General features: G+C 45.0%; 2 pseudogenes; both read left to right on the forward strand.

The window, feature by feature from the left end:
• The first annotated feature begins 107,557 nt into the window (after positions 1-107,557).
• LOC118623852 lies at positions 107,558-230,680 on the forward strand (annotated as a pseudogene).
• A 1,738-nt stretch (positions 230,681-232,418) lies between these two features.
• Positions 232,419-233,203, forward strand: LOC118623853 (annotated as a pseudogene).
• The last annotated feature ends 55,155 nt before the right edge of the window (positions 233,204-288,358 follow it).

Below are 288,358 nucleotides of genomic sequence, written 5' to 3' on the forward strand. Positions count from 1 at the left end.
GCGGCCCAGGTTTCACAATACAGATGCCCTCATGGTTCCAAATGTCCAGGCTGTCATGACCTGAGCCACAGTGGAAGTGCAGTGGGATTGGTGGCTCACCTAAGGTTTGCAAAAACCAAGAAATAAGGCTTTTTGAAGCTCATCCCTTCCCTGTTATCATCTACAAACCCCATCTACAGGTAACAAGTTTAAGAAAAAGGGAAGAAAGAAGGTAGTTGAGATATTTCAGTGTACAATGAGACATAGTCAGGATTCTGGGTAGGGAATCCCAGTCAAAAGGAGTCTGACATGACTAAGATTCATTTATTAAGTAATTTTCTCCTTTAGCAGTGTTTACCCTCCACAGCACACCTCGATTCAGGAGCTGTGGTGGCACCGTCTCTACTACAGCAGTTGGCACTGTCCAGGCAGGCAGGTCCTCAGAGCCACCTGCTGCCACACAGGGTTGCCCTCCAGGTTGGTTCTCTCTGGGGCATAGTGAACCAGGTTAACTGGCTGTTTCCATGCCAGGACCAGGAGTCTTTTGGGGTGCCTTGGTTTAAAGGGGGCCCTGTTTGTCTGTGGGAGGGAAGCCCATGCCGTCAGTTGCTCCCTGTTTAGAAGCAATCTCTCAATCTCTTGTTTAGAAGGTGGCTCTTAAGAGGTCAACCTACCTTACCCTTAAAGCAACTCCTAGCTCCTGAGCAGAAAGAACATTTGAGCCCATCTGCAATCAGTAGGTTTCTGTCCTCATACACTCCTCACCTGGCCTAGCCATGCTCCAACTCCAGCCTGTTAATAGAAGCTTGGTGCTATGCCTTCAGTACAACTTGCCTCTCTTCCCTCTGCACACTCTCTTAAAACACATCTGTCCGAGCCTCCAGGCAGTCTGTCAGCTTCTCTCCTAATTATATCTTAATTTAGGAAATTAACTTATTTCATGAGGCAAGAAATGTCCCTGGCTCTCTCTCTCCTTAAAAAAATTAATTTTTTATTGGTGACATTATTACAGATGTCCCCCACCCTCCCCCCTTTACCCACCTCCATCCAGTCCCCACCAGCTCTTTCTCAGGCCATCACCACACTGCAGTCTGTGTCCATGGGCGATGCATACATGTTCTTTGGCTAGTCACTTCACTTTCTTTCATCTAGTCACCCCATCCACCACCACTCTGACCTGTCAGTCTCTTCCAGGTATCCATGCCTCTGGACTTCTTTTGTTCATCAGTTTATTTTGTTCATTAGATTTCACATATAAGTGAGATCATATGGTGTTTGTCTTTCTCTGTCTGGCTTATTTTGCTTAGCATAATCATCTCCAGGTCCGTCCATGCTATCGAAAAAGGTAAGAGATCTCTCTTGCTTACAGCTTTGTAGTAATCCATTGTGCAAATGTACCACATCTTTTTTATCCACTCACCTATTGATGGGCACTTGGGTTGTTTCCAAATCTTGGCTATTGTAAATAGCGCTGCTACGAACACAGGGGTGCGTGTATTCTTTCTGATTGATGTATTGAGATTCTTAGCATATATTCCCAGAAGTGGGATCATTGGGTCAAAAAGCAGTTCTATTTTTAGTTTTTTGAGGAAACTCTATATTGTTTCCATAGTGGCTGCACCAGTCTGCATTCCCACCAGCAGTGTACTAGGGTTCTCTTTTCTCCACACCCTCGCCAGCACTTGTTGTTTGTTGATTTATTGATAGTAGCCATTCTGACGGGTGTGAGGTGGTATTTCATTGTGATTTTAATCTGCACTTCTCTGGTGATTAGTGACGTTGAGCATGTTTTCATGTGTTCATGGCCATCTGTATGTTCCCTTTGGAGAAGTGTTTATTCAGGTGCTTTGCCCATTTTTTAATTGGATTGTTTATCTTCCTGGTGTTGAGTTGTATGAGTTCTTTATATATTTTGGATCTTAACCCCTTATCAGATGTATCATTGGCAAATATGGTCTCCCATATAGTGGGTTTCCTTTTCATTTTGTTGATGGTTTTCTTCGCTGCACAGAAGCTTTTTATTTTTATGTAGTCCCATTTGTTTGTTTATTTTTTTCTTTCTTTCCCTTGCTGTAGCATATATATCATTAAAAAAAAATTGCTATAAGAGATGTCTGAGATTTTACTGCCAGTGTTTTCTTCCAGGATTTTTATGGTTTAGTGACTTACATTTAAATCTTCATTCATTTGGAGTTTATTCTTGTGTATGGTGTAAGTTGGTGGTCTAGTTTCATTTTTTGCATGTACCTGTCCAATTTTTCCAACACCATTTATTGAAGAGACTGTCTTTTTTCTATTATATGCCCTTGTCTCCTTTGTCAAATATTAATTGACCATAGAAATGTGAGTTTATTTCTGAGTTCTCTATTCTGTTTCGTTGATACATGTGCCTGTTTTAAGCCAGTATGAGGCTGTTTTGATTACAATGACCTTGTAGTATAGTTTGATGTTCCTATATCTCCAACTTTGTTCTTTCTGAAGCTTGCTGCTATTCAGGGTCTTTTGATTCCATATAAATTTTTGGACTGTTTTTACTAGATCTGTGAGATATGCCATTGGTATTTTAATAGAAATTTCATTGAATCTATGGATTACTTTGGGTAGTAGGGACATTTTAATGATGGTAACTCTTCCAATCCACGAACACAGTATATGCTTCCACTTATTTGCATCTTCCTTAATTTTTTTCTTCAATGCCCTATAATTTTCTGAGTACAAGCCTTTCAATTCCTTGGTTAAATGTATTTCTAAGTACCTTATTTATACTTGTTGCAATAGAAAATGAAATTTTTCTTAGTTTCTTTTTTTAATAGTTTTATTAGTGTGTAAAAATACAACTGATTTCTGCCCTGGCTGGTTTGGCTCAGCAGTTAGAGCATCAGCCTGCGGACCCAAGAGTCACGGGTTTGATTCCGGTCAAGGCATGTATGTTGGTTCATCCTCGGCCCTGGTCAGGGTTGTGTGGGAGGCAGCCAGTTGATGTGTCCCTCTCACATCGATGTTTCTCTCTCTCTCTCTTCCTCTCTCCCTCCCTCACACTCTATCTGAAGATAAATGGAAAAATATCCCTGGGTGAGGATTAAAATAAATAAATAAAAAATACCACCAATTTCTGAATATTAGTGTTGTATCCTGCTACTTTGACAAATTTATTGATTAGATCCAGCACATTTTGGTGGAGTTTTTAGGGTTTTCTATGCACAATATCGTGTCATCTGTGGATAATGACAATTTTACTTCCTCTTTTCCAACGTGGATGCTTTTACTTGTTGTTGTCTGATCATTGTGGCTAGGACTTCCAATATTATATGGAACAAGAGTGATGAAAACAGACATCCCTGCCTTGTTCCTGATCTTAAGGGAAATGTATTTAGTTTTTGTCTTTTGAGTATGATATTGGCCACAGGATTTTATTTATGGCCTTTATTATGTTGAGGTATAATCCCACTATTCCCACTATGCTAAGAGTTTTTATCATAAATGAGTGCTGGATTTTATAAAATGAATTTTCTGCATCTATGGATATGATATGATTTTTATCCTTCACTTTGTTTATGTGTTGTGTCATATTTATTGATTTGTGAATATTGAACCAGCTTTGCATGTCTGGAATAAATCTCACTTGATCATGGTGTATGGTCTTTTTAATGTATTGCTGGATATGATTTGCTAATATTTTGTTGAGGATATTAGCATCTATGTTCATAAGGGATACTGGCCTACCATTTTCTTTCTTCCTCATGCCTTTTTCTGGTTTTGGAATTAGGATAACACTAGCCTTGTAAAAACAGCTTAGAAGTCTTCCCTTCTCTTGAATTTTTCGGAATAATTTGAGAACGAGAGGTGTTAGTTCTTTGAATGTTTGGTAGAGTTGCCTGTGAAGCCATCCAGTCCATGAGTTTTGTTTGCTGGTATTTTTTAATTATTATTATTACTGCTTCAGTTTCATTAGTTGTTATCAGTTAATTCAGGTTTATATTTTTCCTGATTCCATTTTGGAAGATTGTATGTTTCTAGGAATTTGTCCATTTCACCCGGGTTGTCCAATTTGTTGGCATATAGTTGTTCATGGTATTTCCATACAATCCTTTGTATTTCTGTGCTGTCAGTTGTTACTTCACCTCTTTCATTTCCGATTTTATTTATTTGAGTCTTCTTTTATTTTCTTGAATAATCTGGTTAAAGGTTCTTTAATCTTGTTTATCTTTTCATAGAACCAGCTCTTGATTTTATTGATTTTTTTGTATTGTTCTTTTAGTCTCTATATCATTTATTTCCTGTTTGATCTTTATCATGTCCTTTCTTACTACTTACTCTGGGTTTTGTTTGTCTTTCTTTTTTAGTTCTTTTAGGTATAGAGTTAGATTGTTTATTTGAGGGGGTTTTTTGCTTCTTGAGGTAGGTCTGTAATGCTCTGAACTTCAACTCTCAGGACCGTTTTTGCTGTGTCCCATAGATTTGAGGTTGTTATGTGTTCTTATTCATTTGTCTCTGGGTAATTTTTTATTTATTTCCTAATTTCATTGGCAATCCATTCATTCATTGTCTAATAACATACTATTTAGACTCTATGTGTTTGAATGTTTTTAAGATTTTTTAGTGCAGTTTATTTCTAGTTTCATACCATTGTGATCTGAGAAGATGCTTGATATTTTCATGATTTTGTTAAGACAGTTTTTGTGTCCTAACATGTGATGTTCTACATGTACTTGAGAAGAATGTATATTCTGCTTCTGTGAATTAAAATGTTCTGTATACATCAATTAAATCCATCTGATCTGGTGTGTTGTTTGAAGTCACTGTTTTTTCATTGCTTTTGTCTGGAAGATCTATCCAGTGATAACAGTGGTATGTTAAAGTTCCCTACTATCACTGTATTGCTGTCTATCTCTCCCTTAAAGTCCACCAAGAGGTTTTGTAATATACTTAGATGCTCCCGTACTTGGGTGCATATATGTTTACAAGGATTATACCCTCTGGTTGGACTGATCCTTTTAGTATTATGTAGTGGCCATCTCTTCTCTTTTTATGGACTTTGTTTTGAAGTCTATTTTGTCAGATATAAGTGTTACTACCCCAACTTCTTTGTTGTTTCCATTTACATAGAATTTTGTTTTCTATCCCTTCACTTTTAGCTTGTGTAAATCTTTTGTTCTAAGGTGGATCTGTCTCTTGTAGACAGCATATATATGGGTCCTGAATTCTTATCCATTCAGCTGTCCTATGTCTTTTTACTGGAGCATTTACTCCATTTACATTTAAGGTTATTATTGATAGGCACTTTTTTGTTGTCATATATATATATATATATATATATATATATATATATATATATATATTCTTATTCTTAAGGCAGACCCTTTAACATTTCTTGCAGTGCTGGTTTGGTGGTGAAGAACTCTTTTAGCTTTTTTTTTTTTTTTTTTTTTTTTGTCTAGAAAGATCTTTATTTCACCTTCGATTCTAAACTGCTGGATAGTGTAGCCTTAGATGCTGGTCCTTGCTTTTCATTACTTGGACTACTTCATGCAGTGCGTTCTGGTCTGAAGTATTTCTGTTGAGAAATCAGTTGGCTGCTTTATGGGAGCTTCCTTTTAGGTCACTAACTATCTCTTTCTTGCTGCCCTAAGATTTTCTCTTTGTTTTTAACTTTTGCTGTTTTAAATATAATGTGTCTTGGTGTGGGTCTTTTTGTGTTCATCTTGATTGCAACTTTCCATGCTTCCTCAACTTGTGTGGCTTTTTCCTTCACCAGGTTAGGGAAGTTTTCTGTCATTATTTCTTCAGACAGTTTCTCTATCCCTTGCTTACTTTGTTCTCCTTATGTTATCGTTATGATGCAGATGTGGTTACGTTTCATATTGTCCCAAAGTTCCCTTCAGCTATTCTCATGCTTGGAGTTACTTTTCTTTTTTCTTTTTTACTGCTCTATTTTTTTTTTTTTTTTTGTATCTTGTCTTTCAAATCACTTATTCAATCCCCTGCTTCATGTAGCTTACTTTCTATTCCCTCCAATGTAATCTTAATGTTATTCTTCATTTCCTACTGGTTATTTTTTCATGGTTTCTATAACATTTTTTATGCTGTTGTAGTCCTCTCTAAGTTCCTTCAACCATTACTTTGAACTTGGGCCTGTTTCTTTGTCCCCCCATTTTGGATGTCTTTTTGTGTTTGTTTCTGTATATTAGATAGAATTGCTATGACTCTCAGTCTTTGTGGAGTGGCCTTATGTAGTAGGTGTTCTCTGGGGCCCAGTGGTGCAGTCTCCTAGATCTCCTGAGCTTAGTGCTCCAGGAGTGCCCCTTGTGTCAGTTACACAATTTGTCTCATTGTAATTGCGTCTAGGTTGCTGTTGTCCTGTTTTTGGGTGGGACTGAGCCTCAGGCTGGCTGACTGGGAGGCTCAGCCGTGACCACAGCATGCAAGCTGCTTTGCAGGTCAGTCTCGAGGTATCTTATTCAGCTTGGTAGCACACTCTTCCAGATCACCTGAGCTTGGTGCTCCAGGAATGTTGCTTGTGGGTATGTGCACCCCTGATACAGTTGAAGCTTGATTGCTATTGGCCCTTCTGTTGTTGGAGTTACCTTTCATGCTGGGTGACTATAGAGGTAAATCTCAATCTCTGTGTAAGACACCCTGTGCAGGGGCTGCCCACCAAGGCGGGGTTGTTCACAGCATGGTCTGGTGCCTGCCGGGACACCCCCTTTGGGTGTGCCACTTGTGTGCTTCGTTGGGGTGGTCTGTGGTGTGGTCTGAAGCCCACCCCTGGTTGTCTCAGTTCTGGGTGCACTGGGTGGGTTTCAGGTGCAGGTCACTGTTTACATCTGCGTCTACTAGATCTGGGGGGGGGGGGACCAGTCTGTATAAAAGGGTTGGCTTCTTCCAGCTTAGAGCTGGGACTGATCTGTGATAGGACCGGGGCTCTCTGCCTCCTCCATCTGTCAGCTATTCTGCCTCCTTCTGTGGTTCACTCACTGAGGGGAAATTAGCCTGTGCTTCAAAGCCGAACCCCTCAGTCTCTGCTGGTCTCCAGCTCTTTCCTGCAGCCGGGCTCGCTGCAGGTTCAGGTTGGGTACGGCCATTTCCTGTGCAGGTGCAAGTTCAGCCACTCTGGGCTCAGAAGAGTCTCCCATTAGGATGATGCCAGCCCAGCCTGCAGGAGGGGGCTAAGCACTTCCTCCAGGTCCCAGACAACAGCCTCCGAGGGTCTCACACTGAATGTCTGCACTCTAAGCCAGTTTTCTTTCCCCCATGGAAATACACCAGTAGAGGTATCCAAGACTTGGCAGGGTTGATCGAAACAATCTCGTGTTTGGGGTCATACCTGCAACTTTTAGGAGGGTAGTAGTCTCTTCCTCTTCTTCCCAGGGCAGTGAGGGCTGAACTCACAGGGAGCTCAGATCCACCTCTCTGTAAAGCAGCCACAGACTCCAGAACTCACCCATCTGGCTCCTGGACAGAAGCCTCCCCAGGAGACACAGTATGAAAAACCCAGCTCTGCAGGCTCCCCAGTACCCCTGCACCACCAGACCAAGCAGGAGGGGCCCCAAAATCAGCCCTATATGGCACTCTGATATCACCACGTGGCTGGTCCCAGCTCCGTTGGGCTCTGGGCAGTCAAACCCAGCAGTAATCCCAGCCGTGTGCCCTTCCTCTGCGCCACTGCACCCAGCGGGACGGGGCAGGCCAAGCAGCTCGACAGGGTTGAGGAGGGATGCGCTCTCGGTGGGAGAGACAGTTCCTCTCCACAAGCCACACGGCTTAGTCCCTGACTGGGTCTCTGCTGAAGGCCTTTCCGGAGAACAGAGGGCCCCTCCAAGTCACTGCTGGGTGTGGCCAGCAGACCCCAGTGCAGGACCCGAGGGTGGCAGCGTGGGCTCTCCAGCAGCTGGAGTGTGGAGCGACCTCTCCCGGCCGCTGCTGCAGCCATGGGGGTGCCCTCCCCTGGGACGGTGTGGTCCAAGCCCCCCAGGTGGCCAGAACCCCACCGATTCCCACCCAGTGCTCTGCAGGCCCCTCCTCCCATCTCTGTTGCTCTGGGCTGGGGATCTCTGCCTGGGGTTGAGCCCCACACTCTAAGGGGAGGGAGTTTTGTGGCCTCAATATCTCTCTGGCTTCTCAGCCTCCAGCTGCTGAGGGGGCTCCCCCTTTCCACGTCTCCCCTCCTACCAGTCTACGTGGCATCTGTGCTCCTTGGTTACACTGTTTCAGACCAGCTGGCCTTCGGCTGGGTTTTCAGGGTGATGGCGCTGTCGTCTAGTGTCAGTCTGGTTTCCAGCTGGGAGCCGGTGGCTGCAGCTTCCAGGTGCTCTGCAGCCATCTTGGAATCAAAATGAATTCTTCTTATTTTTTAATTTATCTTTGTTGTTGAAAGTGTAACAGATGTCCCTCCTTTAGGTCCTTCATGCCGGGGCCCAAATGCCCAGCTGCCCTGCCAGAGGTAATGTGTCTGCTTACCTGAGATGACTCCAGTCCCCTGCCCTTTCCATTTGGACATTATTTAAATGCCCTTCTCCCTTCAGTGCTTCGTGTGACTTCATGTTAACAGGGGCGCTTCTTCAGACAGGCCGCGCCTGCAAGAGACACACTCAAGGTGCTCGTGGTGCAGAGTCTGTGCCACAGTGAGAGATGGGGGGCCAGGCTTGGCGAGCATGTGTCCTCCTGTGCACCCCCAGGTCCACAACGACCACAGACGTCTTCACAATAGGATTCATTTTCAGTTCTGTTTGTCACCTATTTGTAGTTAGCTGGAAATTATTGTTACTAGGTAACCATTGTAGAGCTACCAGGTAACTCATGTTTAGTTTAGTTGTACCCTCCTGTCTATTCTGAAATCATTCCTATAATAATATCCCAAATGGACCACTCCTATCTGACTTTGAGAACTAGCATTTTATTTTTATTTTATTAATTCTTTCCAAGCTAAAGAGATTTTTAAAATTTCCTACATAGACAACATCTAAAAACTGTGAACAGTAGTTCCAAGGTGCAGATTAGGGGTGACGAGGGCCCTTACGATGTTCCTCGCATGGTCATCCTGTGATGTGGGCCACGGTGGGAACCAGAAGTGGCGTTTTCCGAAGGGGCCATGTATAGGTGTGGACATGTACACACGTCCTCATGACAACGTGTGGGCTCCACAGATTGTCCCCATGGACAAATCAGCCTGTTCTAAATGCTACCTTATTATTAACATAAGGCAGTGGGAGTGGAGATGACTCCCAAGATTAATTTAAAAGAATCAGCTATTTAGAAAAGTAAAATAAATGTCTAACTTGGCTAAACATTGGTTCGGAAGCAGACAGAAAAGGGAACAAAAGAAGAGGCCATGGCTCTCTGCCTGCAAGTCTCTGGAGGGCTGGGTGCTGCCAAGGGAGGAGGGATGTTCCTGGAGCACCAGGAGGAAATGACATCGACACATTAAAAGCGGAGACAATGTTTAGCCCCCAAAGAATGTTTCTTGGGGACCCCAGGAAGGTAATAAAACCATCTCAAACAAGTATACACACTGAGCTTCGAAAGGAAACTCACAGACAACCTGGATTTGTGTATCTCAAGAGGACTGGCTGTCCCAGCACACACTTGTATTGCCCAGAGTTTTCGTCCTGTCTCACACACAGCTCCGGGACCCAGGAGAGGCTCTGCGCTAATGCTGCAGTCCCCACCCTGCTCTGCTCACGCCTGCAGGGCCCGGGCACGAGCATTTCTCACTGTGAGCCAGCCCCACCTACTGCGGGATGTTTCTTAGGCTGCGCACCCAGCAAGGAGGCCCAGTGAAAGAATGGTTTCCTAACCCCATCTTATTCTATCTATCTGTGTGGAAAGAATGTTCCGATTCCAGTATCTTGTGTTCTACGCCACTGGGATCTTATCTGGCCTGAATTTCGGCTTCTCCCACCTGGGGCTGGAGTAGAAGTGGGATCCAGAGGGGAGAACCAGCACAACCTCTATTCCTCACCTGCCCGAGGGGGGTGACTATAGAGGTCAAAGAAACCCCCCTCTCTCTCCCTGTCCCCACCACACACACAGCCCCTGAACCCTCTCTGTGACGTCCCTCAGAACCTAGGTCCCTCTCACCGCGGCTCCCTGCACAGCGAGCCGTGTCTGGTCCTGAGCCCGACACCTGTGAGCCCGACCGCAGCCCGGCGTGCACACCTCTGAGCCCGCAGAGACCATCAAACGCTGCACAGGTGTGCGGGGTGGCAGGCGAGGCTTGAACAGTTGCTTTTGGCGAGTCAGTTTAGTTTTTAGAAAGAAATCGAGATAGAACATGTCACATTCACCCTCTCCTCAGTTTCCCTTGGGAAGGCCAGCATTTCGTAACCAATACTGAGCTAGACTTGGATTCCCAGGTGTAGCTTTAGTGGCCCGGTATTCTGAGCCTGCTTCTTCGTCTGAGAAACAGACCGTCTCGCGCAAGGAAGATCTGCTCCGACGGGACGGCGTGAGGGGAGCCTGCAGTCAGCAGTCCGCTGGGTGTTGGACAGACGAGCAGATACAAGCTGAAGTAGAGAAGTCAGAGTCTGAAGGTCCAGCCTGGGCACTGTAGCTCCACTCAGTTCATTCCTCCCCATGGGACCGTCTAAGGCCTTGCAGCTGAATCGGGTCTCTGGTTCCATCCTGGCGGCTGCAATGCCAGCCTCGTCAGGGTGACAGGCTGGGTCAATTTTCTTCAAGTGTCCGGAACAATGTCACTGAATACTAGAACACTGGACACCGCATAAGTATTCTTGTATCAAATCAATGTACTGCGGGGCCAGGGACTTGACAGCTCCTGCCGCAGAGGCCGGCACCAGGCTCGGTCTGTGGGGTGGCTCTGTCGGCGTCAGGGGCCGGGAGAGCACTCTCATTGCACGTTCGCGTGGAGGACACAGACCCCAGGCCACCTGGCAGGCGCCAGCCCCTGGGGGCCCTGCAGAAGCGTCCTGCAGCCCCCCGCAGCGGCCGGGCCTCGGGGGCTCCTGCGGCCGTGACTGAGGCGATGTCTGCCAGACACAGAGTGCTTCCTTTTCTTCTCCACCCTCTTTTTGAGGGCAAACTGAGAAGAAAACTTGTTCAAATATTTTAAATGGCTCTGGTCACACGGACTCGGTGCCTCTGGGGACATTGCTTCCAGCTCTGCTTTCAAGTCCACTTTTATGGGGAAGGAACCCAGGGTTCGGGGAGACGCGCGGCAAGCGCACAGGGAGCTCTGCACCCGGAGCGGCGGAGTCGTCGCAAGGCCTGTGAGCCGTAGGTCCTATGCGTACCTGCGCTCTAGAGAGAGGACACTGCGGCACAGAGCAGATTTCTCGTTGAGGCCTCAGTGATTTGGCCAAGGCCACCCCACTCCTAAGTGGCACAGCTTCACCTTAGGCCACCCGCTTCTACAACCCACACACTCGCTGCTGGGACACCGCCTTGGTCCCACAGAGGTGCTGCGTCCCGTTCTGGGAGCCACGTGCTGCAGTGAAGTCACGTCACCCCTGGAAGGAGAGGCTGGTTTAATAAGTAATATAAAGACAGACCTTAGCCCGGCCGGTGTGGCTCAGTGGTCGAGCGTCGACCCTGCACCAAGAGGCTGCTGGTTTGATTCTCGGTCGGGGCACATGTCCAGGTTGTGGGCCAAATCCCCAGTGGGGGGCCTGCAGGAGGCAGCCAACCGGTGTTCTCTCTCATTGATGTTTCTGTCTCTCTCTCTTCCTCTCCCTTCCTCTGTCTCTAAAGTCAGTAAAGAAAAACAAACAAACAAAAAAAAAACATTTTTTTAAAGGCAGAGACTTTATGGCAAATCCTCTTTCCTGTCCTTTCTGATATCTATGGGCCTTTGGCCGAGTAACTTGACCTCTTTGAGCCTCGGCTGTATGGTCTGCACAGTGAAGACGGCTCCATCCTGCGGTCATGAGAATTGAACGGGAGCTGTGCATGGAGCACGCCCTGCGAGATGCCCAGTGATGGCACCGGTCTTGCAGGGAGGACTGTGGGGAGCTCCGGGGACTGCTGGGACAGCAGCTGCCCCACAACGGCTCGCGACTCACCTACCCTGCTGTCTAATCCAAGTAGGAGTCTTCCCCATGCAGGAGTTCAACAACTATGTGGTGGGGTCCAAGGTTAGGTCTTCATGTTTGTTCCCACTCAATTCTGCTCTCACTTGTCACACTGCGCTTAGGTTTTCATTCATTCATTCAAATTAAAACTACATCTTGAGCATCCCACCATCCTCAATGTGATGAAGATGCTGCTGATAGCTTCATTTGTTTAGAAAATTATTCTAAAACCTTGAGAAAGACATTGCCTGTTCCCATACCCACCAGTATATAACGTACTCTCCATTCGACGAACGTAGTTTATATGGTCATGTTTAAGTGTCTAGCTCCCCAGTTGTGTTATGAGTTCCTGAAGTCACAGTCTCTGGTTCCATAGAATAGATGCTTGGCAAATTTCTACTGAGCCAAGTAAACATTCTGCTGCCTGCTTTGCTGCTGAGGTATCGTCAATTTGCTAACGATACTGGTTCTGTTTATGCAGTGATTTTCACTCTCATGCACCTGTTTTTCTGTAAGAATGTTGTTTACAACTCAGCCCTGAACATTCAGACCCGCAGACCACAGAAAGGTACCTGGTTCCAGCCAGTGTAACCAGCCTGACACTCCAGAATCTTCACCCTGTATACACATCAGCCGATGTGCAATCAGCCAGTTTACCAGGTCTTCCAGGAACGGCCCGAAACAGAACATGTTTGCAAAAGCAAACTGCCGTTCTCACAGATGTTAACCACAGCTCTAAATTTCGTAACACTTGCTTCCAGGATAGTTTCAGCATTGAATTCCTCCTGAGTAAAAGGCTTCATAAAGTTGATAAATTATAAGCAAGAAAATAGTTATCATTCAATGATTCCACTTCTGCTATGACTGCAGGGTGGCAAACAATGTAATCAATCGGTTCCTCACACATGAAACAAGTTGGTCCCAGGATCCCTGTGGAATAGCTTTGGGAATAAATAGGGTGACACAGGAAATACCTGGGTCCCTGAAATATGGAGGGAAATAAAGGCAGGTTCTATGAATACTGGCCTTATTGATAGACACGGTGTGCTCCCTCCTCTGTATTTTCTGTTCTGATAAGACCCAAACGCCACAGAAGGTGGATGTTTTTCAATGAATCATTTCCTGACAGTAATACAGCTTTAAAAACAGAAATCTTTGAGGTTTTGTTTTCCTTATTTGTTCATTTGTTGCTTTCATTTTTATATGGCACATATGAGTGAAATCATGTGGTTCTTAACTTTTTCTAACTTACTGTGCTTAGTATGATAGTCTCACCAAGTTGAATAATAAAGAAAAACATGGAAACCTTGACAGTCTCAGTTCTATCACCCAGACAACATTGGTCTAATTTTCCAAGTGAACCTTCTCTTTTTGGATGCCAGTGTTGACAAGACCATTTTGTCACGCGCTGAGTTTCCGTGGCGGCTGCGGAGACCAGGCCTCTCACACATCTCCTCGCCTCTCCACGCGCAGTGGCCGTGGCCCCTCGGCCATCACTAGCTCCCTAACGGGTACTCTTTTAAATAGGAGACTTGTGAATGACCACGAGCGCCGTGGGACATGCCGAACACTAACCAGATGCTAGCGTGCAGAGCCCAGCCGCTCAGCACCCCGCCTTAATGTAAGCCATACCTGGCAGACACAAAGGCTCGGCAAGCACGCCGCTCCACGGATGGTTTTTGGTCTGTTTCAAGTTAAATAAGTCCCTGAGGTGCAAAGAGTAACAGTCAGAAAAGTGAGAGCAATGGTCCTGATTTATTGTCACCTGTTAGCACAAGGTTGACCTGCCCCAGTGCCTGGCGCTCCATCCAGAGTGGCAGGACCCGGAGGCCGGCGGTGCCAGCACGCAGGTGACCGTGCTGCCTGTCCCAGGGCGGCCCGAGTGCGCGGCCAGGGCTGTCTGGACAAAACACGTCTCCCGGGGCTGCAGGGAGGGGCTGGGCGGCAGCTCTTCATTAGGAGCCGCCGGAGGCAGCTTGGACCCTGACGGACAGCTGTCTAATTGGATTTGCCTTGTGCACTGTCTTAGATTTTACAATGGGAACAGGCTATCCAGCCTCTCTAATTAGATTGTTAAACATAATAGCTGAATGGCACGGCAGTAAAGAATTTGCCCTATTCTTTGTGAGCGTGAAATGGGGCTCAGAGAAGATTCGGGATATTTCCAGCCCATTTCCCCCATCATTGTATCTGATGGTAATGAGACCAAGTTTATTTCTTTTCAAAAGCTCCCAAAGGAGCGCAGGCCAGGTTGAAGTTCAACCCAAATGTCAAAACACAACATGCCCCACAGTAGCGAAGTCCTGCTCCCCTCTGGCCTCTTGTTTCCTCTAACTGGTGCCTGCGGGCAGTCTCTGCGGAGAGACCGAGCATGGCAGGGGCTGGACATTGAGTTACCCTGTCACCCTCACGGTGGTCTCCAGACCTGGGCTGAGCAAATTCACTGGAACAGGGTGGAACCTTGCTGGGGTCCTGAATCCCATCCCCTGGGTCCTCGGGGAACCTGCAGGGAGTGGGGGACACCAGGAAGACACCAGACAGCACGGCGAAAGCGTGTGGGGCTTCGTTACACTGTCCCTCCGCTGGCTGGTCCTGCAGCATGAAAACCGCCTGCAGTCCCTTCAGGTGGGTCCAGGACCCTTCAGGACCCACGGCTGCTGCTCCCCATCCAGCCAGTTCCCGCGCGGTCGGCCGTCCACACCCCGAAAGCACGAAGGTGAGGCCGCGCCTTTGCGCCCACACGTCGCACTGCTGTCTGCCCGTGTCTTCAGCAGTTTTACCTCCAGTCTTTGGACGATTACACCCTCAGAGCGCAGCAACTGCCCCTCGCAGGGGTAACCAGAAATGCTTATTCCATTGGCTGGTACCTCTTCCCAAAACACACTGCTTTGAAGTGCGGCTTGGACCTCATTTCTGACACACGGCCAGTGGAGGAGCGTGTCTAGGACAAACACGGCCCGCGCCGGGCACAGCTCTGCGGCCGCAGTCCTCGGTCCGGGTGCTGGCGTCTTATTTACATTATAGGGCTTGGATAAGACAGACCTGGCCCATTTACTGGGCACCAATCATTACTGTGAAGTGCATTTTTCTAAAGTGATGAGAATACATAAGCCTGTATGGAAACTGTTTAAAGGAGTTCAAAAGATCTCTCCTTGCAGATGACAAATTTTTGAAAATTGAACCGTGAAATCAGTACAGCCCCTGGCCCCTACTCTTAACCTTCGACTGAAAGAACCGTGTCGCTGGAACGCAGACGCTGTGCAAAGCAGTGCAGGCGCAGCTAACCCAAATACCGTTTGTTTTGAAACGAGAGCCCCTTTTGTAGTCTGCTGCGCACTGGTCCCCGCCCGTGCCCGCACACGTGGGGACGAAGGCAGCACCTCATGGAAACGGTTTAGAAAGGTCTTGAAACTGAGAAGTGGATTATGTCAAGGACTAAAATTACTGGAGAACTTTTTGATCATAGAGATATTGGAGCATGATCAATTTGACACATGTGTCTATAATGATCTGAATACGTGTGTGTTCTGTGTTTCTGTGAGAACACAGAAGATGTGGGCAGAAGTAAGTTGCTCCAAATGGTTTCTATAACGTTGTATTTGGTTTGGAACAGGTGTTTCAGATAGTTCCCAAACGTGGCGAGAAGCAACCCGGCACACCCACATTCCTGGCCGTCCTGGCCTCCTTCTCAAAGCTTATTGACAGCTGATTCTGTTCCTTGAATTTCTAAGAAAATAACTTTCCGTCCAGGAATATATCATTCCTGATTTTCAAGTAGAAGCATCCGATAATCTGGGTCTGTGTGACAAATGGGAGTTGAAACACAGGATTTACCAAATCAGAAAAAAAAAAAAAAAAAATGAGCATTGTCCCTCTGCCTCTCACTCCAACTCTCTGTCTAATTCCAACATGAACACCAGTATCCACTCCTGAAACTAAAATGTCCTGAGATGACGTTGATCTCTGATGACTCAAAATTATGTTTTCCTTATATCTCATTTCATTTCATCTCAAAGGTAAGTTTTACATAAGAACTTGGGGCCCAATGTTGAAGGAGAACCAAGTTGAAGCGCTGACCCCCCACCTTGTGACTTAATCTCAGCAACAGTGAGCCACACAGTGCGGTGCAGAGGGCCCAGACACAGACCCCCATGGCGGAGTCGGCTGACCTCTGAGACGGCCGCAGAGGCGCCTCAATGGCGTAAAGACAGTCCTTTCAACAAATGGTGCTGCAGCAACTGGACATCCACGTGCAAGAAATGAACCCTAAACAAGACCTTATGCTCTTCACAATATTACCTCAAAATGGATGACAGACCTAAATGTCAAATGCAAAACAGACCCCCTGGTAGATAACATAGGAGGAAACCTAGATGATCCATAAAAATACAATTGAAAAGCTGGACAGCGTTAAAATTAAGAACTTCTGCTCTGTGAAACAGTGTCAGAGATGAGAAGACAGACCGCAGCCTGGAGGAACACATCTGCATCTAATGAAACTGCTATCTAAAATATACACAGAGCTCAGAACTCAACAAGGAAACAAACACACCGGGAGCAAATGGGCCAGAGACCGCAGCAGACACGTCAGCGAAGGTGCGCTGATGCCAACGAGCACACGAAGGCTGTACCGCACATCATGGGAATGCGCATGGAAACCACAGAGAGCACCACTGCGGATTCCTAGGTGCTCCAAATCCAGAGCACTGCCCACGCCAGATGCGGTGCGTGGGGGAGCAGAGCCCTTGCCCACTGCTGGGGGTGCACGACGGTGCAGCTCCTTGAGAACAGTTTGGGGGTTCCTTGCCCTATGACCCAGCAATTGCACTCCTTGGTGATCCCTACGATGAAAATCTTCAGTGACAATACTTTTGTTGCAGTTAAGAAAAGATGCTACATTCCTTCAGAATTTCTCAGTGGGAGGCCTCAGTTTGCATACATGCCATTAGCTAAGACAAACATCATTTAATATTCCTTCATCTTGAAATTGTTCATTCATTGGTTCACTCAGCAAATATTTATGAAGCATAGGTGATGAGCAGATAAGGAATAAGGACCCACCAGCAGACAGCGTAGAGCCGATTGCCGTTCCATCGACATGAATAAGATGAAGTGTAAGTGTTTCTGCCCTGGTGGCTCAGTGGCTGGGCGTTGTCCCATGCACCGAGAGGTCCTGGTTCGATTCCTGGTCAGGGCATACATGTCCGGTTTGCTGGCTTGATCCCAGTAGGGGGATTGAAATATCATTGATTGAAATATCGATCCCAGTTGATATTTCTCATGGATATTTCTCCCTCTCCCTTCATTTCTCTCAAAAAAAAAAAAAAAAAATCATTAAAAACATATTTTAAAATGTAAACATTCCTAAATAGGAAAGAAGGCCACAAGTATAAGTCGCCAGAATCTGTTTCTTGTGTCTTTGTCTGTCTGTCGGTGAGCCCTGTCCCTGCCCTCTCTGGGTAGGAGACCCTTCGTCACAATCACCCCGCACGCCCCTGAAAGCCCTCCGCTCCAGGGGTGACTCGGAGCCCACAGCAGCTGTCCTGCAGGCGTCTGCATCCGGAGGCCCTGCCTCCTCCCCGCCCGCCCTCGCCCGCTCCCTGAGAGGAGTTTGGGAAACACACTGTCAGCCTTAGCCACTGTTAGCGCTGAGTGTGAGCGAGGCCTCGAGAGAGAAGTCGTGCTGGATTGTTGCTCGTGGTCTGTAGTTAAACATGTTTTCATGCTGTCAAAGATTAAATAATTAGAAGAACATGGTCAAGATCAAAAGGCAACCCCATGTCACAAGCAATCAGGAGCCCACTGCAGCTGTGACAGCCAGCCGCGTGGGCTCCACAGGACGCCGGGGCTGGGTACTCAGCGCTTCCCATTTAAATCGCATTAAGATAGTTGCAGCACAATAAATACAAAAATAAAAGACATAATGTTGACACCAAATTGATCACAAAGTAAGAGGCAGTTAAGAAAAAGTGAGTCATGTACAATGGTTTATACATTAGAAATCCATTCTTGCAGGAATATTCTAAATAGAAATGCTTATATATCTTAACAGACTTTACCCTGGGATATTTGTAACGCCATTTTTCGGTATAGCTGCACGTCCTCCTTGACGACGCCAGTGGGCTTTCACAGGGACACATGGACTGTTGTGGGTCACAGCAGGCATGCTCTCAGCACCCCTCTGCTGCTCACAGGACGGGCCGGACAGCGCCACCTGAGAGGCACGGCCGTCACCTAGTGTGCTGTGGCAGTCGGATTCGGGGACATGGGAACATGAGTCTAAGAATAAACTTGTGAAAGGGCCTGATCCTCAGACCCATAAGGTTAAGTTCAGAAAAGCCAATCTGATTTCTGCAGTCCCTTTGGGCCCTACCTGGCCATCAAACTGTTCCAGTCTCCAAACCTTCCAAAGCCTCTTGCTCTCCCAGGATGTGGGAGCAGGGGTGTCCAGCAGAGCCCAGCGGAGGCCCAGCGGAGGCCCAGCGGAGGCCCAGCGGAGGCCCAGGAGAGGCCCAGAGGAGGCCCAGCGGAGGCCCTGCAGAGGCCCAGGAGAGGCCCAGTGGAGGCCCAGAGGAGGCCCAGTGGAGGCCCAGCGGAGGCCCAGCGGAGGCCCAGCGGAGGCCCTGCAGAGGCCCAGAGGAGGCCCAGCGGAGGCCCAGCGGAGGCCCAGTGGAGGCCCTGCAGAGGCCCAGAGGAGGCCCAGGAGAGGCCCAGCGGAGGCCCAGGCATACTGAGAGCAGATCGGTGAGAGGAACCCAGAGAGGTCCACACACTAAAAGGCTTTTACTGTTATTTCTCACACAAATCTTCCACTCAAACAATGTCCAAATGGATTTGCTCAAAATACTTCAGTGTAAGAAAACTCCTGTGGCCCCAGGCCTGAAACCACCATGTTACATCACAGACCTGACAGCCCGAGGCCCAGCCCGAGGCCCTTCCAGCCCTTGCACCTTCCGAAGGTCAGGGATGCAGCCCGTCTGCTTGTGTCAGTGTGGGCTGCTACCTGCAGCTCCCACGCCACTGCCTTCCAGGTGCCAACTCTGCTGGCCTCTCACACCCTCTTTCCCAAGACGCAGTGACACCCCTGAGTGTCCCCTCCTGCCCAGGGCCCTGTGCCACCGGTGCAGCTGCCGCCCGCTGCCAGGCGTCCCCTGGCTCTGCCCCATTCAGTACGACTCCAGACTTCCGATGTGCGCGCTGCGTTAGCCACAAGCCTGCCTCTGCCCTCTCCCCTGCAGCCCGCGGTGTGGAGGGCGCCCAGGCTGGCAGGCGCGCCTTGCCCGTCACGACAGATGTTCTGCCCATGACTTTCTAGGCTGTGTGTTTACACGTCCCAGTGCAAGAGCAAGTTTTAACGCAACGCCTTCCCTCCTCGGAGTGCCCAGAACCCAGGGACCCTGGCTCCTAGTGGGGTCCCTCCCAGCGCGGCCCACAGACCCACTGCCGGAAGCCCCTCCACGCCACCAGCCCTGCCCGGGCCCAGCCCTCTGTCAGCTGCATCGTGCTCCCTGGCACGCCTGCGTGGCTGACCCTCCAGCACAGACCCCGTGCAGGACTGCCCCAGCCCCGACTCCCTCGCCTGCTGAGCTGTATTCCAGCAGGGCCTGAGATGGATGCAATGTAGTGAACAGCGTGATGTGACCATTAAAATGCGAATGCTACACGCACAGTGTGCAGATGGTGAGAAGGACTAGCTCTGCCCATGTGTCCCCTGCGCCTACCTCTGGATGCCACACTCAACACAGGCAGTTCTTTGTCCACTTCTCTCTAACAGGAGCTGCCCAACAAGGGTGTTCATGGCCTGTGATGTGGTCACCTGTCGCTGGGAGCTCGGCTAGGGACTGAACCACACTTTCCAAAATCTCATGGGAAAACACGCTTGAAATCAGGTGGGATCCTGGACTGGAAAACCTGTAACATTTCTTCAGAGGCCAAGGGCCTGTCACCAGAGCTGTGTGAGCCGCCGGATCCTCAGCCTCCAACAGGTCCCCAGGCTCCGACCGGCCAGGTGTTTTCATGTGCCTTCTTTCTGTTTATTTACTTATTTATTTACTTATTTTTATTGTTGAAAGTATTACAGATGTCCCCCTTTTTTCCCCATTGACCCCCTCCTCCCTGCTCCCACCCCCCTCTTGCCTCCCCTACACTGTTGTCTGTGTCCATTGGTTGTGCATATCTGCATAGAAGCTCTTTGGCTCATCTCCCCCCCTCTCCCCCCAGCCCTTCCCTCTGAGATTTGTCAGTCTGTTCCCTACTTCCACGTCTCTGGATCTAGTAATTGCTCTCTTTCTAACTGGCCCAAATGTATGTTCTCATTGAAAAATTAGAGAAACACGAAGAATAAAACAAATCACCAATAACTGTATTAGGAATAAACACTACTGGTGTCTTTCTTAGTTTTTCACTCACCATAAATTTTATTAATAGTGTTTTCTGAGCCTCATAATGTTCTTTCTTACTTGAATGTGCAGAGATGTTCTGAGCTGTTTTCTTCCTTGCAGGTTTCAGAGCAGAGGCTAGGATCGGGGCAGGAGGGTGGCATGAGGAGTCCTTCAAGGACAGTGACGTAAGAGGCTTCTTCCAAAGAGAGGCTCTGTGCCAGTCCAGTCCAGGGAGGACTCCCCAAGGTGCTGGCAGGCTGCCCCACCCCTCCGAACAGTCTCAGCACATTGTTAGTAGGTGATAACCACTGAGCCAGTTAGGGGAGCTGTTTTCCAAAAATTCAAAATCTTAACTTAGGTTAGTATTGGTAAGGAGCCATGGGCGAGTCTACACCAACCAGGGAGATACAAGCCAATGAACTCTGAAGGGCCTGCAGAGGGCACCGGAAAATCGCCGTCTGGCAATTCTGCGAAGGGAGGCAGGGCTCTGAAGTGTGTCCCCGGGTGTGTCAGGGAAGAGCCCTAGAAGGTTCTAAAGCGAGGAGGTCACTGTTGACAACCCTGCCCATCTCTGCTCCCATCTCCCGGGCACAGGAGTGTGACTTGGAGAGAGCGGTCAATGAAGCTTAAACAGAGGGACAGCAGCAGGGGACAGAGGAGGCCACACTGTCCCTTTAACCTCTCCCTCCTCCCCTACCCTTGCCTGTGCAAGGCCTTTCTGCTGACAGGAACAGAGACTGTCGGCCTCCTGCAGCCTCATTAAGGTACCAGGAGCCTCCTCAGTCTCCAGAGATTTCCCCAGGAAGAATGATGCTGAGAAACTCATTCCCAGATCTTCCCTACACTCTTAGATTCTGCAGCTTCTCTGTGACCCAGAGAGAGTCAACTGCGATACAGGAGCTCAGCGGGAGACTCGGGTGGGCCTGGCCATGCCGGACTTTCTCTCGGGCAGGAGACACCTGCCTGCCCAGTGCCCCTGGATGTTCTGGGGCTGCTTAGAGCTTGCTTTCAATTTGGCTTCTGAAGTTAGTCTGATAATGGAGACAATTCCTTTCCATGATTAAAATCTTCCACCCTCTAAAGTTAGTACCAGGAAAATGGAACACCTGCAGTTGTAGGGGGCCACTGAACCCCGCAGCTGACCGTAGTCAAATCAGCAAGGCAGCTCCTTGGCCGGCATCTCCTCAGCAGCCCTGTCCTGTCGCTCCGGGCCTGCAGAGGGTCCTCACCTCCAAGGGCTGTGACGGCAGGTCCATCACTGCATCCACTTCAGTGACACAGCACGGGGTGGTCAGCCAAGAGACGCTGTGACGTGCTGGCCTTTCTTCACACAAAGGGAGGTGGGCCGGTGTGTGTGTGTGTGTGTGTGTGTGTGTGAGTGTGAGTGTGTATGAGTGTGAGTAATCAGGGATTTAACAATTCAAGGCTCTGTCCTTTAATTTTTCCTGTCATTATTTTTTCTAACTCAGAATCATATTTGTCCTTTCACAAGTCCATGCTTTAAACGCACTGACGTAAGAGCTCCGCAGAGCGACGCCCGCACGGCCTGCCCTCCTGGCCGGGCGGGCGGCGGGGCTTTCGGGGGCAGCGCGCCAGCCACCGGGGGGCTCTCCGCTGTGCGTGCCCGGGTTTTCGTGAATGTACTGCACTTTCCTCGGGAGCCGTTTATTTGTGTGTGTGTGTGTCATCTATAGCTGAAAATACAAGCAATAAAGAAGCGCAGACTCGAGAAGTGGCTGTGAGCAGAAAGGGGGCAGAGGCCGAGCTGACCCGAGGCCGCCTGCCGTGGCCCAGAGGGCTTCACGCTGGGACTCTCATGCCCACAGAGCCGAGGGCGGGACACGGGAGAGAGACAGCTGGGGTTCAACCTCAGCCTCCTTCCATGCCTCTGAGCTGTTGACATCTTGAACCAGCTCCTCAGTTCCCCTCCCCTTACTCATTTCTTCCTTTTTTGCTCTCATGGACTATCATATGCTCTCTCTGCAAAGTCGATGTTTCTAAAGCATGGCCACAGGACGGAAACCCGAGCCGAGTCGTCCCACCAGACCCCGTGGGCCTCCCACCATGTCCCACCGTGCACCAGACGTTTCGGCCACCCCAAGGCCACCCCAAGGCCAGGTGTGCATCCTCTCCCGGGCAAACTTAGGGAACCTTTGCTAAAAGAAGCACCTCGCTAAGAATAGTGACACCACAGGAGCAGCGGTAGGCAGAGCCCTTCCTCTTGCAGAGATGACGGTCTGTGAAGGGACACAGACCGTGCTCAAACATCGCCAGTAAATATATACTCAGAAAGTGTTCCTGGGACTAAGGTGAGGATTATGAGACGCCATGAAAATCCATGTCATCAGCACTTTTCCCGATTCCAGGGGCGGGGAGCTCCTGGGAAGGGAGCAGAAGCTAAGGTGTCAGTGGTGGGCAGATAGCTGGGAGAGGTGGGGAGCAGACCCTCGCCTGCCAAGGGGACAGCCCTTGACCCCACAGCGATGCCCCGCCCACTCACCTGCTCCCCCTCTAAGTGCATCCCAGCGATGCCCCAGGGACCTTCAGGCACCCCCACACTGAGCCAGTCAGCCCCTCCTCCCTTCACCATCCGGTCCCAGAACCAGCACAGACTAAGCACCAGCTATGTGTCAAGCAGCATGTGGACATTCCTCTCCTGCTTTAAGATGCCGGTTTTTTTATTATCCAGGGGTGGTGAGGTCAACAGATCGGAGACAACTGCCAGGGAAAAGACAGTGGTTGCTCATGGTTCCTGGGAGGAGAGGCCGTGCTGGGGCCGCACGGGAAGCACCAGGGGCTGAGGATGTGGGGAATTGTGGGTAAGCATCTTACTGCCATTTCTGTGGGAAGGACTGGGTGGAGCAGCTGCGCAGGCTGAGGACTGGCCAGTGTCTGTGATTCCAGTGGATTCTGGGGTGCCCTCCCAAATGATCTGATCTGGCCTAGGTAGTTAGGGAAGGCGTATGACCAGAGTGTGCAAGCCCAGTAAAGGAGGTGCCAGGGTGTGGGATTTGCCTGGTTAGCTTGTGTATGAAAGGTATGCTCACAAGCACACTGGTCTCTGGGAGCTGGCTCACCCGAGGGGACAGTCCCTGTAGGGTTTGCAAGGCACTGATGTCAAAGCACCAAAATAAAAAGATGAGCTACATGCCTCACCCTCCAGGTGCAGCTGTTTAGCGGGACGTGGACAAGGGACAAAACATGCAATGCAAAGCTGAGCACTCTCTTAGGGGCCCAGCCTCGCTCTGGAGGAAGGCCCAGCCTGGGTTCCGGGAAAGAGCCGGCGGCGGAAGCACAGGGAGCGGCCGGGCGGAGCTCACTCACAGGCGCTGGAAACCCAGCTGCGAAAAAGTCCCTGGGAAGATGAACCAGAGGTGGCCGAGCTCCGCAGCAGCGCCGGGCCTGCACGGCTGGCCGAGCGCAGGCCCCGCGGCAGTGCACGGAGGGACGTGCGGGTGCGAGTCGGCCGGTCTGTTAGGGGTTGAGACTGGCGTGAAAACCCTGGAGAGCTGGGGCCGGCTCAACAGGCCGCAGTGAGGCGGGGACTGACGCCGCGATGTGCGTGAAGGACCCGCGGGTCTGAGCAGGATGGACATGGAGGGCAAGGCCCGGGCGGGCAAGGGTGCCCGCCTCCTTCCAGGGGCAGTTCCGACGGCCGAGGCAGCCAGGTGGGCAGACAGCACAGTCATATCCTGGAACATGAGCCTCACGTCTCTGGATTATATTATTTCGGACAATTTACAAAATAATTCCAGTATCTGGGTCACTGGGCCAATGCTCACCTCAGAACAGCATTATAAGGACGGAGTTGACGGCCATGAAGATGCTTCACAAGACGCCCAGACGCTGCTCACGGCTGAGTCTGTTCCCGGCAGTGTGCGGGGCGGTCCGGGCCGTCTGTCCGGGCCGTCTGTCCATGCAGAGGGTCCGCGGCCCGGTCAGTGCTCCCACAGCAGCCCGCGCCGCTGTGCCAGGAGCTCCGCCCGCCCTCCGCCGGTGCCAGCACGGGCGCCCCCGCGCCCCGGGAAGCGGCCTGCAAATTCTGACCCGGGATAGAGGGGAAAGTCTGGGAGCTTCTGAAGACGCTCCTTCCTGGGAGAAGATACGGCATTTTTATTCCTTCTCTCAACTCTTGTGATCAGAACTCAGATGAAAGGGCTGGGGTGCTAGCGGCCGCCGCAGACTCGAAGGAGCCATGTTCATCGCGGCAGAGTTTAGACAAGGCCTGGGTCCCCCAAGGCTACGTGGTACCCCACCGCCTTGGCCTCCCTTCCTGCGCAACTCACACGAGGCCATGAGATTTCCTGTCCTGTTCTCCCTGTTTCCAGGCCTTTGTAGCTCACAGACGAGCCTGATCCGCAGCGACGCCCGGTACTCACCCGAATTCAAGCAGCCGTGAGGGCGGGGAGTCGTGGGTTCCGTGTCCCGAAGACCGGGGCAGCGGTGCAGGGCCGCCGGGAGGCCTGCGGACGCCCACTGGCGCCTCCCGGACAGACCCACTCCGTTAACGTTGTCAGCATCTTCTAAGAGAAAGAAATACCTTGAAACTTTCCTCTGAAAAATGATGGTGAAACTATCTAACTTTTACAGTAAAAAAATATCAATATCCATTTTTCTTTCTTTAACCTATTTTTACTGCAAGACTGGTTGTTGTAAAAGTTTTAGTCCCAGGCCTTTTAAAGTATTTTATAGAAAACGTGCTCAAGAAAATTCATAAAGAAGCAGGAGACGCAATGACATTCTCCTGGGGCCACTTGAAAAATAATTCTCTTCTCTCCAATCGAATTCTTTTTGGACTAAAGCGAAGTATGGAAAATTTCTGTGAAGCATTTGATATGACAACAGGTGTGAAAGAAAGAAGTTTGCAAATAAATTGCAAAAAGCCCCTCAGACTGGAAGGAGGAACGAGGACTCACCTGAAACCTTTGCAGAAAACTTCGAATTCAGCAAGCTAGGCTTCAAAAAGAAAAACGTTTCCTTTAGCTATCTGCTTTGGGCTAAATTGTATCCCTTCCAAAATTTGGATGTTGAAAAGCTTAACCCCCAATGTGACTGAATTTGGAGCTGCAGCCTTTAAAAAGCTAATTCAGGATGAATGAATTCGTAATGGTGGGGCCCTGATCCAACTGGACCGCTGTCCTGATAGGACAGGAACAGATCCCAGAGATGGGTGCCGCTTGGAAATGGCCCTGCCGGCACACGGGTGCAGGGGCCTGGGGCCTGGGGCCGCAGGGGCAGAGGGGCGCAGGGACACAGGGGCAGAGGGGCGCAGGGACACAGGGGCACAGGGACACAGGGCGCAGGGGCACAGGGACACAGGGACAACTGTTAACAAGCCAAGGAGAGAGGCCTGAGGAGGAACCATATCTGCCGACCTCTTGACCTTGAGCCTCTAGCCCCTAAAACCCTGAGAAACACATTTCTCTCCTCAGAGGCACCGTCTGACATTCTGTGAGGGCAGCTCTCACCAACTAGCACAGAACCTGCTCCGTCTCGTGTCACAGCGACAGGTGCTCAGTCACACTTTTCATCCGTGCAGACAAGGTTCGCAGGCCCAGATTCAGCCGCTTTCAGTCTTGAGCAAACTTTCTACTACGACATTGGTCTAGTCGGTAGCCCGTGTCCACTCTGCACAAGGGCCCCTCTGTCTGTCTCCTTCTCCTCTGTCCCCTCCATCTATGCTTCTGAGCGACAGTCACCACAGAGACAACTGGGAGCCATCCTACGGGACCCAGGCTCCAGATACTGGTGGACAAGTCTGCTGCCGTCCACACACCTCCCTTTCTTCCTGACTCTCAGGAGAAGCCACCTCCCACCCAGGCTCAGGTCACCATGCACCTTATCTTGGAGTCTCTCTGTGCCCATACCCTGCGGTGACCCAGTCCCACAGACTGACTTTCCTGTCTGGTTCGCGTTCTTCTCTTGCTGTGTGTCCCTCCGCCCCTTCTCCTTCACAGCAATGATCGCGTCTTCACTGCCTAGCTCCCTCTAGCTTCCCCACCGACCAGGTCTGCCCGTCCTCCTGGCTGTGATACCAGGACCTGGCCAATGCTGCCCTGAGCCCCCTGCGGCGAGCCCAGCGGTCCTGCCTTCCTCCGCCGGCCACGCTCCTTCCTCTTCTGTGACACGTGACTGGCTTTTCTTTTCTCCTTCGGACTGTTCTCCCGTTGCGCTGTTTCTGGGTTATAGTCTTCTGCCTGATGTTTCATTCTGAAGTTCCTAAAACTGAAGTCCTAGACCCTCTCTCCACTGTTTCTCTGCCTCTGCCCGAACTCCACCTGCAGCTCAGCCTGCTCCTCTGCAGGTCACCAGGAGCCCACAGGACACTGCACATTCGACGTGACCCTCGCTGGACTCCCGCCTGGCACCAACTCCGTGCCCCCCCCCCCCGTGGGAAGTGCTGTCCCAGTGGCACTGGGCACAGGTCTCCAGGAACAGACTGGGCACAGGTCTCCAGGAACAGACTGGGCACAGGTCTCCAGGAACAGACTGAGCAGTCCGCCATGCCCCTCTTTCCTCCTCCCGTAGTTAAACCATCAGTCAGGTTTTCCTCCTAAAATGTATTGATCCCTTTAGCTCTCGTTGAGCTGTGACCTTCAGGCTCTTTTCAGCCAACACCGTCTTTGTGCTGGACTCTCCTGAAGGCTGGATTCCAGCCTCTTGAGCCTGCACTGCAGCCAGAGGAGACGTTGAGATGCAACCACAGCCCGCCGTGCTCTGCGGCACGCACCCGAGCCCTCCAGGGCCTGTCACTGTGCGCCCCCAGCACCTGGCGTGACGGCAGCTCCGAGCGCAGACCGCAAGGTGCCACACACGCAAACCCCACTGTCCTTCTCAGCCCCCCGGTCTTGGCAATTTGAGCCCAAGACAAGGAACTTTATTTTACTCTCAGCTTTATTTATCTCGTATTGATTTTAGGAGTTCTTTATATAGTAACAGCATTAATGTGCTTTTAGTATGTGGCAAATATTTCCTGGATTTTGGCTTTCTGGACCCACCTGTCCACGTTTGCTGCTCCCTGACAGACAGTCACAAACAGGGCCACCAGTTCCTTGGAGGCTGCCGCCTCCCCAGGGACATCGTCAGCTGCCGGGGCCCGGACAGGACCAGGCCTGGGAGTGAAGGGTACAGGTTGCAGAATGAGTCTCAAAGCCACTGCAAAGCTCCGTTCAGACAGCCGCCTGCCAGAGATGGAGCAGACCCGTCTCTGACGGGGCACGAAGGCTGGGGCAGCAGTTCTTTCTGAACTTCTGTGGATTTCATTCGCAGCAGACAGCGATGTGCGCAGCACTGACGGCCTCAGGCCTGATCTTAGGTCAGATCACACAACGAGTGAACAGGCACATTTCTCATTATCGTGTCCCCTGCAGCATTCTGTTCACGCCGTGATACATGCCATCTCCCCTTCCATACAGGACGGGACCAGGGGAACAGGCCATCGTCCTGCTGTGCCTTCACGCCATGATACATGCCATCTCCCCTTCCATACAGGACGGGACCAGCGGAACAGGCCATCGTCCTGCTGTGCCTTCACGCCGTGATACATGCCATCTCCCCTTCCATACAGGACGGGACCAGCGGAACAGGCCATCGTCCTGCTGTGCCTTCACGCCGTGATACATGCCATCTCCCCTTCCATACAGGACGGGACCAGCGGAACAGGCCATCGTCCTGCTGTGCCTTCACGCCGTGATACATGCCATCTCCCCTTCCATACAGGACGGGACCAGCGGAACAGGCCATCGTCCTGCTGTGCCTTCACGCCGTGATACATGCCATCTCCCCTTCCATACAGGACGGGACCAGCGGAACAGGCCATTGTTCTGCTGTGCCATGTGGTCCCTCATTGTGTCCCTTTCTGTGTTCAGGCTGAAAGTGGTTTACAGCCAGTGGACAGGTGAGGGGCCCCAGGAGGAGGGAACAAGTGAAGGAGAGAAGGGCTTGGCAGGCTGCCACTTTCGCCTCTGACCGTGGACCAGGCCAGGGCGTGGGTGGATGGGCTGGCAGGGGGTGAGTTTAGATACCTTATTATTTCAGCGCATTCACTGGTAGCAGCTTCTCTCATCCCTTCTCCAGCTGGGCCTCTCTAGACTGACAGGGTGCAGCAGGCATCCTGGATCCTGGAACCACAGGGCATCTCTGAACATGCTGCTGTCCTCGTGCCAAGTGAATACAACATTCACAGACAGCCATGTCCACACCGGAGAGCAGACTCTGTGGCTGTTCTACATCGCCAGGTCTTTTCTGCTCAGCTGACACACTTGTCACCCGTTGCTGATAACAGTCTTTGTGGAACACGGCGCTGAGTCTCACTGCACTGGGTCCAATGGCATGCACTGCCCTGAAGATGCAGTGACACGTGTGTGCCCTCGTACCCCCAATGGGAAGTAGGGGAGTCGGGCGGGGCTGGAGCTCTACTGGTTCTGCTGTGCAGCAGCGTCAGGACCAAAGGACAGCATGGTGCCTCTGTGCTTCTGAAGTAACAGCCTAACTCCCCTCCTGTCACTGTAGGACAGGGTCCTTCACATCAGGCGAGGCGCAGGTGTCCATGGCCAGGCAGCAGCTCTGACTTGCGTTTCGTGTGAGCTCTGTCCCTGAATAGCCCTGGAAACTTTTCCTTGTTAGTCTGATCTTCATTTCTTTTCTGTAAAGCAAAAGAAATTCCATTTTGCAAAAGATTGTATGGAGACTAAAAGAAGCAAGGTATGAAAAGCCACCTAAATATTGCCTACAAAACAAGTTCACTTATATTGTTAAAAATTTCAAGAGAGCCTGGCCAGTGTGGCTTAGTGGATTGAGCATCATCCCATGGACTGAGAGGTCTCGGTTCGATTCCCAGTCAGGGCACATACTCGGGTTGTGGGCTCGATCCCCAGTAGGGGGCGTGCAGGAGGCAGCCAATTGATGTTTCTCTCTCACATTGATGTTTTTATCTCTCTCCCCCTTCCTCTCTCTCTAAAAAAATAAATAAAAATATATTTTAAAAAATTTCAAGATAAAATTCTAATATAAGATACCTCAAAGATATTAATTTTACATAAATATCTTTTTTTTTATCCTCACCCGAGGACATTTTTCCATTTTTTTTGTTCAGATAGAGTGGGAGGGAGAGAGAGGAAGAGAGAGATAAACATCGATATGAAAGGGACACATCGAGTGGCTGCCACCTGCATGACCCAACCAGGGCTGGGAACAAACTGCATCCGAGGTACATGCCCTTAAAGGGAACCAAACCCAGATCTCTGGAGACCACAGGCCAACGCTCTAATCACTGAGAAAAACTGGCCAGGGCTGTTTTACATAATATCTTAAAGGTTTGTGTAAGTTGTAAACATTGTTCGTTCATTCATCTCCTCAGCAAGCATTTATTGGGCACCAGCTGAATGGAGAACACTACTCTGGGCGCCTGGAGCTGGATAAGTGGTGTGCTAGTAAGTCTAACCACTGGGTATCTGCAAGGTAGTGGGAGAGGCCCTGATCTGTAGTGTTTGATAGTTACCATGGTATAAAGACAGTTACCGTGGTATGAAAACTTCCATGACAGACAACTGCAAACAGCCAACAACAGGGACAGTTGGTAAGAGATCCCCCCCCGCCATCAGCTCCCACACAGCACAAGGTGTGTTAATAAGTAAACCACAGTGCCCAGCCCTGCCCTCATGGAGCTTTCTTTATGCTATCACCTTGCAGATAAAGTGTGAGGCCATACCTCACCCTCCCCAAATCTCTCCGTAAGGAAGTTTTCAAGGACAATATATAAAATGAGATGGACTTCAAATCATGTCTATTATGATCACATTGCTTTGTCCTGTCTTTCTTCGTAAAGAATAAAATAAAACATCAGCTCCTGCCCAAACTTTACTTACAGATTAAATGATAAAGTTAATTTAAAAACAAAAACAGAAATCTAAAACAATAAAAAAAAAAAAAATGAAAAAGAAAGCAATCCTCCAAAACTGCACATGGCTCACTCCTTGTATTCTGCTCTTGCTTAAAGGAAAGGGACCCTCACTGCACAGAAATGCCTGGGCTGATCTCTCTGGGGACACCTGAACTGAGAATGAGCTGCCCGGCTCAGGTGTGCACACGGAAGCCGGGGGAGAATGAAGGGAGCTTCACAAGCACTTCCTTTTCCTGGCATCTTGCAGTTAACTTGCAATAACATGACGTAGGGCCAAGGCATCAATGCATGACACAAGGCAAGTACATGACACAGAGAAAATGCACGATGCAATACAAATACATAACATAGGGCCAGCGCGTGACACAAGACCAATCCATGACACAGGGCCAATACATGACACAAGACCAGTATATGATACAAGACAATTACATGACACAGGGCAAATTCCTGACACAAGTCAAGAACATGACACAAGACACAGGCAACTACAAACTTCCCTCTTTTGGGGCACGTAAGGATGAGAGAGCTGAGGAGGCCAAAGACGGTGAAGTTTTATGGTTCCCGGGACGCAGCTCTCTGACTATACTTAATATTTTTCGGACTTTTATTTTAATAGGAAGCATAAAACTACCGGAGAAAATGAAAACTACTGGGACATGCTTTTTGCCAGTCTAGGAGTGTGTAGCTCTCTCTGCCTGCCGCACTGCAGTGTGCTAACTTGGATCTGGTCCCTGAGGATAAAGGTTCAAGTTGTGTCAGGTGCCGCCAAGAACTCATTGTGCAAGGGCAGGGTGGGCAGGTGGCCTTGCAGGGAGGTCAAACTGAGCACACAGAAGAGATGTCTCTGAGCAAACCCACTGGACCAATATTTCACCCACAGTTGTCTGCTCTTTGGATTTGTAATAAACAGCTTCCCAGCTAGCTGTAATGACTCGATTCCACTCAGTCTTCCAGGAGGAGGTTGATCATAGCCAGTGCAAGTCTATCAACATGCAAAACACAGTGAAATAAAAAGGCATGCCAATTGCTCATCTGATGGGCAAACAAAGAAACACAGTGTACCCACTTCAGCTTCAAAGGCCCACAGAGAATCGAGGAGAACTCAAATGCCCTTCTTTCCCCATGGTATCTCACACCAATTCTAGACCAACAGCCTCTCTCAGAAGCTGGTGACCCTGTGACTGCACCACCCTCAGGCAGGTCTGCACACTTGAGACAGCGTGGGGTGGAGGACTTGGACAGCAGGCTCTAATCCTGGCCCATTATTTACTGCTCTGTAGCTATAAACGGGTGTGACTAAAAGCACCTGCTGGGCAGAGCTGCTGTGAAGATCAGGTGACTTATTACGTGCAACATATAATTCAGAACAGTGTCTGGCAATGAACCGGTTACATATTCCCTGCTGTGGGAAGGGTTGTGGAAGACTTTGCTGTGGGCTACAGGGGTAGCTGGCCAGCCTCTAGCAGAACACCGGGTACAGGCTTACCTGGCTCTGTAGGGTATGCATGTCGTTTTCCCATTAGCCAGGAGAGCTTACAATTCTGTAGAGATACAAGTTCATTTATACAAAGTAATAGTTACATAGCTTGGGTCCCACAGAATACAAATGATTATCGCACTGTGGACATGGCTGGTTTCCTCAGTTTGTGTCCATTTATAAATTCATTTCAGCATTTCTTATCTACTTAAATGTATAGTTCTCTAAGCTCTCTTTTGAGCCTGTTGTAATAAAATCTTACTGCTTTCTTCATTAATTAGACTATTAAATGAAATGTTTGACACGTGTGATTTTACATCTGTATGAGAGCTGCAATGTTATTTCTGTTAAGCTTGAACCCCGAGCACTGTCATCGTAGTCACTTTCCATTTATCCACTCGTTCCCTTTGGACGCTGTTGGTGATCAGTGTGCCGGACCCTGTGGACGTCCCGCCTTTCTGCAGTGCTACCGACTCTGCACAAGTGGGCAGCTGGCACTGGGAAGGACTATGTGCCCCAGCATGTCAGGTGCGGCAGTTTGTCCTAAAGACTTGGTGCTGAGCACATGGTTCAGGTGCAGCCATGGTCTCTGCGCATCGTCCTGACAGGCAGAAAGGGCTCTTCTCTTCATTTCCAAAAGGCACAGAAGTTCAGAAACACACATTTCACTTTCTCCCCTAGCCCACGCCTACAGCCTGCACAAGGACACCTCTTCACGGTGGCCGGTCTCCTGCAGCCAGCTTCTCTGAGGCCACACTGAGCGTCAATTGCGTAGATAAAAGACTCACACCAAGAGGTCACTAGCCCACTGGATCTCTTACAATTTCAAATGTAGGAGTTCATGTATCTACAAGAAGCCCCATCTGGTACCGTTATGCCTCACACCTCACAGGTGAGCTGAGTCAGCCCCAATGGGCCTCTGCCACCCAAGTTCATCACAGTGGAGCAACCAGGGGGCGGGAAGAGGCACGTGCCCGAAGGGGAGTCTTTTACGCTCTGCACTTCAGCTGTGCTGTGAGGGTGTCCTTGTGGTTTGCCACTGTCTGGAAGGAACCAGCAGGCCCCAGGCTTGCAGACTGAGGGATGTAAGGGAGACCAGAGGCCCCAGATGCTGGCTCTGCAGCCTGAGAGCATCCAGGTGGGACACAGCCTCAGACGTCACCCTGACACATGCTGAACTCTGGGGACTGTGAAGGCTCTGCCCAGGGGGCCAGTTCAGGTTGCAGGCTGGCACGGCGCTGCTGCACAAAGGAACGCCTCAGGAAACACGTACTAGTTAGGGGCGACCCGGTACAGTTGCTGCAGTGGGTGGGGCTCGAGCTCAGGAGCTTGTAGCACGTTTTATTTGAAAGACTGACTGTGTGCTTGTCTCGGCGGTTGGCTTGAGCCGGGCAGTGGGGCTGGAACGGGCACCGGCAGCCTCCCTGGTGCGCGCACACACTGCAGACGGAGTGACCACGCAGACCGTCCCTGTGCCAGCTAACGGAACACTGCTGTTCCTTCCTGCTCATTTCTGTTCACCCTAAGGAATGAATTTGTTTAAAAACTTTGTCTGCCTGAGAAAGAATAGAATGAAAATAAAATGAAATACTTCTCCAGTCATCAAGTCACCTACTAGTTAGGATCTCCACGCGTGAAACACAAGCCTAGACGACCCCTGAGGTGGGAACTGGGTACTCCGGAAACCCAGCCTGAAGGAGAACTTAGGACCCACCTCTGTCTGGAGTCCAGTTCTGGAGGGCTGCTCTGTGCCTCCAGAAAAACAGCCCTGTGGGAAGAAGCCGAGCACTTCACATGTAGGCACTAAGTCTGCTTTTAAGAAAGCAAAGCTTCGTGACCTTTGCTGTATTTGAGAAACAGAACATTATGACACATGGAGACATACACCCAGACACAGCCAGCCAGCCAGCCTGGAAACAGGACACCGGCAACAAGTTCTGGGAACTCCGGGTACACCCGTGGGCAAACCCCACAAGGCTGCAGGCTGGCTTCCCGGAACAAATGACCACGGCCACCACGTCTGCCGGCCCATGAGCCCCAGGGCAGACCTCCCTGACCCTCCAGTGTTACAAAGGAAAACCGTCCCGAACTCTAGGTGTTACATTCCCAGTGTGTCTGCCTTGGATGAGAATAATTGTTCTTGTTTTTCCCCTTTGAAACAGTTTTGTGTAACTTGTAAATGACAATATTAACCTTTAGACCAAATGACTTTTCCAATAGTTCCCAAGTACTCCACCTATATTTTCAAAGATCAACAGCTACTCCCAAAGAATCTGGTGAATTTAGCCATTTCTCAAGATGAAAATTGTGAGGGAGTTCCCGTTCCAGAGTTAGATGACACCCTGGGCCAGGGAATCCATGGATAATGAGATTTCCTGAGAACTCTATTAGGGAGTGTTGTTTTAAAAGTCTATCACACAAAAAAAGTATGCTAACAAAAGGTAGGAAAGTCCAATACTCTAATTCCACATATGATTTAAAGTATTTTTAAATATTTGCCGACACAAATAAAGACTGCACTAATGCTCCTGTGTGCGGTAATTACCTGCTTCCAACCTTCCGATGACGCTCCTGGTTCACGGGACACAGGACACACGATGACAGCCAGGCAGGAGCTGAAGGGATCTCTGACTCTAAAACAGAAGAATTGTTGAGACCTAAATTGACACATGTATTTTAATCAGCTTAACTTACAGCATGTAGGGAGCCCTGGCTAGAACCCCGGGAAGTGCGCGGCCTGCACGCCTCACCCCTCCTGAGGCGACTTCGGGGCCGTGCCCAGACGGTGGCTGTTCTCCGGGTTTGCTCATCTCTGCTGCTCGAGAGCTCAGCAGTGGCTGGAACCGTGTGCTTCACACATCTACACGGTTACCCTCCACTCTGCCCACACTTTGGAAACAGGGTTTTATTAAATAGTCCTCAGACCAGCTGACCTCAAGTGGGCCACCTATTCCCTGCAGGACCCTGACATGCAGCCTCATTTAACGCTGACTCTTCACCTGGGCCCCAGTACTCGCCCCACAAAGGACCCCTTGGTCGAGTCTATTTCAATAGGATAGGTCCTTGGGTAATCGTCTTGTTCCACGTGTTTGGAAGCACTGTCTGCGAAGGGCCCTCGGCTCTGCGGGGTTCACGAACAAGTCCTCAGCAGTACTTGGCGTTAAAAACAGTGAGCGGAGAGCCATCTGTGTAACGCTCTTTACTGGAAGTGGAACGGAACTCGCGGTGTCTGGGGAGGACATGACGGCTCCTGTCCCCTTTGCCTGCCCTTCTCAGTGCACCGCTAGGCCAAGCCCCTCGTTCTGCCCACCGTCAAATTCTCAGGTGGCTTGACAGGAGGACGAGGGTTATTTTTCCAGGTATCAAGACAAGTTAGTTAGAAATTAATTCTAACTTCAACCCGTGGGTAAAGTCTCAGTCATTGTCTCCCCGCCCCCGCCCCCAGGCCCCATGTGTGGAGAGGTCCAGCCATCTCTCCTGGGTAGCAGTACCCTGGTTTCCAGTCCCTCTCCCAGAAGGAACTTTTTTTTTTTTTTTTTGGTACGTGCCCTTAGCAGGAACCGAACCAGGGACTCTCTGGTCTGCAGGCCAACGCTCCAACCACTGAGCCAAACTGGCCAGGGCACCCAGAAGGATCTTAACGAGACTTCTGAACCAGAAATTTTCGACCAGTGTGCCATGAGAATTTCTGAAACATGCAATACCTGACTATTTAGGCATTGTCAAGGGCACTGACCTCTTCTCCCTTAGATTGTCCAATAAAAAAAGGACAACAGCCAACACAACAATAGCCATCTAGTGTGAATGCTGTCTCAAACCATAAGTAATACAGGTCATGTAATAGAGTTGCATCTTATTGGTTATGTCGCATAATAAACTTTCATCTGATTGGTTAATTCTTGGTTCAAGAATCCTCATATACAAGTATCAACCCCTGATATTTTTAAAAGTGGTAGCTAATTGCTATTATTATTTTATTTATTTATTTATTTATTTATTTATTTATTTATTCATGGTAAACCAATCACAATTATGCCTATTTGTCAGATTGGTAAAAAATGTATTTTTTGGTGTGTCACAGAATTTTAGACATTGACATGTGTGTGCCAGGAGATGAGAAACATTGAAAATTGCTCTTGGAAACCACTGTCATATTCCGGTGGGGCCCAGCTGCCTGGCGCACAGCCTCCCGGCCCCTTCGCAGGCAGGTCCGCCCCGCCCCGCGCGCTGCAGGGAGGCGGGCTCGCCGCCCTGGGGCTGCGGTTCCGCGCGCGCGCTCCAGTGGCTTGAAGCAGCTCCTGGGGGACTGTCCTCCCCTGCTGCGCTGTGCAGAGCTGTCTGCAGCAACCCACTCTGCCCACCGGGAAGCCGCCGGCCGCCCACGGGGAAGCCGCGTACCTCTGCCTCTCCTCTGTGCAGGGATTGGTTAGCCGGACGGCAGTGTCTGCTGCGTCCCTTGCCAAACAGCAGTGAAATATCCCATTGTGGTATTCGCCTGTATGAACATCTAGTTCAGGATGACTTCTTTCTATATTGTTAATAATTAATCAACAAATTGTCAAGTAATTAATACCAAACAGGAAGGTGAACTAAAACCTACAGCACATAAAATAAATATGCTTGTAAATCAGAACAAGAGTTTTCTAAGACAGGATGATGTTGATGTGGAAACAAAGAAATGACACCTCAAGCCTCGGACAACACCTCCACTATGATGACCTCAGGAGTAGTCAGTCTTTTAACTGGAAATCTAGGAACAGAGAAGTTAATACCCTAGGTGAGGAACTGTCGATTATAAACAAGTCTACGATTGAAAACAGTCTATGGCTAACATGGGTTTTAAAGAAAAATTATCCCAAAATTAGGAAATACTCAATTGTATAAAACTTACAATTATGGAAGGTGGCAGCGGGCAGGACGGAAGGAGAGTGAGTGTGTGAGGGAGTGAGCAAGTGTGTGAGAGAGTGTGAGTGGACGTGAAGGTGGACGACCAAACCCGAGCGGTGCAGAGCCGCGGAGCAGAAGGTCCCTGTGCTGTGGACGGAGCAGCCGGCTATGCAGTGAGTGGCCCATCAGGGTGCTTCTCCCTGAGCCACAGGGAGGTCCCACCATTTTGGAAGATCCCGGGTCTTCCCTGGGTGGAGGCAATGGGAGTGGCTGGGGCCCAGCAACCTGAGCCCACCAGCACACCTGGTACCATCGGAGCAGTGGACACTCTGTGTCAACACAGACCAGTGCACAGTAGTGGAGCTGCCAAGGTGCCAGTCACAGAAACCGCAGACAGCCCAGAGCCCAGCACCATCTCCCATAGTAGCAGTCCGATCAGAGTCCAGATATCCCCCCAGCAACAGAGGCTGAGGAGCAGACATCCATCCCCAGGCAACAGAAGCACAGAGCAGCAGTTGAGACCCATCCCCAAAAACTACAGCAAAGACTGAGCAGGAGTTGAGCCCCACGGGGCAGCAGCACTCCCCAGCCACCAGCGGGGATCCACAGAGGCCTGTGCGGTCCAGGAGCTCACAAGAGCAGTGGGAAGCCTGAGCCCAAGACAGACTAGTGAGATCCAGCTGCCCACCAGCGTGACCTGCAGGGTGCAGGGGCACCAGAGAGGCCTGTGTGACCCAGTAGGGACTATGTGATCTAGTTACCCCCAGGACCTGTGGGGTGCTGAAACACCAGAGAGGTCTGTGTGACCCAGAAGAGACTGTGCCATCCAGTTACCCACAGGACCTGCGGGGTACTGAAGCACTAGAGAGGCCTGTGCTACCCAGCAGCCTATAACATAGGCATAGAGTCTGGTCCCCAAAGGCACTGTGTGATCCAGTTACCCGCGGGACCTGCAAGGTGCTGGGGCACCAGAAAGGCCTGTGCAACCCAGCTGTGCACAAGATAGGCTTAGGAGATGTGAAATGGAGGCGGAGTGATTAGAACCTACACAGATATTCTCCCAGGACCAAACCAGAATTACAACTAAAATAAAGACAAATTTTTAGGGAAAAAAAAAAAGAGAAAACCAGCAAGACAGGACCATATAAACAGGGACACTGGTACGATCTACAAAGGTACGAGAGGGTGGTGGGCTGGGAGCCCAAGGACAGCAGCAGTCTTAGCTGTGAGCAGTGCCCTTGGGGAATAAAGACCACGCCTGTTCCACAGCACAGAGAGCTGGGACAAAGTGCTAAAATAGCCACAGCCACTCACCTGGGGGGCTCCTGAAGAGGAACGGCACACTGAGATGGAGCTCTGTGGGGACACCCGAGATTTGAAGGGCACTCAGAATTTTTGCTGAGTTGGGGCCACAAAGGACAGTGGACAGTGTGCTCCTTACCAGGGCTATGGGGAGAAGCAGCAACCCCCCAATCCTCCTCAGAGATCCAGCCTTTCACAGGTAAGGTGAAGAAATGCAAATTGAGGCTCATTAATAACCCACCCTCTGGAAATCCACTTATGCAGAACACCAGGGCTACACTGCAAGACACTGAGTAACTGAGACTACTAGCCACCAGGAAAAAGCTACAGGATAACTGAACCTTTCCTGGGCTTGCAAATCTACCCAGGAAAGTAAGAATTGACAGTGGCGTTTAATATGGGCCCACCCAGGCTCATCCAAACCCAGTAGAGGGAGCCACAAACAGCAGAACACCAACACCCACAGGGAAAATTTGGCAGGCTCCAAAACCCACTGAGACAGCCAAAATGGTGAAATAAAGAAGCAAATCCCAAATGAAAGAACAAGAGAACTCTATCGAAGATGAGATTAATGAAATACAGCTAAGTAAATTATCACAGGTAGAGTTCAGAGCCATGATCTTGAGAAAACTCAACAGCATGAGTAAGGACGTCAGCACCATGAGTAAAGATATAGAAACATTTAAAACCAAGCAAGTGGAAATGAAGAATGACATAGCAGAAATTAAGAACACATTGAAAGGACTAAACAGCAGAATAGAGGAAGTTGAGGACCAGATCAGTAAATTAGAATACAGGGTAGAAAAAAATCAACCTATCAGAAGACCCAAAAGAAAAAAACAATTAAAAAACAGGAAGACAGCTTAAGAGAACTGTGGGACAACTGGAAATATAATAACATTCACATCATAGGAGTCCCCAAAGAGGAAGAAAATGGGAAAGGGTTAGAGAATCTACTTGAAGAAATAGTGACAGAAAATTGTCCTAACTTGGTTAAGGAAGAAGTCATTCAAATTCAAGAAGCACAGAGAGCCCCAAGTAAGAAGGACCCAAAAAGGCCCACACCAAAACACATAGTAATTAAAATGTCAAAAATTAAAGACAAAGAGAGAATCGTAAAGGCAGCAAGAGATAAGCAACAGGTTACCTACAAAGGAAATCCCATAAGGCTGTCAGCTGACTTCTCAACAGAAACACTACAGGCCAGAAGGGAATGGCATGAGATAATCAAAGTCATGAAAACCAAGGATCTGAATCCAAGACTACTCTACCCAGTAAGGCTATCATTCAAAAATAGAAGGTCAAATAAAGAGCTTTCCAGACAAAAAAAAAAAAGGCTAAGGGAATATATTAACACCAAACCATCACTTCAACATATGCTAAAAGGACGGCTGTAATTAGTAGGAAAAATAAGAAGAAAAATAGAACCAAACTAAACAAAAATATCAATAAATAAATACATATTTATCCCCTTAAATGTGAATGGTTTGAATGCTCCAATAAAAAGACACAGAGCAGCTCACTGGATAAGAAAGCATGACTCACATATATGTTGTTTACAAGAAACCCATCTCACAACAAAAGACTCACATAGGTTGAAAGTGAAGGGATGGAACAAATCTTTCAAACAAACAAAAAGGAAAAATAAGCTGGGGTAGCAATACTCATATCTGATAAAGTAGATTTCAAAATGAAGACCATAACTAGAGACAAAGAAGGCCACTACATAATATTGAAAGGATCTATCCAACAGGAAGATATAATCTTGGTAAACATATAAGCAGCCAACACAGGAGCACTAACATATATTAAAAATATTTTGGAGGACTTCAAAGGAGAAAGCAACAGCAATACAATCATAGCAGGGGACATCAATACCCCACTGACATCACTGGACAGATCTTCTAGACAAAAAATTAACAAGGAAACACGGACTCTAAAAGAAGCGATAAATCAAATGGATTTAATAGACATCTACAGAGAATTACACCCCAAAAATGCAGAATTCACATTATTCTCAAGTGCACATGGGACATTCTCAAAGATAGACCACATGTTAGAGCACAAACTAAGTCTCTACAAGTTCAAGAAGATTGAAATCATATCAAGCATCTTCTCAGATCACAATGGCATGAAACTAGAAATCAATTGCAACAAAAACATGCAAAGACATTTGAACACATGGAGGCTAAATAGCATGTTACTGAACAATGAATGGGTTACCATGGATATCAAGGAATAAATTAAAAACTTCCTGGTAACAAATGAAAATGAACACACAACAGAACAAATTCTATGGGATGCAGTGAAAGCAGTTCTGAGAGAGAAGTTCATAGCACTACGGGCCTACCTCAAGAAGCAGGACAAATTTCTAATACATTATCTAACCTCACAACTTAAAGAACTAGAAAGCAAACAAAAAGAAAACCCCAGAGCAAGTAGAAGGAAGGAAATAGTAAAGATCAGAGCAGAAGTAAATGACATAGAGACAAAAAAAAATTCAAGGGATCAATGAAACAAAGAGCTGGTTCTTTGAAAAGATAAACAAGATGGATGGACCATTAGCTAGACTCACCAAGAAACAAAGGGAGAGAACCCAAATACACAAAATCAGAAATGAAAGAGGAGAAAGGATAACTGACACCACAAAAATACAAAGGATTGTAAACAAATATTATAAACAATTATATGGCTACAAATTCGACAATCTAAGCAAAATGAACAAACTCCTAGAAACACATAATCTCCCAAAACTGAACCAGGAAGTTATAGAAAACTTGAACAGACCTAAAACAACAAAAGAAATTGAAGAGGTAATCAAGACTCACCCAGCAAACAAAAGCCCAGGCTGGGACAGCTTCACGGGGGAATTTTATTGAACATTCAAAGAAGAAATAATACCCATTCTCTTCAAACTATTTCAAAATATTCAAGAAGAAGGAAGACTTCCAAACTCGTTCTATGAGGCATAATTCTAATTCCAAAACCAGATAAAGAAACAAAACTATAGACCAATATCCCTGATGAACATAGATGCCAAAATTCTGAACAAAATACTAGCAAATCAAATCCAGCAATACATCAAAAAAATTATTCACAGGACCAAGTGGGATTCATCCCAGGGATGCAAAGATGGCACAATATTTGCAAATCAATAAATGTGATACACCACATAAACAAAATGAAAGATAAAAATCATATGCTCATATCAATAGACCCTGAAAAAGTATTCGACAAAATCCTGCACCCATTTTTGATAAAAATGCTCAGCAATCTGGGAGTAGAGGGATCATATCTCGACATAATAAAGGCCATATATGAAAGACCTACAGCCAATTTCATACTCAATGGGCAAAAAGTAAAAGCATTTCCCTTAAGATCAGGAACAAGGCAAGGATGCCCACTTTTGCCACTCTTATTTAACATAGTACTGGAAGTCTTAGCCACAGGAATCAGACAGGGAGAAAATATAAAAGGGACCCAAATTGGAAAGGAGGAAGTGAAACTGTCATTATTTGCAGATGACATGATACTATACTTAGAAAACCCCAAAGACTTCATCAAAAATTACTAGACTTAATAAATGAATTTGGCAAAGTAGCAGGACACAAAATTAACGTCAAGAAATCGATGGCGTTCTTATATACCAATGATGAACTCACAGAAAAAAAAAACTTAAAAATCAATCTCATTTACCATCACAGCAAAAAAATGAAGATACCTAGGAATAAACTTAACCCAAGAAATAAAGGACATATTCGCAGAAAACTACAGGTCATTGAAAAAAGAAATAGAGGAAAATATGATAAAGTAGAAGCACATACCTTGTTCGTAAATTGGAAGAATTAACATCATTAAAATGTCCATAGTACCCAAAGCAATCTATAGATTTAATGCAATCCCTATCAAAATACCAACGACATACTTCACAGAATTAGAACAAGTACTTCATATGGAAACATGAAAGACCTGGAATAGCCACAGCAATCATGTAAAAGTAGAAGGGATCACATTACCAGATTCCAGGTTATACTGCAAAGCCACTCTAATCAAAACAGCCTGGTACTGGCACAAGAACAGGCATATAGACCAGTGAAACAGAACAGAGAACCCAGAAATGGACCCAAGACAATATGCTCAATTAATATTTCAAAGGTCGGAAGAATATACAGTAGAGTAAAGACAGCCTCTTTAATAAATGGTGTTGGGAAAATTGGACAGCCACATGCAAAAAAAAAATAAATAAAACTAGACCATCAACTTACACCATACACAAGAATAATGTCAAAATGGATAAAAGACTTAAATATGACTCATGAATCCATAAAAATCCTAGAAGAAACTGTAGGCAACAAAATTTCAGACATCATATGATGCAGCAGAATTTTCACTGATACATCACCTAAGGCAACAGCAACAAAGGAGAAAATGAACACACGGAACTATATTAAACTCAAAAGCTTCTGCACAGCAAAAGATACAATCATCAAAATGGAAAGGCAACCCACTTAATGGGAGAGCATAATTGCCAATGATATATCAGATAAGGGATTAATTTCTAATATATATAGAGTGCTCATACAACTCAACAAAAGGAAGACAAAGAACCCAATTAAAAAATTGGCAGAGGAACTAAATAGACACCTCTCCAAACAGGACATGCAAATGGCTAAGAGACATATGAAGAAATGCTCAACATCACTAATCATCAGAGATGCAAATTAAAACAACAATGAGGTATCACCTCACAGCTGTCAGAATGGCTGTCATCAACAAATCATCAAACAACAGGTGTTGGCAAGGGTGTGGAGAAAAGGGGATTCTAGCACACTGCTGGTGGAAATACAGACTGGTGCAACCACTATGGAAAACAATATGGTGTTACCTCAAAAAGTTAAAAATTGAACTTCCATTTGACCCAGTGATCCCACTTCTAGAAATATACCCTAAGAAGCCGGAAACACCAATCAGAAAGAATATATGTACCCCCATGTTCATAGTAGCACTATTTGCAATAGCTAAGGTCTGGAAACAGCTCAAATATCCATCAGTGGATGAATGGATAAAAAAGCAGTGGTACATATACACAATGGAGTACTATGCAGCTGTAAGAAAGAAAGATCTCATGTTTTGAGATGACATGACGGGACCTGGAAAGTATCCGCAGTGAAACATGCCAAAGAGAGAAAGACAAATATCATATGATCTCACTTATTTGTGGAATATAATGAACATAACAGTCTGAGGAATGGGGTAGTCCCAGAGATGTGGAAGTGTGGTACAGACTGACAATCCTCAGAAGAGGTGGTGGTGGGGGAGAGATAAACCACAGAACTGAAATGCTGTGTGCATGAACAATGGATAGGACAACAAACTGGGAACATGGTGTGGAGGGAGCGGGAGGTGGGTATTAGTGGGGGAAAAAGGAGAAACATCTGTAACAAAAATAAATTAATTTTAAAAAATCTTACAATTATTCCCCAAACACTAGGAGGACTAAACATGAAATACACAGAACAGGATACAGGAAATTTTATCAGGTGAGGACCCTCTAGACAGAAGAACAGACAACCCTAACTGTGTCACAACTTGAGACGCACCGAGGGGCACAGGATGAACCTACAGCCTGTACTTTCTGGTTCTTTCTGCACAAGGCAAGAAGGCAAATTTAATTTTTTGACAAAAAAATTACTTTTTCTCACCTTTTGCTCACATAGTGCTAAGTATTTGCTGAAGGTTGAGGACTTTCTAAGGATGAACCTACTGCTGACTGTAAGAACTTCTGTGGAAAATGCCTTTGTGTGGGGGGAAGACTGTAACTGAGCCAACATTTTAATACAGTTATTATTAAAAGCAATGGTTTCTAAGCTAATAAACTGGTGCTCACATCTTTGCCTCAGAGAACTTTTTGTGGTTGTTAATCCTCATCCGAGGATATTTTTTCTATTGCTTTTTAAGGAGAGTGGGAGGGCAGGAGGGAGGGGGAGAGAGAGAGAAAGAGAGAGAAAAACATCAGTGTGAGAGAAACACTTCAATTGGTTGCCTCCTGCATGCGCCCCAACCAGGGCTGGAGATTGAACTTGCAACCTAGGTACATGACCTTGACCTGGAATCGAACCTGAGACCCTTCGGTGCACCAGCTGATACTCTACCCATTGAGCCTCACTGGCCAGGGCAGAGACTTCTTGCAAATGTGAGTTTGTGAATCGAGGTAAGGAGAGAGACTAAAAGCGTCTCTGTTGTCCCCTTTATGTTGTGGGGACACAACGTGGACCCACAGAGCTGGTGTCGCCCTCACATGTCCAGTATCCATTCGTCCTCCAAATGCCAGCTAGGTCACTCATCACCGCTTAGCTGAGGTGAGCCACAGAGTTCAGTTCTATGACAGCAAACAAGACAACAACCTGCCTGTGCCAGGGTTTTAACCTGGATACATTGTGGTTAGCCTGTTCAGTCTGGTGGACACCTATGCCTGGGCAGTGTTCTACCTGCACTTGATTGGGTTAGAAGCTAAACAAATCTGCGTGCTTCTTGCCTCGGGTGTTCATGACATTCATTGGACCTGAGGGAGCTCGGTTCCTTGAAGCTTGATTGGAGTCCTCAGGCCATCATTGCCTCCTCTTAGCCACACACATGGCTGCCTGGTCTTCTCCTGTCCCTGGTCCCTGGCTCTGGATGATGATGGACATTCCAGAATCTTCTGGACCTCGTTTCTTGAATGTTGAGTTTGGAAACCCCTCCTTCGCTCCCTACTGACTCCACAGGTAAGACCTTTGACAAGACTCATCTTCATGTTTTGTTGCATTAAGGCTGTTTCTACTTTTCAGTGGTTCAGCTTAATGTCTGAGCTATTTTGCTAGAAATTGACAGTTGATATATTCATTTTAGAAGACTTAGCACATGAACTCATTCATCCCACATGTATTGACTGCTCATTATGACCAGACTCGACGAGGGGCATGGAACGCAGTCCTGGACAATGTTCTTGTCTCCAGAACGATGACTGCTCAACTGGATAAACAGATTTCTTTTCCAAAAAGCCAAGACATGTGAAATAGTGACTGTCAGCCGTGGTGCACCTTCAGTCCTGCTGGGAGCTCCCTTGGAAGCACAGCAGGAAGCCCTGCCTCCCATCTCTGGCGCCAGAGCCTCCGCAGGAGAGCTGTGCCTCGTGGGGAGCCCCTGGCAGGGGCAACCAGTGCGAACAAGGGCAAACAGGTCACAAGGCCCATCGACTGCCCACTAGCACTCACGATACAGTTGCAAATTTGGGGAAAATGAATTATTCACCAAGCCTTTTGTAAATTCAATTACTTAACAATTAAAGCATTTTTTGTTTGTATTTACTCAAGAAATCATCAACGTGATCAATTTAATTTTGTAGTTCAATATCTGTAGTGGACTTTGAATTATTTTCTTAAAACCTAACCAGGTTACTCAGACGAGAAGCCGTCCCAGGCTGGCGTTCACCTGAAATCTCACTCAGTCAGAAGTTTTCTGCGGGAGACCACAGCATGATACCTAAGTGCCTTCAGCACCCGCACTGCAGAAATCAGTGTATTCAGCATAATTTACTTTTAAAAAGCTGTAATTGAATGTTACACCATTACATTTACAGAGAATTCTTCATAGACCCAGTGTGGGTTGAAATTAAAAACTATTTTTCTCTATTTATATGTGTACATGACATATTTTCTCCGAGAAGAGTTCATTTTATGCCAATTTTATAAAACCATTTAATACATTATTTCTATGTTGTTAAATGAAAACAATTACATCTATCTACACAGAAGGGATCAATAAGCAATAGAGTGAAATATCCTAGTAATACAAGCCTGAATTGATATCTAAACTCAGTTTGAAATAAAAACTACAATCATCCTGCATTTTAAAACCTGTTATAGTAGCAAAAACATTTTCAAATATAATTTAACACAGATGCACACCCACATTGTAAATATCCCCGAGAAAGGTGTGACCACATTCATGCACTTAGGAACTCTTGCAGTAGAATTCATTTTCGTGAATGAAACTTGTCCACAGATATCAAAGTGACCAGACAAACACATGATCCACAAGGTGATACTTACCTTGTGGTTTGGGTAAGAAATATCTTTTCTTTTGCATCTTGGGTTACAAGTCTCCATGAGAAAGAGCCCTCTTTACTTGATTTCTGCCATGTGAAACGCCAGAGTTACTAGAGGCTTGAACACACAAAACACTTGACATCAGGGAAAAACGTCAAGTACTTACATATTTGCACGTTAGACCAACTTAGTCCTAGAAATGTGCTCGGCTCTTCAGAGCCTCCTCAGCGCTCTACCCAGGTCTCGTGGTTTCTTTCTGAAGATTGCCCTGGAGCTCGGCGGATCCCACAGCAACAGTCAAGGCACTGTTCTTAACGAAAGACCAGCTCCTTCAGACTCATACATACTTATATATGCATATGAGTACATGCATGCTTTTAGCATTGTACATGTAACTTAGCTCTGTCTGTGTGAAGTTTTTAGTTGTATATACTTTTGAAATATCTATATAACATATAATATTTTGAAAAAGCTCTTATCAACTTAATTCACTCAAGTATGCACAGAGACATTCTTGCATTCTCAGGAACATATCCAGAACATAAACCAGACCTGGAAATTTTTGTTCTTTTCCATCTTCGAAGACATACATTTTTATGGGAGTGCTCAGCAAGGAAAAATTAGAAATGCAGACTCAGCCAACCTTTCCAATTTGTGACTCCTGGAATGTATAAAATCTAACTAAAAGAGACTTTACCTTGGGAACGGATGTGCCCACAGAACCTTGCTTCATGGGTTCATAAGTGATCGCTCGTGGACATCAGACAAAACAGCTACAGAGAAATTCTACAAATATGGAAGATTTTAGCAAGCCAGAAAAAGTTGTAAAATTTATATTAAAGCGCCTTTATGAAACTTTCTTTGACTCTCAAGGAACGGACAAAATATTTATATCTTATAAAAATATGTGAATAGCCAACCAACTTGATAGAGAATAGGTAAGTTCCCTGTAAAAATCTGTTGATTTTGGTACCATTTACATATCAAAGGTGATCCCAAATGGGCTCTGTGCTATGTGTATTTTTATTTAAAGAAAAGGTGTAAACTATATCAATCAAACCAACACGCAGTAAGCTGATGTCCACTGCCTGGGGGACAGAGATGTTCTGAGGCTGATGGCAAGTGGCTCTCACCTGTATTTTAAGAGACCACAAGAGTGTCCAAAGCTGTATTCGGTGTGTAATGTGGTCCTGACACACACTACATGCTATGAGGGTTACCAATGTCATCTGTCAAGCAACATAACATAATTTCCCATGATTTTATCCATAGAGAAATACAAAGGTATCAAGTTACTTTTTAGGAAAATAAAATAATCATGACAATATGTTCTCAAATGCCTCAAAAGAGCCCACTGGGAAACCAATCTCAAGCTCCCAGGACCAGGACTGAGCTTTGCGGCCTTCGGACGACGAGCCAGTCTACCTGAAAGCATGCAATGAGAGCGAGCCACCCCTGAGCCCCACCCAAGGCCTTTCTGGGTCGCCAGGCTGCGGCAGGTGCCCGCTGAGGATGCTGAGCATGGGTCGTGCTTTCCAGACACACACACCCAGCTCTTACCAACAGCATCGCAGCTCTGCTCCTGCTTTTAACAGAACTTCTTTGACTTTTTGAAACAAAAAGCAAACAGCTATGTTCTTAGATTTTCTAACACTCTTTTTGACTAAATACCTATAAAGAAATGAGTAAGCATTTTCCTTTTCTTTGAAAAATGTTTATAGTCCCCCAGGACATACACGCGGGGCTGCGCTTCTCTCTGCCCACAGGCAGCTGTAGGCCAGGCCCTGCCCGGCCGGCTGGCCCACGTCCACGTCCACGTCCACGCAGGACCCGGCGCTCACCTAGCTCCCGTGGCTCCCTTAGCAGGCTGACGCCCAAGGTCTTGGCCACTTTAGAGGCTCAGGAAGTCTACCACGCAGTGTTCCGACTAGAGAGATGACCTCACGAGGAATTTATTTTTCCTTTTGGGCCTAAATTTTGTGAGCTGGGCACAGGACTGATATATTTTCTAAGTGAAGCCAATGGAAATGGAGCAATTTAACTAGAGTTGAAGTCTGACAGTTCTCCTTAGCGCCGGAGAGCTGGGAGAGTGTTCGAGTTGCATCGTCTCCATCTGAAGGCGAGGCGTGCAACGCCCCCAGGTGCCAGGTGACACCCCCCACGCGCCAGGTGACACCGCCCCACGCGCCAGGTGACACCCCCCCACGCGCCAGGCAACGCCCCCACGCGCCAGGCAACGCCCCCGCGCGTCCGTCAGCGAGCGCAAAGCCACGGTTTGCACGGTTTGCACGGTTTGCACGGTTTGCACGGTTTGCACTGCAATCACAACTCGGGCGCAGGTGGCATTTGCCATTTCTGCCAGACTTTCGGTTTACCAGACTAATGCGAACACGCGAGGCAGCAAGGGGGGCTCCTGAGGCCCCGGCCGCCCTGAGGTCAGTCACAGCCATCATTACACCCACCGTTTAGAGACGCCTGAACAGCTCTCTGCCCACAGGAGCGCCTCCGTCTGCGTTCGGACGGAAGAGGTGGCGGCGGACGGGGCGGCCTCTCCGGGCGGCCGGAACCACGGATCCATGACCGCCTCCCGCTGGAAGCTCGGAACCCCCAGGCGGGTCGAGTTGATGTCTCAGTAAGCCTGTGCAGAAGCTCAAGGAGGGCACACTGGGACCTGAAGCGGTGAGGCTGCTTGTTCACAGACGCTGAGGGGTCGTGGACTCTCGGGTGTTCTCTCGGACCCTGATGGAGTCCCGCCACAAACAGGAAGGGGGAGCGAAAGTCCCCGGTAACCCGGCACTTCCACAGCTGAGTACATGTTACAGCCTTTTTCCGCCTTCAGGAAGTTGGTCCCGATAACATCTTCCATGAGCTCTGGAGTGTCTTGGCAAAGAAGTATACAATCTCAAACCTAGACATTGAGATAATACTATTTCCAGTGAAAATAGCTTCTCCCCCCACCTCTGCCCATGGAGTAGCTACAAAGTTATAAACGAACTTTGTAGGCTCTCCCTCCTAAGCCTGGCTGCACCCCAGGCCCACAGTACTGATCTCAAGGTGCCATGTACAGGAGCCATCCCAGAGGCTCACCACCAGCATGATGGCATTTCTGAATGCAACAGACAAGGCACCCCCTCCAACGAACCCTCTAGAAAACCGCACCCCAGCTGAGCATTCCAAGTCAAGCTCTCCCTCCCTGAAGGCCTTGCCTGTCCCTACAGCCCAAGGCCAGGTGAGCACAGCCGGCAGACTGTGGGCTCAGCCAGGAGCCAGGCTCCGCTGTGCAGCCAAATGGAGTGAACTTGGCCAGAACAATAGTTCTGGCGAGTGGGAAGGCGTTACGGCAGCCGAAGACCTGGAGTTAGCCGTGTCTGCAGTAAACCAGCTTCCCCCTTTATTACGGTAGCACCTAGAGAGCACTGCCTTACCCTCTGAGCCTCAGTCCCTGCCTGTAGGACCTCATAATAACACCTCATGATTATGAGCCGATATTCTAAAGTCCCAGCACAGTGGCTGCCACACAGCGTGTTCAGTTCTTCTGGAGCAACTCTTAGGAGACCGGAAACCATGTGATCTAAAATCAGACCACTGTACTTCAATTTCTTTACCTTTACCTAATGGGAATATTGAAATAGTCATAAGTAAAAACACTCACAAAACTTTTTATGCATTTTGTTATCTTTGAAAGTAATTACATACATCTGAAGTTTTGAAGTGAGAACACCAGTAAACAGGGTTAGATATCGGTTTATTCAAAAAGGCAGGAGAGCCTGGCCGGTGGGCTCAGTGGACTGAGCACTGTGCCCTGGACTGAGAGGTCCTGGTTGGATTCCCAGTCAGGGCACATGCCAGGGTTTGGGCTCGATCCCCAGCAGGGGGCATGCAGGAGGCGGTTCATCAATGTGTCTCTCACATCAACGTTTCTATCTCTCTCTAAAAAGTCAATAAAAACATATTTTAAAAAAATTCAAAGAGGGCAGGAGAGAACCAGGATAAAAGATAATGCTGATTTTTCCCTGGCAGGTGTGTCTGGGTTGGTGGAACGTTGTCCTGTGCACCAAAAGGTGACGGGTTTGATTCCGGGTTTGATTCCAGGTCAGGGCACATACCTAGGTTGTTGGTTTGATCCCTGGTTGGGGTATGTGTGGGAGGCAACTGATTGATATTTCTCTCCCTCTCTCTCTTTCCCTCCCCCTTCCTCTCTCAAATCAATATTTAAAAAAAAAAAAAAAAAAAAAAAGAGCCCTGGCCGGATTGGCTCAGCGGTTAGAGCATTGGCCCACAGACCAAAGAGTTGCATGTTCGATTAGATTCTAGTCAAGGGCATGTGCCTTGGTTGCGGTTTGGTCCCTGGTCCTAGTTGGGGTTGTGCTGGAGGCAACAAATCAATATGTCTCTCTCACATCTGTGTTTCTTTCTCTCTCTCCCTTCCACATTACCTGAAGATAAATGGAGAAATATCTTGGGTGAGGATTTTAAAAAAAAAAAAAAAGATAATGCTAATTTTTTTTCAGGAAAGAATAGCCAGGTTCATTTAGGCAAAGGTGCTAGTGTTTTAAGACAAAAACATCCCTGCTCAGACAATTCACTGCAATTAGCCTGCCGGTTTTTATGTCTGTTGCAAGACACTAGAAAGAAGGTTCTCACCAAAATAGCTGACAAATGTTGACGCTCGCCCAGAGGTGTCTCATGCTTGACACTGGGAGGGCTTTTGCAAGTTTCACCCAGGGCTACTGTGAAGCATCCCCAGTGATGACAGCGAGATCTTGAAGGTCACAGATACAGTGAGAATGTTCTGGAAATAGGGCTGTGATTCTTGGCTGGATAAACTCTTTACAACAGGCATCTGCATTGGAGAGGTGAAGGAGTCAGAAGCCTGCACAGTTCGTGGCTCACAATGAAGGAGAATGAAAGAGGCCCATGTTGGACCTTCTTTCTTGTTATGGTTTCATAGGAAGATTATAAAAATGACCACTTTTGTCATGGTTCCTGCTGCAATTCATTCCAGGGACGTGAGAGGGTGCTGCCTACGTCTCTCCAGTCTGATAACAATGATCCAAAACACCTTCTCCAGAGCTTCTCCAGCCCAGGGTGGGAGAGGCCTGTCTCGAGCCAGACAAAGCCTCCGGAGCCCCCGACTCTGTGGGCCGGTCAGCATGTTCCCGGAGCAGCGGGCGCATCCAGTCCGTGACGCGGGAGGCCCACCAGCGATGGTCTCATACTGCTCTCCCTGCCCTTCCCGCCCTTGGGTCCAAAGGTCAGCGCCTGCAGCTGCCTCACGGACAGTCGACCCACTTATCAATTTAAAATGTCACTGAAGGGGATTCCTTTCCGTATGTCATCACCAGCACTGGGTTTATATCATTCAGCTATTGGCATTTTGCTGGCCGGCTCGGGAAATGCTTGTCTGGAAGTTCCCTCTGTTTGCAGCACACTGTGAATGCCTGCGAGTGCCCAGCGGAACACCGGCCCCGGCACGGGAAACACAAGGGCGGGCCGTCCGCACACACAGTGTTCTCCCACATTGGCTCTAAAAATAAATGAAAACTTGCTTCAAATTCAAATCCTTTTCAAAGTCCATGCATCCTCTCCCCTTTCCATGGACAAGCTTGCCCGGGCAGTAAGACCTCGAGGACCCCTGCGTCCCCCGGCTGCTCCCAGTCACCCGTACTAGCCCCGCCTCCACAGCTCCAGGGCACTGCTCTGACCAAGGTGGCAGACGCTGCCCAGGCCGCTGGTCAGTTTCCTGTTCTCAGTGGACACATTTGATCCTGTGATGTCACGCTTCCCTGTTCTCTGAAATCCATGGCTTGTTCGTTAGACCACATCATGACCCGCATCTTCCTTCCTACACAGCCATTGTTCCCCATCTGGCTCCTGGTTCCCCGTCTGCACACACCAGGCCACCCACCATCTCTCGGATCTGGTTTCTTACCTCTAGAAGAAAAGCCTCTCTGCCCTTAGGTGTCGGTTCTTCGAGAGATGTAGCAGAGTTCATTCGGCCCCAGCTGGACCCATTACCAAACATTTTTCTCTTCCACCTTCACCTCCTTACTGAGCGATGCTCCCATCATGCGCTTGCCCACGGAGGAATTTTGGCAGACATCCCAGATTCTTTCTCATTTAGTCCTGACATTGAGCTACCAAGTCCGCACATTCCACCTCCTTCATCTTCACTCGGACCCCGGCCATTCAGTCAGTCTTCAAAGCCGTTCCCTTGACCGCGGCTCTCATCGCTCTGCCCGGATCGCTGCGCTTGCCTCCGACGGGCCCCGCTGCCTCGAACTGGCACGACCCCGGCTTACTGCACACAGTTGTCCATGTGATTTTCTCAGACACAAATCTGACGATGCCATTTTCCTGCTTCAGTTCCTTCAGTGACTCCCATAGCTCCCCAATGCAAAGGAGATGCTAGCTTAACACACAAGATACTTCACGACGGGACGCCCGCATCCGCTCTGCCTCTGTCTCGTTGAGCTCCGCAGATTGTTCGTTCTCAGAGCCACACCGCTCGGTGACCACCTCCCTCCTCACAGCTTCACAGACGGGTAGGACGTCATTCCCTCTCACCCGGCTGACGGCTTCTCATAGCTCAGTGGTGACTGCAAGACTTCTGTCACCATGAATTCACCCCTGGTCCACCAAAGTAAAGGTAGGTGTCACTGCACTTACTTTATTTTCATAACCACAAACATGTATTGATCTCAGTTATATACCATGCGTTGTTCATGTGTCTTTCACACATTATCACACTGGATTCTTGTGCTGGCTTCAAGACTGTAATGTTGTTATACCCTTTTCACGGTGAACAGATTCAGGTTTTGAGAAGTCCTATAATTTATCTAAGTTTATGCAGCTTAAAAATGACCAGCCACCGTCTTTTCCTTCTCTAAAGCTCATGCTTTTAACAGGACACTGCCGCTGCCTTATCGCTGAATGTGTCGTGGCCGGCTTGGCGTTTCGCTTCGGGCACAGGACCTGGCCCCTCAGGCGACTGACCAGCGAATTCGTGTAGACACTGGATTAGCAAATATTGGCCTTGAGGTGCCCACAAGGCCTCCAGGTTAACACATTGTAAATGAGGCACTGACGGCCCCACAGGACATCTGAGCTCAAGGTGGAGAACTGAGTCCTCAGTGGGAGCTCAGGCCACAGCAAGGAAGGGACCACCACGGAGCACAGAGTGAGGACGCCACAGCAGAACAAGGCTATGGCCTCCTGAGAAACAATGCCAAGGGCATTCGGTGGAGGTGGAATCTGAAACAGGCACAAACTATGGGCCAGGATGAAAGCTCCAAAGATACACCCTACTAATGTATCTACTGTTAATAGTGTGAAGCTACTCCAAGAACCTGAAAAAGAAGCAGGCTTATTCCTGCCGTGTCGTGGGCCCTTGGCTGTCTGGCCCTGGTCACCTCCCTGAGTCTGATGGCCTCAGACAGTAAGAGGACAACCACCCTGCCTCCAAGGAGAACCCTTCTCACGCGCTCCTGGGAGAGGCGGCACTCAGCGCCCGCTGTGGTGGGGAGAACAGGGTTGCAGTCTGACCTTAACTGTCACAGAACTCACTGGGGTAGACAGAGAATTCAGTTACTGACATTTAAACACTGAGACAATAAAATACTCGAGCTTTAGTCATGCACTCGGGATGGTATGAAAGATGAGAGCTGTTTCTTGCCTGCATTTTTTTCTAACTTCCTTTCTTGAAAGCAAATGGCACACTTATTTGTTCTAACGTAACAAGATGCTTCAGTGTTTGGCTTCAGGCAGGATCACCACACAAGGCTGTTGCCACATCCTGAAGCATATATCAGCTTCTTCAGCCATGGTCCCCAAGTTTTCTCTTCCTCGTTCTCACTCTTTCAAACGTGGGAGTTGTTTGGGCCCCAATGCTCAGCCTGGTATGTACTTTTGTGGAAAAGTCTCCCCACTCTTGCATGTCCCCTCTTTTACATACAAATGTCCCTCCTGGGGTATACAGGAGGGTGGTCCTGGGTGAGTTACCTTCCAGGGGAACATCTGAACAGCTCTGGAAGTCCAACTTGCCAGAAGAGAGACTTTCTTATATATTACAGACACTCACACCCTGTTCTTACTTTAATTAGGTAATGGAAGGCCAATAGCAAAGAAATCTTTCCAGCCTTTAAAAAAAATGAAGAAGTACATGATTAGAAAATAGGATTAAGAAATGAACGGCCTTTTCCAGTACCGTGTGGCTCTCTGCCCATGGTCCCCCAGCTTCCCTTGAGCCCACATGAGGGTCCTGGGGACGACCCTGCGCAGCAGCCGCCCGGCAGCTGGAGGACTGTGGGACTTCTGCTAGACTTAGCCCCAGATGTCCCTGCACTCCTGCAGGGCGGCCTCGGTCACCTCCGCTGACTGCAGACGGAGGGATGCGGCAGGGCCGTGGATGCAAGGCTCTCGATGGGCAGGCATTGTGCCGGACACAGTGTTGTTACAGGTTTGAATTCGTGTGTCTTCTGGGTTTTTTTGCTGAGAGAGAAAGAGAGAGATCCAGTCATGTGGCTTCTTTTCTTTCTCAGCCCTGGCTGTTGTGTGTTGGTTTGATGTGGTGTTTTGTTTATTTTTTTCCTACTCAAATCTACAACTCATTAAATGTGACAACCTGACAGTGTGGAGAGGAAGATGTGTATTCGTGGGACGCCCAGGACAGTCGTCCCTGCTAGCTTCTGTGAGGATGCCCTCACACACAGCAAAAACGACCCTGGGGAACAGTGTAGCCATGCAGCTGTTACCAGAGAACCTCCTGAGCTGGGGAACAGGGGGCTCTCCCCCCTCAGCTCTTGTCAGTCTCTTAAGAAGATATTCAGATGAGTGACAGAAAGTAGCATTGAAGCAAAGCAAGTGAATTTATTAAAATGCACTTGGAATAAAGCACAAGTGGTCAACTCGCTGGACTGGACACCCCACCTGATGGGGGTGGAGCCTCCCCTTCCAGGTCTCCCAGCTCCCCTGCAGGGTACCCTGGGCTGAAGACTAGGTTTCAAAGTCCCTTCTACATTGTTATGGCTTATCTTGGAATGTTTGTACATACATCTGGTCGTCTTGTTTGGAACGTCCCAAGGTGGCTGACTTCTTTGCACAGGGGTGAGATAAGTTCCCCATTCATCCCCCTTCCCCACGTTCCTGCCCTAGCGGCCATCTGCTCTACCTGACGCAGGGGCCCGGCGAGCCGAGGGCACCCGGGAAGGCGGCCAGCAAAGACACTGGGCAGTGAGAAGAGCTGCCCCTTCAGAAGCTGGTTGGCCTCTGACTCTCTGAAGCATGATTATTTTAACAAGCTCCTCCCTGATCAGTTTTAACTTATTCCTCTCTTGGGACTTTATCATCATGTTCCTCAAACTCTAGGATCCAAAAGCTCATTTGCCAAAATTCCCAAGCAGTCGCTATGGTCTGAGCTGTTGGGCAGTGTCCACATTCCTCACAGTGGTCATTAAATCCGCTGACCCCTCTCTTCCACTGTACCTGGACGCTCCCCCTTCGATGGTCTAGTTGTTGCTTTTAAACAAAAGACATCCAAAGAGTTTATTGTCCTGCTATGCAAGTTAGATGCATACGCCAGCTGGCTCTGTTGCCTTAAGGATCTTGCTACTGGGACCAACGTCAAACATCGAATCCACGCACCCCACACATGCAAGGGGATGCCCTGTGTACCTTTCCTCCCAAGCAGATCCTCGGCATGAAGTCCTCGCTCATCTCATTATCCCTCTGAATTTCTTAGGAAACATTTGTTGACTTGAATATGACAACCTGAGGGCAAGGACGACTCATCAGAGACACATCCCCAGTCCTGGAAAAAACTAAAGGCCTTCCCTACTGAAAATGAATCCACATACACTCTGGGATCCCTGAACATGCCATGGTGGCTCACATGCTCTATTCTTCTTTTCATTTTCGTCATTAAAGCAACAGTTTCAGGCTGATATTCCTAAGACAATGGCAGCTGCTATACAAGGGTCCACACCTGTTCTACCACCTCTTCCCTGGATAGCCCCTGCATGCTTCTGCGAGCAGTAACTCGATGCATGTCTCACAGGAATCAGCCACGTTTCCTCTGCTCACCTGCCAGCCAGGGGCCCCTCGCTCATCAGCACAGTCCGTAGTGCAAGGTCTGAGTTCTTTTCTTGAGCAAAAGCAAACGGGAGCTGGACAGGCAGGAGGAGAAATGGTCTCATGTAGACAAACAAGCTCAAAGAAAGAAGTATTTCACCTTCTCAATTTGGTCTTAAGACTACCAAAGACAGTCAGGGAAACCCCTTTTCAGAACCACAGATGGTAAACATGGGTCCAGAGGCTCCACCAGGAAACCTGGCCAGTAATCTTTCGTGCCAACTGGGATGAAAACCTGTTAACTGGAAAATGTGAGACAGAAATTAACCTTGCTTAGGCAAAAGCAGCAGCAATAGTAAAGAACAGCCTTTCAAAAAAACCAAAAGGGTAAATGTTGCTGGATGGCAAGAAAGCACTAGAATTGTCTGTCCTGCAGGCCGCAGGCCGACATCTCCTGTGTGGTCAGAGTCTGGGGTGAGGTGGGAGGGGAGAAGGGGATTCCACTTACATTCTCTCTTCATCTTGTGAATGTAAGAAACATTCAAACCTGTACAAAATGGTTGTGAGTTTATTCGAGTCAAACTGTCAAAAATTGCCACCAAGCAAAATCTTAACGGGTTAAGAATATGCTCTAGAGAACGGCCATTTTGCACCTTATTTTCTACATTCCAGTCACACTGAGTTACATGAAATCCCTTGGTGGGGAGTTGGGAGAAAGCAGCCGGGGAAACCTCTGGGACTGGACACACAGCAAAGTGATGGACGTATACTACTTTTCACAGGTGGGGACAGGACAGGTAACAGTCCACGGTTACCTCAGTAACAACGAGGGGACTTGTGGTCTCCACAGAGTGGGGCCTGTGCTTTGAGGGGTCTGGAGACAGGAAATGACTTTGACCTTCTAAAGATGTTGTGGTAGATGCAAAAAGACCACAGGCTTAATTAAGGTGGAACTGACCTTTCTCAGGGAAGACGCTGGCCTAGGACAAGACTCCCCACCATACACTGCCTTTAGTTCAAACGTTTTAACTTCAGGCCATCCTCTGTGGTTACTTTAGGTCTGAGTTTGCAAGGCCGCCATGCAGGCCTCCCTGAGCTTGTCAGGTTAGCATGTGGCAATAATTTAAAAAATAAACCAAGTAAAATTATATGCAAAGGTATTTCTTGTCTTTTGTCTTTACCACCTTTTCTCAGTATCTTTCCCTTCCCTTGCTCTGCCCCAGTCAGCTGACCCTGGCCGCAGCCTGCTCCTGTTTCGGGGAGGGTGGGGTGCCAAGGAGGGCTGCTTCAGGACGGGGGCCTTGTCACGTGGGGGAACAGTGCTCATCGCAGGATATGGAGCTCTAGCATATTCAAAAGCTTCCCAGTTCCTAAATTGCCACAGCTCATATTCTCCCACTAGGGTACCACATACAGTGCAAGAGTTCTTGAAAATGTGAAAGTAAATCTGATACCAATCTACATGAGCATGTTTATTTTATCCTCACCCGAGAACACCTTTCCATATTTTGTTCAGATAGAGTGGGAGGATGAGAGAAACATCGAGTGAAAGGGACACATCGAGCGGTTGCCACCCACACGACCCAACCAGGGCCGGGAACAAACTGCAACTGAGGTACATACCCTTAGCAAAACCGAACCTGTGTTTCTCCAGACCGCAGGCCAACGCTCTAACCGCTGAGCCAAACCGGTCAGGGCTACAAGAGCATTTTTTAAATGCACCAGGGTAACATGCATCTAACAAATGTTTTTCATCAGAAAGCGTGTGCTTGGAACTGTGCTAGGACGGTCCAGCCGTGGGCCAAAGGCGCCCCAGCGTGTAGCGTTCCGAGTCGTGCAGGGGGACAGTGACGGCTCCCTCAGAGGAGGGAGCCGTGCTGCAGGAGGCAGAGCGGTACCTCGTGACCAGCACAGGCCGAGCTCCCACGCAACCGAAGACCCACTTGGCAGGTTTATATCTGACAGCCTACTGTTGACTGGAAGCTTTGCTGTCAACATAAACAATGATGAACACTTTTATGTCATATGTATTATGTACTGTGTTCTTACAATAATAATAGAGAAAATGTTATTAAGAAAATTACAAGGAAGAAAAAAATGCATTCACAGTACTTTTTTGATTTACATATAAGTGGACTCGCACAGTTCAAAGCCACGCTGTCAAGGGTGGACTGCGGGCCGTGCTCGGCCGCCCTTTCAGGGGCCCGAACCTGCTGAGACCAGCCGGGGTCTCCCAGGAGGGAACGACACGTACGTGGAGATGTGAGAGGCAATGAGGGACAATGACAAGGCAGCGCAGGCAGAAGGACTAGCATGGTGGCCGCTCTGAGCCAAAGACAGAAGTCACCAGGAAGGCCCCTGCTGCAGAGCGAGGGGCGCACTGCTGGATGCAGGCTCAGACCAGCGGAGATCCAGCCCAGGGTCCCCGTGAGCCATGTCCACATGGGGACATGGGGACATCGAGTTTGTTATTGCGACTAATTGCGATAAACAGTGGAGTCTGGAAAGTGGAGTTTCTATATCCAAGAATCATGGAATCTCACAGTTGAAAGGTACCTTCTAAAACACGAATCCAAATGACCCTGGATTAATTGGCGCATAAATTCCTTCCCAAACACACCCTGCGGTGTTTTACAGCTCTTCACTGGAGCCGGCCACGAGGTGCAAGCCCTCTGGGATTTCAGAGAATCAGTCTAATCCTCTTCCCAACTGACAGCCTCTCACATTTTTAAAGATAACTGTCTTGTCCCCATTATGTCTCCTCTTCCCCAGGCCAAAAACACCTAATTCTCCCAACGGCTTCTCACGTTACATGACTCCAGACCCCTCCCATCCAACTTATGCTTCTAGGGACAGGCCCTAGTTTGTCAAAAGTTAATAAACCACATTTGCTTTTGAAAATAAATCAAAGCACATAAACTGCTTTATATTAATCTATTTTGCTCACACATGATGTTTGCCGTGGGATACTGAATCAGGAATCATAGATTACCTTCGTAGCTATAAGGGGTCTTCCAGGGCTTGGTACAGTGCCCTGCAAAATAACCCTTTGATAAATGTCATTAGTTACCTAGATGGTCTGTCTGTATTTGTTTTTGAATAAATGACATGGTTCAGCAGTTTACAAATCTGAAAGCAGTTGTGCAATGACATGCAAATTCTAGGAGAACTACTGTGAATACACCTACTGACCCCCAAAGCCCACAGGAATGGGCTGAATGTCCCACAGCTAACCTGCAGTGAAGGAGACAGCTGTCTCAGACAGATGTGTCCTTTCAGGAGTGACCAGTGTGATCCATTCTCCTCCGTCAAAAAATATAAATTTTTCAGTTGCATAGAAAAGATGTGTAACATAATAACTAATGCACATGATGAGATGCATATATGACAAGGTGATACAGGCTAAAAATGAATGCAAAAATGTTCCTGTCCCTGAGATAAATACTGAGAATGAACAAAAATAAATAAGCTACTTACTTCAAGAAAATAAGTCAGGAATCGGTAAGATAGCTTTTGGGGGTTGGGAGGGAACACCCTAAATGTATCAGACTGCAAGACAGCCACTTCACTGTAACATCATTGTAACTCTCACAATCATCAACACTGCCATTCCCAACCAGGTCCCCACCTTCCATGACCTCGTATCTCTACCTTGTATGAAAAGGAAATTTATAATATATCCCCCAGCCCAGGACCTGACTTCCTCTTCTACAGCTCCCTGAGACTTTCAGACCAGTGAGCATCCTGTGGGAGGCAGAGAAGATGAGATTTCATTAATTTCCCAAACTCTTACTCTTCCTTAACCCTAGATCCTGGCTCTGTCTGGATATACCTTTATAAAACTACTTTATAAACACTATTGTTATATACCATAAAAATTACCAGATTCTCATTTTGTTGATGGTTTCCTTATATGTACAGAAGGTTTCAGTTAGATGTGATTCCATTTATTTATTTTTGGTTTTGCTTCCCTTGCCTTTGGATTCAAGTTTGCAAAATCATACCAAGACCAATGTCCAGAAGTTTAGTGTGTATGCTTTCTTCTATGTATCTTATTATTTCAGGTCTTACATTTAATTTTTTAATCCATTTTGAGTTAGTTTTTGTGTATGGTGCAAAAAGCAGTCTAGTTTCATTCTTTTGCATATGACTATCTGGTTAATCTAACATCATTTATTAAAGAGACATTCTCTATTGTATATTCCTGACTCCTTTGTCATAAATTAGTTGTTCATATATAAATTGGTTTATTTTTCAATTCTCAAATCTGTCCCATTGGTCTGTGTGTCAATACCATACTGTTTTGATTAGTATAGCTTTGTATATAGTTTGATACCATGGATTTTGATGGCAATCAACTAAATACAAAAGATATTTGCAAATGACATTTACAATAAGGGGTTAATCGTCCAAAACATATAAAGAACTTATACAACTCAACAACAAAACAAACAACTTGATTTAAAAATAGGTACAGTACCTGAGTAGACACTTTTCCAAGGAAGGCATACAAATCGCCAACAGGCATACAAAAAGATGCTCAAAATCTCTAATCTCTGAGAAAGTTCAAGTCAAAACCACAATGACATCACCTCACATGTGTTATGATGGTTATTGTCAAAAATACAAGAAATAACAAGTGTTGGGAAGGGTGTGGGGACAAGGGAACCCTTGTGCACTGTTGGTGAGAATGCAAAGTGATGCAGCCACTGTGGAAACCAGTATGGAGGTTTCTCAAAAAAATTAAACAGAACTACCATATGATCCAGCAATTCCTCTTTTGGGTATTCACCTGAAGAATATAAAAACACGAATTCAAAAAGACAAAGGTACCCCTACTGTTGACATAAGAAATATTCAAACCAGTAAGAATTTTTGTGAGTGTATCTGAGCCACAGTGATGGTAATGGCCGGCCGGGGTGGCATGTAGCCCTCTTCAGCCACGTTGCATTCACTGTGGCGTCGTCCACAGCACCCAGGACACGGAGGCAACCCGAGTGTCATCGACAGGTGGATTTCAGACTCTCGATGAAGTAGAAAGTGTTGCTTCTTTTTAAGCATGACTTTGGCATCTTCCTTTTCTGAATTTAATGAATTGTATCAGCAACGTGTTGATGTCTAAAAGCAGTGCGTATGTGAGTGTGACAGGAATGCTTTGGGAAGGATCGGGCACCACAGACTGTGCTCTCACTTGTGAGAATAGGGAGCCAAAGGGAGAAAGAGGAACAAAGAGAAAAATGAGAGAGAGAAACAAAGAAAAGCTACAGCCAAGATACAGGGAAAAGAAACTACTTAACACTTCATAAAGTTCAGAGAAAAGACCTCAAGAGCTCACTTAGGATCTCCAGTTCTCTTCACACCACACTGAGCGCAGGAAACGAAGAAGGCATGTTCCACGAGCTCCCCGTGGCCTCTGGCACCTCACGGTGCACGTGAACTGAAAATACCTCCTCTGCCACGTGGGAGCGAAGGAGAGGCACCCGCAGTGTGTTTGGAAGTAAACTGTGAGAAGACAGGAGTACACTTCTGGCCTCACCTGGTTTAGTCCCCTCCACACATTTTCCTGAAAGCAGTATCAGTTTCTGACTGGAATGTCGTGTGTGTTCACTGGAGCACACAAGTGAGCAACTGCGACGTCCTGTGTGTGGCCGCCAGACGCTGCAGCCCGCACACCCTGCCGAGGGCGCTCCAGGGGCACCGACGCCACTGCCATCTTGGATAGGGACGTGCACAGCAGGGAAAAGTCACAGAGCCTTTTTAATGAGTTACGAATCAGAAAGAGATAAAGGCTTCAAAAAGGGTGAAAACCTGCCCTGCAGTTAGAGCATTGGCTGAGGGCCCAAGGGCCGTGGGTTCGATTCCTGGTCAAGGGCATGTACCTGGGCAGCAGGTTTGATCCCCTGCCCCGATTCGGGTCTTGCAGGAGGCAGCCAATTGATGTGTCTCACTCACATTGATGTTTCTCTCCCTCTCTCTCCCACCCTCCCTTCCTTTCCCTCTAAAAATGCAATGGAAAAATATCCTGGAAAAACAAAACAAAACCAAATAAAAGGTGCAAACCCAACCAAAACCTTGACAGCTCCTAGAGCAGCTCCAGGAATCACAGTCATCTCTCTGAAGAAACAATTTTTATGAGTTTATTGGAACCAAATTGATGACAATTGCCAGGAAGCAAAATTTCAAGAGATTTAGAAAATGCTCCACAAAATTGCAGAATGCTTGCCTCGCTGTTCAGTGATTTCTGCCTCCTGGTTAACACCGTCAGAAGCAGCTTGGCATGTAGAAGGGCTCATGTCATGTGGTGGCTTCACCAGCTCAGCCTCACTGTAATCACTGTGGTTGTCTTTAACTAAAGTTAACATTCCCTCCCCCCTATGCAAAGAAAACTTGAAATATGCACAATGTGTGTGTGTGTGTGTGTGTGTGTACAAGGAGAGGCAAACATAGGTTTATAGCTATTTGTATGGAAAATAATACAATAATAATACAAAAATAAACGGTTTCTTGTACTCAACTGTAAACCAACTTTTGCCCCACCCTGTATATATGCATACATTTATACACATATGTAAAAATCTGTATATTTTATCTCTTCATAAAATTTTGCAAACACTTCAAATGGCACAAACTAATGAGAACACTATGTATATATACTTGAAATAAAAATTTTTTCTTTATTTTATTTTTTTCATCATCTTATATCCCTCCATACCCTCTTCCATCACCATCCGTCCCCCCCCCAGCAATTACCACACTGTTGTTCATATCTATGAGCTCTTTCTCTTTTTTTCATTTTTCCTAAGTCCCTGCACCACCACCTTCAAACCCCAACTCAGAGCTGCCTGCCTGCTCTCTATCTATGAGTCTGTCTCTGCTTATTAGTTCAGTTTGGTCATTAGATTACACATAGAAGTGAAATCATATGCTACTTGTCTTTCTCTGACTGGCTTATTTCGCGTAGCATAAGGCTCTCCCAATCCATCCATGCTGTTGCAAAGAGTAAAATTCACTTCCTTTCCATGGCAGAGTAGCGTTCCATTGTGTACATGTGTCACAGCTGTTTTATCCACTCACCTCCTGATGGACACTTGGGCTGCTTCCAGATCTTGGCTACTGTAAATAATGCTGCAATGAATATAGGGGTACATGTATTCTTTTGAATTAGTGTTTTGCCTTTCTTCGGATAAATTCTCAGAGTGGAATTGCTGGGTCATAAGGCAATTTCATTTTTAATTTTTTGAGTTAACGCCATAATAATTTCCACAGTGGCTGCATCTCTCTGCATTCCCACTAAAAATGCACAGGAGTTTTCTTTTCTCCACATCCTTGCCAACACTTGTTGTTTGTGGATTTATTGATGATAGCCATTCTGACAGGGGTAAGATGATATCTCATTGTGGTTTTAACTTGCATTTCTCTGATGATTAGTGACTTTGAGCATCTATTCATATGTTTATCATCCATCTGTATGTCCTTTTTGGAGAAGTTTCTAGTCAGTCCTTTGCCCATTTTTTAATTGGGTTGTTTTTTGGTGATGAGTTTTATAAATTCTTTATAAATTTTAGATATTAACTCCTTATCAAATGTATCATTGATGAATATGATCTCCCATTCAGTGGGTTGTCTTTTCATTTTTTGATGGTTTTCCTTGCTGTGCAAAATTTTTAGTTTGATGTAATCCTATTTGTTAATTTTTTCATTTATTTCCCTTGTCCAAGGAGATACATCCGAAAATATACTATTTAGAGAAATGTTCATGATTTTGCTGCATGTATTTTCTTCTAGAATATTTATAGTTTCAAGTCTTACATTTAAGTCTTTAATCCACTTTGAGTTTACTCTTGTATGCAGTGTAAGAAGGTGGTCTAGTTTCATTTTTTGCACCTATCTGTCCAATTTTCTCAACACAGGTTATTGAATAGACTGTCTTTAACCTGTTGTATGTTTTTGCCTTCTTTGTCAAATATTAATTGACTATAAATGTGTAGGTTAATTTCTGGGCTCTCTACTCTGTTCCATTGATCTATATGTCTGTTTTTGTGCCAGTACCATGCTCTTTTAATTACTATGGGCTTGTAGTATAATTTGATATCAGATAGCATGATTTCTCCAACTTTGTTCTCCTTTCTCAAGATCACTGTTGCTATTCTGGGTCTTTTGTGGTTCTACATAAATTTTTGGAATATTTGTTCTAGTCCTGTGAAATGTGTAATTGGCATCCTGATAGAAATTGTGTTAAATCTGTAGATCGCTTTTAGTAGTATGAACATTTTAATGATGTTAATTCTTCTGGATATTTATTTTGCATCCTGTTAGTTTACTGAATTTATTTATCAGTTCTAGTAGTTTTTTGGTGGAATATTTAGGGTTCTCTATATACAATATCATACCATCTGCAAATAATGACAGTTTTACTACCTTTTTTTTCAGATTTGGATACCTTTTATTTCTCCTTTTTGTCTGATTGCTGTGGCTAGGACTTTCAGTACTATGTTGAATAAAAAGTGGTGAAAGCAGACATCCCTGTCTTTTCCCCCATCTTAAGGGAAACACTTGTCATTTTTGCCCATTGAGCATCTGTCTGTGAAAATGTTGAGGTATATTCGCTCCATGCCCACTTTGCAGAGAGTTTTTATCATAAATGAGTGCTGGATTTTATCATATGCTTTTCTCTGCATCTACTGATATAATCATGTAATTTTTATCCTTAAATTTTTTATATGTTGTGTCATGTTTATTATTTTGCAGATATCGTACCAACCTTGCATCCCCGGAATAAATCCAATTAGAGTATGTTATGTAATCCCTTTAATCTATTGATGGATTCTGTTTGCTAAATTTTGTTGAGGATTTTAGGATCTATGTTCATTTAGAATATTGGCCTATAATTTTCTTTCTTTATTGTGTCTATGTGATTTTGAAATTTGGATAATGCTGGCTTCATAAAATGAACTTGGGAGTCTTCCCTTCTCTTGAATTTTGTGGAATAGTTTGAGAATGATAGGTGTAAGTTATTTCTTGAATATTTATTAAAATTCACCTGTTGAACTTTTATTTGTTGGGAGTTTTTTTTTTTAATTACTGCTTCAATATCACTAGTTGTAATCTATCTTTTTAGATTCTCTGATTCTTCCTGATTTAGTGTTGGAAGATTGTATATTTCTAGGAACTTATCCATTTCATCCAGATTGTCCAACTTTTTGGCATATAATTGTTCATAAATTATCCTACAATCCTGTGTGTATTTTTGGTGTCAGTTGTTATTTTGCCTCTTTATTTTCTGATTTTACTTCTCTGGGACTTCTCTCTTTTTTACTTGATGAGTCTGGTTAAAGGGTTGTCAATCTTTTTTATCTTTTCAAAGAACCAGTTCTTAGATTCATTGATTTTTAGTATTGTTTTTTTAGACTCTGTTTCTTATATTTCTGCTTTGATCTTTATTATTTCCTTCCTTTACTCACTACACAAAGACACCTTTTGTAGTTATTTGTAGTTATTTTTCAAGTTTCTTTAAGTGTAAAGTTAGATTATTTATTTGAGCTTTTTCCTGTTTCTTTGGATAGGCCTGTAATGCTATAAATTTTCCTCTGATGGCTGCTTTCCCTGTGTCCCACAGATTTGGGGTTGTGTTTTCAAGGTATCTTTTGATTTCTTCTTTCATCTCATTGTTAACCCACTCATTGTTTAGTAACATGTTATTTAGCCTCCATGTCTTTGTGGGTTATTTTGTTTTCTTCTTGTGATTGATTACATGTTTCATAGCATTATTGTCAGAAAAGATACTTGATATGATTTCAATCTTCTTAAACTTATTAAGACTAGTGTTGTGTCCTAACATAATGTATTGTTTTGTGGTAAAATGGTCTGAATGTATTAATTAAATGCATTTAATCTAGTGTGTCATTTAAGGTCACCATGTCCTTGTTGACTTTCTGTCTCAAAGATTTATTCATTGATATCAATGGGCTGTTAAAATCTACTGATATGACTGTATTACTGTCAGTCTCTCCCTTTATGTCCATTAAGATTTTCTTAACATATTTAGTTGCTCCTATATTGGGTGCATAAATATTTGCATGGATTATATCCTCTTGTTGGATTGTTCCTTTTTTCATTGTGTAGTGTCCTTCTTTGTCTTTAATATAGTCTTGGTTTTAACGTCTATTTTGTCAGATATAAGTATTGCTACCCCAGCTTTTTTCTCCATTTTATTTGCATGAAATATCTTTTTCCAACCTCTCATTTTAGTCTGTGTGTATCTTTCATTCTGAGGTGTGTCTCTTGAAGATAGCATATGCATGTGTCATGGGTCTTATTTATTTAGCCATTCAGCTACCTTATGTCTTTAGATTGGAGCCTTTAAGACACTTACATTTAAAGTGATTATTGATAAGTATGTATTTGTTACAATTTTACTTTTTAAACTATGTTCCTCTAATTCTTCTCCTTCTCTTTCTCCTTCTCCTCCTTTATTCTTCTTCTCCGTCTTACCTTTAACATTTCTTGTAATACTAGTTTCATGGTAACATACTCCTTTAGATTTTTTTTTTTTTTTGGTATGGCAAACTTTTTATTTCTCCTTTCATTTTGAAATGGTAACCTTGTAGGTAAAGTAGCCTTGGTTGTAGGTCCTTGCTTTTTATCATTATGAATATTTTATGCCAATCCCTTCTGTCTGGAAATGTTTTTGCTAAGACATCATCTGACAGTCTTATGGGAGCTTCCTTGTAGTAAACTGACTGCTTTTCTCTTGTGGCTTTTAAGATTCTCTCTTTGACTTTAACTTTTGCCATTTTAATTATGATGTGTCTTAGTGTGGGCTTCTTTGTGTCCATCTTGATTGGTATTTACTGTGCTTCCTGGACTTGTATGTCTTTTTTCTTTACCAGGTTAGGGAAATTTTCACTCATTATTTTTTCAACTAGATTCTTAACTCCTTGCTTCTCTTTCTGGTACCACCATGATGTTGTTATGCTTCACGTTGTCCCTAAGGTCCCTTAAACTATTCATTTTTCTACCTTGTCTTCCAAATCACTGAATTGATCCTCTGCTTCATTGAGTCTACTGTTTATTCTTTTCAGTGTATTCTTTATTTCAGATATGACATTCTTCATTTCTGACTGCTTCTTTTTTATGATTCCTATGTCCTTTTTTATGTTGTTGAGCATCCTTATATCTAATCAATTTCTTTTCTCCATTTCACTAAGCTGTTTTAGAGAGTTTTCTTGTTCTTTCATTTGGGGCCTGTTTCTTTGTCCCCGCCATGTTGGCTGCCTCTGTGTGTGTGTATGTGTGTGTGTGTGTGTGTGTGTGTGTGTTTTCAATGTATTAGGTAAATCTGCTATGACTCCATTCTTGGTAGGGTGTCTTTATGTAGTAGGTGACCTGTGGGACCCAGTGGTGCAGTCACCCTGATCACCTTAGCTGGATGCTCTAAGAACATTCCTTGTGTGCATTATGTAGACCCTCCTGTTATAACTGAGTCTTGATTGCTATTGGCCCATTATTGTGTGGAATAGACCCTCAGGCTGACTGACTATGAGGCTCAACCCCCAACACAGCATGCAAGCTGCTATGCAGGGGCTGTTCACACAGATCACCTCAGCAGGTTATGGTGCCTGCCGAGATCTCCCTGTAGATATGCTGCTTGTGAAGCTTATTGGATCCTGCTCTGTTGTTGTCTAAAGCTGGCCACTGGGTGTATTGATTTTGGGCCTCTTAGGATGGACTCTTGTGCAGGCCACTGTCAGGCACTGTCTGTGACTGGTCCTGGGCAACCTGTTTGGAGCTGTCAGTGATCACAGCTCATAATTCCCTCTGCTGGAACTGGGTGCATGTGGAAAGGACCAAGCTGTGCACTAAGGTCTGCTTTTACAAGCACAGGGCCCAGGGGCAGGTCAGCAAAAGTCTCAAAGCACCCAGAGATCCACCTCAGCCTATAAGTTCTCTGTTAGGCTCAGTCACTTAAAGAACCTTGTGTTGTATTCCTCAGCAAGCCATAAACTTCCATGGGGTGGGGCAAGAGGGATTCCAATAGGTGGGGCAGTTACTTCACTCCAGGCTGATAGTGCATAGAGAGAAATGCTCTGCTAGAGAAAGATGGCTCCTCCTGTATGGGGGAATGACTCAGCATAGGGATTCTGGTAGCTGACCTCTCCGCTCTCTCCCCAGAGCCACCAACTCCAGACTTTCTTCATGCAGCTCTAGTCCACTCTAGCCTCCATCTGCCAGAGGCCACGGTGAGTGGCTATGAATGAAATTGTGCACATTGGCCCTTTAAGAGGGTGCCTGCATTTCTAGCCATCTCTCCCTGGTGGACAGAAACCCCACTGCTTTTCACAGCCAGGTGTTATGTGGATACCTTTTCCAGTTCTTGTGCTCTGAGCTGAGAAGCTCAGCTTGGGGTTTAGACTCCAGCCTTCTCAGGGGAAACCCCCTGCAGCTGATATATCCTTCAGAACTTCAGTTGCTGCCCATGAGTGCCCAGCCAGCCCTCTCACACCTCTTCCCCTCCTACCAGTCTCAATGTGGCCTCCTCTATAAGTCCTATAAAGATTCTCTCCAGCTAGTCTGCAGTTGGTTATTCCAGTTTAGTTCTGGGAGAAGGTAAGTGTAGCTTCCACCTAATTCACCACCATCTTGGATCTCAACTGAAATAAATTTTTATTTTTCAATTTTCTGTAGTCAATGCAATTTTTATCAAGTAGCATAAAGTGTTTCAAACCATGAAATTAATAAAGACACATGTGTTAGATGCAAAATTGCCTCAGAAATATAAGTTCATCAATAAAGGAGCTAAATTTTATGCAATATGATTTTTGTCAAAATTTCTTCCCTCTAAAATGCTGACTAGGATATAAAATATAATAAAATTGTTAGGTTGTTTATTCACAGTGAGGCTCTATGCTATTTTAAATATCTCAAAAACTGACCTCATTTACCAGCAAAACCTAAATGTGCCATTATTTTTTTGCCTTCTTTTTTACTTATTACTGTTACTGCCTTTGATTTACAATCAACTGTATATATTGTGACTGTGCCAAGGGTGTTTGTAACATATAAACATATGCACATTAATTGGGAAGAAAGAACTACATTTAGGAGTTATTTCAGATTTATAGGAATTTTATACAAAACATTTATAATTTTAATATATTAAAGTGTATGATATACTTTATAATTAAAATCAGAATGCCCTACTAAAACAAGTTGTTCTTAACTAATAAAACATAAAATTGGATTATTTTAATTAGCATTTTTACATCTCTTTGTAAAATGAGTGTTCAATTCAATTACCTGTAAATTTCCCCTTCTTATAAGACTTTTAAAATCCATCTTCTATTAGGCTTGTTCAGGAATTGACCTCTGCAAGCTCTATAAATAACCAGAAAACAAAATTAGGAGTTTAACTTATGGAGAGTCATAAGAATCACATGCTAAAAATATATATTTTTAATATTTCTTTTACTAAAATTGGTAAATATCACAAATGAACCCATTTTTAGTTATTTTAGAGAGCGAAACTTCCAATAAGTGGAAGTGTGCTCTACTAGAGACAATTGTAATTTTATTTGTGTGTTAATACCTCCTTCTCTCAAGGACCTAAAGACCTGGATGTGTGCTCAGGAGAGAAAAGCATTTCTTTGGAATGGAAACACCTCATGCTAAGTAATCATGTGTAATTTCCTGAACTTCCAAGGTGCCTTGGTTGGGCTGTTCTAAGAGATGTTTTATGATGGCATACTGCTCATATTGTAAATTGATTCCAAGTCTATTACTCAAGGATATAAGAATGTTTTCCACAATAATATATATTTTTTAATTTTTTATTTGTTTACACAATATGTAATGTTCTTATAGAATGGCATTTTTCTCTGAAATTTAATATAACTAATTGTAAAAACACACTATTCACATTTTCACAATAGTCTTCAAAATCACCATATTTCTCTACTATCCCCAGGAGGTTCTAAAGTGCAAAAGAGCGGTGTGCCCACATTGGCTGTCTTAAATCCTGATGTGTTTTCCATATTCCTTCTTGTTACTCTATGGTCCATAGCAACAAAGTAGGAAAATCAGTGGGTGAGTCATTTCTACCAAGACTTTACACAGTGATTGTGGCTAAGTTGCCTAAACATTGTGTTGGATTCTTGTTTATCAAGAGTTGAACAAAAGATAGTTGAATAGGAAGCTTCAGGAATTATTCTTTCCACAAAAAAGAAACTACAAAGCAGTCAAGAACTGTCTGAAACAACTATTGTGGAGCTCTGGAATCTAAATAAACATTTTTAACATCTAGAGGAGTCCTTGGTGAAGAAAGAGGCTGGTACATTTCACTGAAATTTTGTGTTTCACTTAGTGATGGTCATAACCCATCCCCAACCCATGTGGCAGGCAGCCATGGGGATGGCTCACACAGTCCTGTGGGGCTAGATGGTGCCACTAGAGACATTGTCTTTCAAAAATAGGTCCTGTTCATTTTTTTATATTTGTTGTTGAAAGTATTACAGATGCTGTCCTTTTTCTCCCTCATTGATCCCTCTCCCTGACTCCCACCTGCATGATACTGTCAATTTTATTCATTGCTTTTTATACCTGAGGGGCCAGCACAGAGGCTGACCATTATATCAACCCCACTGATTGGAAAGGCTTTTCCAACCACATTGATCAGATAAAATTTAGAAAGACAAAAATAGTTTGTGCTTTCGCTTTTTGGACCCAGGCATTTGAGGAAATCTCTCTGAAATCATTGGCTGACTGCAGAGATAACACAATAGATGCTCCAGGGAGTATATATGACAATAAATACAGTCTTTGCAAAAATAGTTTGGAAAAGTCATAAACAAAGGGACAACTGCCGCTTTCATCAAGTAACAATAGCAACCCCACCCCTGAAAGGGAATAGAATCTTATTTCTCAAATGCCACATTACAACATTCAAAACATTTACTTCTCAAAAAAAAAAAAAAAAATTACAAAGAATACAAAGAAGCTGGAAGTATGACCCATTCACAGAACTAGAGTAATTAAAAAACCCCATCCCCAACATTAGACTTATAAGACAAAGACATTAAGTTAATTCTCTTAAATGTACTAAAAAAACTGAAGGAAATCATAAACAAAGAACTATAGTAAATCATAACAAGGCATGAATGAGTTGGTAATATCAATAAAGAGGTATAAATTATAAAAGAATATAAAATAAAAATTCTGGAGCTAGAATAAAAAAATTATTGGAGGTGTTTAACAGGAGATTCAAACATGCAGAAGAAAGAATCTGTAAATGTATAGATAGTTCCATTGAAATTATCCAGTCTAAAGAGAAGAAAGAAAGAAAAAATGAACAAAGCCTTAGGGTCCTATGGTGGCATGCTATTAAGTATGCCAACATATGCATAATGGAGGTTCCAGAAGGAGAAGAGAGACTTTCTGTGAAAATATATATATATATATATATATATATATATATATATATATTTGAAAAACAGTAGCAGAAAGCTTCCCAAATTTATCCAAGGTTGCAAGGTGGTTCAACATAAGAAAATCAATGTAATACACCTCACTAATATACTGATCATCTCAATAGATACAGTAAAAGCATTTAGCAATATTCAACAATGTTTCATGACAAAGACACTCAAAAAACTAGAAATAGAAAAAAATTCGTCAACATGATAAAGGCCATTTAAGAAAAAGCATCAGCTAACATCATATACACAATAGCAAAAGACTGAGAATATCCTCCCTAAATTAGAAACAAGATATGAAAGCAGGGAAATTAGGCAAGAAAAAAATAAAAGACATCAAAATTAGAAAGAACAAAGTAAAACTATTTACAGATGACCAGTACTATAAACAGAACATCACAAAAAATCCACACACAAAAAAATCACTAAATGTAATAAATGAGTTCAGCAAAGTTGCAGGGAACAAGATAAACATACAAAAAGTGTGTTTCTATACACTAATAATAAACAAGTCAAAAAGAAAATTAATGCAACATTTCCATTTACAATAGCATATATAGAGTAAAATGCCAGGAATAAATTTAACCAAAGAGATGAAAGACTTATTCACTGAAAACTACAACAGAGTGCTGAAAGAAATGAAAGAAGACTTAAACAAATGGAGATACTTCCCATGTTCATGGACTGAAAGACTTAATAACATACTGGTAATATGGCAATTGTTATCATTAAAATGGTAATACTGTCCAAAATAATCTACATATTTAATGCTCTTCCTATCCAAATCCTGATGGCCTTCTTTGCAGAAATGGAAAACCTTATTCTCAACTTCATGTAGAATTACAAAAATCCCCAAGTAGCTAAAACAATATGTTAAAGTAAAATAAAGGAGAAAAAAACTATACTTCCCAATTTTAAAACTTATTATAATGCTACAATAGCTAGAACAGTGTGGTATTGGCATAAGGATAAACACAAAAATAATGTCTACAACATCTACAGCCAACTGATTTTCAACAGTAGTGCCTAGACAATTTAATGGGTAAAGAATGATTCCTTCAATAAGTGGTGCTGGGACAGTTGAATGACCATACCCAAAGGGATGAAGTTAGACCTCCATCACACACAAAAGAGGTGTAAAGATGTGTAAGGGAATCAAATCAAGACATTTCAGCTCTTTTCTTAAATTCCATTTTCTAGTTTTATAGTCATCCTGATTTTTATACCAATATCTTCAAAGGTCTAGTTTCATTTTAGTGAATAAGCAACATGCATATTAATAACAACCATTGCTGCTTTGCTCTGTGACATATGCATGTGTTTTAGTTCCAAGTTATGTTGTGTTAGTAGTACTGTTTAAACTCAAAGCAACCCATGTGTTTAATCCCTTACTGTGTTCCTAAATATTGTACAGCTTCCTGCTCTGTATATTTATCTTGACTGATACTAGTCTTCTCTCCCAACTTGGCAGTATTCTCTAATGTGAACACACACTGAAATAAGATTATTAAAATGTGGTTTGTGGATGACATTAATAACCTTGTATTTTAGATTGCACTGGCAATACCCAAGCACCTTGAACATAAAGCACACCAATAACATCTTATTCTGAATGTCAGCAGTATAAATAAATAGATTGACTCCTTTAGTTTTTAAGTTTAAAGATACTTTAAAGTTGAGCATTAATCAGTGAATCATAATATTATAAACTAAAAAGAAAGGTCTTTGAGCAATACACTCATCAGTAGCAAAATTTCTCTCTCCTATTTTAATCTCCCTTAGTCAGTGCCTATGCTTATTTGGCCAGAAAGTATATTCCACTTTGGTTCCCTCTTTATAATGTATTATTTCAAACTGAGTATATATAATGCATGATCTGTCAAATAATGTCTTTTTTTGTTTTTTTCTTTTTTCTTTTTCATGAATTGGAACACTTGCAAAATTCTATTTCACTGATTTTCTTTTTAAAGATTTTGGATTAAGTTATTCTTTCTGAAATTTTTTTGTTGGGCATTTTTCATTTTATGAAATTCAGCTTTGATCTTTATTCATTCGCTCCTCCTAGTTTCTGGAGTTTATTTTGTTTTTTTTCCTTTTTTACATCCTTAGGGAGTCTTCCTAATTTTTTTTCCTTTAGTTCCTTTATTTATTTTTTATTCCTTAATAATAAACTATTTTACGCTATAAAACATCCCTCTTAGTTCAGTTGTGCCGCCCCCCCCCCCCCATCTGGTATAAAGTTTTCTCCTCGCTACTTTCTAGATAGTCTGTGATTTCTCTTTTTATTCTGGCTTTGTCCAAAAAATTTATGAGAGTGTGTTTCTTAGTACTCAAGTAGTAAGAGGTCTTTAGTGGCTTCTTAACAGACTCTGTGGTCTTTGAATCTTATTTATTAGGTTTTTCTTCATGGATAAATAATGAACACTTTTTGTGAAAGTCTTTCCAAAACGTATAGCTTCTATTTGGGAGGTATGACCTTAAGTTCCCAGAGAATTATTTTGTTTGTTAATTGTGTTTTGCAATTTCTTCGCCTTACTTAAGCTTTGTTTACTACCTCTGTCCATTTTTAAGAAAGTACATTAAAGTTTTCTGTTATAAATATGCTTTTATCATATACAGAATTTTGCATTGTTTTTGTCTTGCATATTTAGCTGCAATAGTTTTGCTGCATAGAGATACAAGACTATTAGGTTTCTTTTTATGATTACTTAATGTTCTTTGTTTTTACTATGCTTAACCTTAAATGCAACATTATTATTTTAATATATTATGATATCAATTATATTTTATATATTAATTATACTATATATTAACATATTGCCTTTTCTATTTTGGGGGGGGTTTTGGTAGGTGTTTTATTTTGTTTAATATTGCCTTGTTTTTTATCCCCTTTCACCCTTATTTTTAAGCACTCTGTATTGATTCATTTTAAGGGTGATTAATATAAATAGTGTATAACTGAGTTTTGTGTCATAATACAACATAGCAGTCACTTCTAATAACAGCTTTTGGTCCATTTGAATCCACCATAATGGCTAATACAACTGGTTATATATCTTCTATCTTACTTTATGATTAGTAAATATTTCAAATAGTTATTTCTTCTTTTTTTAAGATTTCCTTGGTTCTGTTAGTTTGTTTCTAATTATTCTTTTTAGAATTTGTGAATTCTACCACACTTTTTTTTTTATTAATAGTTATCTCTCATAATTTTCTACAATTTTTTTAAAAACAAAGTTACACATCAAAAACTAGAAAGAAAAAAAAAAAAAAAAAAAACAAAGTTACAAATATTTTCACCATGTTTAACTCTTAAAGGTAAATTGCTTTCCCCACCAAAACCTTTTCCCTCATTACTTCCATGTATACAATTATGCTCTATTTTGAGCTATTCTGTCTACTTGACCTTCTAGTTTGTACAGCGATCATCTCATCTTTAATTCATAATTGTTTAGTTATGAAATCATGCTGTCAGGCCAAGACATTTTAGTACTCTTTTTATCTACTGTTTCACATAAACATCTCTTCCGCCGGTGTTTTCCCCTCAGGGCCTTGTTGTGTGCCTTCTGAGCAACTGTCTCCTCTGAGCACCTGAATGAACTCTGGATGGAGGTGAGCACAGGCAGCGATGTCTTTGCATGTGGTGGAAGGTGGAACGGTTGTTCCCCCCTTAAGTCAGAAAACCTGCTGATCCTTGCTGGGGTCCTCAGCAGTCTCTGGAGTGAGGACCCAACCCACCTGCTCAGCTCTTTCTTGGTCTTGTGGAGGCCAAGAAGACCCTGTACCACCTCATGGAGCTGGGGTTCACCCAATGTCCTCATATTTTTGTGGGCCAAACTCTTTCCAGGCTCTTCTTTTTGTTCTCACCCCGGGCCCCTTTTGACTGTTTTCTGGACACACTCCCAGCCCGGGGGGAAAGACTGCGACCGCTCTGTCTCACCTGGGTCCCAGGAAGCAAGCCTCCACCGCAGGGCGGCGCTGCGAGGCCTGGAGCCGAGCGCACCAGCTTAGCGCTGGGAGCGCAGAGGACGGCCTGCGCTCAGATCCACCGTCCGTTTCCTGCCCTGCGCGTGCCCTTCATGCTAAGCAGTCTTCTGAGTAGCCACTTGAAAAGTCTGGTAGCTTTAAACTGGAATCCTGATTCTACCCTCCTTCCCCGCCTTGCAGCCACCAAGCCCAGCTGCACTGGGGATTCCGAGAGCCACCTGAGCTTGGCGATCAGACCTCGAAGTGCTACAAAACCGCTGCTTCCCACCAGGCAGTTTTCACTCCCAAATCAAAATAAAGTGGTGTATGACACTTTGGAGAGTCTGTGAAACACCCCGGAGAGCCCAGCTCAACGGCATGGACAAAACATGGACTCTGGCAGGCAGTGGGGATAGAAACTTGAATGAATTCCTGGGTGACATGAGTGACAGATACAGAAGTACAGAACGATGACAGAACAGTCCTAACTCCGCAGACGCAGGCTGACGGTGCGGTGGTAGCTTGTAGGCGGGGTGGCTGCGCGGGAGCCTGGCCAGGGCGCATCGCTGCAGGGCGCCCGAGGAGGTGCCAGGCAGGGCGAGGGGAAGGACGGCAGCATGGACGGGACTCACTCCTGCATCAATAACAGGTGTCCCAGCAGCTTTTCCCTGTGAAATCGGGCTTTTTGTACATAGACACCACGATTTGTAGTCACTACATTTTTGAAGCTAATACTCAAATTATTAAAAGTGCAAATGCTAAAACCCAATTTTCCATAAGCTTTAAGTTCAACTTAAAAATCTTAAGCTACTTATAAGTTAGTCCAATTCTCTTACACATTTCAGTATCTCAAGTCTAAAATCAAGTGCTTTTCTTGGAAATATGGTCATTGTGGATATTACTGGTTAAGACTGTATTTCCAAGAAAAGCACTTGATTTTAGACTTGAAATATTGAAATGTGTAAGAGAATTGGACTAAATTCTAAGCTGTAAGTAGCTTAAGATTTTTAAGTATGAATTTCGGGTGGTGGGGAGACAATTCCATCCACAACCGCAGATAGTCTGGCAGCTGTCTGGTCATCCCCTGATTAACAAGGAGTCAACAGAAACTCCGGTTGGCTTGCTCTCCACTCCACGGGAAGTAGCACAGCTCTGAAAGCCTGTGGCCTGGACTTCTAGATGGGGAGTGACCGTTGGCAGCAAAACCTCAAACAACAAAAACCATGGTCTGTTTTTCCTGGAAGACTGGCAATGTCAGCCAGGCTCAAGGTCAAGAAAGCACAGGGCCTGCAGAGTGGTGGCGGCTGAATCAAAGCCACCAGGTGGGCATTCTGGGTTATTTATATGTATGTCCATTGGCAGGCAGCCAGGCTCCTGGCCACCTATGTCACGGTCACATGGAGATGCCGCTGCCACAGTCCCAGTGCAAGAGCCACAAGGCTTTATAGCTCTGCTGACTGTGCTTGTACAGACACACACAGTGAATGCAATGACACTGTGAGGTCAGACTCGGAACAAGAAATAAAATTGCCGGGCCCTTCACTTCTAAAAAATAAATTAAATTAAAATGAATAAAATATACTGCTTAATCATACACTTTAAAATTGCAACATAAAACTCATACATCGATTTCTCTTATTTTCAAATTATCTTAAGTACTGCATATACTTTAATACCAAAAACATGCAGAGTATCCCGATGATAACAGGTTGCCCTTATGCTCAAGATAAATACATGAGTTTCCAGAGGTTGCTTTGCTTGTTTAATTGTTTAAATTAAAATTCTCCAAGAATCGGAAGTCTACTCACCTATCCAGAGAAGAGATCTGCTCTGCAGATGAACCTGTGAGTCCTCTCCCGATGAGTTCTAGAACACAAATCAGACACACATTAAGTTCTAGAACATTCACATCCCCATGGGCCTGGGTGCTAACCTTCTTCATAATGAAAACGGTTGATTATTTCTAGACCTTACAACCAAATCCTCTGATGTCAGTGTCTAGTCCCATAGTCGTCACATCTAACCTCATGTAATGAATCTCTCTCCTGCTTGAAGGAAGCTGTATTTTTTTTATGTTTACTGTCTAAGGTGGCAGTGCTGTTATGTTAATGACAAAAATGGCAAACACAAAGTTTCAGTGAGCATAGCCTGAGCTCTAAACCCTAGCCTGGCCCGGCTGCTGTGGCTCAGTGGTTGAGCATGGACCCATGCACCAAGAGGTCGCCGGTTTGATTCCTGGTCAGGCACATGCCCAGGTTGTGGGACCGATCCCCAGTGAGGGGCATGCAGGAGGCAGCCAATCTATGTTCTCTCTCATCAATGTTTCCATCTCTCTCTCCCTCTCCTTTCCTCTCTCTCTAAAATTAATAAAGAAAAAAATTTTTTTAAATAAAATAAAAAAAATAAACCCTAGTCTGCCTGGGAAAGAAGACCCTTAAAATCAGGTGACTTAGAATGGCAAGTCATATGACAGGGTGACCAACCAACCACTATCCATTCATAGTGGTGAATTTAATGCCCCCTCTATTCAACCAAATTACATGAGAAATTATATCACTGTAGTAAAGAAAATATCTTGAATGATACTATGCATTGAGCTTATATGGGAGAATGTTTAGTTCCACGCAAAGTCTGAGACAGAAGAGCTGGGGGGAAATGCTATACAATTAGCTTTGCCACTTGCGTATGATATTGAGGGAATATATTACTCTCCTAAAAATAATTTAAGCTTTACAGGTCTTTCCACCATCCAAGAGAATTTTCCTTTGCCCACCACACCCAGGAGGTCGGAATGAATTTACTGTTGGCATCTAAGAAAGCACTCATGGGAAACACTAGTTAGAAATGTTTTCAGGTCCTGGATTAATTATGAAATAATCCTGTACAAATAAACAAGTACTACCAGAGAAACAGCGATGGTGTGTATGTGTTTAAACAATAATTACTCAAGGCTTAGGGTGGTTAAATCCCACTGTCACCTTCCCGCTGAGTAACCCTCCTCCAGACCCACCGACAGAGGGGTGCTAAGCAGTCCTGGACAGGAAACTGCATTTCAGCAACAGTAAGCTTATGTTCCACTGCACTAAACACCAACACAAGACACTGGAGTTTTCCCCACGGTTATAGTTGATTGAGTTTTTTCTATTTTTGTTCTGTTATTTCCCTGATAGTCACTAAAGGCTCAGTTGGAGTTCTAATTTGAGTCACTTGATTTAATATTACATCAGGGTTAAGAACCCAACTACGAGTTTAATCATTATGAGGGTCCCTGTTGTAATAGTCAAGGTATCTGAATAGGAATACCTTTAAAGTGTAAATAACAATTATTATAATAATGACAATTTGAAAAAATAGTTTTAGTTACGAGATGTAGGGAATTCTTTGCATACTGATCACTACCTGGCCGGGGGAAAGGAGTTTTTTTGGAAACTAGAAATAAGCATCAAATGAAAAGAAGTAGAAAATAAGCAGAACATCCGAAGATATGAGGTCAGTGATAAGAACGCACTGTTTCAATCCTCCAAAAAAGCAATGCCCTGATGTCATGCACTAGATAAAGTGGTGCCAATGGAACCTGGGTTTCTAGCTGTTTTCTCTGTAAACATTCTTATCCTTTTAAATGGAATAGCCTCTGGTTTCCTCACCCCTCACATGCCCTGAGCCAATGAATCTCCTTGCTTATCCATCGGAAAAGAAACCATTTGTATTTACAAAGAAACAGGAGTCCTGTGACTCAGTGAGTTACTCCTTTGGGCCATTTTACACTTGGAAAGGGAGAAGTCAATATCTCTAATGTTGCAGGAAATTATATCATAAAATATATACTGTAATTCCTTCTTTTTCCTGCGCATTTGGTTATAAACATGTTATAATCCAGTTGATTCCACAGTGATAGACACAAAACAGCTTGGAAAGTCGTAATCTCCCAGGAGCATGTACCGAGATATGCCAGCTCCGTCACACTGCAGTCAGTGCTATCGTGTTGGTTCTGCTCTGAGATGAGGACTGGAGTCTCCGCGGTCCAGGGTGAGGGAAGACAGATGAGCAAACATTATCACTCACACAGGCAGTCTATCCATACAAATCCATATCAAATTCTTGCTGGCTTCTCGTTTTCATACATATATGCACATAAACACACATTAATAGGAGAAACACATTTGTGCCATGGGAGATAAGAAAGTTGAGACCAAATCTGCTGAGTCAGGAACGCTCCCAGGACATAAGGGTCAGGATAGTGCTCCATGGGACAAAAATGCTTGGCCGGGGAGGCTGTTTGTGGCACCAGAGATGGTCTCCATTCATCTCGCTGCTGTTATCTAGCAGATACTTACTGTTGAAAGTTCAAATTCTTTTTACATCATTAGCCTGAAAAAATTCACAGTACATAGCAAGTGTCCTGGACAAATGATGTGAGAGTTGACAGGTGGACAATTGGAAACTCGTGTAATGAAATGATTTCAATCCCTTGAGCCTGTCAACATGGTTTAGAAACCAGTTAGTTGTCAAATGCATACAAACATCAAAAATACAGATCAGGGCCCGACCGGCTAGTTCCTTTGGTTGGAACGTTGTCCCAGCATTTCCCAGCATGGTCCCAGCATTGTCCTAGTCAGGGCACATACAAGAATCAGCTAATGCATGTATGTGTGGTTGGAGCAACAGGTGGATGTTTCTCTCTCTTGCTCTATCTCTCTCTCCTCTCGCTCCCTCAAATCAATAAATACAAAAATAAAAAAAATAAAAAACGATCAGGACTGACGGCCAGTAGTCCAGCTGGGTGAGAAAGCATCGTGGCTGTCTGTGACGTGGGCACACAAAAATTGTCCAGTCTCTGTCAACGTCCCTGACCTCTGAGGCCTTGCACTGACCCAGCCTGCATTATGGACTTATTCACATTTTCATCTTATATCGCTGCTCATCATGATGCCTTTATGAAGCTGACTAGCCATTCTGTAAAATATCAGTTTCCAAACTGCCCAGAAACCTCTTCTTCCATATTCCCACCGAGTCCCTGCTCTGGACCCTGGGGTCTCGGAGCACATGCCTGTGGCCATTGCGAGGGGACACTGGTGAGGAGCAGTGCTTTGGACCTTAAGTTTGATGTCTTTCCTCAAGCAGTTAACATGAGAGTAGCCACTTCAATATTTGGTGAATGATGTATGTAGAAATAGCAAAATACTTGCTTTTAATATATATTTAAGTCTATATTTTAAAATAAACAAAATCAAAGCTGTAGTAAATGTCGATTTATTAGGCAATTCAGGAAATTATTAGAATTCTAAATTTATTTTCATCTGCAGATACACAGGCATGCAGTTTTGTTTCATTGTCCTGTAACTTGGGCCTTGTCTGTAGACCATCATCAAACAAACGCTCACCGTGAGGAATGCAGGAGGCACCCCAGCTTTGCGTCTTGTGGGCTGGGCGTGCGGTCCCACGGGCGGTGCTGGGACCTCGGACCCCACTGTCCCGTCGCAATGGCTGTGTCAGGTGGAGGCGGATGGAGCACACGGTGCTGTCACGCTGCTCAGTGTGCAGAATTTCTACAGGTCGCACCACCTGTTCTCGCTGCTGCAACTGATCCCGTCCTGAGCGCAGAGACCTCACCCCCCTTTTCCTCGGCAGTCCTGTTCCGAGAGTTATTAACTGCACCTCCTTTTGCTCTCCAAATGTCCACTGCGATGAACCTTCCAGGCCGAGGAGACCCTCTCTGTCACATTGCCCCAGTGTAAAGGGTACGAGTGCACTTCTACGTGGAGTCTAAAGAGACAAAAGAGACTCAGGCACAGAGACAGGCTGGTGGTCTCCAGACAGAAGGGGTCGGGGCATGTATGAAAAGGTGAAGACAATAAGAGAAACACACTTCTGGTTATAAAATCAGTAAGCCACAGGGGTGCTCATTGATTCCACAGTGAGTCCAGTCGATGACAACTGCACGGTGACAGTGGGTACATGCTGCTCATGGTGACCCCGTGATCAGATGGTAATTGCACGGTGACGGTGGGTACAGGCTGCTCATGGTGACCCCGTGGTCAGATGGTAATTGCACGGTGACGGTGGGTACAGGCTGCTCATGGTGACCCCGTGGTCAGATGGTAATTGCACGGTGACGGTGGGTACAGGCTGCTCATGGTGACCCCGTGGTCAGATGGTAATTGCACGGTGACGGTGGGTACAGGCTGCTCATGGTGACCCCGTGGTCAGATGGTAATTGCACGGTGACGGTGGGTACAGGCTGCTCATGGTGACCCCGTGGTCAGATGGTAATTGCACGGTGACGGTGGGTACAGGCTGCTCATGGTGACCCCGTGGTCAGATGGTAATTGCACGGTGACGGTGGGTACAGGCTGCTCATGGTGACCCCGTGGTCAGATGGTAACTGCACGGTGACGGTGGGTACAGGCTGCTCATGGTGACCCCGTGGTCAGATGGTAATTGCACGGTGACGGTGGGTACAGGCTGCTCATGGTGACCCCGTGGTCAGATGGTAATTGCACGGTGACGGTGGGTACAGGCTGCTCATGGTGACCCCGTGGTCAGATGGTAATTGCATGGTGACGGTGGGTACAGGCTGCTCATGGTGACCCCGTGGTCAGATGGTAACTGCACGGTGACGGTGGGTACAGGCTGCTCATGGTGACCCCGTGGTCAGATGGTAACTGCACGGTGACGGTGGGTACAGGCTGCTCATGGTGACCCCGTGGTCAGATGGTAACTGCATGGTGATGGTGGGTACTGGCTGCTCATGGTGACCCCGTGGTCAGATGATAACTACACGGTGACGGTGCGTACAGACTGCTCATGGTGACCCCGTGGTCAGGGCCACAATGTCAAACCACCAATTTTCACACCTGAAACTAATATAAAATTGTATGTCAACTGCACTTTAATTTAAATAAAGCAAGAAGACAACTGATGATGTTTTTAAACCCCAAGTATAAACAGTATAACACACAAAGTCTAAAATGCCATCTCCAACTATAAACTGGGTGTGCCCAGATGCACTTCGCGGGCACAGAGAATCAGTGTACCTGACCGATTTAACCTTCTCATCAAGAAGTGACTTTGGCCCTGGCCGGTTTGGCTCAGCGGTTAGAACATTGGACTGTGGTCCAGAGAGACCTGGGTTCGGTTCCCGCTAAGGGCACATACTTTGGTTGCAGTTTGTCCCCAGCCCTTGTTGGGTCATGCGGGGGGCATCCACTTGATGTGTCCCTTTCACGTCGAGGTTTCTCTCTCTCTCTTCCTCACTTTCCCTCCCACTCTACCTGAACAAAAATGGAAATATGTCCTCGGGTGAGGATTAAAAAAAAAAAAAAGAAGAAGTGATTTTGTTTTTGTTTGTTATATTATTACAGATAGGCTTATATGACATGGCAAATTGAGGGATCCAGTGGATTAATTATGTATTGCTGTGTCACACATTAGCCCAAAACTCAGCAGCTTAAAACGACAAGCACGTCAGCGCAGCCCCCGCGGGGCAGGAGCCACGCGCTGGTGTGGCGAGTTCTGCTCGTGTGCTGTGCCCAGGCTGCAGCCGACCTGCTGGCTGCTCCCCGGGGCTCAGCTGGGCTGCAGGTCCTCTCCAGCCCTCGTGGCGGCTGACAGGCCTCGGGAGGTGACCTCCAAGCTCTCGTGCTTGGCTTGCCTCAGCGTGTGGCAGCTAGCCCCCGCGTCAGCACATCACGAGGACAGCAAGGAGAACACACCCACACAGAAGTGCCAGCTCTTAGAAACCTAACCTCGGAAGTGACACGTCACACTTTTCTCACTGTCTCTGCATCAGAAGTGAGTAGCAAGGTCCACGCACACTAGAAGGAAGAGGATTGCCCCGCGAGTGGACACCAGGCAGTGGGATTGTGGGGCCCTCTCAGGGAGATGACCTGTTACACCCGATTCCCAGCGCCTTCCTCTGAAGCCTGGTTCCTGTGGGAGGGGCCCATTGGGGTTCCGCTGAGGAGACACAGTCTGCTGTTGCCTGTGTCCCGTCCGTGGTTCTTGCTTTATCCCACTGCAATGTGGACTGACAGCTGGGAAGGCAGCCACCATCTGGCACCGAGAAGGAAAAAGGCCAGTAAATTTAATCACTACTGGCCCTGATGTCACTACCCTGCTGAGCACACCCAGCCGCCACCACCTCTGGCCTGCTCGCTGTGGGAGAAGAGCCCCTCTTTGTCTGAACCGCTTCATTTCGGTTTCCTGCTACTGGAAGTATAAAAGCATCCTCGATTTATGTGCTAGGGCACTGTCCTGTGGCAGAACACAGGCTGTGGCCAGACATGTGACTTGGAGAGAAGGGAACACGCTGGGACGTGACTCACACAGCAGAGATGCTAAGTCTGAGTACTCCTGGCTGCAGTCCTGCTCGTAATGGGGCCTGACGCTGGCAGGCTTGTCAGGTGTGACCCTCCCTGCACCTCCGTCTGCAGATGGAGCTCACCAAGCCTCCCAATTCCAGTGAACAGAACAAGACCACTGGCTTGGCTGCTGCTGGAGGCCCAGCTCTCTGCTGCCTCCCAGCACGAGGGGGAATCCATGCCGGATCATGGCCGGCCTGTCACTTCCAGTGACCAAGGGGCGGGAAGAGGGGATGTTGTGCCATTTCTGCCCTAAGGTCTCAGAATACCTGGCCACTTCTGCTCCTGCACTCGAGGACTGAGGCCCGGAGAGGATGTGGAAGGCCCGGCGGAGGGGCCCTGGGGAAGCTCTGGGAACAAGAGGCCAGCTGTGCACCCACAGAACACCGGGCCAGCCCGGGAACCACATCACCATGGGAAACAGTGCACACTGTCATTTTAAATTATTAGGTTTTTTGGTTGGGGGTTGTATGTTTTGTTTTGTTTGTTATTTAGCAATAGACAACTGAAACTGCTGAGGGGTGGAGACCGTGGCTTTCAGAGGCTGGGTAGGAAGAGGAGGGAAAACACATGATCCAAAGAACATGAAAGAAGCCAACTGTGTACAAATTGAAATATAATATTAAAGAGTCTACAGATCCCACCAAAGGAGAAAATTTAAAAGTGGAAAATTCCAATTAATTTAAGTATAATGCAAAACAAAAATTAAGAATTAAACATTTAAATGAGAGCATTCCTAAATAAAAGCAAGGATCTGTCATTCTGTGAACGTGCCAGGGTGGACATACACATTCCATGGTAAATTTAGTAGATTTTTCAGCTTTAGACCCAGCTCATGGAAACAGCCGAGCGGAGGCAGGGGCGGGCTCCCTCTGTGCCCGGGGCAGTGTCTCCGGTGACACCGTCCTGAATCCCACAGGTGTTGACCCTGGCTCCTCGGTGAGCTCAGCTCAACCTTCACTCATGCACTCGAGCACACAATGTAAATGCAGCCTCGGTTCGTTCTGTGGTAGCTTCACGACTTCAATGTAACTGAGATATCTAAGGAAGGAAGTGTTTTACCTTCAGTTACATCACACCAAGGAGCGACTTGAAGTCTGAGAAGGCTGTACTCCACTAGCTGCGTGTGGTCATTTAAACTCACATTACTTAAAAGTCAGTGAAATTGAAGTAGAGTTCTTCAGCCACCGCGTTTCCAGGGCCCTACGTGTGACGAGTGGCGGTGGTGCTGAGTGGTGGGGCACGTCCGTCCTCACCGAAGTGCCGCTGGACAGTTCTGCTGGAGGAACACTGTCCTCCGAGTGTCCTGTTGATTTTATTGTTGGTTCAGAAGTTGTCGTGCTGAATTCTACATTAAAAACAGCTCAGATAGCCCTGGCCGGTTTGGCTCAGCGGTTAGAGCGTCGGTCTGCGGTCCAGAGAGACCCGGTTTCGGTTCCTGCTAAGGGCACGTACCTGGGTTGCAGTTTGTCCCCGACTCCAGTAGGGGTTGTGTGGGCGGCAGCCAGTCGATGTGTCTCCCTCACATCAATGTTTCTCTCTCTCTCTTCCTCCCTCTCTCCCGCCTGCTCTATCTGAAATGCAGAAATGTCCTCGAGTGAGGATAAAAATAAATAAATAAAATAATAAAATAAAATAACAGCTCAGATAATTCAATAATCTGCGGAGGGTTTCAGAGTGCCCTGAATCTCACCGAGCGTCATTCAGAAGCCCAAGGCACAGCCCCAGATCATTCGACAGCCAGAAACCAGGACAATCTATCAGGGGCCCAGACTGCGAAAGATCAAAGATGTAAAAGCAGCTGTTATAATCCTCTTTAGGAGGGAAAAGTGAACAATCTTGAAGTGAATTTAAAAAAAAAATAAAAACCCTCAGGGGGAAACAGAAACTAGGTAAAAATGGAAAATTCTAAACTAAAAAAATAAAATGAAAAAACTCACTGGATGGGTTCAATAGCAGAACAGAAATGACAAAATTCAGTCACCTTGAAAATAGATAAATGGAAATAGCTAGCAAAGAAAGGACGCGTGTCCCTGGAAAGCCGCCTCCACAGCAACCACGTCACAGCCACGTGGAAACCTGTGCGGGAAGGTGACGTGCTCTTCACAGCTTTCCAGATGCGGGTCCAGTGTCCGAGCAGCAGAGAGGCCACCGGACACGTGGCCTCGGCAGCCGTGCAGCAGCCTGGGGCCGAATGACAAAGAGCACAGTGCCGGGTTCAACAAGCCCAAGGGCGGTGGTGTCTTCACTGTCCCCGGAAGAGGGTGATCAGTGGTTCTGTGTGGATCTGTGAGTAAATTAAATGTTTCTGTTGTCTTAAGACACTTTGTTTGGGAATATGTTTTGATACAGATGCAATAAATGGACCTGGCATCTTGGGTGCTTTCCCCGAATGTGCCCTCGTGTTCTTCAAACACCTTCCGAATGCCGCTCACACCACGTGCCCTCCCCTGCCCCCAGGTAGGCGCTGTCCTTGCATGTCCCTCGGAGCTTCGAGAACGTGTGAGAAAGAGAAACCTCGTCACCTTGGAGTCACCCTCTGCCCCTCACCCTGCTCATCCCGTCCACAGACCAGGACGCCAAGGCCAGAGCACCCCTCCAGCATCAGCAGTGGGCCGAGCTCGGCCACCGCAGCCAACCACCGGCCACAGCCGCGAATCCCCCAGCCAGGCCAGCGCACCACTGTCTCCCTAGTGGCGAACTGTGTGGGACACGCACGAAACGCCCATCCCCGTGTTCGAGAAACAAAAAGCCTTTTGCAGGAGAATGAAATGTTTAACTCAGGGGTTCAGCAATCATGCTAAACATTAAGCGCCCTTCCATGGCAAATACACTTCATGGGAAAGGAGATGTAATACAGGCTCACTTTATAAGTAAATTGTTGGCCTTTATAATATTGAGAGGACCGTTGGAAAGACGGACGCACAGCCGCACTACGGATCCGGGAGCCAGTGCGTGAAAGCAGTAAGTGCTGACGGAGTTCAGTGATCTTGTTTGTTCTTTGGAGTTTCATTTTCCTTTATTTTAACTGAATTCAGTCAAATGCTTTGTATGCGTCACCACCATCTGAGAATGTATCTTCACAAGTCCAACGAGTCACCAGTCACTAGTTCAGAGGGAAAAGAGAGAGCGAGCCCGGAGTTCCTGCGTGTGGCTCTTGCAGGCTGGGAGACGCGCGAGGGCGGCGGAGCAAAGAGCGTCCCGTCACAGAGACCCCCGAGCTACCCCGTGTCCCCTGTCAGTGCGTTCAGGCGTGGTCTTCAGAAGACCGTGAGGTTAGGACGGAGAAGTCCCACACCCGGAACCTTCAAGTGGACCTGCCCCAACTCGGAAGCAGAGCCAGCGACAGAAGGAGATGCAAGGAGCCGGGTTCAAAGATGACTGTCCCTCTGTAACCTTTCCTGACCAAGGATGGCCTGGTAAGCCATGTGGTGGGCACCAGAAAGTCTCCCCAGACAAAGTAAAACTCGCCTCTAAGGGAAGCGCGGATTACCCTGGAACCCAGTGCCGGGTTTGAAATAGAGGTCCTGACACCACAGGACGAGGAAGCCACCGTCTCCCGGGCCAGGCTCCCCAACCATGAAGTGAAAACAGTAACATTCGCTGTGCCGACTCTACAGCAAGGTGAGAAAAAGCAGAAATCACTTAGAGAATGTTATAAGAAAGATATTTTAAGATTTAAAAATAAAACTCTTTTATTCACTGCATAAAGTAAAGTACACATTGTAGTTGTTCATGTTTTAAAATAAGCCCCTGCCAACAACTGTGGGGTCTCCGGTGACGGGCACTGGGGTGTGCGTGTGCGCGCGCGTGTGCAGCACATGGGCGAGCTCCGGGCTCCTTGACGCGCAGAAGCAGCAGCAGCTGAAAACTGTCAGCGTTGTTCAGGTCTGCGAATTCAAGGAGAACATGGTGCTTTCTGATGAGAGGAGGTGACAGGAGCCTGGGCTATGGGAGAGAAAGAAGAAACGTATGACGCAGTCATGCTCTGTGGGGACCAGCGCACACATGCAGGGTCATCCCAAGAGCGGGGGACTCTCGATACTGCCCCCTTGCAGACGCCTCCTCGGGGCTCTCCAGAGTCTGGGATGAAATGGACCATCCTGTCCTGAGAGGCAGCTTCAACAAGGTCACCATGCCATCCATCTGGAAGACTCAGAGATTTCCAGCAATTGAGCAGACTTTGTTTTCCAACACTTTAGGGTTCTAGAGCTGGAGCAACTATGATCATCAGAAATACTGGAAAATGTTTTCCAGAAACAAAGGTGGTGACATTGGGACAGTGTTTATGAGACTCAGAGACAGGGCGGGCGGGACGGGGAGAAGAAGGGGAGGAGGGAGAAGGGGAGATGGCTCTGTGCCATAAAAGTGATGCTAATCCAGAATGTTTCTAACTTACCCTCCCCCATAAATCAGAGACAGCATCGCAGACCCACCGAGATGCTGAGAGCGCCCGGAAGACGAAGTGCTCTGTGAGGTGTGGCGGGTCCGCCACCACCACCATCTTGTCTGAGTGGGATGGTTAGTGCTGTGCCTGAAACCCCCGTACATCACCTTTCAACCTCGACAAATATTCTGGAATAATGTCGTTCAGTTCAAACTTGTTTTGTTATAGCATCAATGAGGAGCAAAATCAGTTACCGGCTGGGCCCGCAGGGTAAGTGTGGGGTGGCCCACATGGGTTTCCCACGCGGATTTTCTCTGAGACTCCACTTCCCGCCCACACCCCAAGGTGTGCTTGTGAAGAGAACGTCAGGTTCGCACCGTCCTGTCTGAGTCAGGCAGCATGTATGAGAGGTCCTGGGCATTTTGATACAGCAACGACTAGTTCCTTAGCCAACAGCTAGGGATAGAATTAGTATAATCTAATGTTACTTGGAATTATAAAACAGACATGAGAGGTCACCAACAATATTCACACAACCAGGTAATCATATTCATCACTGACTTTGCAAGTCTTCCATTTTTCAAAAGCATTACATGAGCTCGTCTTCTCTGTCTCATGTGGTCAATCAATCTCAGATTTCTGGAGCAAGGATTTGGCATCAAATAGTATAAATATTGACCACAATGCTGCCATCTGACCTGCTATTACCCACGAGCCTGTACAGTTTGGCTATTTCCTTCCAACTTCACAGAGGCGGTCATTTATGGTCTCCACAACTGCACCACGATTATGGACTATTTGGTTACAAATAAAATAGAATTACTTAAAGAAAATCAGCACAGAGAGTCCCTGGAGGTGAGTGGAATTATACAACCCCAGGGGCCAGCTCACAGGCTGACTGACCCCTCCCTGCCCTCCCTGAGCTCCACGCTGCAGGGTGCACACGCCCCGAAGACGCTCCCCATCCACAACGGACCGTGGCTGGAGGTGCTACGTAGCAAATTAAAATCTAGCTGAACTTGAATTTCAGATAGCAATGGGCGCCTTTTCAGTGTGAGTGTACAGTGTATCCCATGCAATCTTTGGGACTGACTTATCCTCAGTAACTTCCTGTTGTTTGTCCAAAAGTCAGATGTAACCGGGTACCCTGTGTTTCACATCGACCATCTTCCCAGTATGTAAAATAGTTCCTTATGCATTCAGTGTTCAGAACAAGCTGGGCATATCTGTAATGCTGCGGTTGTCATTATTAAAAAATATAAAAACCAACTGATGAATGAAAAATTGAGTCACTCTATACTAGTCTGAAGAATGACGGATAAAAATAGTAACAGCTGTTATTTACTGAGCATTTAGTTTCAGGCATTATTTCACAATAAAGTATATATTTGCACCCCTTTCTGACTGCTAGTGCGCCTTGATCAGTTTTGGCTCTAAAGGTGCAACATGAAGCACGGGGCTCTCGGTCCGGCGCTCGGAGCCACAGCCTCTGTGCGGGACTAGCGCCCGCCTGCCAGCCCCTGTCCTGGGGTGCAGAGCCGCACCGTGTCTCGTGGACACAGACCCTGTCCCAGCGGGCCATGCCGTCACGACGGTTCAGTACGCTGTGTCCGCCCTTTGGAAATATCTATATATGTGACCTTCTGCACGTTTAAAATCTCACATAACTGCGTGAATTTTTGCATTTTTTTACCTGACTCTTAGAGACTCTCCACTCCAGCCCCCGTGAAGAAACAAACGACACTCACAGTTTCAGCCCCTTCAAATTCAGGAGCTGTTTTGTTTGAGAAAGATCATTCGGACTCCTGGAAAAATAAAGAGAAATTCTCTCCCCAGGCCTCCGACCCTGACCTCTAAAGAGAGAAACTCCACCCATAGGCATTCCCTCCTCCCCCACAGCGAGCAGCTGGCCCCCGGCGACAGGAGTGTCTGCTTCCCGGAGGCAAGTCCGGTGCTGGACCACACAGCGGTGCCGGGTGAGCAGCGGAGCAGACACAGCACCAGCCTGCTTGTTAGATGCCACGACCCAGTCTGACATCTCCAGGTAAATCGCAGGTAAGGAGCTACCTCCTCCACCAAAGGAAGTCTTCCCCCGGGGTGGCTCGGGCCACTCACGCAGACTTGGATAAGCTCAGGACCTGGCCGTCTGCAGCACGGCGCTCTGCACGCCTGAGACCCAGCGGGGTGGAGCCGCTCACCCCGCCCGGGGACAGCACACTGCACGCCAGCCTCGTCTTCCCCAACTATAATGGTGTCAGAGAGCTTGGCCTCTTGCACAGAAAGTGACATGTGTGGGATGAGGTCACATCTTTTTAAAGCACCAGAGGTTTCCGACTGGGCAGTGTACAGTCCAGCTTGCCCGGCCGGCATGGCTGTCTGTGGGTGCACCACTCTCTAAATGGAGAGGGGAAATTACAGAGGAGAGGACATGCAACTGGCCAAAAAAGAAAAACAAAGAGGCCAAATCTTTTCTCTCTTTTTATAGCATTGCCACCTTCCTGCAGTCCCAGGTACGAGAAAGCACAGCTTTAAGATGTTGCCATTTGCAAACCAGCAGGCAGAGTCTGGGGAACTGCTTTCTTAACCCCTGCCACAGAGAATGTTGACAGCTAAGTGCCTTGGAGATTCATAAGGGGGGACATGACCATGCAACTTGTCAGTTTACTCTTTATTGAAACGTGCTTAATGGGATTTTGTGTTCAGCATCGTGAACTTTGAAATACTCAAGTTCAATTTCACCTGCAGAGCCCCATCTGTTCTTACTTCACGCTCAGAATTTCCATCTGCTCTCCTTTAGGCCTCTCTAATGGGATGCCCAGTCCGCCTCTATGGCTTTCCCAGATGTTGAAGTCATGGAAATTTTATGACATTAAAAAAATAATAAAAATGTGGGTCCTACGAGTTACCTGTGCACATTAATTCCATTGTACAAGAGGGTTTCGTGAGCAGTACTTCCCAGAGTGTCGGTTAAGAGCGACTGCAGGTGTATGGAGACAGCTCATCTACTGGATGACGTCGTGGGCTGGGAGAAAGGGACGGGGAAGACAGAGCCACGCCCCAGGCCCGTCCCCTAGCGGCCAGCTCAGTTCTTTCCCAACTCCAAGGCCAAACCATAGAGCCCCTCAACTCCGGGCTGAGTGAGAGCAAGGCGGATGTTCCTGTCCCTTCAGTTGTCCAGCTTGCCCTGACCTGGAGTTCACAGAAGCTGACCCTTGTGAGCGGGTCAGCGAGGGACAGCCCAGCTGCGCAGGCATGGACCAGGAGCTCGTCGGAAGGGCCTGGATCATAATACCAGTGTTTGAGGTGTCCTCGTGTCGGTGAGTCATGCTCATTTCAGAGCCTCCAAAAAGAAGTCCACACTGGAAAAGCTAGGACCTTCCATATAAAGTCTGAGATGATTACTGGTGGGACCAAGTGACAGAGAAACAAAGGAAGGAGCTAAATCAGGCCATCATTAAGGACTGGAAGATTTGCAGGAAAACATTACAGTACCAAAAGGGACTTCCCGACTACTCAGAAAGGTCTCCGAATTAGAACTCTGGTTTACCCAACACTCATTTGAGATGGTGATTCATGTACTATGTTTTCACGTCACTGCAGCTTGAAACAGACCACAAGGTCCTCGGCCACTTCGGTCCGGGCGGCAGAGCAGCGATGTGGACAGACCCAGAAAACCCTGCAGAGTCTCTTCTCTGCCGATGGGCTGACGGGACTCACTGGGCGAATGGGTGATGGAAGCCGCAGCATCTCCTCACTGTGCATGTAAATCCCAGTGTTCAGAAAGCATGATGCCTGGACTCTGGCTCAGGTCACTGGGACGTTCTTTCTGAAGCAAGACTCAGCCTCTCTGGTCACAGTGGCCCTGGCTCTGTGAGCTGCTTCATCCTGCTCGTCCTCCAGGGGGAGGGCCAGGGTGGCCGGCGTGTTGTCATGCTGGGAAGTGGAGGCCCTCTGACCTTGTGTTGGTCCTCAGGGATGTGTTCACTGGTCTTCAAGGTACTGTCCCTCAGCCCAGCTGGACCCCAAATGTGTGCTGAATGCATAGCAGGTCTTGGGTTCAATTGTTTTCAGGAGCTTGGACTCCTATTTCCCTTTATAACTGGCCCTCTTCTGCCCTCAGTCTTGGAGAGCCCTGGCCCCACCTCAGCAGGACCCAGAGTTGGACCAAGTCACCTCCCTCCACGCACAGGAAGGAGCGGACCTCTGTTGTACCGTGCGAGGTGCTCTCCTCTGCCAGCAGGGGGCCCTCGTCGCAGGAACAGACCTCTGAGAGGAAGGGTCGAAGCTGGCCCTCGACATGCTGCGGGAGGGGAGAGAAGGGTGTAGACGAGCCCTTCCCAGGGCGCAGATGGATTTGGAGTTCGGAAACTAGCTTAGCAAGTGACTAACACACTCGAATGATGCCCCTTATGCTCTTAGTACAAAGACAGTTTCTCTCTGGTAACCAACTTCAGCGCCTTAGTTCCTGAAGAGACAATTTTCTCCTACACTCACTTCTGCCTAAGACCTTAGCCATGGCATATTCTGTTCTTTCCCCTCCTCTATCAATAGCTGTTCTGGAGAGCATGTCCTTCCTGTGGGGCGGGGTTAGATGGATCATGGTGAAGACCGTCGTTCTGGACTTGTGGGTTCTTTTCTGCCACAGCAGCCCAAACGCTTTAGTGAGACACACTCTCAAAGGTTTATCTCTCTTAACCTCATTGTTTGCACAGGAAATAACAGTAGCAGCAACAACAGCAAGAAAAATCAAAACAGAACTTCAGTGGCATTGCATCTGTATGACCAAGTGTTTCCAGCGTTTGCAAGTCGCTCCCGGAGGGGAGCAGGACACGGTGGGGCCCACACTGCAGACTCCAGTCTCAGCCTTACGTTGACGTGGGGATAAGTAAAGAGAACATCCACGTTCTGGGGCCTGCCTTCGACAACCCCCAGGGCTCCATGGCTGGGGCCTGGAAGTGGACAGGGAGAATGTGAAGAAGCAGGTGTGACCCCCCTGAAGGTAACATGCAAATGCTGTCCCCAGAAGAACGCTCTAGGCATGTAAGTTAGGCCTCTGTGGTCCCCCTAACAATAAAATCTTGGCCTGGCCAGTGTGGCTCAGTGGTTGAGCTTCTACCCATTCACCAAGAGGTCATTGGTTTGATTCTCAGTCAGGGCACAGGATCAGGTTGTGGGCCAGATCCCCAGGGGTGGTGGCATGCAGGAGGTGGCCAATCAATGTTCTCTCTCATCAATGTTTCTCTCTCTCTCCCTCTCCCTTCCACTCTCTCTAAAAGCAATAAAGAAGAAGAAAGAAAGAAAGAAAGAAAGAAAGAAAGAAAGAAAGAAAGAAAGAAAGAAGAAAGAAAGAAAATCTTGAAGTATTTGTCAGAATAGTAAACCTGAAGAAGGATTAGAAACGTTAATGTCTTCAGTGCTCACTATCTTATTACTTCATTACCCCAGGAAAATATATGTTCTTGGAGGAAGTTTGAAGAAGTAAAACAACCCTGGTAAAAGCCGGTGTCATGTCCCTCTAGATTTGGAATCAGATGACTGTCTATTGAGACTTTTATTGTCCCTCCACCACCACCGCACACCCACCTGTGACCGGAGGGGGCCTCAGCCAGCGCCTGCCCTGTGGGTCATGGTGAAGGTTAAATGAGATGACAGGTGTGAGGAGCTTAACGTGTGCCTGGCATTAGAGAGTGCTCAAAATGACTATCTGCTGTTTTATTTAATTTTTTAAAATTCATTTATTATATGAATCTGTATTTTGTATTTTAACCTGGTTCGTCTCCGTCTGTCCAGTTCACGCAGAAGTAAGCACTACGTGAGAAGGCGTCTGGGCGGAGCTGTCATGCCCCAGGTGCCAGCCAGGGCCCAGCCCACAGCCCCCGGGACTTCACTGCCTTAGGAACCTGAGGCCGACACTCGGGCCTATTCTGATCACAAGCTCAGGACCCTTTCCAACTCACCATTTGGGAGGAGTGATCAGAGATTCAATCTTTTTCTTGTTCCTTTACAGGGAAAATGAGTCCTTTAAGAAGGTTCTGGTGACATATCACAAGGCATCTGTCCACGGCAACGCCGCCAGTCAACGCCCGTAAATGACGCTGCACAACAGGACCACTTAGAAGGCTGGGGTCTGGGCAGTCAATTCAGTCACTGTGTAAACTTGGTCTTGATTTTGATGCTGTCATTTAAGATGGAATCAGGTCACCAACTACTTCCAAATACAGGGAAAACTGGGTGAGATGTTCATCTGTCCATTAAGCAATCAACTTACTGACACACATGCCATGTCTTCAAACACACTTAACCCTGCCAGGAAAGCCACCTGAGCTGGCCCTGAGGTCCCCAGCGCAGGAGGGATGAGCTTTCAGGGCAGCATCCAGAGCTCCCTCCCCAGCCTGCCGCGGACCGCAGACATGGGGCTGTGAGCCTTGGAGAAGTTATTGTTTGTTCGACTCTCTGTTCTTAAATCAAATACTTCTGGAAGCTCTCTCTCACCCAAACGAGCCTTCTAGGTACTCTGTGTGGCTTCTTCTGCACAGATGAGGAACAGATCAGCTCCCATGGTGAGAGCAAAATCAACCAATAATCAATCCTTCAATCTTTTTAAAACTATAAACGTATTAAAACTTTAAAGATATTGAACAACTTATTGAAATTAGCTAATGAATTCTCAATATACTAAATCTAATAACTTACAAGTCCCATGAGTTAGATTTCAAAGGATTTAGAGAGGATTCTTGTCAAAAGTTTTAACATTGAATTATTTTTTAAATAGGGACGTGAACACCTTCTGAGATCAGTGCGCCCCTGAGGCATTGTCCTGTTGAATGTCTGCTCTAACCAGTTCCTCTCATCCACCAGGAGCCATGCAGGTGACGGCGAGGGACAGAGCTAGTGTCTGCACCACTACAGTGACCTCTTCCCCACAACAGAGAGCCCGGCGGTGCTCAGTGTCTACAGTAAGTGCGCATCTCACATTCAATGGCGATTCTTTCTATGGCACAGGGAGCCTTTCGGGAACTGCCCCGGCCTCTCCCAGGAGCTCTCTGTAGTCCTCTTTCCGGCCCTGCCCGACCCCACCCCTGGAGTCTCCAGCCTGGTGGGCCTCTGCTTCTGCCCCACCCCCCGAGGTCACATCCCCCTCAAATCCTCATCTATTTCCCAGGCTCAGATAGAGGCCAAACGTCTCCTATTCTGAACATACGCCTCCATCTGAGAAGACCCTCGAGGAGGAGACCCAATCCCCACGGAGCCTGAGTGGGGTCGCTCAGGCCCCGCCCGCTCATGACAGCGGTCGTGCTTACTGTCACGCCACCACGATGCGAAGGGCTGCTGGTCCACGTTGTTGCTGTGGCGTCTGTGCCGGGCTGCTGGCTGGGCCTGGCAGGCGGAGTCGCTGCACGAAGCTCAGAGGCGAACGCTCACTCCTGCCGACAGCGCCAGGGAGGCCGCCACCGAGAGAACACCAAACACAAACATGATGAGGATGCTGAAAGGTTACCACTGTTGACATTCTGTGGTGACTTCACTTTTATCAGCACATGCAGAAAGGCTGCCTGGTTATTTGCAGAAATTCCTTTGGAAACAGAAATAATTGCAGTTCCAAATGAGTCAGAACACAGAGGGAACAGCTTTCACATTCATCTGAACAATGACATTACAGCACAGCCTTGAAGTCAACAACAGGTCATTGAATTTCATGACCCAAATCATAAGGAATCATTACTTTAATATTCGATTTACAAGACACCCCAACTTTGTTAAAATCACAGTACTTGGTTTGTGCTTCAAAGCAAGGAGAGCTCAGTGTCTGCCTTTTGTTCCCAGATAAAAACAGCCCAGTGAGTTATGGTGGAGGACAATGAAAAAGGTATTCGTGCCACCAGCGCTTCCCCGCTGAGGTGACAGCACGGTGTGTGGACATCACTGTGAGCTCTGGGTGTCAGTACACGCGGGCCGCCTGCTGGGGTTGTCCATCAGGCTCTGCCCTGGGGCTCTGCACACGCCGCGTGTACACCCCATCAGGGCCCTGCATGGTGGAGAGTGCCCTTCCCACCTCGTGGGTGAAGGAAACCCGGCCCCAGCAAAGCCAAATTGCCCAGCTAGTACCGAGAGGAGCAGACCCTATCCCAAAGTCCTTGAACTTCATGCTGACATTTTCCAAACGAAGAAATGGCTGAGTACAAACCGCAGGGAAATGTTTCACATCAACTCAACCAGGAAGAGTAGAAGTTAGTCATAAAAACACTTTCTTGTACATTTCTCAAATGAAACATGTTTTTTCACTGACAGATGGATTTCATGAAATAGGGAGGAAATATCACAAATAATGATGTAAGTGAAAATAGGTATTTTTCTGTATATAGTTTGGTGATAACTCATGTTACATAAGGACAACCACTAGTAACCACATTCAAATACAAGGGGCAGTGTTAGGTTTATCTCCATAACCTCAAAAGAATAAACCAAAAATATCAACTCATTCACTTGAGGAAAAGAAATCACTTTCAAGCATCTTAAAAATACACTTAAAAAAACAGCCCCAGTGACTGGACTAAATCTTCTACTTTCACATTCACTGTATTACCATCTCACAAAAATCAGATGCTTCTTTACCTAAAAAAAAAAAAAAACACAAGCAAATGACGGCTCCCTCCCAAAGCAGGCCGGCTCCGGGCGTCCGTGCACGCGGCCGCATGGTGGGCAGGTCAGCCCTCACCCGTGAGGCAGCGACCTGCTGGAAGCATGGAAGTGAAGACAAAGGCAGGGCTGTAAAGGGACACAGGGGCCTCGGTGACCTCCCAGGTCAGGCTCAGATTTTCCAGTCACCCTACTGTGACTGATTTAGTCATCTGACCCTGCTGGTTGCTTCTGAGTGATCATCAATGATGAAAAAACTCGTACCCAATTCCAGTGCCTAAGGACACCCAGTGTTCTGATTTATGGGGCTGTTGTTAGAAAGACAAACAATTATTTGAAAATGGCCAGGGACCTAGCCATTTGCACAGTAGTTCTTGGTGACCTCAGAAAGTAGAGAGGAGTTTCAGTTCTTACATTCAGGGTTGAATTCCCACCAGGAAAACAGTCAGGGAGACTCTTCCACGCTCTCAGGCCTATGAGCAGTGCTTCTCGGGGAAGCAAACCCCTGGCCTCATTCCTCCCTTCACTTAACTAAAGAAAGAAAAGAGAGAGAGGGAGACAGAGATTAGTACTGGCGGCATTTTCCCTCGTTTTCTAGAACTTAGCTCCTGGTTTCTCTGCCACGTTCTAGACTTTGTTTCGTTTTGTAGAACAAGTCTGTCTTGCTGAAACCTGGTCCACTCAGTCCTTTCTCAAACTGGAGCAAAAGCGGCCTCCGCGGAACGTCTGCCCTCAGCTGCCCCGCCCCGCCGTGTGCCCAGAGCCTGTGCCAGGCCGCGCGGCCAGGGGAGCACAGCCTCACGGTCGTCCTCGCGTTCCGGCGCGTCCTGACGGCAAGCGTATTTATAGTAACCTATCAAAGTAATTTAAAGTGTACATAAAGGATCTAAACCCATGAAAATGTATTGCAAGAGAATGTTCGAAATTACGTTTCCTTCCATCTGGGGTCTCCAGGGTTAAGCTGCGAAGAACTCTAAGACCCGCTCCAGCCTCGTGGCTGCCGCGCAAGGGGCCCGGGGCCTGGGCGTGAAGATCCGTTGCGCTCAGCCAGTCACAACAGAAATGCACAGGGGAGAACTATTTCTAAAGCCCAGAAAATTTCAAAAAATAAAAATTACTTAAAGAGCCCTGGCCAGTTGGGCTCAGTGGTTAGAGCGTTGACCTGCGGTCCAGAAAGACTGGGGTTCGGTTCCCTCCAAGGGCATGTACTTCGGTTGCGGTTTGTCTCCGGCCCCAGTTGGGTCGTGAGGGAGGCAGCCACTTGATGTGTCCCTTCACATGATGTTTCTTTCTTTTTTTTTAATCCTCACCCGAGGACATTTTTCCACTTTTTGTTCAGATAGAGTGAGAGTGAGAGAGAGAGAGAAACATTGACGTGAAAGGGACACATCGAGTGGCTGCCACCCACACGACCAACCAGGGCCGGGGACGAATTGCAACCGAGGTACATGCCCTTAGCGGGAACCGAACCCGGGTCTCTCTGGACCACAGGCCGACGCTCTAACCGCTGAGCCAAACCCGCCAGGGCTCACATGATGTCTCTCTCTCTCTCTCTCTCTCTCTCTCTCTCTCTCTCTCTTCCCCTCTCTCTCTCTTCCCCTCTCTCCCTCTCACTCTAGCTGAACAAAAACTGGTAAAATGTCCTCACACAAGGATAAAAAAAAAAGATTACTTAAAAACAGAAAATAAAAGAATCCACAAAATACATTCTATCTACCTAATGAATGATTTTTTTTTTTTTTGCTGGTAGTCTCTAGACATGATTACTTTAGAACCACAAAAGTTATTCTGAGTACAGAGAAACAAGACTATGCGTGAACGATTCATTATTCTGCGTGAATCCCGCTCACTGCGCAATGTCACTGGCCACAGCGACTGCGAGGAGAGAGGGACTCGTGTGGGGCACTTACTATGGGCCAGGTTCTTGCTGAGCCCTTGGCGTGAACGCACCCCGCCTGTCCTCGGGGCCTCTGAGCTGGCAGAATGATTCTGAAGCACGGGGAGGACACAGAAGGAGGGCGCCGTCGGGGCAGCAGAGCGTGGAGAGCAGAGGCGGGCAAGGGGGTGCTGCTGGGGAGGGCTCTTCGGAAGTTCCCAGAAGCTGAGGTTGAACATGTGCTTGGAGGTCAGATTCCTGGGCTCCTTAATGCTTGTCCAGGAGTGGCTGTGCCCGGTGTAGGAAGGAACCAAAGATCAGGGTTTTGATATAATACAAACTCATATAAATAAATCAGGGCATTGAGTTCTCTTAGTTTCTCCACTATTATACTGAAAAAGTTATTATTATCATGGTCATGATGTTATAAAAATTGTTACCATCATGGTCATGATGTCATTATAAAAACAAATTTTTATTACATATGCCCCCCTCTCCTATGAAGGGGCAGAGAGAGAAAACGCTTCCTTGAACATGTTTAATTTCTTCATTACAGGTGACTTACAATGCTACATTGGTTTCAGGTGTAGAGCACAGTGATCAGACAGTATCCAACTTGTGAAGTGGTCCCCACGCCTTGCACCCACCTGGCCCCGCCATAGCTGTTAGAATACTACTGACTGTGTTTCCTAGGGTGTGTTGACATTCTCGGCTGTTTTTATATATGACAATGTGTACCTAAAAGTTTTCACTTAAAATTTTTTTTTTCTTTATTGTTTAGAGAGAGAGGAAGGGAGAGGGATAGAAACATGGATGAGAGAGAACATGGACTGGCCGCCTCCTGCATGCCCCCCACTGGGGATCAGGCCCACAACCTGAGCATGTGCCCTGACCAGGAATTGAACCGGTGACCTCTTGGTGCAGGGTCGACACTCAACCACTGAGTCACACCGGCCAGGCAAAACTTCTCACTTTTTATTGAGGCAGTCAGTCAACACAGTCTCCAGCATCCTCCATGTAGAGGCCCCTGATCCTGATGAGTGGCTGAGCGCCCAGTCCTGCCCATGGGCTCCGTCTACGGAGAGGTCACCAGGCCGGCTGGGCGGGGCGGCCCAGGCCCGCGGTAGTGCTGGGCCTTTGCTCACCACCTCAGGGAAGCTGCCCAGGCCATGCACCTGGTCATGTCTCTGAAGCCTCGTGACGCAGAAGAAACATCTTAGTGGTGCCTAAACCTTCCTTATAAATGTCTTAATAGAAGCACATGTGTCTATGGTGAAATGATTCAGAGCCAGGAAAGTAAGTACCTACTTTGGAGCTAGTCAGGAAGCGGAGTTTTCAGCGGAGAATCGGAACAGTCACAGGACATGATACGTGGGTACAACACCCCAAACCCTGCATCTGGAGAAGACGGGACGCTGGGCTCAGGGAGTGACTCCGGATGGGAAGGCGACAGAGGCCCCAGCCAACCATGCGGCAAGACTCTGGTTAGACAACCTTCCGTAGCTGTCATCCCAGCAGACGGTGCCACCTGACTGCTGAGCCTGGGGCGGCCTCCACCCTCCGCCCAGGCCCACCTTGCTCTTTACCACCGAGACCACCTGAGGTCTTGTGATTCCTTGTTTGGAAATGGAAAACATGCTATTGTATTTGACCCCACAGCCTCCCAGCAATGACCTTGGAGTCTCCAGTAGCCCCTGTCAGCGAAGACAGTTTCTGGTGAGTGAAGACATGGGCCTGGCACCACTGAGCCCCTATGATGAAGCAATAAGTCCCCATGGCCAATGATACCCTCTTTTTTTATAGGGCAAGTATATTTAAAAAATATTTTTTATCCTCACCTGAGGACATTTTTTTTTTTTTTTTTTTTTTGCATTTATCTTCAGATAGAGCAGGGGAGAGAGAGGAAGAGAGAGAGAGAAACATCGATGTGAGAGAGACACATTAAGTGGCTGCCACCCACAGGACCCCAACCAGATCCAGGGACAACCCACAAGCAACCAAGGCACGTGCCCTCAGTAGGAACAGAACCCGGGACTCTCTGGTCCACAGGCCAACGCTCTAACAGCTGAGCCAAACCGGCCAGGGCTATTATTTTAATTTTTAATTTTTTTTCTTTATTGATTTTAGAGAGAAAGGAAGGGAGAGAGAGATAGAAACATAAATGAGAGAGAACATCATTTGGCTTCCTCCTGCATGCCCTCCACTGGGGATTTGGTCCACAACCTGGGCATATGCCCTGACCAGGAATCGAATCAGCGATGTTTTGGTGCATGGGTCAACCACTGAGCCACACCAACCAGGCAGCATTAGTATTTTTATATAATAATTTGTAATAGTGATTACATAGTGAAATGACACTATTTTTAATACATTGGGTTAAACAAAATATATTAATTTCACCTGTTTTTTTCCCTTTTTTGATGTGAGTACTAGAAAAACTTTATTGAAACATAATTGACATACTAGTTTCAGGTGTACAACATAGCAGTTTAACATGTATGTTGAGAAACGATTACCACAGGAAGTCTAGTGAACCTCCTTCGCTTTCATCAGCCTAGCTAAGGTCTATGACCTTGTTGATCCTCCCAAAAAAACTACTTTTGGTTCCATTGATTTTTCCTATTGTTTTTCTATTTTCTTTTTTATTTATCTCTGCTTTCATCCTTTTTTTTTTTTTTTTCTGCTGCTGGTTTAAGTTTAACTTCCTCTTTTTTCTCTAGTTCCTCAAGGTGCACAGCTAGGTTATCAGTGTGCGGTCTGCATGCATTGGAGCTAGAGTTTCCTGTGGGTATTGCTGCCCCTACCCCTGGGGCCTGGTGTGTGGTGGTGACCTCGCTCTTCTAACCACGGACATGGTCCCATGGCTCTGGGCAACCAGGAGGGGGTGCACACGTGGTCACCAGCTTTGCTTTTCCCTAAATTAACACTGATCCAGAAAAGGTGTATCTACTGTGTAAATTTAGTTCTTCTTTTGCCTAAAGCAGAAGCTGTTTTTGCTAATGAAATTGTGGTTCAAGAAAGAGACACGTTTCTGGTTTTTTTTATTTGTTTTGTGGTTTTGAGCCAGGGTGGCGCCTGTGAGTAAATCTGCACAGCACAGCATAGGCTGGAGTCGGTGAAGCTGTGGGAAGTGTCTCTGGCGTCAGAGGACATAGTTTGCAGTGGTAGGAAGAACTGGACAATCTTCTGTCTTACTGTCCGGGGCCATTCCCAGGTCCAGTGATGCTGCAGGAGTCAGTCACCATGACTCCTGGCCAAGGTCTCCTCTCCTCGCTGCCTGCCTCCCCCGCCAGCCGGTGTAGACAGCTGGCCACTCTTCAGAAGCACTGCCATGAGCGTGTGATCTGGGGTCAGAATGATTTAGCAAGTGACTATGAGCCAGCACTAAACAGAATGGGTTGGCTTTCCGGGAGACATAAATAACTTAACCTCTCCCCAGCTCAGTGTGACTCAGCCAGGAAGCCCAAGGTGATCTTAGGTGATCTCAGGTGGATGAAGCGCACCCCTCCTGTCCAGGCCTCGGCTGTGTGGAGTGTCCTATGCATTGTTGAGCAGCCATCATATCTCATCCCAGGGGAGGCCCTATTCCAGTGGGGGGGGGGGAGTAACTCCCGTCTATATGTGCAGTTGCAAAGAGTATCAGAACACGCTGGTACACTGCAATTCATCATCATCATCTCTAACAATACTCAGGGGCTGAGGGCTCGACCCAGGCACAAGTTTTGCAAGGTGACAGTCAACCAGGAATGACTGGTTGTTCTCCACGTCCCCCTGGACTGCAGCCCAGCTAAGAATGTCACTTCAATGGTGAAACAGATCTTTAGGTGATTTCTTGAAATGTGTATCTGATGTGACAAGGCCAAAAATAAAACATAAAGTAAGAATGGAGCTGAATGGCCGCCTCCAGCAGTTGCCTAGCGGGATGGGAGGCAGGGACCCAGGCAGTGGGGTTTGCTCGGCATGTGCTTACTGTGGGCATCGCAGGCCGCCCAGTCAGGCGATGGTGGAAACCAAATGATGTCTTTCAGAACGAGGCCAAAAATATAAGTAACTGAACTTGGCACATTAGTGAAAATCCAAAACAATGTAGTACTTAATTATATATTGTATTTTGATAGCTCATTTCTCCAGAGGAGAAAGATTCATTACACAGGCACAGCCCTAGGTATCATTAGATATTATTATTATGTGAGGTAGTATCATTATGTTTTACAAATGGAAAAGCAAAGCAAAGAGAAATTGAGTCACTTACTCAGGAGCTCGGCTGAGTCGCAGAGAAGCTGAAACAAGAAGCCCTTTCTCTCTCTGTCCCTTGGCCCCTGAAATCTCCAGGCGGAATTTTCCCTCAGCTTATTTTTTAATAAAGTTTCAGATTTAGATCAACTCAAGATTCCACTGTGAAGTTAAACAGAAAACCCAAAGGGGTCGCACACTCCCCAAACCAGGCAAATCCAGCCTGTGTGCCAGGATGCAACTGCCGTCATCGCCTGGACATGGACGGAAAGAGATGTCCCTTCTGCGGGAGAGCAGGTGGCCTCCCAGGGGGTCCAGCCTCTGGTTCTCATGAATTCTGCAATGCTGCGGTCATTTTCTCAAAGCAAAGTCCGCGTTAGCAAAGGTAAGAAGCACATGTGTGGTGAAATCCTAGAATCTGCTTTTAAAGACTGTCCGATGGAAAGTCAAAGACCTGAATGTTTTCTTTGGTTGCACATTCTTCCTGCCTGAGCCTAAACACAGCTCAGAAAAGTGACCATCACATCAGTCCTCGTCACTGGGGAGACCCTACAAATAACCCAAAATCAGAATTGGCTTAGCGTGCCTCCCAGCACTGTAGCTTAGCAGTTAGCAAATTTAAGCCCCCAAAATGCCCTTTCCAGGATCGATGCCAGAAATAAAGTAGTGATTGCGACGGGCTTGATGCGGGGCTGCCCGGGCCGTCAGTAGGCCGAGGATGGCCGTGCCAGGTGTTAACATCCCGAAATGTTTCCATGCTGGCCAGTAGGTAGCCACTGACCCTGGACCACAGCGTGTTTCCTGATCACCTGTGCCCCAGGGTCCCTCCTCTCGGGAATCCAAGTGCCCAACTGGGGCCCCCAGAGACTTGTCTGGCACGTTGACCTGCATCTCTGCTAACTGGGTGGAGGTTGGTGCCACACAGACCACAAGTGGTTTGTCCTCCACCCTTGGGCTAGCTTTGAATCCCTGTCCTCACGTGCTCCAGGGCTCCGCATACACAGCGGTCAGCAGCAGCTGCACCGCTGGGCAGAGCAGCCGTCAGGGTCAGGTTTCCCGGGAAAGAACGCTGCCCGAGGGAGCGTAAAGCTCGGGGGCAGGGCTCCTGGCACCCCTCCCGGAGGGTCCGGTACACGACGAAGTACGTGTCAGGGAGACGGTGTCAGGGAGACGGTGTCAGGGAGACGGTGCCACGGGTCTGACCTGGCGCCAACAGGTGGAGTATTCAAAATCAAACGAGTAATAGCGATCCATTTTGCTTGGTTTTAGCATCCATTAAAAAAAACTAATGATGGCTTGAAGATTTAAAATGAATCCTGCCAGGCTTGTGAGTTTTATTAACTGACAAACTTCTTGGCAACAATTAGAGGCAACAAAATCATTTATGTTTTCTTAGATTAGGCCAAATTTCTATAATAGAGAGATGATCAATGTAAGTTACTGAAGATGCTAATGATGACGATGATGGAGTCTTGGTTCTAAGTATAAAAGCTAACCTAACATTTTCCTCCTTTATTATTTCACCTCCTGGCTATGATCGAAGCTGTACATAATCTTTTTTTTTTTTTTTTTTTTTTTTTTTTATCCTCACCAGAGGACATTTTTTGTTCAGGTAGAGTGGGAGGGAGAGAGAGAGAGAGAGAGAAACATCGATGTGAAAGGGACACATCGAGTGGCTGCCACCCGCACGACCAACCAGGGCCGGGGACAAACTGCAACCAAGGTACGTGCCCTTAGCGGGAACCGAACCCGGGTCTCTCGGGACCGCAGGCTGATGCTCTAACCGCTGAGCCAAACCGGCCAGGGCTGAAGCTGTACATAATCTTGTGTACAGTTTGTAGAACAATCAAAAATGGCTCCTGAGAACAAGCATGTTTATGGACTTTGTGGACAGCTGTCAGACACTGCCGCTTCAACAGAAACACCTGAAAACATCCTTGGTTACTAGAAAACTCCGCTTCAGCGAGCCCACGACTCGGCACAGGCCTCGGGCAGACTGCAGCCTGGCCGACAGCGCAGCGCTGGCGCGGTTCTGGGACAGCAGGTGCCACCCGGGGCCGCTGCTCCTCCTTCAGCAGCTCTCAGCGGAGATGACCCGTCATGTTCGCACGGCTCTAGAGCTCATCGGTTCAGCCAAGAGTTTCAGCCCAAACTGTGCACTGACGGTGTAGAGCAGAGAAAGAACAGCTTCCACAGGTCCAAACTGTGCCCGGGCCTGGGCGCGGCTAGGACACCGGCCTGGGCGCGCGGACCCCCTCCGCCCTCGGCGGAGTGCAGTAAGCGAGCGGCTGGGCCCGGCTCGGAGTGGCTGGACCGGGCAGGGCCGCCTGGCTGGAGGCGGCAGGAGGGGACGCCCAGGTGGCCGCTCCAGTCCGCAGCCCTGCCCCAGCTCTGCGCTCCCTTGCGGGGTCCCGAGGGCCCCAGCCCTGGGCTCTGCGCCCCGCGGGGTCCCAGTGCGGCCCATACTTTGATGGGGGAGAAGCCTCGAGATACCAAAACCAAGGATTTGACGTAAGTTGCTGTTTCTGAATGTCTGGAGTTTCTAACGCACAGAGGAAGGAATCACACTACAATTAAAGATATCCTGGACAAATAAAAATAAAAAATGTGTTCACCTGGCCCACGGAAAAACAAGTCCGCGCATTCGAATTACGGCAGGAGTCGCTTTCCGCGTTGTCCTCACGCCTTCCGCCGGCGCGTGGAAGGGTCACTGCGGCCGCGGCCACGGCGCACACCTCGGGCGCCAGAGCAGACTCCCCCGCGCCCCCGAAAACCGAGCAGTGGCTCTTGTGCCTCCCCCCTGGGCTCGAAAGGGACGAATTCACATTCGCAGTTTACACTCATTTAAAATTGTGTTCACTGCAAGTTAGACTGTAATTTATATAATACAGGTCATTAGAACTGATCATGGGTTTATCCCCCATTAAAACATGAGAATAGAGTGCAATTTAACATCAAATCTAAAAGAGTCAACAGTTTCTGCCTTGGAAACCAAAAAAAAAAAAAAGTGCTAGACACTATAATGTAAAACCAACAGTTTTATAGAACTATTTTATAAAATAAAAAATGATTTGGGGTAAAATTATCATCCTGACTAGGGTGACTGAAAAAGGAACCCTTTTCCAAGAGCAGCAGGGCGAGGCGCTCTAGAGACAGGAGACTGGGGTGGGAGGGTACATGGGTTAGGCTGGAAAACCTGACACACTGCATCCACAAGGCTACATCCTGTGTCAGGGTCTGTGTCAGTGGCTTTCTCCATCCCCAGCCACGCTCGAACTTTGCTCAGAAAGAAGCCAGAGGACTGGGTAGCTCTGCACTTACTCATGTGCAGAGCAAGGAATACACTGCTCAGTGGATTTCAGGAAACAAATTGGAGGGGCCAGAGATACGCCTCATGCCACCCTTAGTCTGCTTCAAATCATTTGCACCATTCCAATGTAATGGTCAAAAACACCGTTTTAGACTTTTTCTCTTAACTCTATGTTCTTACTGTTTTTCGGGCAACCTGTAACTTTAAAAGTACATGATTGCGGTTGTTCTGGGAGCAAATTCTGATGGGAGAAGAAAAGCAGAGCATGCTGGGTCAGACACTTCTGGAAGGCAAGTGAGTCACCCAGAGGAAAGCACCGGGTCTTGCTCCAGGAGTCCCCATAAACGAGACCCTGATCTCAGTTAGATTGTTGGGGAGCATGGCCCTGACCAGAACCTTGTTCACACTGGGAAGATTGCATATCCAGTGACCTCTGAAGCCTCGGGCTATGCGTCTGTGCTGGTGACCGTCACTGGCCACTGCCCCCTTGTCAGGAGTACCCCTCCTGCCCGGGTAACAGGTGAGACTCCTTGACTTCACAAATGTGGCCGTCAGAGCCCTGTGGCATTTTTGGGGTGCAGTGGTGCCAAAAGGGTGAAATAGTTAAGAGGTTATTTAAAGAAACTGGGAACCCTGGCTGGTATGACTCAGCTGGTTGGAGCATCAGCCTGCATACTGAAAGGTTGCAGGTTCGATTCCCAGTCGAGGCACATGCTTGATCCCTGGTTGGGCACATACAGAAGACAACCAATTGATATTCTCTCTCACATCAATGTTTCTCTCTCTCTCCTTCTCCTCCCCCCCTCTCTAAAATCAATAAGCATATCCTCAGTGAGGATTTAAAAATAATAAAAATTAAAAATCTGGGGATTAAAGAAAAAGAGTTCTGATGTGCCTGTGTATAGTAGTGAACCCATACACTAGCTCTCTTACCGCAGCAGGCAAAATGTATGTCTCTTATTCCAAACATGCACTTTTAGCCTTTTCTTATTACCTTTCAACTTCTAATCTTGCCTTTGATGTTTATTTTCAGTGCATTTTATTTGAAGGAAATAGTGTGGGAAAGGGCGGTGGTGTGATTTGTCCGGATGTCTGGCTGGGACCCTGAACACTCGGGGCTGGTGGGAACTCAAGCCCGCGTGCGTTTGTGGTGCCTTCTTACAAGGACGGTTCGGAGCTACAGAGGTGCAGGAGGAGCCTGAAGCAGAATATGTCCGTTACTTTAAGACTAGCTGGAGTAAGGCAGGTACAGCAAGGAAAAGTCAACGTTCCAAAGACCGAAACGTGTCCTCGAGTTGCTGGGATGAAGACGGACTTTGCCGAGGGCAAGGTCTGTAAACTTTAACTGAAAGCAGAGTATTTGGTAAATGAAAAGACTCCTTCCCAAAGACAGTGCACCTGTGCTCCAGGCTGTGCTGTACGGACCATCCTGCCCTCGCCACGTCAGCTGAGGCCACAGCGCGCCTGCCCACAGCAGCGTACCCCTCCAGAGAGTCACCCCTCATTCCCTCAGTCGCCCTCCCAGGAGAGCGGCAAGGAACAGATTTGCTGCTTTCTTCACAGCCTTGGTCTTGGGTGACTACTCCTGCCACGGTCATCTCTTCGGAGGTGCGCAGCTGCCTAGGACTTTAACAGCAGTTCTGTAACAGCAGGACCAGCTCCAAACGGTCCTGTCCCGTTCGACGAGATACTGAGCTGCTTCTCAGAGACAATGGACCAAAACCACAAGTCACGCAGCAGAAGAGTGCGCTTTGGAGAGAACTTTGACCTCCTGCTGCACAGGGAACCAGTCTCACCCTCACCCTACGGAACCAAAGCCCCAGGACATGACCGGAACTCGAATGCCAGAACCCTTGCAGAAGCCAAGGGTCCGTTGTCCAGAAAGATCCGGTGCTGACGCCCCTTTACCATACTTGGCCAAGCTCCAAGGTCCTCCAGTTAGAACCTGTCCCCCAGCGCTTCCACACAGTGTCCCCTAAGCCCTGTAAACCCTTGGCCCGGTCCAGCAAGCAAAATGGGTTTGGGGCACCACTAAGTCTCCCATCTTCTTGGTTGGCACCTTGTCAACCAGAAATCTTTTTCTACTCCAAACTGACATTTTGAGTTTGGCTTTTTGAAGCATCAGGCACTGGACCTAGGTTTCTGCACCGTTCTCAGTGGCCCTGGGTGGCGCCGAGGACTGGCCTCCGGGTCAACAGCACTGCCCTTATCTAAACAAGCTGCTGTGTGTGGCTTTCTTCATTAGACCCTGGTCACCACACTTGCTTCTTGTCCATCAGGGCAAGAGAAGTCAAAGTCTGGACATGTGAGGAGTGTCAGGTCCCGGAGAGGCTACGGAGCAACCATCAGCCCAATTACTAGGACTACTGAGAAGTTTTTCAAATTATCAAATTGTGAAGGTGCAAAGAATGAGAATTTCAGGTAACAGGCACCCAAAGTAAACAGTTAAGCAAAATTCACTTCCAGTAATTATTTCCACCCTGAGGAGTCTTAGAAAAACTGGGGTTGAAACCTCAGGGGGAAGGGTTTGGGGAGATTGGGAAGAGAAAAAGCAAAGAACTTATGTGCATATATGTATAACCAAAGGACACAGACAGCAGTGTGGGGAAGGTGGGGGACGGGAGCCGGGAGGGGGTATCAATGGGGGGGAAAGGAGGACATCTGTAATACTTTCAACAATAAATATGTTTAAAAAAAATTAAGTGTAAAAAAAAAGCCCAATTTTTTTGAAGTCTTCTTCTTTTAGACACCAAAAGGGGTAAACAGCTGTGAATTCTGCAGCAGAGAAAGGCCTTGTCTGTGGTGAGGCTGACAGACAGCCGGGGTCCACGACCTGAGGACATGGGCACGTCACGGGTCGTTCCGGTGGACCTGCGTGCGGCTCAGACCCTGCGGGCAGGCACGCAGCAGGCTTTGGATGTGTCGGATGACCATGCAAACAGCCCAAAGTGGTTAAAATACCAAACCTGTGCAGAGGACCTTGTGCACAGCTCTGCTTAATGTCTGCCATCAGGTGGTGGCGCTGTCTCACGTCTGCCCTCCCTGGGCGGGGGCTGCGAGGCTCTGGATGGCTGCCCAGGCCCAGCGCTGTGCTCAGAAAGGAGCTCTGGGCCGGCCCCGTAGGCAGCGTCCCCACCCAACAGGCACCGGTCCGCCCCTCACGGGGTCTGCACACGTGCCCTCCGGTAGGCGGGGGCTGCGCGGAGCGCCTAGGGCCGGCCCTGCGGAAGAGCTCCAGGCCGGGCTGATCGAATAGCCACCAAAATGCCAGAATAAAATCCCATCACGGGAAAGGTTTTTAAAAAGTCGAAACAGTTGCTTGACATAAACAAGGTAATTAGCTAATTAAAACTCTTTTGGCCCTGGCCTGGCGGCTCACTTGTTCGAAGCATCATCTTCTACACCGAAAGGCTGTGGGTTCTATTCTCAGGCAGGGGGCACGTGGCAGCCGATCGATCGATAGATGTTTCTCTCTCACGTCAATGTCTCTCTCTCTCTCTCTCTCTCTCTCTCTGTCTCTTTCCCTCTCTTTCTCTCTCTCTCAAACATCAATGTAAACATATCCTGAGATGAGGAATTAAAACATATATATTTTGGTTGCGCAGCTGGTGTGGCTCAGTGGTTGAGCGTCAGCCTACGTACCAAGAGGTCACTGGTTCGATTCCCAGGCAGGGCACATGCCCAGGTTGTGGGCTCGATCCCTGGTAGGGGGCATGCAGGAGGCGGCCAATTGACGTTAATGCTCCTCTCTCTCATCAGTGTTTCTATCTCTCTCCCTCTCTCTTCCTCTCTCTCTAAAACATCAATAAAAAACATTAAAGAAAAGTATATATTTTGGAACAACAGATTGTCTATGGAGAGATATTCAGTTATAATGGACCTGATAAATTAAACAATAATCATTATTACATTTGAAAAACGCAGGGGTAAGTTTATATGCTCATTAGTCAAAGGCATAGTCTTTGAACACACTCTGGGAAATCAGAAGCAGATTTTCCTAAAGAAAAATCCAGTATTTTCCTCTAACCCTGCTCTAGCTAATTCTATGTGGTTGCGTAGACAAGGGCTTTGCCCCAGGACATCTCTGGGGGCGTGACTTTCCAAGGTCTTTATTGAAAACACCACCTGGAAGAAGTGATTGCCCAACAATTTGCCAAAAGGGAGGGCTGCAGAACGTTTGGCACTTTTGAATTGCAACTGTTTTCTGTCATCGTAAAGAAAAAGCTAATCATTTTTTCCTCTGTCTCCTGCACAGACTATTATGAAATTGCCAAGGACCACACACTTGGCTTTCTCTGTTTTCACAGTTTTTAAAGCCATCATCAAAAGGCGAAAGGAGCGGAGACAGGGCTTCTTTCCAACACGGCATCTGAGGTGGAATTCCGCTGGTAGAATGTTATTCTCTCCTGGAAGATTTCCACTGGTTCCATGTTCTTATTAAGTGTTTATCATCTTGCTTAAATAAAAGGGATAAAAAAAAAGCCCGAACCTTGTCCAGCTGGGAACGTGCCACGCAGCCCTTGCAATCATGCTATCCCATATTCTGGAAATTAATTTTAAAGACAAAACTTAGTTCATAATATAAAAGTTCAATTTATGATAACATTTATCTCTACTTTAATAAGGAATTTGCAAACAAAGATGATTATCCAGGTCTTTGAAGATGTACACTATGAATCAATCCAGCTACATATTAGTGATACAAGACAGTTGGTTTAAACAGAGCTGGCCCAGTATGAGATATTTTTATTTTTTATGTGAATTACGTTGAGGGAATTGTGAAATGCACACCATCTGAGTCATATGCACTGGCTCAGAAACAGGAATCTCGCACAAACATTTTTGAGAGGCAGATCAATGATGTAAAGTTTGTTTTCAAAGGAGAATAAAATAAACATTTTAGTTCCAAAACCATCCCAGAGGGCAGGGAAGAACATGTCATTGGACCCAGAGTTTAGGAAAGCTGTCACCGGTCATCAGTTCATCGTGAGAGCCCTCCTGGACCATGACCATCCCCGTCGCCACAGAGACCAGCCTCCACTTTCCCGTCCCCCGGAATGTGTCCAGCACGGCCAGCCTGCTCCTCCGGGTCTCCGAATGTGGCTCGGCCCTCCTTGTCACCTTAGCGATGCTTCTCACCGCCTCCCTGGCCTGACCTCACCCTGGCTTCTTGGCCGAGAGCATCCAGTTAGGCCTCCCCCACTCACACACTTGTAGACGGGTACATACGAGACAGTCTTAGAGTTTCTGTTTAATTCCAGCTTATATTTTTAGTGGCTCAGGAAAGTAGTACCTGTTGCAGACAGTACAGAAGCAGGTACCTGCGTCTTTACTCTGCCTCCAGCCTGACAGGCCCACATGCTCTTCCCGACGAAACTCAAGCATCATCTCCGCTGTGACGCCTTCTCTGCTTCTCCTGCTGCCTGTAATGCTCCACTTCTCGCTGCTCCTCATCCACCTTGAATTGTTTAACACATGTAACTTGGTCTCCTTCACAGGTGTCTCGGGGGATCTGAGAACATGGTTATGCTCCACGATACTCCCTATGAGGCCTGTTCACAAGGCCTCCTCAACAAGTAGTAATGGCAGTATTCATGGAAGACACCCTGCAAACTTCCGTGGATATAGCTAAAGTGGAATTTATTCATACAGCCAATCTCCAAAGCATTGCCTCAACAAGTACTGAGTTTTATTTTCATTTGAGATGTATACCTCTTATTTTGAATCATTCATTTTGTATGGGGGAAGGAGGGTAAGTGGGCAAAAGACTGTAAAGGGTCTAAGACCAACACATCCTGTGCGGCACAGTTACTGTGTGTTGAAATCACCTGGGTAGTTTATTCAAAATAAAATGTAAAACCTTGGCAGGTTTGGCCCAGCAGTGAGCATCGGGTTTGATCTGGTCTAGGGCACGTACCTCGGTTGCAGTTCAGTCCCCAGCTGTGGCCATCAGGGTCCTGTGGGAGGCTTTCAATAGATGTGTTGCTCTCACATCCATGTCTCTCTCTCTCTCTCTCTCCGTCTCTCTCTCTCTCCCCCCCTCCCTCCCTCTCTCCCACTCTATCTGAAGATGAATGAAAAAATATCCTCAAGTGAGGATTAAAAAATAAATAAAATTTAAATCCTTAAGACTCACCCCAAAACAACTTAAAAGATACCACCCAAACAGGATGCGGAACTTACCTGTACTTTAGCAAACTCTCTAACGGTCTGGACAGCGGGCTTGGGGCCAGTCACGGGCTGGCATTTGGAAGCCCCTCATGTGAACACTGGCTTCAGATTCTGGTTCTGGAGCTAAGAAGCCATGTGACTTAGGAGAAGTTGTTTAAACCTCTGATTCTCATCTACTCATCTGTAAAACTGGAAAGTTAATCCAATTTCAGCAAGGTGAGAGCCCCGCTCGTACTTCTGTCCCCTGGTTGGCTTTGTCCTCTGGGCCTGGGGAGAGAATTATTTCTCTGTTACAGGGAGTGCCGGTCATCTTGGTTCCCATCCCCTGGGAAGAGAAGATGCTGAGACCAGAAGTGGACTCTTCAAGGGGAGTTTCAGTCTGGAACACAACCCAAAGTCTCCTGGGCCCGCAGTACAGAGCTGACGTGATCCTAGGTGCAGGGTAGGAGAGGAGGGAACCTCTGCCACAGGAGGGACACTTGGGGCTCCACCATGAGACTTCCTTCAGGGGACCCTCAGAGACGAGTTGATGCCTGAGGATTTGAGAAGAACCACATCTAGTAACAAGTTGTACATTATTCATTGTATACATTTTGTTATCCTGGAAATTTAGCAAAGTCTTGTTAGATGTTACAGCCTGGTCTGAGATGCATAGTAGGAAATAAAGGGAAGGATACACACACACACACACACACACACACAGAGAGAGAGAGAGAGAGAGAGAGAGAGAGAGTTTGCCTGGACTAAATGGTAAGAAAGAAAGAAAGAGAGAGAGAAAGAGAGAGAGAGAGAAAGAAAGAGAGAGAGGAGAATAATGTTATCAACCCCTTGGAAGGAAGGTACAAAGGGTTAAAATTATGACTTTAGATTATGTAAAGAGACTTTTTCTTATAACACTAAAGTAAGTTGGAAATTTTTCATACAGAAACATATATTTATTGAAAATGCCTAGTGATTAAGTTAACAATACAAAGCCCACTGTATCAGTTAGGAAGCTGCTAGGCTGCAGTGACAGACACGCCCAAAGCAGACGGCTTATACACCACGTGACACCCACAAATAGTCCACAGATGATAGCACCAAGGCCATCAGTACAAAAAAAACAAAAAACATGGGAAGAATCTGGGTCCTTAGCATCATCCCTTTCACCTCAGCTCAAGCCTTCAGGATCTGCCATCCCTGTTGAATCATTGCAGCAGGTAACACAAGAACCCAGACTATTTCTACCTCATTACTCTGAATATTCTCAACATGTAAATGTCCTTCGATGTTGTCAGAGACGGCTGGCCACGGGAAAGGAGACCTGAGGAAGAGGAGATGGCCCCTTGTTTGCATCTGCATCATCACCTCTGTGCATCTTGTCGGGGAGATTCTGGGGCCAGGGCCAGACCAAATGTCAGAAAGACTAGGAACTGTAGTTTTTAGCTGGGAAGCCATGTGTCCAGCTAGAATGTCTAATACTGTAGTCATAGAGAGATTAGATACTGGGAGTTAAGAGTCATTTTTGCACACCACCTCATGGAAGTTGATCAGTAAAATCCCATTCTCTGTTCCCTAATGCACCTCTGTGACCCGCTGTGCAGGGGCACCCACAGGACTTTAATACAAAAGCACTGAGCTGAGGAAGATGGTGGAGGGCAGGACTGAAGAGAGGGTGAGTGTGTGAGAGAGTGAGTGAGTGTGTGAGAGAGTGTGAGTGGACGTGAAGGTGGACGACCAAACCCGAGCAGTGCAGAGCCGCGGAGCAGAAGGTCCCTGTGCTGTGGACAGAGCAGCCGGCTATGCGGTTAGTACCCCTTCAGGGTGCTTCTCCCTGAGCCACGGGGAGGTCCCACCATTTTGGAAGATCCCGGGTCTTCCCTGGGTGGAGGCAATGGGAGTGGCTAGGGCCCAGCAACCTGAGCCACCAGCACACCTGGCACCATCTGACCAGTGGACACTCTGTGTCAACACAGACCTGTGCACAGTAGTGGAGCTGCCAAGGTGCCATTCACAGAAGCCACAAACAGCCCGGAGCCCAGCACCATCCCCCACAGTAGCAGCCTGATCAGAGCCCAAATATCTCCCCAGCAACAGAGGCTGGAGAGCAGACATTTATCCCCAGGCAACAGAAGCACAGACCAGCAGCTGAGACCCATCACCAAAAACTACAGCAAAAGCTGAGCAGGAGTTGAGCCCCATGGAGCAGCAGCACTCCCCAGCCACCAACAGTGGGATCTGGGGATCCACAGAGGCCTGTGCAGTCCTGTAGCCCACAAGAGCAGTGGGAAGCCAGAGCCTGAGAGAGACTGGTGCAATCCAGTTGCCCGCCCTCAGGAACTGCAGGGTGCAGGGGCATCAGAGAGGCCTGTGCGACCCAGCAGGGACAGTATGATCTAGGTACCACCAGGATTTTCCAGGTGCTGAAACACCAGAGAGGCCTGTGCGACCCAGCAGGGACTGTGCAATCTAGTTACCGGAAGTATCTGTGGGGTGCTGAAGCACCAGAGAGGCTTGTGCCAGACTGTACGATCTAGTTAACCCCAGGACCTGTGGGGTGCTGAAACACCAGAGGGGTCTGTGCAACCCAGCAGCCCATAACATAGGCATAGAGCTGGGTCCCCAAAGGAACTGTGTGATCCAGTTACCCACAGGACCTGCAGGGTGTGGAGGCAACAGAAAGTCCTGTGTGACCCAGCTGTGCACAAGATAGGCTTAGGGGATGTGAAAATGGAGATAGAGTGAATAGAAGCTACAGAGATGATCTCCCAGGACCAAACCAGAATGACAACTAAAATAAAGACAAATCCTTGGAAGAAAGCAACAGAAAAGAAGCAGGACAGGACCTTATAACCAGGGACACCGGTAGGATCTACAGAGGCACGAAAGGATGGCGGGCTGGGAGCTGACGGACAGCAGCAGTCTTAACTGTGAGCAACGCCCTTGGGGAATAAAGACCAAGCCTCCTACATAGAGCAGAAAGCCGGGACAGAACACTAAAATAGCCACAGCCACTCACCTGGGGGCTATGGCATAGGGAGGGCAGACTGGTCTGGAATTCTGTGGGGACACCTGGGATTTGGAGGGCACTTAGAGTTTTTGCTGAGTTGGGGCCACAAAGGACAGTGGACAGTGTGCTCCTTCCCAATGCTGTGGGGAAAGCAGCACCCCCTTCCCCCAAGGAGATGCAGTCTTTCCAAGGTGAGGCAAAGAAAAGCAATTTGAGGCTCATTAACAACCAGCATCTATCCCACCCTCTAGAAATCCTCTAATGCAGAACACCAGGGCTACATTCCAAGGCACTGAGTAACTGAGATGACTAACCACCAGGAAAAAGCTACAGGATAACTGAACCATTCCTGGGCATGCAAATCTACCCAGGAAAGTAAGACTTGACAGTGGCATTTAACATGGGCCCACACAGGCTCATCCAAACCCAGTAGAGGGAGCCACAAACAGCAGAACACCAACACCCACAGGGAAAATTTGGCAGGCTCCAAAACCCACTGAGATAGCCAAAATTGTGAAACAAAGAAACAAATCCAAAATGAAAGAACAAGAGAATGCTATCAAAGATAAGATCAATGAAATGCAGCTAAGCAAATTATCAGAGGTAGAGTTCAGAGCCATGATCTTGAGGAAGATCAAAAGCATGAGTAAGGACATCAGCACCATGAGTAAAGATATAGAAACACTGAAAACCAACCAAGTGGAAATAAAGAATGAAATAGCAGAAATTAAGAACACATTGCAAGGACTAACCAGCAGAGTAGAGGAAGCTGAGGACTGGATTAGTGAATTAGAAGACAGAATAGAAAAAATCAACCTATCAGAAAACCAAAAGGAAAAAACAATCAAAAAAAGGGAAGGTAGCTTAAGAGAACTGTGGGACAACAGGAAATGTAATAACATTTGCATTATAGGAGTCCCCAAAGATGAAGAAAATGAGCAAGGGTTAGAGGATATATTTGAAGAAATAGTGACAGAAAATTTTCCTAACTTGGTGAAGGAAGAAGGTATTCAACTTCAAGAAGCACAGAGAGCCCTAAGTAACATGAACCCAAACAGGCCCACATCAAGACACATAGTAATTAAAATGCCAAAAATTAAAGACAAAGAGAGAATCCTAAAGGCAGCAAGAGATAAGCAACAGGTTACCTACAAAGGAAACTCCATAAGGCTCTCGGCTGACTTCTCAACAGAAACACTACAGGCCAGAAGGGAGTGGCATGAGGTCATCAAGGTCATGAAAAACAATGATCTGAATCCAAGAATACTCTACCCAGCAAGGCTATCATTCAAAATAGAAGGTCAAATGAAAGCTTTCCAGACAAAAAAAAAAGGCTAAGGGAATATAGTAACACCAAACCAGCATTGCAAGATATGCTAAAAGGACTGCTGTAGTTAGTATAAGAAATAGAAAGAAAAATAGAACTACACTAAACAAAAATGGCAATAAATAAGTACATAGCAATTATCACTTTAAATGTGAATGATTTGAATGCTCTGATAAAAGGCACAGAGTAGCCGATTGGATAAGAAAGCATGACTCATCTATATGTTGTTTACAAGAAACCCATCTCACAACAAAAGACTCACATAGGTTGAAAGTGAAGGGGTGGGAAAAAAAAATCTTTCAATCAAACAGAAAGCAAAAAAAAGCTGGAGTAGCAATGCTCATATCTTATAAAGTAGATTTCAAAATGAAGGTCATTACTAGAGACAAAGAAGGCCACTACATAGTATTGAAAGGATCTACCCAACAGGAAGATATAACCTTGGTAAACATACATGCACCAAATTTAGGAGCACCAACATATATTAAAAATCTTTTGGAGGACTTTAAAGGAGAAATCAACAGCAATACAATCATAGCGGGGACTTCAATACCCCGTTAACATCACTGAATAGATCTTCTTGACAAAAAAATTAACAAGGAAACACAGACTCTAAATGAAGCGCTAGATCAAATGGATTTAATACATATCTACAGAGAAGTAAACCCCAAAACAGCAGAATTCACATTCTTCTCAAGTGCACAAGGGACATTCTCAAAGATAGACCACATGTTAGGGCACAAACTAAGTCTCTACAAGTTCAAGAAGATTGAAATCATATCAAGCATCTTCTCAGATCACAATGGCATGCAACTGGAAATCAATTGCAACAAGAACATGCAAAGACATTTGAAAACATGGAGGCTAAATAGCATGTTATTGAACAATGAATGGGTTACCATGGAGATCAAGGAAGAAATTAAAAAATTCCTGGAAACCAATGAAAACAAACACACAACAACACAAAATCTATGGAATGCAGCGAAAGCAGTTTTGAGAGGGAAGTTCATAGCACTACTGGCCTATCTCAAGAAGCAAGAAAAATTTCTAATAGACTATCTAACCCCACAACTTAAAGAACTAGAAAGCAAACAAAAAGAAAACCCCAGAGCAAGTAGAAGGGAGGAAATAATAAAGATCAGAGCAGAAATAAATGACATGGAGACCGGAAAAACAATTCAAAGGTTCAATGAAATAAAGAGTTGGTTCTTTGAAAAGAAAAACAAGATTTATGGACCCTTAGCTAGACTCACCAAGAAACAAGGACAGAGAACCCAAATACACAAAATCAGAAATGAAAGAGGAGAAATAATAACTGACACCACAGAAATACAAAGGATTGTGAACAAATATTATGAACAATTATACGGCAGCAAATTCGACAATCCAAGCAAAATGGACAAATTTCTAGAAACACACAGTATCCCACAACTGGACCAAGAAGAGATAGAAAACTTGAACAAACCAATAACAACAAAAGAAATTGAAGATATAATCAAGACTCTCCCAGCAAACAAAAGCTCAGGTCCGGATGGCTTCACAGGGGAATTTTACCGAATATTCAAAGAACTAATACCCACTCTCCTCAAACTATTTCAAAAATTCAAGAAGTAAAACTTCCAAACTTGTTTTATGAGTCCAGTATAATTCTAATTCCAAAACCAGAAAAAGACACTACAAAGAAACAAAACTACAGACCAATATCCCTGATGAACATAGATGCCAAAATTCTGAACAAAATACTAGCAATTCAAATCCAGCAATACATCAAAAAAATTATTCACCATGACCAAGTGGGATTCATCCAGGGATGCAATGCTGATACAATATTTGCAAATTAATAAATGTAATATACCACATAAAAAAAATGAAACATAAAAATCATATGATCATATCAATAGATGCTGAAAAAGCATTCGACAATATCCAGCAACCATTTTTGATAAAAATGCTCAGCAATCTGGGGATAGAGGGATCATATCTTGACATAATAAAGGCCATATATGAAAGACCTACAGCCAACATCATACTCAATGGGCAAAAATTAAAACCATTTTCCTTAAGAACAGGAACAAGACAGGAATGCCCACTTTCACCACTCGTATTTAACATAGTACTGGAAGTCTAGCCACAGCAATCAGACAGGAATAAAAGATAAAAGTGATCCAAATTGGAAAGGAGGAAGTGAAACTGTCATTATTCACAGATACTATACGTAATAAACCACAAAGATTCCATCAAAAATTTACTAGACTTAATAAATGAATTTGGCAAAGTAGCAGGATACAAAATGAACGTCAAGAAATCGATGGCATTCTTATACACCAATGATGAACTCACAGAAAGAGAAACTAAGAAAACAATCCCATTTACCATTGCTGCAAAAAAATTAAGATACCTCAGAAAAAAACTTAATCAAAGAAATAAAGGACCTATTTTCAGAAAACTACAGGTCATTGAAAAAAAGAAATAGAGAAAGATATAAAAAATGGAAGCACATACCTTGTTCATGGATTGGAAGAATTAACATCATTAAAATGTTCATACTACCCAAAGCAATCTATAGATTCAATGCAATCCCCATCAAAATACCAACGATGTACTTCACAGAACTAGAACAAATACTTCAAAAGTTTATATAGAACCAAAAAAGACCTCAAATAGCCACAGCAATCTTGAAAAAGAAGAACAAAGTTGGAGGGATCACATTACCCTATTTCAGGTTATACTACAAAGCCACTGTAATCAAAGCAGCCTGGTACTGGCACAAGAACAGGCATATAAACCAGTGGAACAGAACAGAGAACCCAGAAATGGACCCAAGGCAATATGCTCAATTAATATTTGACAAGAGTGGCAAGAGCATACAGTGGAGTAAAGACAGCCTCTTTAATAAATAGGCTTAGGGAAATTGGACAGCTACATGCAAAAACAATGAAACTAGACCATCAACTTACACCATACACAAGAATAAACTCAAAATGGATAAAAGACTTAAATGTGACTCATGAATCCATAAAAATCTTAGAAGAAACTGTAGTCAACAAAACTTCAGACATTATACATAGCAGAATTTTTACTCATACATCATCTAAGGCAACAGACACAAAGGAGAAAATGAACACATGGAACTACATCAAACTCAAAAGTTGCTGCACTGCAAAAGATACAATCATCAAAATGAAAAGGCAACCCACTGTATGGGAGAGCATAATTTCCGATGATATATCAGATAAGGGGTTAATTTCCAATATATATAGAGTGGTCATACAGCTCAACAAAAGGAAGACAAAAAACCCAATTAAAAAATGGGCAGAAGAACTAAAGAGACACCTCTTCAAACAGGTCATACAAATGGCTGGGAGACATATGAAGAAATACTCAACATCACTAATCATCAGAGAGATGCAAATTAAAACAACAATGAGGTATTACCTGATACCTGTCAGAATGGCCGCCATCAACAAATCATCAAACAACAAGTGTTGGTGAAGGTGTGGAGAAAAGGGGACTCTAGTACACTGCTGGTGGGAATGCAGACTGGTGCAGTCACTATGGAAAACAATATGGTGTTACTTCAAAAAATTAAAAAATAAACTTCCATTTGACCTAGTGATTCCACTTCCAGGAATATACTCTAAGAAGCCTGAAATATCACTCAGAAAGAATATATGTACCCCCATGTTCATAGCAGCACTATTTACAATAACTAATATCTGGAAACAGCCCAAATGTCCATTAGTAGGCAAATGGATAAAAAAGCTGTGGTATATATACACAATGGAGTACTATGTAGCTGTAAAAAACAGATATCTTATCCTTTGAGACGACATGGAGGGACCTGGGAAGTATTATCCTAAGTGAAACAAGCCAAACAGAGAAAGACAAGTATCATATGATCTCACTTATTTGTGGAATATAATGAACATAATAGTCTGAAGAATGGGGTAGTCCCAGAGATGTGGAAGTGGGGTACAGACTGACAACCCCCAGAAGAGGTGGCGGTGGGAGGAAATAAACCACAGAACTTATATGCATGTATGCATGAACAGTGGACATGGACAACAAAGCTGGGAACAGGGTGGGGAGGGAGGGCGAGGGGGGAATCAGTGGGGGGAAAAGGAGAAACGTATATAACAAAAATATATAAATTAATTAAAAACATAAAATAAAATAAAATAAAATAAAATAAATAAAAACAAAAGCACTGAGCTCCCACTGAGTTAAAGAAAAAGACCTAGCCCTGGCCAGTTCGGCTCAGCGGTTAGAGTGTCGAACTGCAGACCAATGAGACCCAGGTTCGATTCTGGGCAAGGGCGTGCACCTCAGCTGGGTTCATCCCTGGCCCTGGCCAGGGCTTTTAGGAGGCCAGCAGTCAATGTGTCTCTCTCGCATCAAGGTTTCTTTCTCTCTGTCTCTCTTTATTTCTCCCTCCTAATCTGTCTAAAGATAAATGGAAAAATATCCTCCAGTGAGGATAAAAAAAAGAACAAGACCTAGAGGTTCTATCTAAACCAATGATTTCTTCTCCAAAGACATGCACCTCGATCAACTAAGGACATGCGCACTTTCCAGCGTCTATGTGTTTCTCAGGAAAAACCACTACGTAGGAAAGAGCAGGCCTGTGACGGAGCAGACGAGCATGCTTCCCTCAGCTAGAGGGGGCTGCTTCCGTGGCAGGGACAGTCATGGGGGAAGGCAGCGAGAGCTCAGTCACAGCGCGAGTGACACCTGGCACATGGGGCAATGTAGTGGTAGAGATGACCAACCTGGGTGAGGTGAGGGGCAGGTGGAAGATGTCTTCACTACGAGGAGAGACTGCTTTCTTACGAGGAGTGGGAAGGGCAGGGTAGCTCAGGAGGCAAGGGTGAGGACAGGGACGCACGTGGTGGCCGAGTAGTTTGTGAGAGGACCGCGCGCGGCGCTCAGGGCTGAGCACGGGCCACAGGGCGAAGGCCTCCGGTGCCCAGTCAGGAGCAGACCTGTTTCCTTCCCAGCAGTAGACAGTCGGTGTGAGAAGGATCACTCGGGGACCGTGTGAAGCGGGTGGAATCGAGGGGACACCATGGTGGAGGCTCCTAAAGCTGTTGCAGTAGTCCACTGAGAAATGGCAGATGGGGGTCTGGAGCAGGTGATGCTGGAGACGGAGGGGATGCAGGCACCTCCCTTCCTCTCCCTCCTTCTTCCACCCACACTGTTTCCTGAGCATCGCTGCTGTGTTAGCAACGCTCAGCACTGAGAAGAGAAGAAAAGATATGCTCTAGGCCCTCAAGGAGGTTACAGTCTAAGAAGGAGCTCAAGATGATAAAAAATTCTGATTATTGGCTGTGTCTTTAAAAAAAAAAAAAAAAAAAAACAGGCCCTGGCCAGGTTGGCTCAGCGGTTACAGCATCAGCCCGAGGACCAAAGAGTCAAGGGTTTGGTTCTGGTCAAGGGCACGTACCTCGGTGTGGTTCAGCCCTGGCCCTGGCAGGGGTCGTCCGGGAAGCAGCCAAAGGTGTGTCCCTCTCATGTAGATGTTTGTCTCTCTCTCCCTCTCTTTTCTTCTCTCTCCCCCTCCCTCCCATTCTATCTGGAGATAGATGGAAAAAATATCCTTGGGTGAGGATTAAAAAAACAACAACAGAAAACTAAGAAAGTAAATTAATTATTACCTGAGACATTTTATTCAGGAGGCAAAAATCTTTATAGTCTGAAATCAATTGGGCAAAAACTATTTAAAGTGTTTATTGATGAAAATGTTGGTAATTAGTGTAAATCTTAGGAAATTAAATACATGTATAGGCATTAAAAATCCATTCAGCAATTATTTATTTTTTTAAAGTTTTATACAAGCCACTTCATATTCTATTAATAATTAAAAACTAGGATTCAAGTTATTTGTATTGTGAAAATATGTGCGTATAAATATGCATTTTTCTAAATAAGCTGTATTAGTGAGTTAAATAATAAAATATGTCCCTAAACTTAAAAATAATAAGAAATATATGTTAATAGTTTTTGGTGAACATTCAACATTGCTTCTTCATAATGTTCAATTTAACCCATCTTTTCCAGAGAGACTGTGTGGCATCAGTCCGACCGGCCAGAGAGCACACACCAGGGGGCTTCCTCAGAACCTCTCCACGCCTCACTGGGAGGCAGGCCCAGGCCGGGCCTTCTCACTGGGTCTCCTCTGTGGAGTGAGCCCCCAGGACCCAGCCGTCCAAGCCAGTCACAGGAAGGAAGATCAACACCAGCTCTTTGGCTACAGGTGAGATCTCTGTCAGGAGAGCATCTGTGTCCAGGCTGAAGGCAGGTCCAAAGCTTTTAGAAGTGCTTGTACGTTGCCTTCATCTAATTTACCCAGGAAGATGGTACATCTCTGCAGCGAGCAGGCCACTTAGCAAAACTATGCGGGACACAAAGTGAGTAGAACATCCTGTTAGACCAGGATTGCAGGAGTAATTTAAGAAGTCAGAAAGTCATTACCCTACTTGGAATCTGACCAGGAAACCGGGATTAACACCCAGAAGCCTTTAGGTAAAGCGCCAAGAACTCTCTAATGACCTAACCCTGAGGGAGCTGACCACCAGAGGAAGCTTAGCAGCACTGGCAGCCTTTGGGGAGAGCCCCATGGGAATTACATCACTGGGCGTAACACTGATACTTCGTTCCTTAACTGTCTGTATGAAGTCCACTTTGAGGATATATGAACATTTTATCTTCACATGCTTAATAATAAAATAAAATTTAAACTCCAGAGAAAAACACATAAATGTAGGAAAAACCATTTATTTCCTTCAGTCCAGTTTAGCTCTTAGTTGAATTCCAACTCTAGTTGAAAAACAAAAGTGCAAACAACAAATGACACCCTGGAAAATACTGATAAGCACTCCGTATGCAGATGAGAAATGATCTCGAATACACACCCAGGAACTTTAACAGGTTTATTGCACTTAACTCTAAAGCTGGATTTACTGGGGTTGTCTACAAAATTAAGTAAGACACCACATGAGAACTGACACCCTATGACAGATTATAGCATTGTTCCCAACTATTTGCTTCCTCCCTTAGCCCCACCTCCTGTTTGTTCTACTGTGGTCTCCCTGTGTGGCTTGGTCATGTGGCACTAGCGGACTGATGAAGCGAGAGCCGATGAGACTGCATGCAGAAGCATTGCAGGTTCCCCTAGCTTTCTTGCATATTTTTTCTAGGAGGATGGTTCATCCCAAGTGGCCCAAGAATGAGAAGATTCCCCATGCACACCAAGTGGAGCTGTGGCAGCCACTGACAACTGTAGTCACCAACATGAAATTTCAAGAAGAAAAAAATGCTATTGGATACCATGGGAACTTGGGGACATTATTTATTTATTTTTTAATTAATTTATATATTTGTTACAGATGTTTCTCCTTTTTCCCCCACTGATTCCCCCCACCCTTCCCTCCCGGCCCTGTCCCTAGCTTTGTTGTCCATGTCCACTGTTCATGCATACATGCATAAAAGTTCTGTGGTTTATCTCTCCCCCACCACCCCTTCTTCTGGGGAGTGTCAGTCTATACCCCACTTCCACGTCTCTGGGACTACCCCATTCCTCAGACTGTTATGTTCATTATATTCCACAAATAAGTGAGATCATATGAAACTTGTCTTTCTTTGTTTGGCTTGTTTCGCTTAGGATGATACTGTCCAGGACCCTCCATGTCATCTCAAAGGATACGATATCTTTGTTTCTTATAGCTGCGTAGTACTCCATTGTGTATATGTACCACAGCTTTTTTAATCCATTCATCTACTGATGGACATTTGGCTGTTTCCAGATCTTAGCTATTGTAAATAGTGCTGCTACGAACATGGGGTATACATATTCTTTCTGAGTGGTGTTTCAGGCTTCTTAGGGTATATTCCTAGAAGTGGGATCACTGGGTGAAATGACAGTTCAATTTTTAATTTTTTGAGGTAACACCATATTGTTTTTCATAGTGGCTGCACCAGTCTGCATTCCCACCAGCAGTGTACCACAGTCACTTGGGGACCATTTATTACCACAGCGAAGATACCTAATATATATTCTTCCCTGATGTGGGGTCAATACAAACAGTTATACAGAAAATCATTGTTTGAGTAAAACTTGACCCTGCCTGGCAAGTGTGGCTCACTGGTTGAGCATCAACCCATGCACCAAGAGGTTGCCAGTTCAATTCCCAGTCAGGGCACATGCCCAGGTTGTGGGCCTGATCCCCAGTGGGGGGCGTGGAGGAGGCGGCAATCGATGTTCTTTCTCATGGATGTTTCTATCTCTCTCTCCCTCTCCCTTCCTCTCTCTCTAAAATCAATAAATAAAAAATATTAAAAAAAAAAAACTTGACCTTAAAGACAGATGAAAAGATATGTGTTGTTCTCTTTATAACAGGTAACATACATTCCTCACTTAGCAGTGGAAGACATCTCTACTTGCATATCTCTCTGATTTAACCAAAGCTCTATAATAAACGATTTCCCCAGTAGCTATGGTCATAGAACACAAGACAGTGACATAAATCAAGTTTCTCTTTGGTGATTCTTTACATCTCCCGTAGCTGTTTTCAAACCCCTTCTAGTACAATCTTCTCCCAAAGAATTCAGAATGCTTTAATTGTCCTCATTACAAAATTCTCATTACAAAGTTGTATAGACCCCATACAACACTGTCACTTCCTTTGTCTTACATCCTTAAGATTTATGTGACAATACACAGGAAACTTGTGGACTCTAAGAGGGACTCTATGGTACCATGGAACTACTAGGAAATTAAGGCAGAGTTAGGGCGAGTTATAGAGACCTCTCTGGCACCCACTACAGAGATGTTTGGTGACTCATCTTAAACATAAAATAAGCCTGTCTAAAAAACTCAAAATGCTGGGGCAATTGTACAGAAAATAAGAGAACCATAAAATAAACCCAAAGTCAGGGAAACCCAATAATGAGGTGGAAAGCTCCTCCGATCCTTTGAAGAATTTGGTAGGAGAAAAAAGGAGATGAAGACATTCTTCTCTTCCTCTATTTGTATAAACATTTGCAATGGTTTTCTGAACAAAGACAAGCATCTGCTTCCCAGCCAGGGGATCAAAGTGAGAGCAGGTGACGACTGCTTTCCAGGGGAAGCCGTCAGGCACCAAAGAGCAGGGATGACAATTAGAAAGCAGCGGCTGAGTAGGTGTTGAAACAGCCACACAATGTTTAAAAGTTCAGAGGAGATATTGCAGGTTACATCCTGGTGCTGGGAACAGGTCTTAATTGGTTTTTGTTTTTGCCTGAATTGGTTCTCCAACTTTAAATTTATACCTTTATAACTGTGACATTTTTGTAAAACAAAAGATCTTATTGTTCCTCCTTTCTTCTTGACCTCTTATTCAATTCACACAGCACACTGGAATCCTTTAATTTTTTTTTTTTTTTTTTTTTTTGGTTTTCAGCATAAAACTCTGTGGCATCTCCTTGATTGACAGCCAGATGTTTATAAGCCTACCTTTCCAGGTACCTTTTATTTGAAATGCCATTGATAGATTTAATTACATTCAGCTTTCTCAAAAAATAAAAAATCCCACTAGCACAGTAAAATATATTGAGTTTAATGTGTTTGGCTGCAAAAACTTTCATTTGGCCAAGGCTCCAGGGTCTGGAGCTCCCCAGAGTAAACGGCAATGTTATTTGAGATGAAGCACAGAGTCATCTGTCGTGCTCAGGATGACACGTGATGTCATGTTGCACTCTCTCTGCAGGTGTGGTATTAGATTCCGCTAGGACAGGTACCTGGGCTCGGTTTCAAGTTGGCTGAAGATTACTAAGATAAAATAACAACAGCTGTGGCAGGGTCCTGCCTCTCAGGAAGAGGAGTGACGAGCAGCAGGGACAAGTGCTGCCTGGCTGACTGCTGTCTTTCCCGCAGCAGCACAAGGTGTTCGCCCCTTGCAGTGATCTTCTCGGTGCTACAAGATAGACACAAACCGTGTTCCATGGATAGTAAATACAATAATAATAATATGTGGGTTTTTAAATATAAAAATGATACAGATATTGATGACCTATTTTTCAAATACAGTTGATAGATATAGTTGGGAGAGATTGTTTTCCCTTTCTATCATCTATCATACTAGTATTTACTCGAAGGATATATATCTCTACCTCTAATCTCTAATCCAGAGGAGGGAACATGAGTGCTCGACCACGTCTGCTGAAGGCATGATTACCCACATTCCCCTCTTCTTCATAAGCTGACTTTTGCAGTCACTCACTTCCAAACAAGACAGCTACCCAGTAGGGGTTCAGAGTGGAGAAAATGAACTACCACATGTGAAAACTGGAGCTATGGTCTTGATCTCACTAAGAGGCCTGCCCTGAAGCGTGCACCCTCCAAGTGCACAGTGATGACCAGATGTGTCAGCAGCTGGAAGGTGGTCATTCGAGTATTTGGAGCGAAAGAGGAAAATACAGTTTGCCAAAGTGATTTCTACTTACGTAATAAATTTGAAATTTTTAGGTAGTAAGAATGTTTATAATATTGATCTTTCAAAGTTAATGTAGATTCAAATTATAGAGTTTGATGGACATGAGCCCAGCTTGATTACGTGAACAATTGCATGGACTGCTATGTAACAGATTAACAAAGTGTGAGACTTGATAGAGGAGGAGGTGGGACCTCAGCCCCATATTTTGAACAGTTCTAGGAAAATGAAAACCATTCATTCATTCATTCATTCATTCCCTCCCTAAAAGAAAGGAAAAACGTGATTTCACCTGTTTTGAAGTCAAAGATCTCAAAGTGATTCTACAGTCAATACCTCATTGGATCCTCAAAACATCCCCAAAATACAATGTGGGCTCTGAGTCACATTACATAGACCAGGAAACAGTCTCAGCCTGGGGGGTCCAGTGAGCTGGACTCTGTGTCCTGTGTTCCTTTCTCCACATCAGCTGCCTCAATTTGCCACCTTGTCATCTTTGATCAGGGTGCATAACCTTAAAAGTGGAATTATTTAAAAGTTGACGCATCCCCACACCCTGCGCTTCTTGCTTCCCTCACTACACATATGTTAGATGCTTTCCTCTTGTGCAACATGTGAACTCAAAGTAAGCTAATTTTTCCATGAGCTCCACACCTTTGAAGATCAAAGCCGACATCTTCCCCGCTCAGGTTTATGTGGGGACAAAAGCCACGTGGAGGCGGCCCCTGCGAACAGAGGGCTCTGGCTCACAGTGCTCCCCATGCAGGGCTCAGTCCGACTGTGACAGAGCTGGACTGTGACAGAGCGGAGGCCGCTGCAGCCCCCAGCTTCTCCGTGAGGTCTCCCGGGTGCGGGGCGGGTCAGGGAGCTCCCAGAGCACTTTTCATTCAAGCGGGAATTGTTGTTCCTGCTCTATTTGAATTCACACCCTGTTGCTTAGCAAATCCAATTCTAGAAAAATTTTCCACAACTTTTGAAAAGATAACCTCAAAGTCATTTTACACGTGTTTATTGAGGGTTTTTTCTTCTTTGTAATTTCTCTAGAGGAATAAAAATGATAAAAATCATTGACAAAAAAAATTCTTATTTATTCAGTCACCAGTCAAATATTTGCAAGTTTATATAATGAAAAACAACTATAGAAATTCAGAGGAAAAACAGGAAAAGAGAGGAATTTGCGTTTTTCTCTGCCGAGACCCTCAACATAAGGAGGCCAGATCGAACGCGTGCTTTGGGCTGCATGAGCGTGCTGTCGGCCGCGGGGTACACTGGGTCTGCTGTATTTAAAGCCATCGGAAGAGAAGTTGAGGGAGATGCCATGTGAAGAAATACTAAGAGGCCACTTCACAGATTTAATCAACTCTCCAGACTAGGTCAACCATTTCCCAGAAGATTAAGAGACATAATGAAGTAAGAGGCAGATGAAAATCACAAATAGACAGCAAAAAGATTTCAGAAAACTCACAGATGTCCACATTTTTAAAAAGAGAATAAGCATGTTATAAATTATTTTGATCATTATAAAAGCTTAAGGAATGGATGAGTTAATATTTAATTTGTGAAAACTTAGAAAAACAAGGGTTTACTAGGAGGATATAATAGTTGAGCAAGGAAAAGTTATTATAAATAATATCTTCATTTGTGAGTGTGCATCTTAGGTTAAGGGAATAGTGTGAAAATATTTATCTAAGTTTGAAATAGACTTCTGGCAGGTTTAATGTCGTATACTTGTATATGAGAGGGATAAAAATTGGTTCAATTGTGACATTAGTCAGGGTAGTCTACATGCATATCAGACAACCCTCAAATTGCAGTGGCTAGGTGTAGTGCAGGGCTAGTTCTCTGTCATACCACAGCCAGCATGAAGGCACTTTGATGGCGCTCAAGGCTCCATCCATCATGGGGTTGTGCCTCCTCTAGGTCTCCAGGTTCTTTTCATCACAGCCAGTGGGCAAGAAGAGACAGAGGACTGAGAATGAGAGCTTCTGGAAGTGGCTCCATCACTGCTATTTTCATTCCATAGGCTGGAGCCTGGTCTCAGGGCCACATGCAGCTGAAAAGGAGGCTGGCAAGTGAGGTCTACCAACAGGCAGAAGGAGTCAAAGAAAGCATGGGTAACACGAGTAACAAGGAAAGCACAGTGAGTCCCAGTGGTCTTTGCCACAATGGAAGTACAGTGATGGTTGTATCTACAACAATTTGATTAATAAATTTTGTGTTGGCTATTGTTTGGCTCTGCTACACCCAATATTTTTATAAACAACACCATCAGAAACTTAGAAGTGTTCTTCTAATTTTCAGATGACAACAATTGAGAAAAGAGCTAATAAGCTAGGTCGGTGGCTACAAAACCTGTTATGTAGGAATAACTATGTTAGGCTTTTGGGGCCACATGGTCTCTGCCATTATAGAACAAAAGTAGGCTCAACAAAGCATAAGTCACTGAGTATGGCTCTGTTAAAAAATTATTTACAAAAAGAGATGGCTGCCCAGATTTAGTCCACAAGTTAGTTTGTCAGTCTCTGGGCTGGGTGACATAATCAGAACTCAAATAAATAGAATTATGGGTACAAAAGAAATAAGTTTGCATTTAACCCAGTTACATTTAAAATTCTTCATATAGAAAAGAAAAGCACTTCACATTCAAGGTAATAATGCAGTCCTTCTGTAAAATACCATCACACAAACTGTGTTTTACAAAAACTCAGAAGTTAACGGTGCATCGTGACTACTGCAAGGTCAAAAAGGAGATAACATGGCTCACTGTCGTGTCCCTCTAGGGTACACCAGCCAACTCCCAAGAGTTGATGAGTTTGTTGAGGTCTTGTGTTGGATCCTTGGCCCAGAAGCCTGATTTAGCCCTCAGAATAGGAAAGTTCATGTAGTTTCACCCAATACATTGAAGAATTTTCAGAAAGTTAGAGTTGTACAACGACAGCAGGGCTGGTCTTGCTAAGTAAGAGGTGAGTTTCCTGGCCCCTGAAGGGATCAAATGGTCTGATCAGTCACCTTTTACAGTGCTGTTAGAAGAATCTGGAATTGGATGAAAGGTTGGATTTGATGACTTTTGTGGACCTTATAAACTCTACAGAATGTGTGAATATAAACTACAAAATAAGTGAACCTCGACTACTACTTTATTTCTTTCCTATTCACTGGAACTGAGTGTTGTGAAGAGAAAAACATCCTTGTGAGGAACTCTTTCTGACATTGGACTCAAAGTTCTCTGCACCATCTATTGACCCTTGCCATAGAATTACAGAATCTTCAAGTTCAATTTTAAGAATATCCGTGCACATTGTCACCCAGAGGGCAATCTCCTTGGCACCAGCACTGGCCAGTGGCCATTTGCCTTCTTCTGAAACACATTTGGACCAGGAGCAGAGCATTTTGTGAGGCAGCTCCATTCATCCTAGAATATTTCTATTCATTAGAAGAAACCTTCCTGAATTAGCTGACATGTATCTTCGTGTAAGTGTCATCTTTTGGTCCCAGATTTTTCTTGCTTTTATTTCAGTAGCTCCCCAATTTCACTTTTTGTGTAATTTGGAGTTTTCAGTCTCTGGGTCTCATGGCAATACTTACATTAATCCACTATCTGAAAGTGGCAGCCTGAGAAGGAAGACATATAAGTATGCATGATGTGAATGATCATTACTATAAGGATAACAATAACCACAATTTATTAAATGCCTAGTGTTAAACAGGCAGGGACCAGGTAATTCATTTATGTACATTACTAGTCCTCACAACAACCTTTATAGCAGGTTCATTCTATATTCATTGTATAGTTCAATAAACTGAGAATGAAAACAATTTAAGGACTCACTTAAGGGCAAACAGATAGTCAGGATTTGGAATCAAGTGGGTCTGATCTTAAGCGTATGCTCTTTCCATTTACCATCTAGCTTACCTGTTTTACCTGTCCAGGTAAACTTTCTCTTTGCCTTGTTTCATGATTGACATCACACTGTTTCCAACTGTGGCAGACACAGGATGTTGTAGCCCAACATCCAAAGAATCAACGACTTATAACCAGACAGGAAACAAAGGTAAATGATGAAGGTACTATTCAATCCCAGCTGAAGGGTGATGGGTACTCTAGTTTGACTCACAGGCAACTCAGTGGAAGCACGAACATTGGAAGAGAAGGTGAATGTCAGTTCCCACTGGTAGAGCTCCACTTGGAGGACAGAGCGTCACGTGTCACAAACACTGAAACACGGCAAAGCTCATTAGTACGTGCAGTTGAGAAAAATAGTCAAGACACCTGCAGACAATGCCATCCAAAATATGCTCAGCAAAGCTTAAAATGCTTTTATTGAAACTGAAAAGACCAAACCCGAGGACCAAAGGCCTATGACGCACAAATGAGTTGAATCGAATGACTGATGAAGCTCAGTGTTGAAAGAAACATTTTTTCTGGACTGTGATAGAGTGCCACCCACACAGGAAATTTAACAGACATATTAATTATACCCAGCATGTAACCCAGAGGATCCAGGGAATGTGCTCTATTTATTTTTCTTTGGGGTGGGAAGGGAGTCAAATAAAGTGGTATCTGCAGATGATGCTGAGATCTGGGTGTGCTGTGTTCATCTGAAAAACCTTAATCACACGAATTCTTCCCAAAATGGTTATCTGTCTCTGTAAATAAACCAAGCCTTCATTTCAAACTGGCCGAATGCAAATAATCACTAAAGTCGGCTCTGATAGGGCTGTTGCTCAGCTATGGAAAAGACTTCCAAAGTGGCCCGGCTATTCTGAGTTGTGTTTTTTCCCACAAACTCACTCTTAGACACTCATGTCCACTTTGTTTATCCCTCTTCCCACCTCCTGAAATAAGATATGCATCTTTTCTGGACTCTTTCCAACCCCGTCCGTAAAAGCTTGGGCAATCTTAAAACCCCTGGTTGGCTAAAAGAAGCGCAGAGAAATGCAGATCACCCTGAGATGGCAATGGCAGGCTGGTGTTTCCTCAGCACTAACTTGACTTTGGTACAGGGGTGCAAAGCTCATGCAAATGCTCTGAGGAGGACAGCAAGTCCCTGGAGGTGATGGCTGTGGGAGACATCCGAGCCCAGTTCTGTTCGCCAGGTGACATCACCTCCACAGCTCAGGCAGAAACCAGCTTGCAGACCATGTGCCCGAGGAGCATCCAGGCTGCACAGCGCTTCTGCCTGGTCCCTCTCCCCTCACCCAGCCTCTCCTGTTTCCTGGGGGGACCCTCTCTCAACCTCACCTCACACCTTGGCTTAGCTCTGCCTGGGACTCTCTCCCTCTGATTGTAACTCACTGCAGAAGTCACTTTAACAATCATCCTCGATCACCCACCTCTGGCTCTCCAAACAGAGCAACAGCCTGTGGGGCCACACCCTTGAAATGCCGGGTACCTGGAGCACCTGTACACGGGTTGGACAATGTCCTCTCTGCTCAGAGACTCCTGAGAGCAGAGTCCAGCCCTGGCTCGTGCTCTGTCCCCAGCACCCTGGAGTGGGCAGCACATGGCGCTCAGCGAGTGGCTGACCGAGGACCAGAGTCCACTTTCCTCGGTCTGGAGTGGGAAGACGGCTGCACCCCCCAAGCAGAGCGCCCCCGGGCCCACAGGGGGCGCCTCCCGCTGATTCCTGGGCCAGCCAGCGACGGGGGCACCTACCACCAGCTCGCAGCATGGTGTGGAGACAGACAGCCGCTGAGGAGCTGTGTTGTGTCCTTTTACAAAATTATGTTCTTAACAGAATGTCTACAGTTTGAAACATAAAAAATAAAATGGCTCCTTCAAGAGCACACTCATGGTACACTACCCTCCTCTTGTCTTAAGAATAACCACCAAATATAAGTCCATCATGACATGAAAAACCCCATCGGCCAGTTTGATGCTCGTATTTGAAGGCTGTTTTTGTTTTTTGTCTTTTGCAACCAAGTGTCAACTTTTTAAAAGTTGACCAAAAGAGCTCCAGAATCATGGAAGTAGGGAACAGACTGACAAACCTCAGAGGGATGGGGTGGGAGGGGAGGGAAGAGATAAACCAGAGGACTTACATGCGTATATGCACAACCAATCTACACGGACATTAGACTAGGGAAGGCAGGAGGGGGCGGGAGCGGAAAGGAGGGGGTCCATGGGGGGGGAAAGGGGTAACATATGTAATACTTTCAACAATAAAAAATAAATAAATAGTCCAGCCATGTGGCTCAGTGGCTGAGCATCAACCCATGCACCAAGAGGTCACTGGTTCGATTCCCAGTCAGGACACACGCCCAGGTTGTGGGCCTGATCCCCAGTGGGGGACATGCAGGAGGCGGCCAATTGATGTTCTCTCTCATCGATATTTCTATCTCTCTCCCTCTCATTTCCTCTTTCTCTAAAATTAATAAAAGAAAAAAATTTTTAATAAATGAAATAAAAATAAAAAAATCTAATTTGATTTTAGGAGGCCCTGAAAAAAATAAGTATCATTGGCTATTTTTACCCCTAAACTGAAATAAATAGGAGAAGGTGTTCGCTGATCATTGCAGAGGCTGCAAAGTAGAACAAATGTCAACAAAATCTGGATGCGAAGATGGCCGAGGGCCACGCACAGTGTTGTCTCCGAAGCCGAGGGAGTGCCCTAGTGTCCAGCTCCAGAGCCAGAGTAAGCCAATCAGGAGCACCGGGGAGCAGGAGGGCAAGTCCCCGCCAGATCTGCGTTTTTAAAGGAACGGAACGCTGACAACTTGATCGTAACCAGGTTGCTTTCTCACCATCACCACAAAGAGGAAAATCAACGTAGTCAATACTCCGAGCGAGAGCTTTTTCTGACATGTACTTAATTTAAGCTGTTTGTTAGAACATATGATCTATATTGAAATGTTTAGATGTTAATGATCATAAAAATCAGAAATAATCTGGAAAGGATAAATAACATTTTCCCAAGCTGGTTGCAATGGTTTCTATCCCTTTTTTGCATTTAATCACCCTGTAAATCAGCAAATCAATGGCAACCTGAGTTCACTCTGGATCATGTACATACCTTCCCTAGTTAGAAACCCCACAGGGTCTCCACTCATTAAATGTATACGGGGCCCTGCACAGGGAAGCCCAGCCGCCCACAGTCTCTGCTCCATGCGGAAAGTGGCTGTTGCCTGGGGACAACAGTGACAGCTGAGAACGCTCACCTGTTCCGCCCGGCGACAGCTCCGGCAGCCCAGGGGGAAGCCTTCCTAGGTGCCCACCCAGCACAGCTGGTGAGAGCTCTCCAGGGGGACAGAGATGGCCATGCAAACATGTAGAACCTCGTGTGTGCTCTCACCACCACCGCACTAGCTGCAAGAACACCCCTCTCCGTGTCTGCGAAAGGCAATGTGCCTGCTGCCGGGGGTCTGGGCGGCAGTGGGGCACCAGGGAGGAGACGGACGCGGCCAGGAGAACGCTCCCCAACAGCCTCAACTGCCTTTTCTGCAACAAGCCAAACAAGCATATAGAGAAAGAAGAGAGAATGCTGGTGCACGAGAAAGGCCACCGACTGGCACAGGAATGTGGTCCCCACTCTGCCCAGGGCCCCCACCCCCATGGGACCAGCCCCTCCCTCAATAGTAAGAAGGTTAGATGCTGTGCAGCCAACCACCCTAAGTCATGATACTTCATTAAGACTTCAGAATTCTACATCTGTTAGACACGGCTTTGGCCAGCCCCTAGAATCCTAGAGCTACCACCGTTACGCATATATTTTAATTGGGCCCATAGTGGACTCAGTGTCCACGTTTTCTCTGACTCTTCTTACACCACTTTCACACATGACCTCACTGACCACCCTTGAACTTCCCTTTGGTAGAGTTTCAGTGATCACATTTGAACTTCAGCAAGGATGAGAGTGAGAGAGACTGAACCCCCAAATTTCTCAATTGACATCTTTTTTTATTAAAAATTTTTTAATGCTCACATTATTGCAAGAATTCCCCTCCCCCCCTTTGCCCATGTCCACCCTTTCCTGCCTTCCCCTTCCTTGACTTTACCAAATTATTGTCTGTGTCCATGGGGTACACACACTATTGGTGATCAAATGTATCTGCTTAGTATAATCAACTCAATATTTAGCATAAAAAGCCGAGATATGCTGGAGAAAAACAGTGAGTGGCTCACTTCCGCCTTGACCCACAGATCTCATTCCCAGAGGAACAGTTTTCACACAGTTCAGGAGAACATCCCGCCCACCATAGTACGAGCGAGACCACTGTTTGCTGCAAAATTATAGTAGAAATTCCTGGAACTTAATCTATTTACTCAAAAATACTACTGAAGGTTTATTGTCTTCAGCAGTGTGTACCCCTTACAGAAACCGCAGAGCAAGGCACGTACGTTCATAAGAGCGTGCCCTCCCGTGAACCAGTGGGAAACAGAAGATGGCTCGACCTTGTGCCTGCTGCATTCTAGCCGTGTGGGCTTAGATTCTGAAGGTTGTTGTTTTTATTATTAAATGAGCAGAAAATACTTATTTTGTAGGCTTGGGAGGGGACTGGCGCAGGGTAAATACACAATTCACTGTAAAGCATCTAATACATAGAAAGAATTCAATAAACAATATCGAACTATTCTCATTACCTAATCAACACTGTTACTCAGATGTGCTTCTCTTAGGCGGGACCCCCGAGGGCCTGGGAGCCCTGCTCGGGTGGACGGAGCGCGCCCAGGCCGCGGCTCGGGGGCTGGGCCGCTCGGAGGCATGGCACCGCTCTGGCCGCCTGCAGCGCTGCTTTCCAGAGAAAAGACAGAAAAACTCGCTGCAACCTCCACCTGGAGGACTGGTAGCCAGCTGCCCACCTCTCCTCTCTAGGACCAGCCCCAGAAAGGCCTCGCCACACAGCGGGGCACTTGGCAGGATGATGGAGACAAGACCAGGGGCCACCAGACAGAAACTTAAACTTCAAGAGCTTAAGACTGGATTCCAGGGGCCAAGAAGTAGCAGCCGGGCAGCACGAGCCATAGTGGGAGGGTTGGGGGCCTCAGGTGGTGGTGTGTGTTTCCAGAGCTTCTACCAAACCCAGGTCCCCGAACACAACCAGGGCACTGAAGGAAGCAGAGGGAGGCGGGAGTGGGGCCGGCAAAACCTCTTTTAAAAGATCGCCACATAAGTGGGAAATCCAAGTGCTCTAACTCCAAAATAACTTACTGAAGAGAGCCAACTTCTCGCCCTGGCCAGTTTGGCTCAGTGGTTAAAGCATCGGCCTGCGGTCCAGAGAGACCCGGGTTCAGTTCCCACTGAGGGCACGAACCTCAGTTGCAGTTTGTCCCCGGCCCTGGTTGGTCATGTGGGTGGCAGCCACTTGCTGTGTCCCTTCCACGTCGATGTTTCTCTCTCTCTCTCTCTCTCTCTCTCTCTCTCTCTCTCTCTCTCCCCCTCCCACTCTGTCTGAACAAAAAATGGAAAAATGTCCACGGGTGAGGATTAAAAAAAAAAAAAGCCAACTTCTCTAGACCAACGTGAGACAAGAGCAAATGAAAGAACTGCGACGGCCAGAAAGCAAAGCCTCATGGTCCCGGGGCTACCCTGCACTTGCTCTTTCTCCTCCCGCCCAAGGCAGGTTTCGAGAACTCAAAATGGGGACCATTATGTCTCCCTATTATGAACCCTTTGTCCATCCTTTCCTCATGGCTCCTCTTTTCTTGCCAACGTGTTCATTGTTCACGAAGTGGAGCATCGTGGAAACCCGCCGGGAGGTCTCTCCTTGTCCACATTCACCGACGACGTGACTTTAGTGACCAGGCTGAAGTCTGAACAAAACCCTCTGTCTTAGCTCTCACCTCCCGCTGTTTACAGAAGGTCTCTCATGGTGTGACCTCGGCTGTGACCAAGGCCTCTTCTCACCAAAATGCTCAACCATATGAAGCCCATGGTAGCTCCTTCAGTGAGACCCATCCCTCTGGGACACTGCAGGGCTCCTTTACCACACCGCTTGTCCTCAGTGCACCCTCATTTGACAGCACCGCTCACCCCAGAGAGCTCCCTGGACCTGCAAGGTTCCAGGGTTCCCCTCTAGTGAACTACCCTCTCTGTGGACCCCTGAGCCCCTCCTCGGAAATCTCCCCCAGCATGTCTCGGGGCTGCAGCCACTTGCTGGTTCATAAGGCCAACGAGTGCCCCCCAGCTCTCCCCACCTCGCGCGGCTGTCCAGCCACGCACTACACTGGAAACACGTGCTTGCTGGAAGCTATTGGGAGGCTCCACGCATTTTATTAACACACTTACCGTTGAGCGCTCTGGTTCCCGGAAACGCCCGTGAAGAGACGCAAAGGAGCCCTCAGTCACCCCGAGCCGGTGGGACCCCACGAGGCACTTCTTCCCATTTCCCATTCAGAGTGACCTACCCAAGAAATCATATTTTCATAATGATTAGAAATATTCTGCAGGTTATTTGGTCAGGAAATCTATAGTTCAACTGAAACTCACATGAAATTAGAAGAGTTTTTTGTTTTTCAAATTTTGACTCAAAATAAAACAGACCAGTGCTGTGGGGGTTGGGTACTTGTGATTCTTCAAGCAGCACCCAAGCATCCAGGGATTGAAGGGTGCAGTGGAAGTCACGGAAATCTTACCCCAATACATTTCTTTTACTCTGAGGCAAAATTGTTTGTAAAAACTTTTCTTTTGATTTTTGTTATCCAAATAATTCCAGCTTAGATTGGAACTCAAATATTAATCTGATAATGACACCGTTGAGACACATTCTCTGACGATTGATCTCAAATGACTTCCCAGGGTTTACTTCGCCCATTTTCTGCATTCCTGTTCACCAGGTTGGCCCACCTTCAACACCAGCCCCTCCCCCATCACCACCATCATCTGGGAGGAAAAAGACCCTGAAGAGCATGTCTTAAGATGATTACTATGTGCTTGGGAATATCCTTTAATTTAAATTTTGTGCTATTTTATTTTTAGCTTCAAAGCTTTTGCAGGAATGAACACCTGTCTTTCAGGTCATTATAAGAAATTGTCAGGTACCTGACGTACTTTGTTTTGTCAAATCCTCCTGCAGTGACACTGAGCTAGAAGTCACATTTTAATTAATGATCAAAGCAAAAGACACCTGTAAGGCTGGGGCAGACATCTAAACTCTTTGATATTTGGTGTACAGGTCTGAAAGGGCCCTTTGATTCTCTATGTGTTTGTCCTTCCTTGGAGATCAACTTTTCTTTTTCTTTTTTCAAAGGCAACGTATTTAGCTAATCTGAGTACTGAAGTTATGGGTGACAATGCCCATCCTCACAGTAACTCTGACACCTTGTAAAAGTCATCCTCTATGACTGAGGACTCCAGGGCACTGTCTAAAGGCCCCACTGCATGGACATGTGTGGCCATGCTGCCTAACACAAGAGCCCTCAGGGAACTCAGAAGTCCTTGGACTTGACACCCGTTTAAGGGAACTGCAGGTGGCTTGTCACTGCAAAAGCAGAATGTGAGTACATTCAGGCAATGCAGACTTCTAAGTCCAACTGCAGTGAGTTCATCTCACAGGCAGAAACGAGTTATTCGGTGTAATCTAAACGCATACATAGTTAGCTATGTTTATATTATATATGATATATAATAAAAATAACCTATTGATACACTATTAATATAATAATATGTACATTAAATACTATTCATATATAAACATATATCAATATTAACATGTTTATATGTTATAAGATGTATTATTATATACTATATATACTACATATATTAATAACATATAGAATGATTTTATACACATATATACTAATAACGTCCATAGTAAAAATGGGGCAATTGAGACTCAGCTATAGCTATAAAAAGTTGCACTGAGCCCAGCTGGTGCAGTTCAGTAAATTGGTCATCATCCCATGGACTGAGAGGTCCCGGTTCGATTCCTGGTTGGGGCACATGCCCGGGTTGTGAGCTCAACCCCCAGTAGGGGGCGTGCAGGAGGCAGCTGATTGATGTGTCTATCTCGCATCAGTGTTTCTCTCTCTCTCTCCCTTCCTCATTCTCTAAAAAAATCAATAAAAACATATATTTTTAGAAAGGTTGCACTGACACATAAAAGTAGCTTGGGTTCACTAAACTGGCTACTAGAAACAATATTTAAAATACTTTACAACAGTGGACATACATAAAAGAACAAAGTCCAGAAATAATCCCCTTCATATTTTAGTGTACTTTTATGAATTTTTAATGTGAACAGAATTTTATAATTTGAAAATAATGTTTGTATTCTTTTTTACAATTAATGTAAGCATTTTGTTTTATTGTTAAGTGTCACTGAATATTATTTAATGACTATATAGTTATATATCCTATAAGCCACAATAATTGACTTGATTGTTTTACTTTTCTCTAATTTTCTGCTAGCAAAAATATTGCAATGAAAAAAAGTGTAAAGTTCCTAATGCACAGTGCTAAATTGTCTTTCAACAGTCCACCAGTTTACAATTCTATCAGAGATATATAGAAACGCCTAATTACCAATAATTGGTGTTTCTTTTAATTCTTTAATACTCATTTAGTTTACTTACTAACATGGTTGAGTATGACAGTTTATCATATATTTTAATTTTCTCTTTCATTTGCAGTCTTACTGAGGATACACTTCGATTACTGATTTGCATGAGTTCTTTATATGTTAAGAGTAATCTTCTTCATTAAGTGTATTGCAAATACTATTCTTCTATTTTTTTATATTTTGTCAGTGTAGTTTTTAATGCATGAAGATGGGTAACATGGAGGCAGAGAACCGACTGATGAATCTCAGAGGGAAGGCTGGGAAGGACTTAACCAAAGAATGTGTGTGCACATATTCATGACCAGTGGACACAGACAATACGGTGGTGAAGGCCAGGGGCAGGGAGCAGGCAGAGGGGTCAATAGGGGAAAAGAGGGGACATCTGTAATACTTTCAACAATAAAGATTTTTTTTAAATGTGTAAAAATTTTTAAGTCTATGCAAGCAAATTTACCAGCCTTTCCTCTGTGATTCCTCCCGTCGCTTATTATTTCAGGAAAGCTCGCCATCGAGATCAGATAAATATTTCCTGCATTTCCTTATTGTTTATCTTAGAGCAGCTATCCCTAGATTCATATTTCTTCAAATTAAATACTTATTTATAACAAAGTAAGCTTTTGTTCTTCGACACAGTATATTTTGCAAATATTTTCATTATTTTTCAGAAACTAACCAAGAACAATCTAGGTCTTTCCCGGCCAAGGAGTCGTAGGGAGGCCCCAGCTGCTCCCACAGCCCCAGAGCCTGCAGCCCTTCTGCCTGCGCTCGCAGCACTGCTGTGGCCACGTGAGGCCCTCTGCTGCATGGAGGATCCAGGTGCCTGGGGTGCATTGCCTGAGCGCAGGTTGTGCTTCTTAAAGGGGATGGTCACTGCGATGGGCTCCGTTTTTCCAATGGGTGGTCTTCTGGTTTGGCCTGACAGTTTGCATAACGGGAGGTTTTGCAGACTTGCATATGTTCCTTGAAGAGGAAGTTTGATGAGAAGTAGCAGCTTAGTGTTTGCTGTGAGGTTACTCAACTTAAAGCAGCTTTCACAATCTTTTGAAGAATCACCCTTTAAAGATAACCAATCAGAATCCTGTGCTGCAGAGAACTCAGAAGCCTGGCGGGCCAGTCCATCACAGCACAGGGTGGGGGCCAGCACGAGGGTCGCAGAGAGCTCACCTCAAATGGAACGTGAGGCTTGTGGAAATGAGCCCAGGCCTACGTCAAATGATCACAAAACAATTATCCCTCCAACACCAATTAAACCAGAAATGACTAGAGAATAGAATTTCTCTTCTTTGTCCATGACTTCTGATTCCCAGGAGAAAAAGACACACAGAGATACCATTCATTCAAACGTTTCACCTACTTTGAGGCCGAACATTAGGGTCCAACCTGGTTTTTTTAAGTTGGAGGAAAAAAACAACAACACTGACTCAAAGCTCCCGGGAAAAAGGGAATCTGGTCACGATGAGCAGAGAGCATCAGCAGTTTCAGATGCACGAGTGCGGCTGCGTATAAAAGAAATGTCACCAGGAGGGTAGGAGCTCCATTCGGGCACAGGAGGCAGACGAGAGGGAAGGACTGGAGATGGAGACGAGGTCCTGGGGTGTCTTGCTCTCCCCATCCATCCAACAGTTGCAATCTAGTTTTCTGTAAATGTGGAAAGAAGTGAGACTTTGAGGTATTGTGATCTCTCTATTGCAAACTGTTTAAGATAGCACCCATGCCATTCATAACATACCATACCGACGCAAGGCGACTGTCACACGTTCCAAAGTATTCTTACATGGGATCCTGAAATCTGGAAATGTCAGAGTCTGAACACATCTGTATAGACTGATGTCAATTGCTAACTACTGCTTTTTATTGTCTAAAAAATAATGCATTTGTTTCATTAAAAATCTGGAACATCACATAAAATTGTGTCACATTTTTTAAATGATATTAACATGAGTAAGGCAATGGCAAATCTGTCAGGATCAATCTTCCTAGATGGACTGAGAAAGAACTACAGACTCCTGGCAGAATCTTTTGCCTGGGGTCTGCTCCAACTAGGAAAAAAAAGGTCTTGTTCTTCCCTCTAAGGTTCTACTTTCAACCTGCAACTCCTTAGGTGTGCAAGTAATTTCACTCTATTTTAAGCTGAGCTGGTTGTTTATATCTTTTGCTTTTTTTTTTAAAGAAAATTAAGTGAAAGCACACATGATCATTGTGGTCAGCTCTGAGCCAAAAACCCAGCACAGGTGTGCTACCTACACCAAGGTCTGTGCACACAGGTGGGGCTGGAGACCACAGCACCATGAAGTCAAGCCTTGTGCAGCCATAAGGGAGCATCAGCCCTCACACAGGGCTCACACCTCGTGGTCTGTCTCTACTCTTCTTTGTTTTTAATATGTTCTTATTGATTTTTTAGAGAGAGGGAGAGAGAGAGAGAGAGAGAAACATCCATGTGAGAGAAAAACAGCCATCAGCTGCCTCCCGCACGCCCTCCACTGGGGATCAAGCCCACAACCCAGGCATGTACCCTGACCAGGAATCAAACCAGGACCGCTCAGTCCGTGGGGTGACTCTCCACCCACTGAGCCACACCAGCCAGGCCATCTCTATTCTTAACATGTCCTCAAAGAAGGGAAATCAAATCTGGCACTGCCCAAAGATTCGTGCTTAGTTTTCTCTTCCTCCTCAGATCACCCTTTGAACCAGATTTGCAGAATGAATAGAGATTAAGGGCAATTATGGTTTCTCTTTTCCTCAATGGGCCAGGCAGCCCCAAAATGTGCTTATGAGGTGGGCGCAGACACGGCCGCAGGGGCCGCAGCTCGGGTCTCGTGCAGGGGCCGCAGCTCGGGTCTCGTGCAGGGGCCGCAGCTCGGGTCTCGTGCAGGGGCCGCAGCTCGGGTCTCGTGCAGGGGCCGCAGCTCGGGTCTCGTGCAGGGGTCTCAGCTCGGGTCTGGTGCAGGGGTCTCAGCTCGGGTCTCGTGCAGGGGTCTCAGCTCGGGTCTCGTGCAGGGGTCAAGCCTCACTGCTCCCTCGAGCCTCTGCGGGTGCTTTCTCTCCGGCCAGTCTGAGATCTGGACTTCCCACGTGCTGGGTGCGGGCACAGGACCGAGCTGGATCCAGGGCCTGGGGGGGAGGCTGCTGAGAGGTCGCCAGCACCCCGCGCCCACCAGGGCTGTCCCGGAGCGGCAGCGCGCCGGAGGGGCTGGGAGCACATTCCTGGGATTAAGAGCGACGCCTCCGCTGCAGCGCAGCCCTGGAAGGCTGTTATCTTCGTCTGCTTCGTGGGCTGGGGGGAGGCCCCGGAGAATCCATCTCGTTGACATAGAAATGGCAGCTGGTGCTGTTTCCCTTTAAATAAATGTTTGGGGCTGGAGCTGTCTATATAATCTTCCCCAGAGCTAAACCCTCCCCAGAACAAAAGGCAGGACAGAAAAATGAGGTGCGTGCCAAGGCGCTCTGAGGGGAAGGTGTGAGACATTTCCTGGTCCCGCTGCGCCCACCCGCTCACACCGTTCACCCCGCGGGGACCACGCCGGTCAGTCACCTGCCTGGGTTCTCGGGGAACAAGTGAGGATTGTTCCTCTGCTCACAGGCAGCCTTGAGCACAGGTCTGAGCCTGCGACCGGCAGACTGTGACAAGGAACAAGTAAGTCGTTGGAGAGTAAGTAATACATCTCGTGTGGAGATGCCTCGCTGTGCCCAGAGACACGCCGGTGCTCACCCGACGGTGCCAGGGCGCAGCGGTGGGGCCCTGGGGTGGGAGCCCTGGCTCGCTCAGAATTACCCCGAGACCCACCAGCAAGACCCTGAAACTGCAGTGCCGGCCTCGGACCACTGACTGGATGGATTAGAGGAGGTAGAAACAGCAGGTGAGGTTTGAATTCCACAGAGCACATGTCCAGCTCCACAGAGCGCTGTGACTCCGGGCGCGATGTGTCGTGCATGCCATTACAGTACATCAAATATGTGGTACATACGAGTGCAGCCGTGGACTGTGCACACGCAGACAGTGCCCAGCACCTCCCGCTGAAGCACGCGCGGGCGCTTTTAGGTCGAGGAAGCGCCTCAGTGTCCGGAATGTGTGACAGCCCCACAAGGTGAGATGAATGGCCCTTGTTTGAGGAGCACCATACACACCTGTTTATTTAATGTGTTTAAATACACCACCTATAGCCCTGGCTGGTTTGGCTCAGCAGTTAGAGCGTCGGCCTGCGGTCCAGAGAGTCCGGGTTCGGTTCCTGCTAAGGGCACGTACCTCGGTTGCAATTTGTCCCCGGCCCCAGTTGGGGTGGTGTGGGTGGCAGTCACTTGATGTGTCCCTTTCACATCGATGTTTCTCTCTCTCTCTTCCTCTCTCTCTCCCTCCCACTCTCTCCCTCCTGCTCTATCTGAAAATAAATGCAAAAATGTCCTCGGGTGAGAATTAAAAAAAATACACCTCTAGAAACGGTGCTCGGCCCCTGTGCCAGAACCCATGCTCTCGCCTGAGGAACCTCACACCTGCTCCTCATGCCAACCTGCCAACCCTCCATGGACTGTTCCTTCCATGACACATGAAACAAGTGGTGAGAGCAAGTCAGTCCCGAGGTGAGAGGACCTGAGGCCACGCAGCCAGGCATGGCTGTGCAGCGGCTCCCTCTCCGGAAGTCACTGGGCGGGGAGGATGACGGGGCGCGGGGAGGGCCCCAAGCCACCAGGCTGGCGCTGCAGGGACCCACTGTCCTGCGGAGAGAGAACTGCTGAAGCTTTGTGGACAGGGCCTTGGAAACGTGTCGTCACAAACTGTCTATAAGCACAGAACTGGGTTTAGAATTCTGTGACACAATAGGCCTGGATGTCAGTCATTAACTAAATGACCACAAGATCAGAGAATGATTTCATCCACACTTCTGTTTGGACCCAGTGCCGGGCCAGCACGCGTCGCTGAGGCTGCTGGCCGAGGGGTGCAGGAGCGCCCCAGCAGCCAGCCCCCCAGGAGCAGCCTCCCTCAGCCGCCCCCACCCCGTGTGTGGAATCCACTCGCCAAAAAGAGGTCAACAAAAAATGTCAGCTAGTCATGCTTCCCGGTGCTCTGGCGTGTGCGGTCGCAACATGCACACAATGACATTGCAGGGAGTGACACGGCTGCAGCGTCTCCAGGCTAACTTAAAGTCTGGTTACCCCCTTAAAACTTAGATTCCTTAGATATAAATGGTGACCATAGCAACACTTACCCCAAAGACGTGCCTTGAGGACCAGATGAGAGGCCACCCCGGGAAGCCCCGGCAGTCGGCGAGCTCCGCCTCGCCTGGGGCGCCCCGCGTCCCCTCAGGCTGTCGGGGGAAAGTTCAACAACATTTCAGGATTGTGAAAAGGAGAATATTCTCAGAAAAAAAATTAAGCTGTATGAGTGAAACATTTGCTTCCATGTAAGTTAAAAATTTTTAAGCAATCATCTGGACTTAAAATTTTGTATATCTTGTCAGGCAAGCATCTCCTCACCAGCCCTCGCCATGCAGGCCAGGCCACACTTGTCATGAAAACGGGCCATGTGCCGCAGGAGGGTCGTCAGAGGGTTGTGGCAGCAATGCTGAAAGGCAGACAGAGGCCTTGAGGAAGGGTGCCTCTGCCCTGCCCTGCCCAGCCCACCCGAACGCACGCGGCTCGGGGCCCAAGATGCCCGTTCCTGAAATGATGCTGAACTAGGTGCCTACGGAGCTTTCAAGGTCAAAATACCTACCTCCACGTGACTTGTCTACAGAAGACAAGTTGCTCAGTCCTTCTCCCAACATGGAATGAGTAAGTGAGTGTGTGAAATGTTAGTAGTTTACCCAATTATGGCCATTTAAAGATAATAACAGAGAAACAGTCCCCAGGAGATTATGTCAATGGTATATGGCCACCTTTGGATCACCAGCCAAGCATTAAATTAGCCAGTTCTTACTGTCCTGATCTGTTCTCTATCCTCCTTCCAAGTGAGAAAGGTCTTATTTCAAACCACAATTTGGTTCCCTGCTGGTCAGTTCTTCATCATCCATTGAGGTAATGTTTATTCAAGGTCACACTTTAGCAACTATTTATGAACAGTACTTACAAGTTCCAGAAACTGCCCTGTCATTATTAATGCTACAGAAAACAAAAGGTGTCTACGTTGTTCACGTAGACAAAACACAGAAGCAGCTACAAAGCAGTGCCCTGCCCTGCTCTGGGTTTACCCAAGTATGATGCCTTGAACGTCAGACTTCCAACCCTCGCCACAAGGCCCCGGTAATTGTAGACACTGGTCAAGTTGCACTCAACCAGCGAGACAGCACAACAGGAAATTGTGGGGAAATTTTAAAAACAAAACCAAAACAAGACAAAAACTCCTGACAATGTTAAGAAAGATTTAGAAGAAAATGAAGCTTGTCCCAATGTGAGACAATGTAAGACAATGCATAAGGGCATACCCCCGGCCACGGGCCTCTCTGCTTTGACAGAGAAGGGTTGGGACAGGGCTGAAACCTGCACACATCAGCCGCCCTCTCTCTCCTCCCCCTGGAGCATGCCAGCCAATCATCAGCCTATTTCTGGCTGCACAGTTAATGATCTGTTGGTGCCCACACTTTTCACTTTGTCACGACTGGGCTGCAGCTGAGTGCAGCTGGCCTCTGTCTCCCAGCCCTATAATTTAGTTTAACAGCTTTCGGGACAAGAGGAAATGGCAGAGTGCCCTGGAGCCCCCACACTTGCTTCAGAAATTAGTTTCGTGCCGTGCTATATATATTCTCACAAGTATTTTAGGCAAAGAGTGTAGGCAGGTCATGCCCAGATGGCCACAAAGCACTGCTTACTGTGGGTTTCTTTCTGGCAGGGGCAGTGGAGATTATATGAGTGTGTGTGTGTGTGTGTGTGTGTGTGTGAGAGTGTGTGAGTGTGTGTAAGAGTGAGAGTGTGAGGGTGTGATTGTAAGAGTGGGTGTGTACGAGTGAGTGTGTGGGTGTGAGAGTGTGAGTGTGATTGTAAGAGTGTGAGTGTGTACGAGTGTGTGAGTGTGTGAGAGTGTGAGGGTGTGATTGTAAGAGTGAGTGTGTGTGAGTGTGTGTAAGAGTGTGTGAGTGTGTGTAAGAGTGTGAGAGTGTGAGAGTGTGAGGGCGTGATTGTGAGAGTGGGTGTGTAAGAGTGAGGGTGTGTGAGTGAGTGTGTGTATGAGTGTGTGTGTGTGAGAGAGTTTGTGAGTGTGTGTGAGTATGTGTTTATGTGAGTGTGTGTGAGTGTTTGTGTGTGTGTAAGAAAGAAGCCTGCTTCTGTGGGTTGGTGGGTTGGTGTCAGTGAGAGTATGTGTGGTACCTCAAAAAATATGTGAGGTATTTTTTGCAAACAAGCATAAATTCTGCCCTCAAAATGAAGGTTGGAGAACACCATCCCACCCTGAAACAGACGCCTCAAAGACAGTGGCAGCTGCCTCCTGGAGGAGACCCCGCCTTGCAGGTGAGCTAGTGCGACTCCCCAGCTTCACTTTGGAACTTTGTAGATATGGGGGAGACGGAATGAAAGGGGGCTAGTGTGAAGTGGTGCCCCGTTTCCCAGAGCCTCTCAGGCCCAGGAGATTGTGTCCTCACCGTTGGCAGCATCTCAGCTGAAAGCACAACTGTGCAGCCTGCAGCCCAGGCAGCTCTGGGCTCCGGGCGGCAGGCGCGTGTGGCATGGACGGGCCTGGAACAGAGGACTGAGTGTGCTGGTCAGCGGGAGGTCGGAGCTGCGCAGCTGGAAGGCAGAGGGCTGGGGGCCAGAGGGAGGGGTGTGAAGCAGCTACCCACGAGACAGGACATTCTTACAGGGCTTTGAGGATGCGCTGCCAAGTCCCACGGCGTGGGCTTCCTTCTGCGCTGGCCTTCAGCAGTGCGAGGTGGTTTGGGAGTTGGATCCTCAGGGAAGTGTATGGGCAGGAGGCGGGATCGGGGGTGCTCAGTCTGCAGGCAGGTGGTCTTAGGAAGAGACCTCCCCTGGTCCAGCCACACTGAGGCCAAGGGAGACGTGGAGGGTGGGAGCACCAGCAGTTGTGATCCCGGGCAGTGTGCTTCACAGAGAGCTCAGAGGGAAAGCCCTGCACCAACACTTACTCAGTCCAAACGTAGAATGAAAATTCACCCGGCTCTGACATCATTCACTCCTTTCCTTTCTGCAGTTTCATTCCCACCAGCCAACAAATGTACCATAAGTTCTCACATTAAAATAAAATGCCTCTATGCCCATCATAATAATTCTCAGCTCTCTCTACAGCCAAGCGACTCACCAGGGGCAGCTCTGCACCCTCGGGCGCCTGTCCTGAGCTCCGTCGGCCCCACTCCAGCCCTGCCGTCTCCTCCACGGCTCACTGGAGCTGCCCTTTCCAGCTCCCCAAGGACATCCACATGGTTTAGTCCACGGACCATTCGTGGTCCTGAGCTCAGCCACATTCTGTAATTAGCAGTACTGGCTGTTCCCTCATTCTTTATTTGGCTTCCAGGACACTATAGCTGCTTGTTTTTCCCTCCTGGCTTTTCGTGGGCCTCCTGTGCCAGTCTCCCGCCATCTCCCCGTGTGGGTGCGCGTGGCCCAGAACTCAGTCACTGAGCATCATCAAACATCATGTCTTCAAATGCCATCTGAATGGCGCCACTCCAGTTTTGTATCCCCAGCCTGGTCTCATCTTAGTGAGAGCCAGGTGTGAATTGCCGTCTTGGTAGCTCAGCCTTCGTGCCTGACTGACAGGCCTGACACCGCTCCCTGGAGCCCGCCGGCAGGCGCTGAGCTGGAGGCACCCTTCCCTCCTGTCTGCCCGCAGCGAGGCTCCTCTGATCACCCCGCTGCGGCTCCCCCCCCCCCACGCATGCCCTGTCTGTTTCCCCGTGGTATTCAGGAGCCCGAACATGCTGCACATCACACTTACATGTGCATGCCCCCCCACGTCTTGTTCATGCCGTGTCTCCAGCACCTGGAACACTTGTTTGATATATAATAAAATGTTTAATTTATAGAGTGAATCTTTTAAAAAAATGAAAAGATTAATGAAGACATTTGGAAAATGGGCCCTAGGGAAAGCGGGGTGCTATGAGAATCTGGAATGAGGATCTAACCTCAACTGGGGTGTAAGCAAGTCTTCCCAAGGGAACGAAGTTAGTCAGAGGGTGCTGCTTAAAAAATATCAAGGTCATTAAACACTAGGAAAGCTGAGAAATGGTCAGCCCAGAGGAGCCTGAGGGGAGGTGACAACTGCGGTTCCTGGACAGGGTCCCAGAGGAGAAAAATGACATTAGTAAAACAACAATGAAGTCCAATGAAGTATGAACTTCAGTTAGTAACGATGTCTGTTCATTAATTGTGACAAACATATCCTAATGATGTAAATGTTAACCACAGGGGTCCCTAGGGTCACACAGGAAAATGCTGCACCTCTTTGAAACTCTTCTGAAAATTCAAAACTATTCTGAAATTGTCCATGTCTGTGTCCTATTTGGAGACATGCCTATTCAGGTCCTTTGACCGTTTTTAATTGGATTGTTGTCTTCCTGGAGTTGAGTAGTACGGGTTCTTTGTGTATTTTGGAAATTAAACCCTTATCAGATGTATCATTGACGAATATGCTCTTTCATGCAGTAGGATCTCTTTTCATTTTGTTGATGGTTGCTTTTGCTGTGCAGAAGCTTTTTAATTTGATGTATCCCCATTTGTTAATTTTTTCCATTGTTTCCCTTGCCCTAGGCGATGTATCAGTGAAAATTCTGCTACGTGAGATATCTGAGATTTTACTGCCTATGTTTTCTTCTAGAATTTTTATAGTTTTGCAACTTCTTTTAAGTCTTTTATCCATTTTGAACATGGACAGTAGCACGGGAAAGGCTGGGGTGGGCAGGGATGAAGTGGAGGGGAAGGGGAGAAAATGGGAGACATCTATAATACTGTCCTCAATAAAATAAACATTTAAAACACTATTCTGAAATCAGAAGTTTATTTTAAACGGAAGAAGAAGCCTAGCTTGCCTCCCACCTCCTCCAGGAGGTCCCTGGTCCGGGCCGCGGAGCCTCCCCCAGCTCCGGGGCCTGCAGAGCCCGCTCTGTCTCAGTCTGCGAAGTGCCCCTCACTGTGTTCAGGCCTCTGGGTTCGTCTTTCCTGGTAAGGGACACACTTCCCAACAGTCATGGTGACGCTGGCTCTGTCCTGAGTGCGTCCATGATAGCAGCCAGGTTTGCATATCTGTGGGCACTTGACCATCACCCGGAGCAACGTTCAGGAGAGGGAGCGTCAGATTCTCAAATAGGTCTGGACCACTCCAAAATTAAGAAACACTAACTTAAATGAAATGGAAAAAATTGGTAGTGAGGAGCCCAACATCTGGAGGTAAAGTGACCAAGACATTTAGCCTCTCTAAACCTCTTTTAAAAATACTAATGCTTATCCCATAAGTCATCGGCGGTTCAGGGGGTCAAGCACGGACAGCACTGAAATGCAGCGGCACTAGCAGCATGTTTCGTAAACAGTCAACACTGGTTAGTATTGTATTTATACAGTTTTCTGCACCCTGCAGAGGAGCAATGCTCCTTGTCCTCGGATTGGAGTCCAGGCATGAGACGGTTCTCCTGAGCAGAGTTCAGATTCAGTGACCAGTTTCTGCTGCCTGCTGCCTGTGCAGCTGCCATCTCCCCATAAACCGAAGGTCCGGAGTGAGCGCCTACTACGTTTGTTTCAGAGGTATGGGTATAAGGAGAAGGTTCTCCAGGAACCAGAGTTCTGAGAGAAACTCTGTTTTCTATAATGCCACGGGCTCCCTAAGCTGGCTTAGGTATCTTATCATAAAGTCAACCACAGTGAGTACACTGGCCTTCGGAAATTACAGCGCACTCATGATCGCTCAACTTATCACAGGCCTTTGGAGCCACTTTTAGCAACAGTCTATTTCCAACGCACCAAGTGGTGAGAAGTAGACCTCAGTTCCGACCTAATTACAGCCTTAGCATTTGTCTTCCTCACCTGCGCGTGAGCACGCTGGGGACAGGGACTGTCTCTTCAGCATGTTACCATATCTCCAGGTAGACTGGGTGACCTACTGGGAATTTTGCAATGGCTGATGATTTTGCTGTGATTCTGATTTCAACTGAGGGTACCTAGAGAAAATTACCTAGACCTATTGCGTGCCTACTACATGCAGAGTGACCATCAGGATCCTTCCTTTCAAGACATCTACAATCTATTCAAATACTGAGTAGTTAATGTTCACATTTGAGAGCAATATATAGTAGACTACACTACTTTCTCACAATTTTTCCTTCTTTCTTGACCTTGCCAGAGTTCACTGTGGGCACAGTACACATCCCTGTTCCTGTGAGCTTGGCTGTATGCACTTGGAAGGGGCCTTAATAATAATTACTGACATTCACTGAGGATTTATTCAGCAATCAGAAATCGTTGTAAACCTATACATTAACCTATTCAATTCCCACAGCGACCATATGATGGAAAGACTGTTACTTTCCCAAGTCCACAGGACCAGCAACTGGTGCAACCAAAATTAGAACTTAGGTCAAATGGCTACAGATCACATGCCCTTAGCTAGAGAGCATTAGATAGAAATCCTGGTGACACACCCTCCCAAGTCACACTGGTTCATTCAGCCTGGGCATCTTCTTAGGTGTGGAGCTCCCAATAGCAAAAGGCAGTCCATTTGATGTCAGGAAGACCTTCTCCTTGATATAAAACCTGGTGTTTCTACTCTTTCAAAGCAACATGGCTCACATCTTCCTCATCCAGAGGCCCATCGAGTGACTGAGGCTGTTGGGTCATCTCTGAACAACGCTCTCCCTCAAGCCTGCAGAGACACTTTCCTGTCATAGCCCTTAGGTTGACTAGGGTCTATGTCTTTCTCATCAATGGTTTCTCCCAACATAACCTTTGTACTGCTTGTAAAAATGCTTTAAAATTAAGACAGCTTGAAAAATGTAAGCGCTGTGATTATTATTAGAAGAGGCACTCAACAAATGCAGATTGAATTGAATTAGATATAGCCACTGAAAAATGTCAGATATTTCTAAGGGAAAAATCTCTTGAATTTTGTCTTTCTTTACTGAATTTCAGGAAGCAAAAGTAGCAGACCCATCCCTCTGCTATCTGTGACTTTTAGCAGAGAGTTGGGAGCAGTTGCTTCAAACCTAGTTCAGCAAGTGGAAGAAATACCACAGGTTCTGGGATCAGTCCTCACATGTTATTGTCTGTATGAGGCTGCCGTCCAGAGACCCTGGAGAGGTTCTTCCTGGGAACAGTATCCATTTTAACCATAGTTCAGAGGGTCTTACCCCAAATATGTGGCCTTGTCCACGGAGGCTCTGATTTGCATCTCAATAAGTACCAGTCCATGCTTAGCTTTCACAAGCCAACAAAGAAAGACAGACAGACATTGAGTACTGATGAAAACTCCCTCAATTATTTAATCCTTAGTATTACAAATACATAAAAAAATAATTTTGGCAATTATTTTCTGCCTCGAGGAAAATCCAAGTGATATTGTTTAAAATACTTTCTTCTTACAAAGAAAAACAGAAAGTCTATCTGGGCAGTTAAGAGCATGGTTTTTGGGGCCACACCAATAACAATCCCAGTTTCAGACCTTTTCTTTATGAGGTGAATGTCCTGGATAAGCTATTAAAGCAGTCTCTGTCATAGATTTCTCCCAACTAAAATAGAGATAATAATAGCACATCTATCATGTTATTATTTTGAGAGTTAAATGAAGTAAAGTAATTACCATAGTACCCATCCCATACATCATAGGTACTGTTATAGTTAATGCTTTGAAATTGAATAAATAGGTAATAGAGTTGAATCTTTGTCTTATTAAAGGATTCTTGCACTAAGAGGCAGTTGATTGGGCCGCAGAGCTGGTTCTCGGTTGTCCATCGGAAAGCAGCAAGGAGCTCTCCTCCTCCACACTGTGAACAGACTCATGGACTTCAGCACTCTTGGGGACCTTGGCTTTGATTTAGAAAACTAAGTTGTTTGCTGGCAAACTTTCAAGCTCCATTTCTTCATGTTCTATAGCAATGGAAAGGCAGACTAAAATTGGTCTATGAATTTCCAACATATACAGAGTGCTCATACAACTCAACAAAAGGAAGACGAAGAACCCAGTTGAAAAATGGGCAGAGGAACTAAATAAACACCTCTCCAAACAGGACATACACATGGCCAAGAGACATATGAAAAAATGCTCAACATCACTAATCACCAGAGAGATGCAAATTAAAACAACAATGAGGTATCACCTCACACCTGTCAGAATTGCTGCCATCAACAAATCCTCAAACAACAAGTGTTGAAGAGAGTGTGGAGAAAAGGGGACTCTCGTACACTGCTGGTGGGAATGCAGACTGGTGCAGCCACTATGGAAAACAATATGGTGTTACCTCAAAAAATTAAAAATTGAATTGCCATTTGACCCAGTGATCCCACTTTTAGGAATATACCTGAAGAAGCCTGAAACACCACTCAGAAAGAATATATGTGCCCCCATGTTTGCAGCAGCACTATTTATAATAGCTAAGATCTGGAAACAGCTCAAATGTCCATCAGTAGGCGAATGGATAAAAAAGCTGTGAAACATATACACAATGGAGTACTATGCAGCTGTAAAAAAAAACAAAGATATCTTATCCTTTGAGATGACATGGAGGGACCTAAGCGAAACAAGCCAAACAGAGAAAGACAAGTATCATATGATCTCACTTATTTGTGGAATATAATGAACATAATAGTCTGAAGAATGGGGTAGTCCCAGAGATGTGGAAGTGGGGTACAGACTGACAATCCCCAGAAAAGAGGGTAGTGGGGAGGAGATAAATGACAGAACTTATATGCATGTATGCATGAACAATGGACAAGGACAACAAAGCAGGGGACAGGGCAGGGAGGGAGGGGAAGAGGGGAATCAGTTGGAGGGAAAAAAAGAAACATCTGTAACAAAAATTAATTAATTAATTAATTAAAATAATAAATAAATAAAAAGCCAAAAAAATAAAATAAAAATAAATAAATAAATTTTGACACAAAACAATAAATAAAATTGGTCTATGAAATGATTATCATTTAGATAATACAAAAAAATAATCAATAGAATAAAGTCAATGAAACCAAAAGCTGTTTTTCGAAAAGAGTTTTTTTTTAAATCATCAAGCCTCTAGCCCAGCAAACAAGAAAAAAACAAACAAAAAAAAAGACACTAATATCTGATATGAAAGAGAGAGCATCACTACCAGTCTTCTGACCACTCAAAGGATAATAAATAAATGCTATGAACAACCCTGTGCCCAAAAATTCGATAACCTGGATAAAATGGACCAATTTCTTGAAAGTCACAATTTGCAAAAACTCACACAAGAAGAACTATACAATCTGAATAGGCCCATATCTATTAAATAAATTGATTCAATAGTAACTTTCCAAAACAGAAAGTGTCAGCCCACATGGGTTCACTGATGAATTTCCAAAATTTATGGAAGAAATTATACCAATTCTCTACAATCTCTTTTCGAAGGTAAAAGCAGAAGAATACTTACTAAACTGTTCTAAGAAGCCAGCATTACCCAAATATAAAAACCAGACAAAGGCATTACAAGTAGAGTAAACTACAGATCAATATTTCACATAAACATACATTAAAAACTCTCAACAAAATATTAGTAATTCAACAATATATAGAAAGAATTATAAACTATGATTAAAAGGGGTTAAATCCAAGGGGGTATCCAAGGATGGTTTAACATTTAAAAATCAATTATTGTAATTTATCACATAAAACAGGCTGAAAAAGAAAACTCACATAATCATATCATTAGATGTAGAAAAAGCATTTGACAAAATCCAATACCCATTCTTGATAAAAAACAAAAAAAGAAAAAACAAACAAACAAACAAAAAACTCCCACTATATTATGAACACAGGGGAATTTCTGCAACTTGATAAAAATTGTCTACAAAAACCCCATAGCTAACATCATAGTTCATGGTGAGAAACTCAAAACTTTCACAATATCAGGTACAAGGTAAGGATGTTCCCTCTCATTGCTTCATTTTAAGTTTGTTTGTTTTTTTTTAAATAGGCTCTAGCTAATGCAATAAGACAAGAAAAGGGAATAAAATCTATACAGACTGAGAAGGAAGATATAAAACTATCTTTGTTCACAGATGACATAATCACCTATATAGAAAATCTAAAAGAATCAATTAAAAAAAAAAAAAAAAAAAAAAAAACTCCTGGAGCTAATAAGCAAGTATAGCAAGGTTTCAGGATACAAGGTTAATGTACAAAAGTCAGTCACTTTCCTATAAAACAGCAATAAATAAGTGCAATTTAAAAATAAAAACACAATACCATTTACACCAGCAACCCCAAAAATTAAATACTTAAGTAAAAATCTAACAAAATATGGACATAATGTAATGAAGAAAACTACAAAATCTGATGAACAAAATTAAAAAAAGAATAAATAAATAGAGAGATAGCTCATGTTCATAGATAAGAAGACAGTATTGTCAAGATATCAGTTCTTCCTAATGTGGTCTATAGATTCAATGAAATCCAATCAGAATTCTAACAATATGTTTTGTGAATATTGACAAACAATTCTAAAGTCAATATAGAGAATCAAAAGACCTAGATTAGCCAGAAAAATATTAAAGGAGAATAACAGTGACAGACTGACACATCTAACTTCAAGACTAATTATAAAGCAACAGTAATCAAGACAATATGGTATTGGTAAAATAACAGACAAATACATCAGTGGAACAGAATAGAAAACCTAGAAACAGAAAACACAAAGAACTTATACTTACATAATTAAAATTATGTTTTACACTTAATGTTAAGCATAAACATCAAGTTACAGAATACCTAGGGTATGATTCCATGCATATAAAGTTCAAAATCTTGAAAATTTAAGCAAAACTTTATTTAAGGATACAGACATTTGTGGTAATGCTATAAAGTATAGAGATGCTATACACACTTCACAAGATAATAGTTACCTGGCTTGAGGAAGGTTAATAAGAGGCTCGTGAGGACATTCAAGGACAATAGTTATCTCTATATCTTAAACTGGGTGCTGGCCCATGGATATATGTTTAATCAATTGTTCATAATGTGCAATACTTATAGTTTTGCATTTGTCAATGTTTAATTAAAACAACACGAGAGAGCCTGAGGCTACAAAGTCCATTGTTTTCTCTTGAGATTTCTCAAAGCAGAGATTAGAAAGAGAATTGTAAAGGAACATATTCAAAGAAGATATGGATAAAATGTTTCCAGAATTGAAGAAAAAGGACTAGGTAAGACAGTTTTGGATAAACAAAAATCTAAACCATTTCATTACTAACAGACCTACTTAAGAAATATTCATGAAAAAAAGGAACATAGATAGATTGATATTCAAGAAGAAATAAAATTATAAAATTTATGGTTAAATCTCATTCACCACTATTTGAATAGATTCTTAAAAATTGATAACTAAAGTAGTGGGGAGAAAATCTTTTGAAAAATAGAAATGACTCATCAGAGTTTATGTGTTATGGGACCCTTGATTATTTAGTATCTTCTTAAACAATACAGCTATTGACTAACTTTGGGCTTTATAATTTCAAGCACCCATGTTAAAATTTTAAGGGTAGCTACTAGAAGAATATAAATATAATGCATATATAATCTCCAACCAATAGAGAGAAGATACGGGTAATAATAACATCCCAACAGCAGGAAAAGAAAATGAGGGGAAGTATAGAAAATTCAGGATTAAATAGCAGAGATGAACCCAATATAGGAGGAATTATAATAAGTAAAAATGGACTTAAGTTCACAAAAGCCAGATTTGATTTTTATCAAACAGTACTTTTGCAATAACTAATAAGATCAATGATGTCCAGCAAGTACTCTTACATACATGCAAATAGGGGCATATACGAGAATGTAAATTGCCACACTATTTGTAATAGCAAATCTATTGCAGCCGATCTAAATGCCCATCACTAGAGACATTCATTAAGACATTTTGGGTTTGTTCACACATGGAATACTATTCTGCAATTAAAATGACTGAGCTGGTTAGGACAATGTCAATCAACATGGACTCTTTCAAAGCCATAACATTGATTGAGAAAATCAAGTGGCAAAAATATACACAGAGCCCACAGGTGTGGCTCAGTGGATTGAGAATCATCCCATGGACTGAGAGGTCCCAGTTCAATTCCCAGTCAGGGCACCTGCTGGGTTGGGTTGAGGGCTCGATCCCCAGCAGGGGGTGTGTAGGAGGCAGCTGATGGATATTTCTCACATCGATGTTTCTACCTCTCTCTCTTTTCCTGAATCTCTAAAAAAAATCAATAAAAACCAATTTGAAAAAAATAATATACATACACAGAGAATATCTTGTCATTTTTATGCATCTCCAAATATGCAAAACAATGGTAGGTATTGTTTTTAAAATACAATCAGAGAATGGAAGCCTAAAATTCTCTATGGGACATTAAATAATAAACTCAGACTGCTGGCTCCTTTGAGAAGTGAGGAAGAGAAATGGGATTAGGGAGGAGAACACAGGGCCTTCAACTAACCCTATAATGTTTTCTTTAACTAAGATTGTAGGGAGTATACAGTATAGTAAAAGTCTATAAGAAAAGTACTAAAATACTTGAGACTTAACCAAGCTTGGTGGAAGTTACTCTGTTCGATTATGACTTACTGTTATTTAGCACTGTTTATGAAAGTATAGTTTTATTTACTACACTTGTCTCTGTGATTTAAAATTTTTATACTACAAAAATTAAACAAAGAAATACTATCATAAGAACTTAAGCTTAAAAAGAGATTTGGTGTTATTGTTGAATTTAGGGGGAACTTTTTATGGAGTCCTTAGAATGTTTCATGAATCTGCAAGGTACGAGATACAATGGTAAACTCAGAACTGTTTTTGCCTTCAAAAACATAACATAGTAGGAAATATATAATATAATATTAGATGCAGTAAATGAAGTAAGCACAGGGCACTACAAAAAAACTATCTTCCAGAGTGAGTGAATAACTAACTAATGAAGGAAAGAAGATTACCGGTGGCAAGGAAGCCAGGAGAGTCACACACACTGAAACTCACCCGTCCCAGGTGCAGAGGACCTGGGACCTCGGGCTGCAGAAGACCGCCCTGTGAGGCCGGGGTGCCGGCATTGTCCGGTTTGGAAATATAGCAGAAAGAGTAACACGTGCAGACAACAGACAGGACAAGAGAGAAATCTTCTGGAATAAAGACCTTCATAGGCAGAGTCCTAAATAGTAAATGAATCAAAAAAGAAAAGAAAAACATTTAGGAGAAAAGTAGGAGCACTACCCAAAAATTTTAAAACGGTTCTCCTCGGGTACAGGTACAGGTTCAGCATGTGAGCTCATCATAAATGAGCACATTCAATCATATTTCTGCCGAGAGATTCACCTTGGGTCCAGTCACATCTGAGCAAGAGCAGGGCACAGCTGCTGCGCACCCCAGCCTCGGCTGGCCAGGACCCCCATCCACGCCTTGCTTGCTGGTGTTAATATGAACACCAATTACACGAGGACTCAGACCTAGGGCCACTCCACACCAGACCTAGTCAGAGATTCACATCATTAAAAAGCCAACAATCTTCTACACTTTAAATGTGTATGTAAGTAGGAGGTGCATTTTGTAGGTCATTGTTCTATGACTACTGTTGACCTCACATCGCTACTATGTTGATTTTGCAAAGCAGCAACTTCTTCCTGTCATTCTGTTTTCCCAAGGGTGATGTTGAATGGGCTCTACTTCAGCCACCAGTCTTCAAGGAGCCCAGAAGAGCACAGAGCCCCTGTCACCTGGCTGACTCCATTGGCTCCTGGCCCCCCGGCCCCCCACTCTGCAGCACTGGCCGTCAGCGCTCGTCCACTTTCCCTTCCTCCTTGCAAACCCCGAGGACAGCTCGGTATTGGTGTGCTAACAGTCCATTGACGTTTCCTCACATGCCCAGTAAGAGGTGTGCCCTGGGAGTTGTCGTCACTCAATTTACAAGTGTTATGAATTGGGAAAACGTCTCCTTCAACATAATCACACGACCTTCAGAGGACACTAGATATATAAAGCCATACGCTTCAGTCATCGTTTCTGAAGTCACACTGCAGTGGGGCTCCTGATCCAAGTCTCAGTGAGGGGTTGACAGTGACACGTATCATGCAGTCTTTTCCTGCTCACCAAGTGGTGTGTTTAAAAGATATTTTAAACAAGAAATGCAGCAGGTTTCTAATCTACTCTCTTCACATAAATATTACCCACACATTTCTACTTCTATTGGACATCTTTATTTACTAAAAAGAGTTTGAAGTGGCTTTAGGAAAAGCCTAGAGATTTAGAATAAAACACTACATACTATGAAATATTTTATTAAATTATTTAAAGTTCAATTTAAATACCTCACAAGAATGAAAATCGCCACAAGGCTGAAACCACTCCCTCCTTTGTCCACACTATTTTGGCATACTAGAGCAAACATTTTCTAAACAGTAAATCCAGTCTTTTCAGCAACCTAGAGTTGATTAAGAGTCCGATGAGCTAGATCCAAGGGATCCACTGTAATCAGAGACTGGTGGCACTTTGGAGCACAAGGATACCGTGGTCAGACTAAGAAACCAAGGCTCGGAGAAGCTCAGAGTGTCTTCTACACCCCACAGCAATTAGGAACAGAGGAGTCAGAATAAGCCAAGGGCTTGTTCACACCAAGCGTCACCCTCTCCTTTCTAGGACAGTAAAGACGGGCCTGCTGCCACCTAACAGAGAAGAAGGAATTACGGAAACTCTGTTTCAAAATGTGAATTAATTAATGGCTGAAATCCCCTTGGCTGATTTTTTTGGTCTGTGTTTATTTGTGTCAAAATAATCTCTATATTAGAAAAATAATAAAAATCACTCTATACCAAATCCTCTGTCCTGAAAAACATTTTTCTTAAAAACTGAAAGAGATACAAAGATTAGTTGAAAGAAATATTATCTTAAAGATAAGTCACTTGAGAGAAACTTAATTTAGCAGTAGAAAATTCAGATCAACTGGATGATAAAATGGCAAAAATTTAGCAGCAAAAAAAAACACACAACTCTGAAACAAAGTAGCATTTGTCTAGTGTGCGCACACACATACACTTTAATAATAACTTTCACAGAAAGGTAGAAAATGAACAGAAGTTGAAAGAAACACAGAGACATGGAAATATAGAACTGTCTACAAAGAAACATTCTGCCCGCATGCCCTGCTGACTATAAAACTCCGATAAATAAGAAACTGGGTTAAAAGTCTCGCCCAGGAGAACTTCACAGTTGAAACATCTAGGAAAACTTCACCTTTTGCATGTACATTTGGGGAGGCCAGTGACTGTCACGAGGAAGTCAGAGTACGTGACGTTTTATAACATAATATAAAATATTTAGTGAGAATTGTTTCAGGTCAGTTGGAAAATAAATGTCTTTGCTTAAGCAATGAAACATCTTTAAAACTCACTTCAACAACTATATTCTCTTAATGCTGATAGCTAGAAATGATCATTAGTTCTCTAAGTATGTATATATATTTTTAAATAAAAGATTATAACAAAAGATCAAAAGTTTTTTTTATTTTTGACACTATTACAGATGTCCACCATTTCCCCACTTTTACCCACCTTTACTGAGACCCCAACCCCTCCCAGGCTTTCACCCCATTATTGTCTGTGTCTGTGGGCTCTGCATATATACATATATGTTATTTGATTAATCTCTTCCAGTCCCCTCAACCCCATTCCCTCTGAGATCTGTCAGACTGTTCCTCTGATCCTGTTTTGCTTACCAATTTATTTTGTTCATTAGATTCCATATATAAGTGAGATCATGTGATATTTGTCTTTCTCTCACTGGCTTATTTCACTTAGCATAATAAACTCCAGCTCCATCCATGCTGTGACAAAGAAGAACAGTTCCTTATTTTTTATAGCTGCATAGTATTCCATTGTGTATATGTACCACAACTTTTTTATCCATTCATCTGCTGATGGGCACTGGGGCTGTTTCCAGATCTTAGATATTGTAAATAATGCTGCTATAAACATAGGGGTGCATATATTCTTTCTGATTGATATTTCAGGATTCTTAGGATATATTCCCAAAAGTAGGATTTCTGGGTCAAACATCAGCTCTATTTTGACTTTTCTGAGGAAACTCCAAACTTTTCCACAGTGGCTGCACCAGTTTGCATTCCCACCAGCATCTTCACCAGAGCTTGTTGTTTGTTGATTTATTCATGGTAGCCATTCTGGCAAGTATGAGTTTTAATTTGTGTCTCTCTGGTGATTGAACATCTTTTTATGTCTATTGGCCATTCACATATCCTCCTTGGAGAAGTGTCTATTCATGCCCTTTGGATGTTTTTTAATCAGATTGCATGGCTTGCTGGTGTTAAGTAGTATAAGTTCTTTATATATTTTAGATAGTAACCCCCTTATCAGATGTATCATTGGCAAATATGTCCTTCCATACAGTGGGTTCCCTTTTCACTTTGTTGATGGTGTGTTTTGCTGTGCAGAAGCTTTTTAGTTTAATGTAGTCTCATTTGTTTATTTTTTCCTTTGTTTCCCTTCCCCTAGGAGCTATATCCGCAAAAATACATGAGATGTCTGAGATTTTACTGCCTATGTTTTCTCATAGGATTTTCATGATTTTATGACTTACATTTAAGTTTTTATACATTTTGAATTTATTCTTTTGTATGGTGTAATTTGGTGGTCTAGTTTCATTTTATGTATGTATCTGTCCAATTTTTCCAACACCATTTATTGAAGAGAGTGTCTTTTCTTCGTTGTATTTTTTGCTTCCTTTATAAATATTAATTGACCTATAATTTTATTTCTGTATAGTGTCTTTATCTGTTTTCTTGATTAGGATGATGCTGGCCTCATAAAAAGAGCTTAGAAGTCTTCACGCCTCTTTATTTGTTTGGAACAATTTGAAGGAAATAGGGATAGTTCTTCTTTGAATGTTTGGTAATATTTGCCTGTGAAGTCATCAGGTCCAGGACTTTTGTTTGTTTGGAGTTTTTTTGTTTGTTTTTTCTTTATTGATTTTAGAGAGAGAGGGAGGAAGAGGGAGAAAGAGATGGATACATTAATGAGAGAGAACGTCATTTGGTTGCCTCCTACATGTCCCCCACTGGGGCTTGGGCCCACAACCTGGGTATGTGCTCTGACCAGGAATCAGCCAACAACCTCTTGGTGCATGGGTCAATGCTCAACCACTGAGTCACACTGGCTGAGCTTTTTTTTTTTTTACTGTTTCAATTTCTTTAGTTGTTAGGGGTATATTCAGGTTTTCTGATTTTTCGTGATTGAGTTTTGCAAGATTATATGTTCTAGGAATTTGTTCATTTCACCCAGGTTGCCTATTTCATTGGCATATAGTTGTTCATAGTATTTTCTTACAATCCTTTGTATTCTGTGATGTCAGTTGTTACTTCACCTCTTTCATTTCTGATTCTATTTATTTGGGTCCCCTCTCTTTATTTGTTGATGAGTCTGGCTAAAGGTTCATCAATCTTGTTTATATTTTCAAAGAGTCTGTTTCATTGATCTTTTGTTTTGTTTTTAGTCTCTATATCATTTATTTCCACTTTGATCTTTATTATTTCCTTCCTTTTACTTTCTCTTGGCTTTGTTTATTGTTGGTTATCTAGTTCTTTTAGGTCTAGGGTTTTGTTTTTTTGATAGCTTTCTTGTTTTTTGAGGTAGACTGATAATGTTGTGAATTTTCCTCACAGGACTGCTTTTGCTGTGTTCCATAGATTTGGGGTCCTTGTATGTTCATTTTCACTTGTTCCCAAGGTTTCTTTTCTTTCTTTCTTGACGAAGGGCTGGCAGAGGGTGCAGATTTGTGAAATACGGCTGCGGCCCTGGACTCCTGACGGCCTGGTGGACAGGCAGGCCATCCGCACCGACCAGCCACCCAGGGCCATGCCGAGTGCCTGAGGGGGTCAAGCCACAGAAAGAGTCAGTGCCCGGAGGGGGAGGACCTGGTTACTGGAGGGAGTGACAAGGTAAGACCTGAACAGGCAGAGGGGGAGGAGGGCCTTCCCTGGGGCGGGCAGGAGTGCTGTTGAGGACAGGGCGGGTGTCCTCTGGAGCAGAGTGTCTCAGGGCCCAAATCCACTGCGGGGGTCACGGTCTCAGGCCAGTGTTGTCACTTGAGGGCGTTAGCCGTGGGGGCCTCTGAAAACCTCAGGCATGTAAGTGATTGGAACACAGCGTCACACGGGACACTTTGGAGTCAGGATGCCAGGCGGGCTCTGCTAGGGCACCTGTTAGAAGGCCTGTGAGGCCATAACTCTAATATCAGCCGCAGCCCAACTCGTTTCCTTCACCTTCTTCCCACGGATATGTTGGGCTGAGCCCCTTCCCCATAGGCTGCCTGGTGGGTACCCCAGGAGCTAAATGTCCTCTCTCTGGGTCTGACACCGAGAGGAAGCCAAGCACCTTGGCAGGTAGAGTCTCTGAAGATTAATTCTTTTTTTCCTTTTGAACCCTTTATAGAGCATAAAATAAAAGAGAGTTTTAAAACTAAGCCAAGGTGAACAAAGTGATGGAAATGTGAGTACTAGTGGCATAAGGTGAAATAAGGTTCAGGCTTGTTGATTGTAAACTATTTCATCCTTCGAATGTAAGCAGTTTATTTTCTGATATGTAATTTTGCAAATTGTTCAGATTTATTGTGATGTACACTTATTGTTTTAAAAAATTTTATTTTTTCTTCATTGATTTTAGAGAAAGGAAGTGAGAGGGAGAGAGAGAGAGAAAGATCGATGAGAGAGAACATCGACTGGCCGCCTCCTGCACGCCCCCCACTGGGGATCAGGCCCACAACCTGGCCTGTGCCCTGACCGGGAACTGAACTGGAGACCTCTTGGTGCAGGGTCGATGCTCAACCACTGAGCCACACCGGCCAGACCATGTACACTCATCCCTATTTTAACTTTTAAATGAATCCTGTTTAACTTCACTTTATTGTGTTTATTTATATAATTAGCCTCCATTTATGGTAGCTGATTCTGTTTTTTGTTTTTTGTGATGGTAGGAAATTTCCTTTTGAAGTACATTGAATTAAGCTAAAAATGAGTGAACTCAGAGAATATTATCAATACTAGTGTGTGGCGTGCAGTCGACGGGTAAACCAAGGTTGTGACATACGTAAATGACGGAAGTTTATGAAGTACTGCTCACAAAGTACCAGCAGATGCCCCTGCCCTCTGCCGGGCAAGACGGTGACGCCGACAGGGCCTCCCTCCTGCCAATAAGACTATACACATCCTGAAAATGCAAGAAATTTATAGACAGGGTCGCGCGCTTTTTCGGAGCTGTGGGGCCCGCCACTGTCTGCTCTATAAGCAGCCAGAGGACAGGGAGCGGGTCTCCTGGGTGCTGGCCTCCCTGTTCTCTGGTCCCTGGTGCAAGGCCTGCACATGCCAAGAGCTGAGTACATTTTCCTGAGTGAATGAACCAGCAGCTCCGCGTTGCCTTGTGAATGTCTCTAGAAAGCATCACTTGTTTTGTTTGTGTATTCTAGAACTGTTGGGCCGTCTGCATAGCTGTGGCCAAGGCACCAAGATCTTCAGGAATTTCAAAAGAGGGAGATGACTGTGCATTCGGCAAGTGTGTGGGGTTGGCGTCCCCAGCCTCGGACCACTGGGGAGGATGTGAGGAACTGTGACTGCAGGACACAAGTACAGCCACCTCAAGGACCGAACCTGGCTACTTCTTACGCATCTAACATTTTCTTTCTTCTCGCAGAAGAAAAAGATTCTTGGAAAAGAGACGTAGCTGGATTTTAGTTACTACTGGAAAAAAATATCATACTGAGCCCTGGCTGAAGGCCACTATTTCCAGTGGAAATACTGACTTTGAGCGCTGTGGCCTATTGTAAAATCCAGTGAAATGTGTGTAAAACCTTGCATCTGGTTTGAGATTTATCTTTGCTACCAAGTCTGTCTGTCTGCATTTTTTGACTCTGGATTATTGTTCATCCAGGGCTGAGGAGCTATCTCAAAGGGAAAAAATAATTTTTGAGAAAAACATAAAGAATGAGATTTTCTTTTGCTATCACAATGGCTTATTTAAACAAATCCTTCTCTAAAGCAGGTGGCAGAAGATAAGGTAAACGGGAGCTTTGTTGTAGTGACTTCAGGTGGTAGCTGGGGCCTTGCCCTTCTCACACTGACCTTATTAAATAAGGCGCTGGCCTAGCAAAGGAGACAGAGGACACTGCAGAACTCAGGGTTTTGCTGTGACGCTTAGACATGGTGGACTCTGTCCCCGACAGAAGCCCCGTGTTAAAGTAAATGTGGAGAGAAGCTTTGCTCATTTTGAGGATCAGGTTTGTTTTTTCTCTACTGAACAATCCCTTGTGATGATGTTCCCTGTGTTCACTCAGACCCCCTCGCCTCCCTCCAGGGGCTGATATCTAGAGCAGTTCCTTCCCCATCCGGTCCTGACCTGTTCGAGCCGAGCTTTCCCTGGCCCTGATTTCTATGTAATTGCTGGTGTACTGCTACCTACATTTTGTGGATGAAGAGGTACCTGCTGTGCATGACTGTGGGACTCAGATTCCGAAATGGTCCTTATTCTGGCAGTGAAGGTGGACTCAGTTAGGAAATGCATTTAGGCCGAGCTCAGCGGTGAGGCTGGGGAGCGTCCAGCCCGGATGGCAAGAGAGCGCGGCCAAGGTCTCTCGGCCTCGACTAGGGAAGGAGTGTGTGCTGGGGGAGGCTCTGCCTGGCACTGCTTCTGAGCTGGGAGTCCCAGGCACATCAGCCGACACTGCCCCATCGTGGCCGCCAGCAGGCTTCCAGCACCCTGTCCAGGCCCTGCCTGAGGGTGCGGCTCTCTGCAGAGACCGGAGGTGTGAGGACACCCGGTCAAGGCCCTGCCTGCGGGAGCAGCTCCCTGCAGAGACCGGGGGTGTGGGGACACCCAGTTTTTCTGCTCTCTTTGTTCAGGGCATAAGGCTCCAGGACATGACACTACAGATGGGCAGCAGGATGGTCCTGCGGGTAGGCCAACATCTCCACAAGCTGCCGCTGCTCTGGGGGGGCAAGGTTGGTGCAGCCCGGTCTCCCCAAGGTTTCCTGCTGCTCCCGACGGCTCTGCCGCCTCTCCATTTGGCCTCTCTCGTTTGTTGTCAGAAGCTCTTCCTTCAGGGACTGGTTGTCTCACAGAACACATTGCTACCATCTTTGACCTTCAATACCCAGTTGTTTTATTTTGAAATTTTTGAGGAACCTCCATATTTACAATCCCACCAACAGGAAAGGAGGTTCCCTGTACGTCCTTGCAAATACTTCTGGAAACAACACAGATTTATCCTCTGCAATGCAGGTCTGTGAGTCAAAAGTCTGACATGGGTGTCCTGGGCTAAAATCAATGTGCCTAGGAGAGAATGCATCGTCTTGCTTTTTCGGCTTCTGGAGATGTCCACATTCCTCGGCTCGTACCCCCCTTTCTCCATGGTGGAGACCAGCACCCTGCCTTTCTCCCAGGCACATGTCCCTCCTCTCTCCGCTTCCACTCTGAGAGCCCCTGAGATGACACTGCGTCTCCGCAGCCCAGGACACTCGCCCCGTCTAGGGCCAGCTGCTCAGCAACCTTCACTCCCTGGCCACTGTCACAGGTTCTGGGGAGGAAGGGGACGTCTCTGGAGAGACCATGTCTGGCCTACAAAGCCTAAATAAGAATAAATGCAATTCAGGGCTAAGGTTTGATGTTTCTGTTTTTGTTCAAAAACATCTTTTCTACTGGTTAATGTGCAAGTGGGAGGGAAAATCATTGGGGGATGTGAGAAGCATATAATAGAGATGACTCCTCCTTTCTCTCTGGTTCTAATGAATTTCTCAGCCATGGCCTGGGAAGCAGTGGCCCGGTCAGGGCTGAGGCCGGGGCTCCCTGAGGACTTCCTCCCAGGCCGGGGCCAGGCCTGCAGCTGTGGGGAGTGGGAGGCTGCTGTGCGGGTATGAGGGACCCTTGCCCCATGTCCCCCTTTGCCCCGCGGATTTCCTAGCTTCACAGGCCCTGGATTCTGTTTTCCCTTCCCTATTAGCACATGATCCCAGGTGGGATGGGGCCACTCAGCTTCCCTACTCTGTAGAAGAGAAATAATATTTCTCTTCTTCGGAGACCTGAACCCGGCCTGTGCACGAGGAAGCTCGCGGGCCTGGCACCGCACACACAGCATGGCTCCACCAGCCTGCCGCTGGCCCTCCGCACTCCTGCACCCCGTCAGTTACCCCTGCTCCACTCCGTTCTCTCAGGAGTTCAGGGCTCTCTGCAGAGCATCTCAGCCCACCTCCGCGGTGCCCCTGGTGCACCGCCCCCAGGCCCCCCAGCCGGCCTCCGCGGTGCCCCTGGTGCACTGCCTCCAGGCCCCCCAGCCCGCCTCCGCGGTGCCCCTGGTGCACTGCCTCCAGGCCCCCCAGCCCACCTCCGCGGTGCCCCTGGTGCACTGCCCCCAAGCCCCCAGCCCGCCTCCGCGGTGCCCCTGGTGCACTGCCTCCAGGCCCCCCAGCCCGCCCAGCGGTCAGTGCAGTGCGAAAGCAGCACAGGGAGCCAGGCTCTCCAAGGTCATGGAGTGAAGCGAAGAGTCGGGTCCCTTTGTGTCCAGCACCCTTCACTTGACATGATATGTCTGAAGTTTATTTACATGGTGGCAGCTTCTTGCTTCCCCCTGATGGCACTCTGTGCTGTGGGCATGCCACCTGTGGTGAGGGCATGCCACCTGTGGTGAGGGCATGCCACCTGTGGTGAGGGCATGCCACCTATGGTGTGGGCATGCCACCTGTGGTGAGGGCATGCCACCTGTGGTGTGGGCATGCCACCTGTGGTGTGGGTATGCCACCTGTGGTGTGGGCATGCCACCTGTGGTGAGGGCATGCCACCTGTGGTGAGGGCATGCCACCTGTGGTGAGGGCATGCCACCTGTGGTGTGGGCATGCCACCTGTGGTGTGGGTATGCCACCTGTGGTGAGGGCATGCCACCTGTGGTGAGGGCATGCCACCTGTGCTGTGGGCATGCCACCTGTGCTGTGGGCATGCCACCTGTGGTGTGGGCATGCCACCTGTGGTGTGGGTACGCCGGCTGTGTCCAGCTTGAGGAGCTCCTGGAAAAGGCTGCGGTGACCCCTGTTGTGTGTTTCCTTGTCTCAGTAAAGTGCCCAGAAGTGGGGCTGCTGACTCAGTGGAGATGAGCTTCAGCTTGGTTAGAAAGTGCTCGTTTCCAGAGGAGAGCTCGTGGTCACTTGTCACACTCTGGTTCATCAGCGCTTCTGCCAGCCCTGGTCTCTCTGTTTTGACCCTTCTCAGGGAGAAGTGGGTCTCACTGTGACTTAATTTTCACTTTCTTGATGATGTTGTGATATCTCCATCGTCCTCGGCACAACAAACATCACAGGTAGCGGGGTTTCCCTGGAAACTTCCCCGAGAAATGGGCATGAAGTAGGAGATGACAGGGAACAGCTGTGCTTGAGCATCATGACAACATTTGGAAGACTTTTTCTAAACAGAATATGATACAAATAAGAAAACAATGTGAATTAAAATACATCCATCAAAATAACAGTGTTGTCTGTCCTGGGGCCCTCATAGTGCGCAAGGAAGCAGAAATGTCCTCTCCCCGGCAGTGGTCAGCACGGCAGCCAAGCAGCCTGTGATTATTCCTGTTTTTGCCCCAATCTTTTAGTAACATACAAGCCCATGGCATGAAGCATCAATGAGGTCATTTTAACAGCAAGTACTTAGATCTTCCCATAACATCATGGCGCCTGCTTTGCAGACGTATCCCTGTGATTCTAGCCAATTAAGTGACTCTCAGTATGTAGAATTCTAACAGGTAACAACATCTATCATTTCATCTCAGTCACTTTGGTGTTCATGACATAGTCTCACAGACTTTCACTTGATATGTTTTTGTGAGAGAATAAAACTATAGAATGAAGAAATAGAACAATTTCCGTAATGCCTTTCCCACCAAGATAACTATAAATCACAAGCATTTCTGTACAGACTGAACTTAGAAGTGCTTGATTCATTATCACCAAATGGAAAACACAAAACAAAAACAGAACGCTCAGTTCTTTTGAAGGTAGAATTTATTTTTCTCCCACCTCTGTCTGTTCATGTTTCACGACTGAAGACGCTCCGTTATTCGTATGGGCAGCAGCATAAAGTTCCCGACAGCCCCGGCGTCTCCCTCTGCCACTGACTGCCTGGCACCGCGCGGTATTTCCACCACTTTGCCAGAAAGGGGGGCGTCACCCGTGGAGCACTGTGCACCCTCCGCAGTGCGCTCCACACGCCTCCGACTCCACACAACCACCCCAGGTCCCACAACACAGCACCGCAACTTACATTCCAACAACAGAAGCCAACAATGAAACCTGTGTCAGACTAGAGCATCATTCAATTACTTGAACACTATTAAAAAATTTAAATATGATTAGGCCAACAAACAACCCTAGTGATTCTAATATTGTCTTAACCAATCCCACTACGATCAGAGAGACAGAAACATCCGTCCACCATGGAAGGCTTGGAACCCTTTGACAGGCCGCTCCAGAAACAGACAAAATTAAACATGACCTTGGATCTCTTCCATACACCACCACCAGCCCTTTAAACAGAGATGAAAAGAAAGATGCTATAAACATGTTTTTGACATTTCCCATCTTTAAATATAAACACATTGATATATTTTTAATACTATAAAACAGATAAAAAGAGAGTAATATTTTTAAAAGGTGAATACTTTAGGCTAAAGTAAATAAAACAAAAGAGCTGTCCAGGAAATCAAAAGTTATTATCCATAAGAAAAAAGAACATGTTTTTTCATCACAGAAACAAACACTTGAACTCTTGATTTCCAAGGCCGGTGCCCCTTCACAGCCGTGTTCAAGTCCACAGGAAGGATTCTGCCCCAGGTCACCCTCCCCACAGCAGGGAAGCTGACCGAACCAGGAAGGACATGCTCCGCTGATCTCAGGTGAGCAGGAGGATCTTTCTTCTATCCCTGCTTCCTCACCACCTCAAGCACACCCACACCCATGCACACACACGCCCATGCACACACACGCCCATGCACACACACGCCCATGCACACACCTGCCCATGCACACACCCCTATGCACACACACGCCCATGCACACACATGCCCATGCACACACATGCCCATGCACACAACCCTATGCACACACACACCCATGCACACACCTGCCCATGCATACACATGCCCATGCACACACCCCTATGCACACACACACACCCATGCATGCACACACCCATGCACACACACACCCATACACACACAGGCGTACTCTTCTTCCCTGACACATCAAGCATGCATAGGTGCCAACATGCCACATAGAAGCAGCGCAGGTGAAGGACAAGATGTTCCTCCACCTGGTAGCCTCATTTCCCTCACCTGGATGGTGGGGATGAATAATACTGTCTGATTCTTATGGTGGTGGCTGAAAATGAAATTGAAAATTGGAGCCATTGTCTGGCAAGGCAAAAGGAACACAGGCTAGCTCCTTTCACCCCAGCTGTCTCTCCATCTGGGGCACCAGGACAACATAGCGGAAGGGCCTTCATCACTGGTGGCTACAAGGCAGTATATCCAGGGCCAGTTCACCTGCACGGCAACAAGCCCACGTCAGAGGAGAGGAGGGTGGCATTGTGGGGTCCAGCCTCAGAGAGGGAGAGTTCTCAGCACTTTGGGTTTAGCACAAGGCGAGGACTCTGCTCACTTGGGCAAATTTTATTTGACACTGTCCTGACCAAGGAAAGTGCTTGTCTACAGAACCAGTACCTGCCACATTACACACGTGCATGGGGAAGAAGCATGCATGAAGCACAGTAAGTGGCCTTCCGTGATGTAAGTCCATCACAACACACTAATTTCTCCTTTCAACGCACATCTGGACCTAAGTTGGAAATACCTGAGTTGACTTTTTACTATCTAATGTGTGACATTTATTTCATGAGCTGTGTGCTTAAAAAATGACTTGCGCTGAGAAGTCTCAAAACTCTTCTATAGGACAGAATGGGTAACCACAAACACACTGCACACACACAAACAGAGAGCAACACACTGCACACACAATCAGCAGCGTAGACATTTACAACTGACAGAAAATATTTGACATTGTCTCTCATTGTTCAGAGTCATAATCTCTTTCCACCAATAACTACAGTTTAGAAGGCCCCATGACAAAATTTCAGTCATTCTCTTCATGATAACTTCTCCGCAAGTTCTGAGCCTACGAAGATGAAACTCCACAGAAAACTGACTGGATGGCTACCTGGGTTTGGGCAGCTGCCCCCACCCCCAGCAGAGCTTGTATGTCAGAAAGTTAGACATTGTGATTAGGTATTAAATGAAATACAGCCTTAAATAATCATTTATTCAACATATCTGTTTGCCCACACTATACGGAATGGGTTTGTTTCAAGCACTGTATCTCTGAAAAATAGTGCAGTCAAACCTCATTCAATCAAGCTTGTTAGCTTCAGAGAGTGGTGAAGTGGGCTTATTCGCCACGGCTGACCGGCACACTGTGCACACTGGCCGGCAGCGTGAGCTGCTCTCAGCGTTGGTCCCCTTTAGCGGCTCCCCTCACCGAGGGGGGCCCTCTCTGGCGATGGCTGGGACGGTCTTCCACAGGCAGCCACCAGCTACCTCTCTAGCCCTGCCTTCCACCCGCCCCATCATATGGTTTATCTTCTCTCTCCTTGACCTCAACATGTTTTCACACACGCCTTTCTCTCTTGCTAATTCCCTTTATCCACACTTCTATGAGTCAAAACAATATTTCTGTTCCAGAACCGTCTTCTTCCTTTCTGATAGGACTCAAGAGACACCTGGCTTAGGAAGCAGAAAGGGCATCTCTTACTCACAGGTATGGCGTAGAGCCCAGAACGAAAGATTCATCCAGGGGGAGCCTCATCCAAACCACAGAGTCTAGAGTTCACAAAGAACACGGCCAAGAGCTCCCTGTTCATATCTGTCCCTGCTGTGATGGGTGAGTGACATGATATCCATGTCTTTAAGTGCAGATATCTGGTATACCAAATTTATTCACTGAATATTGATAGAGTTTCTATTTTTAACTAGGAAACATGCTGTTCATATGAAGACAGTCCTCCCGCTGAAGGACTCCAAGTCCAGTGAAAATACGAACAAGTAAGCGTAATTATGTGATGATAAGCCCATGCTGCTGCAGGTGTGCAAAGAGCCCTTGTGACACCATCAGTGGAGTGGGGAGATGGACAAAAGTACTTGAGCTAGATCGCATACATCAGAGCAGAACCGTGCCCACTGGACTCAAGTGGAAATGTTTTTTCACATGGTGAGTGACAGGAAGATACAAGAAAGCAGAGGGAAAATAATGAAAGTGGCTGGACACAGGAGTTTGTGTGTGCCCAATGAGGGGAGGCCAGTAACAAAGGACCTTGAATGTCTGCCTAAGAAATGTAAACTTCATCTGTAAGACTTTAAGGAGTCATACACAGGAAAATTGGTAACTCATCTTGAATTCAGAAGAATAGAGAATAGAGAAGGGAGAGATTTAAATGCTAGTTAAGAGATAAGAGCCCAAATTCTTGGAAGGGAAAGAATCAGAAATAACTCCGAAGGTTCTAGCTCAAGTTACTGGGTGCTTGATAATATCTTCCGGAAGATCGGGAGGTGCATCTGAGTCCTGCAGAACACCTGGCCTCTGGCTATGCATGTGGAGTAGGGGGACACCAGAGCCTCAGAATTGGAGGTCATTAGGAAACATATGGAGGTCACAAAGTGGAAGAGCCAAGCCCACCGCCACAGTGAGGACAGAGAGCTGCAGGGTCGAGGTTGGAATAGTGCATCTGCCAACACTCAAGGAGGAGTCCGAGATACAGGAAAGCAGCACATGTATCATTCATAACCTGTATTCTCAAGACCACTAGGCATGGAAACCTTACGAATGTTTGCAAGTACTTAAAAGCAATGAAACTTTATTAAGTGCCCATTGTGTGCAAAGTAGTGTCCTAAGTTTAGTGGCTGATGTGAAGATTATAATAATGTGCCTCTTGAGCAGAGAAGGACTCAGGACCACAGAGAAGGCTGTGAGCTAAAGGAGTGCCTGGGGTGAGGAGGGAGGGGCTGGGCCAAGCCAAGCAGAACGTGGGCTACTCTTCTAACCAAACTGGAGTGAGTGCTTCTGTGCAGAGGCAGCACGGTACTGCTGCTGAACAGTTCTGCACAGATGATGGGGAGACGGGAGCTCAGAGAGGGAGGTGGCGTGGAAGTCTGGTCAGTGTGGCTCACGACGGCCATACCCAGGCCTTCACCCAGTCTTCCACTGCGGGAAGACAGAGAAACAATAAACATGAACTCTCTGTGGACATGTTGGGACCCTGAATCATCCTCTCTAGTTGCCTTTTTTTCCTTCAGCATAAGCCCTGCAGTCCTTTGCACTCACCGTGCTGGGAAGCAAGCAGGCTGCAGGTAGGACTGCTCGCTGGCATCCGCTGTGCTCTGCGGGCAGACCCTTCACATTCTCACTGTCTCCCGTCATTCTGTTCGCATATTTACGGAATGTGTGTATATCCTGCAGAATATAAATTTACATTTAAAATTAGACTTAAAATTTAGACTTAAAATTTAGATTTATAATTTATATTTAAAAAATATAAAATATTTTAGAGTTCTTTATTTTCAAAACTAATTTTCTTAGCAAAGAAAAATTACATTCATCTAAAAAACCCCATAAGCTTAAAAAAAGCAACTCCCCATTCAAAAGTCATAACCTAATACACAATGTACGGCATGTGTGACTCATCCCCTACACACACACACACACACACACACACACGCTCACATCTGTGACATTATTTTACCCAGAGGGGAAGAATGGCTGAGGGACATTCCGTCGCGTGGATGAGGCTGGGGTCACCCTCCGGGCTGCAGGCTCCTGTGGCAACATTTAGCCAGAAAATTCTTGTCTCCAAGACAAACTGTTAGTAAGACTGGGATTATTTGTGTTCAGATAGACTGGTACAGAAGTCAACAAACTGAGTTGAAGATTGGACATCACATCCAGGAAACCTAGAGAGCAGTGTAACTTTTGGATAAAAAATATTATATTTTTCAAATTTTCCAAATTTATGTTAAAAAATAAACAAGCCCACTGGTGAACATTGGCAGTCAGAAGCAATGGGCATCTCGGGTTAGACAGAGCAGAGGAAGCCCAGCAGCAGTCCAGTTAGGAGCGTCCTCGGACGTGGGTCCCAGGCGCTGCGGCAGACACGTGCCCTTCGCGGGAAGCCCAGCGAGAACCCATCTCAGACGCAGGAGCGGTGGGTGGAGGGGACTGGTGACGGGAGAGCATGAAGGGACGGTCTCGATCTTCATTTGCACAGCAAGCACCCTGCTTCTGCTCAGAACTAGAGTTTACTCGGGGGTGGTCTGAAGGTGACCGATTCGGAGACTAAGAGAGGTGGCACTAGGCACGCAACCTCCTTCACCGCCGCTGCCCGCAGACTGTCTGATTGGAGTCTGTGCCCTGGTCATTTAAAGAAAAAGTCCTATCCATTTGCTTAAGAAGTAGGCAGAGTTGGCATTTATGCTGAATGTCGGAGATTCTGGGAGCAGAAAGCAGTGAAACCAGCTGACCGGGGAGCAAGGCCTCCTGACAGCCGTGGACGGGTCAGCAGCAGCCTGCGCGTGGGGGAGGCTGGCGGACTCGGCTCCGCTGTGGCTGTGGCAACGGCTTTCTGGTCGGAGACCGAGCGCCCGGTGGAGTGGACGGTCCAGAGGCTTCTCTAGCGGACAGATGCACAGGTGTCTCCTGCAGTCTGGGCGTCTCCTTCTGGCGCCCACAGTTCACATGTGAGGTGGTTGCTCACAGTCCATGGAAACCTTAGAACGTCGGAGAACACAGTCCTTTGAGAGACCAGCTCCCGCTTTCGATTTATTTTAGCCAGTTATTCCATCTTCAGTGCTAGAGACTGGTGCTTGGTTCATTGTCTGACGTATGCTCGCCTTAACCTTTTCTAACGTTTCTGGAAAAGAGAAATGCATTTCCATACGTTCGCTGTGACAGCCGCCGCCTCTGCTGCCCAGCTCCGGCGGAGGCGCCCACGGGGCCGTCGTCTCCCGCCAGGGGACGAGGTTGCCTGGCACAGCACTGTGCACAGGGACAAGAATGTGACCCCTCTGCTCTGTGGCGCCCCAATATAACACTTATGCAAAGTCCTTTGTGCGGGCAGGGAATGCGCGGCTGCCTTTCCGTGGGCCTGGGACGGCGGGCCTCCCACAGACGATAGAAATGCTATAATTAAATCATTCAGGCGACTGCACCTAACATGGTGTTACTGCAGCCTCTTTGTTGTCTGCAACTACTGTCTTTGGGGAGTCTGAGGCTTGTATCCTTCTCAATTCTCTGGCGAGAGCTCCTCGTTTAAGAACAAAGGGAAGGTTAAACCTCTCATCAGAAACAAAGTTATAATTCAATGCCCCTGCATTTCCTCCAACGTGTTTGGAGCAGGATTCGATAAAACCATCATTTTGGCAAAACAAAGCAAAACAAAAATGTGGCCTCAGGAAGTCGTGCGTCATCCCTGGGATCCCTGCCGCCTGCTTGCACTGGGGGTGATGAGCCACGCATAAATAATAATCACCAAAATTAAATGTGTGCATGTCAAGTAATTGTTTGTCATTGTCCCTCACTGATAACAGTAATTTGGGTAAGTCAATGGTGTTGATGTCCAACGTCCCTGGTAGGCAGCTCTCAATGAGCAGGTCACATGTCCCATCTCCAGTGACACAGCCGTTCCCTAGATATTTCCTCCCGGGTCATGTTGTAGAGTTTCTTTCCTGTTAGTTTCCCAATGCATTTTCTCTTTGGTTTTTCTGATCTAGTTTCCTTGTATGGCCAACACCCCATCTGGCTGTAGTCCCAGGGAGGGTCTCACGGGGCGCTGTCACCTCCAAGGCCGGACGATCTCTGCATCCCCTCCTCCCTGTGCCAGCAGCCTAGCTGAGCGACCTGTCTCCGCCCTTTCTAAGGGACTGGGAGTGCTTGTCCAGGTGGGGCTAGAACCTCCACTGGCCGCTGTGGGGCTCCACCTTTGTCCCAGCCCAGCCAACGACGCGAGGTGGGACTGGGTGTAGAGCAGAGGGCCTCCTCGGGAGGGTTTGCGTGATTCTGCCCCCCCCCCCAGAGTCCCCTTGGCCTGCGCAGCAGCCCACCCCTCCTAGACTTTCTCGGTCAGACTGGAAAGCTCACTGGGAACAGGGCGGAGCTGAACTACTGGCCTGACCAGTCACGCTGCTCTGACAGGAGCGGTGCCCCCGGCGCCCTGCCCACGGCCCCGGCACAGGGCTTCCTTGGCCCCCCTGAGATAACAAAGCCCTAGAACTGGGGATGAAACGATGCTGCTTTGTCCTGAGCCACACAGCAGGTCAGAGGTGGAGAAACCAGACCGAAGGCTGCGGTCCCCAGTGCAGAGTGCTGTCCCCAAGGTGTAGGTCCTTGGGAGTCACCTAAGCAAGCCTGTGGGCTGGGACAACACAGAGGAGCCAGTTCCAGACGAAGCTTCCCATCTGACAGTCTGTACAGAGAAAAAGCCTCCCCAGGGTGCCTGGCCCCGCCCACTCTCTCCCAGGTCCCTGCCTCCCAGGGTGCCTGGCCCCGCCCACTCTCTCCCAGGTCCCTGCCTCCCTGGCAGGACGAGCTCTGGGACAGGGGCCCCGCTGGGCCCACGTCAGAACTGCTCCCGGTGGGCACAGTCAGAGATGCGGCACAAGCCACAGCTGTCACTCAAATGCTCCGATGGCCACATTCACAGAAGTAACGAGAAATAAATAATGTTAATTCTAGCAATATAGTTTATTTCACCTAATATATTCAAAGGAATATCATCATAAAGTGTAATTTAAAATATTGTGAATGAGATACTTGGCTTTTATTTTATTTTTCCACACCAATTCCTTGAATCCAGTGTGTACTTCACATCTGCTGGTGCACCTCAGTTCGGACAAGCCACACTTTTGTGTTCAGTGACCGCAGGTGGCAAGTCACTGCTGAACTAGACGTGGGAACCCTGGGGCCGGCATCCTTCCAGGAGCATGACAGCCTCACTGGGTGGGGCTCCCCTTGGGGCCCCACAGCACAGACGTCACCTGAGCCCCCAGGAAGGGGCCCGGCACCCTGAAGGATTCTGGCTCCTGACCTCCCTTCACGCCCTAAGAAGACAGGCGATGGTGGTGACCCTGAGACGGCTCCCAGGCGGAGTCAGGGCGGGCTGCTCAGCGACTGGGGTCTGGGCACCCGCATCGCAGCTGCACAAAGTGCGTGGCCTCGTGTCAGAGCACCTTGGTGCTGCCTATGTGCTGTGGAGACAGCAAGACGCCTGCAGGGTTACTGTCGCTTTCAATGTTTCATAGTTTTTACAGTAGAAAAACACTTTTCATTTCCAAACGACAAAATGGGACATGATGGGTTGGCGCAGGGGGTGGGCCATTGTGCCACATTCAGCTGCTGAGCTGATCCTGCCACTTGGTGAAGTTGCCACCTACTTATCACTATGATAGCTCCTGCTGCAAGGCAACAGGAAGTGAGTTACTCGCCGGCTGCTGCCGACATACCCTCTGACACAGCTCTAAGTCAACTCTGCCGACAGGAGCGGCCCACAGTGCTCGCCACTCACAGGTCCTGAGAGGGCCCGGGGTCTGTGGGAGGCCTGACGCAGCCCTGAGAGGGCGGCAGGGCTCCCTCCCTTGGGAAAGCGGAGCTCAGGGAAGGGAACACGGGAAGGGGAAGCCAGGAGCCACCAGGAAAGATGACAGCTTAGAATGCAAGAAAATAAGGCAGGAGAGGAAGGACAGAGCGAGTCTGAACACTACAGGGAGCTACAGTCACAAAAAGGGTTGCAGCGGGCACTCCGCGCTCACACCTCCGACACGTGGGCCCTGTGCCAGAGGCACGGGGGAAGGGAAGTTCGGGGAGGGTAGAGCCTCATGGACAGACCTCATCCCTGTGGGCTTTGTGGCTGCAACAGATGGGCCAGGGAGTGACCGGATCACTCTGAGCTCAGCATCCTTTCCCCAAATAGCTGGCAGGGCTGTGTCCAGAATTAGATCACCAGCAGAGTCTGTGCTGCTTCCTCCAGCCCTGAGCGCCGGGGTCACCCCGAGCAGCTGTGAGCCCCACCGGAACAAAGAGCCCGAGAGGGGCCCCAGAAGGCTGGTCCCGGACACAGGACTCTAAACTGCCCAGCCGCCGGGACACCAGCCACCGGAATGTCCACGTGCGGGGCCAGGTCTGCACACGACAGGCGCGTTCTCCAGTGACCGCGGCCACCTCTATCCTTTGCACTGAAGGGCATGCACTCAAGGTCAGACCACCGGCCCTGTCCTGTGAGCTGTGCCTCTGCGCTCACACAGCAACCACACGTGTGTGAGGTCAGAGTGCCCGTGGCACACGGCGGCACAGAGCCCCGAGGAATGGAGCCCGTCTCTACCTCAGCGCCAGGACGGCGCCCTCCCCACTGCCTCTGCCATGCCAGGCACTGCCCAGGGACAGGGAGTCGCAGGGGAGCAGTCCAGAACTCCCCGAGGGGTCCTGCCTGGGAGGACGGGGGAGCCACAATGAGCCTTCAACCTGGAAGCCACAACAGGACAGGCTCAGAGCACAAGGAAGTGACCCCGACCCGGGAAGCAGGCCTGAAGCAGGAGCTGAGCTGCAGGAATAGGGCCAGGGCAGCACAGGGCCGGGGCAGGAAGGAGGGCGGGGGGTCTCCCTGCCTTCCTGCTGCAGGTCCTGGGGAGCCTGGCTCTGAAGGGCCGTCTGTAGCAGGCTCTTCTGTTGTCCATATCTGCCCCCACAAACCACTGCAGGAGAGGCAGGCTCCCAAGCCCAGCCAGTGTGGCTCAGTGGTGGAGCGTCAACCCTGCACCAAGAGGTTACTGGTTCAATTCCCGGTCAGGGCACATGCCCGGTTTGTGGGCCTGATCCCCAGTGGGGGGTGTGCAGGCGGCGGACCATCTCATTGATGTTTCCATCTCCCTTCCTCTCTCTTTAAAATCAATGACGAAAACTACTTTGGGGGAGAAAAGAGACACCCTCCCGGCACTCACCTGCTGCCCTGGCAGTACCTGGACATTTTGATCATTTCAGTTTTTAAAAAAACTAGTAACAACAGGAAAGTATGTGGATCTTTTACATAGAAAATTCAAGGAATACACAATTGCAAAGGACAGAGTGTAGCCAAGAGCCCTCCGGCCACGGCTTTGCCCAGGCCTCTGGACCGACAGACCTGAGCATACGCCTTACACCACACTGGGAGCAGGACAGATGCAGGTGGTTGTCGAGGTTTTGCCTTTTCAAATAGCCAGGGGTCCTCTTGGAACTTCAGGCTCTGTGCTGTCCAGTCCGAGTCAGCAGTGCCCCCGCGGTGCACAGTGACCCCTCCAGCCACGGCCTCCGCTGGGCTGTCTGAGCACGGCCCCCGAGCTTGGCCTCACCACAGCAAGCTGGCGGCTGGGGGACTAGAGGAACGTTCCGTCCTGCTGGCTGTGTGCCCGCAGAAGACAGAGAGAAAGGCCACGTGCCCGGAGGGGACATGTTTACAACGAAACGAGGGAAACACTTCAGTTCAAGGCATGTTTTCCTGTGTGCATTTTCCCGTTCAAAGGCATGCATCTCAGGGTGACGGCCTTGTTGTCAGAGCAGAGAATATAAAACCTGAGGTAACGGGACCCTCCTGACACCAGAACCGGCCGCTGACGCTCTGGCTCACAGAGTCACTCGAACAACTGGCCTCTTTTTCCTTCATTAACTGTTTCAAAGGCACTGACTTCGTGGGATCCTGGGGAAGCTGTAAAAGGAGATCAAAGGAAACCATCCCTGCCCAGCCCAGCAACCCCCAAGTCCCTACTCACCCATCACTACCCCCATTGCTACGGGACACCACGCCCTCTCACACTTGCTCCGGAGCCTGAGGCCACGGTTGGGGTCAACAAGGCGGAGGTGAGAAGGAGGTCCTGAGACGGAGAACTCAGCACTGAGCTGCATGGCCCTCAAACACTCTGCTCTAGAAACTTCCACAGTGAGCAGACCTTCACGGATTGGGTGACTGGATTTCTGCTGGTGAGTCGTGTGTGTGTGTGTGTGTGTGTGTGTGCACATGTGCGTGGGGGTGGGGGAGGGCACCGAGAAGACCCCCTCTCTGTCTCCTGGAGCCCAGCTCAGCCTGGGTGGGCCTGTTCAGGGAGTGAATAGACAGTGGACTTGCTGAGCAAGGGAAGTGGAAAAGTCACCCTAGGAAATTCTTCTTTTTTTTTCTTTTCAAAAAAGAAAACTGCTGCATAAGAAGACTTCTGAGGTCCTTCACGTGCTGAGGCTTTGTTAGAAACGGCGTGCTGGTCACAGAAGACGTGGAGGACACTGAAGAGCGGGGGAGGGGCTGCACCCCGATCCACCCACGGGCTGTGCGCATGAGCAGCCACCGTTGCGTCCAGGGCCTCCAGAGGCACCTGAAAACCTGAGCTAAGCTGACATGTGTGTGTCCACAGAACAAAGTGAGTGGGTTTGGGTTGGGGACAGTGCAGTGTGAGAAATGTCAACCTCCACTTACAGAACACAAATGTGACGCCCTGCGGACAGAGCCACACTGGAGAGCTAAGAAGCAGACACTTCGTGCCTAGACCCATGGCTTACCCCTGGGCAGCCTGCCTTGTCCGCTCCCCAAGCAGTCTCCACGGCCCCCTACTCCCACTGTCTCCCCCCCTCCTACTCCCACCTCTCCAAACTCCTATGTGCCCCCAAGCCTACTGCTTCCCCACATACAAAACAGGGTACCAGAGAACCCACCTTTTCTGTGGATTCAGATTTTATTCCCAGGAAATGACCAGAAAGAAAGTTACACCTGGTACCTAAGATTTGACCAAGCGATGCCCCTAACGGGCATTGTCATGGAAACAGGGGCCACATTTTCCTCTGAAGAGCTGAACATTAAGGAGATTCAGACCTTAGCTCTAGGGTTCAGGAGGTGTCCTGGGCTTGGGGAGGAGAGAGCAGTTGTCACCAGTCTTGAGAAACACCAGGCCACAGGCCCCTCAAGCTGCATCTTCTCCTTTTCCAACTATGTAAGGAAATAGAAGTAGCAGCCTGTGTGCTCTTACCTGGCAAACTGGGCTTGCTATTTGCTTGCAGGAAAGTCCTCCCGCTGTCTCCCAGGGAAGCCCAGCCAGTCACCACGCACCTCTGCAGCCAGGCCGACCCTCCCTGCGTCCTCGCCCACAGGCCATCTCTGGAGTTTAGCTGTGGGAACATACCCAGCCGAGGCAACAGCAGCTCAGGATCTACTGGTCTCCGCGGCTCCCTGGTCGTAGAGGTGTGGCTCATAGAAGGCAATTAGCAACTTTGCTGAACTGATTGATTAATTACAAAGCTTGAAAAATAATTACACATTTTATGTTTTCTTAAGTCTACTGTAAGCTGGCCTGAACAAATTCATTAACTTATCCTGAAAATCTTTCCTTTTTCTGAAAAATAAAATTTGGATCACTAAAAATCAGATTTTGTTGTGTCCACAAATTGAAGTTGCAGTTCCTGTCTCAAAATTTGTACTACACTAAAAACAGGTCCTTCATGTACCTTTCCCTCAAGACATCTGAGTGAAGAGATAGAAATTATCCTGAGCAAAAACAAGCTCACGCTGCTTAAAAATAGACATTTCTAGACTGGGAAATGTGTGTATTTCTGGACTGTCTCCATGCCAAGGTTTCTGTAGGTCTCTGAAAAGAAGCCGGTGTTCTAATCCATCTAAATTACTCCTGCTGGTGTAGGGGTCACCAGGGCAGACCAAGAAGCTGAGACACAACAGCAGTAATAGCTGCTTCTCCAAGAAACTAGAAGACTCTTTGCAGCTGCACCAGAGCGGCTGCTGGGCATCTGGAGGGAGGACTGTGGGAGCCGCACCGCAGGAGGAGGGCTCGGTGCTGGCGGCCGCCGCTCCTGTCTGCTTCCACTCACTCACTCTTTCTTTTTTAATTTTTAAAAATTTTTATTTTTTTAATGACAGTTTACAGTCAATATTATTTTTATTAGCTTCAGGTGTACAGTATAGTAGCTAGACAATCGTGTACTTTACAAAGTATTTCCCTAAGTCTAGTACCCACCTGGCACCATACAGTTATTACAATATTACCGACTTTTTCCCTGTGCTGTACTTTACATCCCCGTGACCATTTTGAAACTATCAATTTGTACTTCTTAATCTCTTAAACATTTTTAACCCACCCCCAACCTCCCTCCCTCCTGTCAACAACCAGTCTGTTCTCTGTAGCTGAGTCTGTTTCTGTTATGTTTGTTCATTTATTTTGTTCTATAGATTCCTCATATAAATAAAATCATATGATATTTGTTTTTCTCTGACTGAATTATTTCACTTAACATAATACCCTCTAGGTCCCTCCACACTGTCTCAGATGTTAAGATTTCTTTCCTTGTTATGGCAGAGTAATATTCCATTGTATATATGTACCACATCTTTTTTATTCACCTGTCTATTGATAGAAACTTGAGTTGCTTCCATATCTTGACTACTGTAAATAACAACGGGGGTGCATATATTCTTTTGAATTAGTGTTTTGGGTTTATTCAGCTATATATATACCCAAGTGGCATTTCTGGGTCATAAAGCAGTTCCATTTTTAATTGTTTGAAGAACCTCCAAAGTGTTTTCCATAGTAACTGCACTAATCTGCATTCTCATCAACAATGCATGAGGGTTCCTGTTTCACTACATCCTCACCAACACTTGTTTGTTCATTTATTGGTGATAACCATTCTGACAGATGTGACGTGGTGTCTCGTGGTGATTTTAATTTGCATTTCTGTGATGATTAGTAAAGTGGAGCATCTTTTCATGTCTATGGGCCATCTGTATGTCTTTTTTGGAGAAGTATCTATTTAGGTCCCCTGCCCATTTTTAATTGAATTGTTTGTTTTTCTCATGTTGAGTTGTATGAGTTATTTATAAATTTTGGATATTAACCCCTTATTAGATATATCATTAGAGAATACTTTATTCCATTCAGTGGGTTATCTTTTTGTTTTATTGATGGTTTCCCTTGTTTTGCAAAAAAAATTTGGTTAGATGTAGTCCAATTTGTTTATTTTTCTTTTGCTTTCCTTGTCAAAAGAGATATACACATCAGAAAACATATTGCTATGAGAAATGTCAAAAATTTTACTGCCTATGTTTACTTCTAGAAGTTTTACAGTTTCAAGTCTTACATTGAGTTTTTAACCAATTTGGAGTTTATTCTTATATATGGTGTAAGAAGGTGGTCTGCTTTTATTTTTTAACATGTGTCTGTCCAATTTTCCCATCACTATTTTTTAATTGATTGTCTTAACCCCATTGTATGTTCTTGCCTCCTTTGTCAAATATGAATTGACCATATAGGCGTGGGTATATTTCTGGGGTCTCTGCTCTGTCCAATTGATCTGATGCCAGTATCACGCTGTTTTCATTACTATAGCCTTTTAGTATAGTTTGATATCAGGTAGAGTGATATCTCCAACTTTTTTCTTTTTTCTCAAAATTCCTGTGGCTATTTGGGGTCTTTTGTGGTTTCATATAAATTTCTAAAATGTTTGCTCTAATTTTGAGAGTATACCATGGGTATTTTAATAAAAATTGCATTGAATCTATAGATTGCTTTAGGTAGTATGAACACTTTAGTGATGTTAATTTTTCCTACCCATAAGCACAGGGTATGCTTCCATTTATTCATATCTGCTTCACTTTCTTTCTTCAGTGTCTTACAATTTTCCAAATACAAGTTTTTCTATTTTCTGGGTTAAATTTATTCTTTGGAATTTTTTGAGGCAATTGTAAATGGAATTGTTTTCTTGTTTTTCCTTTATGAAAGTTAATTATTGGCATATAAAAATGCAACACACTTCTGAATATTTATTTTGTATCCTGCTACTTTACTAATGCCTTTTATTTCTTCTTCTTGTCTAATTGCAGTGGCTAGACTTTCCAGTACTATGTTGAACAGGAGTGGTAAAAGCAAACATCCCTATCTTATTCCTGATAGTTGAGGAGACACTTTTAGATATTCCCTATTGAGTATAATTTTAGCTGTAGGTTTGTCATATATGGCCTTTATTATATTGAGGTATGTTTTTTCTATTCCCACTTTACTGAGAGTTTTTAATCATAAAAAGGTGCTGGATATTGTCAAATGCTTTTTTCTGCATTTATTAGTATGATCACATAATTTTTATCCTTCATTTTGTTTATGTGATGTATCACGCTTAGTGATTTGTGGATATTGTACCAACCTTACAGCAGAGGAGTAAATATCAAGAATAAATTATGGTATATGATCTTTTTAATGTATTGCTGAACTTATCTTGCTAATATTTTGCTAATAAAATATTTTGCTGAGGATTTTTGCATCATCCTATAATTTTCTCTCTTTGCAGTGTCTTAATCTGGTTTTGAAATTAGGTAATACTAGACACACAAAATGAGCTTGGAAATCTTCCCTCCTCTTACACTTTTTGGACTAATTTAAGAAGGACAGGTGTTGCTTTTTTGAATATTGGATATAATTCACTTTTGTTTATTGGGAGTTTTTTTGTTTGTTTATTTGTTTTTTGATTGCTTCAATTTTGTTAGTTATAGCCAGTCTGTTCAGAATTTCTGTTTTTTCTTTATTTAGTTTTAGAAGATTATATATTTCTTGAAATTTGTCCATTTCTTTCAGATTGTCCAGTTTGTTGACATATAGTTGTTTATAGTATTTTCTTAAAATCTTTTGTATTTATGTGGTGTCAATTGTTATGTCTCCTTTTCCTTTCTGATTTTGTTAATTTGGGTCCTCTCTCATTTTTCTTGATGAGTCTGGTTAGAAGTTTATCAGTCTTGTTTATCTTTTCAAAAAACCGGTTCTTGGTTTGTTGACCTTTTGTATTGTTTTTCAGACTCTATTTTCTTTATTTCTTTACTAATCTTTATTATTTTCTTTTTTCTACTCATTTTGAGATTTGTTTGTTGTTCTTTTTCTAGTTACTTTCAATGTGAGATTAAATTGTTTATTTAAGATTTTTCTTCTTTCTTCATATAAACCTGTTTTGCTATGAATTTCCCTCTTAGGACTGCTTTTGCTGTTTCCCATAGGTTTTGAGTTGTTGTGTTTTCACCTCCATTTGTCTCAGGTATTATTTGAGTTCTTCCTTGGTCTCATTATTAACCCATTCATTGTTTACTAACATACTATTTAGCCTCCATGTATTTGTAGTGTTTTTAAGAGTTTTTATTGTAATTAATTTCTAGTGTCATATCATCATATTCAGGAAAAAAAGCTTGATATGATTTCAATCTTCTTATTGAGACTTGTGTTGTGTCCTGGTATATGGTCTATCCTGGAAAATGTTTCATACTCACTTGAAAGAATGTATATTCTGCTGCTTTGGGATGAAACACTCTTAAAATATTAATTAAATCCATCTGGTCTGGAATGTTACTTAAGACTACTGTTTTCCTGTTGAGAAAAATCTATCCATTCATATAAATTAGGTGTTAAAGTCCCCTACTATGACTGTATTACTGTCAATCTCTCCTTTTATGTCTATCAATGTTTGCTTTATATATTCAAGTGTTCCTATGTTGGGTGTATAAAAGTTTACAACAGTTATGTGCTCTGCTTCGGTTGTTCCCTTTATTATTATGTAATGTCTTTCTTTGTCTCTTGTTATAGCCTTTGTTTTAAAGTCTATTTTGTCTGACAAATTTCTTTACTTTCAGTATGTGTATATATTTTGTTTGGAGGTGGACCTCTTATAGACAGTATATATATATATATATGGGTCTTGTTTTCTTATCCATTCAGCTACCCTTCTCTTTTTTATTGGAGTATCTAATTCATTTATATTTAAAGTTATTATTGGGATCTTCCAAGATGGCAACAGATTAAGTAAAAGCTACTCTGACCTTCTTCCAGGATCAAACTGAAATTAAAATTAAAACATACAAAAATCATCCTGAATAACCAACTGAAGACTAACTGGAGAGAAGCGTTATAACCAAGGATTTTTTTTTTTTTATCCTCATCCGAGGACATTTTTTTTTTCATTTTTTGTACAGACAGAGTGGGAGGGAGAGAGAGGAAGAGAGAGAGAGGGAAACATCGATGTGAAAGGGACACATCGAGTGGCTGCCACCCGCACGACCAACCAGGGCCGGGGACAAACTGCAACCGAGGTACATGCCCTTAGCGGGAACCGAACCCGGGTCTCTCCGGACCTCAGGTGGACGCTCTAACCGCTGAGCTAAACCGGCCAGGGCAATAACCAAGGATTTTAAAAGGAGACTACATTGAAACTGGTTGGAAATGCAGAGATACACAATGGCTAACCAGACCCCCACAAGCAGCAGCTGAAGTGTTAGAGGGATATCTCAGCTGCAGGAGTTTGGGGTCTAAACTCCAATCCAAGCTTCGCAACCCAAAGCACAAGAACCAGAAAAGGCAACCACATAATACCTGGCTATGAAAAGTAATGGGGTTTATGTCTTCCAGGGAGAGACAGCTAGAAATCCAGGCACCTTCCTGAAGGGCCAACACACTAAATTTCATTTGCAATGACTCACCTTGGGCTCTGGCAAAGGGAAGGCAGAGTGGAATAGACCTGTGTGAGGAGAGTCTGTGTTTGGTGGCTCTTGGGAGAGAGCTAACAGAACAGCCAACAGGCTCCCTGTGTTAAGTCATTTCCCCACACTACAGAAGCCATCTTTCTCAGGCAGAGCTTTCACATTCATGCAGCATTAGCCCTGGGGGAAGCAATAGCCCCACCCTTTGGAGTCCCTCTCATTCCACGCTGTGGAGCTTACATCCTGCTGAGGACTACAACCAGAGACTCATTAAGTGACTGAGACTAACAGACAACCTGCAGAAAAAGGTTAGTCCCTGGGTGCTTTGAGTCTTTACCAGATCAGCTCCTGATACATTGGTGTGCAGCTTGGTCCTTTCCACACACAGACAGGCCCAGCAGAGAGAGCCACAAGTTATAGATCACTGATAGCTTCAAATAGGTTGCTCAGGGCCAATTACAAGCAGTGTCTGACATTGGCCTGAAGAGGCCCAGAACCAATACACCCAGTGGTCAGCTTTAGACAAAAATATTACATGATCCAATAAGCTTCACAGGCAGCGTGCCCACAGGGAGATATTGGCAGGCACCAAACCACGCTAATGGAAATTTTATTTTGTGTGATCAGCACCTGCACAGCAGCCTGCATGCTGCGTTGAGGGTTGAGCCTCACTGTCAGCCAGCCTAAAGGTCAAACCCATATATGATGAGCCAATAGAAACAAAGACTCAATTAGAACAGGAAGGCCCACAGAATGCACATAAGATACATTCTTAGAGCACCCAATTCTGGTGATTAGGGAGACTGTACCACTGGGTCCCACTACATAAAGACAACCTACCAAGACTGGAATTTATAGAAGATCTACCCAATACATAGAAACAAATCCAAATAGGCAGCCAAAAGGGGGAGGAAAAGAAACATACCCCAAATTAAGAAACAAGAATTCTCCAGAAGAAAAGTTAAATTTATCAGATATAGAGTTCAGAGTAATGATTATAAGAATGATAAACATCATTTAAAAAAAAAAAAAAGGATATAAAAACCATAAATAAGGACCAGTCAGAAATAAAGAATGCAATATCTGAAATAAATAATACACTGGGAGGAATAAACAGCATGCTCAATGAAGAAGAGGACTAGATCAGTGATCTGGAAGACAAGGTAGAAAAAAAATACTCAATCAGAGCATTAAAAAAATAACTTTTAAAGGGGGAAGTATACTTTAAGGGACTTTAGGACAACATGAAGCATAACAACATCTGAGTGATAGGGGTAACAGAAAGAGAAAAAAGAGAGCAAGGGGCTAAGAAATTACTTGAAGAAATAATGTCTGAAAATTTCCTTAACCTGGTGAAGAAAAAAGGCTTACAAGTTCAGGAAGTGCAGAGAGTCCCAAACAAGATGGACCCAAACAGGCTCTCACCAAGACACATCATAATTAAAATGCAAAATTAAAACACAAAGAGATAATCTTAAAAGCTGCAAGAGAAAGGCAGTAAGTTACCTACAAGGGAGTTCCCATAAGACTGTCAGCTGATTTCTCAACAGAAACATTTCCGGCCAGGAGGGATAGGCATGAAATATTCGAAGTGATGAAAAACAAAGACATGCCACCAAGGTTATTTTACCCATCATTTAAAATTGAAGGAGAAATAAAGAATTTCTAAGATAATAAAAAGCTAAAGGAGGTTTTTTTAAAACCACCAAACCAGTTTTACAAGGAATATTAAAGGTCTTGCTTTAAGAAACAGAAGAAGAAGAAAAAGGAAACAAAGCAGAGGAACACGGTTAAGAAAATGAAATGGCAATAAATACATGCCTATCAATGATACTTTAAATGTAAAAGAATTGAATGTTTCAATCAAAAGATGTAGGGTAGCTGAATGAATAAGAAAACAAGACTCATGTATATGTTGTCTTCAAGAAACCCACCTCATAATGAAAGATACACACACACTAAAAGTAAAGGGATGGGAAAAAATACATTTCATGCAACTGGAAAGGAAATAAAAACTGGTATAGTAATATATGTATCTGACAAAATAGACTTTAAAACCAAGGATATAATAAGAGACAAAGAAGGACACTACATAATGATAAAAGGATCAGTCCAACAAGAGGAAATAATCCTTGTAAACATGTACAGTTGTCCCTCACCACTTTGCACTTTGACTTTTGCGGCTTTACTCTATCATGGTTTTTTTCAAATAATTTACTATACTATATTTGAAAAAACCATGATAGAGTGAAGCTGCAAAAGTCAAAGTGTGAAGTGGTAAGGGACAACTGTATATAAATAAAGAATCTAACTTTGTAGAAATTCATTTATTGTGGTAGAGTCTGGAACTGATGAACCATAATACACGAGGGCTGACTATATGCACCCAACATAGGAGTACCTTATTATAGAAAGCAAATATTGATGAACATAAAAAGAGACATTGGCAGTAATATGGTTATAGTATGAGATTTTAACACCCCATTGACATCAATGGATAGGTCCTCCAAACAGAAAATCAATAAGGAGATAACGGCCCTAAGTGACACACTAGATCATATGTATTTAATTGATATCTTCAAAGCATTCCACCCCAAGGTTGAAGAATATACATTATTTTCAAGTGCACATGGAACATTGTCTAAGGTAGACCACATGTTAGGATACAAAACATGTCTCAATAAATTTAAGAAGACTGAAATCATATGACGCATCCTCTCTGAACATAATACTCTGAAACTTGAAATCAATTAGAGAGAGAAATTGAAAAACACAAGCAATAAATAACATATTTCTAGACAGTGAATGAGTTAACAATGAGATGAAGGAAGAAATAAAAAGATACCTTGAAATGAATGAAATGGAGAACACAAAAACCCAAAATCTATGGGACATGGGTAAAGCAGTCCTAAAGGTTAGAGGCCTATCTCAAGAGACAAAAATAAACTCAAATAAACAATCTGACTTTACATTTAATGGAACTTGAAAAAGAACAACAAAAAAAGCTCAAAGTGAGTAGAAGAAAGGACATAATAAAGATCAGAGCAGAAATGAATGAAATAGAATCTATAAAACAATACCAAAGATCAAAGAAACCAAGAACTAGTTCTTTGAAAAGATAAAGAAGACTGAGAAACCTTTCACCAGACTCATTAGCAAAACTGAGAGAGGACCCAAATAAACAAAATCAGAAATGAAAGAGGAGGTATAACAACTGACAAGAAATACAAAGGATTGTAAGAAAATATTATGAACAACTATATGCCAACAAATTGGACAATCTGGAAGAAATGGATAAATTCCTAGAAACATACAACCTTCCAAAACTAAATCAGGAAATCAGAGAATCTAAATAGACAGATTACAACTAGTGAAATTGAAGCAGTAATCCAAAAACTCCCAATAAACAAAAGCCTGGGACTAGATGGCTTTACAGGTGAATTTTACCAAACAGTCAAAGAAGAACTAACACCTATACTTCTCAAACTTTTTCAAAAATGTTAAGAGGGAAGACTCCCAAGCATATTTTATGAGGCCAGCATTATCCTTATTCCAAAACCAGGCAAAGACAAGACAAAGAAAGAAAATTAGAGGTTGATATTCCTAATTAACATAGATACTAGTAATCTGAGTGCAGCAATACATTAAAGAGATTTATTCTAGGGATGCAAGGTTGGTACAATATCTGCAAAACAATAAACATGATACACCACATAAACAAATTGAAGGACAAAAACCACATGCTCATATCAATAAATGCAGAAAAAGCATTTGATAAAATCTAGCACCCATTTATTATAAAAACCCTCAACAAAGTTGGAATAGAGGGAACATCCTCGGTGTAATAAATGCCATACGTGACAAACCTACAGCCAACATCATACTCAATGGGCAAAAACTATAAGCATTCTCCTTAAGATTGGGAGTAAAACAAGGATGTCTGCTTTCACAACTTTTATTCAGCATAGTACTGAAAGTCCTAGCCACAGCAATCAGAAAAGAAGAAACAGAATGCTTCCAGATTTGAATGGAAGAAGTAAAACTGTCATTATTTGCAGATGACATGATATCATGTATAGAGAACCCTAAAGATTCTACCAAAAATAAATAAATAAATAAAACTACTAGAGATGATTAGTAAATTCAATAAAGTAGCAGGATACAAAATAAATATCCTGAAATCAGTTGCATTTGATACACCTTTAATGAACTATCAGAAAGGGAAACTAAACAATCCCATTCACAATGGCTTCAAAAGGAATAAAATGCCTAGGAATAAATTTAACCAAGGATTTAAAAGATCTGTACTCAGAAAATTATAAGATACTGAAGAAAGAAACTGAAGAAAATGCAAATAAGTGGAAGAATATGCTGCGTTCATAGATAACAAGAATTAACATTATTAAAATGGCCATACTACTTAAAGCAATCCACAAATTCAATGCAATTTCTATCAAGATACCAATGGAGTATTTCACAGAACTGGAACAAATGTTTCAAAAATGTGTATAAAACCACAAAAGATCCCGAATAGCAACTATGATCTTGAAAAAGAAGAACAAAGTTGGAAGAATCATGCTACCTGATATCAAACTATACTATAAGGTCATAGTAATCAAAACAGCATGACACCAGCATAAAACTCTATGTAGATCAATGGAACAGAATAGAGAACCCAGAAATAATCTCATCCCTTTATAGTCAATTTATATTTAACAAAAGAGGCAAAAGCATACACTGCACTAAAGATAGTTTATTCAATAAATGGTGCTGGGAAATTTGGATAGATACATGCAAAAAAAAAATGACACGAGACCACCTTCTTACACAAGAATAAAGTCAAAATGGATTAAACACTTAAATCTTGGACTTGAAACCATAAAAATCCTAGAAAAAAAAGATAGTAAAATCTTGGACATTTCTCATAGTCATATTTTTTCTGACATTTCTCCTCGGGCAAGGGAAACCAAAGAAAAGATAAACAAATGGGACACATCAAACCAGAGTTTTACACAGCAAAGGAAATTATCAACACAATTAAAAGACAGCCCACTGAATGGGAGAATATATTTGCCAATGATACATCTGAAAAGGGGCAGATACTGTGCCCATTTCTATCTTGCTGGCATTAACATGTTCCCTGAGATACCCAGACTGTTAATATGTATTTACTGAATAAATAAATGAGAATTTTTTAACAACAAAAAATTCATATTTTGTCCGTTGGTATTTTGTCTGTTTTCAAACCATGTCAAGTTACCACTTCCTTCTTGAAAGCTTTTCATTTTTATTCAGATTCCTTAGCTCCATCACTAGCCCTGCCCTTTCCCTGCACGCAGCCCTCCCTGTGGGGCTGCAGGACGGCCGGAAGCTAGGACAGCCCGTCCGTGCGCTGGGTGTGGGCGCCGGAGCCTGTGCTTTCTGATGAATGAGGTCCTGCTGAAGCCATACGGTTTTTGGATACTCATATTAAAAGTAATACTCATATTAAAAATAGGCTTGTGTAGCCTATTTTTTTTCATATTTTTCTTCCTCTAAAGCCCCCCTACAAGCACTTTCTCCCTTAGGTCCAAGATGGGCCACATTTTCTCAAATCTCCCACATTCCCAGCTGGGAGTCCAGGCTCCCAAGCTCATTTTTATTGCCTGTGCTTAAGTCTTATTACACATTACTCTGGGTTGGTGTTTTAACATCTGCCAAAGATAAAAAATTTAAAAGAAAACATTATAACCTCTCCGACCCTCACTAACCACTCACCCAGTTGTCCAGTTTGAGACAAATCTCATTGCTGAATGTGAGGTGCCCCATACAACTGCCAAGGACAGATTCAAATTCCATGACTCTATTGCCTTTTCTAACGTGAGTTTTAAGCCAGAACATAGTAAGATATGGAGCAGGACAGTGAAGTGGCTTTTTTATTTCAAGGTCACCATAACTATAAAACTTTCTCTTTTGCTCTCCTTCTGAAAATTTTAAGTCTCAAAAATGTCACAATGACCCCCATCATTGTCAGGTGCATGACAGAGTATCCTGAATTTAAAGGCCAGTCTGGAAGACAGGAGATTGACTGCGAGCACCTTAATAGAAATGATAGATAGATGATAGATAGATGATAGATAGATGATAGATAGATAGATAGATAGATAGATAGATAGATAGATATATAGATACACACACACACACACACACACCCACATATAAAGGGAATGCTGAGTGTAAATGACAATCACAGATAAAATTTCACAGTGACCACATGCATTCTGACACAACACCTGTCTGGACAGGTACATACATGAGCTCCTGAAAGTTAGAAAGATTCATTGTTGCTTTGAGACACTGGCTGCCAGCTTGCTCACCGGGCAGCATGAAGGCCTTCCAGCAGCAGCACTGCCAGAATCAGCACGCAGAGAAAAACCTTCCAGCAATACTTTAAACACAACAGCTAGTTCTGAACACTGTTTCATGTATACCTAACTACAAACACACGTTCACAGTGGTGACGATGCCACCTAGACCTTCCTGGGGGCTAGATGGACATAGAGGCAGCTACTTCATATACCATGGAAACTTGCACAGCAGCTCTTCCTGTGTATGTGTGCATGTGTGCATGTGTGCTGTGTGTGTGCACGTGTGTGTGTGTGTGTGTGCAAGTGCAGGAGGAAGCAGAATCTATACATTTCTATGTCCTCCCTGATAGACAGCTCTCATGCATTTGGACAGGTAAGCACATCCCATTACTTAAAAGACAAAAAGGGCCCAGATGGTGTGGCTCAGTGGTTGAGTGTTGACCCATGCACTAAGAGGTAGCCGGTTTGATTCCCAGTCAGGGCACATGCCCAGGTTGTGGGCTAAATCCCCAGTGGGGTCATGCAGGAGGCAACCAATCTATGTTCTCTCTCATCGATATTTCTATCTCTCTCCCTCTCCCTTCCTCTCTCTCTAAAATTAATAAAGAAAAATAAAATAAAATACAAATAAGTATTTATTAAAAAAGGCAAGTAGGCAAATGACCTGAGGTTGTGATGCATGTGACAGAGAGACAGTACATATTTGTTACTTGAAATCGAAGTGGTTTGCTCTCTCTGGGCTCACTGATCCTTTCTGTGAAATGCAAGCTCCCACCTGCAGATAGCAGCCAGACATCTGAAGATCCAACAGGGGTCAATTTGACAGCCTTTTTCAGACTGTACTTTTGATTTTTACTTGAAAAAAAAAGTAACACAATGCAAGCTGTGCACGTGAGTATGGAATGTAAATGAATACATAAGACCTTAGGTATTGTCCTGCCCCACCCCATGACTTAATGGCCAAGGTCTACCTGTTTCCTATGTGTTTCCCAGTTGATTCAGACATTGAAGCAGCCCAGACCCACATCCGAAGGTGCACAAGTTATGCACAGAGTGTTCTACTTAGCGTCTCCTGCAGAACAAATTGCCTCTCCTTTCCATAACAGAGTTTCTAGAAATAAATCCACAGCGTCCCTCGGAGGCCAGTCAACAGCAGGCTGGATGCCAGAGTTGCACTGGGATGCGGTCCGCGTGCATATGTGGGCTGTCCCCTGACAGCTTGCAGCTGTGTCTGCCCTCAGCTGGCCTCGGGAGCTCTCCGGGGTATTGTCTGAGGCTTCCATAAACAGCGTTCTTAGGGTTGAAGTTAATTTGGAGTCTTTGTTCACACTCTCAGAGAACAGCTTACTGCTTTCTCTCTCGGTTGTCTACACACTGGCCAAGATGTTTTCTCACTGACGTTGGAGCACAGTGTTTGTCTTCCTTGACTCATTTCTGGAGCATTCTGCGAAGGCCTGCTGTTCTTGGCCCTGAGGAGCCTCAACTGTGGCCGCGAGGAGCTCACCACAGGCTCAGGAAAGCAGACACAAATGATAATGTTACCAGCAAATCCAATTTTGCTTTGGATCATCTGGTGTTTTCCTATGAAGTAAGTAAAGTAATGCACCAGTGAGAGAGACAATACCTTCTCATAGTCACCATAGGACCCTGGCGATCCAGTACTAAGTTAGAAATAAATGGAGACCAGGACATGCTGCAGGTTGCAATTTCTCCCTCCCCGCCTCGGCGGGTGGAGCTGGCCAGGCTCAGTGCAAGAAGAAAGAAGCATGATCATGGCCCGTGGGGTAGGCAGTCTAGGGAGCAGAATGGCAAGGGTGGAAACATGGGTTCTCTGCTCACCAGAGAAAGATAATATGAACATCTTGAATGAACCTGTGGTTATAGTGAGAGCTTGAATATTAATTGCTAAAATACATAACACAAACCTCAGTGAGAACAAAGCTGTTCTAGATGAGCTATCTGCACTTTTTCATTAATATTTCTCACACACACACACACACACACACACACACACACTGTGACCCTCCCCTCCCCAAAAAGCCTTTATAATAGGTATTCTCATTGTAAAGCAAAGGAACTTGGAATTCAGGTTGCTTAGTGCTATAGATTCAATGTTTGTCTCCAAAATCTTATATGTGGAAACGTACCCCCTCACTGTGATGTACAAGGAAGCAGGGTCTTCCAGAGCATGAGGGTGAAGTCCTCATGTAAGGGATTAGTGTCCTTATAAGAGAGACAGTGAGAGCTCCCTCCCCCCTTTGGCCCTCTGTGAACCAGGGAGGGGCCTGCATCGGACACCAACTGTGCCAGCACCTTGATCCTGGACCTCCAGATCCTGAACTGTGAGAATGAATGTTTGTTTACGGGCCACCAGGACAGTGGCATTTTCATGACTTAGCTGCATCACATGTGTTATAGGTGGTAGGACAGGGACTTGGTCCCAGCCAGCGAACTTACTGAGGCAGCTGCAGGGTCTACAAGGCTATTACTTGCTCTTTCTTTGTCATTGAACAGCCTGTTAAACTCCATTGGTAGCCATTTTCCTATTTAACGAGAATTTGTTGGCATAAATGCATTCTTTTATAGTCTTAGTGTATTTGAAATAAAGGATGTGCTTGTTATTTTTGTGTTTCTTCAATGTGGGACCCTAATGGAGCTAGTGTTTCTGTTCAACCAGCAGCCTCAGAAAAGTAGGAGCAACATTCACCTTTTTTTAACACACATGGACATTGGGAATCATTTACTCTGCTTGTGTGTATGATTCAATGTGTTATGCGTTCATGTTAAATCCCAGCATCGTGTTTTATTAAAAACAAGAACCCTCATGGCCTTAAGATGGAAGTAATTCCAAACACTTTATAGACACAAAGAAAATAAGCATTTTCTAGAATTATCATCTATTCGGAGGTGCGTGCGTGTGTGTGTGTGTGTGTGTGTGTATATATATATATATATTTAAAACCAGGAAAAAAGTGCAGGCCGACTCCTGGGTTCCATGAATAGAGCTGGCTCCTCACCACCTGTTCTATCCCATCCTCCCCTGTAACAAAGGCTGGACAGGCCCAGCTCCCAAGGTGCGAGGGGCAGCACAGGGCTTCTGCCCTCTCTGGGAGGAAGTTAAAACAAGCAAAACTTGCCCTAGCCAGTTTGGCTCAGCGGTTAGAGCATCAGCCTGTGGTCCAGAGAGACCCAGGTTCAGTTCCCACTAAGAGCACATACCTCAGTTGCAGTTTGTCCCCGGCCCTGGTTGGTTTGTGCAGGTGGCAGCCACTCGATGTGTCCCTTTCACATCGATGTTTCTCTCTCTCTCTCTCTCTCTCTCTCTCTCTCTCTCTCTCTCTCTCTCCCCCTCTCTCCTTCTCTCCCTCCCACTCAATCTGAACAAAAAATGGAAAACATGTCCTTGGATAAAGACTAAAAAAAAAGAAAAGTAAAAATTAACGTATAAAGTTCTTCTTAATAGGTTCTTTATAGACATCAATGTCCTTTGATATAGAAAATAAAGAAAAAATAATAATTAAAGAAAAAAATTGGGGGCACAACAGAGGCAGCAAAATGAATGGAACCTACACAGACCATCTCCCAAGATCAAACTGGAATTACAACTAAAATAAAGACTGATGGTGAGAAAAACCAACTGCCACCCAACTGGACAGAACCTGTATAACCAGGAACAGAAAACAGACACCAAATCAAGCCTGGTGGGAACTGAAAAGGTGCGAGAGGGCAGGCTTGGAGAGGACAGGCAGAAGCTGGGGGCTGTTTTAGCTGTGAGCAGGTACCACTGAGAAAGCAGGGGCTTTAAAAGCATCAAATCAGCTACAGCCACTCACGTTGGGCTCTGGCAGAGGGATGGCAGACTGGACTGGAACTTTGTGGAAAGAGTCCTGGGTTCTAACTCAGGAGAGAGCTGGAGGGGAGGACACTGGGAGTTTTATGCTGAATCACTTCCTCATAGGACAGCAACCATCATGAAATGGAATTAAGCAAGATATCAGAGGTAAAGTTGAGAGTAATAATTATAAAGAAGCTCAACAACATGAGTAAAGAGATCAACAGCATGAGTTAAGATATAGAAACATGGAAAATCAACCAATTGGAAATAAAAAATGATATAGCGGGAGAGGGGGGAGGACTCATGGGAAGGAATAACCAACAGAGTGAAGGAAGCCAAGGATCAGATCAGTAAATAAGAAAATGGGGTAGAAAAAAATTACCCCATCAGAGAACCAAAAAGAAAAAACAATTAAACAACAGAAAGACAGCCCAAGCAAACTGTGGGACAATATTAATGTAACAACATCCGCATCATAGGAGTTCCAGAAATAGAAGAAAATGATCAAGGGTTAGAGAACATATTTGCAGAAATAGTGACAGAAAACTTCCCTAGCTTGGGAAGAACAAGGTATACAAGTTCAAGAAGCACATGGAGCTCCAAGTAAGAAGAACCCAAAAAGGCCCACACCAAGTCACATAGTAATTAAAATGCCAAAAATTAAAGACAAAGAGAGAATCCTAAAGGCAGCAAGAGATAAGCAACAGGTTACCTACAAAGGAATCCCCATAAGGCTGTCAGCTGACTTTTCACAAGAAACACTACAGGCCAGAAGGGAATGGCATGAAGTAATCAAGGTCATGAAAAACAAGGATCTGAATCCAAAACTACCCTATCCAGCAAGGCTATCATTCAAAACAGAAGGTGAAATAAAAAGCTTCCCAGACCAAAAAAAAAAAAAAAATGGCTAAGGGAATGTATTAGCACCAAATCAACACTGTAAAAAATGTTAGAAGGAAAGAGAAATAGCGGTGAAGTGAATGGAGCGACACAGACCATCTCCCAGGACCAAACTGGATTTACAACGAAAATAAAGGCAAATCGTCAGTAAGGGGCAACCAAAAGACACCTTGGAGGACCACATAACCAGAGACACCGAATCAATCCTCGTAGGCTTCCGAGGACGCGAGAGGGGGTCGGGAGCCCACGATCCGCAGCGGCCTGGGCAGGGACCAGGGAACTCGGCGGGAAGTTGCTGCTACCGCCTCCCTTGCGACCCTGCATGGGTCCTGGGAACTCTGTTGCCTGCTAAGCCCTCGGCTGGTGCCGCAGACTCGCGGGGACCAGGGGACTTGGTGGGACGCTGCCAACAAGGCTGAGTCCCGCGAACTCTGCCTGCTAAGCCCTCGGCTGGTGCCACACAGACTCGCGGGGACCAGGGGACTGTGCTGGATGCTACTGCCACCTCTGCAGTGTCCCGCTACCGCGGCTCAGTCCTGGGGCTTCTGCTGAGTGCAACTCCCTCAGCTGGTGCCGCGGCTGCGGCCGCCCTTGGCTGGAAGCAGCGCTCTAGGGTTAAAAGTCCCAGGCGGCTCCACGACGCAGAATCCAGACAGAGGCTAAATTGGCAGCAGCCACGCACCTTGGGCACCGGCAGAGGGAAGGCAGACTGGACTGGAACTGTGTGGGGACACTCGGGATTTGGAGGGTGCTGAGAGCTTTCGCTGAGTGCAGCCAGGCAGGACTGTGGTCATTTTACTCCTTCCCAGGGCCCTGGGGAGAGGCGGCAGCCACTCCCTCAGAGATTCAACCCCACCTGGTGGCCATTGAAATGCTAATTGAGGCCCATTAACAATGAACAGCTGCCTCACTCTCAGGAAATCCTCTTACACAGAGCACCTGAGGGAGTTTTTCAGGCAACTCAGAAACCAAGGGTCTGCAGGTGACCTCTACTAATAGCCTCCAGGCAAAAAAAGCTAGAGGATAACTACCATTCCCTGGGGTAGCAACACTAACCAGAAAAGCTAAGACTTGACAGTGGTGTTTAAAGTGGGTCCTCCCTGGCGCATCCAAACCCAGGAGAGGGAGCCACAAACAGCAGAACACCAACACCCACAGGGAAAATTTGGCAGACTTGAAAGCCCACTGTGATAGCCAAAATGGTGAAAAACAGAAAAAAAAGCCAAATGAAAGAACAAGAGACCTCTACCGAAGATGAGATAAATGAGGTGCAGTTAAGCAAGTTAACAGAACTAGAATTTAGAGCCATGATGTTGCGGAAGCTCAACAGCATGTGTACGGACATGAGCACCATGAGTAAAGACATAGAAATGTTGAAAATCAACCAGTTGGAAATTAAAAACCGACAGGAAGAAATGAAGATTGACATATCATAAATGAAAAACACATTGGAAGGTCTAAAAAGCAGAGTAGGGGAAGCTGAGGACCGGATCAGTGAATTAGAAGACAGGCTAGAAGAAATCAACCAATCAGAAAACCAAAAGGAAAAAACGATTAAAAAACAGGAAAACCGCTTAAGAGAACTGTGGGACAACTGGAAATGGAATAATATTCGATTCATAGGAGTCCCTGAAGAAGAAGAAAATAAGCGAGGGTTAGAGAATATATTTGAAGAAATAGTGACAGAAAACTTTGCTAATTTGGTGAAGGAAGAAGGCATTCAAATTCAAGAAGCACAGAAAGCCCCAAGTAAGAAGAACCCAAACAGGCCCACACCAAGTGACATAGTAATTAAAATGCCAAAAATTAAAGACAAAGAGAGAATCCTAAAAGCAGCAAGAGATAAGCAACAGGTTACCTACAAAGGAACCCCCATAAGGCTCTCAGCTGACTTTTCACAAGAAACACTACAGGCCAGAAGGGAATGGCATGAAGTAATCAAGGTCATGAAAAACAAGGATCTGAATCCAAGACTACTCTAACCAGCAAGCCTATCATTCAAAATAGAAGGTCAAATAAAGAGCTTCCCAGGCAAAAAAAGGCTAAGGGAATACATTAGCACCAAACCAGCACTGCAAGAAATGTTAAAAGGACTGCTGTAATTACCAGGAGAAATGAGAAGGAAAATAGAACCACACAAAACAAAAATGGCAATAAATAAGTACATATCTATAATCACCTTAAATGTAAATGGACTGAATGCTCCCATAAAATGACACAGAGTAGTTGATTGGATAAGAAAGCATGACTCATCTATATGTTGTTACCAAGAGACCCACCTCACAACAAAAGACTCACATAGGTTGAAAGTGAAGGGATGGAAAAAATCTTTCAAGCAAACAGAAAAGAAAAAAAAGCTGGGGTAGCAATTCTTATATCTGATAAAATAGATTTCAGAATGAAGGCCATAATTAGAGACAAAGAAGGCCATTACGTAATATTGAAAGAATCTATACAACAGGAAGATATAACCTTGATAAACATATATGCACCCAATAAAGGAGCACCAAAATATATTAAAAATCTTCTGGAGGACATCAAAGGAGAAATCGATAGCAATACAATTATAGCAGGGGACTTCAACACCCCGCTGACATCACTGGATAGATCCTCTAGACAAAAAATTACCAAGGAAACAGAAACTCTAAATGAAGCACTGGACCAATTGGATTTAATAGATATCTACAGAGAACTACACCCAAAAACTACAGAATTCACATACTTCTCAAGTGCACATGGAACATTCTCAAAGATAGACCACATGTTAGGGCACAAACTAAGTCTCTACAAGTTCAAGAAGATTGAAATTATATCAAGCATCTTCTCAGACCACAAAGGCATGAAACTAGAAATCAATTGCAAGAAGAACATACAAAGACATTTGAACACATGGAAGCTAAATAGCATGTTATTAAACAATGAATGGGTCACCGAGGAGATCAAGGAAAAAATCAAAAACTTCCTGGAAACCAATGCAAATGAAGACACAACAACACATACTTTATGGGATACAGCGAAAGCAGTTCTGAGAGGGAAGTTCATAGCACTACAGGCCTACCTCAAAAAAGAAGAAAAATCTCTAATAGATTATCTAACCGCACAACTTAAAGAACTAGAGAGCAAACAAAAAGAAAATCCCAGAGCAAATAGAAGGAAGGAAATAGTAAGGATCAGAGCAGAAATAAATGACATAGAGACCAAAAAAAAAAAAAAAAAACCAATTCAAAGGATCAATAAAACAAAGAGCTGGTTTTTCGAAAAGATAAACAAGATTGATGGACCTTAGCTAGACTCACCAAGAAACAAAGAGAGAGAACCCAAATACATAAAACCAGAAATGAAAGAGGAGAGATAACAACTGACACCACAGAAAAACAAAAGATTGTTAACTACTATGAACAATTATATGGAAACAAATTCGACAATCTAAGCGAAATGGACAAATTTCTAGAAACACATAGTCTCCCAAAACTGGATCAGGAAGAGATAGAAAACTTGAACAGACGAAAAACAACAGAAGAAATTGAAGATGTAATCAAGACTCTCCAAGAAAACAAAAGCCCAGGCCTGGATGGCTTCACGGGGGAGTTTTACCGAACATTCAAAGAAGAACTAATACCCATTCTCCTCAAACTATTTCAAAATATTCAAGAAGAAGGAAGACTTCCAAACTCGTTTTATGAAGCCAGCATAATTCTAATTCCAAAATCAGAAAAAGACACAACAAAGAAAGAAAACTACAGGCCAATATCCCTGATGAACATAGATGCCAAAATCCTGAACAAAATACTAGCGAATCGAATCCAGCAATACACCAAAAAAATTATCCACCATGACCAAGTGGGATTCATCCCAGGGATGCAAGGCTGGCACAATATTCGCAAATCCATAAATGTGATACACCACATAAATAAAATGAAGAATAAAAACCACATGATCATATCAATAGATGCTGAAAAAGCCTTTGACAAAATCCAGCATCCATTTCTGATAAAAATGCTCAGCCGTGTGGGAATAGAGGGATCATATCTAGACACAATAAAGGCCGCATATGAAAGACCTACAGCCAACATCATACTCAATGGGCAAAAACTAAAAGCATTTCCCTTAAGAACAGGAACAATGCAAGGATGCCCACTTTCACCACTCCTATTTAACATAGTACTGGAAGTCTTAGCCACAGCAATCAGACAGGAAGAAAAAATAAAAGGGATCTAAATTGGAAAAGAGGAAGTGAAATTGTCATTATTTGCAGATGACACGATACTATACATAGAAAACCCCAAAGACTCCATCAAAAGGTTACTAGAGTTAATAAATAAATTTGGCAAAATAGCAGGATACAAAATTAACGTCAAGAAATTGATGGCATTCTTATACACCAATGATAAACTCACAGAAAGAGAAACTAAGAAAACAATCCCATTTACCATTGTGGCAAAAAATTATATACCTAGGAATAAACTTAACCAAAGAAATAAAGAACTATTCGCAGAAAACTACAGGTCATTGAAAAAAGAAATAGAGGAAGATATAAAAAAGTGGAAGCACATACCCTGTTCATGGATTGGGAGAATTAACATCATTAAAATGTCCATATTACCCAAAGCAATATATAGATTCAATGCAATCCCCATCAAAATACCAACAACATACTTCACAGAATTAGAACAAATACTTCAAAAGTTCATATGGAACCAAAAAGACCTCGAATAGCCACAGCAATCTTGAAAAGGAAGAACAAAGTTGGAGGGATCACAATACCAGATTTCAGGTTATACTACAAAGCCACTATAATCAAAACAGCCTGGTACTGGCACAAGAACAGGCATATAGACCAGTGGAACAGAACAGAGAACCCAGAAATGGACCCAAGGCAATATGCTCAATTAATATTTAACAAAGGTGGCAAAAGCATACAGTGGAGTAAGGACAGCCTCTTTAATAAATGGTGCTGGGAAAATTGGATAGTAACTTGCAGAAAAATGAAACTAGACCATCAACTTACACCCTACACAAGAATAAACTCAAAATGGATAAAAGACTTAAATGTAACTCATGAATCCATAAAAATCCTAGAAGGGACTGTAGGCAACAAAATTTCAGACATCATACGCAGCAGAATTTTTACTGACACATCACCTAACGCAATAGAAACAAAGGAGAAAATGAACACATGGGAATACATCAAACTCAAAAGCTTCTGCACAGTGAAAGATACAATCATCAAAACAGAAAGACTACCCACTGTATGGGAGAGCATAATTGCCAATGATATATCAGATAAGGGGTTAATTTTCAATACATGTAGAGTGCTCATACAACTCCACAAAAGGAAGACAAAGAATCCAATTAAAAAATGGGCAGAGGAACTAAATAGATACCTCTCCAAACAGGACATACAAATGGCTAAGAAACATATGAAGAAATACTCATCATCACTAATCATCAGATAGATGCAAATTAAAACAACTATGAGGTATCACCTCACACCTGTCAGAATGCCTGCCATCAACAAATCATCAAACAATAAGTGTTGGCGAGGGTGTGGAGAAAAGGAGACTCTAGTGCACTGGTGGCGGGAATGCAGACTGGTGCAGCCACTATGGAAAACAATATGGTGTTACCTAAAAAAATTAAAAATTGATCTTCCATTTGACCCAGTGATCCCACTTCTAGGAATATACCCTAAGAAGCATAAAACACCAATCAGAAAGAATATATGTACCCCCATGTTTCTAGCAGCACTATTTACAATCGCTAAGATCTGGAAACAGCCCAAGTGTCCATCAGTAGACGAATGGATCAAAAAGCATTGGTACATATACACAATGGAGTACTACGCAGCTGTAAAAAAGAAAGATCTCTTATCCTTTGAGACTATATGGAGGGACCTTGAAAGTATCATCCTAAGTGAAACAAGCCAAACAGAGAAAGACAAGTTTCATATGATCTCACTTATTTGTGGAATATAATGAACATTACAGTCTGAGGAATGGGGGAGTCCCAGAGACGCAGAAACAGGGTACAGACTGAGAATACCCTAAAGAGGGGGTGGTGGGGGAGAGATAAACCACAGAACTTATATGCATGTATGCATGAACAGTGGACATGGACAACAGTCTGGGGGAAGGGCATGGAGGAGTGGGAGGGGGTAATCAGTGGGGGGAAAAGGAGAAACATCTGTAACAAAAAATAATTAATAAAGTAAAAAACTATTAGAAGGACTGCTGTAATAAGCAGAAGAAATAGGAAGAGAAACATAATCATAATAAATAAAAATGGTGATAAATAAGTACATATCAATAATAACCTTAAATATAAATAGTGTATAGGCTCTGGTCAAAGGACACAGAGTAGCTAAATGAATAAGAAAGCATGAATCATATATGTGTTGTTTACAAGAGACCCACCTCACAAGAAAAGACTCATGTAGGTTGAAAGTGAAGAGTTGGAAAAATTTTTTCCAAGCAAACAGAAAGAAAAATAAAGTTGGAGTAGCAATAATCATATCTAATAAAGTGGACTTAAAATGAAGACCATAACTAGAGACAAAGAAGGCCACTACATAACACTGAAGGGATCTATCCAACAGGAAGATATAACCTTGGTAAACATATGTACACAAAGCACAGGAGCACCAAAATGCATTTAAAAACTTCTGGAGGACTTCAAAGAAGAAATCAATAGCAATACAATGATAGCAGGGGACTTCAACACTTCTCTGACATTACTAATAGATCCTCTAGCCAAAAAATAAAAATAAAAAATAAAAAACAACAAAACAGAGACTCTAAATGATGCACTAGATCAAATGGATTTAATAAATATCTGTAGAGAGATATACCCCAAATCTGCAGAATTCATATTCTTCTCAAGGGCACATGGGACATTCTCAAAGACAGACCACATGTTAGGACACAAAGTAAGTCTCTACAAGTTCAATAAGATTGAAATCATATCAAGCATCTTCTCGGGTCACAATGGCATCTATTACAACAAAAATATTCAAACACATAAAGGCTAAATAGAATGTTATTAGATAATAAATGGGTTACCAAGGAGATCAAGAAAAAATTGTAAAACTTCCTGGAAACAAATAAAAATGAACACACAACAACACAAAAGTCTATGGGATGCAGCAAATGCAGTCCTGAGAGGGAAGTTCATAGCATTACAGGCCTATCTCAAGAAGCAAGAAAAATTTCTAATTGACTTTCTAACCCTACAACTTAAAGAAATAGAAAGTAAACAAAAAGAAAAACCCAGAGCAAGTAGAAGGAAAGAAATTGTAAAGGTCTGAGCAGAAACAAATGACATAGAAACTAAAAAAACAATTCAAAAGATTAATGAAATAAAGACCTGGTTCTTTGAAAAGATAAACAAGATAGATGGACCCTTAGCCAGACTCATCAAGAAATAAAAGAGAGGACCCAAATAAACAAAATCCAAAATGAAAGAGGAGAAGTAACAATTGACACTACAGAAATACAAAGTATCATTAAAAAATACTATGAACAATTATATGCCAACAAATTGGAAAATCTAGGCAAAATGCACAAATTTGTAGAACCACACAGTCTCACAAAATTGAACTGGGAAGTGATAAAAGACTTAAACAAACTAATAACAACTAAGAAAATGGACGATGTAATCAAGAAACTGCCGATAAACAAAAGCTCAATCCCAGGTGGCTTCACAGGGGCATTTCACTGAACATTCAAAGAAGAACTAACACTCATTCTCCTCAAATTATTTCAAAAAATTCAAGAAGAAGGAAGGCTTCCAAACTCATTTTATGAGGCCAGCATAATTCTAATTCCAAAACCAGATAAAGATACTACAAAGAAAGAAAACTACAGGCCAATATCCCTGATGAAAATACATGCCAAATCCTTAACAAAATATTAGCAAATCAGATCCAGCAATATATTGAAAAATTATTCACCATGACCAAGTGGGTGTCATCCCAGATATGCAAGGCTGATACAATATTCGCAAATCAATAAATACAATACACCACATAAACAAAATAAAAGATAGAAACCATATGATCATATCAATAGATGTTGATATGCATTTGAAAAAACCCAGCATCCATTTCTGATCAAAACACTCAGCAATGTGGAAATAAAGGGATCATATCTCGACATAATAAAGACCATATATAAAAGACCTACAGCCAACATCATGCTCAATGGCCAAAAACTAAAAACATTTCCCTTAAGAATAGGATCAAGCCCTGGCCAGTTTGGCTCAGTGGTTACAGCGACAGTCTGCGGTCCACAGAGACCCGGGTTCGGTTTCCGCTAAGGGTGCGTACTTCAGTTGCAGTTTGTTCCCGGCCCTGGTTGGTCGTGAGGGTGGCAGCCACTTGATGTGCCTCTTTCATGTCGATGTTTCTCTCTCTCTCTCTCTTCCTCTCTCTCCCTCCCACTCTATCTGAACAAAAAAAATGGAAAAATGTCCTCGAGTGAGGATAAAAAAAAAAAAAGAATAGGATCAAGACAGAAATGCCCACTTTCACCACTCTTATTTGACACAGTTCTGAAAGTCTTAGCCACAGAAATTGAACAAGAAAGAAATATAAAAGGGATCAAAATTGGAAGGAGGAAGTGAAACTGTCCTTATTTGCAGATGACATGATATGTTACATGATATGGTACATTGAAAACCCTAAACACTCCACAAAAAATCTACTGGAGCTAATAAATGAATTTGGCAAAATAGTTAAATAGAAAATTAACATCAAGGAAGATGGCGGCAGGCAGGACCGGAGGGAGGGTGAGTGTCTGACAGAGTGAGCGAGTGTGTGAGAGAGTGTGCATGGACATGAAGGTGGATGACCAAACTCGAGCAGTGCAGAGCCATGGAGCAGAAAGTTCCTGTGTTGTGGACGGAGCAGCCAACTACTGAGCTAAGCTACTCTCCAAGGTGCTTCTCCCTGCACTGTGGGGAGGTCCCACCATTTTGGAAGATCCCGGGTCTTCCCTGGGAGGAGGCAGTGGGAGCGGCTGGGGCCCAGCAACCTGAGCCCACCAGTGCACCTGGCACCATTGGACCAGTGGACACTCTGTGTCAACACAGACCAGTGCACAGTATTGCAGCTCTTAAGGTGCTGGTCATGGAAGCTACAGACAGCCCGGAACCCAGCACCATCCCCCACAGTAGCAGACCTATCAGAGTCCAGATATACCCCCAGCAACAGAGGCTGGGGAGCAGACATCCATCCCCAGGCAACAGCAGCACAGACCAGCAGCTGAGATCCATCACCAAAAACTACAACAAACATGACCAGGAGTTGAGCCCCATGGGGCAGCAGCACTCCCCAGCCACCAGAAGCTGGACCTGGGGCTGCACAGAGGTCTGTGCAGTCCAGTAGCCCACAAGAGCAGTGGGAAGCCCGAGCCTAAGAAAGACTGGTGAGATCCAGCTGCCCACCCACAGTACTTGCAGGGTGCAGGGGCACCAGAGAGGCCAAGGCAACCCAGCAGGGACTGCACAATCTAGTTACCCACAGGGACTGTGGGTGCTGAAGCACCACAGAGGCCTGTACAACCCAGCAGCACATTACATAGGCATAGAGCCAGGTCCCAAAAGGTAACTGTAAGATCCAGTTACCCGCGGGACCTGCAGGTGCTGGAGCACGAGGAAGGCCTGTGTGACCCACCTGCACACAAGATAGGGTTAGGGGATGTAAAAATGGAGGCGGAGTGAATAGAAGATACAAGGATGATGTCTCCGACCAAACGGAAATTACAACTCAAATAAAGACAAATCTTCGGATAAAAAAGCAATAGTAAAGCAGCAGGACAGGACCATATAAGCAGGGACACTGGTAAGATCTGCGGAGGTGCGAGAAGGTGGCGGGCTGGGAGCCCATCAGCAACAGTCTTAGCTGTGAGCAGCGCCCTTGGCAATAAAGACAAAGCCTGCTCCACAGCACAGAGAGCCATGACAGAGTGCTAAAATAGCCACAGCCACTTACCTGGGGGCTAAGGCAGAGGGAGGGCAAACTGGTCAGAAACTCTGTGGGGAAACCTGGGATTTGGAGGACATTCAGAGTTTTTGCTGAGTTATGGCCACAAAGGACAGTGGACAGGATGCTCTTTCCCAGAGCTGTGGGGGAAAGCAGTAGCTCCCCCTTGAGATTCAGCCTTTCCCAGGTGAGGCAAAGAAATGCAAATTGAGGCTCATTGTCAACCAGCATCCATCCCACCCTCTGAAAATCCTCTTATGCAGAACACCAGGGCTACATTCCAAGGCACTGAGTAAATGAGACTATTAGCCACCAGGAAAAACCTAAGGATAACTGAACCTTTCCTGTGCTTGCAAATCTACTCAGGAAAGTAAGACTTGACAGTGGTGTTTAACGTGGGCCCACCCAGGCTTATCAAAAACCTAGAGGGAGCCACAAACAGCAGACCACCAACACCCAAAGGGAAAATTTGGCAGACTCCAAAACCCACTAAGATAGCCAAAATGGTGAAACAAAGAAACAAATCCCAAATGAAAGAACAAGAGAACTCTATCGAAGATGAGATTAATGAACTGCAGCTAAGAAAATAATCAGAGGTAGAATTCAGAGCAATAATCTTAAGGAAGCTCAACAGCATGAGTAAGGATATCAGCACCATGAGTAAAGATATAGAAACACTGAAAACCAACCAAGTGAAAATAAAGAATGAAATAGCAGAAATTAAGAACACATTGCAAGGACTAACCAGCAGAGTAGAGGAAGCTGAGGACCGGATCAGTAAATTAGAAGACAGGGTAAAAAAAAAAAAAAAAAAAAAAAAAAATCAACCAATCAGAAAACCAAAATGAAAAAAAAAAATTAAAAAACAGCAAGACAGCTTAAGAGAACTGTGGGACAACTGGAAACGTAATAACATTCGCATCATAGGTGTCCCCAAAGAGGAAGAAAATGGGCAAGGGTTAGGGAATATATTTGAAGAAATAGTGACAGAAAACTTTCCTAACTTGGTGACGGAAGAAGGCATTCAAGTTCAAGAAGCACACAGAGACCCAAGTAGGAAGAACCCAAACAGGCCCACACCAAGACACATAGTAAATAAAATGCCAAAAATTAAAGTCAAAGACAGAATCCTAAAGGCAGCAAGAGATAAGCAACAGGTTACCTACAAAGGAAACCCCATAAGGCTCTCAGCTGACTTATCAACGGAAACACTACAAGCCAGAAGGGAGTGGCATGAAGTAATCAAGGTGATGAAAAACAAGGATTTGAATCTAAGACTACTTTGTCCAGCAAGGCTATCATTGAAAATAGAAGGTCAAATAAAAGCTTTCCAGACAAAAACAAAACAAAAAAAGGGTAAGGGAATACATTAACACCAAACCAGCACTAAAAGATAAGCTAAAAGGACTGCTGTAATTAGTAGAAGAAATAGGAAGAAAAATAAAGCCACACTAAACAAAAATGGCAATAAATAAGTACATATTAATTATCACCTTAAATGTGAATGGTTTGAATGCTCTAATAGAAAGACACAGAGTAGCTGACTGGATAAGAAAGCATGAATCACATATATGTTGTTTACAAGAGACCCACCTCATGACAAAAGACTCAAGTGGGTTGAAAGTGAAGTGATGGAAAAAAATATTTCAAGCAAACGTAAAGCAAAAAAGCTGGGTAGCAATACTCATATCTTATGAGGTAGATTTCAAAATGAAGACCATATCTAGAGACAAAGAAGGCCACTACATAATATTGAAAGGATCTATCCAACAGGAAGATATAACCTTGGTAAACATACATGCACCCAATTTAGGAGCACTGAAATATATTAAAAATCTTTTGGAGGACTTTAAAGGAGAAATCAACAGCAATACAATCATAGCAGGGAATTTCAATACCCTGCTGACCTCAATGGATAGATCTTGATCTTTTAGACAAAAAAATTAACAAGGAAACACAGACTCTAAATGAAGCGCTAGATCAAATGGATTTCATAGATATCTACAGAGAATTACACCCCAAAACTACAGAATTCACATTCTTCTCAAGTGCACATGGGACATTCTCAAAGATAGACCACATGTTAGGGCACAAACTAAGTCTCTACAAGTTCAAGAAGATTGAAATCATATCAAGCATCCTCTCAGATCCCAGTGGCATGCAACTAGAAATCAATTGCAACAAGAACATGCAAAGACATGTGAAAACATGGAGGCAAAATAGCATGTTATTGAACCATGAATGGGTTACCATATTGATCAAGGAAGAAATTAAAAACTTTCTGGAAACCAATGAAAATGAACACACAATAACACAAAATCTATGGGATGCAACAAAAGCAGTTCTGAGAGGGAAGTTTATAGCACTTCAGGCCTATTTCAAGAAGCAAGAAAAATTTCTAATAGACTATCTAATCTCACAACTTAAAGAACTAGAAAGCAAACACAAAGAAAACCCGAGAGCAAGTAGAAGGAAGGATAGTAAACATCAGAGCAGAAATGAATGACATGAAGACCAAAAAAAAACAATTCAAAGGATCAATGAAACAAAGAGCTGGTTCTTTGAAAAGATAAACAAGATTGATGGACCTATAGCTAGACTCACCAAGAAAGAAAGAGAGAGAACCCAAATACACAAAATCAGAAATGAAAGAGAAGAAATAATAACTGACACCACAGAAATAGAAAAGATTATTAACAAATATTATGAGCAATTATACGGCAACAAAATTGACAATCTAAATGAAATGGACAAATTTTTAGAAACACATAGTTTCCCAAAACTGAACCAGGAAGCAACAGAAAACTTGAACTGACCAATAACAACAAAAGAAATTGAAGATCTAATCAAGACTCTCCCAGCAAACAAAAGCCCAGGTCCAGATGGCTTCACGTGGAAATTTTACCGAACATTCAAAGAAGAACTAATACCCATTCTCCTCAAACTATTTCAAAATATTCAAGAAGAAGGAAGACTTCCAAACTCTTTTTATAAGGCCAGCATAATTCTAATTCCAAAACCAGAAAAAGACACTACAAAGAAAGGAAACTACAGACCAATATCCCTGATGAACATAGATGCCAAAATCCTGAACAAAATACTAGCAAATTGAATCCAGCAATACATCAAAAAAATTATTCACCAGGACCAAGTGGGATTCATCCCAGGGATGCAAGGCTGTTACAATATTCGCAAATCAATCAGTGTGATACACCACATAAACAAAATGAAAGATAAAAATCATATGATCATATCAATAGGCACTGAAAAAGCATTTGACAAAATCCAGCACCCATTTTTCATAAAAACACTCAGCAATCTGGGGATAGAGGGAGCATATCTTGACACAATAAAAGCCATATATGAAAGACCTACAGCCAACATCATACTCAGAGGGCAGAAAATAAAGCACTCCCCTTAAGAATAGGAACAAGACAAGGATGCCCACTTTCACCTCTCTTATTTAACATAATACTGGAAGTCTAAGCCACAGCAGTCACACATGAAGAAAAAATATAAGAGATCCAAACTGGAAAGGAGGAATTGAAAGTGTCATTATTCGCAGATGACATGATACTATACATAGAAAACCTCAAAGACTTCATCAAAAATTTACTAGACTTAATAAATGAATCTGGCAAAGTAGCAGTATATAAAATTAATGTCAAGAAATCAATGACATTCTTATACACCAATGATGAACTCACAGAAAGAAAAACTAAAAAAAGCAATCCAATTCATAATCGCGGCAAGAAATTTAAGATACCTAGGAATAAACTTAACCAAAGAAATAAAAGACCTATTTGCAGAAAACTACAGGTCATTCAAAAAGGAAATAGAGGAAGATATAAAAAAGTGGAAGCACATACCTTGCTCATGGATTGGAAGAATTAACATCATTAAAATGTCCATATTACCCAAAGCAATATATAGATTCAATGCAATCCCCATCAAAATACCAACAACATACTTCACAGAACTAGAACAAATACTTCAAACGTTCATATGGAACCAAAAAAGACCTCAAATAGCCACAGCAATCTTGAAAAAGAAGAACAAAGTAGGAGGGATCACATTTCCAGATTTCAGGTTATACTACAAAGCCACTGTAATCAAAGCAGCCTGGTACTGGCACAAGAACAGACATGTAGACCAGTGGAACAGAACTGAGGACCCAGAAATGGACCCAAGGCAATATGCTCAATTAATATATGACAAAGGTGGCAAGAGCATACAGTGGAGTAAAGAAAGCCTTTTTAATAAATGGTGTTGAGAAAATTGGACAGCTACATGCAAGAAAATGAAACTAGACCATCAACATACACCATACACAAGAATAAACTCAAAATGGATAAAATACTTAAATGTGACTCATGAATCCACACAATTTCTAGAAGAAACTCTAGGCAACTAAATTTTAGACATCATATGCAGCAGAATTTTCACTGATACATCGCCTAAGGCAAAAGGAGAAAATGATCACATGGGAATACATCAAACTCAAAAGCTTCTGCACAGCAAAAGATACAGTCATCAAAATGGAAAGGCAACCCACTCTATGCAAGAGCATAATTGCCAATGATATATCAGATAAGGGGTTAATTTCCAATATATAGAGAGTGCTCATACAACTCAACAAAAGGAAGACAAAGAACCCAATTAAAAACTGGGCAGAGGAGCTAAATAGACACCTCTACATAAAGGACATACAAATGGCCAAGAGACATATGAAGAAATGCTCAACATCACTAATCATCAGAGAGATGCAATTTAAAACAACAATGAGGTATCACCTCACACCTGTCAGAATGGCCGCCCTTAACAAATCATTAAACAACAAGTGTTGATGAGGGTGTGGAGAAAAGGGGACTCTAGTACACTGCTGGTGGGAATGCAGACTGGTGCAGCCACCATGGAAAACAATATGGTGTTTCCTCAAAAAATTATAAATTGAATTGCCATTTGACCCAATGATCCCACTTCTAAGAATATATCCTAAGGAGCCTGAAATACCAATCAGAAAAAATATATGTGCCCCTATGTTCATAACAGTACTATTTACAATAGCTAAGATCTGGGAAACAGCCTAAGTGTCCATGAATGGATGAATGGATAAAAAAGCTGTGGTACATATACATAATGGAGTACTATGCAGCTGTAAGAAAGAAAGATCTCTTATCCTTTGAGATGACATGGAAGGACCTGGAGAGTATTATGCTAAGTGAAATAAGCCAGTCAGAGAAAGACAAATACCACATGATCTCACTTATTTGTGGAATATAATGAACAAAATAAGCTGGTAAACAAAATAGATCCAGAGACACAGAAAGGAGTAGGGTTCAGACTGACAAACCTCTGAGGCGGGGCGGGGGGAGGGAAGAGATATACCACAGAACTTATAAGCACGTATGTGTAACCAACTGACATAGACAACAATGCGGGGGGTGCGAAGGGCAGTATCTGTAGGAAAGTGTCAATGGGGAAAAAGGAGAAACATCCGTAACAAAAATAAATGAATAAAATATTTAAAAAATAGAATTATGGAAAAAAATTGGAGAATTTTTGTGTACAGTATATATATATATAGTGAATTTGTTTAAATTCTACTCAGGATCACAAAATACATTTTAAGGCAAAACTCTGTGCCACGTGGAGGCATCTTCCCTGACTTTGCCCCTGAAGTAGAGGACTCGCTGCTATCCCCGTGCACGGAGTCCCGGGGCTCCAGGAGGTCGCTCTGCCCAGTGGGGCTGGTCATCTTCGGGGCACACTCGGAGATGGCTGTGCACCACTGGTTCTATCCAGTAGACACAAGTTCCCAAGACATCCATTGTCCCTGAACAGTCACTTGCGCAGGAAATGCAGAGGTATGGCAGGGGAGCCAGCCGAAGGGCAGGTGCTCTTCCATCGGGCCCCAGTCCTGGGACCAGAGAGCGCGTCAGCCGCATGGCTCCAGGCCCACTACAGTATCCAATGTGCATTCGCTTCCAGCACGTCTGCTGCCTGTTTCCCATCTAAATATCACCAGCTTCTGCTACGACTCCAGAACCCATTCTGAGAACAGTAGCCAATACTGATGCTGCTCGGAGAACCCCAAGCATTTGCTTCTGAAAACCTCAAGAGGCAGAGATGTGGGGAAAACGGACGTTGGCTTAAATACCAGGTCCTTCCGGGGTCACACAGCACAAGGACCTCTGTACAGCGTCGACTTGCCTGCGGATGCCCCTGATGCTGACCTGACGACAGTGGTCTGAGTGGAGCAGACATGGCATTGGAGACTACCCTCAAAATCCAAACCGCAGCCATCTGTCTGCATGGTTCAGGAACAGAAACAGAGAAAATCGTTCTTATGTGAAAGACGAGATGTACCTGAGAAGAACGAGGATGTGGTTGTTCAGTCTATTGCAACAGGGAAAATGTTTATTGAGAAAATGGGTTTTAATGAAGGAGACCAAAGAAAAGGGCCGGCAGTTTTATGCGAGTGGCCGAGGGAGAGTGGAGCTGGGTCCGTCTGGGAAGTGAGGGAGCAGGTGGCCTCCGGTGGCTAGCTGCTGCTGGGGGACCAGGCAACCATGGCCCTTTGCCCCAGGCACCCGCTCTGCTGAGGGCAGCACTGTCGCCTACCTACCGGTCTGGTCTCTCAGGGCAATGATGTCCACACAGCCCAGGGCAGCCAACTGATCAGCTGGAATCGAGCTTCGTGGGTGCCACAGGCTCACCGGGCCCAGGGCCCAGCAGGCCCAAGCAGAGTCTGCCTTCTCCGGGAGAAAACTGGAGGTGGAGTGCAGGGTGCAGGGTGCAGGGTGCAGCGTGCAGCGTGCAGCGTGCAGGGCAGGCACCCGAGCGGGCACAGAGCTGCGAAGCCACAGGGACCGTGCGGTGGCTCGAGGAGGCCCGAGAAGCAGCAGTGGAGACAGGAGGAGGCGGTGGCAGCACGCACGGGCAGCAGGAGCAGAGACAGACAGGACACTGGGGGGACCACATGCAGGGGACGCAGCTCCGCATCAGCGGAAGCAGAAACACTCGGTGCTTGTCTGACACAGCAGTGATGCTCCAGCTTGCCCTTCAGTGCTGCCCCTTGTCCTGAAACATCTGGTTTAAGATCAATATGCTGCGTGTAATTCTATTAATAATATTAAATACTTTTTCCAAGTTTTTGAATATACACATAAGCAGAAAAATAAAAAATCATCCCTTTGGCTCCACTAAAGCAGTTTTTTCTGTATTTATCTAGGCATATTTAATCTATCTATATTTGGGTCCCTCCTTTGTCAGAAGTTTGAAAAATAGACTGAACCCATAATAAAATAAGAAAAATGTAGTAAATTTTTCATAATGCAAATGTAGTCTATTTAAAAGTCTCATTTATTTGCAAATTAGGGGCCTTAGCTTTCTAAATATTTTAATGTCAAAATTTATGAAAGATACAGTGATTATAGGTTGGAGTGGAGCTACTTGTTGATCTGATTTTGGTTTGGGTTTGCTTTATTTTACTTTTGTAATGTTCTTTTTCTATAGCAAAATTAAAAATTGACAAATATGTCAGTATTCTAATGTGTTGGGGAATTTTGGTGCTACAGGGAATCCCAGATCTGAGAACTACTTCCCTGGGCTACTACATGGAAATGGAGGACACCCTAGGGTGCTCTCCATAATGGTGTGACAATCGCAGAAAAGGCTCTGAACTCTATCCTTGCTGTTTGCTTACCCACATTCCGATTGGCTTTATTTCAGAGCCCTGACTTGTGCTGCAGCTAAGGACTTGGGGGAGCAGAATCACTGCACTAAATGTGAAATATCATTTTATTTATTAGGTGCTGATGACATCACCATCCACGTGCGCACATGACACCTCATTGTCTAAGGGGGTCTCTTTACCACTCTGGGAAAGAGGGTATATTTCCCACGATGTGGAATAAATTGCAGCCACAGTTTCAACTAGAGAAAAAAAAAGCAAGCTCAAAATATCCCAGGCCTTCTTATTATATCCAAAGTTATAACTGAAAAGAAGGAATAATTACTGAACCCACATACCAACCGGCAATGGCATCCAGCCAAGGGAGCGCGCGAAGGGGAGGGAGACCCAGGCCCCTGGACCATCATCAATCTTTCTGAAACCCTTTCTGACCTTTAAAAGCCCATGATTTTCCAATTAGCCATTAAAACCAATGCTGCCATCCAGTGTAAGCTCTTCTCTTGAAAAGGTTTGTAACAGATGAGGAAAGAAGGGGAGATGAAAGGAGGTCTGGGGGCTGGAGTTGGAAAGGGTGCCTATTAAAGGGTTAACAGCAGTTCTAACAAATTACCCTCCAGGAGCCGATGCCCAGGGCTGGGGACCGAAAGCTCCTACCCAGCTCCCCCAGGGCTGTAACTACTCAACTAGGCCACTCAACAGGGAACCAAGTTCCTCCAGGCCAGAACCTCCTGAATAAGCAGCAGATGCAATCCCATAAATTATTTTAGAGCAACTCTATTTTTTCCTCTCAAACGCAGGCGTGAATTCAAATCCTCTCTTCTCTGAGCATCACTGTGAAACCCGAAAGCACTGCCCTGCCCGCCTCACTCACAGCCTGAGGCTCGCACGCAGGTCTGGGCCAGGAAGAAGTTTACAGTAACAAACACCAGCTCTGAGCACTGCAAACACAGAGCAGAGGTAGCAAATCAAATACTGACCAGTGCAACTATGTATCAACTGTGAAACCCGCGAAAGTTTTAACAGAGCTGGACCAATCGGCCAAACAGAAGGAACTATTATTTTTTTTAAATCCTCACTGGAGGATGTTTTTCCAGTGTGGGGGGAGAGAGGGAGAGAGACATCCACATGAGAGAAACGATCAATTGGTTACCCCCACACACAACCCCAACCAGGGCCAGGGACCGAACCACAACCGAGGCACGTGCCCTTGACCAGCATCGAAACTCCAACCCTTTGGTCCTCCCGCTGACATTAACTGTTGAGCCGACCCGTCCAGGGCTCCAGGGTAGAACTATTGTAATATAAGATAAGAAAATGCAATTAAATATTAATTGGATAGAACAGATGCTAAAAGCAAGGTCATAGATGGTATAAGAATACTTACATTCATTCAGTCATACACTGAGTTCCAACAAAGGTGCCGGCCCTGAAATTCAGCTGCAAAGGGCCATATGTGCCCTGCAGGGGCCCAGGCAGCAGTGGGCCGTGGTGGGTGAGCACAGGGCTCCAGTGAGCTGTGAAGAAGTTGCTGACCTCCAGGTGGGAAAGTGACAGGCACTAAGTGCCCAGAGACCTTACCTGATGCTCACCTTGGTGCAGGTGAGGTGGAGGGACCCAAACGTGCCTGCTTTCTGGGGAGCAGGTTGGGAGAAGCAGGGAGAGGCCTCCTCAGGGCTGCAGTCCATCCTGGGCTGTAGCTCAAGGCAAATCACCTAAACCTTCAGGTATCTTGTAAGTACCTTACCCAAGTGTCCTAGCAGGTTCCATATTCATTCTGCCAAAAGCAAAGCAGGGACCCTTTGTCCACACTTGTGCAGGGTCCCCTGCATGCCAGGCCCAGAGGGTCACGTAGACGACCAAATGCCGGCCATTCTCTTCCTCTCTCTCCCACTCTCTTTTCAGAATGTGATGAATAGAAAACTAGAAAGTTCCTGATAACCCTCCAGCCTTTGCGCTAAACAAAGTCCTGGGAAAAGCAGAGCAGAACAGAAGGGGTTAGAGGCTGCGGGACGACTAGCACCATCTCGGGCCCCGACCAGACCCTGGGAGGGGCTCCCTGTCTCCCTGGGAGACGTGGCTCAGATGTGAGGAGAGGTCCTGGCCTGCCTTCCCCGGCCGGCCTCACGAGGGAGGGTGACCGAGGGGCACCCAGCTGCTCCTCCGGCTGTCAGCACGGTGCTCCGCGGACGACCTGGCACACACACCCTGTGTCCTTGTCCTCCCCAGAACCCCATGTTTGCACCTAACAACTCACCCCATTTACCCAGCACATGAGTGAGGCTTCGACCGGGAGAGGCTTGTCCATGTCCCTCTGTCAGGGAGAGGCAGCCATGGGGCCCAGGCCCGTGACACTGGCTCTGAAACACACGCCAAGGCCACATCTTCCCTGGTCCTCACACATGTGTGGGGCTGGAGGGACACTGCACCGACTAGAAAAGAGCCCCTGAGGATGGCACTCAGCTGGCCCTGAGCAGGAACGGGCCATGGAGCTGCAGGCACAGAGGTCTCATGTGCTCAGGTGACTCACTTTCTTCTTCACAGTCATTTGTAAGTCTGGCTGGAATGATCTCTCAGCTACCGCAGAGATTTGCTGATCTGTCCAGATCCCTCCAGGGCACTGAACTATCCAAGTCACCTGAAACGGGTACGACCGCTCCGAGGGCCTTGCAGGGGGACGGAGACCCACAGCCACAAGTCCTCTCTGTGGCCTATTTGCAGTTGCCCCCACGCACAACTGTGACTGTTAAGGAGAACTTGTACTGCCCACAGGCCCCACCTGCGTCCGAGGCCCAGACAAAGGGCTGCCACGCTCTTCACAGTCAGAGGGCGCAGTCTCAAGACTGCCCGGCGAATTCCCTGAGCAGTCCTCAAGCAGTAGGATCACTGCCTGAGGGAGTTTTGCTTTGTCCACTTTAAGTCACAGTAGCCACCTAGGGAACAAGAACCAGCACCGTGCTCCTCATTTCTAAGGGAGGCACAGAAGCTTGGTGCCTTCCGCAGTCATCGCGGGGGTGTGGGAGCTTGAACCCCCACCACCAGCAGTCACAACAGTACTGACCATAGAGGGGGTCTGAGTTCTGGGTCCAATCTGATGCCAATGTGGCCTCCTTAAAACTGTTTCTTCATCTTGGTCAGGACAAAGGGAATGAAGCATCAGTGAGGCATCTCATGTGGCCGAGATTCATGACCCTGAGGACGGAGGACCTCTGCCCAGGGAGCTCTCTCTGGGCATTGACACCCCGCACTCTGATCCCAGCTTCAGTCCTCATGGGCAAGTCAGGCTGGGCTCCTGCCCAACCACTGGTTTGTACTCTTTTGACTTCTACTTTTTCAGTTGGATCTCATTTAATTGTTGTCGTTTCATGTGTTCACCTCAAGGCCCTGGGTCGCCCTGTGCACCTTAAACACATCAGGCAGAAAGCATACAAAACAAATTCAATTTTCATCTTTCTACGTGGTGAAAAGGCAGCCACTTATAATGAAACCCTGATGTGTCTATCTCAAACCTCTGAAGAGTACCTTTTGGGGATAAAACAACACACCAATGCAACAGTTTCACAGTTTCAGGAGTTAGGACAGAAGGAAGGAAGAAAAAGAGAAAGGGACAGGGGGGAGAAGTGGATGGTGTTCTTTCTTCCTAACTCCAGCTGTGCAGAAATGGGGGCAGTCTCTGGTCTTTCATGAGAAGCTGGAACTCCAGGTCGTCCTGTGACCCTTCCCAATGGCCCAGTGCTGACATATTTTTCACATTCAAACCACTGCACTATCCGACATTATCTGGGCAAAAAAAAGTGTCTGTGGAGATTCAGCCCAAGAGGCTCTTTACCCGTGGGCTCCCCTCTCATCCGTCGCCCCGCCGCCCCAACTCTGAGGCCAGCATCATGCACACGGGCTGTAAAATGGAATCCACTTAAATGTATGTGTACGTAGAGTGTACATTATGAGACAACGGCCTCATTTATCATTTATCATGTTTATTCACCAAAAACAATATATAGATGATACCATGAAAAACTTTCTGAAAATTTTTCAGCGTTTAAGATATTTTTACATAAAAGGAATGTGCCACGAAGGCAGCTGTGTGCCTTGGGTGTCTAAATGCTTTTCAAGCACAACAAGGAGCAATTAGCAGAAGAAAGGAAAGGTGATCTTAGTGGAAAATCTTCTGGTATCCGAATCCAATCGTGGTACCATTGGTTGAGTCTGTTTTTGAGGAACTGCTTATCCATTTTTTTATAAACATTTCCTAAGGACAAAAATATTTCTGAACATATGGGCCATGTCTCTGTTTTGGATGTAAAAACTTCTGGCATTTTGCTGACTTCATTTTGCTCTGAGTCACTCTCTCATTTGCTATAAACATCAGGGTATTTTGATCAATTAGGAATAACTAAGATACTTTGAACATAACATTGCTGTCACTCTGTCTTTCCCAAATGGGTAACGGATTGCCCAATGTTCTAGCTTCCCAATTATTTTTAAATTTATATTTTTTGTGTATTCATTGTTCCTGAGACAGATGGTTTGTGTAAATTATTTTGTTAAACTCCAAATAAAATGCTACCTCGCCCAGTGATAACCACCAATTAAATGAAGACGGGCCCGTCTAGGCTTTAAGGGGCCTCGGTCCACGTTGCCTTCCTAACTTTGTCATTGCGCTCAAAGCTTAGGGGAGCTATAACTGAGAACTTGGGGTCCTTGTGTGGGTAATTCCCTACAAGTCCATGAGTTCAAGTGACTAGTGACCTTTCAGGATCTTGCACACCATGCCCAGCTCTGCTGTGCCCTGGAATTCTAACTCAGGAGTCTCATAGGTGTTTACTTAGACACACACACACACACACACACACACACACACACACTTTCATCCTTACATTGGAAAAGAAGTGATCAAACACTGATCAAGGTTCTACAATACTTAATAACACAGTGACCGAGACAAACAAAATCTTAGCTCTCATGAAACTTAAATTCTAGCAAGAGAGGCATACAAACATGCAAAGAAGTAAATAACAATTTCAAGTCTCAAAAAGAGCTGTGGAAATATAAACAAACAGAAACAATGGACGAGTAGACTACTTTGCGATCGGGCAGTTTCCCTGTGACGTGAGGGAACAAGAACCGCTCCAGGGAGAGCCCGCAGCCAACGCTGGAGCCTGCGCTGGTGACGGCTGCGTGCTGTGTGCGCAGAACACACCCCTTGAACTGGTGAGTGGGTTCTGCATACCAGGGAAACAAGAAATGGAACGAAATGTACCTCTTGACCCCGACTCCAAGGCTGGGTATCCCCAAATGGTGGGTGGCCCCTGGGATCGGAGGTTCCACGCCGGGCGCCTCCCCATGGCTCGGCTTTCCTCTCAGCGGGTATCCCGAGGACGCGGTTTCCTGCACCAGCGCCAGCTGGCTCCGGGCGTTCGGTCCAGTGCAGCCCACACCTGCTGTGCCTCGTCGGGGCAGGCAGGCGAAGGTCCTGCTCACAATGTTAGAACCATCCAAGCCGCCAGGAAAGCCTCACTTTAAACTCCTTGAATTCCATACATCAACCTGTAAAATTCCATAAATCAAGCCGGGTTAACTAAGCAGGGTTTCTCAACCTTGGCACCGCTGTCGTTGTAGACCACTGCCCTGTGCATTGTCGGGTGTTTACCAGTCTCCTGGCCTCTACCCCCAGATGGCTGTAAAGTCTGCCCAGCTTGTGACAACCAGAAATGTCTCCATTGTTAAAAAATAAAAATCAACTGAGAAAAATGTAAAGATATTATTGGCTTTGTTCAACAACTCGTGAATTGGTCAGTATCCAAACTCAAGGACAGAGAGGAGCTCTGAGGAGCTATACAAGAGGAAAGGGTCTGTGGACAGCGGGAGCAGGAGCACACTAGCAGAAAGGGAATCGGTTCAGGGGAGGGCAGGGCTCCGCCAGCAGATGCCCTCACTAGCGCTGACCAGGTGATTCCTGATTGGCTGGTTTAAAATTCCATTTCTGTGGAGTTGACACTGTAATTAAGTCTCAGTTTGGTGACATAGGACTGGAATGAGTGACTTCATTTGGGCCTGTTGTCTTGTTTTTTAAAAACTCTACACTGTCCAGTGTCCCCTGGGAACACAATTCATCATGAGGCTTCCTGCTGTATCCAAGTCCCAAGCCACTCTTCCCCCAGGGACCACAGAGACTTCCTGTGGCACCACAGCTCCCCCTTGTGGAAGTGGCCCTTGAACCCTACCTGGGGGGTGAGAGATGGACTTTCATAAATTATTAATACATTTTCACCTTGAAATCCAAATTGATATTTTAGTTTTCGTTCTCTTTACCTACTCTTGATATTAACTTTGAATAACTCATACAGCACCCATTTTAATTTTATTATCTGCAAAATTAGCATAAAATTATTCTCCTTGTGGGTATCTTAGAATTAAATAAGAAAATATAGGTAAAGTACCTGACACAAAGTCATTTGTCCAGACAGTCAAGTTCCTTTTTTGTCAACAAAAAGCTACCTGGCTGCTTCATGGCAGATCAGACTGAAAGCCCGATGTCCTGGTTCCATGGCTTCTCTCTGTACCTTCTGGGAACAGGGTTTTCTAAAACATTCTCAGATGCTCGTAACTAGCAAGGTCCTTTCCTCCACCGAAATGTTTGAGAGGGAAATTCAAGTGGATCCTTCTACTTCTGCATTCCCCTCAGACACAGGCGACAGGAGATGGACCACGGGAGGAAAAGTAGAGGGCTCAGTTTATACAGAAAAGAACATTGCCTGAAGTTACTAAAGTAATTTCACCAGCAAAGAAGGTTTCTGGGTCCTTTTTCAGTGATTTCTTCTTGATAATCACTGGCATCCAAATTCAGATGATTCAGACCGCAGCAAGGGCACCGTGAAAGACGTGATGAGTGAGGCTGGAGTTAGGACAACCTCTGCAAGGAAAGTTGGGCAAGCTTCTCTGTAACTTCCACAAAGCTCACCAGAAAGGGCCTCTGTGAGGCTCATCACTCTGCATTCTATCAGGCCTTTCTGAGGCCTCCTGGATTTTTAGGACATTGCACCTAAAAATGTCAGCTAGTGGAGTGTCCTCCTTCTTGTGGTGATCCCACTTTCTTTGAGCCGGGAAACCTCCCACAGCCACTGGAAAAGCTGTCAGAGCAGTAAAGACCCCCTGACGGGTTCCAAAAGGATTCAGAATGAAGTCTCAGCCTTTGATATTTTTGACACTTGATGTTACCAAGCCATGGGCCCAGAGGCGGGGCGCCAGCTCCCCACACGGGTTTCCTTTGTCAAAGTGCAGGGCACCCTGTGCACTGTTTGTCAGGCTACATGCTCACCTTTGGAGGTGGTTCTCTGACCATGAACTATAGGAGGACACACGCTGTGGTTTTATTTCCCCTTAAGCCAAACAGCCTGCTTTGTGAATGTGTGGCAGCACCTAAACTAGTACTTTATCATGCTGTTCCTATTAGCTCTTTATTTTAAAAAGAGTAAGACTGAAATGTAGGCTTGTTAAAATAGGTCCTAGCTCACAACTTCCCTGCTTTGTCCCATGGAAGGTGGAGACCAGCATCGAGACACTGATGGATTTGTTAGACACCAGAATGGAAATTCAAGTGAATCTCAGCTCAAACTTTTGTTATTATTTTTATTCTTATTACACACACACATTAAACAAACATTTTTGAGCACTTCCAAGACCATTGGTTCTCTACAAGACCCCAAAGAATAATAGTGATGACAGTGGTTTCCTCTACAGAGCAACATGCAGCTGATAATCATTTCTATGTTCACTCTCTCATTTTCTCTCCCAACCCCCCAAAAGGGTAATGTTGTATTATCTCTGTTTTACAGAGAAGAAAACTGAGGAGCAGAAGCTAGACATCTCCATAAGGTCACCACCCAGAAAGTGTCAGTATTCCAATTTGGATCTTATGTGTCAGAACACAAAGCACCAAAATTCCAAGATGGCTGCAGAGTAGGTGGAAAAAAACACTCACCTGTTCCCAGCACCAAAACAGACTATGGCTAAATTATAGAGCAAACGACATGAATAGCCAACAGAAGTTCAGCTGCACTGAAATTTTATAACCAAGGATTTACAGAAGAAGCCACACAGAGACTGGTAAGAAGAGCAGAGAGGCAGAAAGGGCTGGTCCCTGCAGACACGTGTGGTAGCTGAAAAACCAGAGGGAAATTTTGGCTGAAAAACTCCCTCTCTCTGGAGCATAAAGACAAGAAAAGGAGCCCACATAGAATCTTCTGGTGAAAATCAGTGGGGATTCAGTCTGTCTGGAAGAAGAGTCTGCTAGAGACCCAGGGTTGAGCACAACTATTATTACAGAACCAACCTGGAGAGTGCAGTGCTCAGTCCTCCAACAACCAGTGACACGACTCGGCTGTGCACAGGTCCTGCAGAGGAGTCAGCTGGATACACCCAGCAGGGACCTCTGGAGTGATGCTTCTCTGGAGAAGCTCTTGTCAGAGACGGGCAGTGATGAAACTAGGTAGTTTTGGAAAGGGGACCATCCTTCCCCACCCTGAGCACAGAGCTGGGTGGATTATTTGGTCTACCCTGCCACTCTGAGGTCTCGCTCTACTCAGTCCAGTTGTGCAGGGGGAAGAGAGTACCACGCAGAGCTGTGACTTTTGGAGTACATCACCATGGGAGGCTTTTGTCCAAGAATCAATTGGTGAGGTGCTGGGTTGTGTGGCTACATCACAAGGGTCCACTCCTATCTCCCCTGCAATCTCAATCTCAGCCCATGCTAAACCTGACAAGAGGAAGAAATTTTTAAAAAAAAAGGGGGGGGGGAAATGCCTGCTCTTACGTATAGGATTGCAGGCACCAACCCCAACCAGAAACAGTTTAGATCTGCCCTCCCAAATCCAAGTGGCCCTACCCTGCTGAATTCAGCTCTGCAAGGGAAGGGTGTACTTCTCAAAACTGGAAAATCAGAGTATGTTTACCTCAGAGGCTATCGGCTGGGACCCGGACCAAGTGCTTAGTCCCCTCCTGAGGTTAAGCCAGCACTACCCCAAGCTGGAGACTATTGAGCTGTCCTCCCAAGCCCCTGTGGCTCCACCATGCTGAGCTTACTTCAGGAGAGGGACAACGAGCTGCACCCAACCTGAACCTTCAGCACACTCTTACTGGAGGAGCTAGAGCTGGAGACTCTGAAAGAGACTGAGTGGCTTGACTCTGCATTAGAGGCCACTTTATACTCATTGAGTAGCTAACCACACAGCCCCCAAGTAGGAGACCAACTAGCCTTGTTCTCCTGATCCCAGTTGCCCCACCCTACAGATATCACAACCTGTGGAAAGGTCTGTGGGTCAAGGATAGCCTGAGTTTACTCTGCAGTCTTTCTTCAGAAGGCTCTAGAGCTGAGACCCATCCCACAGTGGCAGGGGCAGCAGCACAGATCAGGAGCCAAGCCCCATCCTCAGCAGCAGCAGAGGATTGGAATCCGAGACCCACCCCTGACAGCAGCGGCAGCAGCAGATCAGGAGCTGAGACTTCTGGAGCAGCAACAGCAGCAAAGCCACTGGGAGCTGAGCCCTGCCGGGCAGCAGCAGTACCTGGGGACCCATGCACCCCAGCCAAACCCATACACCCAATAGCATCTATGACGACAGATGAACACAAACTGCCAGCCATCACTCCTCCTGGACCCGCAGCAGAAGAGAGACAACAGCTGGAGGGACATGCACCAGAACAGACTGGGAGGCATAGCAGTCATATGTGATATACACCGACCTACTTACACATCCCAACATGCCTCCCTACCAGTCTGGCCTCAAACTACCAGACTGCTAAAATGGTGAGACAAAAATAATAACCCCTAAATGAAAGAAAAGAAAGATCACCAGAAAGGAAACTACATGAAATGAAGGCAATCAGTTTGTCAGATAAATTTAAACCAATGGTTTTAAGGGTGCTCAAACAACTTAGTGAGAACTATAAGCAACTTAATAATAACTACACCAGCATAAAAAAGTGGTAGAAGCTATGAATAAAAATTAAGTGGCAATGAAGAATGACATAGCTGACCAAAAAAAAAAAAAAAATACTTTGGAAGGATTCAGTAGTAGATTAGAAGAAGCTAAAGACAATCAGCAAGTTAGAAGACATAGTAGGAAAAGACACCCAATTAAAGCAGCAAATGAGAAAAAAAAATTAAAAAGCAGGAGGACAGTTTAAGGGAGCTTTGGAACAACACAAAACATAATAACATTTGTATCATAGGGATACCAGAAGGAGAAGAATTGGAGAAAGGAATAGAGAACATGTTTAAAGAAATAATAACAGGAAATATCCCTAATCTGGTGAAGGAAAAAGTCACACAAGCCCAGGAAACATAGAGAGTCCCAGTCAAGATGATCCCCAAAAGAACCACATCTAGACACATCATAATCGAAACGGCAAACATTAAAGACAAAGAAAGAATCTTAAAAGCAGCAAGAAACAGTCAGAAAGTTACCTACAAAGGAGCTCCCATTAGACTGTCAGCTGATTTCTCAATAGCATCACGACAGTGGCAAGAAGTATACAAAGTAATGAAAAGCAAGGGTCTGAATTCAAGACTACTCTATCCAGCAAGGCTACCATTCAAAATTGAAGGTGAAATAAAGAGCTTCACAGACAAAAAAAAAAAAAAAAGGCAAGAGGAATCTACTACTACCAAACCAGCAATGCAAGAAGTGCTAAAGGTATCGTAAGAAAAAGAAGAAATAGAGGAACACAGGCATAAAGAATAAATATGGCAACAAATAAGTACCTATCGATAATAACTTTAAATGTAAATAACTACAATGCCCCAATCAAAAGACATAGGGTAGCTGACTGGGTAAGAAAACATGACCCATATATATGCTCTCTACAAGAGACTCACCTCAGAACAAAAGACACACACAGGATGAAAGTGAAGGGATGGGAAAAAAAATTTCATGCAAATGGAAATGAAAAAGTATCTGGTATAGCAATACTCATATCTGATAAGGTACACTTCAAAATGAAGACCATAATAAGACAAAAAGAGGGTCACTACATAAGATTAAAGGGATCAATCCAACAAGAGGATATAACCCTGGTAAACATATATGCACCCAATATAGGAGCACCAAAATATATTTAAAAGCTTCTGTAGAACTTCAAGGGAGACATTGACAGCAACACAATCAAAGTTTGGGATTTTAACACCCTACTGATATCACTAGATAGACAAAAAATTAACAAAGATACAAAGATATTAAATGACACACTAGGTCAGCTGGATTTAATCGATGTTCACAGAACAATTCACCCCAAAGCTAAAGAATGTATATTCTTCTCAAGCGTATATAGAACATTCTCAAAGATAGACCACATATAAGGACACAAAATAAGTCTTCACAAATTCAAGAAGATTAAAATAATTTCAAGCATCTTCTCAGATCACAATGGCATGAAAATAAAAATCAATTACAATAAAAACACTCAATAATATCCAAAAATATGGAGGCTAAATAACATGCTATTCCACAATGAATGGGTTACCAATGAGATCAAGAAAAAACAAAAGCTTCCTGGAAACTAATGAAAATGAATACACAACAGTATACTGTGGAACACAGTGAAAGCAGTCCTGAGAGAAAAGTTCATAGCAATACAGGCCTACCTCAAGAAACAGGAAAAATTTCTAACAAAGTATCTAACCCTATAACTTAAACATTTAGAAGAATAAAAAGAAAAACCCCGAGTTAGTAGAAGGAAGGAAGTAATAAAGAAGAGAGTGGAAATAAATGACATGAAAACTAAAAAATAATACAAAAGATCAAGGAAACCAAGAGCTGGTTCTTTGAAAAGATAAACAAGATTGATCAACCTTTATCCAAACTCACCAAAAAAAAAAAAAAAAGGAGGACCTACATTAATAAAATCTAAAATGAGTCTAACTGACCTGTGTGGATTGAGGTTTGTCTCAAAGACTGAGAGGTCCTGGTTCAATTCCTAGTCAGGGCACATGTCCAGGCTGTGGGTCAAATCCCTAGTAGGGGGCATGCAGAAGGCAGCTAATCAATGTTCTCTCTCATCAATGTTTTTATCTCTCTCTCCCTCTCCCTTCCTCTCTCTCTAAAACCAATAAAGAAAAAAATTTAAAATGTAATAATAAAAATAAAATCAGAAACAAAACAGGTGAAGTAATAACTGACACCACATAAATCAAAAGAATTGTAAGAAAATACTATGAACAATTATATGCCAATAAATTCGACAACCTAGGTGAAATGGACAAATTCCTAGAATGATACAGTCTTCCAAAATTTAACTGGAAAGTGTCAGAAAACCCGAACAGACCAATAACAATTAAGGATATAGAAGCAGTAATCAATAAACTCCCAGCAAGTAAGTGTCCTGGACTGGACAGCTTTATAGGGCAGTTTTACCAAAAATTCAAAGAAGAACTAAAACCTATTCTCCTCAAACTATTCCAAAACATTCACAAGCAAGGAAGACTTTCAAGCTCTTTTTATGATGCCAGCATAATTTTAATACCAAAATCAGCTAAAGACACTACAAAGAAATAAAATTATAAGACAATAACCCTGATGAACATAGATGCTGAAATCATCAGCAAAATCTTAGCAAATCGGATCCACAATATATTTTAAAAATATACACCACAATCAACTAGGATTTATCCCAGGGATGCAAGGAGAGTAAAATATTCACAAATCAATAAATGTGACTCACCACATACACAAAATGAAAAACAAATGGATAAAAGACTTAAATGTGACTCATGAACCCATAAAAATCCTAGAAGAACATGTAGGTAGCAAAATCTCAGATATCACACATAGCAGAATTTTCACTAATACATACCTAAGGCAAGGGAAACAAGGGGAAAAAATAATAAATGGGACTACATAAAACTAAAAATCTTCTACACATCATACAACTCAACAAAAGGAAGACAATCCAATTAAAAAATGGGATGAAGACCTGAATAGACACTTCTCCAAATAGGACATGCAAATGGCCAGGAGACAGATGAAAAAATGCTCAACATCACTAATCATCAGAGAGATGTAAATTAACATGACTATGAGATATTACCTCACACCTGTCAGAATGGCCGCCATCAACAAATCCTCAAACAACAAGTGCTGGTGAGGGTGTGGAGAAAAGGGGACTCTAGTACACTGCTGGTGGGAATGCAGACTGGTGCAGCCACTATGGAAAACAACATAGTGCTTCCTCAAAAAATTAAAAATGGAATTTCCATTTGACCCAGTGATTCCACTTCTAGGACTACGTCCTAAGAAGCCTGAAATACCAATCAGAAAGAATTTATGCACCCCTATGTTCATAGCAGTGCTATTTACAATAGCTAAGATCTGGAAACAGCCCCAAGTGCTCATCAGTAGATGAGTGGTTAAAAAAGCTGTGGTACATGTACACAATGGAATACTATGCAGCTATAAAAAAGAAAGATCTCTTATTCTTTGAGATGACATGGAGGAACCTGGAGAGTATCACTTATTTGTGGAATGTAATGAACAAAACAAACTGATGAACAAAATAGAGCCAGAGACATGGGAGTAAGGAACAGACTGACAAACCTCAGAGACAAGGGGGCTGGGTGGAGGGGAGGCAAGAGATAAACCAAAGAACTTGTAAGCACATATAACCAATGGACAGGGAGAACAGTATATTGAAGGCAGGATGGGGAGCAAGAAGGAGAGTGTCATTGGGAAGAAAAGGAGGGACATCTGTAATAATAAAAAATTTAATAAATTGTTACAAAATAAAAAACAAATTTAAGAAAACATAGCAAACCAAACTTTCTACACCAATGAATATATCAATAAAATTAATGTTCATCTGAATCTTTCTAGATAGAATTTATGAACTACTATATTATTTTGTAATTGATGTCATATATCATCATAAGAATGATTTTAGTAAGAGGCACCCATTATATTTTTTTTTTTCAGAATTATGAGTTGTGCATAGACCTGTCTGGGAATCAGAAGATAGTGTTCACTCTACTTTATGGCATAATATTTTTGGTTATTCTGAGAAAGTCATGCATCTTTAGTGAGCAAAAAAAAAGGAGTCTCCCAGGCAAAAAGAAAATCTAAAGGAGCTCATTACCACCCAACCAATATTGCAAGAAATGTCACAAAGACCCGCCCTGGCTGGTTTGGCTCAGCGGTTAGAGCTTTGGCCTGCGGTCCAGAGAGACCAGGTTCGGTTCCCGCTAAGGGCGCGTACCTCAGTTGCAGTTTGTCCCCGGCCCTGGTTTGGTCATGCGGGTGGCAGCCACTCGATGTGTCCCTTTCACGTCGATGTTTCTCTCTCTCTCTCTCTCCCACTCTATCTGAACTATATATATATATATATATATATATATATATATGAAAGAAAAAAAGAAAGAGGAGGAGGAGGAAGTGGAGGAGAAGAAATAGAGAGAGGAACATAGGTATAAAGAATGACTAAAGAATGAAATGGGGCCCTGGCCAGTTTGGCTTAGTGGTTGGAACACAGGTCTCTGGACCAGAGAGTTCCGGGTTCGGTTTCTGCTGGGGGCGGTACCTTGGTTGCAGTTTGTCCCCAGCCCTGGATGGGGTGTGTGGGTGGCGGCTGGTCGGTGTGTCTCTCTTGCATGGATGTTTCTCTCTCGTCCTCCCTCTGCCTCTTGCTCTATCTGAAAATGAATGCAAGAATGTCCTCGAGTGAGGATAAAAAATAAATTAAAATTTTTTTAAAAAGAATGAAATGGGGCTCAGGGCCTTCTGTATGTTCAGCAAAGAGAGCTTGCTGTGACCTCCCCAAAGTATGGCTCCATCTCGACTCTGGGTTCTGATGATGCCACCACTTGTCACATGTGGTCTTGAGGCACACAGGTAATGGAGCTAGTGCTTGCCACATTGTGATGTAACCAACACCAAAGCTGAGGTCCCCTTGGTCATGAACTCCATGGAATCCTTTTCTGACCACGCTCAAGGTGGGAGGCTGGAAGCGCACCTCGTGGGCGGCTTCGGTGACGATAGGCAGTTGTCACGAAAACTTACTCATCAACTTCTTAGTGAATTTGACAGACAAGAAGATGACATTCACTTAGCAACATTATGTGTGACAGAATGAAGTGACTGGGAAGACTATGGCATTGCTGTCAATGTCAAACTGCTGAGATTTACAGAGCGCCTTGCAAGCTCGAGGTCCAGAGGAGGAGCTGCGTGCTGCAGGAGCTTTAGCAGGAGGAACAAGACTGGTATTTACGATGCAAAGACATAACAGCTTCATACAGGACCGTATTCCTGGGTGCCATTTCCACATGCGGATTTCTGGTTGCAGCAAGATGATAAGCAAATACTAGAGAACCTTTCCACTTCACCTCTGGCTGAATCCGCCTCCCCCCTTTGTTGAACATATTAGAACAACCTTGATGTTATTAAAAAATTACCCTGGCCGGTTTGGCTCAGTGGTTAGAGCATCGGCCTGTGGTCCGGAGAAACCCGGGTTCGGTTCCCGCTAAGGGCATGTACCTCGGTTGCAGTTTGTCCCCGGCCCTGGTTGGTCGTGCGGGTGGCAACCACTCGATATGTCCCTTTCACGTCCGTGTTTCTCTCTCTCTCTCTCTCTCTCTCTCTCTCTCTCTCTCCCCCTCTCTCTCCCTCCCACTCTATCTGAACAATAAATGGAAAAATGTCCTCGGGTGAGAAAAAAAATAATTACCCATCTCCAACAAATACATTATTTCCTGGAAATAAAGCTCCACTCTACAAAAAAAAAAAAAAAAAAATGAAGATGGCTTATGGGAAAAAGGTCTCTTCTCCAGAAAGCTAAAAATAGGAATTATCAAAGAAAACAACTTTTTGATGTGACAGAGACCACTGGTAGAATATGAATTTGGAATCTACATCTGTTGAGTTTTAGTGTCTTTCAAGTGACTTTCAAAATAAAATCTTACTTTGGCAAAGGAAAAAGAGATGAAATGGCAATAAATAAATGCCTATCAATAACAATCTTAAATGTAAATGGTTTAAAAGACATAGGATCGCTGAAAAGATAAGAAAACATGACCACATATGTGCTGTCTAAAAGAGACCCCACACTGAACAAACGTTCCACACTGAATAAAAGTGAAGAATGGAAAAAATTATTGCTTGCAAATAGAAAAGAAGAAAAAGCTGGGGCAACAATACTTATAACAGACAAACTAGACTTCAAAACAAAGGCCATAACAAGAGATAAAGAAGGTCACTACATTATACTAAAGAGATCAATCCAAATAAAGGATATAATCCTTATAAACATATAAGCCCCCAACAGAGGCACACCTAAATATAGAAAGAAAATGTTGGTGGCCTTTAAGGGAAAGGTCAACCGCAATACAGTTATTGTAGGGGATTTTAACACTCCACTGACGTCCATAGATAGATTTTCCAGACAAAAAATCAACAAGGCATCAATGACCATAACACACTGGATTGGAATGATTTAATTGATAGTTACAGAACATTTCATCCCAAGTCAGTAGAACATACATTCTTCTCAAGTGCACATGAAACATTCTTAAAGAGAGAACATATGGTACAATACAAATAAGTCCTCACAAATTCAAGAAGATTAAAATCATATTAATCATCTTCACTGACCACAATGGTATAAAATTAGAAATCAGTTACAATAAAAAGTTAAAAAACATTCAAATACATGGATGCTAAGTAACATGTTATTAAACAATGAATGAGTTAACAATGAGATCAAGGGAAAAAATCAAAAACTACCTGGAGACAAATGTAAATGAACACACAACAACCTGAAATCTATGGGACACAGTAAAACCAGTTCTCAGAGGGAAGTTCATAGCACTACAAGCCTGCCTCAAGAAACATGAAAAATCTAAAATAAACAATCTAACCTTACACCTAAAAGAACTAGAAAAAGAATAACAAACAAAATCCAGAGTAAGTAGCAAGAAGGAAATAATAAAGATTAGAATAAAAATAAATGACATAAAGACTTCAAAAAAGATAAGTGAAACCAAGAGCTGGTTCTTTGAAAATATAAACAAGATTAATGAGCCTTTAATTAGACTCTTCAAGAAACAAAAGGAAGGTTGGAATAGATCAGAAAAGAAAAAAGAGGGGAAAAGATGGACATGGACAACAGTGTGGTGATTGACAGGGGAGAAGTGGAGAGTAAGGGTAGAAGGAGGAGGGGATGGGGGGGGAATGATGATGGAGAGACTGGACTTGGAGTGCTCAACACACAATACAATTCAGGGATGATGTGTTGTAGAATTATGCACCTGAAACCTGCATAATTTTGTTAACCAGTGTTACCCAAATATATTCAATTAAAAAAAGAAAAAAATAGAGAGGACCCAAATAAATAAAAAAAGAAATGAAATAAGTGAAATAACAACTGACACCACAGAAATACAAACAATTTTAAGAAAATACTATGGGTGGCCCTCATGGCAGGTTCTGCGAGTAAGGATAATTCATGAGGGGGGAGCTGGTTCCTCCACTGTGTCCAGGGCAGGGACCCCAGTGGTGGGCCCACAGGCTGCAACCTCTTCACCAAGGGGCTACTCAAGTTTCTGCAACTGGCTGTGCATCAGCTTGGCTCTCACTTTCACACCATCAGAAATACCCAGGCAGAGCTGTGGGGCAAACTGACAACCAAGCTACTGAACCGTGCCATATCAGTGAGGATCAGGAAGTGACCCTGGATCTCAACCTCTATGTGAAGAAGCTACTTAATGCCCAACAACTAGTTGTCTTGGTCAACAACATTCTACAGAATGCCCAAGAATGGCTTAGGCAGCTAAACCATGGTGTTAGCAAGGAAAAAACCCAAATGAGGGCAATGCTGGATTCAGAAGTTTATCCCCCTGGCTCCCCAAGCAAGTTACAAGACAGAAGATGGGCCTCAGAATAGGACAGGTTCTATTTTCCAGCTGCCTCATTTCCTCCAGGACACCATATAAAATGGGACATCAGCATAGTCCTGTGGATTGTGTTTGAAGTACTTAAGTCTTACCTAGCCTTGGCATGTGTGGCTCATTTTGTTGAGTATCATCTGTGCACTAAAATGTGGCCAGTTTGATTCCTGGTCAGGACACACATCCAGGTTGTGAGATCGGTTCCTGGTCAGGGTCCATATGGGAAGCAACTGTTGCTTCTCTCACACATAGATGCTTCTCTCTCTTTCACTCTTTCCTTGCCTCTCTTTCTTAAAAAAAAAAAAAAAAAATTCAATAAAAACAAGACTTCCAAACTCATTTTACGAGGCCAACATAATTATAATTCCAAAACCAGATAAAGCACCACAAAGAAAGAAAACTACAGGCCAATATCTCTGATGAGCATAGATGCCAAAATCCCGAACAAAATATTAGCATGTCAGATGCAGCAATACATCAAAAAAAAGTATTCACCAAGACCACGTGGAATTCATCCAAGGGGTGCAAGGCTGGTACAATATTTGCACATAATAAATATGATACACCACGTAAACAAAATGAAAGATAAAAACCATATGATCATATCAATAGATGCTGAAAAAGCATTCAACAAAATTTAGCACCCATTTCTGATAAAAACACTCAGTAGTGTAGGAATAGAGGTATTATATCTTGGCATAATAAAAGCCATATATGAAAAACCTACAGCCACTATCACACTCAGTAGGCAAAACTAAAAGTGTTTCCCTTAAGAACAGGTATAAGACAGGAATGTCCACTTTCACCACTCTTATTTAACATAATACTGGAAGTCTTAGCCACAGCAATTAGACAAGAAGAAAAAATAAAAGGAATACAAATTGGAAAGGAGGAAGTAAAACTGTCATGACTGGCAGATGACATGATATTGTATATGGAAAACCCTAAAGACTCCATCAAATATCTACTAGAGCTAATAAAAGAATTGGTCAAAGTTGCAGGATACAAAATTAACATCAAGAAATCAATGACATGCTTATACACAAATAATGAACTCACAGAAAGAGAAACTAAAAAAAAAAAAACCTCATTTATCATTGCAGCAAATAAATAATAATAATAAGTAACTAGGAATAACTTAACCAAAGAAGTAAAGGACCTATACACAGAAAACTAAAGGACATGGAAAAAAGACATAGAAGAAGATATTTAAAAACCGGAAGTACATACCTTATTCATGGATTAGAAGAATTATCATCAACAAATGTCCATACCACCCAAAGTGATCTACAGATTCAATGCAATCCCCATTAAAATACCAATGACAGCCCTGGCCAGTTTGGCTCAGCGGTTAGAGCGTCAGCCTGCGGTCCGGAGAGACCCGGGTTCGGTTACTGCTAAGGGCATGTACCTCGGTTGCAGTTTATCCCCGGCCCTGGTTGGTCGTGCGGGTGGCAGCCACTCGATGTGTCCCTTCACGTCGATGTTTCTCTCTCTCTCCCTTCCTCTCTCTCCCTCCCACTCTATCTGTACAAAAAATGGAAAAATATCCTCGGGTGAGGATTAAAAAAAAAAAAAAATACCAATGGCATATTTCATGGAACTAGAAAAAATACTCCAAAAGATTGTATGAAACAAAAAAAAATAAAATAAAATAAAAAAACAAATACCCACAGCAATCTTGAAAAAGAACTAAGTAGGAGGGATCACAATACCGAAATCATGTTATACCACAAAGACATTGTAAACAAAACAGCCTGGTACTGGCACAAGAACAAGCATATTTATCAATGGAACAGAACAGAGAACCCGAAAATTGACCCAAGATGTTATGCTCAATTAATATTTGACAAATGTGGCAAGAGCATACAATGGAGTAAAGACAGCCTCTTTAATAAATGGTGTTGGGAAAATTGGACAGCTTCATGCAAAAATAAATAAATAAATAAAACTATACCACCAACTTACACTATACACAAAAGAATAAACTCAAAATGGATAAAAGATTTAAATGTGACTTGTGAATCCATAAAAATCCTAGAAGAAAATGTAGGAAATAAAATTTTGGACATCATACACAGCAGAATTTTCACTGATAAACACCAAAGCAAGAGAAACAAATGAAAAAATTAATACATGGGACTACATCAACCAGAAAACTTCAGCAAAGAAAAAGAAGCAGCCCTGGCTGGTTTGGCTCAGTGGTTAGAGAGTCAGCCTGCGGACCAGAGAGTCCCAGGTTCAGTTCCAGCTAGGGGCATGTAAGGAAAGGAAGGAAGGAAGGAAGGAAGGAAGGAAGGAAGGAAGGAAGGAAGGAAGGAAGGAAGGAAGGAAGGAAGGAAGGAAGGAAGGAAGGGAGGGAGGGAAACAAAGAAAGAGAAACAAACATCAAAATGGAAAGAGAACCCACTATATGGGAGATCATAATTATCAACAATACATAGATAAGGGGTTGATTTCCAAAATATATAGAGTATGCATACAACTCAACAAAAGGAAGACAAAGAACCCAATTGAAAAATAAGCAGAGGACCTAAATAGACACCTCTCCAAACAGGACATACAAATGACTAAGAGACATATGAAAAAAGTGCTCAATGTCACTAATCATCAGAGAGATGTAAATTAAAATTACTCTGAGGTATCACCTCACAGCTGCCAGAATGGCCGCCATCAACAAATCATCACACAACAAGTGTTGGCGAGGGTGTGGAGAAAAGGGGACTCCAGTACACTGCTGGTGGGAATGCAGACTGGTGCAGCTACTATAGAAAACAATACGGTGCTTCCTCAAAAACGTAAAAATTGAACTGCCCTTTGACCCAGTGATCCCACTTCTAGGAATATACCCTAAGAAGCCTGAAACACCAATCAGAAAGAATATATGTACCTCCACTTTTATGGCAGCACTATTTACAATCACTAAGATCTGGAAACAGCCCAAGTGTCCATCAGTATTAGACGAGTGGATAAAAAGCTGTGGTACATACACACAGTGGAATACTATGCAGCTGTGAGAAAGAAAGATCTCTTATCCTTTGAGATGATATGGAGGGACCTGAAGAGCATTATGCTAAGCAAAATAACCTAATCAGAGAAAGACAGATACCACCTGATCTCACTTGTTTGTGGAATATAATGAACAAAATAAACTGATGAACAAACGGACTAGAAAGGAGTATGGTTCAGACTGACAAACCTCAGAGGAGGGGGCCAGGAGGGGAGAAATAAGATACACCAAAGAACTTACATGCATATATGTGTAACCAATGGTCATAGACAACAATGCTAAGGGAGGGGGGGGGGGAGGATTGGAAGGAGGGTGTCTAGGGGAAAAAGGAAAAACATCTATAACAAAAATAAATTAATTAAAAATAAAATACTATGAAAAACTATATGCCAACAAATTGGATTCCCTGAGCAAATGGATAAATGAAACATACAATCTTCCAAAATTGAATCGGGTAGAATCAGAAAACCTGAATAAATCAATTACAACTAATAAAGTCAAAGCAATCATCAAAAAACTCCCAGCAAACAAAGTTCCCAAATCAGAAGACTTCAAAGGTGAATTTTACCAAACATTCCAAGAACTAACACCGATCCTTGTCAAACTATTCCAAAAAACTCAAGAGGAGGGAGCACTCCAGGCCCCTCTTTTACAAGGCCAGCATTATCCTTATTACAAAACCAGACAAAAAACACTACAAGGAACAAAAATCATAGGCTACTATCCCTGATAAACATCAATGCTAAAATCCTTAACAAAGTGTTAGCAAAACATATCCAGCAATACATTTTAAAAAATCATACACCATGATCAAGTGGGAGTTATTCCTGTGATGCAAGGTTTCTCCAATGGTTATTGTTTGCAAAACAATACAAAATGGAGGATAAAAATTACATCATTATATCAATAGATGCAGAAAAAGCATTTGATAAAATTCAGCACCAATTTATGATAAAAATTCTCAGCAAAATGGAAAAAGAGTGTCATACTTCAACATAATAAAAACCATATATGACAGACACACAGCCAACATCATACTCAATGGAAAAAAACTAAAAATGTTTCCCTTATGATCAAGAACAAGACAGGGTTGTCTGTTTTCTCCACTCTTATTCAACATAGCACTAGAGGACTAGCCACAGCAATCAGACAAGAAGAAGAAATAAAAGGCATTCAAATTGGAAAGGGAGAAGTAAAACTGTCATTATTCCCAGGTAACATGATATTGTTATAGAAAACACTAAAGATTCCACCAAAAAACTATTATATCTAATAAATGAATTCAGCAAAATAGCAGAATAAAACATTAATAATCAGAAATCTATGTTATTTTTATATATCAATAATGATCTGTTAGAAAGAGAAATTAACAAAACAATCCCATTTACTATGGCAACAAAAATATAAGGTACCTCAATAGATTTAACCAAGAAGGTAAAAGGTTTATACTAAAAATAATTATTAGACACAAAAGGAAGAATTTCAGGAAAATACAAACAAGTGGAAGCATATATATTCATGAATCAAAATACCAACATCATTAAAATGTCCTTACTACTCAAAGCAATCTACAGTTTCAAAGTAATTCCTTTTAAAATACTATGGCATATCTCATAGATCTAAAAGAAATATTCCAAAAATGTGTAGAGAACCATCTACAAAAGAACCCAAACATCTTCAGCAATCTTGAGAAAGAAAAACAAAGTTGGAGATTTCATACTACTTGATATCAAACTATACAAGACCATAGTAATAAACACAGCATAGTATTGGCACAAGAACAATCATATGGATCAATGAAACAGAATAGAGAATATGGAAATAAACTCATGTCTTTATGGTCAATTAATACTTCACAAAGAAAGCAAAACATACAGAGGGGTAAAGACAGTCTCTTCGATAAATGGTGTTTAGAAAATTGGACAGCTACATGCAAAAAATAAAACTAGACCACCAACTTACACCTTACACAAGAATAAACTCAAAGTGGATTAAAGCCTTAAATGTAAATCACAATTCTTGAAGAAAACATAGGCAGTAAAATTTCAGGCTTTTTTTTTTTCTGGTATATCTCCTTGGGCCAGGGAAACGAAAGGGGAAAAAAGCAAATAGGACCACATCAAACTAAAAAGCTCTTGCACAGCAAAAAAAAATCAAGAAAATAAAAAGAGAACCTACTGAAAGAGAGAACATATTTGCCAGTGATACTTCTGATAAGGGGTTAGTTTCCAAAATATATAAAGAACTTATATTACTCGACACCAAGAAGACAAACAACCCAATTTAAAAATGGGCAAAGGACCTGACTAGACACTTCTCCAAAGAGGACATACTGATGGCCAATAGACATACAAAAAAATGTTTAACATCACTAATTATCAGAGAGATGCAAATTAAAACCACAATGAGTTATCACCTCATGTCTGACACAATGGCTGTAATCAATAAATCAGGAAACAAGTGCTGACAAGCACGTGGAGAAAAGGGAACCCTCGTACACTGTTGGTGGGAATGCAGACTGACGCAGCCACTGTGGAAACAGTATGCAGTTTCTTCAAAAATTAAAAATGGCCCTGACTGGTGTGGTTCAGTTGATTGAAGTATTGTCCTATACACTGAAAGGTGGCAGGTTCTATTCCTGGTCAGGGCACATACCTGGGTTTTGGGTTCCATGTGTGGTTGGGGTGAGTATGGGAGGCAACCGATTGATGTTTCTGTTTCACATTGATGTTTCTCTCTCTCTGCTTTCCTCTCTAAAAATCAATGAAAAGCATATCCTTGGGTGAGAAAAAGTAATTAAAAGTGGAACTGCCTTATGACCCAGCAGCCTCACTTCTGGAAAATAACCAAAGAAATACAAAACACTAATTCAAAAGAATACATGCACCCCTCTGCTTACTGCAGCACTATTTACAATATCTGAGCTCTGGAATGGGCTCAAGTGCTCATCCATAGATGAGTGGATGACAAAGCTGTGGCACGCGTACACCATGGAATACTACTCGGCTATAAAAAAAAACTTTAAAAAGGAAATCTACTTTTTGTGACAGCATGGATGGACCTGGAGAGTACTATGCTAAGTGAAATAAGCCACTCAGAGGAAGACAAGTACCACATGATCTCACTTATATGTGGACTATAATAAAAAAATAAACTCACAAGCAAAATAGAAACAGAGGCACGGACACATGGAACAGCAGACTGACAGCTGTCAGAGGGGAGGGCTGTTGGGGCCTGGATGAAAGAAAGTCAAAGGATTAAGAAAAAATATATACATGCACACACACATGTACACACACGTATATATGCACATTCTATATATGACACATAGACACAGGCAGCAGTGTGGTGATCGCCAGCGGGAAGGGGGTGGGGTAGGGGAGGCGGGCAACGGGAGGGTAAATGGTGGCCGGAAGAGACTTTGCTTGGGGCGATGGGCACGATGCAGTGTGCAGATAGGTTTGGTTGAGTTGTACACTTGAAACCTGCATGGTGTTGTGAACCAAGGTCACGTCAATAAATTCGATTTTAAAGAAGAGAACACAAAGCACCATGTTCCTGGGGCTCTTCTCCCTGTGGACTCAACCCCTGAGCTTGAAATGCCAGGCTGACCTTTTGAAACAATTTTAATATTAGATAAATTCTATGGGAAACTGATCAGCCTTCTTATCTAACAAATCTGAACTATTCAGACACCACACTTTCCAAACCTTGAACCTTCTGGAAAGTTTTTCTTCCAAGCTTTGACATGGAATCCAAGAAGGGGTCTGCACCTACACACATCCCCCGCTAGGGATCTAAAAATATGTGTGACCCGCGGCACCACAGAAAGCTCATTTTGTTTCAGGCTTTTTCTCAATCCAGATTTCTGTGATGATGAGGAAGAAGTCGTTTGGATTGACACATTTGTGTGCATGGTTGTGGGAGCATCAGGGACTGAATAAGACAAGGGGAACTGCTTGATATGTTAAGATACATCTGTTTAGAGCCTGGACTCAGACAGCTAGAGATCAACGTGTCCCAAGTATCTGATCCCAGAGATTCTGACACATAGTGAGGCATTTATCCCAAGTCTATCTGGCCTCCAGAGATGACAAAAATTGGGGAGGAAGAGACAGTAGCAAAGGACACATGTAAACATGACCTGACTTCTGTCTGTCAGTTCAACCAAAACCACGGGTTTTTACTCCTTTGCTATGTTTAATTAGGAGCCCTGTCTCCAAATCGAATCCCAGAAAAGCCCCAGCTATGAAGAGATTCAGACAGAGCTGTTCTAGGCTCAGCAGGGGCCTAAACCCTGTGCCCTCCAAAGTCCTCTGTGAGATCGTCGGAGCCCCAGTATCAGAGCTGGAGCGCCAGGGCCATCTTTCTGTGTGAACACAGAGCCCCGCACGGACACCGGAGCTGACGACAACAGGAAAACAGTAAAGACGCTCTTCACCACGGGCTCTTCACTCTGAAGAAGGAGGGATCCGGAGATGAGGAAGCAAATCATGATAAAGCTGGACAGAGACAAAGAGACAGAGAGAGGAAGGCATTTGAGCCAAATGCCTGAGCTAATCTAAACGATTTTCATAACTGCAGTCAACTTTGATCTTACAATTTAAAATTTGCTTTTAAAGGATAATGACTTCAGCACAAATTATAAGAAGACAAAACACATAAAGGATTATAGTGATACAGTATGTTCAATGTAATTTCCAAAGGTCCTTTTTGTGCGTGAGGAACCACAGTAATTTCTCTGAGCACAAAGGGACGTGGAGTAACACGCCAGCGCCACCACCACCGCCACCGCCACCATGGCCACGGGCCGAGCCCTCTGCTGCCAGCCACCTGTTCACAGGGCGCGCTGCCCCCACGCGCTACACCGACAAAGACGACCGTCCTGCACTGGGAGCCACGCTGCCCTGTAGCCCAGGAGCCCCTGACTCTATAAATGAAACATTGTCTACAATTTTTCTTCTTTTTTTCCAACTTTTTTCTATTTTTTTCTACAGGAACTCAGAAAGAAATAGCTTCATTTTGGAAAGAGAATAAAGAAAAATGTTTAACACTCTGATTCTTTTAAACAGACCACACAGACCAGATTTTGAGGGGCAACCCTAGATGTCAAATGGTTTACGTGACTTCAGATCATGCAGTCCTATTTAGTGTTCAGAAAAGAGGTCTGTACGTCATTCTAGATGCAGTGGAAGAGAGAGATGAGTAGGTCGGGGAAGAAAATATTTGAAGTCCAGGTGCAGGAAGCACAGGTCAGCCAGCAGGCTCACCGCACTCTGTCCACAAAGGCTGCCCACAGCCTCACGGTGCCGCCGCACTGCGCCAGCCCCGGAACGAGGCGACCCTGCAATGTCCCTGCCCCCTGCCGCACCACCGGGCCCTGCTGCCTCCAGCGGTCCCTGGAATCCGCCTCCCCTCGGAACTGGAATTGTTCAAAATGCCCACTGGCAGCCCTGGCCGGTGTGGCTCAGGCAGTAGGAGCGCCATCCCATACATCAAAAGGTGGCAGGTTCCGGTCCCAGTCAGGAAATCAAACCCAGGTTGTAGGGTTGATTCCCAGCTGGGGCATGGACAGTGGGGCAACCAATCAATGTTTCTCTCTGTGTGTCCCCCCATCACTTCCTCTCTCTCTCATCAATTTAAAAAAAACACACAACATTTCTTCAGGTGAGGATTCAAAAAAACAACAAAAGCAAAGAAACAACAAAAGCAAAATACCCACTGGCCTGCTCCTCCCTCACCCCAGGAAGAGCCCCCAGCCACTGGGGCTGTCAGAGGTGCGGCCTCCCTGGCCGGCAGGGCCTGTGCACCGGCACCAGCTGGTCCACCAAGGCCTCTGCCAGCGAGAGCCCCTCAGAAGCTCTCCTGAGGTTGCTTCACTCATCGCCCACCCAGGTCTGCGGGAGGGCTGTTTGATGTGACTCACTGTCGGGTGCACCTCTGTAACAATGACTTACTATTCTATAATTGCCCAGAATTTTGTTTTGTTATTTTTAATTAATTTTTTTTCAAGCAGTTTTAGGTTTGCAGAAACATTGAGCAACAAGAGCAATAGGTCCTCATGCACCTCCTTGGCTCCACCCCACTGTTTCCCTGCTAACAACTCGCATTTATGTTTCCTTTCTAGTTCATTTCTTATCTATCGCTGAATAATAACCCATTGTCTAGGACCAGTCTGTGTATCCACCACCTACCGAAGGACATCTTGGTTGCTTCCAATATTTAGCAATTAGGAATAAAACTGCTACTAACATTCGTGTGCAGGTTTCTGTGTGGCTCTGTTTTCAACTCATTTGGGTAAATACCAAGGGGCGTGATTGCTGTGTGTGGTGGGAGCAGGTTTAATTTTGTAAGAAACTGCTAAGCTGTCTTCCAAAGCGGCGGCCCTGTTCGGCGCGTTCGCAGCCCCCCGCCCCCAGCCTGCCCGCTCCGCAGGCGCACCGCTGCGCTCAGGTCTGCGTCTCAGTCATTCTGAGAGCTGCGCAGTCATGTCTGCTTGTGTTAATTTGCAGTTATCTGAAGACATGTGATGAACATCTTTTCATGTGCTTACTTGTCGTTTGTATATCTTCTTTGGTGAGGTGTCTTCTTCAGACCCTTTGTCCATTTTCTTACCTGGGCGGTTTGCTTTCATGTTGTCCAGTTTGAAGCAGTCTTTGTTTACTTTAAATAGATGTCCATTGCCAAATATGACGTTGGGACTCTTTTCTCTCAGCCAGTGACTTGTCTTTTCATTCTCTTAATTTGTTATGTTCTAATCTGTCTCCCGCTCCCAGGCTTAGTCCCATTTCTCTTGATAAATTTCTTCTTCCTCAACCTCGGACATGCCATCGTCTGCTGGCAGGGAGAGCCTCCTTTGCTGCTTGTCACTCCTGGGGAGGACACCCCCCAACAAGGCTCGGTAGCGTCTCAGAAGAAGAGCAAGGCGGAATCCTGTGGGCATTTTGAAGTCTGGTTCAAGGTGGCTCTTTAATACAGGTGGCTTACTTACAAGTGGAGAAGGATCGTGACGTCGCTGTTTAAGACTAATAGAAGCTGCAGGACAAAACTTTGAGGGGAGCAGCACACTGGCCTGTCGGTGAGGTGATGGGTTTTCTGGAAGTCTCTGTAATGAACACGGCCTTCTGCCTGGGCAAGTGTGTCCGGAACCAGCAGTGCTGCTCTAGCAGGCAGTGCGACGGCGAGGTGCGCGGGGGGTGTGCTGTGCAGTGTACTAGCTGTATTCAGGAAGGGGTTGACGGGGCACTGACAGGCAGCCATTGAGTGAGTCTCAGCGGACCACTTCTCATGGGCCCAGTTCAATACACCCTCAACCCTTTTGTCTTCCAAGGTCCTGCTTTCTTAGACAGAAAATGCTGTGTAGCGAGAACATTCCAGAAAGATCTGTGGGACATCTGCTCAACTGCCCCAGGCCACTTTGATATCTGGGGGACTTGTTTTCTCCTCTTTTAAATGGGAACAATGAAAGGAATCTATAAAATATCATTTGTGATTCTATTAAAACTACAGAATTTAGCTTTTAACACTTTGCTGCACCTTGTTACACTCACAGGAATCTCCTTCTGTGCAAAGTCTCTGAGGACGAGGTGCGCAAACTAGACCCGAGGCTCTCTGTGAACACTGATCTCCTGATGCAGAGAACACCTTGGGCTGTGGGGAGGCATCATCCACATTATTTTCTTGTCTTTAATTGGATTTATTGAGGTGACATTGGTTCACAAAACCATACAGGCTTCAAGTGTACAATTCCACAAACATCCTCTGCACACTGCATCGCGCGCCCTCGCCCGAAGCAAAGCCCCTGACTGATACCGTTTATTCCTCCGTTGCCCACCTCCACCTCCACCCAAATATATTTGCATTATTCCTTCAACATTTTTCATCCAAACCCCAACACACCTCCCCTCTGACAGCTGTCTGTTCCATGTATGGATGCCTGTTTCTATTTTGCTCATCAGTTTATTTTATTCATTTTAGTCCACATATAAATGAGATCATATGGTATTTATTTTTCTCTGACTGGCTTATTTCACTTAGCATAGTACTCTCCAGGTCTATCCATGCTGTCACAAAAGGTAGGTTTCCATTTTTTTTTTAAAGCCGAGTAGTATTCCATTGTGTAAAAGTAGACAGCCTTTTTATTCACCCATCTCCTGATGGACACTTAGCCAATTCCAGATCTTAGCTATTGTAAATAACATTGTAGTGAACATAGGGGTGCATATATTCTTTTGAATTAATGTTTTGGTTTGTTCAGTTATATTTCCTGAAGTGAGTCTGCTGAGTTATAAAGTAGTTCCATTTTTAATTACTTTTTCTCACCCAAGAATATGCTTTTCATTGGTTTTTAGAGAGGAAAGCAGAGAGAGAGAAACATCAATGTGAAACAGAAACATCAATCGGTTGCCTCCCATACTCACCCCAACCACACATGGAACCCAAAACCCAGGTATGTGCCCTGACCAGGAATAGAACCTGCCACCTTTCAGTGTATAGGACAATACTTCAATCAACTGAACCACACCAGTCAGGGCCATTTTTAATTTTTGAAGAAACTGCATACTGTTTCCACAGTGGCTGCGTCAGTCTGCATTCCCACCAACAGTGTACGAGGGTTCCCTTTTCTCCACGTGCTTGTCAGCACTTGTTTGTTGATTTATTGATTACAGCCATTGTGTCAGACATAAGGTGATACCTCATTGTGGCTTTAATTTGCATCTCTCTGATACTTAGTGATATTTGTTTGTTTTGTTTTTTTGTCTATTGGCCATCAGTATGTCCTCTTTGGAGAAGTGTCTAGTCAGGTCCTTTGCCCATTTTTAAATCGGGTTGTTTGTCTTCTTGATGTTGAATAATATATAGTTCTTTATATATTTTGGAAATTAACTCCTTTTCAGATGTACCAATGGCAAATATGTTCTCTCATTCAGTGGTTTCCCTTTTCATTTTGTTGATGGTTTCTTTTGCTGTGCAAGAGCTTTTTAGTTTGATGTGGTCCCATTTGCTCCCCCCCCCCTTATTTCCCTTGCCCAATGAGATATATCAGCAAAAGTATTGCTACAAAAATAAAAATTCCTGAAATTTTACTGCTTATGTTTTCTTCAAGGATGTTTATGGTTTCGTGACTTACATTTAAGACTTTAATCCATTTTGAGCATATTCTTGTGTATGGTGTAAGTTGGTGATCTAGTTTTATTTATTTTTTACATGTATCAGTTCAATTTTCCCAATACCATCTATTGAAGAGACTGTCTTTACCCCTTTGTATGTTTTCCCTTATTTGTGAAGTATTAATTGACTATAAAGATGTTTATTTCCATGCTCTCTATTCTATTCCATTCATATGCCTGTGCTTGTGCCAGTACTACTCTGTTTTGACTACTATGGTCTTGTAGTATAGTTTGATATCAGTTAGTATGAAATTTCCAACTGATGAGATATGCCATTACTATTTTAGTAGAAATTTTATTGAATCTGTACATTGCTTTCAGGAGTAGGGACATTTTAATGATGTTAATTCTTCCTATCCATGAACACAGTATATGCTTCCACTTGTTTGTATCTTCCTCAAATTATTTCTTTAGTATCTAATAATTTTCTGAGTATAGGCCTTCTACCTCCCTGTTAAATTTATTCCTTACCTTAGTTATTGTTGCAATAGTAAATGGGATTGTTTTGTTAATTTCTCTTTCTGATAGTTTATTATGGTGTATAAAAATGCCATACATTTCTGAATATTAATTTTGTATCCTGCTATTCTGCCAAATTTATTTATTTAATCTATTGGTTTTTGGTGGAATTTTTAGAGTTTTCTATGTATAATATCATATTATCTGGGAATACTGACAATTTTACTTCCTCCTTTTTGGTATGGATGCCTTTTATTTCTTCTTTTTGTCTGATTGCTGTGGCTAGTCCTCTGGTGCTGTGTTGAATGATAGAAGTGAAAGCAGACATTCCTGTCTTGTTCCTTATCTTAAGCCTTAAGACTTAAGGAAACACTTTTAGTTTTTGCCCATTGAGTATGATGTTTTCTGTAAGTTTGTCATATATGGCCTTCATTATGTTGAGATATAATCTCTCTGTTCCCACTTTGCTGAGAGTTTTTATCATAAATGGGTGATGGATTTTATCAAATGCCTTTTCTGCATCTATTGATATGATCATGTGATTTTTATCTTTCATTTTATTTATGATGTGATTTTATTTAAATGTGATGTATCACATTTATTGATCTGTGAATATTGTACCGACCTTGCATCCCAGGAAAATATCCCACTTGAACATGGTATATGATTTTTTCAATGTATTGGTCGATATGGTTTCCTAATATTTTGTTGAAGATTTTAGCATTGATGTTTATCATTAATATTGGCCTATAATTGTTATTCCATGTAGATTATTTATCTGGTTGTGGAATGAAAATAATGGCCTCATTAAAAGAGCTTGGGCCCTGGCCGGTTTGGCTCGGCGGTTAGAGTGTTGGCCTATGGTCCAGAGAGACCCAGGCTTGGTTCCCGCCAAGGGCATGTACCTCGGTTGCAGTTTGTCCCCGGCCCTGGTTGGTCATGCGGGTGGTGGCCACTTGATGTGTCCCTTTCACGTCGACGTCTCTCTCTCTCTCTCTCCCTCTCTCTTCCTCTCTCTCCCTCCCACTCTATCTGAAAAATGTCCTCGGTTGAAAATAAAAAAAAAGAGCTTGGAAGTCTTCCCTCCTCTTGAATTTTTTGCAATAGTTTCAGAGAATATGTATTAGTTCTTCTTTGAAAGTTTGGTAAAAATTTGCCTGTGAAGCCATCTAACCCCTTAATTCTATTTGCTGGGAGTTAATTGATGACTGCCTTGACGTTATTAGTTGTGATTGGTCTATTCAGGTTTTCTAATTCTACCTGATTCAACTTGGAAACATTGTATATTTCTAGAAAGGTATCCATTTTGCCCAACTTGTCCAATTTGTGGGCATATCGTTGTTCATAGTAGTTTCTTACAATTCTTTGTATTTCTGTGGCATCAGTTGTTACTTCACCTCTTTATTTCTGATTTTATTTATTTGGGGTCCTCTTTTTTTTATTGAACTTATTAGGTGACACTAGTTATCAAAATTATACAGATTTCAGGTGCACAGTTCTACAACACATCATCTGTGCACTGTGTTGTATGTTCACCAACCCAAGTCAAGTCTCCATCCATTGTCATTTATCCCCTCATACCCTCCTCCATCTCCCGCCACCCTGCTTCCCCCCAGCAATTGCCACATTGTTGTCCATGTCCATGAGATTTTTCCTTTTTCTTTCTTTCTCTCTCTATTCCTTCACATCCTCCACACTCTGTTTCTTGAAGAGGCTGGTTAAAAGTTCATCTAGCTTGTTTATATTTTCAAAGAACCAGCTCTTGGTTTCGTTGATCTTTTGTATTTCATTAGTCTGTATGTCATTTATTTCTGCTCTAATCTTCATTATTTTCTTCCTGCAACTTATTCTTGGTTTTGTTTGTTGTTCTTTTTCTAGTTCTTTTAGGTGTAGGATCAGATTAATTAGTTGAGATTTTTCTTGGTTTTTGAGGTAGGCCTGTAATTCTATAAACTTCCTTCTCAGGATTGCTTTTGCTGTGTCCCATAAATTTGGGGTTGTTTTGTTTTCATTTTAATTTGTCCCCCAGGTAGTTTATTTCTTCCTTGCTCTCATTGTTAACCCATTCATAGTTAATAATATGTTATTTAGTTTTCATATGTTTCAATGTTTTTCAGTTTTTATTATAATTGATTTCTAATTTCATACCATTGTGGTCAGTGAAGATGCTTGCTATGATTTCAGTCTTCCTGAATTTGAAAAGACTTATTGTGTCCTAACATATGGTCTATCTTTGAGAACGTTTCATTTGCACTTTAGAAGAATGTATATTCTGTTTCTTTGGAATGAAATGTTCTGTAAATATCAATTAAATCTATCTGATCCAATGTGTTGTTTATGGTCGTTGTAGCCTTGTTGATTTTTTATCTGGAAAACTTATCGATTTATGTCAGTGGGGACTTAATATTCCCTACAATAACTGTATTGCTGTTGAACTTTCCTTAATGGCCACCAAGATTTTCTTTATATGTTTTGATGTGCCTATGTTAGATGCATATGTGCTTAAAAGAGTTATATCCTCTTTTTTGGATCAATCTTTTTAGTATTAAGTAGTGGCTTTCTTTGTCTTTTGTTATGGCCTTTGTTTTAAAGTCTATTTTGTCTGATATAAATATTGCTACTCCAGCTTTCTTTTCTTTTCCATTTGCATGGAATACCTTTTTTTTCATTCTTCACTTTCAGTCAATGTCTAACATTTGTTCTGTGTGAGGTCTCTTGTAGACAACATATATGTGGTCATGTTTTCTTATCCATTCATCTATGCTATGTCTTTTGATTGGAGCATTTAAATAGTTTACCTTTAAGGGTATAATTGATAGGTACTTATTTATTGCCATTTCATTCTTTATACCTATGTTCATCTACATTTATTTCTTTTTTCTTCTTCTTCTTTAAGTAGGGCCTTTAACATTTCTCGCAATAACATTTCTTGGTGGTAATGAATGCCTTTAGTTTAGTTTGTTTTTTGTTTTTTGTTGTTTTTTTGTTTGTTTGTTTTTTTCCCTGGGAAAATCTTTATTTCACCTCCAATGTTAAATGAAAGCCTTGCTGAATAGAGTAGTCTTGGTTGTAGGTCCTTGCTTTTCATCACTTTGAATATTTCATGTCAATCTCTTCTGGCCTGAAATGTTTCTGTTGAGAAATCAACTGACAGCCTAATGGGAGATACCTTATAGCTGACTAACGCACTTTCTCTTGTTACTTTTAAGATTCTTTCTTTATCTTTAACTTTTGCCATTTTTATTATGATGTGCCTTGGTGTGAGCCTCTTTGGGTTCTTCCAGACTGGTACTCTATGTGACTTCTTCCTTGACCTGGTATGGAAGATTTCAGCCATTTATTTCTTCAAACAGGTTCTTTATCATTTGTTCTCTCCCTCTTCTCCTTCTAGTACCCCTATGATGCGTATGTAGTGCTGCTTGATGTTGTCCCAGACGTTCTTTACATTTTCCTTATTTTTAAAAATCTCTTTTCTTTTTGATGCTCTGCTTCAGTTGGTATTGTTATATTGTCCTCTAAATCACTGATTTGATTCTCTACCTCATCTAACCTGCAATTGATTCCTTCTAGTGTATTCTTCATTTCAGATATTGTATTTTTCATTTCTGATTGGTTCTTTGTGGTAGTTCTATTTCATTTTTAATGTTTATTATATCTTTAAGTTCTTACTGAGATCTTCCATTCTACCCCTAAGGTCCTTGAGCAACCAAATAACAAATGTGTTAAACTCTGTATCTGATATCTGGATTGCTTCCAATTTATTGAATTCTTTTTCTGGGGATTTTTTTGTTCTTTCATTGAAGCATATTTCTTTGTCTTCCCATTTTGTCTCTGTAGATCTACTATGACTCCCAAACCTATTATGATGAATTTATGATGTAAATGTCTTGTTGGGTTCAGTGACACAATCTTCCTTAAGGGCACAGCATCATCTTGAGCTCAGTGCTCCAGGAATATTTCTTGTGGGTTATGTGCACCCTCTTATTGTAGATGAGTCTTGAAGCTGTTGATTCTTTCTTTGGTGGAGTTAACCCTTCAGACTGGCTAACTGTAAGGATAAACTTCAATCACTTTGTATGAGTCACTGTGCAGGGGCTGCTCCCCAAAGCAGAGTTGTTTCCAGCAGGGTCTGGGGCCTGCTGGAATTCCCCTTAGGGTTTGCTTTTTGTGTGACTGGTTGGTTTGAGTTCTGATGTGGTCTGAAACCCACCACTGGTGGTGTTGGTTCTGGGTCCACTTGGGCATTGTTCAGGTACAGGTCGATGTCAGACATTGTGTGTAAGTAGCTTTGGGCTACGTGCCTGGAACCACCACAATATTCATTGTGGCTGAATCTCCTGAACCTGGTTGTGTATGTGAGGTTGGGGATCCCTACCTTCAGTTGAGATCCCATGCTCCTGGGGTGAGGGGATTTTGCAGCTGAGATTTCCCTCGGTTTCTCAGCCACCACACATGGGTGCAGGGACCAACTTTTTCTGCTTCTCTGTCCTTTCTACCAATCTCTATATGGCTTCTTCTGTAAATCCTTGATTATAATATTTTAGTTCAACTAACATTCAGTTTGATTCATGTTGATTGCTCTATAATTTAGCTCCAAATTCAGTTTGGTGCCAGAAGCTGGTTAATGTGGTTTCCACCTACTCTGCATCCGTCTTGGAATTCTCCCCACATTTTCTTTTATAGAATTTGAACTCTCTGCTACCATACTCAGAAGTTATGTCTGAAGCTTCTCCATCTTTCTTAAGCACAGTTTTTGTTGTTGTTGTTGTTGTTGTTGTTGTTGTTGTTGTTGTAATGATTCTTGTGATGTTTGGCATGAGATGTGCATCCACCAGTGATTTTCCCATAACTGTGTGTGTACAGGTATCTGGTACTGAACTCCAGGCCCTGGTCACCACCTATCTTCTGGCCTTACCGCCTCCTGTTCCCCACCTAGATCACACAGTTCCTGCAAACACGGGTGTCCTTTCTTTTACTCATACTTTCAGGACCCATTCCTATCTCAGAACCTTTGCACATGTCACTTTGTTCTCATCATTTAGCTCTTCCTCAGTGACTCTTCTTTGACCCTACTGGAAGCAACCACCACTCACCTCCTCATAAGCTACTCTCCGGTTCATAGCCATATCTCACATGGTCCAGAACTCTTCTCACTATCTAAAATATACCTGCATTATTTATTTTGTGGGGTGTGTATTGACTATCTCTACCCGGTAGAAAATGCAAGCTATCTTAAGGGCACAGCATCATCTTGTTCATGTCTGTGTTCTGAGTCTTAGACTGATGCCTGGCTTGTAGATTAACTCACTGTTTGTTTAATGATTAGACACAGAAGTTTGGACTAAAGGAGGCCCTGTGTGTTCACATTTAATATTCCTCCCTTGCTTTAATGTTTTATAGGCGATATGCTACAGCAAAAACCTCAAACACAGCTTTTATAAGGTACATCTTTTCATTAAAAAGCTCTCATGGGAAGCAAGGGGTGATGTCTGTCAAAGGTTTCCATGTGGATGTCAGACATCCCACATATGCTTGAGTATCCACCTCTGAGGTTGCCTAAGATGGGAAGACATTCAGGCCTCAGGCCTCCCTGGGGTGAGTCTCTCACTTGTATCTCTATGACACCTGTGGGTTTTTTTCTGTTGGGTTCTTTGTCACATTAATGCAACTAAATGTGTCCCCAAATGTCTGCAAAGCCTCCCTGCCTTCTTTTTCTTATCATTAACACATAGCACAGCGCTTTGTACATGATAGGCATTCAGCTAACGTTTGTAAAATTAATAAAGGTTTTCTCCACTATTTATTTTCTGATGACTTCAGAGATAAGATATTTTGGTGAATGTTTTCCAACATATACCTAAATGTATAGTTTTTTTCTACCCTAAAGTCTAAGATTGTTCAGTAGAGGGTGCGTGGGATTAAAGATGGTCTCCAAGAAAACTTTCTCATTGAGCACTTTGGGGCTGGAACCTCTTGTCTAAGGCCTTTGTGGTGAACAAATGGAACTGAAATGGAATAATTAACTAAGAAGTTTAAGTTCCATTAAAAGGTAAACCAGAGCATTTTGTATCCCTAACCCTCCATGTCACCTCTGTCTCCACCGCAATCCAGTCAACATAAATGCAAGATCTAGACCCATCAGACACTTACCTCACACTAGTTGGTGAGGATGACAATTTTGATAACAATCTACACTTATTCTTCCTGAAAAGCTTGTGAGGTATGATATGTCACCTTTGAATCCATGCACACTGCTCATGAAAAGGTCACCCATACATTAGGAGGGGATGGTCAGCAAGTAGGTCCCTTTCTTAAAGATTTCATCTACTTTTATAGTTTTTTAGAGCCCAGATGGTGTGTCTGACACTTAACATTCACAGTCGACCCTCGTTTATCGCGGTGACTCAGTCCCAGACTCTACTGCGATAAGGAGTTTCCGCGAAGTAGGATTCTGTGTTCAAACAGCCGTCCCTGCCACTTCGCGCTTGGCCGCGGCTTCGCTCCAGCGCGGTTTTTCAAATATAGTCCGGTATACGCAGTGTGTATTGAAAACACCGCGCTAGAGTGAGGCCGCCAAAGTGGGAGGAGGGGAGGGACGGCTGTACATTGGAGATTCAGGACTTAAATTTAAAATAATTGATGATTTAATTTTTTATTCCAGAAGAAAACGATTAATAAAAAGAGAACCATCTACCCTCTTACCCACATTATGAACCATAAAATTAGAGAGAAAAACAAAGGTGGGGCGTTGGGAGGCAACTTGCTCATTAGACACTGCAAAGCGGCCTTTTTCAAGCAGAAAACACCTGAACTAAGGACCAAAAGTATGACCTGATGATCCAATCAGTTGTTTAAAGAAATGTGTCCAATGCTCATGACAAGTCAGCCATGCACCACTTTTAAATGTGTTCAAGCCCTGTCTGGTTGGCTCAACATGAGAGCATCGGCCAGCCATGGACCAAAGGGTGAGGGTTTGATTCTGGGTCAAGGGCACATGCCTTGGTTGCAGGTTTGATTCCCAGCCCTGGTTGGGTTTGTGCGGAAGGCAGCCAATTGATGTCTCTCTCCCATCGATGTGTCTCTCTCTCTCTCTCTCTCTCCCTCCCTCTCGCTTCCTCTCCCTCCTTTCTACTCTCTCTAAAATTCAATGGAAAAATATAGTCAGATGAGGATTAAAATAAATAAATAAATATACTCAATAAATGCTCCAAATACCAACTACATTTCACCTTATTTCTCAAATCCCCATGCGATTAGCATGATTCTTTACATTTTACAAATGATGGAACTGAGACTCACTCATCACAAGAAAAAACAAAATTTGTACCTATATGAGGTGATGAATATTAAACAACCTTATTGTGGTGATCATGTCACAATATGTACAAATATCAAATCATTACTCTGTATACCTTGAACTATTACATGTCAGTTATACTCAGAACAAGGTTGAATTCAAAGTAGTTAAATAAAATCTTCAAAATTGCATAACGATGAGTAACAGAGAATTTATGTTTTCTCTATCACACTACCTAGAATAAAAACTAGGAGGATAAATGTATCCAAACAGCAAAGGGAACCAGTAATAAAAAGTTCAATGTTATAAAAGTTAAGTGCGTCAGAGAACCAGGGGCCAGGAAAGTAGGAACTAAATGGTGAATATTCAGGGAAATGACTTGCAAAGAATAAAAGAAGTCAAACTGTCTCTGAGGGTGAAGTATGCCTCCAGGTCCAAGATAAAATGGATGCCCATGCCCCAGCTGGTTTGGCTCAACAGTTAGGGTGTCAGCCTGCGGACCAAAGAGTTGAGGGTTCAATTCCGGTCAAAGGCATGTATCTTGGTTGCAGTTCAATTCCTGACCCTGGTCAGGGTCGTGTGGGATGCAACTAATCAATGTGTCTCTCACATAGATGTTTCTCTCTCCCTCTCTTCCTCCCTTTCTCCTCTCTATCTGAAAATCAGTGGAAAAATATTATTGGGTGAGGATTAAAAAAAACAAATAATGCTCATAAGGACACTATTCTAAGCCAGAGGGGCCTACCCCAGCCTGGAGAGAGCAGGGGTAGGAAGGGTGGAGGGGAGAGGGGGAGAGGGGGAGGAGACAAGCCACCACACCTGAAAATGCAAGCAACGGATTCTTCTGCTGTATTGAGCATCATCTAGTTCCCAGCCCTCCTTTAAGCATATCCAAATCTGCATTCTCTCTGACGCACAACAGACTCACAGTCTAAGACTACACAGCAGTGGTTTCGGTAACCTGCCTTAGGAAATCCGTTGCCTAAGTTTCAAATTTTCAGACTTAAAATGAATCATCGAGTCTCCCCGATCTACTTTTTAAACTATTTCTAGATGAGTGCTGTGTACAACCTCTACTATTCCAATGACTAAGTAACAGAGCCTGCTACAATATTTTTATTGCTAAGATCTTTCAACCTTAGAAGACCTATGAGCCCCAACAGAACAAATGTTTAAAAATAAAATCTCTCTTTAAATAGATGTCAGAGCTAAAAGCTTCCTTGTGTTGCAAATAAACATTCTCAACCCTGTTTTTCCACTTTTAGATAAAAACTTTGGCCAGAAAATAGGTATTCTTCTGTGCTTTCCAAAGCAATCACTTTCAAATTTTCTTTTCTCTTTTGTTCAATAGTTCATCGGCCTTCACGTGGAAGAGCCTGCCGCGCCTTCCGAGCCAGCTGAATGTGCCTGGGGCTGTTAAACTCCGGTCTCCGGACGCAGCCCAGCTCTCGGGCTCAGGCTGGGCCGTCGGAGCACTCCGCACCCAGCTCTTGGGGCTCAGGCTGGGCCGTCGGAGCACTCCGCTCGGTTTCGCAGCTTTTCCGTTCCACATGATGAAGCCTGGTTTCCTGACACAGACCATGCAGCTTGGAGCTGAAGAAATTAAAAGTAAATTCATTTTGTTAAGTTATGCTTCCTGACCCTTCTTTAACAAAATCAGTTATGTTTTATTTTACCTTTTTATTTTATTATAAAGAGGAATTTATAAATGTTAGAGTGTAACCCACTGAAACAGCTACTTACTTTCATGCCTCTTGGGTCACCTTAGGGGATACATTTTAGGAACCCAAATATGGACAGAAGACAAAGGTCATCAACTGTCTATGAGTTGGATGGATACCCACTCTTGAAAGTTACTGCAATGCCCTGTTTCTCTAGGGATTCTAGCTTACACTGTATTATCATGTTCATTTTGTGGATTTCCATAACAGTCCTGTAAGGTAGGAAGAATATAGATAGGTATCCCCATTCTACGGTTGAAGGAACTAGGACTTAGAGATTAACTAGCATGTTAGCTCTCAGACACGGTCAGTCTGGCCCCTCTACTCTAACACAGGGAGACCACTTGTCCACCTGCCCCATCTGAACGTAGCACCTGAGACCTCCATCCCAGGCTCAGAGCTGTGGTCTCGTTTTACCTCCTCTCCTCACCCCCCTCACCTCCTTCAGAATCCCACTTAACTCAATTTGGCTCATCACTGCACCTAATGAACTCTCCAGGGTGGAATTAGAATGAAATACATATGTAAAAACTCCAAAGAAAGACTAGAACTCCACACATTGATTTTTCACTTAAAGTTAATTTCAGCCCTCAGCTCTTAAATATTACATTATGAGTATGAAATTGTAACAACTTTTCTCTTTAAACTAATGGTGATGAAGGGAACATGGAGCCTCAGAACCCGGAGAACACACACCTGTAAACTCACAAACGAGATGCTTGTCCAGGACATCAACAGGACAAATGGACACGATAGACATCATTGAAACACTCTGCCGTTTACAAATAAATCCCCACACTCTAAACCTTATTTCCCTGATGAAAAATAAATGTCTGTCTGGTTGCGGTTATTATTTTTTATTGAATTTACTGGGGTGACATTGGCTAATAAAATAGTATCAGTTTCAGGCATACATTTCCATAACACAGCATCTGTACATTGTGTCGTGTGTTCACCATCCCAAGTCAAGTCCCCTGCCATCACCGTCTATTCCCCAGTCACGCCCCTCTACCTGCCCCGCCCCTTTCCCTCTCGCAATCACCACCCTGTTGTCTGTGTCCAGGAACGTTTTTTTCTTTGTTTAACAGTATGGAGTTACCTCAAAAAAATTAAAAACGGAACTGCTTTATGACCCAACAATTCCACTTCTGGGAAATTTATCCAAAGGAGCCCGAAAAACTAACTTAAAATAATATACGTACTCCTATGTTCATTGCAGTGTTATTTACAATAGCCAATATTTGGTTATTTTTGTTTGTTTGTTCAAACTAACACTGAGGTTTATATTGATTTCTCTTTTTTTTAGTTAAATAAAATTAAGATGAATCTTTTCCACTTTTAAGAAATGATTTTAAGATATATTCCTAGAAGTGGAATCACTGGGTCAAATGGAATCAGTGGGGGGGGGGAAAGGAGAAACATCTGTAACAAAAATTAATTAATAAAAAAAAAAAGAAATGATTTTAAAATGTGTAAATGTCTGCAAAAATAAGTGTCTTTTCTCGCCTCCTTATACACCTGGGTGGAAGAATCTCAGCAGGCTGCCCGCGTAGCCTGACGGCCCAGGAGCAAGAGAAGGTATGGGCCTGAGCGAACACCACTGCCCCTTGAGGGCGTCAGAAACTTCGGCAGACATGGACGTTTCAGCGGAGACTCTCACTCCGTTTTGAGACTCAGCTTAGCTTTTGTGCACCTGTGCTCCTGCGGGGGCGGGAGGCAGAGCCCAGTGATAGAGACTGAAGAGAGAAAGCTGAGCTGGCCTCTCTGTAGCCCCGGGGCCTTTGTGGAGGGTCTTAAACAGTGTCTGCAGTCGGAAGGCCCTTTAATCACTCTGCTCTCCGACTCTTTCATGTCCCTGTTTCACAACCAAATTAGCTGCAATCATCTCGTTCACTTTGAAGAAGTTCCTTTCTTTCCAAAATTGAGATTACAACTACAGAGAAGGGTGATGAAGCCAATAATGTACCAACCGACCAAATCTCCTTCTGGGCAGCACGAGAAAAAGGAAGATGCTGACGCTGCACGTCGAGCACGCTGTCCCGGTGGGAGGCTGCTGGCCCCGGGACACGCAGCCCTTGACCCGCGTCTGCCAAGGGGGCTGTGCCAGCAGTCATAGGCGCTGGCCTTCCAAGTGTCTGTACGAGAAAAAGAACGTAAACCTCTCAGTGACTTTTATGTTGATTAGTTATTGAAATGACAATATTTGGATATATTAGGTTATAAAATATATTGTTAAAATTAATTTCACCAATTTATATTTACTTGTTTAATGTGGTCACTGGACAGTTTCATATTAAAACATGGCTGACGTTATAGTTCTACTGGATGGGGCTACTGTACAGCAGAGGGGCAACCTTTCCAAAACAGGGCTGGGTGGCAGGAGGTCCCGTCCGGCTGCTGCACTCTGCTGTCGCAGGAGACGCAGCCCATGGTGACATGGCACAGGTAACACAGCTGTGTCCTAACACACTTCTTCATGCGAAACCAGGTGAGGCTCCGTCTACTCCAACATGACCAGCAATCTAAATTAACATGTCATTTTTCAACAATCTGTTTTTCTTTAGCAGTCTTAGTGAGCCACGAATAAATAATGAAGAATGAGACCTTACGGTTTCCCTTGGGTGTGGAAGAAACACATAGTCACCGCGTTGCAGGGCCCAGCATTCGGAACCCCTGGCCCTGGGTGTCCCAGGAGCCTGGTTCACTCTGTCATCACCAGCTGCATTTCAAACCACCCATCAAACAATTAACCGACCGCTATTCCTCATGACAACAGCACATACTCAGACACTGCAGTTACACGTTGCCCCAGAAGGAAATGTCATACGGAGTCTCCGACAGCAGGTCCCTCTGTCCCCACTGCAGTGACATCACTCCCCAGCGAGGGGCATCTTGAACCATCCCCTATGTTCTCACCACACCTTGACTGCTCACTCGGTGAACAGCCAAATCTGTGATTCAAAGCTGCTTTTGGACAGTGCAACACCATTTCACTGATAATATCAGGACCTATCTTCCTGGGGACATTCTGGAGTTCTTGGGGCAAACTGCAAAATGCAGTTCAACAGTCTAAGTCATTCAACCAGAAAAGATTCAAGAAGTGGTTAGTGCCTGAAATTGATCAGAGAAAATCCTGCAGAAGGCAGCATGCCGAGCGCTTCAGGAGAGCCCGTTCCCACGGAACCTCTTACTAAGGAACAGATCGCACCGCCTGGTTCCCCAGCAGCGCAGCCTAAGCGAGGGCTCCCTGCCCCTCTCAACCACTTCTCCCAGCCCTCCAGGCTTCACGTCTGGTATCATCCTCCATGAGTTCCTACAGAAAGCGAAATCTGCCAGCACTCACACGCTTTAATGAGTTCTTTCATCACAGAAAGCGCTGGCCTATAGACCGCCACAGATGGAACATCATCACTGCACCAGCCACTGCATGACATCAGGTCAGTGTACGCGAACACTTTTCATTAAATTAGAGATGAATGAGAGTCAGGGCGGCTGCGGAGTGACTGGACGCTACGTGCCCTTGCCCAGCGGGGACCCGATTCACAGCTAAAACACTGCACAATCAACCTGAAACACCAAGAACAGTGTAGCTGATCTGAAATATTGTATCTACGGAACACTGAAGAAGCCTCGTAGATGCCATAAGAGAAGCAGAGTCGCAGATGTGGTGGCTGAGAAGCTGGACGGTTACTGTGGGTGCAAAGCTCCCTCCCCTGGGAGTGTGGGGCCTCAACCCTAGGCAGGGGTCTCAAACCCAAAGCAGCAGAGGCAGGAAGGAGAGCCCACACAACACTGGGCAGAAGGAACCAGGGGATTCTGTCTACCTGGGAGACTCGGACCACACCTTCCCACTGAAGGGACACTCCTGTTGTCAGCAGCCCCAGCTGAGAAGTTTGTTCCAGGCTCCAACTGCTGGAGAGGCTGCACTGTCCAGAAGGGCTGCAGACTGCAGCCAGCTGTGACTTTGAAGGACCCTCTACTTTCTTGAAAGACATTTTTCAGAGCCCCAGTCAATGACTGAACTGTTTGGCTTGGGGAAGGGGAAAGGTCTCTTCCACCTTAAGCACACTGCCAGCACACTCCCCCACCTGTGGAGCTGCCGCGACTGCTCAGTCCTGGGTTGGTGACGTGGGGGAGTGGCACAGGTCTCAGATTTTTGGATCACTCTGTGGAGTTTGGAGCCCGAGCTGAGCTGGGAATTTTGGCCCCAATTTGCAGAAACCAGCTGCATGAAGAGATCAAAGTCCTGTGCAGGGCTGATTTCCTATCCCCTCCTGCATGGTCTGGTGGCATAAGGGTGCAGCTGCTGCACAGAGCTTGAATTTTTGGACTGTATCCCCCAGGGAGGCTCTGTCAGGGAGGCAGACAGACAAATGCTGTGGCTGCATTATGGAGAGGCTCTTCCGAGCTCCCTGTGAGTTCTCCAGGCAGCCCCAGGAATGAGAGGTAGAGCCTGCCCCTCCCTCCTGCAGGTTGCGGACATAATTCTCAACAGGAGACTGTTTGGTTCACCCCTGTGAAGTCCTGGATATCCCTGCTTGGCGCAATTCTGTGGGGGATGGGAGATAGCTTAGAGCCGGACATTCAGAGTGTGAGACCACAGAGGCTATTGTCTGGGACCAGGAGGAAGTGTTCAGCCCTGCTGCAAGCTGGGCTGACAACACCACCAGCCAGAGACTCTTGTGATTTATCCCCCTCGCTCAAGGGAGCTGAGCCTGCTCCTGCCACGAAGATTGCAGACTATACCCAACCTGAACCTGCAGCAAGCTCCCTTTGTGAGAACTAGAGATGGAGTCTCTGGAGAGACTGAGGAGTTTGGCTTTAAAGCAGAGACTAATTGCCCCTTATTTTTTTCTTATTTTTTTTTTTTTTATCCTCACCCGAAGATATTTTTCCATTTTTTGTACAGATAGAGTGGGAGGGAGAGAGAGGAAGGGAGAGAGAGTGAGAAACATCGATGTGAAGGGACACATCGAGTGGCTGCCATCCGCACGACCAACCAGGGCCGGGGACAAACTGCAACCGAAGTACGTGCCCTTAGCGGGAACCGAACCCAGGTCTCTCCGGACCGCAGGCCGATGCTCTAACTGCTGAGCCAAATAGGCCAGGGCTAATTGCCCCTTATTGAGTGCCTGACTGCACAATCTCCAAGTAGGGGCTGACTACCCCCAGCTTGGCAAGCCTGGGCTCATCCTACAGACTCTCTTCAGAAGGCTCTGGAGGAAGACTGGGTAACCTCAGTGGGGAGATGAAGTAGCTGACAGGTGGGGACAGACCTCATGGAGCCTCGATTTGACCACAGATCTGCCTCCAGCTCTAAGTTGAAAGAAGCTGACCCATGTACAGAGATTTGTCCCTTCCACACCCCATAGGTTTAGCAGACACAAACAGTGAACAGAGTGCTAACTACACACAGGTAACCCAAGGCCAGTTACACACAATGTCTCACAGCAACCTGCATCTCAAACCCACCCAAAAGACTCAGAACCAGCACAATGAGTGGTGGGCTTCAGACTACACCAGAACTCAACCCATCTAGACACACAAATGTAACACCCAAAGGTGGACCCTGGAAAGTTCAGTGTCTCATACGTGGTGATAAAGGTTTACCTCTATAGACACCCAGCCTGAAGGGTTAATAATTGTGCCACTGAGTCTATCAGGACCCCTAGAGACTGCACCTACACAGCAGTTCACATGCTGTGGTTGGGGTTGAGCCTTATAGTCAGCCAGCCTGAGGGTCAATTCCACCTATGAAAGAGCCAACAGCAATCAGACCCAATTACAATAGGAGGGTCCAAACAACCCACACAAGTGACATTCCTAAATCACCCAGCTCAGGAAATCAAGGACACCACTCCATCCAACAGCACACCTACTTCATAAGGTTACCCCCCCCCCCCGACTGGGAGTCACAGCAGTTCTATTTAATACATAAAAGACAACCAAAATGGAGATACAAAGAAATAGGGTCCAAATGAAAGAATAGAAGAAGTCTCCAAAAAATGAGCTAAATGAAATGGAGGCAAGCAATTTATCAGACAGAGTTTTCAAAATAATGGTTATAAGGATGCTCAAGGAACTTAGTGAGAAAAACAACAGCATGATAAAGGACATAGAAAAATATCAGTCAGAAATGAAGAATACCATAAATGAAATCTAGAATACACTGGAAAAAAATAGCTAGTAGGCTGAATGAAGCAGAGGACAGAATCAGTGAATTAGAAAACAAGAAAAAAACATCATTCAAACAGAATGACAAAAAATAATAATAATTTAAAAGCAGGAGGATAGTTTAAGGAAATTTTCAGACAATATGAAACGTAACAACATCAGCATCATAGGGGTAACAGAAGGAGAAGAATGAGAGTAAGGGATAGAGAACTGTTTAAAGAAATAATGACGGAAAACTTTCCTAGCCTCATGGAGGAAAATATCACACAAGTTCAGGAAGCACAGAAAGGCCCAATCAAGATGAACACAAAGAGACCCACAACAAAACACATCAAGACACAACAAAACACAACAAGACACAATTAAAATGGCCAAGGTTAAAGACAGAGAATCTTAAAAGAAGTGAGAGAGAGACAGTGAGTTACCTACAAGAGAGTTCCCACAAGACTGTCAGTACATTTCTCAACAGAAATACTTCGAGCCAGAAGGTATTGGGATTAGGTATTCAAAGTAATGAAAAGTGAGAAACTGCAACCAAGACTGCTCTATCCAGCAAGGCTATCATTTAAAATTGAAGACAATAAAGAGCTCCCCCCCCCCAAAAAAAAAAGAAAGAAGACTAAAAGTGTCATTACCACCAAAAGCATTGCAAAAAAACATGCTAATGGGACTACTTTAAGAAGAAAAAGAAGAAATACAGAGAGAGGAACATACATCTAAAGAATTAAATTGGCAATAAATAAGTATAAAAGACCCTAAAGACTCCACCAAAAAAACTACTAGATTCAATCAATGAATTTGGCAGAGCTTCAGGATACAAAATTAATATCTACAAATTGATGGCATTTTTATAAACCAATAAAGAACTATCAGAAAGAAAATCTAAGATAACAACGTCATTCACTAGTGCAAGAACAACAACAAAAATAAGGGTAACTAGGAATAAATTTAACCAAGGAAGTAAAAGACCTGTACTCAAAAAAGTGTAGGACATTGAAGAAAGAAATTAAGGAAATTACAAATAAGTGAAAGAATGTACCATATTCATGGATTGGAAGATTTAATATCATTAAAATGTCCATACTACCCAAAGTAATCTATATATTTAACACAATTCCTATTAAAATACTAATGATACCCAGCTGGTGTGGCTCCATGTTGAACGTTGACCCATGCACCAATAGGTTGCTAGTTCAATTCCTGGTCAGGGCGCATGCCCAGGTTGTGGGTTCGATCCTCAGTGGGGGGGCATGTAGGAGGCAGCCAATCAGTGTTCTCTTTCATCAATGTTTCTATCTCTCTTTCCCTTCCTCTCTCTCTAAAATCAATAAAGGAAAATATTTTTTTAAATGAACAATGGCATAGTTTACAGATCTCAAAACAATATTCTAAAAATTTATATGGAACCAAAAAGACCCCAAAAAACCACAGCAATCTTGAGAAAAAAGAACAAAATTGGAGGTATCACAATACTGGATAGCAAACTATACTACAAAGTTATTGTAATCAAAACAGCCTGGTATTGACATAAAAAGAGGCATACAGATTAATAGAACAAAAGAGAGCCCAGAAATAAATCCACACCTGTCAATTAATTGTCAATTAATATTTCACAAATGAAGCAAGAGCATATATTGGAGTAAAGACAACCTATTCAATAAATAATGTTGGAAAAATTGGACAGGTACATGCAAAGAAATGAAACTAGACCACCAACTTACACCATGGATAAGAATAAACTCAAAATAGATAAAATATTTAAATGTAAGTCAAGAAAATCATGAAAATCCTAGAAGAAAACATAGGCAGTAAAATCTCAGACATTTCTTGGAACAGTGTTTTGGCCGATATGTCTTTGAGGACAAGGAAAACTCAGGTAAAGATAAACAAATGGGACTACATCAAGCTAATCAAGCTAAAAAGCGTCTGCACATCAAAAGAAACCATCAACAAAATGAAAAGAGAATCCACTGTATGGGTGAACATATTCACCAATGATACATCCAGTAAGTGCCTAATTTCCAAAATATATACAGAACTTATACAACTCAATGCCAAGAATACAATCCAATTTAAAATGAGCAAAGGACCTGAATAGACACTTCTCCAAGGAGGACCTACAGATGGCCAATAGACATGTGAAAAACTGCTCAATGTCACTAATCCTCAGAGAGATGCAAATTAAAACTACAATGAGTTATTACCTAACACTTGTCAGAATGACTACTATCAATAAACCAACAAATGACAAGTGCTGGTGAGGGTGTGGAGAAAAGGGGACCCTAATACACTGCTAGTGGGAATGCAGACTGCTGCAGCCACTATAGAAAACAATATAGAGTTTCCTCAAAAAATTTAAAATTAAACTGCTTTTTGACCCAGTGATCCCACTTCTAGGAATATATCCTAAAAATTCCAAGACAGCAATCAGAAAGAATATACCCACCTCTATGTTCATAGCAGCGTTATTCACAATAGCCAAGATCTGGAAACAGCCCAAGTGCCCATCAGCAGATGAGTGGATAAAGAAGCTGTGGTACATATACACAATGGAATGTTACATGGTTGTAAAAAAAAAAAAAGCAGTAGTATCAACACTAAAAAAAATTTAATGTAAAGAAATTAGACATGCTTATTTTTACCAAAACATTTACAGCTCAATTACATTTTTCGTGCTAAATGAAAATTAATATTGACACATTTAGCTTCACAACAAATAAAATTTTTCTGAATAATGACAAAGGAACAAGTAGGAACAGAAACTCAGCAGCCTTTGTGCTTCCTTGTATCGTTTCTCTGCCCTTGTTAAGCAGAGACAATCAGGTTACAATTCTAGAAAATAAGCAAAACCAATCATCAGTGATATTAATCATCGTCAGTTTATTTGTCTTCCTCTTTGTTATTTGGTTAGATGCTGACATGTATAAGCTTTAAGTAAATTGAATGTCCACTTGTATTTTATTGCTCGTTGCAAACCCTGAAACCACAGCAATTGTCAGTTTGTTAGAACCGGCGAAACGGATGTGAGTTCCGGGGTTAGCAAGGTCTGGCAGAAGCCCTGACACAGACATGCACTCCGCTCTCAAGGAGCCAGGGGCCTTGGGAACTTCGCCTACTGTTTGCAACACAGCGGACATGGAAGAGAGTGTGCCCAGCCCATTATTCCCATGGGCTCCCACACACAGGATCCCCGTAGCCTGGCTCATTCTCAATTCGTGTCCTGATCATCACCTTCCTTTAAGATGCCAGCCCAGAAGCAGAGAAGTTCAGGGGGAACAGGAAGCTCCTCTGGTCTGTAAAGTCTGTGCACTGCCACAGAACCCCTGCCATGGACCTGGGGGCGGAGCTCGGAGCTGGGAGCCACCAGGAGGTGCAGTGACACCTGGGAAGTCACAGCCTGTGGGTCCTGGCCTTCTCGTCCTCCAGCAGCTGACACCCCACAACACCTGCCTGACGGTCTTGTGTTCAGTGAAGATGTGCAAACCACACTATGCACCAGGTCCTCTGTGACTGTACAGGCCATGTCCTTTCAAGGTGGGAGTCATTTTAGGGGCTCTCTTCCAGGTGTCAACCTTTGACACCTCAGAGCCTACCCTGTGTCTGTGTCCGCTGATGACGAGGAAGGTGGCGCAGCTCCCGCGACACCGGACCCTTCTTCAGCAGGGCATCCCCAGCCTGCCTGCTCCAACCCTGGGGGCTCGGAACTCAGACTCACAGGCAACCTCTGTTCTGTGCCCCTCAGACTTCTCCACGCAGGGAAGACGGACATTTACTGAAAAAATCACCTTGGGATGTGAAATCTCTTATAACAAGGGTTTGGAAAGTGTCAGGAGGTTATGACTGACATTTGAATAGCTGATTCTGTCAGGAGGGAACAGGAGAGAGTGTCCCTGAACAGGTGTCATGTGGGTCCCGCAGGTGCCCTGCAGGTGGCCAGGTGGAGGGAGTAGCAACGTGGAGCCTGTCATGCTGGGCTGAGGATCCCGCTTCCCTGGTGGAGGAACAGAGAAGAATCTACGGAAACTGCTTGTTTCATCTATTTTGACAACGAGATGATATTTTCACAGTACTAACCTATTTGCTGAATAAAATTTGAGAAATTACAAGTTACTATGTCTGCCTAGGATTCTCTTTTGATCTTTTTATCTTTTTTTTTTTTATCCTCACCTGAGGACATTTTTCTATTTTTTGCACAGATAGAGTGGGAGGGAGAGAGAGGAACAGAGAGAGAGAGAGAAACATCGACATGAAAGGGACACATCGAGTGGCTGCCACCCGCACGACCAACCAGGGCCAGGGACAAACTGCAACCGAGGTACATGCCCTTAGCGGGAACCGAACCCGGGTCTCTCCAGACCGCAGGCCGATGCTCTAACCACTGAGCGAAACCGGCCAGGGCTGATCTTTTTATCTTAAAGATAACCTACATTTTTTATATTTGGTTAAAAAGCTAAAAGCTTGTACCTTCTTTCTGTGGAAATGCATCATCTACTCAGAGAAATGCTGTGGTTTTCTTACAGAATGCATCCCTTCAAAGGGCTTGACTTTTCAGCCAGCCTGTCCTTCTCCCTCTCCTCCTCCAGGTCTCTGCTGCCCCTCCATCTGCTGGCTTCGTACCACTGATGGGATCACACTCCTGCGAGCGAGAGGAGGGCTCTGTCCTGCCCCATGACTGAGAGCACCCGTGTCTGGAACAGCAGAGCAAATTCCAGGGCTCAGCAGTGTCAGGATTCCCTTTGGATCTGCAATGTTAGCTGCTCAGCGGGGCCCTTGTCTGTCCCTGTTGGCCGTCAGCACCCTCCGAGGTGGAGGAAGTGGCGGCCAGCCGTGCTGCTCGCGGGCTCCAGGAGGGGTGGTCCTGGGTGGAGGATGGGGAGGCAGCCCTGGCTTCAACTCCCGTTTTTTTGTTTTTTGGTTTTTTTTTGGCCTCTGTGGGACAGGCCGGGCAGGGCTGGGATGTCCTCTAGTGTCAGCTCTTATAAACAAGTGTCCTCAGGGTGCACTCAGATCATTTGAGGGGCAGGGTTCTGCTTTAAAGAGGAAGTTACCCTGCATCAAAGTCCTTGCCTCCCACTCCTGTTTTCCATCGGCCCGGGACGTTCGTGAGGTGGGCCTGAACCAGGATCCACCACCCCATTCGAAGAATTCACTCAGACCAAATGCACCTGGAGCTGGGGCAAAGGAGTGGGGTTTAAGCAGGAGTCGGCTACAGGTGGTTCAGCTTAGCCTGCGGAGGCTTTCTCCAGCCAACACACACAAGATGATATCTCCTGGGCAATGAGAACAGGCCATGGAGCGCAGTGTTTGCCTTACGCCTCCAGACACCTCCAGAATGCTTCTGGGAGACACGTCAGGCCCCTGGGTCCTGCAGAGTCCCCAGGTCACTGGCACAGTGAGGACCTGCAGATGTCACTGGGGAGGCTCAAATTTTAAAATCCTATAGGTCCTAATATTTCAAACCCAAGCATCCAGAATCATCAGAAGAGTTTAAAATTACTTAATACAGAGGACTAGACCCCAGCTGAACCAGCAACAGCTTGTCAGGGGAAATGCTGACCTGTCTCATGCGCTCAGCTAGAATTTAGCCAGAAATAAATACATAGCAAAACGCAGGTGCACCTGCTGTCCTTTGTGATCAATAAGTGCAAAGGTAGTTTCTTACTGCAAGACAGAAATGAGCCTTCCTCCCACAGCCTCTGCAGCATCACCCCTGCTGCTCCATCCTTGCCGATCGGAATCTCCATGACTCAGGCCAGGAAATGTCTCTCCAAAGAGTCCCTCGGCCAGTGGGACATACAGCCGCTGGGCAAACATTCCAAAGACGTCACTCAGACTTTGCAGCACGTGCAGGCTGCTGTGTCCCACTGGGGTGGGATTGAACAAGCCCCGTTCTGGCCTCTCCAGCCCTCACCGACACCTGAGTGCTGCAGTGCTCCTCCGAGCCTGACTCCAGCAGGGACACCGGGACCGCGCTGGTCCTCACTGGTCGGAAGAGTGCCGCCCCAGTGGGAACCCAGAGGGGTCTCGCCCACACTTCAAGTGCAGGCTGAGCTCCCGAGGGTGCTGGTTCTGGCAGAGACTCCTCCACCCCTTAGCACTTTCAGAACCAGGGGGACCCTGCCTGGGTCCACTCTCAGTTCCTAAGGGGAAGCTGGTCCTGCACCCTCTGCAGGCTGAACCCCACCAGCTGGGTCTCCAGGAACCTGGGGAAATAAACACAGTCTCTTGGTTCTCACCTCCTGGGACACATGAGGTCCCTTTGGTCATCATTTCTTGGGGGCCTACTATGCACCTCCCACTGCACTAGCCTCCTTATTTCATTCACTAGTAAATATTTAACTTTCATAATCACTCAATTGACCACGTGTGGAGGGTCTCTGAGCCCTCCGCCCAGCACCACCCTGTCTGTCCGTGAGGGGTGGCACTCTGCGTTGTCTGTCCGTGAGGGGTGGCACTCTGCGTTGTCTGTCCGTGAGGGGTGGCACTCTGTGTTGTCTGTCCGTGAGGGGTGGCACTCTGCGCTGTCTGTCCGTGAGGGGTGGCACTCTGCGCTGTCTGTCAGTGAGGGGTGGCACTCTGCGCTGTCTGTCCGTGAGGGGTGGCACTCTGCGCTGTCTGTCCGTGAGGGGTGGCACTCTGCGCTGTCTGTCCGTGAGGGGTGGCACTCTGCGCTGTCTGTCCGTGAGGGGTGGCACTCTGTGGGCTTCCTCGATGACAGCGTCACGAAGACAGAGGCCACGCTGGTGCCTTCGGGGGGAGGATGTTGCCCTTTCTGCTCTCAACAGAGATGTACCCACATTCCAACTGACAAGTGTTGTTTTCATAAAAGTTTATATAGTAAACTTTTCACGTAACAGTGTAGCTTCTTCTGACTTTGTCTCCACCTTGTACAGACAACTCTACCCATGGCCATGGGATGCACTTGTTAGAAACAGCACATTCCTGGACCTGCCGATGGCTCCATTGAAAAAGGAATTACTACAATTCAAATTGTTCTTCAGCATTTATTTTAATTTAGCAGATAAAGAACCAGCAATTGTACATTGGCGCAAGCTGGACAGAAAGTCATTGACAACATTAATTTAGCACACTCTCTATTCCAGGAACTGTGATGAGTCCTGTAAAGTTCATTGAATGCAATTTAATTTCCTGTAATCCTCAGGTTAACCCTGTGAGCGAGCTGCTACTATCATCCCCACTTCTAGAAGTCAGGGGTGTGAAGGGGTAAGTGAACCACTCATGGTCACATGGAGGGTACGAGCAGCTTCGAATCCTTGGGGAGGCAACAGGTGCATGTTCTAAACATGCCTGGGAAGGAAAAGTCCAGCCTGCTATGCTAATCCTTAGACCTTCCTTAGAACACCACTTCCCAACTCCCAAGTCCATAAAGTCTAGGCTTAGAGTTGGACGCCCACTTTGTTTTAGGTCGCTGCTCTATCCCACTTCCAATCTGGCTGTGGGGGAAAATCCCTTGTAATGTTTCAGCATGTCTTAGTTCCAACAAATAGATGATTATATGAGGGAGGAAGAAAAAGTCCTGTGGGAAAATGGTAACTAAAGTCCATTAAAGACCCTCAAAAAATCTCATGACCGAGTGTTGGGTCAGATTGTAGAAACAAAGCTCAGAGGAAGTAACAAGAAAAATGTGTCTTCTCTTTGCTCCTGGGAAAACACGACTTTCATCAGTTGTAAAGGCCCTTTTGGGCAAAGAATCCATTGCACTTGGCTATTTACAAGGTATGTTTAACCCAAAATATAAATGCAATAAAAGTATGATACAGAATTAAAGATGAGATACTTAAAGATGACTTCTCAGGAAAACTTCTAAGAAACATGGAATTATAGGTGACTCATACTTCCAACTCCCATGACTGCACGGGGCCAGCGGCCAGCGGGCAGCGGGCAGCGGCCGGCAGAGGAGCCCTGCTCACTCGCCGTAGCTGGGACAGGTCTGAAGCCGGGGAGCTTCGCGGTTGTCAGAAGCTACAACGCAGACCTAAAGCACAGACTCGAGGTGTGTTCGAGAGGTGTTTTGATCTATGAAGATAAAAACAAAGCACAAAATCTCTTCAAATTCTCGAGGCCACAAGATCTCACTAGAAACCTAAGAGGAGTTTTCTTATAAAATTGTACCCAAAGTTATTGTGGGGAATGGTGACTCTCCACCAGTCTCTATCCAGTGTGAAAATGGCAAAAAGAAAATTACATGATTTATTTGGTCTTTTGAATCAGCAAGTCTCATCCTGGTTCCTCTGCCTAAAATGAATCTTCTCCTGATAAAGCCCTGGGCGCCTCCACCACCTGGCTCCACGGCACCCCTCGACTCCCCCAACTGAGCCCGAGCGTTATGCCACAGTCTGGCCGGAAGCTGCTCCCTGGCCCTTCCAACAAGGGCATGTGACTGAGCGTCTGTGACATTCATTGGCGGCTTTATGGATCAGTTGTGGGCATCGAGCTGTGGACTCGAGCGTCGCACAGTGCTGTCCGCACAGCAGCCGCCCGGCGCTGCCCGTGGCTCAGCGTGCAATGACATCGCGGACACCGACCGGACAAGGCCTACCAGGCGATAATAATGAAGTCGGCTTTACCGAGTATTGTATTTATGAGGGGGAAGCAGAGGGTGCAATAGTAGGTTGGCATCCTCAGAAATCCATCAAAGACCCTAAATGGGCCCCATTTTGAAGCCAGCCCCCTGACCTAAATAGTTCAAGGGACCAAAAACAATTTAGAGCTAACGAAGGTATGGGGAGGTAGAGAGACAGACAGAAAAGAGAGGAAGAGAAAAGAGAGGGAGAACTGGGGAATAAACCAGTAAAAGTTAAGAAGGTAACTTTTGAGTTTTCAAAAATCAGATATGCAAAAAAGTTGAGTGTTATCAATATTAGCCATAGAAGATGGGTCCAGGCCAAAGCCTATGACACCTTTTGTGTCTTTGGAAGAAAAACAAAAAACTATCATCACACCCTAAAGCAGATTATTATAGAGAATAATGGGTGCATTGAGCATTCCTATAGTATAATAAACCAAACCAAGTTTGTTAAATTTAAAATAAAGCAAGAAAAGATCCCCAGTCTTCCCTGGGAGGAGGCAGTGGAAGCGCTTAGGGCCCAGCAACCTGAGCCCATCAGTGCACCTGGCACCATCGGACCAGTGGACACTCAGTGTCAACACAGACTGGTGCACAGTAGTGCAACTCCCAAGGTGCTGGTCACAGAAGCCCCAGACAGCCCAGAGCCCAGTATCATCCCCCACAGTAGCAGCCTGATCAGAGTCTAGATATACTCCCAGCAACAGAGGCTGGGGAGCAGAAGTCCATCCACAGGCAGCAGAAACACAGACCAGCAGCTGAGACCCATCCCCAAAATCAACAGCAAAAGCTGAGCAGGAAGTAAGCCCCATGGGGCAGCAGCACTCCCCAGCCACCAGCTGTGGGACATGGGGATCCACAGAGGCCTGTGCGGTCCAGTAGCCCACAAGAGCAGTGGGAAGCCAGAGCCCCAGAGAGAATGGTGATCCAGCTGCCTGACCGAGGGACCTGTGGGGTTCTGAAGCACCAAAGAGGCCTGTGCAACCCAGTACCCCATAACATAGGCATAGAGCTGGGGCCCCAAAGGGACTGTGCGATCCAGTTACCCCAAGGACCTGCAGGGTGTGGAGGCACTAGAAAGGCGTGTGTACCCAGCTGCGCAAGGATAGGCATAGAGGATGTGAAAAGTGGAGGCAGAGTGAATAGAAGCTATGCAGACAATCTCCCAGGACCAAACAGAAATTACTACTAAAGTAAAGACAAATCCTTGGAAAAAAGCAACAGTAAAGCAGCAGGACAGGACCGTATAACCAGGGACACTGGTAGGATCTGTGGAGGCACGAACGGGTGGTGGGCTGGGAGCCCACGGACAGCAACAGTTTTAGCTGTGAGCAGCACCCTTGGGGAATAAACACCAAGCTCACTCCACAGTGCAGAGAGCCAGGACAGAGTGCTAAAATAGCCACAGTCACTCACCTGGCAGAGGGAGGGCAGAGTCGGCGAGAGCTCTGTGGGGACACCCTGGTTATGGAGGGTACTCAGAGTTTTTGCAGAGTTGCGGCCACAAAAGACAGTGGCCAGTGTGTTCCTTCCCAGAGCTGTAGGGAAAAGCAGCAGCCTCCCACTTCAGAGAGTTAGCCTTTCCCAGGTGAGGCAAAGAAATGCAAATTGAAGCTCATTAACAACCAGCATCTATCCCATACTCTGGAAATCCTCTTATGCAGAACACCAGGGCTACACTGCAAGGCACTGAGTAACTAAGACTACTAGCCCCCCGGGAAAAAGCTAGAGGATAACTGAACCTTTCTTGGGCTTGCAAATCTACTCAGGAAAGTAAGACTTGACAGTGGTGTTTAGCATGGGCCCATCCAGGCTCATCAAAAACCTAGAGGGAGCCACAAACAGCAGAATACTAAAACCCACATGAAAAATTTGGCAGGCTCCAAAACCCACTGAGATAGCCAAAATGGTGAAACAAAGAAACAAATCCCAAATGAAATAACAAGAGAACTCTATCAAAGATGAGATCAATGAAATGCAGCTAAGCAAATTATCAGTGGTAGAGTTCAGAGCCATGATCTTGAGAAAGCTTAACAGTATGAATAAAGACATCAGCACCATGAGTAAAGATATAGAAACATTGAAAACCAATGAAGTGGAAATGAAGAATGACACAGCAGAAATTAAGAACACATTGGCAGGACTAATCAGCAGAGTAAAGGAGGCTGAGATTCTTCAGTGAATTAGAAGACAGGGTAGAAAAAAATCAACCAATCAGAAAACCAAAAGGAAAAAATTTAAAAACAGAAAGGCGGTTTAAGAGAACTGTGGGACAACAGGAAACATAGTAACATTCGCATCATAGGAGTCCCCAAAGAGGAAGAAAATGAGCAAGGGTTAGAGAATATATTTGAAAAAACAGTAACAGAAAACTTTCCAAACTCGGTGAAGGAAGAAGGTATTCAAGTTCAAGAAACACAGAAGCCCCAAGTAAGAAGAACCCAAACAGGCCCGCACCAAGACACATAGTAATTAAAATGCCAAAATTTAAAGACAAAGAGAGAATCCTAAAAGCAGCAAGAGATAAGCAACAGGTTACCTACAAAGGAAACCCCATAAGGCTCTCATATGACTTTTCAACAGAAACACTACAAGCAAGAAATGAGTGGCATGAAGTAATCAATGTCATGAAAAACAAGGATCTGAATACAAGACTACGCTATCCAGCAAGTCTATTATTCAAAATGGAAAGTCAAATAAAGAGCTTCCCAACAAAGAAAAGAATAAGGGAATATATTAACACCAAACCAGCACTGCAAGATATGCTAAAAGGAGTGCTGTAATTAGTAGAAGAAATAGGAAGAAAAATAAAACCACACTAAACAAAAATGACAATAAATAAGTGCATATCAATTATCACCCTAAATGTGAATGGTTTGAATGCTCTGATAAAATGACACAGAATAGCTGGCTGGATAAGAAAGCATGACTCATATATATGTTGTTTACAAGAAACGTACCTCATGACAAAAGACTCACAGAGGCTGAAAGTGAAGGGATGGAAATAAATCTTTTAAACAAATGAAAAGCAAAAAGTGTTGGGGTAGCAATACTCATGTCTTCTAAAGTAGATTTCAAAATGAAGGCCATAAGTAGAGACAAAGAAGGCCATTACAAAATATTGAAAGGATCTATACAACAGGAAGATATAAACTTGGTAAACATATATGCACCCAATATAGGAGCACCAACATATATTAAAAATCTTTTGGAGGACTTCAAAGGAGAAATCAACAGCAATACAAACATAGCAGGGGACTTCAATACCCTGCTGACATCACTGGATAGATCTTCTAGACAAAAAATTAACAAGGAAACACAGACTCTAAATGAAGCGCTAGATCAAAAGACTTTCATAGATATCTACAGAGAAATACACCCAAAAACTGCAGAATTCACATTCTTCTCAAGTGCACATGGGACATTCTCAAAGATAGATGACATGTTAGGGCACAAACTAAATCTCTACAAGTTCAAGAAGACTGAAATCATATCAAGCATCTTCTCAGATCACAATGGCATGAAACTAGAAATCAATTGCAACAAAAAAATGCAAAGACATTTGAAAACCTGGAAGCTAAATAGCATGTTATTGAACAATGAATGGGTTACCATGGAGATCAAGGAAGAAATTAAAAACTTTCTGTAAACCAATGAAAATGAACACACAACTATAAAAAATCTATGGGATGCAGCAAAAGCAGCTCTGAGAGGAAAGTTCATAGCACTACAGGCCTACCTCATGAAGCAAGAAAATTTTCTAACAAACTATCTAACTTCACAATTTAAAGAACTAGAAAGCAAACAAAAAGAAAACCCCAGAGCAAGTAGAAGGAAGGAAATAGTAAATGTCAGAGCAGAAATAAATAACATGGAGACCAAAATAACAATTCAAAGGATGAATTAAACAAAGAGCTGGTTCTTTGAAAAGATAAACAAGATTGATGGACCCTTAGCTAGACTCACCAGGAAACAAAAAGAGAGAAACCCAAATACAAAAAATCAGAAATGAAAAAGGAAAAATAATAACTGACACCACAGAAATACAAAGGATCGTTAACAAATAGTATAAACAATTATACGGCAACAAATTCGACAAAGTAAGTGAAATGGACAAATTTCTAGAAACACATAGGCCCCCAAACTGTACCGGGAAGAGATAGAAAACATGAACGAACCTATAACAAAAAAAGAAATTGAAGATGTAATCAAGACTCTCCCAGCAAACAAAAGTCCAGGTCTGGATGGCTTCACAGGGGAGTTTTACCGAACATTCAAAGAAGAACTAATACCCATTCTCCTCAAACTATTTCAAAAAATTCAAGAAGGCTGACTTTCAAACTCATTTTATGAGGCCAGCATAATTTCAATTCCAAAACCAGAAAAAGACACTACAAAGAAAAAAAACGACAGGCCAATATCCCTCATGAACATAGATGCCAAAATCCTGAAAAAAATACAAGAAAATCAAATCCAGCAATATATCAAAAAAATTATTCATCATGACCAAGTGGGATTCATCCCAGGGATGCAAGGCTGATACAATATTCGCAAATCAATAAATGTGATACACCACATAAACAAAATGAAAGATAAAAATCATATGATCTGCGCTGGCCGGTTTTGTTCAGTGGTTAGAGCGTAGGCCTACAGTCCAGAGAGACCCGGGTTCGAATCCTGCTAAGGGCATGTACCTCAGTTGCAGTTTTTTTCCCCGGTCCTGGTTGGGTCCTGCGGGTGGCAACCACTCGATGTGTCCCTTTCATATCTATGTTTCTCTCTCTCTCTCTGTCTACCTCTTTCGCCCTCCCACTCTATCTGAACAAAATCTGAAAAAATGTCCTCAGGTGAGGATATAAAAAAAAAAAATCATATGATCATATCAATAGATGCTGAAAAAGCATTAAACAAAATCCAGCACCCATTTATGATAAAAACGCTCAGCATTGTGGGAATAGAGGGATCATATCTCGACATAATAAAGGCCATATATGAAAGACCTACAGCCAACATCATAGTCAATGGGCAAAAACTAAAAGCATTTCCCTTAAGAACAGGAACAAGACAAAGATGCCGACTTTAGCCCCTCTTATTTAACATAGTACTAGAAGTCTTAGCCACAGCAATCAGATAGAAAGAAGAAATAAAAGGGATCCAAATTGCAAAGGAGGAAGTGAAACTGTCATTATTCACAGATGACATGATACTATATGTAGAAAATCCCCATCAAAATACCAACGACATACTTCACAGAACTAGAACAAATACTTCAAAAGTTCAGATGGAACCAAAAAAGACCTGAATAGCCACAGCAATCCTGAAAAAGAAGAACAAAGTTGGAAGGATCATGTTATCAGATTTCAGGTTATACTGCAAAGCCACTGTAATCAAAACAGCCTGGTACTGGCACAAGAACAGGCATATAGACCACTGGAACAGAACAGAGAACCCAGAAATGGACCCAAGGCAATATGCTCAATTAATATTTGACAAAGGTGGCAAGAGCATACAGTGAAGTAAAGACAGCCTCTTTAATAAATGGTGCTGGGGAAATTGGACAGCTACATGCAAAAAAAAAAAATTAAACTAGACCATCAACTTACACCACACACAACAATAAACTCAAAATGGATAAAAGACTTAAATGTGCCTCATGAATCCATAAAAATCCTAGAAGAAACTGTAGGCAACAAAATTTCAGACATCATACGCAGCAGAATTTTCACTGATACATCACCTACGGCAACAGAAACAAAGGAGAAAATGAACACATGGGACTACTTCACACTAAAAAGCTTCTGCACAGCAAAAGATACAATCATCAAAATGGAAAGGCTACCCAATGTATGGGAGAGCATAATTGCCAATGATATATTAGATAAGGGGTTAATTTCCAATATATAGAGAGTGCTCATACAACTCAACAAAAGAAAGACAAAGAACCCAATTTAAAAAATGGGCAGAGGAACTAAATAGACATCTCTCCAAACAGGACATACAGATGGCTAAGAGATATATGAAGAAATGCTCAACATCACTAATCATCAGAGAGATGCAATTTAAAACAACAATGAGATACCACCTCACACCTGTCAGAATGGCGGCCATCAACAAATCATCAAGCAACAAGTGTTGGCGAGGGTGTGGAGAAAAGGGGACTCTAGTGCACTGCTGGTGGGAATGCAGACTGGTGCAGCCACTATGGAAAACAATACGGTATTACCTCAAAAAATCCAAAATTGAACTTCCATTTGACCCAGTGATCCCACTTCTAGGAATATACCCTAAGAAGCCTGAAACACCAATCAGAAAGAATATATGCACCCACATGTTCGCATAGCAGCACTATTTACAATAGCTAAGATTTGGAAACAGCCCAAGTGTCCATCAGTATTCGAATAGATAAAAAAGCTGTGGTGCATATTCACAATGGAGTACTATGCAGCTGTAAGAAAGAAAGATCTCTTATCCTTTGAGATGACATGGAGGGACCTGGAAAGTATTATCCTAAGCGAAACAAACCAAACAGAGAAAGACAAGTATCATATGATCTCACTTATTTGTGGAATATAATAACCATAACAGAGGAATGGGGTAGTCCCAGAGACGTGGAAGTGGGGTACAGACTGAGAATCCCCAGAAGAGGGGGTGGTGAGGGAGAGATAAACCACAGAACTTATATGCATGTATGCATGAACAGTGGACATGGACAACAAAGCTGGGGACAGGGCAGGGAGGGAGGGGCAGGGGAGAATCAGTGGGGGAAAAAGAAGAAACATCTGTAACAAAAATAAAATAATTAAGTCAAAATACATATATATATATATATACATATAAAGTAAGAGCCCGACAGGTGTGGCTCAGTAGTTGAGTTTCAACCCTTGCACCAGGAGGTCTCCAGCTCGATTCCCGGTCAGGGCACATGCCCCGGTTGTGGGCCTGATCCCCAGTGGGGGACATGCAGGAGGCCGCCAATCAATGTTCTCTCTCATCATTGTTTTTTATCTCTCTCCCTCTCCCTTTCACTCTCTCTCTAAAATCTATAAGGAAAAGAAAAGTAAAAGAAGAAAAAGAAACATGAGGCTACAGACAACATTCCATTATTTAGAACCTCAATATTTATAGCACAAACACTTTGTTTAATCTGTATATTTCCAAAGGCCATCTTCATGCTGAGCACAGAATAGGCCTGACTGAAAACTGAGAAGGGAAATTGTGGGGCCAATGAGCGAGGAAGGAGCAGTGAAGACAGCTGAGCCTTGAACATCGCAGCACCACTTAGAAGCGGATATTTTTTTCAATAAATGCAGTGGGGCCTTGCACATCCGCCTTTCTGCACTGCAGATTCCAATGACTGGGCTGGGCCCCTGCCGATGGGGAAGGTGACTGTATGCAGTGCTCTGTGCCATGTTATCTCAGGGACCTGAACAGCCTTGGGCTTGTATCTGCAGGGGTCCTGGAACCAATCACCAAAGTGCCAGGGAAAACAGAGGTGTTTGAGGGAGTCAAAGTTGTATGTGAATTTGCTACTATGTGGGTTTGGTGTGCCTAACCCTCTCATTGTTCAAGGATATACATTTATTTGGGATTTATATTGATGCAAACTTTAAAATACAATGGAAGTTTCTAAAGAATTGAGCACAATCAAACTATTTAAAATAAAAGCACAATGAAAGGAAGTTTAAGAGATATGGAAACCATCCAACTCACTGAACATGATTGTCATAGTCAACCTACTGACTGTTGAAAAGGAGAAATGTAAAATACGACCTAGAAAGAGACAAAAGTCCACATAAAATGTGTTTAGCTACCGGGTACTAGAAATAACAAACCAAAGTTGATGTGCAGCCTAAGAAACTGGCAAAGGAATCATAAAGTTTTTAAAATTTTTTAAAACGTAACATATTCCTTAAAATGGTGCCCTAAAGATAAAACACTAATAAAATACAACTTCTAAGACGTCTTCAAAAGTTGTAAGAACCAGGGCCTCTGCTCACCTGCCCATCCTTCAGTACTGCAGCCATCTGCCTCCTTGTCCCTCCCAAGGACTTCCTGTTAGGGGTCCTCACTGTACCCCTCTCCACCAGATGGCTCTTCAGAGACATTGCCCACTTCCCAACCTGCTGCCATGGGGTCAATGACCTCCCTCAGTGACTTACACTCTGGCTGTATGAGCCCCAAGACCTGGTACCCAGCCTCTTCTGTGTTTGGGTAGTAGATCTGTTAGATGAATGAACAGTGACTCTCCCGGGGGACAGGAAGTAGGGGAGGGAGCCCTGGAATAAGGCAAGCTGGGCAGTGCCTGGCCCAGTGGACCTTGCAGTGAGGTCCCAGGTACGTCCAAATGAGCACTGGGCACCTGGGATAGGAGTCCAATGAGGCCCTTTGCAATTTTACAACTCTGACTGGAGCCCACCCTGGTGGTAACCATAACCAAAGCTTTAACAGCCTCTGAAGTCATAAGTAAATCTAATTATATCCCTAGAAACAGGAAATATGGAAGGGATTTCAGAGAAATGGTTTTCATGAGATTTTAGGCTCAGAGTACCTTAAGTGGGTCTCCTTTATAACGATTCAAAATTCAAACTTCACTGCTGGCTGTAAATGTGAGGGCTGACCCCGCAGCGACATTTCTGACAGCTCGTCGTAATAACGAGAGAAGCAAGGCGTGCAGGCCACGCCCCGTCCCCACAGTCCTCTCCACGTCACGTGCATGGTTTTCATACAGGGTTCTGAAGAAATGCATTTTGCATTCTGGGTAAAAGACACGCTCACTTTCATTCAGTGCCCCTTGCCCAGAACAAAAGGCGCATGACAGAGCCATGAGTGCCCCAAACAAAAAGACGAGTGTGGTTTCGCCACAGACCCTGGAAGGACTTCCCAAACGAGATTAGAAAAAGGGTGTGCATGAAACAGACTCCAAGACAAATGCCTAGAGAAACATGAAAGAAAATACAAAGGCTCGATAAAGGCATGAGTATTTAAAGAGCTGTTTGAAGGCTAAAATAGGAGTGATCCTTTAGGATTACGGAATTATTTCTGGCTCAGACTTTGCAAGATAGTAAATGAACTCATGCTAATTTCACTTCTTAAAAATAAGATGGCAAGATCAAGCAGAGAATATTTAATTTAGCATTGGCTGTCCATGGCTGTGCCCATCATTCATTTTTTTCTGAATCCCTTTCCTCCAAATACAATTGAGAGGCCTCATAGATAAAAACATGCCAATATTTCACAAATAAAAAGCTATTGAAACAGGCTTCAGGGGTAACTGATACTTGCTAAAATGCCTCTCTCCGCACACAAACAAGTCATTATTTCAACAGGCTTGTGTGCTTGGTGTTTCCACCTGTCAGAATAGCAAAAGCAAGTCTCTGCAAAGTGGAAATTTGAATAAAACATGAACAGAATCTCCTGAGATTAACAGCACGGAAACAGAGATTTCCGTGGCCACCAAGCACTTCTTTCCATGTGCAGGCCTCAAAGTGACAGTCTTTTTGTTTGTAAATGTGCATCACCTCCCGGGAAGTGCTTAACAACCCCATGGACTAAGCTGAACGTTCATGCTTCCTAAACCATCTCTGAAATGTGCGTGTGCTTGTTGCATGTGTGTGTGTGCATGCATGTGTGTGCATGTGTGTATGTGTGAGCTCACACGACTACAGTGAGTCTTACTTAAATATGAAAAGCCACGTCTACATGGACTAACTACCTGTTTAAAAGATGAGATTAGGTTGTCCGGCCTGTGTGGCTCAGTGGATGGAGCCTCGTCCCACGGACTAAAAGGTCCAGGTTCGATTCCCGGTTGGGGCACATGCCCGGGCTGCAGGCTGATCCCCCGGAGGGGCGTGCACACTGATGTGTCTATCTTTCTCTCCCTTCCTCTCTCTCTAAAAAATCAATAAAGCATATTTTTAAAAAATAAAATAAAAGATGAGGTGAGGTCTTCCAACCCAAGTTGCTTGTTCCAGTAGGCGTAGATTATGTCTCCAAACCGTCACTACTTCCCAGAAGTGCCACCCAGCGGGCGCAGGGCCAGACTTTGGAGCTGCGTTGCTCTGAAGGAAGGGCAGCGGCCCAGCGCCGGCCTTGCGCGCGACTCCTGGAAGGCTTCTGCTGCCGGGAGCCCTGCATTTTTCCTCCCCTGCAGCTGTCTCCGTGAAAGCCTGGAAGAGACATCAAAATGCAGTTATTTTTTACACGGAGCACATTCCATAAAACCCAGGCTTCTCTTGCGAAGTTGACACTTCTTTTCTGTTAATCCCCCACCTCTTATCTTTCTCCCTTTTTCATCTCACTAATCCACGGAATTCCACCGCTGTCTCCAAACACACCTTCTGTGGCTCCAGGCCTGCCGCCCCCCCTCCCGCACTTGGCCCTAAAAATGGCATCTCGTCCCTTCCCAGAACCCAGAACGGCAAGACCGCAGGCTCTCCACAGCCCCTGCCTCTCAGCCCCGGCGGCCTGCACCCCAGCTCCCAGTGGGAGCTCGGCCTGCTGGTGGAATTCAAAGCGCGTCCCCAGAATGCTCCGGCCTGGGCCCAGGCCCGCGGGAAGCCGCAGGCGGTGGGTGGGCGCAGCCGCCATCCGCGCTCGCCCGGGCTGGGCTGCCCCTTCGAAGCACTCAGAACTGCCTCGACTCACAACATTTCTCTTCAGATTCTGTTATGGTTTTTTTTCATCGTTTTTATTTTTCAATCACAGTTGACACAGATTATTATATTAATTTCAAGTGTACACTCCCATGATTAGACAGTACATAACTTATTAAGTGATCATCCTGAGAACCCTCACACCTTCGGACACCATCACCGACTGTGTTCCCTGTGCGGTACTTCACTTCCCCACGACTATTCTGTAACTACCAACTTGTACTTCTTACTCCCTCCACCTTTTTCACCTGTCCCCCTGTTCCCCCTCCCATGTAGCAGCTGTCAAAATACTCTCCATATCTATGGGTCTGTTTCTGTTCTGCTTGTTTATTTTGTTTTTCAGACTCATTGATAGATATGTACATATTGCCATTTTATTGTTTATATTTTTATCTTTTTTTCTTCTTCTTAAAGAAGACACTTTAACATTTTATTATATTTTTTAATCCTCACCTGAGGATATGTTTTTATTGGTTCGAGAGAGAGAGAAAAGGGAGGGGGCGAGAGAGATAAAGAAACATCAATGTGAGAAAGAAACATAGATCAGTTGCGTCCAGCACACACCCCCACCTGGGATCGAACCCCAATCCTGGGTATGTACCCTGACCGGGAATCAAACCCACCATCATTCAGTGTATGGGATGATGCTCCAACCAACAGAGCCACACTGACCAGGGCTAACATTTTGTATAATATTGGTTTGGTAGTGATGAATTCTTTTACCATTTTCTTATCTGGGAAGCTCTTTATATGTCCTTTGATTCTAAATGACAGCTTTACCAGGTAGAGTGATCTTAGTAGTAGGTTGTTGCTTTTCATTACCTTGAATATCTCTTGCCACTCCCTTCTGGTCTGCAACGTTTCTTTTGAGAAATCAGCTGACAGTTTTACGGGAGCTCCCTTGTGGGTAACTAACTTCATTTCTCTTGCTGCTTTTAAGATTCTCTCTTTGTCTTTAAACTTTTGCATATTAATTATGATGTGTCTTGGTGTGGACCCCTTTGGGTTCATCTTGTTTGGGACTCTCACCGGGTTAGGGAAGTGTTCTGCTATTATTTTTTGAAATAGATTTTCAATTTCTTGCTCTCTCTCTTCTTCCAGCACCCCCATGATGGGAATGTTGGTACACTTAAAGTTGTCCCAAAGGCTCCTTATACTATCCTCCTTTTTTTTTTTTAATCTTTTTTTTTTTTTTTTGCTGTTCTGATTGGGCGTTTTTTGCTTCCTTATATTCCAAATTGCTGATTTGATTCTTGGCTTCAGCAACTGCACTGTTGATTCTATGAATTATTCTTCATTTCAGTTAGTATATCTTTTATTTCTGACTGATCCTTTCTATGCTGTTGAAGTTCTCACTAAGTTCATTGAGCATCCTTATAACCAGTGTTTTGTATTCTGCATCTGTTAGATTGCTTGTCTCCATTTTGTTTAGTTTTTTTTTTTTTTTTTTTAACCTGGAATTTTGTTCTTTTCCTTCATTTGGAACATGTTTGTTTGTCTCCTCAATTTGGCAGCCTCCCTGTGTTTGTTTCTATGTTAGCTGTTACATCTCTCAGGCTTGGTAGAGTCACCTAATGTAGTAGGTGTCCTATAGGGTCCAATGACACAGCCTCCCTATCACTCAAGTTGGGTACTCAAGGTGTGCTCTCCCTGAGGGCTGTATGCACCCTTTTCCTGTAGTTGAACCTTGATTGCTGTTGGCATGTCAATGAGAAGGGTTTATCCAGGCCAATCAGCTGAAAGGACTGGCTGTGACCACCAAGCACCAACCTCTGACCACCATGGAGGACCAGCTGCGTAGGGGCCCATCTCACAGAGCAGCCCTTACTTCAACAGGGCTCTGGTGCCCGTTCAGTATACCCCTTGAGTGTGTCGCTTGTGGAGGTGTTTGCGTGGGTGATGCTTTGACATAGTCTGAAGATGTCCACTGGGTGAGCTGGCTCCAGGACCTCCCAGGAGGCACAGGCTAGAGTCAGCGCCATCTGTGCTCTGCCCGGGGCCACCTGGTATGAGCTACAAAGCAATCTGCAGTGGCTTCTGCTTGTGTTGGGCTTGGAGGCGCCCAGGAGAGGCCAAGCTGTGAACCAAGGCCGACTGCTGCTGCAGTGCCTGGCCAGGGCCACTTAGTGGGAGGTACGGGGCACTGGAGCCAGATGCAGCTTGCTTGAGAAATTTTAGGAAAATTTGAAGCATGAGCTATGACAGGCCATTTGCATGGAAAAAAACAATGTAAACAGCTTGGGTGGGCCCAAAAGTTGGGTGGGGCAGGGCCTCAGGGAATCACCAGGGTGAGGCAAACAGTGTGAGTCAGGTTGCCGGAGTCCCAGATATGGCGGCCACCTGCTGGTTCAGTGTGGGGAGGGCTCAGTGGCCTCTGCCAGCAGTTCTCTCCTGTAGAAATCTGCCCTCCAGCTCTGGCCCTGATGCCAGTCAATTCAGTTCATCCTGTATGTCCCTGGTTCCTCGCAAACTTCTTCCTCGGTGCTGAAGCTCAGAGGGAGTGAGTCCAAGTGAGTCCACGTGTGGGCCCTTGACAAGGAACCGCCTGGGAATCCAGCAGCCTCCATCTCTCTCAGCCTCAATCCCCACTGCTTTGTACAGCCAGAAGTAATGGAAACTTCTCTTCCTGGGACTGGTTCTCCAGGCTGGAGGGCCTGGTACAGCCAAGATGTCCCTCCCAATATTTATCTGCCACACGTGGGTGTGGGACCAGCTCATTCCACGTCTCTACCCCTCCCAAAGTCTCAGTGTGGCTTCTTCTTTAATTCCCTACTTGAAGGACTTCTGTCCAGTCAGATTTCAGGCGGTTCTGAATTATGATGTTTTTGTAGTTTAGTTGCAATTTTGATGTGGTTGCGGGAGGAGGCGATACCACGTTTACCTCATTATCTTTTTTTTAAACCATAGTCAATTACATAGAAGGGGTTGCAAAAGAATCGCCACAAGTCATTGTGCAATGACAGCAAAGGTCAAATGACCAGAGGAAGGAGTTTCTGGGACTTGTGAGCCCTGGTCCCCGCCCCGCCCCCGCCTCACTTGTCACCTGGGAAGTTAAGCCCCGTTATCACCTCCAACTGTCCCATGGGAATATTCACACATGTCAAGTATGTTATTTGCTTTAAGGATGGATTTCAAAGATTCACCAGGAATGTTTCCAAAAGGCTTTGAATTCTCTACAAAAATACAGGCATGCACTTCTAATGAGCCTGAGGTTTGGGAACACAGGGCCTCTGGGGAGTATGGCTTCTTACCTCCTCTGTGTCACACGGGGACTTGGCATGAAGTTCAGAGAGTGTTTCAGTTCCTTTAAGAAGGGGACACTAAATGTGGAAGCAAAGTATTAAAAAAATGTAGTATGTCTAGTTTTAAATACTAAAACTAGCTGAGCTCCAGCTGCCTCTTTCGATCCTAAATGCGTTGACAAATCAAATCCCCATCCCCCTTACAGCCCTGTGGTGCTCCTCCCCCATGCTCACCTGTGAGTGTGAGGTGAGCGGGTCTGCCGCCTTCTTCCCCTCACCCTCCAGGGAGCACGGGTGCCTCCCTGCACAGCAACGCACACACACGACACACCCCCCAGCGCCTGTCCACACACATGAACACAGACATGCAGACACACGGCACACACTTACACCCACAAACCACACATACTTACTGCATACCCCCACACACACATGCTCTTTCCTGTCTTGACGTCTTCCTGTCTGATCAGAGCTCCAACCCTAGAAGACCAGCTCCCGTGCACACTGCAGTGAAACATTTTGGGGGAAAAGTAAGTTTCTCCTCTTCTCCATACATGGTTTGTGACATTTTTTCTCCCTGGTGCTCATGAAGGAGACATAACAGATTAATCAGGAGACTCGGGCTCTGCCTCAGCTCTGACTCTGGTTTTCCTAGGACCGGACCCGACTCACTGACCCTGGACTCAGCCTCCTCGTCAGCTAGAAGACGTGACTCTTACCTCCACCTGGCTTCCAGGACAGGTGGAAAGACTGGATGGCATGAAAAGACATAAGGAACTTCAAAAATACATAATGTCATTAAAGCCTCATTTCCATCAGAGGCGCCTTGCAGGCGGCTGCCCATCGTGTGGAGGCAGAGTCGCTGAGGGGACGTGCTTCCCATCCTCCTCCACATTCCGGTTTAACTACAGAAGAGGGACTAGCAGGCCAGAGGGGTCAACAATCTCACCCACGGAAGAGTGTGCCAGTCTTGGAAGAGCCCCAAATTCCCCACCGGCGCGGCACCGCCCTTTCTGCAGCTCTGGAGAGGCGGGTACCCCTTTCCGGGGCAGCCGCGCACTGCAGCTGCGTGAGCCCCCACGCCCGAGAGCAGTGTGGGAGCTGAGAAGGGGCCTGGGCACGCGGAGCGCCTCACTGTACATCCTATTAGCGTCAAGGAAAATCCTCATCTGACTCAGTTTTCCCAATAGCTGTAAAGGACGCCTGGGTCTCCTACTTTTAAAACCCTTCTCGTGACCCTCGGTGGATGGTGGTCGGTAGCAGTGTGTGCTCAGAATGGGCCGTGGGCCATCAGCAACTCTTGTCAGATCCCTCTCTCAGCAGGTCCTGCCCTGCAAGTTCAACTGGCCATTCAGTCAACAGCGTCCCAGGCACCACGGCTCAGAGCCCACGAGGGCCTGGGGCAGGGCGGGCACAAAGGCTGTGGACAGGTCCTGCGGTCCCGCAGTGCCCAGGCTGGGAGAGGAGAAAGCTGTGCACACCAGTGACCGTGGCACGTGGAGGCGAGTTCCAGACTCTGGCGAGGCCTCTCCTGTGAGCGCAGAAGGAGCAGCTGGTGACTGAACCTACTGCAGAGGTGACACTGAGCTGAACTCCGAGGGCAGTGAGTGGGAAGAGCAGCTGAAGCAGCAGGGAGCGAGGGCATGTGCACGGCAGCCCCGTGGATGCGCTCCTCAAGGGGGCCTGGGCATGTGGCTGTGGAAAGTGGCGGGTGAGTGACGGGCGCTGTGCGCAGAGGCCGCGGGATGTCCAGGGAGAGATGTCAGCATCAGCAGGCGGGCTGGGCTGGGCGCCAGGTCACAGGTGCCCCAGGCCCAGCATGAACAGCGCGATCTCGTGGATTAAGTGAGGACGGTGGCCAAGGTATGCACGCCTATCCGTGCATGAATCAACCATGTGTGTTACATGTGCTGTTTCTGACTGACCCTGCGCCCTTCCCTTCAGACCTTCCGGATCATCTGAAAGGAGAAAACCAGGCCCTGACAACAGAAGCATTCAGCATCCTTTGGGGGACAAGGACTCATGGACTGTATGCAGAAGTAGCTCAAATAGGGAAAGATTCGAGTCACAGAGGAGAGGGGCCCGTGTGTCCCTGAGGGAAGGAGGCCTGAGCTCCCGGCGCTGAGCTGGCTCTGTGGAACCGCACCGGGACCCTCTGCTGCCGCCACTGCTCTGCGGGCCTCACAGCGTCACAGTACTGCCCCAGGCCTCAGCGTGCTCCACTGCAAAGGAAAATACATTAGTGGTTTTCACTGTAGAATCCTGACTAGTTTATAAAGCAACAGCATCAGTTTTGTGCTACATGCCTATGGAGGGAGCTTTAAAGAGCTTGGACTGACAGCTGTGAAAGGAGGTGAGAGCAATGGGGTGCAGCTCTCTGCACGGCATTTAGTTTGCTGGGTTCAGACGCGTGTGGGCAGAGTGAGCGAAGGACCCCCGAAAGAAAGACTGAGCCCCCGGGCTGCGCAGAGCCCCCCGCCACCTGCCGGGAAGCTGGTTCACAAGTGAGGAGGTGGCTGAGCACCCACCGACTGAGGTTAGTACACTCTCCACAGCAGTTCCCAGCAGATGCTAAAACGAATCTCGGAGGAAGTTGGTGTAAAAACCTGTTTACTCTGCAGGGCTGCCGGCCTCAGACCTCCGGGCCGCGCTGAGCACCTGGGACCAGACCTCCTGGGAACAAGCCGCGCAGAGCCGGCCGTGTCCGCGGCTCCGAGGACCCGCGCGCAGAGAGGAGAGGCAGCCCTGGGTGTGCTCTGGTCTGCACTACATTTTCCTTCAGAGAATTCAGTTTGCTTTCCCCAGCAGGTGAGGACAAGGAATGTGAGGCAGAATGATCGAATTTCATCTGAAAAGCACAGAAATAACGGAATCAGCCGTGACATCAATCCTCATCTTCAGACCAACTCTTCCTGAAGTCAGCAGGTGGCGGGCGAGCGGGCCAGCGGGACGGCGGGCAGTCTGGCTTTCCTGGGCCTGCTGCAGGCCCGTCCTCCCCGCAGCGCCGCTGCTCGGGGTGAGCCACAGGCCTCAGGACCCGTCCTCGGCACTCCCGCCCAGGCGTCAGGGATCACATTCCACTTCTTCGAGCGAAGTGGTCTGGTTGCGCTCGGGGTGGCAGCGGCTTTGGGCAGCCGTGACCGGCCACACTCTGAGCCTGTTTCTTTCTCTGTACTTCGGAGATGCCCGAAAGGCCTGCCTTCGTCCTCAAGGGCTGCAGCAGGTCCTGCGTGGCAGTGGGAAGGCAGCCCTGGGTCGGGAGGTCTCGCCTCCAGCCCCACGCAAGCCACCTGCCTCGCTGCTGTCATCTCCACACGCGACTATGAGCGTCTTCGGTCGTCTAACACCCTTCATATTGGAGAACCCTTACCACCCCTGCCTGGTCTAACAGTACCTTGTAAATTGTTCATTGTTACATAAGCATAAGGTGTCGTCAGTCCCACTGTTCAACAGCCTGAGGGTCTGGTTTGACACCAAAATGAAACCAGAGACCCCCCTTGTCCCTCAGCTTCACCCGGGTGGGCCAGGGAGCTGTGCCCAGCATCCACAGCGGCTGGAGCCGGAGCTGACCACGGAGGACACAGCGGCGCCGGCCCTTCGGCCAGGGCCCAGAGAAGCGGCCTGCTCACTAGTGATCTCCGCTGACAGCCCAGCCCTCAGACCCTGCACATCACAACGTCATTGCAGAGAACCTGGTTCTAGGAACAGATCGTGGGCTGGAATCAACTCACATACAAACAGCACCTTTATTCCAAAGAAACTGACCTTTTTCTCAGGCTTTGAACCTGCTGGGCCAATTGCGATGGTCACTTTACAGGATCTGTGAGAACTGCTTTATCTTTAAGTATTCAGTGGGTGTCTGACAAGCTCCTGCAAGTAAATCTGTGGAATATTTTTAAAATCAAATGTCTCTTCCTAAAATTGTATACCGGACAGAGACAGAGTGGGCGTGGGGAGACCTGAGCCCCCGCAGCCCCAGAGCTCCTCAAGCCGCCATCGAAGTCCCCGCCACGAGGAGCGCAGTGGGCAGACCCGACCGTTCGGTGCGGACGTTTCAGTGGGCTGAGAACAGCAAATAGTGCCACTGAGGTCAGACAGGAAAGGACAACGACCACGTGCTGCCACCCACATGTGGGTACAAAACAGGAAGCAACAGATGAACCCACCACAACAAAAACTCGCAGACGTAGACAACAGCACGGCATTACCAGAGGGACGGGGCGGGGAGGAAGGAGAGGGGAGAGGGTCACGCACATGGTGACAGACTGAGACCAGACGGGCGGGGAGCGCACAGTGCAGTGTGCAGATGGTGTGTTATAGAAGTGCACCCTTGAAACTTACAGAATGCTACTAGCCAATGTCACCCCAATACATTTACTTCTCAGAGCTTCCAGTACAGAGCAGTTCTGATGCCAAGCTGAGCGAGGAGGCCTCGCGCTGCCACGCGCGGCCCGTGGCCCTGTACACCTGGCAGGGCGGGAACCGCAGCTCAGGGCAGGCACCTCGCGTGTGGGTCTCTGGCCTTTTCTTATCTTGTCTCCGAACACAGAACTGGAACGTCTAACTCCAGACGTGCTTGAATGCAGTCTGTCCTCACGGCACGAAACGCCAGCACCCGCCCACAAGCTGCAGAGGCCGCACCCGGGACCCGTGGAGCGCCTGTGGGTGGGGAGGTGGCCACACCATGCCCGGCACGGCTGGCTGCCAGCCCACCTCATCCAGACCCGTCCGCTCCACAAACACGCCAGTGCCGCGGTGCAGCTCTCTCCCTCCGGCATTCACGTCACTGTGGAGAGGACGTGTTGCCCCCCTGTGAAAACACAGATCACACCTACCGTC

This window comes from Molossus molossus, unplaced genomic scaffold (genome assembly GCF_014108415.1).
Source record: "Molossus molossus isolate mMolMol1 unplaced genomic scaffold, mMolMol1.p scaffold_m16_p_10, whole genome shotgun sequence".
Lineage (NCBI taxonomy): Eukaryota > Metazoa > Chordata > Mammalia > Chiroptera > Molossidae > Molossus > Molossus molossus.